This window comes from Gobius niger (assembly GCF_951799975.1).
Source record: "Gobius niger genome assembly, chromosome: 13".
Classification (NCBI taxonomy): Eukaryota; Metazoa; Chordata; class Actinopteri; order Gobiiformes; family Gobiidae; genus Gobius; species Gobius niger.
Window position 1 is genome coordinate 12,424,892 of NC_136864.1, and position 206,535 is coordinate 12,631,426.

The 206,535-nt window shown below is 40.3% G+C and overlaps 4 protein-coding genes across 8 annotated transcripts; all 4 read left to right on the forward strand.

Moving 5' to 3' along the window:
- Window positions 1-2,629: 2,629 nt before the first annotated feature.
- Window positions 2,630-5,274, forward strand: LOC306972870 (oxygen-regulated protein 1; the record flags this gene model as incomplete). Its single annotated transcript, XM_079569577.1, has 4 exons — window positions 2,630-3,259; window positions 4,023-4,182; window positions 4,378-5,141; window positions 5,239-5,274. 4 exons carry the CDS (start codon window positions 2,630-2,632, stop codon window positions 5,272-5,274), a joined length of 1,590 nt encoding a protein of 529 aa, XP_079425703.1.
- Window positions 5,275-6,725: 1,451 nt separating this feature from the next.
- On the forward strand, window positions 6,726-8,795 carry LOC306972871 (oxygen-regulated protein 1-like; the record flags this gene model as incomplete). Its single annotated transcript, XM_079569578.1, has 1 exon — window positions 6,726-8,795. One exon carries the CDS (start codon window positions 6,726-6,728, stop codon window positions 8,793-8,795), a length of 2,070 nt encoding a protein of 689 aa, XP_079425704.1.
- Window positions 8,796-14,258: 5,463 nt separating this feature from the next.
- LOC306972142 (vimentin-like) lies at window positions 14,259-20,232 on the forward strand. The gene is made up of 9 exons (XM_079568636.1): window positions 14,259-14,916; window positions 15,125-15,185; window positions 16,878-16,973; window positions 17,211-17,375; window positions 18,011-18,136; window positions 18,621-18,841; window positions 19,553-19,596; window positions 19,682-19,767; window positions 19,841-20,232. Exons 1-9 carry the CDS (start codon window positions 14,381-14,383, stop codon window positions 19,880-19,882), a joined length of 1,377 nt encoding a protein of 458 aa, XP_079424762.1. The 5' UTR covers window positions 14,259-14,380; the 3' UTR covers window positions 19,883-20,232.
- Window positions 20,233-23,233: 3,001 nt separating this feature from the next.
- Window positions 23,234-185,672, forward strand: pde1cb (phosphodiesterase 1C, calmodulin-dependent b). Of its 5 annotated transcripts, none has more exons than XM_079569732.1 (19): window positions 23,234-23,535; window positions 60,263-60,313; window positions 62,375-62,540; window positions 92,132-92,158; window positions 140,295-140,408; window positions 146,222-146,404; window positions 148,263-148,329; window positions 149,739-149,855; window positions 152,405-152,545; window positions 157,715-157,815; window positions 158,319-158,447; window positions 160,247-160,348; window positions 171,462-171,582; window positions 177,666-177,747; window positions 179,117-179,237; window positions 180,390-180,565; window positions 182,248-182,463; window positions 184,243-184,305; window positions 185,494-185,672. In XM_079569732.1, exons 1-19 carry the CDS (start codon window positions 23,289-23,291, stop codon window positions 185,508-185,510), a joined length of 2,241 nt encoding a protein of 746 aa, XP_079425858.1. In that variant the 5' UTR covers window positions 23,234-23,288; the 3' UTR covers window positions 185,511-185,672. The 5 variants fall into 5 exon arrangements, with proteins under 5 accessions (XP_079425858.1, XP_079425859.1, XP_079425860.1 ...); XM_079569734.1 differs by lacking the exon at window positions 23,234-23,535 and adding an exon at window positions 47,931-48,357; XM_079569733.1 differs by lacking the exon at window positions 92,132-92,158 and having other exon boundaries at window positions 23,235-23,535.
- The last annotated feature ends 20,863 nt before the right edge of the window (window positions 185,673-206,535 follow it).

Consider the following 206,535-nt stretch of genomic DNA (forward strand, 5'->3'; position numbering starts at 1 on the left):
AGGTGAGAGCATATATTACTGGAACCAAATGGTAAGTGACCCCCACAAAAAACATAAACAAGCTATCGATTTAAAAGCATGAGGTTGCAAGATGACTCCAAACAAAAAATAGATAATCCATCTCCATTTGAACCCTCAGCCTCCCCCTTCTTGGATTCATTTCAACTATTTGAGAAAGTTGATGAAGAACAGGGATCATAGCATGTTGCACATTCAAGCTTAAATTGGTTAAACAAATAAAAATGCATCACACACAATAGCAAATCTCTTTCTAAGACATTGGGTTTAGAACTGAAAGGCAGGCTTGAAGGCACTATACTATAAGGGAAGCTACTAAATGAAAATGTTAGTCGTGTCCAAATTCATTCGTAACTTTTCTTGTATATTTGTAGCATCCAAATTCTTTATAGGGACAAGTTTATAGGCACATTTCACAAACTGCTGCGTCACTTTTCAGGGTCACTTTCACAAAAATGCTAGAAAAATAGCCTAAAGTTCATAAAATGTATACAAATGTTTTATAATTTGATGCACGCTGTTTTCCCCACAAACGTTTAAGTTTACAATATACTAAAGGAGGACAAAATACATTTTATTCCATTTCTAGAAGCAAAATCAGGTATAGCTCCTACCCACACTAGTTTTTAACTATTTCAAGGCTAGATAATTATGTGCATCTTACAGAAGCTGTTCTGATGCTGTACACTAGTGGACAGTAGGGGGTACAGCCAGGTTTCACACAGTCAGCGGTAATTGTTAGTAATTGGCAGACTCTGCTGCAATGACCCTCTATCAGCCTTTGACATGATGACATCACCAGTCAAGCAATTTAATAAAGTATAACCAAGGTGCAAATCAACTTACTGTGCCGTAAGTTGATTTGCACCTTGGTTATACTTTTTTAAATTGCTTGACATTTATTGAAAAAAAAAAAGTGAGGGTTAAAAAACAACAACTGATTAACAGATCAACAGACCGTTTTATGAGACATTGACAAACTTCATTGATCCATGAAGGAAATCACTGCACAGAAGCTCGGTAGGAGGTTCCGTGTTCGATTCCCACCTGGATGGGGCCTTTCTGTGTGGAGTTTGCACGTTCTTCCCGTGTAGGTTTCCTCTGGGTACTCTGGTATCCCCTACCACTAAAACATTTACAATAGGTTCCCCTCTGGGACCAGGACTCCCCTGAAAAAGAGATTCTTAATCTCAGTGGGACTCTCCTGGTATAAATAAATAAAGGTCAAATAAAAATGCATTACAATAATACATGATACATAAAAAAATAAACAGTAAGCAATGTAGCATACTGATATTTATTTGCATATAGTATTATCTTCATTCATTCTGCTTTCTCTTGGACATTTTAGGGGCAAAAGTGCACCTTGAGGACTGCCTTCTCTCGCATGCGGTTTGGAAGGGCAAACAGTCTTCACCTTAATCCCTATTAGGCCTGAACGCGTCAAATGAGATTATAGCTCTGCTGTTTGCAAATTACAAATACTTCGCGCCACCTGCAGTACTTTCGATACTTAATTCATATTTTTGAATTAGACATAAATGGATGACAATAAATACATTATTGACATAATTCTTAATGGTTGTGTTTACTGTTGCATCAGTTATTTTCTGCTGACAATTATTACACACTTGTGACTTATTTGTCAATGTGAGGAGAATTTGTGGGTTTATCTGTTAAAATCAGCTTCACAAACGTTAAAATAATCAAAACAGATGAAGAAATAAGTTAAAAGTCTTTGTTCTTACATAAGGAAACTCAGTTGCTTAAAATTATGCAAATTCTCAGTAAACCAGGTGGTGATTCAATAATGTGAAAATTAAGATGCAACAACTGGTCTTGCTTTTATAAAGACGTCAACGTTGTTGCTTACCTTGCTTTGCCACCTTTTCACATGCAGATGAGAAAAGATTAGGGAGATTGTCTGTGATGGTGCGTGTCCAAAAATAGCTCCTGGCTGCTCCTTTGAGAAGCTTTACCCCCTTGCTTGGAGGATACCGGACACTACTTTCTCTTGCTTTCGATACTGGATGAAATGTGACTTTTAAGGTAAGCCTGTTTTAAAATTGCAGATCTAAATGTATGGTTTATTTTCATTCAACTATTTTTCCGTTCTGGGATTTGTGTAATTGGTTAATCAGTTTTAGGTCAGCCGAGCTTTAACTTGCTAGCATTTGTTTAGCTGTTGTCACCACTGCGTTAAAGATAAAACTATAATTTTGTTGCTGTGCACACTAGATCTTCATACTGTACTGTACTACACTACAATATCATATCCTATTTTACTTGGTTGGTTTAAAAAATAAGTGTACTTTAATATTTTACCTGTTTCTTTTAAGGCTAATAACAAGGTGCTTATATCTAACTTGGGTGTAATGCTAATATATATCGTGTCTATTAGTGTATGCTTAGTTATGGCAACTAACTACCTTTTGAAAATACATGTTGTTATTTTGGCACTTGCTTGTTTGTCAAATTATTTTATCTGAATGTCTTTTTTTAAAAGTGGCATAAACTGAAGCCAATTACAGCGACAGCCCTTGACTCTGTTTCTCCCCCCTATTATTATAATATTAATGTCAGCTTTTTGTTCTTTTCAGCCTCTTTCATAATGAGCAGTCCCTCCCAGGGGCCACCTGCCCAAGGTGGGTCCTTTGGCAGTGGGTACACACTGCCTTCACGCCAGTTTCCTGTCTCAGACACCTTGATATCAAAAAGAGTGTGTTTCTATAAAAGTGGGGATTACACATTCGGCGGACATCGTATGGTCATCAATGTTCGCACTTTTAAGACTTTTGAAGCTCTTCTGGATGCTTTATCTAAAAAAGTGCCTTTGGCTTTTGGAGTGAGGACAATAACTACCCCACGGGGTATACACTATGTAAAAGGCTTGGACGATTTATTTGATGGAGGCTCCTATGTGTGTTCAGATCAAAAACGTGTCAAACCAATAAACTTGAGAGAAATGAGCCGGCGACAAGTCCCTTGGAATACCACAAGGCCAGTCAGTACAAGACGCAGACGCCAGGGACTAATTATAGCGACACTGAGACAGGTTACACAGAGAGTGGCCATAAGGACACCAAAGAGGCTTGAGGTCATCAAAAACAGGGATCCCAGTGTGAAGCGCACTATCATTTTACAGAAAAGGATTGCACCGACGTTTGATGCCTTGTTGGATTATCTTTCCCAAATTTTGCAGTTCCCTGTGCTGAAACTATACTCCACAGATGGAAGAAGGGTGAGTTTCTGGAAAATGCATACAGTACAATCGCAAAAGTAGATCAGTCAGTTTCTAAAAATAGCAGTAGGTATTATTGAAAATACGATGGTGGTAAATTTAATCTAGTGTGATGTCATTAACGGATAAAGTAAAAGTCTCAGATGATATTTTGCAAATAAAGTCTTATTCTTTGGTGAGTGGATGAGAATGACGGTGGGTTTAATATCGTAGTGCAGCAGTTATTAAACTTTCCACACCAATGTACCACAAAATAATAATTATTGGTTAGGGTAGGGTAGGTTAGGGAGTACCAGCAGGCCAAACAAAGGAGATGGAAACAAGGCTTGAACCAAAGGAGAACCAAATAATAATTGAATAAAGTCTGGACACCAGTGTACAACCAGAAAAAGCCAGCGGTACAAGAACCACAGAAGTTACTGATTTATATTTTCTTTTTAAACCAGAGACTATTTGTAATGAGTATAGCTGTATTATCATGGTTAAGGTTACATACAATGTTGGGCTCCTAGACTACTATATTGACATGTAATTTACATAATGGACTGACATGTTCCTGCTGAAGGATGTGGCTAATGCTGTATATCAGATTGTTTTTAAATATATCATAGCCTTGATTTTGGAATTTTAAAAATCGTTACCTCTTATATAAGAAACACTGTAGGCCTATTTATTTCAAACATTATGATAACTCAAACTTGTTTCTTGTATTGAGGCCTTGAGCAGCGGAGCAGAGAATAATATTGTAATTTTAATTTTTCAGGTTGATGGACTTGCTGCTCTCATCTTGTGCTCTGGAGTCATTGTAGCAGCAGGCAATGAACCGTTCAAACTGGGAAGCTACCGATTTCAGAGGCGAGGCCAGATGGCACAGGCCACGCTCATAGAGACAAGTGAAGAATCTACTGTGCAACCTCAAGCCTGTAAGTGTTAATCATTATAAATGATGTGTGAAGCATACCACGTCCCCATATTTAGCTACTGGTTATGTCAGTTATGTAAATTTATTCCAACATACTCAGGATTTACAGATTGCATTTCACTCATGTGTGGTGCTTATAGTTGTCTATGCAATGTTTTCATGTTGTTCATCTTCCTTTCTGCCTTTCAACACGCAGATAACAAACCCCTTCTGAATGGAAAGGAAGCAAGGAATTTCTCTCCATCTTCCGAGCGTTACATTGTGGACCAAATAAACAAATCTCGATATGGGAATCTTCACAGTGGACCAGTGGATCCAGACACAGCCATAGAAACATGTAGAAATGCCCAAGTTGAAAATGAATGCCACATGTGCGTTGTACCTCAAGACGAAGACATTGAGAAGTCTTTTCGTGTGAATCAAGATGGTAGCATGACGGTCGAGATGAAAGTTCGTTTGAAAATAAAGGAGGAGGAGATGCTGCACTGGACTACAACAGTCAGCAGATCAAACCATAGCAAACGGACTGCCTTCCCTACCGGTTCTGAATCCGCTAACAGTTCGCCTGACAGCAACAATTCAATGGCCAAAACATGTAATGTCAGCGAGGAAGAATCAAAAGAGGCAAATCTTCCTGCTGTAAAGAGTAGCGTTGGATTTATAGAAGAGAACTGTTATGATGCTCCTGAAGTTACTGAAAGAAAATCAACTTTTAGGCGTGCCCCTACACCAGGCCCTAGACATGTGAAAAAGAAAGGCATTAAAATAGACTCAGAGGTTCAGGAAATTGATCAATTTACGTATATGAAAAGGACTTCTGATACAACAGAGGAGTACCACATGGTCCGCCATAGCACGAGTCGCAGTAAGCGTCCGGTCCCAAAACCCAGAAAAAATACTTCAAACAATGTAGCTGAAGTTCTCCAGGTTGAGCACAATGGGTTTGGAGTTAGGGAGAATGTAATGCATATTTACGAAAGCCAAGGCTACTGTGAGGCTTATTTTGGGAATGAGGAATGTAGTGTTGACGGTATGCCTTTGGATGGGTCCTCCCCAGCGGCAAGACCAGCCAATGACGAGAGACAATCTTTAAGCAATGATTGTGATATTGATTGTAGCTGGCAGCCACCTGTTGTTGACTCAGTGCAAAACGAGGAGATTTTGTCTTTAGCCTCCGAGCCACTGTCCTCTTCTTGTGGGATTACAAATAATCTTACCTCTGTGGCAGACAATTTGACCCAAACAATGCCCTTACAAGAGGATAATGTGAAGGCAAATGATGGACTTAAGACAAAGGTTAAACATGCAGGGAAGCAGAGATCTTTGACAGGGCCCCTGGATAAAAAGCAAGATAAAGCTACAGGTGGTGCCAAAAATAGCAAAAAGACATCTTCTGACAAGCTAAGCAACAAAGCCATGGACATTGTTAAAAACGGTCTGAAAAGTAAAGTAACAGACAAATTACAAACAGAGAAATTAGTTGGCAATAAGGCATTAAGCAAAGAAAAAGTCACTGGAATCAATAAAATAAGTCCAACTAAAAGCACAAACAAAATAGCTCCATACAATGGCCATAATGTTAATGTTCCAGACACAAAGACTGCAACAAATAAAATGAAAAAGAGCATATCAGATATTTTGAAACCTAACAAAACCCTCCCAAGCCAAAAGACACTTAATGCAAAATCTAAAATGGTAAATAAAAGTGCCCGCTCTCCTAAGAAGTCTGTAGAAGTACGTGAGAGTCGTGTGGCAATACCCTCTGCCAATCCTTCACCATCAGAAATTCATCAATATGTGGAGAACTGGCTGGAGAAAGTTAGTCCCGAGGCAGTGCCATATGCGGACGAGGATATGAAGTCTAACAATAAAGTTGAATTTCAATTAGGTGCCGATTCTGAAGGTGAAGATAAGAACCATAGTCAGCTTTATATGGATGAAGATCACACATCTAGCGAAGGTCTTTGTAGGAACTCAAACCCTACTCTGTCAGTACCGCTTTATCAAGATGGGCCAATGCAAGGTGCAGTTTCAATGCCAACCATTACAGACACATGTCAAGATGCAGCTATTAAACCGCATAAATCTGCTGAGGCCATCAATTGTGTTATTTCTAGCCCTAAACACAAACTTCAACCAGTTCTGCGCCAAATTTGCTCATCAGTTCAATGCATTCATAGTGCCACCATGCCCAATATTACAAAATCCACAAGCCTTCCTGACTTTCCATCACAAGTGGCATCTATATTTGGTGCCTCGTGCAAAGCTTTCCTGTCATTTTTATCAATGACGACTCTGAGAGAGAGTCTAATGGGCTTTGAGCCCAGTCACGGCTCTCGTCCAAGAATCTCCTCAGAGGCTATGTTAATGATGGAGTCCTTGAAAAAAATTTCTACTATTGATGATGAGAAAAAACAGAGAGCGAGTTTGTCTGATTTGCAAAGCCAGGCATCTGCGCAGCTGAAAGAGCAATGGCAGGATTATCAGATGAAGAGGGGGAGGTCTGAAAGTGAACTACTATCTTCAAAAATACCAGAATCGGGAATGGATGTTGTCTGCCAAAGTGGAAATGTATGTGATGACCAGCATTTGGGCATTGGTGAACTTATGGATGAGCTAAACATGCCAGCTGATCTTAGGGCAGAGATTTCTTCAGTAATCCAAGAAGCTATTCGTTCTTACCCCGAAGGGCAGAGTGCATTGACAGAAATGGAACAAAGCTCGTCCGCAATAGAGGGAGGGCAATTTGGAAAGTTCATAGATATGAGTGAAAGGTCAAGCCAGGATCCAGAATCGAAAGAGAAATGCCAAATGGTTGGTGTGGAGGAAAGAAGTGCAGAAGACCTAGATGAAGTTGCAAGCGAAGAGGATCTGGAGACAGAAAACTCAGATGGTTCACTTGAAGAGGCCCCAACTTTAAAAGGTCAAAGATCAGAAAATGCATATGGGGAAGATGAGGATATTGATGCAAAACAGGTGCTTGAGGAGATTTCAGAGGGTAAAACGTCAGTTAGAGGTGAGGTAGCAGTGGACAGTACAGGAGAAAATCAAGACAGTGATTTGATTAGTGAGAAAAATGACATGGAAATTGACAAAGATCACCTTGGAGACACTGACAGCGACATTGTTCAAAGTGCGAAAACAGTTTGTGGAGAGGCAAGTGAAGAAGTCAGCCAAGAAACTGAGCAAGACAATGATTCACATGAGGAAGAGCAAAAACATGTTGAAGATACAGGCGAGAGTTTAAGTGGTAGAGAGAGTGAGACGGCTGTTGCAGTTGGTGGGGCAGGTGAGAAGAGTGATGAAGAAGTAGAGGAAGGAAGTCCCCCAGAAGATCCCACTTCTAAAAATGTCTTAGATGAAGCGTTATATTTGAAACATGACAACAGCAGCTGTGATGAAGTTAGAAGTGAAAAGCTAAGCAAATTTTCATCTGAGGATAGATGTGTTGATGAGAAATGTAATGGGATTCATAGTGTCAGTGAACTTGAGACAGAGGAAGGAGAGAGCGGCTGCAATTTGATCAATCCAGTTGAAATATCACAAGAATTGCTTGATTTTGTGAACTCGGCGTTGCTGTCATCCTCTCTCATTTTTACATATGATTCCCTAGGTAGTATCAAGGTGGCACCCAACATAAAACTGACTGAAAAAACTGGAAGAGACAGCGCATATGGATTTAACTGTCTTCCAAGTCCAGATACCTCTGAGTTAACCGATTATAGGCCTGAGTCTTTAGACAGTGGTGGCTACAAAACTCAAGAGACCTTAGATATTGTTACAGAAAGTGAGGATTCGGACACACCTTTTCCGGTGTGTAGGCGTTTGGCGCAAAATATACAAGAGATTTCAAATGAGGATGAAAGTTTGGAAAGAGAAGACTCCAAACTTTCACATGTGACTTGTAAAAGCAGTAGCATCCTCTCTTCCAACGACTCAGGAGCCAAAGTCTCGAGGGAGGACTTGTCTTCTTACAGCGCCGCTAGCTCATTAAAAGCAGACAATGAACATGCCCCAGAGACAGAGCAGTGCATTTCGTCTGTTCCCGGAAAACACTCACCTGATGGAGTCCTAATTGACCAGGGAAGATGGCTACTCAAGGAGAATCACCTCATTAGAAGGTCCCCACCAGTGTCTTTAGGCATGTACGGGCATTTAGACAATACTTCAATAGACACGAGTCTAGCAGAGGATTCCCCATCCCATTGCCATGCACAAGCCAACCCTCTTGCGGCCTTGTCTTCCTCTGAGCTTGAAGAAATGGCCAGGCCTATAACTCCAAAGTGCACCTATTACAATATGCCACATGGAAGTGATTCCGACCCCTTTATGGATTCTGCTAGTGTTACAAGTGAGAAAAAATGTACAGTTAGAGATGTTGAGGAGGAAGCACAAGCTGATACCACAAAAACTTGGGCAAACAAGAATGGGAGTCTTTCCTCATTTGCTTCTGTGGAGTTTAAAATGCCAGACAGGAAAGTTCACCCAGAAGGGGAGTCATCAGCTGTAGTGCAGGCAAGAAGGACATCTAGTGGAGAACAGATTGTAGTGCAAGCGCAGGACTCAAGAGAAACACTGCGGGGCAGATGTCAACAGTATTGTCCAATATTGTGATGTGTCAGATGGGTGATTGTGCCAGTCATTTGTTTGTGTATAACAATTAATTTCAGTAACTTAAGCCAAGTAAGTAGATGCGTAATTTACAAAGTGAAATGTGTTCTGTATGTGTAAATGTACATACATTTTGATACAAATATTTTTCTATGAGCTATTTTTTCTATATTTTAATAAAAATGATGGAGTTGATGTAATTTCTGTAATGTTTGTTTCATTCACTTCTTCAAATTACAGTGATTTATCACAAGCTGAAATTAATCTCTCAAAAGGCTACAAATCCTTATTATGTGCTTATTTGTAAATCACATGAACCATTTTACCAGAATAGTTTTCTACAAAATAATAGAAACCATTTATGATTACTGCCGAGGGGCAGCTTTGCACTGCTATTAGGCTGTTTTGACATTTGACTCTATCAAGGTTATTAGGGTTTGTGACGCATTTGATCCTGCCTTAGGCCTTATATATGAAAATGGTCCGTCAATGTGAGAAAAAGGCTCTATCGTTGCATTGTTGTTATTTTTTTGCCATGTTTTTTCCCTTCTCCTCTTGTTGAGGCAGGTGAGGGTGAAGACAAGAGTCATCTGCCAGTGTCATTCGGGCCCTTCTGTGCGCGTGATACAAGCTGACATCTGCGAGTGACATTTGATTTAACAAATAGTGACATACACGATTCAAATGTGTTCTCAACCAGTGGGCAATATCCTTGAAATACATAAGCCGGACCGGCAGCCCTCGCAAACTTTATGGTTTTGTGATCTACAAATTAGGTTTAGGGCAAAAACATAGATGGACTAACATTTTCTTGTCCTAAGGGTAAAGTTATAACTTATTTAGCTATTAGTGGTCTCTTTACCCTGCCCCTGACCTGTCCCTTCAGTGAAAGAGACAAAGAATGTGAAAGACAAAAAGAGAATGGCCCAAGGGGCTTTTGGTCTGGATAGTTTCCAATGGTTTGCCCGTCGTCATGGTGATCTGGAGGGAAAAAAAAGCAGCACGGATTAATTCCTCTTTTGGTCCAAAGGTACCCGGGGAAAGTTTCACTCTCCAAATCCAGAGGCAATTGTTGTCTGGTCGACCAGTTTAGAAGCAAAAGGTTTAGAGATGCTGTAGCCAAAACATTCTAACAATTTAGTTAACATTCCAGCTTATATTATTGAACACACAAATACTGCCTTTGGCTTGGTTTAATTAAACAGATGTCAGAATGCAACACTATTCACTGGCCTGTACTTGATGCTTTTGTATTTGTGAAATGTTTTGTCCTTCTGTAAAAAAGACATTTGTGAAAAAAAAAAAAGTTGTAAAAGTTATAAAAAGTAATAATAATAGAAATAATCCGGTGCAGGGCTTTTAAGAAAAAGTTGAGAAGAATAAAAGGTTTCCCTCTATAGGATTGCTTTTTATTGGATCGCTGTAAAACATTATACACATAGCGAGCACCCCCTGATGTTTGTGGCATTGATTTGCAGTTTTCCTCTTTGGTCATTTAGATTTACTTCAGTCCAGTCTCTACGTGCTCACAGGGGCCCAAAGGCTCATTGTGCTGCAGCAGCTCCCTTTCTCTAAATCTCTCATCTGTCTCCATACCCGAAGAAACCCAGGATTATAACGATTTAGTTTAGATAAAATATCTTTTATACATTACAGTGATTTTTAAACCTTGTTTTGAAGCATGTTCATCTGCTAACAGGGCTTTCTCGCATTTCATTTGTTTGCTCTGTTTTTAGTTGGAAGACATTGCCATGGCTACTAGCACAATTTGGTGATTCACCATCATGGGAGATGAAACAAAGCTAGTCATTTTGCTCTGTAGCGCCTTCAGGTTGTAGCATTGACAGCCTGCAACAAGATAGAGTTTATCTTTTGCCCCATCCCGTTGCTGCGGTCCGACTGCAACTTGTAGTACTTTGATTTTTCTGCTTCTGTCTGGTTTTGGGATGTGTAATGAGGTCCCCTGTAGAGCTGTTGCTTTGGCCAAACTCTGAACTTTTGATGAAAAAGACATTTAGAATTTGGAATATATGTACATTCTGTGATGTATAGCAATTGGTTATTTTTGCACCTTTCCTTTTGCATGGTTGACACAACAAATCTTTTTCCTGTACACCATAGGCTTAGCCGCTTTTTAATGTGATCTTAGTTCTTTATTTACTCAGGCAATGTGTAATATCTTATGTTTCTCATAACAACAAGAGACTTCCAAAGCATTTGACCTTAAACCAACCTCCTTAGGTTTTAGTGCTACATGTTTGTAAGTTTCCCCATTATTTTTTATTTTTTTGTTTGGACTGATTAATTTGGTCAATAGGTTCTGGTTCCACATGAGGAACTGTGCTCTTGCTTTGACATTTTGTCTAACCTTGTATCTGCATTCATGAGTCCTACTTCAGTATTATTTAACGCCATGCAGGAGACTGAGATGCACTAACGGGACCTTCACCTTATTCTGCTGGAATCAGGGGCATCAGCAAACCCCCTCCATATTTCACAGTAGATATTTTGCAAAGTGATGAAAAGTGCACCATACCTACTGTGTATTTCACAGCTGGAGCTGGTTCGCTGATGCCACTGGCTCCAGCAGAATAAAGTCAAGTTCCAGTTAGTGGCCATCACAGTCTTAGTCTATGAGCCAGACCCGATATCGGTACCGCAAAGGTGGCAAAGGCTATTGTGGATTTTTTTAATAAGTCCATATCTGCGCTCTATTTTTTAGTTTGATAGCCTTTTCAGAGTTAAAGCTTTATCATAGTTTTCAGCTCTTGAAGTGAACCCCCCTGTGTCAAAAAAGACACTTTTAAGACGAGTCCATATTTTGGTTTTGGCAATGTCCTGCCCATTGGATCATTATTTACACCATGTATTTGGTATCATTTTAAAGAAGACATTCTTGCCTTCCATTTACCATGGTAATCATAGCTCCTCAAACTAAAAAGTGAAATGATTTTTTCACAATTTTTTACCAAACAGGTTTACAGCGTTTAACGCTGAGGCTTCCAGGAACATCGCAGAAACAAAAGTCTGATGCTAAGTGATTCTCTGGACTCTGAGGATTCAGGAAATGTATAACATGTCAGTGCTTGCTCAACGCAGGGTGTCATTGTGTTTTTTCAGACCTCAATATCATTGAACCACTGTGGGGAGAGCTCAAACGTGCAGTTCATGCAAGCCCAGGAACTTATAGAAACTGGAGGCTTTTTGCCATGTAGAATGGGTTGCTTTACCGTTAGATTATATACAGAACCTTCTCCACAACTACCACAAAAGACTCCAAGCTGTCATTGATACATAAGGGGGCAATACACAGTATTTGGAACTGGGGTGTGTAAACTTTTCAACAGGGTCATATTGTTTTTATTTATTTTGACGACACAACGTCACTGACGTGATATGTATTTTCACTCCTATTCTTTGAGAAATGGCCAAAAAACACCAGGGTGTGTAAACTTATCGGCACAACTGTATTTTCACCAAAAAACGTGCTCAGTCCTGTTTCCCACCGTCGCCGGAAAATGGGCAGCTGTTTGGCCCAAGAGACAAACACGCGACCGGCAACAATAATTGTGGCCTACTGTCTGCATTCTGTTGCCGCAGTTAGTTTGACAGATCAGCAATACACAATCCCTGCACTGTGTCGAACAATCCCATTTGGCTGCGCCTCTGTCTATGGTGAACATTGGCAGAGCTGGCCTCAATAATGGGAGCAGGAATTTCCACTGCCACCCCTCCTCTGCCTCCAGGAGTGAATGTTGATCATGTGAATGGCAACTTTGGCAATTGGGTTCCACTGTTTACCCCTGCCGCACTGGCCCCTCTGCCTGTGTGGGCCGCTCAGCTAAACTGCCCGTGCAATGTTGTGTTGACGTCACTTTAGCCACTATTTTGTTATGCGCCTTTTACTCTGGATAATTGAGAGCCCAGGCCGGAATAGTTCAAGTAATTTATTGGTCATCCTGAAGTAATTAAACTCCCAAATAACCTTCTCTAAATCTCTGGTTACATAACGGGACAGGACAATGGAGAGCTGTGGCCTTTTCAAAATTAAACAGCCAATTCAATTCATCTTTGATTGCTTATTCTTCATGGGTCATTGGGAGCTTGCCTTGTCCCAGCTTCAGAAAGTATATTAGGAAAAGAAGTAGTGCAGACCGAGGGCTAATATTATGGACGTATTTGCCTTACCTAATTCGTAATAAGCAGTTTTCCTATTGCTATTTCCATTTCAGACGGTCCCTGTAGTCCTAGTCTGTTGTATTGGCGTAATGTCTCAGCTGTATTCTGCCTTCAGGGTCAGTCAATATCACCGTTCCACTCAGCACTTTTGCAGCACCGGCCACTCAGCATGCAGAGGACTGACCGAGCAGCTCATAACGGGGTATTTTCACATGTAAGATCGGTCTGGTGCACACGTGAATAATGGTATGTTACCGCACTGCAGCAGATCAACCCCATTAAAGCTTAATAACACTAATTTATATCCTGCATAGCGCTGCAGTATTGAGTGACTTTGATTTGTTCCCCTCCGGCCCTCCCCCAACCGTCCATACTGTTTGTTCAAGTGTATCCATGTCTAATCCTCAAAGGCTTCATAAATGTATCAGATTATATGTGGTTATATGTCTTCGCTTTCTGATAGCAAACAATGCATAAACAAACTACTTTATCATCAAGTCACAAGACAAAAGCTTTCATAGAGTAACCAATCAATTTTATTAAGAAAAAAGGAACACATTTATATAAAACCTGCCAAATCTGGAAACAATGGATGATATTATTGACATGGACACAGACTGGCCTGTTCATATTAAGGTCACCACACCAAAGAGGCCATTTCAGCACTAAAGACATCCCTAAATAACTCCTCTTAAGTGCTCCCCTGACATTCACGTGCTGTGCTTTTGAGAAACCAACACAATTACTCAAATGTGATTTTAAGTCGGTAGTGCGCACATTGTGTTCACACATGGTCACATACCTTTCCTGAAAAAGAAGGTATGATACAAAGTGGACATAAAATCCGTTCCCAAGCCTGGTTGTGTAATGGAGAACGTTTTATTTCAAACTCACATTCAAAATACTGCAGGAAAGAGAATAAAACTATATAATGCTGGGCTTCATTCATTTAAAATCAGCATTTTTATACATGGCCTACTTTGGATTGTTGTAATAATACTGCACAGTAGCCTATACCGCCACTACTCCTACCAACTCCTATTAGCCTGTTATTACTAGTTATACTACTACTACTACCACTATGATTACTACATCTGCACAAACCTCAACTGTTTGGTACAATTTTTTCCACTTCCTGCGTGCACATATATCTTTCTGCGTCAAAAGCACCCTCAAGGTTTTCCCCATGTACCCAACACCCCGCGAGTTATTGGATTCCTGAAGTGCCACTCACATCCCGCTGGCGTTATTTGCATGAGGGGCCAGCCTATAAATGGGTAAGGCACCAGGAAACACCCTCCCAGGCGCACTCCGCGGATGCTGTTAGGACCAGAGAGCGAGGCAGGACGCATGCACATAGTTTTGCTCGACACTGACACGTTGAAAAGTTACCAAGCTACAACAACAAGATGTCCTACAAAGGTGCATCAACTGCCCCGCGCTCTTCGTACAGGAAAATGTTTGGAGGAGACCGATCTGCTTCCCGAACGACCTACACAAGCCGCCAATACTCCAGCCCTATCCGCTCCTCACGCGTCTCTTTCGGTCTCTCCTCCGCTCCGACCATGTATGCCACCAAGACGCAGAGGCTCCGGAGCAGCGCGCCTTTGCCCCGGCTCACCTCCGAGACCTTGGACTTCTCCCTGTCCGACGCGGTGAACTCCGAGTTCATAACCACCCGCACCAATGAGAAGGCGCAGATGCAGTCCCTGAACGACCGCTTCGCCAACTACATCGACAAAGTGCGCTTCTTGGAGCAGCAGAATAAGATCTTGCTGGCCGAGTTGGAGCAGCTGCGGGGCAAGGGGACATCCCGCGTCGGAGATCTGTACGAGGACGAGATGAGGGAGCTGAGGCGCCAGGTGGACCAGCTCACGAACGAGAAGGCCCGCGTGGAGGTGCACAGGGATAACCTTGCGGACGATATCGACCGGCTGAGAGAGAAGTAGGGGGGTAGGGGGGGCGTGGCACGTGTTCCTTTTTCAACATTGTGTTATGTTTAGGAAACCCTAGTGTTGCGTAATGCGTAATAGGATGAGTGGCCATTGTTATAAGGAGATTATTAATCTTAATGAGATGAATGTGCACGTGGTGGTTGATCAGTGTTTTGATGCGATTTGATCAGCTCCTCTTTTTTTTTGCTGTCGTTGCAGGTTACAGGATGAAATTGCGCAGAGAGAGGAGGCTGAAGCGAACATGCAGAGCTTCAGACAGGTATAAATGCTTCATCAAAGACGGGCCCAAAACCACGTGTCTCTAATAAAGTTAGCCTGTGTAGTTAATAACAAGTAAAAGCAGACAAACACTGTGTAAAAAGCAATATTACCCTCAGCTTTTTAGAGCGCAAAACTGAGTTGCAGTTGACATATTTCATAGGTGTGTAAAACAGGATTGTAAGGAATGAGAAAATATTAGTATAAAGCAATTCAGCCCATTCACATTGATCTAATTATTTGTTGTTTACCCTCTTGAGTCCGTTTCTCAAGTTTGTGGTTAGTTTGTTCAGAAGTAAAGATGAGCCAATTTGCAGAATGTATCATCTTCGACTTGAACTTGTTGCGTGCTGCTCCTCTAGGAAGCTAATCTAATAGTTGCTCATGAGCTGGAGAGACAGGAATGCTCTTGTTTGATGATACAACAGCGGCGAAACTTAGTCCGTGGTCCGAAACAGCGCCAGAGCAGAACTGAGCCGCCCTGGCTCCTGTACAAAAGGCCAAGTAGAGGTTTATGAGTTGAATCAGATCGGTTCAAGTCTGACTGGTCACACAGAATGAGCCGGATTCTGGCGCAACACTGTGGACCAAATGTGGTTATCAGAGCGAGAAGACAGCCACCGTGTGATCTCACTGTCTGCCCTGTCTCTAAAGGGATATTGGCACGGAAATCTCCTCTGTTATGGTCCTGTCAGAGATTGTTCCATCACCAGCAGACTTAATGGACAGTAACATTTCGTCATACTTGGCGCTTCATGAGCATAAGAAACACAGTCAGTGTATATAAGGGTCAAAAACACCCATAATTTGGACTATGTAATGCTTAAACTGGGTGTAAACCATGTTTCAACCAGATTAAATGCAGTAGTGACAGCATGAGTGCAAATAACACTATTACGGTCAAAGCACCGGTACCTCTGTCCCATCAAATCACACGCATTTGTCAAAATTACTTGTTGTTACATTTTCCCTTTACGGACACACTCCATATTTCCAAAGGCTTGCATCTGGCTCATGTGAATGGCAGGAAGGAAGCCCCTGCTGCCTACCCTGTGGCAGAGCACAACAATGCAGAGCCCCCGGCCGCATGGACTCATTTAAACAGACAGTCACAACCCTTGCTCTGGGCTTTGGGAAACCCTGCTCAATGGCTCACTTTGTCTGTGGCATTAGGGTCTGTAAAGCTCATGCACAGGCTGCCAGGGCCCTCGGTACAGTCACAAGGACAGTAACAAAACTTAAAAAGTTGATAACACTGGGCTTATTCACATGCCTTCAAGCGTAGAATTTTAGTTTTTGGCTTTTTCAATGTGCGAATCAACTCAGAGCAACACCATTTATGTACTCCTCACTGATCACGAGCCTCATAAGTTTAAATGTTTTTGGTGGACTTGACCTGTCTTGTCCTGCTATCCTCAAATCAATCAACTATGATGTACATGAGCAGCACATAATTTGATTTATACAGTAAACAATGGTAATAAGTGGTCTCAAATTATATAGTGCCGTTTCACTGAGATTTTACACTCAGAGCACTTAAGCAGAGGTTGGCTGTCACATCCTGCCAGATATCCAGAGAGATCTCCACAAGCGATCGGGACTCTTCACATATTACCTACAGTTATTCATTCCCTACTCGTGTTTTTGCCCTGTGTATTTACTTGCACCTCATTAAGTCACTGTCTGCGATCAGGATGTGGATAACGCGGCTCTGGCTCGACTGGACCTGGAGCGGAAAGTGGAGTCGCTTCAAGATGAAATCGGCTTCCTCAAAAAGTTGCATGACGAGGTGAGCTTCCTGTGGCCAACAATATACCATATAATGAAACATGGTTTGGAACTAATACACCTAAGGAACAAATGGCTGCCAAAACGTTCAATGCTCATACATGGATTACTGATCATACCAACATCAACATTGCCACTTTCCTTTCAAATTTTCCACTGTTAAAGTTCAATTACACTGATAATCAGTGTCAGTTGTTGATGACAGATGCACAAGCAGTAACAAGACATTTCTGTGTAGGAAATGCTGGAGATGCAGGTCCAGATGCAGCAGCAGCAGCATGTGCAGGTGGATATGGACATGGCTAAACCGGACCTGACCACGGCTCTGAGGGACGTCCGGCTGCAGTACGAGTCTCTGGCCTCCAAAAACATCCAGGAGTCTGAGGAGTGGTACAAATCCAAGGTAAAGATACAATCTTTGCCCTGTTCTCAGAACTAGTGCTGAAAATGAATAGCCATAAGAAGGATTATCATTAACCTTTATTTAGCAAGTGCCGCTGAGATTTCAGAATCTCGATTTCACATGGCTCAGAAATCAAACCTGGGACTTTATTGCTGTGCGTTACACGCTTTGTCATAAGCACATACCATACATATCTATGTAGTATTATGCCTTAAGAGACTTGACAAGGTGTAGTTATCAAAAAAGGTTTTAATTAAGATGCCACTCGAGCAGTGGAGATTAGGACTGTTCAGACTGAAATACAGGTGATAGGTAGGACTTACAACCTCAAAGACTTAGAACTACAAAGATGTTTACTTACAGGTGAGAGTAGCTGTTAGTAGAGGGGAGGGACGGGGCCAAGCTCAACTCCTTTGAACTTTAGTGCGCTGACAAAGCCTTTTGGATGAGAGGCGAAACGTTTGACACTTCAACTACAGAGTACAGAAGATGACTCAAGAACCTTCATTGAAGGCCACTCAAGTCTTGACATTATGGGAAATGAAATGTCATCATTAAGATATTAAGATATGACTTATATTGCGGCACCTGCTTCAAAATCAAGGGGTTAATCAAAGGTGTTTTATTTTTGGAAGTATGCTGATCTGACTGAAGCCGCAGCTCGAAACAACGAGGCTCTGAGAGTGGCCAAACAGGAGGCCAATGAGTACAGACGCCAAGTGCAAGCCCTCACCTGCGAAGTGGACGCTCTCAAAGGAACTGTGAGTACTCCACTGTAATAAAGCTGCATTATTTCTGAATTGTAACTCATTTTTATATTTCATCAAATTAATGTGAGCCTTTAGTATAAACACAAACTGCTTAAATATCTCTGCTGAAATATTTACATCCCACATCAAGTTGTTAACACACAGTAAATGACAAGGATGTCGCACTACGGACTCTTTTGAAATATGATTATTCAAACGTGTCTAAACTAATCTCCATAGGAAATAAATTAGGGCAGGAAGTACTTGCGCTCATAATTTTACGCTCAAAAGAACTGAAAATAAGATCAGGGGTTACACCAGACAAAATTAGTTTTTTGCTATTTGCCAAAGTTCCTCTCTAAACTATAATCATGTCTCTCATCATGTCTTATTATTAAGCTTTGGGAATTGCTGTTGTTTTTAAGCTCAGGGCATAATTCATGACATGTTTTGTTTTGATATGAATCACCATTGCTCTCCCTTCGCTCTGAAACAGAACGAGTCCATGGAGCGTCAGATAATAGAGATAGAGGAGACCTTTTCCCTGGAGAACGGCGGCTACCAGGACACAATCGGGCGGCTGGAAGAGGACATCCACAACATGAAGGACGAGATGGCGCGACATCTCCGGGAGTACCAGGACCTGCTCAACGTCAAGATGGCCCTGGACATCGAGATCGCCACCTACAGGAAGCTGCTGGAAGGGGAGGAGAGCAGGTGAGCAGGAGGGACGAGAGTGCAGTGGATGCAATGGACTTGATAGCAAATATAGAGAAATATCAAGTAATGGAGCAAGAGGCTGCGAGAAGGCACTTTACCAAGGGGTGCTTAGAGCTTTATTCTGTCATTTATCAAGACAGGGGCTAAATTGCAAGTGTACGCTACAAAAGAGCATAAAGCTATTGTATAAAGCTGCATTGTTAAACGGATTCCAATCCAAAACATGTCCTTTAGATTCTCAGATGGCCCAGACCTCCTCTGCAAATGAGATTCTTACTGCCACTGAGATTTCCATTGTTAAATAAAAGTTGCTTTGGTGTTTATTGTGTGTGTGCTTAGCCTATTAGCCTATTAGTCCTTTCTGAGTGGTCACAGCGGCTCCTCTTAAATTAGAGGCTTCAATCTAAAAAAAAACTCCAGTTGAGGAAGACTATTGGGAATAAAACTGAGTTACGCCAATATAATTAAAAAAGCTCCCACAGATTAAAAGCAGGGCCAGCCCAGACAAAGCTAAACAGGTTTGTTCCACAAGCTGAAAGGCTGCAGGGCAACTGCTGAAAGCACTTTACCCTTAATGCATAGGAACACTTAACCTTTGTATGATCTGTATGCCAAAATCACAAAAGTGTACTTATTGTGATTTGAAAATGATCAAATTAATGGTGAACAACATTACTTCTATATTGCTTTTTTTTTTTATTGTTGCAGAATTTCCACACCACTGCCAAATTTCTCATCTTTAAATTTGAGAGGTAAGATGATAATGCATTTACAACACATTTCACAGAATAAACAACCTTTTATCCCCGCTAATTCTTTTTTGTTTTATAAATTCAGAAACCATGACTGACTCCAAACCTCATGTGGAAACTACAACCACCAAGAAGGTCCTTATTAAGACGATTGAGACCAGGGATGGACAGGTATGAATTTTAATCACATTATTTACACATGTTTTAAATTTGTACAAACATATCTTTATCTTCTTGTTTGTAGGTGATAAACGAATCCACCCAAAACCACGAGGACCTTGAGTAACATGTTTTTATCTTCCCATAACGACTACAAGGCAATAAGAAAAATCACGTTTCACCCACATGCAATTTCACAAGCCAGCACACACTGCAGCAGCTTTGCAAAGTGCCTTTCTGTGTGATGATCCACTGAGCCTGTTAGGCTCCACCACCTGTTTTCTCCTCTCCTGCTGAAAGTATTGAAAATTGTCGTGTGTTTAGACATATTGACAGCAGCACAACATACAGTAGAAAAGGTCTGCAACAAATCTTTCTTTGTAATATTTTTGAGTTTTTGAAACAGCATGGAAACAAAGGACTTGCTGAGTGATGTCAGACTGCATGTTTGAGAATAAATAAAACAGATTAATGTAACCTGACCGTGGACACTTATTGGTAAATGTAGTGTTGAGGGGACGCCTGTGGTTGTCAAAATCAATAGTTCTCAAGCTGGTTACAATAGATTCCTGAGAAGATATAAAAATAACAATGTGTTGCAAATAAGTGCATGTCAGTATACAAAATCGTTCGCACCACTTAATTGTTTAGCATCTTTAGTTAACTTGTCTATTAAAGATACTTTATGTGTGTTCTGCTGTGGAGATTTGGCATATGTAATGCCATAAAGGTTAAGCCACAACCAGTGTTAATTTCGTCTTCATTTTAGTCAAAGTGATATTTTTGATAACTAAAATTGTGCTAAAACTAAATTTAAAACAATTCTTAAAGGAATAGGCCACCGTTTTTACACACTGAGATATGTTCTTACCTTAGCTTTGAGGAGTTCTTTAGGACCTGCGTTAGCATTTAGCCTCTCCCTCTCTCCACTATAGCTCCAAAACAGGTCAAGATAGAAGCTACCAAGCTCTTCCACGTTTTCCCTATTTAAATATGGTTACGTGAAGTGTTACACTACAAAGTATAATTACACAAAATTAAACAATGTGGATTTTCTAAGCGGATAAAAGGGGGGACTATAATGTAAGGCATAATAATACCAGGAGTAGTTTGACATCCGCACAGTAAAGTGAAGATTACTGTGCAGTAAAGTGAAGATTACTGCGCAGATTTCGAACTACTCCTGGTATTATTACGCCTTACAATATAGTTCCCCCTTTATCCGCTTAGAAAATCCACATTGTTTAATTTTGTGTAATTATACTTTGTAGTGTAACACTTCACGTAACCATATTTAAATAGGGAAAACGTGGAAGAGCTTGGTAGCTTCTATCTTGACCTGTTTTGGAGCTATAGTGGAGAGGGGGGAGGCTAAATGCTAACGCTGTCTGCGCTGTGTTTACGTGATTGAAGGCACGGGTGAAGACCAGACAGGTCCTAAAGAACTCGTCAAAGCTAAGGTAAGAACATATCTCAGTATGTAAAAACGGTGGCCTATTCCTTTAAGACTAAACTATGACTAAAATGTCCAGGTATTGTAGTTGACTAAAACAAGACTAAATAAAAATGAAAAGGAGAGACTAAAATCATCCAAACTTCTATTGACAGTCTGAAAGAGCCTCATATCATGTTAATTCACTGTCAAAGGAACAGCTCTGAGCTTTGTTCATGCGGGAGCAGCTCCATGAAGCAGAGGAACAAGATTAAATGAGATTATAATGAATGTTATAAATTCAAAGTAGACTAAATTTACTTGCAATTTTTTGTCGACTAAAACTAGACTACAATTAAAGATATTTTCATCAAAAGACTAGACTAAATTAAAATATGTCGTCAAAATTAACACTGGCCACCACTAGCTGCAAAGAGAGAGCAAGCTTTGTTTTCAATACAGTGGATCACACCATAATAACTTTGTCCATTAATGTCTGTGTTGGCTCTCAGTCGTACAGGAGTTGTCCATCTTCAATGAAGGTTCTTGAGTTGTCTTCTGTACTCTGTAGTGTTGAACGTTTCGCCTCTCATCCAAAAGGCTTCATCAGTGCACTATAGTTCAGTTGAGCCCGCAGCCCAGATAGAGACCATGGGGAGAAGTTTCGGTAGGTTAAGTCCCTCAAAGTCAACAAAGACTCTTAAAACTACAAAGATGTTTACTACTTAGATGTTTAATAGAGGGGAGGGACTTAGTCTAGTGAAACTTCTCCCCATGGTCTTTATCTGGGCTGCGGGCTCAACTGAACTAAAGTGCACTGATGAAGCCTTTTGGATGAGAGTCGAAACGTTCGACACTTACACTACAGAGTACAGAAGACGACTCAAGAACCTTCATTGAAGTTTGTCCATTAATCTCTTAACCCCCACCTGAACCAAGCACATTTTCTCCAGTTTGGCTTTACCTACTATATCTAAAAGCTTCACGAAATAAGGGCCAAAAAGTGAGAAAAACATAAGGAAAAGCCACAAAAAAACGCAATAAATAGTGATAAAAAAGCGATGGAAAAAGTGGCAAAAATGCAAAGTAAAAAAAACACGACGCAAGGAAAAATGTCTGTTTACATCAGTTTTGTTGGTCTTAGCTTTCAAATGAGATGTTACACTGGCCTATAGCTCCCTCAAGACAAGTCAAGAAACTTTTAGATTTGGGTAAAACGGAACTGGAGAAAATGCACTCGGTTAAGGCGGGGGTTTAAGAGGTTAAATATCGTAGATCTATCTCACAAAGAATATTTGCTCATTACAAAATACCGATATGGGAGGTTATAGATAGTTAAGTAGTAGACCTATATACACTGTTGTGGGTTTTTGACCCATAAACTACTACTATAGTCTTTAACTCTTAAAGATAACTTCCTGTGTACTCTTGGTTATGTATAAACTTCAACTGTCCAAACTTCAACTGTAGGACTCCATGTGTTACAAGCCAAAAGAAAATCAACCAGCATTTGGATACTACTGTTACAAGCCCTAAATACAGGCAGTTTGTCAATGTCTATGCTTGACTGCCCTCTATCGGCAATTGATCAGCATTGATGAACACGTTCCCCCCCAAAAAAAAAAATACAAAAAGTTGTAGTACTTTTCAAAATCACACATTTCATCCATCACCCACTGATAATAAGGAACCAACTATATTTTGTGGGTCATCATTTTGACTACTTTGTTCAGTGTGCTCGTTTTGCCTCGATCCAGTCCATATGATGTCATGGCAGTCATTTACATACACGGGTAATTAAAGTGGCTTGTTTTGAACCGTGCGCCCCGAGAGACGGCACCGGGCAACTTTCTCCATCTGACGTACACGCGCCAGGAAGCGACGAGGGAAATGCTGATGTTACTCCGGCTCCAAATATTAATATCAGGCTGTGTCATTATTTTTGTTCACGCACAGAGAACTGGGGTCAAGATGAGTTTAAAAGACTCCAGTTTACAGCGGGTTTGTTTCTTTTCACTTTGCTTTTTGGACTGAAGCGCGACTCCCGCATGTGTTTTTGAGTGTACAATGGCAGGTTAGTTTGGACTTTTTGATTCCGGTTATGGGCTCGGTGACTTCGGCTTTCACGAGGACGAGGAACGCGTTAGTGAAAGTGGGCTCGCAGCCGGAGAACCATGACCCAGAGAGGAGCCAGTCCGCCCCGGAGTCGGACCGAGCCAAGAAGCGAGGCGCGCGGTTCCACGTCTCCATCCAGACCGGCCGACAGAGCTCGCGCACGTCGCTGTCCGAAGTGCTGAGCCGACAGGACTCCGCTTCCAAGAAAAGGACCTCTGATGGGCAACATAAGGGTGAGTGCACGGGCTAAGTGGACAGTGAGACCCCGTGTTATTTAGTTCATGTCAATTCAGTAACTTTTATCACAGGAAATGCAGCTGATAGTCTACTTTTTTTGCTGACTTTGCAATATGCTAACCAAGACCACGAGGTTAGTAACTGTTGGGGAAAGTGGGAAAGCAGCATTTTCGTCCACTTGTTGAAGTTAATAAATTTGTAAGGGGGAAAAAGCAAAGCTCACTTTTTTTTTTATTGTTGCGGGACAAAACAAAACATGTGCAATCATTTCAATCAAGCACTCAGCAGCACTATTTATGCATGGGTCTGTTTTTACTAAGTGCCCCTATTACAGGACACTCTTGATTTGCATGATGCAAGTGTTTTAATCATGAACTACAATGTATTCTTCACGATTCATGCATATGCAAATAGCATATATAACATTATTTCCTTTATTTTCACACTGACATTAGAGATGGGAAGCGGTATGGATGAGTAAAGTAACTGTAGGCTTTTATACTAAAGGGTATTATGGGTACTATCACAATACAGTGAACTGTTAGTACTGTATGTGGATCTGGAGCTTTAACTAATTATTATTTTGATAATAAAAACATTTTATTATTATTATACAATTAGCCAATTGATTAATAATTAGACTAGAGATGGGAACATCTTAGTACAGAAAAAAACAAGACTTTCTGTCCAGTTTTGTTGTTTGTTGGCTTTTATAATATTTAAAATGTGCTTCTGCTCTGTGGACAGTAGCCTCGCTCATGCGGACGATTAAAACCAGGTTTTCCGGGCACCAAAAACACGACATAAAACATTACAAAAAAAAGGCTGATGGACGTTAATAGCCCCCTGTTATGGCACACTGCACATTCATTTCATGTTGCAGAGATGAGAGCAACTGGGCACTTCAGAGGCACACGGTGAATATGCCACAGGAGAAAAAAAAAAGGTATTCACCAAATGAGCCCCGAGCTCTTTGAAGACCGGGCTGTGTGCAGCATATCTGTACTACCAAAGCATCTGTTTGATGTTTTATGTGTCCTCAAAACTGTACTGATCATAATAACAGCTCTACACCAAATACAATAGGGCTGTGTCTGTGAGCGCAAAGTCAATACTCAAGATCCTCCGCGAACACACACATCAAGGCACACAATGTTTCTACTCACTCTACAATATGGATCTCGTTTGGCATTTTTTTCCCCCATTCTTGGAAAGAGACTAACATGACATATTGCTCTTACCTTCAACCACATTTTCATATAGTTTTATTTTATCTTGAGAATCTGTGTATAACCTGCAACATTAGTCCATGCATACTTTACAGTTTAAAATCAAATTGCGTAAAAAAGCCTTTCTTCACAACAGTACTTGCCTCAAAGGGCTTCCCAAAGATGACTGTTAACAGACAAACAGGGACAGGGATGTAATATCAAAATGAACTGTCTTCAGGGAAGCAGCAGATGGAAAGATGCCCCTGGCGAAGTTTTGGCAGTTGGTTGGTGTGAAATTGGAAATTACAGAGAATGGAAGAATCAGAATGTATTTTATTGACGGGAATATTGCACCCATTTTAAACTCTGATGTGTCCTTAGTTGTGGCACATGTATAGCTGGTGATGGGTTCTTTTTTCCTTGATTTATATTGTGGAAGAGTTTGATCAACTACTAGACCTTTGAGTGTTTACGATTGTGTCTTCCTTTGAATGGAAAACACAATCACAATTCTAAATAGCATGATAATCACACTCTCCCGTATTTGCCCACAAACACCGTGATAATGATGGAACGGTTTCCCCTCTCATTACCATGTTTGTCTGCGCTCACTGCTGCCTCCTCTGTCCCAGTAGAGAAGTGTCGCCTCTCTGGGGGTTCCCGAAATACAGTCTCTGTATACTTGCGTTTCCATGACCTGGGTGCTCCCCCGGAGTCTCCTGCCCGGCACAGAGCACTCCGTGTGCTCCTTTGTTCCCACCTGAGAACCAAAAGCACGAAGCGACCAACCTGCCCTCGTCCCTGTGGTGTCAGACGATCCCAGCGGGGCTGCTTAGACCAAAGATTTGACATCATCTGTACAGTCTTCAACTTGGGCACATTAGGAAAAATACTGCATTATGTCATTGTCTGCGCTGGTGGCTTATTGAGATTATAGAAGAAGTAAACGGAAAAAAGAATAATGGTTTATATAAACTGGGGTTATGATTTATTAGTGAATTTCTTTTGCCAGCATAGACCTATTAGATTTATATAAAAACAGGAATTTGTGAACAAAACAGATCCTGTGCACTGTGTCTATAGCACATTTTTATGATTGCTAACATGGAAGTTCCCTGTCACATAAAGCGGCACAAACGGCCGAAACATTCATTTTAAACAATTGACAAAAACAATCGGGATGTGCTAGAGGGATTGTGAGAGCTAGAATTGAGTTGGGGCAACATTTACCTCGGGTTGGAAAGAGTCCGCAAGCTAAATTCACAGCATTTACCTTATTATTAATTGCAGTAATGGGTAACTCCACATTTAGGTGAATTAAAGGGAGATACTGCAGGCAAAACACAATTTTCTCAGTTTTCAGGTTTTGGGCCATATTGGTCTCAGAGCATATAAACTTTCACCTGTAAATAAAAAAATATACCTAATCTTCACACTAACATGTTTAAATATTGAGCACTGATTGCATGTTTCTCCATAGATTAATATGAGAAATCATCATTTCAAGGGCCATTTCCTCAAAGGCATTTTTCTCTCATTGGGGCAACAAAATCTCGACGTCAGTAGCTCCTACAGACTTCAAATTTTTCAGCCTTGGATTGAACAATATTTAGAAGTTTTTTTCAGAGGGATTTTTTGATATCTAATTCCTAGCCTGATTTATTGAGTTTTGAATGTTAGAAAACAAGGCGAAATTAAATTTTTACATATTTTCACTAGAAACAGTTTATTAACTAAACAAGATATCCAAAATCCCCTCTGAAAAAGTCTTTATAACTAATATATCAACAAATTAAAACCATAAATTTGAATCTGATTCAATCCATTATTCAGTTTTCGTCGCCGGAAAAATACAACATTTTGGGCATTTTCAGGCATAATGAATATGAACACATCAAATGACAGAAAACTTGCAGTACATTTTTTCTTCATTTTTATGCCAGTGGTCTACAGCAGAAGTTTCAAATTGATACTTTTAATAAAAAAAAAAAAATCCCTATTCACTTGCAGTGTCTCAACGTAAAGGCCCCAATACCTGACTTTTTTCATTGCAAACAATGAAAGAGGAAGCCACCACAATGTTAGTTGTGTCCAAACTCATCTGTATCTTTCCTAATGTATTTGTAGAATCCAAATTCTTAACATGGACAAGTGTATAGGCACATTTCACAACTTGCAGGGTCACTTTTCAGGATCACTTTAACAAAAATTAATTGAATATTGGTGCTTATTCAGTTCAAATGCCACAATCTACGTATCACAGTCTATGTCTCTCCATGTTCAGTGTCTAAGGGAACGTTTGCTTTACCCAATCCCATTTTGCTCTCCAAGCCTGATTTTTAACTCCAGTACATGCAGATGTGTCCAAATGGAAAAGAATCTGGCAGATGTAAATATAACCGAGTGGATGATTTCAGTAATTACAGTCCCAGTGAAGAGCTACAATTACCTGCTGTTGATTGCATTACTGTTGGAGGAAATGGGTCAGGTTTGAGAGCAACAAGAACAAGAAGCTGCCAGTGCATATCAGTTAGGATAAATGGGGGATTAATGGAGAACAGTGGAGTGGGTTGCGATCAGAGGTGTGTCACGCGGTGTAATAACAGGGATTATCAATGTTCTTTGTGGAAAAGCTGCAAATATTCTAGCCAGTAGCATGATGTGGGCCTGCCACCTGTCACTTGTCAATCATTGCCTGCTTCTGTTGCCTCATGAGTCTCCCCTCAAACTAGTGTTGCACTATTAATCACGGTCAAATCAAAAATGCTGATTTAATGTCACATTCACCAACATTTAAAGGGATTTCTCAGCATTTTTGACATAGGGCCTCATTTCCTAGTTATCCAGACTGTGTTGATTTCTGGAGATTTTTTCTTTTTAATTCATGCAGTCCTTGTATTTGAAGAGTTTAGTGGTGCTAGGCTAGTGCTAGGCTAGTGCATGTCTATGGTAACTAATAGCCTGCATTAAAAACAGACTGACCCAAGCACAGTGCACCTGAGGCAAATCACTTATAACACCAGACTACCAATATAAATGTGTGTGTTGACTGAATAATTTTTTGAAATATAACCATTTTGCATTTATATTTGAGCAGCATCAGCTTCCTGGTTGTAAGCTACGCAGCGGCGGAGTGATCTGCTAGGTTGCCGGATCTACAGTAGTGTGTTTACCTGTGGCCGGTGTTACTACACGTGGAATTCACAAAGGAGCTTTCTACAAATCTGATATGGCAACGTTTGGAGGACTACCTGATGATTTTGAAGAGGTTTTTAACGCAGGCTACTAGTTACCATAGACATGCGCTAGCCTAGCACTAGCCTAGCATCATTAAACTCTTCAAAAATAAGGACTGCATGAATTAAAAAAAAAAGAAAATCTTCAGAAATCGATAACACTCTGGATAACTAGGAAATGAGACCCTATGTCAAAAATCCGGAAATATCCCTTTAAATCATTTTTTGTCTGGCTGTGTCTCAAATGTAGTGGCCATATTGCCGGGCTCACACTGGCTCCCCCCAGTGTGGAACCTGGCTCAGGGCCAGACACATGAATGAGTCCAGCTGCGATTGCTCTGACCTGCAGCTCTCTCCTGAGGAATAACCTTTACAACTTTAGACCTAGTCCAAAGCACCAATCCTTTTCTTTGGGGCTTTCAAACTCCTTTCATGTCTAGCTGAAATGGAGCGGGATCGTCAACAACTTGAAAATAGTTGTTAACGATGTGAGATGTTTCACTTTTTACAGATGCAGGTAAGATGCGACAGTTCATGACGTGTATTGTTTTGTGTAGTTTTGCAGTAATGGCAAGTAATGTGGGGGCAATCTGGCAAAGAAAAATATTTCACAATTTCCCTCGAGCCAAAATAAAAAAATACATTTTATCATGATTCTTGTACAATTTGTAACTTCATATTCATATATAAAAGGTAACTGTACTTGCAGTATGTAGCTGGTTGATCTCTTTAGCCGTTGAAGTATGATGTTGCTGAAATAGCACTCCTGTCCCAATATCTCCTCTATGACCACATACTTTTTTTCGGACCCTGAAGTTAAAAAAACACAACTGGCTGATATGATATTGCTGGCCAGAGCGAGGGTGTAATTTTTGAGAAACTTATTGCAGCGATTTGTCTGTGTGGCTTTACTGCAGTCCCAGCCTCTTCCTAATGGGGCCTGTTCACAGCTCTCCCACCACCTCAAATAACATGAACAGCTCTATCAGGTGATTTCCTCAAAGACAACCACACCTCTGATTGTGAACGCGGAAGTCTCAGCTGAAATATTTTCAAATATGTAGAGTTTTTAACTAGTTGTCCATCAGTAACATGTCATCTACCACAATGTTTTAATTTAGATACATTGGGACGGAGAGTGGTCAACCTCTGTATTTGAGTAAAACAGAGCTAGCCTCATGCTCCATACAATATTATTAGCATATTACTTGCAAGAACATCATTCCTAAATAATTGCTGCCTTTTGATAAATGCAACAGTTCAATTGCCCTTTAATCATGCAAACATTTATGAAGTGTTTGGATTTTGCATGTTCTGTTCTGTTTTGTCCGCTCATCTCCCTTTTGCTTTTGTTACGCAGCCCCAACATTGGTCTTGAAGTCCCTCTGATGGGTTCGTAGCAGGGGAAGAGGCGCGGCCCCTGGAAACTGTGAACCGTGTTGTAACTGTGGAGACTACAGTCGAGCGCAGAGCAGGGCAGTCTCTGATGAGCTTGTTTTTCTCTTTGATTGCGTCGTGTTGTCTTGAACAGCCATGTGCTTCTGGGACTGATTACACAAGCTAACGGCTATAAAACAAAATGACATCGAGAAACCGTGCTTTGTGATCGACTGGGGTTCTCTCATGGACTCGAATTAAAAGTTATCTATCCTCATTAGATTTAAAGGGTGTTTTCATCTTGATTATTGCAGAATAGATGACATTTTGGGTCGAACAATATGGCAAATGCCACGGCTTATTGAGCTACACAATCGCATTATTTTTACGTCATCCAATTTCCACTGTAGTATTAGACATCTAACTAATGGTTATTTCAGTAGTCTTCAGCAGGGACATATTTTTAATTAGTCGAAGGCCTTTTGTTGCACTCTTGAAAGTGTTTTGCAAATTTTATAATCATATTAAAGGGGCTAGATGCAAGTTGCCATTTTATACTCACCACTGCCACCTCAGGTCTTACACCTGCATCTTCTACATTAAAGGGATATTTCAGCATTTTTGACATAGGGCCTCATTTCCTAGAGTGTTGCTGATTTCTGGAGATATTTTTTTTGTAATTCATGCAGTTCTTATATTTGAAGAGTTTCGTGGTGCTAGGCCAGCGTATTTCTACGGTATCAGCTAGCCTGCATTAAAAACAGTCTTACGCACTGCACAGAGCACCTGAGGCAAATCACTTATAATGCCAGACAAATGATATAAATGTCAATAGAATATGTCGATAGAATAATTTTTGGAATATAACTGACCTTGCATCACATGAATGATCACATTTTGAGGGAGCAGATCCCTCCGCCGCCGCGTAGCTTATACAACCACGAAGCTGATGCTGCTCAAATATGAGTTATTTTAAATGCAAAATGGTTAACATTATTCCATCGACAGACATTTATATGGTTAGTCTGGTGTTATAAGTGATTTGCGTCAGGTGCACTGTGGAGCAGATCAGACAGTTTTTAATACAGGCTTGCTGATATTGTAGAAATGCACTAGCCTTGCATTAGCCTAGCGCCACGAAACTCTTCAAACACAAGAACTGCATGAATTAGCAACACTAACTAGGAAATTAGGCCCTGTGTCAAAAATCCTGAGATATCCCTTTAAGACGGCAATTCGGACCCGCAATAACAACCCTTTGAGTGACATTGCAGGTTTTTAGAGGCAGTTGTGGTGAATAGGTCTGGGCTCCTTTTTTTTTTACACCTTAGGACATTGCTGGAAAATACGTAATTTTAATACGTACTTTTAACATTTTTAAACTTGGTATAGTCCCTCTAAAGTAACAAAAAAGCTGGGTTAGTGTTCATAGATAGATCCACAGCTAAAAGAAAAACGCACCCTAATGTTATTTTCTCTATTAGATATTGTTTAGTAGGTTATACAATAGGCTACGTCCAATAAGTCTGTCTGGCTAACCTGCCTTCATCCTGTCTAAAGAAGCTATTATGGTAAAATTAGGGACGTCACATTGCGCACAGTGAAAGCATGAGTGATGGATTGTCATCACATGTCAAGCTTTTGTTGCTATGGAGCTTACTCGAAAGGCTGAAGGACCAAGTAATCATTATGGCCATCAGTGTTGACTGCAATGTCTGAAATCAGTGCGATGGACAAGAAGTTATGAAGAGGGTTTTAGATCCTGTCTGTGTGGAGTTTGCCCGTTTTCTCTTTGTCGTAAAGTGCATTTCCGATAGCGGCGGTGAGGTCGAGCCGGTTTAGGGATGCTGCCCTCAGACTGTTCTCTTGACAGGTCGTCCCAGAGGCAGTGATTGAATGATTGGGAATAAGAATAAAACGCCTCAACCTTAACCCTCATGACTTGTGAGCACAAAAGATTGAGTGCTCTCATACATGGAAGGTTAGCTATTTTCTGCCAAACTTGGCTTTTACCAACCTCTTCATATTGACTTAAAAAAAAAAGAAATCGCTAGACAAATGCCTTTCACTTACCACAGAAGCCAAAATGGAAAAGATAAAACTTAAATGTAATTGAACCGAAATTGTGGTCTCAACTTTGGGCAATCTCAATGATTTCAATCACAGCACATAGTTTGTTAAAGCAGTGGCTCCCAAAGTGGGCGTCGGGATCCCTCGGGGGGTCGTGAGGCCTTGGGTGGGGGTCCCCAGATGATTTAAAGATGAAATAAAAAGAAAAATGCTACTGTTCATAGTATATTTTTGTGTGTAAAACTGTATAATTTGTGAATTTCATTCAAATATCCAAAATAATCTGTTTAAATACATATTAACTTGATTTTAAAATGTTTTTTTTTCTGCTGTAAAGTAGCATAAGAGACCATAACTTTATACTATCGGGGTCCCGAGTTGTTTGCGTGTCAATTTTTGGGGTCCCGGCCAAAAAGGTTTGGGAACCCCTGTGTTAAAGGAACAGGCCACCGTTTTCCATGCTGAGATATGTTCTTACCTGAGCTTAGACGAGTTGATTTGTACCTGTCTGTTCTTTGTGCATGGCCTCAGTCATGCAAAAAGGCCAAAGATGTTGTTAGCTTTTTGTCTCTCCCAGCATATTCCTATGGACCCAAATGGGGATGACGTTAGAAGCGACTAAGCTCTTCCACGTTATCCCTATTTAAATACAGTTAAGTGAAAAGTTACAAGATGCAAGTATAGTTACAATATAGTTCCCCTTTTTTGTGTGACTGAGCGCACGCACAAAGACCAGACAGTTACGCATCAACTCGTCTAAGCTCAGGTGAGAACATATCTCAGTATGGAAAAACGGTGGCCTGTTCCTTTAAGAAAATGGAAAATGAAGATTGTTAAATTAAATGATACTGGAGTGGAAGTCAACCATGTTTCGGTTCATGTATTGTAACAGTAAAAGTATCTATTTGTTTTTAATATGGAATAAATATCGCCCAATCCCAGAATAAAAAAACAATCATTATCTTTTCTACACCTCACTGACATTAGGCCGTCCATTTGCCAAATTAACCCTTGTGTCCACAGTGCAACACTCCGTATGTATTTAAGTCTAGGGGTCGGCGGTTGCCTGGTGACAGTAATGTTGCCGTAGCGATGACCCTCGAAGGAAATGGATAGCGGCGGGTTCGGGAGAGGGCTTTAGGCGACGCACGTTAGGCCTCTCATCCTCACATAGGCTGACTGTAATGCTCCACTCCAGCGCAGGCTTTTGAATCCTCCCCCGCCATTACGCCCCATGGAGACGGGATGAGATGATGTCAAAAGCTGCCTCCGCGCAATTACCCCCAACCTCTGTGCACCAGATCAGCCCGCTTTTGTTGACTGATGAAATAATAATAGATAAGCACATGTCCAAAAAGTCAGGAATCCATTTTGAAGACATGCTGAGTAACATATCCCCCTAAATAGCATTAGAAGTGACAGTTAAAATATGACCTCGAATGTTCCAGTGTGGCTTTACGTTTGGCAAATTGTACTGGGTTTGTTTCCCTGATCTTTCCAAGTGGAGTTTTAAAAAATATATTTTTGTACTAGCTGAGACCCGGCCTTTGGCCGGGCCTCGCTAGTCTCCACATTTGATATTCTGAGATTATGAGTGATTACAAAGAAATGTCCAACCCATCACACAGTTTAGCTGTAGACCAGTGGTTCCCAACCCATTCCAAAAACTATGGCCACTACAAATGTGTAAAATAATGAATGCTAAAAATAATTTCAAACAAACAGCAATTGGAGTGTTTGATGCACCCGCACTCCTTTCTTATAAACTACAACGACAATATGTTCGCTAAACTCAGGGAATCGAATTGAAGAGACAGTGGAATAATTATGGATAAATATTAGGGGTTCAGCTCTAATGGTTTAGTTCACGGTGCAGGACCCGTGGTTTGGAGCATCACGGTAGTGTACAATCAAAAAAATAATAAGTAGGTTTTGAAATGAAATAGCCTAATGATCGTTGTTAGACAGTATTCATAACCTTACAATAAAATTGGCAATGCTTTCCAAGCTGCTTTAGAATCAAATGTACCTCTGGGCTCACAATACGTGAAAGCAAAATAGAAAACAAATGGTCCAGCAGCAACGTAAAAAAAAAGAAAAAAACTACGCAGTGCAGGCCATGCGCTCGTTAAGTGGTAGTTTCATTTTCGCTTTTACTTACACGGACGATAAATCACTCGGAGCAGCGCGTTTGATTAGAGGCTCGTGTTTGAGCAGGTTTTGGGCAATGTTTTGCGTGTACTTTTTTTCGGAGACAAAGCTTTGGAGACGGAATACGGTCAGCACCAACCACGCACAAACTCAGTACTGTCGCCAGCCTTCCAGGTGTTCCCAAACGGTCTCCCATCCCAGTCCTAACCAGGCCCTTCCCTGCTTAGCTTCCGAGGAACGGTCTCCCATCCCAGTCCTAACCAGGCCCGTCCCTGCTTAGCTTCAAAGTCGGTATGGGAAATAAACATGACGGCGCCCAGGCGGCGGCCATTGAGATTGCGTTTTCTATTATAGATATTAAGCTCTGTGTGGATTTCATTTGGGCGCTTCACATTCGCCCATTAGCCCATAACATGCACAGTAGGCTAATCCTTCTCAAGAAATCCGGACCAAGACCCTATGGCTTAAAGCAGAACTATGTAACTCATGCCCCTAGAGGCCATAAGCACCACAGCAGGTGTCGTAGCATGTTACAGTCTTTTACTCATTAATTTTCCGTGAGAGTAAATTCTACGCTGACAGAAAAGTCAAAGGGAGAGAGGGATATTGTACATCCAATTACACAATGGAGATAATTGTTTTCACTCAAACTTGGCTGTTTAAGTGGAGCTAGCCCACAGTTAGCTTTGCCCATTAGCCTGTTAGCTTCTTCTTCGTGATTCCATTAATGTGTATTGGGGCCTCCGGGTCGGAGCAGGGAAAGTTACAAGTGTGGTTTTCTGACGCGAGACACCAGGGGGAGATGACAGACCCCCATTCACCCCATTAACACTTGTATTACCCCCAGAGGGACAACAAAAAGGATTACTTGTGGTAAACAAGTTACTTAGTACTGCTTTAAGATTTGGAAAAAGACCTACAGATGCTACAAACACATGCACAAATTTGTGTCTTAATCCCGCTGTAACAAGTGCATTTGCTCCAGTTCAGCTTTACCCAAAGCTTAGCTTACAACCTATAGGCCAGTGTAACGTCTCAATTGAAAGCTAAGACCTTCAAACTAATTTAAATATTTTTCCTTGCCTTTTTATCACGTTGTAGTCACATTTTTGTCGTTATTATGTTGCTAGTTTTTTCAAGAAGTTTTTAGATTGAGGAATTGGGGAAAATGTGCTCATTCGGGTGGAGGTTAAGAGGTTAATGTTCATCACCGTGGATGCTGCATCGTCGCGAAACAGAAAACCCACTATTATTAGGGGTTCACACAGCTGCGTCCTTACAGGTTTTCTAGCCTCATATAGTGACTGAAAAGTGGTGGAAAGTGAAGCATAATGGCCACTAGACTCAAAATAGACTTTGTTTTGGAGAAGAGGGCATTTCTCACTCGTCACCCCAGGTGAAATCAGATAAAATTGTTGTATCTTATCTCAGGAAGAGCAGCTGGAAGTGCATTTATTAACATTTTTCAGTTCATCCCTGTAATCACACCCACTCATAACATAAGTCACATAATCGAGACAAAAATAACAATTATTGGACTGAGGTGTATCACAGTATATAACAGATCTATTGTGGACTCATAAACGAACAAATGTGGTGCTTTCATACCATCTTTTGCAGTTTTAATAAATAATGAATTACTCTATGATTATATTTACAACATTTATTTCATTTTGTTATGTAAACGAATCGGTTAAGGACTAATCATATTTTCACTTCAGTAAAATTGCTTCATTTTGCTAGTCAGTCTCATTATAACCAGCCTCAGAAGAACAGCTTGAACTGCACTCCTGTCATTTTGAACTCATCACTGTCTTGTTATTTGGTGCTCGACTATTTGTTTGGGCCACTTTACGATTCTCTGCAATTTGCAAACTTAATTTTCCCGTTTACCAAATTAACATTGTCAAAAACCTTAGAGCAGTTGCACAGGTCCATCATTAGACCTAACTCACTGTCATATCTGCAAAATTTCCCTTTGAATGACTTTGAACCGTCTCATAAAGCATCATTATATTGCCGGCAGTAATTAGGGAGTTGTGGCTTGGATGGTACATTGCACAGCTGAACACTAGCAGACATGCCTCCTTATTAGCCAATTAACTTAGTTTTATAAATACATTTTCACTCTTCTGTAGCCTAATGTCAGGTTCAGTGTGTGCCTGCGTTGTTGACTTTTCTAATCGATCTCATGGGAACCTGCAGGTCCTTCCTCTCCAGTGTAAAATTACCTGCAGCTGACATTTTCTCCAGATGGAAGTAGCGCTGTCCCAAATGAGTAAAAGTGTTTATAAGAATAAGCCGTGTTTCCAAAGAGCACAATGAATTTTGTGCTACTAAATAATCAAAATGCGAATATTTCAGATGAACTTTCTGGCAGGAGATTAAACATAAACTACATTTTCAAGTGTTGACCAGAATTCTCCAAAGTGGTATGAAGTCCAAATGCTGAAGCACAGCACTATGCTGCTAAGTGTGTTATGAAATATCCTCTCCTGCCTTAAACACATTCAGTTAAAGGAACAGGCCACCGTTCTCTCCCTCCCAGCATATTCCTATAGCTCCAAACTAGGGTGAAGTTAGAAGCGATCAAGCTCTTCCACATGTTCCCTATTTAAATACATTTACGTGAAAAGTTACATGATCCAAGTTATAGTTACACAAAATTAAACATGTCGATTTTCTAAGCGGATAAAAGGTGCACTTTGCCTTTACTGCATGGACGTCGAAGTGCTCCTAAGGTGTTATTACACCTTCCAATATAGTACCCCCTTTTTATCTGCTTAGAAAATCAGCATGTTTAATTTTGTGTAGCTATACTTGGATCATGTAACTTTTCACGTGACTGTATTTAAATAGGGAAAACGTAGAGGAGGGTCGCTTCTAACTTCACCCCAGTTTGGAGATGTAGGAATATGCTCTGAGAGGCTAAATGCTAGTGACTGAGCTGTAACCCAGTGTTAAAAACCTGATTAAAAATATAAATATTGATACTGCTCTGATTAAGATTGTTAAAATTCCCTTATTCATAATAAGAATAAATATTGACTAAAAAGTATAGAAATATAAATAGATAAATCTTTAAAAAGACGTAATATGTATTTTAGTTTGACACCCCGAGCAGCCAATAGCGCTTTTGTCTAAAATCATCATTAACCAATAAGGTCAAGTCTCCTCACTCGACCTCTACGTGCCCTGTACGTGCTAGTCAGACATGCCAGAGACGCAGACCGAGAGATACCTTGTACCTGCTCCGGGGGAAGCTATCGTTTTAGTAGCAGCCTTTTTGGTGGAAAATACACGGTGCTACATTCTGAGAGTCCCAAAGGCTGCGAACCCACGCGAGCTGGGTAACCTCGTGTCCCACGTGAGAAGTAGCATGGTCAGGTTTTTTATCGGAGTTGGATTCCCGAAGATTCTCCAGATCTGGATGGCGAGCCATAGCCTGAACCACACTAACTGGTATTGGTAACCCGACTGGTTACACTTTCGAAAGAACATTGAAAGACTAAACAAACTTTGAAGGACTTAGACGAACACCGAAAGACTTAAACAAACATTGAAAGGACTTTGCCGTTTCTTATGGTATTTTTAGTTTATTTTATGTTTGAAAGCGCTGTTCACTGTACATAATTCTAAAAAAGTAATTTGCAGAACAATTACAGATTGTTTTCTGCTGCTACTTGTGTGTGTGTCCTTTGATGTTGTACACCCTAGGCTCCTCCGAATCTTGAGATCTATCTGACCTGGCCCAGTTATCCCTTCAGTCCATCCTCCACTACATAAGGGTACAGACAGCACCATAAGTGCTACAGAGCGCACGCACAAAGACCAGACAGTAATGCATCAACTCGTCTAATCTCAGGTAAGAACATATCTTAGTATGTAAACACGGTGGCCTATTCCTTTAAAGACTTTCCAAAACCTCATACAACTTTGAGGGAAGGTACGTTATTGCCTCCGTGGGAAAAATTCTTCTCTGCATTTCGATGCCGCTGGGGCAACCCGTAAGGAGCAGTTTGCAACGGCAGTGCAGTGTCCGGGGACCCATTTCCTGATGTGGAACCAGACCTGTTATACCTGTCATCACCTGTTATACATACTGTTAGCGGTAGGGGAAACCTGTCCAGATTACTGCCGTAATAGTTGATGCTAAAAGTTATATTCTCTTAGACGAGTTGATACATACCTGTCTGGTCTTTGTGCGTGGAGGAGCGTCCAACTTCACCCCCGTTTGGAGCTATAGGAATACATTGGGAGAGGCCTAATGCTAACAACATCTTTGGTCGTTTTGCATGACTGAGGGCACGCACAAAGACCAGGTACACATCATCTCGTCTAAGCTCAGGTAAGAACATATCTCAGTATGGAAAAACTGTGAACTATTACTTTAAGGGACTGAACAAAAACTTGAACTGGGTGTGTTCCTATTAATTAATACATCATATATATTTATATTTATTATGAGTAATAATAGTAATGAGTAATAATAGTAATGTATAAAAGGTAAAATGCCTCTATTTCATTTTTGCTAAAGGTTTACAACAGCTATGGTTCAACCTGGCTTTACTGTAAGTGTATCTAACACCACTATACACACAACATATAGTTTTAGACTTTTCTGATCCCATACTTGCGCTTTTCTCAGTTTTCACCTACTTTGTTGAACAACAGTATATTATATTATATAGTATAGTATATTTCACAAGATTTACCCTTTAAACAGTTGCAGGCTGTGAGTGTTGAAGCTGCAGAAGTTACAGCACTGTGCGATTTGCATAAAAGCTGCTCTCAAACACTCTCACCGCCTTGTAAAAAGAGGGTGCGCACAAATTGCTACGTTTCAGTGGTTGACTGGGGAATATCAGGGGAGACAGCAGTGGCAGTGCCTAAAGAGCTTATACTGTACTTTATAAACATAAGGTGCAGCGTCTGTAATAGGTCCACTGGAACGACAGGCGCTTACATTAGCCAGAGAGTAATTACTCAAAGAACATGATTGAGGGAGAAACTTGTTAACTCCACAATGACTGTCTGTAGTATCGAAATGACAGCACTGTACGTCGCGGGTAATGGAGTGACTCACAAGCACTTTCGTATTGATCTGATTGATGTTTCGTGTCTCACCATGAAACAAATTGTCTGTGATGTATTATGTGTTATCATAATCTGTGATCACGATAATACATGTGTTTGTTTAGCTGGTTCTCATCTCAAGTTGGTACATCACACTTAATTTCAATCAGTTTTTACCTTCTGCGTTTATGTAGTTTGCACTTGTATTACCAAAATGCCGTATAGGTCTCGGCATAAGCTAGTTCTTTGGGAGACATTAAGCACAAGATTACTGTGCTAATCAGACAGTGTAAACCAGGCTTTTTTATGATCCTAAATGATAAATTATTACGCAGTGCTTTTCTATCTGCTGTGAGCACTTAAATGGCTTTGCATCAAATAACCATTAACCCAAACATTCATACACCACCAAGCAGTCTGGGGCTCCCTACTCTCTACTCAACTTTTCTTCCACTTTCTATAATGAAATGAGTTCATTGGTATGGAAAATTATATAATTAATAATTATGCTTTTTGCTTGTTAAGTTATCCTAGATATATAAAACCATACTTGACTGTTGAAGATGTGTTTAAAGGGACTATACGGAGTTTAAAAATGTTAAAATTAAGTATTTTCCTCCCCCTACATATTCCAGCAATGTCCTAATGTGTAGAATAAGCCCAGACCCATTCACGACAACTGCCTCTAAAATCCTGCACTAATGCTAGTGACTGAGCTGTAACCCAGTGTTAAAAACCTGATTAAAAATATAAATATTGATACTGCTCTGATTAAGATTGTTAAAATTCCCTTATTCATAATAAGAATAAATATTGACTAAAAAGTATAGAAATATAAATAGATAAATCTTTAAAAAGACGTAATATGTATTTTAGTTTGACACCCCGAGCAGCCAATAGCGCTTTTGTCTAAAATCATCATTAACCAATAAGGTCAAGTCTCCTCACTCGACCTCTACGTGCCCTGTACGTGCTAGTCAGACATGCCAGAGACGCAGACCGAGAGATACCTTGTACCTGCTCCGGGGGAAGCTATCGTTTTAGTAGCAGCCTTTTTGGTGGAAAATACACGGTGCTACATTCTGAGAGTCCCAAAGGCTGCGAACCCACGCGAGCTGGGTAACCTCGTGTCCCACGTGAGAAGTAGCATGGTCAGGTTTTTTATCGGAGTTGGATTCCCGAAGATTCTCCAGATCTGGATGGCGAGCCATAGCCTGAACCACACTAACTGGTATTGGTAACCCGACTGGTTACACTTTCGAAAGAACATTGAAAGACTAAACAAACTTTGAAGGACTTAGACGAACACCGAAAGACTTAAACAAACATTGAAAGGACTTTGCCGTTTCTTATGGTATTTTTAGTTTATTTTATGTTTGAAAGCGCTGTTCACTGTACATAATTCTAAAAAAGTAATTTGCAGAACAATTACAGATTGTTTTCTGCTGCTACTTGTGTGTGTGTCCTTTGATGTTGTACACCCTAGGCTCCTCCGAATCTTGAGATCTATCTGACCTGGCCCAGTTATCCCTTCAGTCCATCCTCCACTACATAAGGGTACAGACAGCACCATAAGTGCTACAGAGCGCACGCACAAAGACCAGACAGTAATGCATCAACTCGTCTAATCTCAGGTAAGAACATATCTTAGTATGTAAACACGGTGGCCTATTCCTTTAAAGACTTTCCAAAACCTCATACAACTTTGAGGGAAGGTACGTTATTGCCTCCGTGGGAAAAATTCTTCTCTGCATTTCGATGCCGCTGGGGCAACCCGTAAGGAGCAGTTTGCAACGGCAGTGCAGTGTCCGGGGACCCATTTCCTGATGTGGAACCAGACCTGTTATACCTGTCATCACCTGTTATACATACTGTTAGCGGTAGGGGAAACCTGTCCAGATTACTGCCGTAATAGTTGATGCTAAAAGTTATATTCTCTTAGACGAGTTGATACATACCTGTCTGGTCTTTGTGCGTGGAGGAGCGTCCAACTTCACCCCCGTTTGGAGCTATAGGAATACATTGGGAGAGGCCTAATGCTAACAACATCTTTGGTCGTTTTGCATGACTGAGGGCACGCACAAAGACCAGGTACACATCATCTCGTCTAAGCTCAGGTAAGAACATATCTCAGTATGGAAAAACTGTGAACTATTACTTTAAGGGACTGAACAAAAACTTGAACTGGGTGTGTTCCTATTAATTAATACATCATATATATTTATATTTATTATGAGTAATAATAGTAATGAGTAATAATAGTAATGTATAAAAGGTAAAATGCCTCTATTTCATTTTTGCTAAAGGTTTACAACAGCTATGGTTCAACCTGGCTTTACTGTAAGTGTATCTAACACCACTATACACACAACATATAGTTTTAGACTTTTCTGATCCCATACTTGCGCTTTTCTCAGTTTTCACCTACTTTGTTGAACAACAGTATATTATATTATATAGTATAGTATATTTCACAAGATTTACCCTTTAAACAGTTGCAGGCTGTGAGTGTTGAAGCTGCAGAAGTTACAGCACTGTGCGATTTGCATAAAAGCTGCTCTCAAACACTCTCACCGCCTTGTAAAAAGAGGGTGCGCACAAATTGCTACGTTTCAGTGGTTGACTGGGGAATATCAGGGGAGACAGCAGTGGCAGTGCCTAAAGAGCTTATACTGTACTTTATAAACATAAGGTGCAGCGTCTGTAATAGGTCCACTGGAACGACAGGCGCTTACATTAGCCAGAGAGTAATTACTCAAAGAACATGATTGAGGGAGAAACTTGTTAACTCCACAATGACTGTCTGTAGTATCGAAATGACAGCACTGTACGTCGCGGGTAATGGAGTGACTCACAAGCACTTTCGTATTGATCTGATTGATGTTTCGTGTCTCACCATGAAACAAATTGTCTGTGATGTATTATGTGTTATCATAATCTGTGATCACGATAATACATGTGTTTGTTTAGCTGGTTCTCATCTCAAGTTGGTACATCACACTTAATTTCAATCAGTTTTTACCTTCTGCGTTTATGTAGTTTGCACTTGTATTACCAAAATGCCGTATAGGTCTCGGCATAAGCTAGTTCTTTGGGAGACATTAAGCACAAGATTACTGTGCTAATCAGACAGTGTAAACCAGGCTTTTTTATGATCCTAAATGATAAATTATTACGCAGTGCTTTTCTATCTGCTGTGAGCACTTAAATGGCTTTGCATCAAATAACCATTAACCCAAACATTCATACACCACCAAGCAGTCTGGGGCTCCCTACTCTCTACTCAACTTTTCTTCCACTTTCTATAATGAAATGAGTTCATTGGTATGGAAAATTATATAATTAATAATTATGCTTTTTGCTTGTTAAGTTATCCTAGATATATAAAACCATACTTGACTGTTGAAGATGTGTTTAAAGGGACTATACGGAGTTTAAAAATGTTAAAATTAAGTATTTTCCTCCCCCTACATATTCCAGCAATGTCCTAATGTGTAGAATAAGCCCAGACCCATTCACGACAACTGCCTCTAAAATCCTGCACTAAAAGCGGTGTTACTTCGGGTCCGAATTGCCGTCATGCACAAGCTTAATATAGAAGGTGCAGTTACACATATGACCTGAGGTGTTTTTTGATGTTTTTACAAGATTATAGACCAGACATTTGGAAAAATCTGCTAAAATTATCGGTCAAAAATATTCGTCGTTGGCATCGGCCAATAACAATCCCAAAAAAATCGGCATCGGCCTTAGAAAAACCCATATCGGTCACAATTTAGGCATAAGAATATGCTTTATACGGCTTGTGGATGAGAAAAGTAGAGTTGAATGGTCGTTGTCAGTGATTCATTAAGGGCCGATTGGCTGGACCTGTAATAGCGCCTTGTTAAAGGAGACATAGTGATGGCAGGCCATAGTTATTGCAACATAACTGAAGGGACTGAAGAACTCTGGTATCCTAGGTTACAGTCAGTCTCAACCAATGTCACATTTTGTAAAAGAGAAGATAGATATTATGGCTAGATGTCTCCACAGGGTCATTGTGTGGCTTGTGTGCATGCAGTTAAAGATTGGATTCGATTAGTAAAATCCTATATAATTACCTATAGGATTCTGATAAGAGTGTCACTACTATAGACAATCTTAGAATTCTATAGACTAGGATTCCTATAGAAAAGTCCGCCAAGAATCCTATAGAAAATCCTATAGGAATCCTATAGGATTTTCTATAGAACTCTTATAGGATTCCTATACGGCTTGTCTAAAATGATATGAATCCTACAAGAATCTTTTAGAATGGTGTAAATGAATAATACACGTAATTGTAAAGTGACTTTGAGCATCTGGTAATCACTATATACGACTAATGCATTATTAATATCATTATTATTATGAGAATAAATTCCTATCAGATTCCTGTAGGATTATCTGTAGGATTCTGATAGAATAAAATACTATTGGCTATGGGGAATGAGCAGGGTGAATACAGGAAATATGTACATTTAGAGATATCAATTGAACATTTATATGGAATATATTCCACTTTTGGCTGTGGTTATGAGCTAATGAGGCTCCTTGTGTTATTCTCTGACAGTCGCCTTTTTATTTCTGTTTATGTCACAAAGAAGTTTGTACATTTATCCGGCTAGTTGATAAAACAGTGCGCTGCACGCATGATAAAATTAGCTCGAGGGAGCTAAATTTAGTGAGTTCAATAACTTAAAAACACAGTAGAAAAGCTCTCCTTCCAATATCCAGCTGATTCGCTGGCCAGCCAGAAACATTAGGGCTAACAAGCACCCAAAACGACCAGCATCTACGGCCAATGGTGCTGTTCTCATCCACATTTCACTGTGTCAGACTGATTCATATTTGGTTTATAAGTATTTAACTATATTTGGCTTTCCCCAGCTTTCTTATTCTATCCATCCTGGTCAAAACAATGCAATTGAATAACTGTGTTGAGCGGCACGGCAGCACGGCGGTTAGCTCTCTTTCTTCACAGCAAGAAGGTCCCGTGTTCGATTTGCATGTTCTCCTCGTGTCTGCGTAGGTTTCCTCCGGGCACCCCCAGGGGAAACTGAAGCTACAAAGGGAGCTTACCGCCACCGAGTATGGAGTGAATGTTAAATTGTCTCATGTAAAGCGCTATGTCTGGAAAAAAAGGCGCTATATAAACTTCTTCTTGTTCTTTTTGTTCTTCTTGTTCTTCTTCTTGTTCTTCTTGTTCTTCTTGTTCTTCTTGTTCTTGTTCTTGTTCTTGTTCTTGTTCTTGTTCTTCTTGTTCTTCTTGTTCTTGTTCTTGTTCTTCTTCTTCTTCTTCTTCTTCTTCTTCTTCTTCTTCTTCTTCTTCTTCTTCTTCTTCTTCTTCTTCTTCTTCTTCTTCTTCTTCTTCTTCTTCTTCTTCTTCTTCTTCTTCTTCTTCTTCTTCTTCTTCTTCTTGTGGCATAAGTGAGATGGAAGAAGAGGAAAACGCTGACATATTTTGTCAGAAACTACATTATGTGAGTGTGTAAAAATAACTGTTCATTGTCATTATTGTCATTAGTGAAGCTGGAAACATAATCTTGTGCACAGCTGGAAAAAATCCCATTCAGTTTATGTATTTGAACACTGTGGGAGATTAAGCAAGATAAACATGAAACAAGAGTTCGTAAAACCCACTAGAGCTGGGAATCCAAACAGTCATTAAGTCACCATGGATTAAATCTGAACTACTCGGGTCTATGTTCAGCTCTGAAAATAATATGAAAATGCTCAAGGCTCATTGTGCTGTCTATCCAAACAGACTTATCATTAAGTAAATGACAACTAAAAGCCTTTTGGTCCTGTGATCTTTGTGTGCTATTCTCTGCAGATGTATTGAATTTTGAAGGTGCAAAAATAGAAGAAAAACTAACCCGCGCTCACGCTTGCAGAAAGTAATCAGATTGGAGTATGAAAAAAAAAAAAGAAATCGCTAAATGTCAGGTGGTGTTAATAAGGAGAGCTTTTTCCTTTGTTGATTGGCTGTGTGTAAGTGTGCAGTTGTCAGCATGTGTCTATTGCCTTACTGGGGATGTCGTATTGATGAGAATGAATATAGTGCCCTTTCTTTACAAGACCTTTCTGCCTGCTCTAATGGATGCAGCCTCCTAAAGACTTGGAGCCAGGGGTGCATTTGGTGACTAGAAGTATATTGTATTTCTTTTGTGGAGATCAGAGTCATGGAGGAAAGTGATCCAGATCCAGATCCAGACTGTACATCGTGTAAATAAGAGGTCTACTGTGATTTGTGCACACTGTCGATGTGTCGTTGGCCAACACATTTCACCAACTATGCTTTGTGTAAAGTATGTGAGGGATTGGTGGTAGTTAGAGGGGCCTATTGCCCAGAGTGCATGTTAGTGCAAGATACCATTTACATTACGGGCCGGTAAGTCGGTACTTACAGTGGTAATTACTAGTAATGACAGTGGTACTTATTGTGGTACTTACAGTGATAATTACAGTGGTAGTTCTTGGTACTTATTGTGGTACTTATTTTGATACTTAAAGTGGTACTTGAAGTGGTAATTCTAGGTTCTTATTGTGGTACTAAAAGTGATTACTAATAATTAGGGTTAGGGGTTAGGATTAGGGTTAGGGAGACACAGAGTTACCACTGTATCTCTCATACAGATACAGTGGTAACTCTTAGTAATGAAGGTTGTACTTCTATTTACTTTGATACTTTAAGTGATAGTTTCTAGTAGTTACAGTGATACGTCTATGGTACTTATTGGTAATTCAAGGCTACTACAGCAGCAATTCATAGGTAGTAAATGTGGTACTTCTACATACAGAAGTAATTTCTAGGATTGTGTGACTATAAAAGAACATAAATCAGCATTAGGGAAAACAAGAAGCACAACCTTCATTACAGTTACCACTGTATCTCGAAGTACATACCTTGTAATTCTCACTATAGTATCCTTTAAGTACCACAATAAGTACCTAGAATTACCACTGCAAGTACCACCAGAAGTACCACTGCAAGTACCACCATAAGTACCACTGCAAGTACCACAATAAAAACCTAGAATTACCACTGTATCACTGTAAGTACCACCGTAAGTACCACAATAAGTGTCTAGAATTACCTCTGTAAGTACCAAGGACTTACCGGCCCGTAATGTAAAGTGTTACCCCAATTGGTCCAGGAGTGTTTCATCTACTACTTTTTTGTAATATAAAAATAATAATTACAAAAAAGTAGCCATCACCCGATCCAGATGATTGGTAGTACATTGTATACAGGTCACCCCATACACCCACTACATTCTAAAATGTCTAAGTTAAATAATACAAAAATCCCCTAAATTTGGCCAAAAGAAAAGAAAGGTTTAAGATTCAATTCTTTTTCAACCATCTGCAGATAAAATGACCACATGCAACGTACAGCTTAAAATTCCCTCAAAAGCAAAACTAGGAAAAAAGAGAGCCCACTCTGTGTACAGAAATACCATGGCTTCAATAATGCAGAACATGCTTTTTCCTTTTCAACAGACCTTGCTCGATGCGTGCTGCTAAGACCTTAGTTTCCCGTGTAAGTAACTTGTGCAAAATGAAAAGCATTGGCATTGATTTAATGACTGGTTTGTGCTCAATACAGGCAATCATCCGAGGCTCTCTATCTGCAGCCTTCCAGTATCCTTTCAGCGACAAACAACAGTGAATAGAATCCAGTGAAAGTGTGAGGGCAGCGCTTTTCAAACATTTCACGCCATGTAGCACCTTACGAAATGTTTGGCTTTAATATCAGCTTTATCAACACCTGAAGCTGGCGTTATTCTTTTAGGACAGAGAGAAACAAACAATCTAAACCAGGACGGAACAGAGACTTACCCAGATCTATTCAGAACTGACAGAAGATTCATCTAAATTAAAAATTCCAAAACATAACATAATAAACCAGGGACTAAAACATTAATTAAAGGATGCATACAGTATTATGCTTTTTTCCAGTGACCATGAATGTAGAACATGAATATGGTGAATAAAGCAGCCCTGTTTCTGGCCGACTTGAGGAGAACTGTGTCGTGATGGTGTTGTTTGTGAGACATGTAACATCAGTGTCACAGTCAGGCTTAGCGTATCTATTTATTTTCTATTTTGGGGATTTTGATTGGCCGATGCCGATATTTTTGGCCGATTGTTAAAAATAATCCTGTGTATGATGCTTCTACACTGTGAAGTCGTGGGAGAGCTCATTTTAAGGCTCTGACTGAGGGGAGGTCTCTATCACTTTCGGTTTCCGGAGATATCAGGCCTTTTATTGGAACATAGCCGATGTTGTAAATGTAGCCATTTTGCCGTAGTTCACTTACCGTTGCAGATTGGGGGCAGCGTCTACCGTAGTCTTGGAACTCGGGCTGTCCATCGTGGTAGATGAACCACCATCGTGACGCCACGCCCCCTCCAGTCAGAAACACGCACCGAGAGAGATCTCATGAGCACAGAACACACAAAGGCAGGGCAGAGCACGATTCTTCAGACATGCGTGAATCGCTCAGAAAACCACTCCAGGAACCCCAGCTACACAGGAAAACCACCATAATCAGTTTAAAAGCTCACAAAAGTCAATTTTTGCATAATATGTCCCGTTTAAGACCAGTCTAATCCAGGTTGAAACCAAGGACTTCTAAACCAAGACTTAAGACTTTAAAGGCCCTATACCTGATGTTTTGATTGCAAACAATGAAAGGGGAAACCACTAAATTAAAGCGTTAGTTGTGGTCCAAACTCATTTATAACTTTCCTAATATATTTGTAGCATCCACATTCTTTACAGGGACAAGTTTATCGGCAAATTTCACAACTTGCAGGGTCACTCTACAGGGTCACGTTCACAAAAATGCTGGAAAAACATCCTGAAAGTTCATGAAACTGTGTTATAATTTGGTGCACGCCGTTTTCCCCACAAACATTTGAGTTGACAATATACTAAATGAGGCAAAAAATATTTGATTTAGTTTGTCGAGTTGTATTTTCAATTTATCCCCAAAGAGCAGAAGAAAACCACGACAGAATTGAGCTTGACTATTTCAGTACGGCTCTGGAGTGCCACCTCTGGTCCGTGCACCACATTTTGAGAACCCTTGTGTACTTGCAGCTTTTATGTCTTTAGGGGGAGTAGCGTTTGTTGTGAGACCTCTGGAGATGTCTATACTGCCACAACCACCCACCACCACCACTCACCTACTGTACCTCAGGGAGAGCGAGACGAGAGAGAGAGAGAGAGAGAGAGAGAGAGAGAGAGAGAGAGGGAGGGAGAGAGAGCGAGCGGGGAGGAAAGGAGCCGCGCGTACTAGCCAGAAGAAAAACAAAGCAAGTGTCATAAGCCGCTTGAAACGAGCGTGTTGAGGTGTGAGAGAAAGACTCAGCAGAAAGGGGAAGGTATGTTGAGCGAAACAGCGAGGGGAGGAGAGTGACAGAGTGGATGACAGAGTAGATTTCTCCAGAGTGCACAGTGCCGCTTGCTTTCCGAGTTGCAAGAGAGTTGTCTAAAGCCACAACAAAAGGGGGGGAGTGCAGAGAAGGGTTCAAGAAGGGGCACCAGGAAGGGGGATTTTTTGGAGCGGAGGGTCCGGTCCTTAAGCCATGGAGCAAAGGAAGCATCGCTTTAGGAAAGGACGGAGTGCCACTTTCAGCATAGACGGCTTCAACATCACTATAGGTAAGTGTCCATCAGGAGCGTGTCTTTGCTTTTCTCTTTGCCCAAGTCACATCGCTCTGCTTCTGTGCAAGGAACAAACAGTGAAACATCAGCGCGCTCTGGTTGAAGTTGATGCTTAGCGATGTGATGCAAGTCCTCCATGGAAACAGGAGAGAGCATGCCCCCCCCCCCCCCCCCCCCCCCCTCTCTACATTCAGCACCGTGCATGTTGTTGTGGGTCTGACGTCACCAGGATTTCGCCCCTATTGTCTTGACAACCAGAAGTGTTGATGAACTTATGTGGCACTTTTGAATGCGTGTGTGTGCGTGCGGCGCTGGCGTTTTGTGCAGCGCTGGTGAGAAAAAAGTCAAAAGGGAGCGAGAAAGAAAGAAGGAAGGAAGGAGAGAGGGATCGGAGTGTGAGAACTGGGTTTGAGATTAGAAAATGTTTTGCATCAGGCAGTGGAGGAGTCAAGGGGAAGTTTGGGGAAGTTTTCTTTAGAAGCTCGTACTGAATAAGCAATAAACAGCTCCAGTTAACTGACATGATAACAAATATATTTGGATATGGAAAGTTCTTCTTCGTTTTTATTGACGCTTTGCCTTTGTTTTATTTCTAGCCTGTACAGAGTAAAAACAGCATAATTTATATGAAACGTGTTGAATATTACATGAAAAACACCCTTTAACAACACACGAAATACAAGTTATGCTAACACAGTCTAATGAGGTTAGTCGAGTATGTGTAATTTGAAATATATCAACTTTGTACCCTTCTCATACCCACAGCTTATCAGTAACTGCCCTATACATTTTTTTTTTCATAGCGAATAATGAAAGAGGGAGCCGGTACATTAAATTGTTAGTTGTGGTCCAAACTTAAATTTCTTAACATATTTGTAGCATCCCAATTCTTCACTGGGACAGGCTTTTAAGCACTTCACCACTTTCAGGGTCACTATATCCGGGAGAGACTCAAAGCTAAGCCACACTTCCATTATTCTAGCTAATGGATGTTCACTGGAGAAGAAAACAGATTAACTACTAAACTCTTCACAGAAGATGGTGAAATGACTGTTGGGGATTGGAGGGAGCTGCGCAGGAGGAAGAGGAAGGAGGAGGTGGAGCTGACCAGTGCAGGACACCACGCTCTGAAACAGGGAAACACCAAGTAGGCGTTGCACTGTTTCAGAGGATCACAGAAGGCCCCCAGCAGGGTTTCCTCTGCCTTCATAAACCTGCTGGTCAGATTGACCCACAGTGGCGGCTCAGTCGCAGCGGCTCAGGACTAACACCTGAACGCAATTTCGTTGTACGCTTGTACAATGACAAATAAAGCACTTACTTTACTTACTTTACTTACTTTACTTACTTTACTTTTGAGGGTCACTTTCACTGAAGAGCTGAAAACCTAGACTGCAATTTTGTGAAATTTATACAAATGCTTTAGATGCGTAGTATAATTTCCAAATGCTTGAGTTTGCAAAATACTAAAAAGAGAAGATTCCTCTACTAAAAAAAAAAAATCAGAGTTAGAGCCTTTAAATACTGCTTTTACTGTTTGTCTGTTCAAAGTGTCCCATGCACTCTCATTGTGAAGTGTCTTGCCCAAGGACTCAACGACAGTCCAGGAGCATTATCATTTGAGGGAAGACAGATATCACAGGCATTTCAGAACATGAGGCCTAAACTACAGCGTTGGCAGATTTCTCAAAAGGGACCATGGAGACAGGATATTTAGTTGTTCAGGGACATTGAAATAATCAGCACATCAACATATAACTGTCGAGGATCCAAAAATGTGATCTCAGAGTGAAGTGTAAATGGCTTGCAGTTGTGCTCGTTGGCGACTTCACAGCAGGTGTCCAGCCCCGGGTGACACTAGACATCTCCTCATTTATATACTGTATGTTAAATATTACAGCCTTGTGTTTGAAACAGACCTCCTCTCAAGTTTAGTTTTTCATGTTTTATGCATTTTCCTCCAAATGTGGATTTTCATTTTTCAAGACAGTGGTTCTCGAGTCCTGGAACTAAAACTTTTCCCCGTTCATTAAACTGTGACCTATTTTCTGTCCAAAACTTGCAAGCCCCGAACACTTGATTATCAGTCGCCTGTTTTTCGCTCAAGAAGTTCTCTCAAACTTATGTTCTGCCTAAAACTCTCACACAACATATCTGATATTTCAAGTTCAACAGCATTTACCACTTCCTCCACAACTCACAAGTCTCATGCATGTGTGACCTACTTTTGCAACTGCCCTACAAGTTGAGGTTTTAGACCGTCAGATAGACAAATAGTAAAAGGACTGCAAAGTACAATTGACAATAACTACAATCACTGCATTTATATCTAGCAAGGCCAGTTCAAGAAGAAGTGAAGCCTTTTTTCTTTAATATGTTCTTTAATCTGTTATTTTTGTCTCTGCCGGCTGGCTTATTAAGCAAATTAACCTTAATAACCCCATGCATCTTTGAGTTGGCAGTCTTAGAACATATGTGGCTCTTTCTTACTATATCTGTTTGTCTGTATAACCTCTTACCAAACTAAAATGTGTTATTTTTAAATTAGTGGGCAGACTGTGTGGCGGGATGTGGGCGATATCTGCTCAAAGCACTTGTTGAAACCAATTCTTTTCATGAGAGCACAACTTTTTTTTTTGTCTTGCTTCACTTTCGACCCCTCAAGCTCTAAATGCATTGTATTCTTTTGGGGGATTGACAGCAGACAGCAAGTGAGAAAAAGTGGAAATTCATGTCGCAAAAAAATACGTTAGCGGCCGGCTGTGAGGAGCATATGTGGCGAAGGCTGGAGACTGAATGATCTTTTTTATGCCACTGGCCTTGTGCACCAAAGCACACAACAGGCTGCTATTGAGAACACCGACCCTCTTCCATGTCAGACATAACAGCTTTGCATGCTTTATGTGTCCTTCCCTGCTTTATTATTTTCTTTGATAAACAACATTTAATCAGATGTTTTTGGACGCTAAAACAAATTCTTCTGTTAAGGCTGACTTTGACCTATCACATTTGGCAAAGTTGAATTATTAAAGCCGGATTTGTGCTTCTGATTAAAAGCGAGCTCACAAACTGTAACTGCAAAAAGACGGAAATTGAAACATGAAATATTAAAAATGCTTATCAAAATGGCTTATTTATATTTTCGTGCTGCCGCAATTTCGCCTTGATATGTTTTACTGTTTTCTTATTTATTCTTATTTTTATATTACTATTAGAAGAAACACCCCTCTGAGATTAAGAATGTCTGTGCCTGACGTAGCCCTATTGTACATGTTCTTTTGTGGGCAGACTCGGGGAGAGCAAACTCCACACAAACTGTATAGTTTGATTTATGATTTATGATAGGATGAAAAAAAGTATATGTTCACTTAAAGGGGCTGGATGCAAGTTCGCCATTTCATACTCACTACTGCCACCTCATGCCATATGTGTAACTGCACCTTCTATATTAAGCTCGTGCATGACGGCAATTCGGGCCGAAGTGACACATTTCTGAGTGACCGTACAGGATTTTAGAGGCAGTTGTGGTGAACAGGTCTGAGCTCATTCTACACATTAGGACATGGCTGGAACATGTAGGGGGAGGAAAATACATAATTTTAACATTTTTAAACTCCCTATAGTCCCTTTAAAGCAGAACTAAGTAACTCATGCCCCTAGAGGCCAGAAGCGCCATTGCAGGTGCCGTAGCATGTTACCGTTTTATTCTCATTAATTGTCCGTGAGAGTAAATACTACGCTGACAGAAAAGACAAAGGGAGAGAGGGATATTGTACATCCAGTTACACAATGGAAATATTTTTCACTCAAACTTGGCTGTAAATACTGTTTAAGTGATGCAAGCCTGCAGTTTGCTTTGCCTGTTAGCCTGTTAGCTTCTTCCTCATGATTCTATTAGTGTGTATTGGTGGCTCCAACCCGGAGGCAGGAAAGTTGCAATTGTGGTTTTCTGGCCAGAGACACCAGGGGGAGATGAAAGATATACCATTAACACCATTAACCAGAAGGACTACGAAAAGGATTGATTAAGGTAAACAAGTTACTGAGTACTGCTTTAACAACATAATAATAATAATCCTAGTACTGCTTTAAAGGGGGGTGTTATGCTAAATTGACTTTTTAGTGCTTTTTTGTTCTCTCATTTAAAAAAAAAAATAAACATACCTTGAGCTGTGTTTTGACACACTCACATCTTTGAGTGATCTTTGAATCTTCCCCAGTGGCTTACCAAATAAAGCATAATAACCGCTTTTAAATGTATCAACTTCCCTAATACTACCATCTACTTAAATCATTCCCAAGATATGAATATAATGTAGAGTGAATGTATTCAGTAAAGTAGCAATCTCACTCACAAGAACAACATGCTGTTTAACCATTGAGGTCCATGACATAAGTGTCCAGTATATACAGTATTGTCTTTATCCACATTTGCTGAATACTAAAGCTGAACCTGAACTCCACAGTTACTTTTTTCTAATCTGGTTTTTACTTTGCGAGAGAATATTTTTTTTCAGTGGCCAAACTCCAGCCAACTAAATTTCCAATCTTTTGCTGAGCTGTTGCACCTATTTGAACCCCCATCTTTTATCAGCACCACTTCCACTGATTCGTCAATAAAATCATACGACCATGAGTACCAGTTCCAAACAGGAAACACTTCAGCGCATTATCAACCGTATTTCAGAAACCTTAAAAGCTTTCCTTAATCCATTTTACAACCTCGCACATGCACAGACAGACAGCAGACTTTGGATTATCTGCTTTTGCGGCCGCGCCATTTCGATAACATCATCTTTATCAACACGTGGCTCTAAACGTCGTCGTCATGGAAACCCCCAAGTGTCACAATCAATCGCTTTCATTTCCTCCCAATCGCCTCCTCTGAAGCGTGACTCCGAAGCACGAGTCGCTCATTGACCTACAGCGTCCAGAGCGCCTCGTATTCAGTGGTTTATTAGACTCAGAGCTGTAACACTGGAGTGGAGACAAACAGCTTTGGCTTTGCTTCCGGCACGGAGGAGATGCCTGGTCACGCTTAGGCCTCGCTGTGTATTTGTCGTCCATGTGTCTAAGCACATTGTAAGAATAGGGATTTTAACTTTCGTGGGTTTTATTTTTCCAACTTTTTTTTAATGTGCCAGATGTCTCTCCTTCTGTTCTCCGGATTGTCTCGCTTTGTTCAGCCACTGAATTTCGCGTTTTTTGTCAAAGCGATACAAGTTTCTCATTGTATTCTTCAGGGACAAGGATGACCGAAAACAAACCAAAAAATCATTGTTGGTCTTTGAGCCAGGCCTTTTCCAGAACATTGTTTTCAATTTCCACACAATCTTCTGTTGCTATCAATGAAAATGAATAACATCTAAAACTTGTGGAGGCTTCAGATGTTGCTGTACAGTTTTGCCAAAAGTAGCTATAATGGATGTTTTAAAAGCGATGAAGTGATTCATGCCGTCAGAAAAGAGTGGGGTTGATTCTTGCTCTGACCTATTCATTCTTTCATTGGCTGTGTGAATGTGCTGTGTGAGTGAGTGGTTGGTGCAGATGGGACTAATAGTAATTCATATTATTATTATTATTAAAGCAGTACTAAGTAACTCATGCCCCTAGAGGCTGTAAGCGCCACTGCAGGTGTCGTAGCATGTTACGGTTTTATACACATTAATTGTCAGTGAGAGTAAATTCTACGCTGACAGAAAAGACAAAGGGAGAGAGGGATATTGTACATCCAATTACACAATGGAGATCATTTTTTCATTCAAACTTGGCTGTAAATATTGTTTAAGTGGTGCTAGCCCGCAGTTAGCTTTGCCCGTTAGCCCGTTAGCTTCTTCTTCATGATTCTATTAGTGTGTATTGGTGGCTCCGACCCGGAGGCAGGAAAATTGCAATTGTGGTTTGCTGGCCAGAGACACCAGGGGGAGATGAAAGACCCCCCAATCATCCTATCAACACTTGTATTACGCCCAGAGGTTGTGTGTTTTTACTCATTAATTGTCTGTGAGAGTAAACACTGGCTGCAAGTCCTGTTTAAGTGGCGCTAGCCCGCAGCTAGCCTATTAGCTTCTTCTTCGTGATTCCATTAGTGTGTATTGGTGACTCCGACCCTGTGGCAGGGAAGTTGCAATTGTGGTTTCCTGGCCAGAGACACCAGAGAGATGAAAGACACACCATTAACACTTGTATTACCCCCAGGAGGACCACGAAAAGGATTATTAAGGTTACTGAGTACAGCTTTAACAACATAATAATAATAATAATAATAATAATAATAATAATAATAATAATAATAATAATAATAATAATAATAATAATAATGATAATACTAATACTAATAATACTAATAATACTAATAATACTAATAATAATAATAATAATAATAATAATAATATTCATGTCTTACACTTGTATTGCGCTTTACAGGCCTGTGTCACAGGTTTCTCAAAGTGCTACACTGGTCATTATTCATTCACGCTACACTCAATGGTGGTAAGTATTGTAGCCACAGCTACAACACTTACAATACTACAATACTACGCTGCTAATCTGTGCCTTTGACTACCACCAACCAGGGCCTTGTGCAAGGAGGCTAAAATCTGTATCTGTGAAAGCTGGGATTCGAACCGCCAGCGTCTCGGTCTTTACATTAATTAAGTGTGACGTCACGACTTCCGCTTCCGGGTCCGTGCTGGCCGGCAAATATGTGAGAAATAACTCTAAAAACCACAATCAATATTTCTGAAACTCAACAGAGAGTTACTGAACATACTAATTTCTCAGACTCATTAGCCAAAAATGCTGTACCTACTGCAACACAAGTAATAAATCACTACTTCCAGGTTTAGCGTAGATGCTGCGCTGCCTCGGACTTTAGCATTTTTCTCCGCTAAACCTGGATGTAGTAATTTTGATAAATATTACTTTTATAGCTGTAGGTACAGCATTTTTGGCTATTGGGCCTGAGAAATAAGTATGTTCAGTAACTCTCTGTTGAGTTTCAGAAATATTGATTGTTATTTTTTTTTTCTTTTTATGCGAACCCGGAAGTAGAGCTGTGACACCACCACTTAACGTATTATCTGAACCATCGTCTCGCCAGGTCTGGATTCCATCAGGCGACCCCAAAGCAGATGTGACCACAACAGTCGCTTACTACCACCAAGTGTGGAGGAGCACTACAAATGTAATATTACATGTAGCTTACAGTTCGTTGGACCAAAGTGCTACAGTATATGTAGGTAAGATATAGTCCGATAATTAAACGACTGCATACTGTTGTGGAAAGTGTTGACAAAGTGTTGATGCTCTCAGAGTCATACCTCAGGCATCATTACCTGTTATTTACACACGCTCAATTTGTGCTACTCCCAAAGGCTCAGACTTTATGCTAGTTCTGTGCATTTTTGTGCGAGCATCAGTTTGTGCAAATGATGTGTGAAAAGCGCAGTGTAGTGAGATGATCTTTATATTAATCAAAAGTTTAAAGAGAAAGCACTCAGTGAAAACTGTTATAGCCGTTATTCAATAGTGAGTTGTGGTGGTGGCACTGGTGGAGGAACCGAAAGTGCGTTGACATAATCACAATGCAATCATTTTGGGGGGGAACTTTAGGGTCATGTGTATGTGGAAAAGCAGAAAAAACAAAAGCCTGGAATCAGCTCAAAATCACGCCGCTCCCCCTCAAATCGGATGCAGAATAGAGCTGCACTCTCATGATGACATTTAACACCCGTTTCCACGACGACGCGGTGTTTACCAGCCTCGACGGGCCAAAATTCACTCTTCAGCCTGACATTTCTGCAACTACCCGTTTATTTCACTGAGGTATTTCCTGCAAATTTGCTCCTCCAACTCATGAATATCCCTCAAAAACATCCACCCCAAGCTTTGGCAAGTTGTCAACGCCCTGGGGAAGAGGCTGCCATATACGGCTGAAAATTGCACTTGACATCAATTTTCCAAATCGTCAACTGGACTGGTTTGTTGAATATAGGACGTTTCGCTTACGTGCAGAGCTAATATTCAAATGCTGAAGCGAATATGAAAAGAATGGACAACCTCGATGACAGAAGTAGCTCCGGCTCAGTGAAGGTCAGCTCTTTATCTGCTGCTCAGCTCCATTCAAACAGAGCCCCAAGTCCCAGATGAAAAAAAAATAAAAATCCAATTTCAACTCACACATTCAGCTGTCAGTGTGGACCCCCATGCCAAAACCAGGATTATATTAAGACAGTGAAAATCACGGAACCTTATTATGTGAGGACACGGTAAATACGTGGCGCTGCAAAGGCTGCCATGGGAATTTACTGAAAACTTGCTTGAGATTGTATCAGAGGGATTGTCAATCTTCTGAAGTGACACCAAGAGCACGAAAAACTGGTCGAATAGATTATGATCACGAAGTTCGAGTGTCCTTGTTTGAGAAGTGCAATGGTCTTTTTGTGTTTGTTTATTTGGACACGGTTCGAGCATACAAGTTCCTAAGATAAGCTATTCAGCACTGGTGTTCTCTGCTGAAGGAGCAGAATGATAATCTGAGCTTTTTCTCCTTTAGGGTTTCTTTCTTGGTTTATTGTTTCGTAACCACAGCAATTCCCAGTCCGATTCTTTAGTCTTTGGGAGGGTGTGTGATACTTATGCAAGATTGTGTTGTGTGTCTTAAAGGAACAGGCCACCGTTTTTTTCCAGACTGAGATATGTTCTTTCCTGAGCTTAGATGAGTTCATACGTACCTGTCTGGTCTTTGTGCCCGTGGAAGAGTGTGGTAGCTTCCAACTTCACCCCCGTTTGGAACTATAGGAATATGCTGGGCGAGGATAAATGCTAACAACATCTTTGGTCGTTTTTTGAGCTCACGCACAAAGGCCTAAGTTAGTAATAAGTCAGTAAGTTCGCTTTTGGATTCTCTTCCAGATTGATATCCTCATATAATTCACGTGAAATTTGTCTGTTTTCGTGATAAAATGCTACTTGTACTTGCGGACAGACGGTCGCCTGGATGGCATTGAACACTACTCAGTTTCACGCTGAAGTGTGTCCTGATTTTAAATGCAAGTTGGCTTTATTTATCTTTAGGCTTCAACACTCTTTTTTCTGCTGAGATTTTGGTGTAAAACATGATGTGATTCAGAATGTATGCATTCATTAAATTTACTTAATTGACTATTCAAGATCACAGTCTAATATGAAGCTCATTCTTCAGGTTTAGCTTATGTATGGACGGAATAAAAAATAAATAAAATTACATTAAAGGAATAGGCCACCGTTTTTACATACTGAGATATGTTCTTGCCTTAGTGTAGAGGAGTTGATGCGTGTCTGTCGGGTCTTTATGTGTGCGCTCAGTCACGCAAGCAGAGCACAGACGACGTTAGCAAAAACCTCTCCTCCTCAACTCTATGGGGCCAAACGGGAGTGAAGTTAGAAGTGACCAATTATTCCACGTTTTCCCTATTTATATATGGTTACGTGAGTAGTAGTCGAAGTGCTCCTATGGTGTTATTACGCCTTACAATATAGTTCCCCTTTGTCTCCCGATATGTTTCATTTTGTTTAATTAGACTTGGATCGTATAACTACTCACATAACCATATTTAAATAGGGGAAACGTGGAAGTGCTTGTTCGCCTTTAACATCACCCCGTTTGGCCCCAGAGGAGAGGCTAAACGCAAACAACGTCTGTGGTCTTTTTGCGTGACTGAGCACATGCGTAAAGACCTGACATGTACGCATTAACTCGTCTAAGCTCAGGTAAGAACATATGTCAGTATGGAAAAACAGTGGCCTGTTCCTTTAAGCCAGTGGTTCTCAACCTTTTGGAGCTGCGACCCCATTATAAAAGTTAAAGGGGTTCATGACCCCCCGCCCGGGTCACACAGTGAGAAATCGAAACATTAGCCTACATAATTCTTAAAAAACAAAGACAAAATCAAAAGGCTAAAATTAAATTCATCAAATTACGAACATATAATGGCACTCACTGCTAAAATAGCACACACATGCGACAATAAAATATTATAAAACGCTAATAAAATGTATGTATATTTTATCTACATGATCGGGCAACCCCCCAAATTTGTCTCGGGATCCCCTTGGGGGTCCTGACCCCCAGGTTGAGAACCACTGCTTTAAGCTATGCTTCTGTGAATGCAATATTTCTTCGATGCCACCGGTAAATAAAGTCATTTAAAGTAATAAAAACTATTTTTTTCCTTATAATAATATAAACTTTGACATTTTTTTTTACTACATTTAGTTAATGGTGTATATTTTAAACACAGCAAGAGCGTTACTTCTCTCTGCGAGAAGACTTTAATATCAACTATCTAATTGGATTCACTTCACTTCACTTCAACATAAATAGTATAGAAATAACAGGCTGGACCCATGAAGACTCTATATTTGCTTGTTTGAAGAGAGCATTATATGAAATAATTGCAGCTTCACCTTGGAGATCCGAGGTGCTCATCTGCACATCGAGCTGTTCGAGGAAATATCGACCCAACAGCTAATTAAATATAGAGAAAACAGATGAAAACCTTTCAAATCTACAGCTCATTAGTACAGAAGGAAAGCAGGAGCGTACCATTGTTGGCTTGTCATGTGGTGCACACTCGACAAAGTGTTTTGAATAGTCGGCAGTAATTAGCTGTGTAATAGTACGCTCTTCATTAGAGACAATGTCCGGGCCTGTCGTCACCTCTACATTACAACTGCCCTTTCAAAGGTTCAGCAGCTATTTTCTATAACAGTGTTAACATTGGAGTCCAATTACAGAGAAACCAGCAGCTAAGTGGAAAAAAACCCTGAATCAAACTCAGATTTTCTCATTTCAACTCATGAAAGGAGGAGGTACTTCAGTATAAACTTATAGCAGCAGCAGCAGCCCTAAAATGTTTCTAGTTCCCACAATAGTGCTCTCACATTCAGAATCTTCACGGTAACAATGACAGTGATAGTGTTTCGTACATACAGTATAATGTACAGCTTTGTCAGAATGTGAAGCAGAGTACCATAGAAATAAATATCCCTGATTGTTATGTTTGGAACAATGGGCAAGGAAAGTGCTTTTCTTTGGTCCTCATGGCAGGGAGCTGACATTGCTGTAATTACCGCCCCCTGGTGGCCGGGGCGACTCGAAAAGACACTTGGTAAACAGCATTCCTCTGTAGCTTTGGACTTCGTTTGTACTGCTTAAAAGCCTGGCTGCAAAGAGTTTTTTTCTTTTTCTAAAAATTGCTATGACCCACGTGACAATGCAGCAGCAATAAAAAGCTGAAGCTCTGGAGCACTGTGGAGGCTCGTAGTTTCCCGCCTTTTTGCCCTTTTGAAGGAACAGGCTTCGTAGGAGGAGATTGAGCAGCCGTGTTAATTTCACACATACTATGAACAGAACACTGGTTATCTCTTCTATATGTTACATCAATTGTTTGCATACTCTGATGACAAAAATAAATTCCACAGCTTTAGAACTGCATAACGTATGGATCTTTGACTTAAGTTATACATATATTTAGAGCTGTAGATGTAAAGCCCGCATTGCATTTCAGTATCTTGTACAACGTTTTGGTCCATTTGAACTGTCTATTCATCTATTTATATTTTCAGGACTTTCGGCTGCTCAAACTGAAGCTGTCAGATTCCTTTAGAACCAAAATATGCCATCCACTGTTTTGTATTCCCTTTCTGAATTGTAGCTATTTTTGCATTTCCTTTCTTGTGGCGTTGTATCTGATGTGTTTTTTTTCTAGATAATGGGTGATTAATGTGTGAAATTAGCTTAATTGATCATGAATAAACCTCAAACTGAGCCAACTCCAGTGGTGTTATATCTTTGTTAATAGTGTTAGTATATTTGTGCTGCTATATCATCACAGTGACACAGTTTCTCTTCCTCCAGTGGCCAATGAAGATGCAGACAGCTCCAGCAGACCTCAGGCCAGTTTTTCACGTGAGTATGAACTACACCCCACAACATTATTTACTACAATACACACTTTCTTGATAGATATATTGTACTATTTTATTTTTATATGCATGTTTTTGCCGTACATTAATAAACTAACCTTTCAAACTGCTGAAATGCAGAAAAGAGTTAAAACCAGTCCAATTTTAAATACCTTGAATTCACCTGCACGGTAAATAAAATACTCCATGGACTTGCACCACCGCCATTAAGGGAATTCATAAAACTGAAATCTCCCTCTGGCAGAGCGAGTCTGCGGTTACAGGAGACTGTGAAGTGCCATACAGACGTACCACCTTCGGGGAGAGTGTTTCCTCGGGGGGGCTGTAACATCTGGAACAGCATCCCGCTCACTATAAGAGAATACCACACGTTTAACACCTTCAAGACTCAATTAAAAAACGTGTTAAAATCAAATGAACAGTGTGCTCATTAGATCCTATAGGCCACCTGGTGCACGACTGAGCCAAGTGTCAGGGTCCTGTGAACTGGTGTTGCTTTATACTGTATATGATAACTAATGTCCTCTGTTTGAACTGTATGACCTGCCCTTGCACCAATATCTGTTCCCTTGTGGAAGTCACAGAACAAACATCACATGTTATCGATGCATATTTTATATGAACAAATGCGAGGGCTGTGGCCTTTCTAATCGGAGAATTGGCAGTGGGTGAAAAAGTGTAAAGGGTGTGGCAGCACAAAATTCAGGGTTTTAAGTACTGAGGCCCGGTCATTTTCCCTTGTTAAATAGTGGTACAATACAACAAAAATATATAGATAATAGATAAGTAATTAACCTCTTAACCCCCACCTGAGCTGAGCACATCTTCTCCAGTTTGGCTTTACCCAAAAATGCAACAGAAAAGCCACAAAAGAGCAACAGAAAATGACCAACCAGTGACAATATTTTTTTTTAGATTTGGGTAAAGCTGGACTACACTTGGCTAAGGTGGGGGTTAAGAGGTTAATATGCTTTAGGGGGCCCCTCCTGCTCTGCACCCTGGAAAAGCAGTACATCCCCATCCCCTTAGTAAAATTTATATTTATATACCTCTTAAGCCCCGCCTGAAGCGAGCGCATTTGTCTGACTTTAACCACATCTAAAAGCTTCTTGAAAAAAAGTGTCAAAATATAGCGGGACAAACAAGACCAAAACGAAGATGAAAAAGTGACAAAAAACTGACAAAAATAGTGACAAAAAGCATCGAAAATGGAGCAAAAAGCCAGAAAAAAGTGATGAAAAAGTGATGAAAAAGTGAGAAAAAAGTGAGAAAAAAGTGATGAAAAAGTGATGAAAAAAATGATGAAAAAGTGAGAAAAAAGTGAGGAAAAAAATGATGAAAAAGTGAGAAAAAAGTGATGAAAAAATGATGAAAAAGTGAGAAAAAAGTGATGAAAAAGTGATGAAAAAGTGAGAAAAAAGGGATGAAAAAGGGATGAAAATGTGATGAAAAAGTGAGAAAAAAGTGATGAAAAAGTGATGAAAAAGTGAGAAAAAAGTGATGAAAAAGTGATGAAAAAGTGAAAAATCTGACAAAAAGTTATAAAAAAATGACGAAAAAGCTACAAAAATGTGTGATTAAAACAAAACAAAAATGTGACAAAGACACGACAAAAAGACAATGAAACAAAATTTAAAAAGTGACGACAACGTGGCAACAATGCGAGGAAAAAGATCGTTCTAAATCAGTTTTGCAGGTCAAAACTTTAATGAGGCGCTACACTGGGTAAAGCTGAACTGGAGAAAATGTGCTCGGGTAAGGCAGGTGGTAAGACTTAAAAAAAAAAAAAAATCCTGCTAGACCAAGTTTATGTCCTGCTCTAACCCTTTACATCCACATGAGGGCAGCATTACAGCGGCTCTCAACTCCTCTCCACACTGTCACCGCTCACTACCATCCTAAAAGCACAATAAACACAGACCAGACAATCACAGCCTTTATTTATTTTTTGTTTTTAACCACCTGTGAATTACACCAAAGCGTTTCATATCCAATAACACCACACAATCATTCACTAAACGCTGCTCTTTCATGTGCGCCCCAGGCTCCAAGTCCCAGAGTGCCCTGTGGAATGCCATCACGGCGGGAATGGGCATCAAAGGCAAAGAACAGAAGCCGCTCCTGAACGACCCGCGCAGCCCCGAGGAGATCCTGGCAGACGAGCTCCCGGCCACCGACGAGCCAGACGCCACAGAGAAAACTGCGATCAGGTTTGGTGAAGCCACAGCGAGGCACAAGCTCAATAGGTGGCCACTGTTATGAAGCAGCAGGCGGACAACGATGACTGCAAAGTACAAACGTGTTTGTGTTCAACGACTTTGCAACTTTGGCTTGAGGCTGGGCACACTGTTATGTTCATGATGTACGATCCTTTCCCTAACTAGCTGGTAGTGGAATTAATCTTCCTGTGTATGTTGAACTGGGTTGTTATTGTTGGCCTTGACGAGTGGAATACAATATGTTTCACTCATCTTTGCTGTGTAGTGGTATATTCGATTGCTGTAGATCAAAGTATCCCAGGGGGAGGTACACACAAACTATAGTCATGCACAAAAGACTCAGTGGCACATTCTGTATGAAGTATTCAGAATCACAAGGCACTTTCATCTCCCTGCCACCAACAAACATTTGGATTTTAGCTTTTTAAAGTCAGTTTGACATTGCTGGTTCAACTTTATGATTTATTCTATTACAACTTCATCAATGTTGATTCTTGAGATTGCTGTCTATCACGATGCATGTGCCTCAGGTCAATGTTGACACACTTTATGACATATGCATTCTCTCACTCGACTCTCTTGTTATGGGCAATTATACCAGTTCAGATACCTGACCCACCTAAAGTAAGACCCTAAAGGATTGTAATCTTTCTCTTGGAGGAGACCTGGACACGCTGGAGGGACTATGTCTCTGAGACGTCCTGAGAATGTCTCGGGATCCCCCCAAAATAGTGAGAGGAAGTGGATGGATGGTGTCGGGCCTCCCGGGGGCCTCCTTAGGGTGATGTTCTAGGCAGGAATCTCTGGGAGGAGGCCCATATTAAGACACACTTAACTGAAATAATTGTGTCCCTCGGTTTCCCTGTGAACAAGTATTAGTGTAACAATACAAAAAAACTTTACCCTACATACAGACAGCATCTCGTCATAGAAGGGGGCGTGGCCTCGCCGAGGGGGAAAATAGAATCTTTTGGGAAACACACATTTTCACTCTTTTTAGCCGTTTTCTGGTGGAATATGAACTTATTTATCACATACAAATAAAGTCAAGTCTAAATTGGGTCTATGGATATTTTCTCAGAACAGATTGTTCTGTAGAAGTGAAAAAACGGCAGTCATAGCAAGCGCTAGCTAGAGTTATCATTAGCACGATGCTAACATGTAGCATCATGTTAGCACTCTCTGTTTTTTTATGTATTTATGGGCTGTTGAACCACTTTGCTCCACGTCTTTGTATCTTTATTTAGTAGAAAACTATATTCATTATTCAGCATTTGTTAAAGTAGTTTTTGAATAATTAGAGAAAGCTTAGATTTTTCTCCAAATTGTTTTCCCCCTTAACTGTTTTCAAACATTACCATATATGGGAGATTCCAGAGATGCCTTCTGTATCTATTAGGATGAAATTGATTGCATTGACATAATTACATTGACATATGTAATGAACTGTCTCCTTGAATATTGTCTGAAGCTTAAAAGCATTGTATAGATTAGGTAGTTCTTCCATTTAGTGACTTGCTGACATTATAAAACTATTCATAAAACATGTGTGTGGGGAGAGTTAAGGCTTGACATTTGAGCGTTATTACCTTTTCTAAAGAAAGCATGTTTTTCTCATATATGTCATCAACCACACATCATGGGCAACCTGCTTTCTAGAGTTCAGACCGCGACTTTTGTACTACAGAGCTTGTAATACTCTCGAGACCTTTGATATATTTGTGTAAAACTTTGAAGTTGACACAATATTACAGACAACACAAAAACAATGTTGAACTTATTACAAAGCACATATCAAACAGGCCTTTTTGATAGATCCACTACATTACATAACACACTGAATAGACTGTTATTGCTCAGATCCTTCATTTTGCTCTAAACAAGCCTGTCATTGTCTGAATACAAAATCCCCTATCATGAGGTGGAGTGGTGTCTCTTTAGCAGTTGTTGCAGATGAGTTTTTGTCTGACATTTAGCTGACTGGATACACTCTCTCCACTGTGCTAATTGCTGTGTGTGGCTGCTGACCTCGTGGGACGCGGCATGATTGATTCCACCTTGATAACAAGGACTTCAAACCACCATTAACATAATTTGTTGTCACTTTTAGAATATTGGACGTCTTTTAACGCCTGATTCCAATTAACCTTGATGCCTCGAGAGACCGACACAAATGCCGCGGGTGCAGACGAGCGCGTTTGTCACGAGATACTTAAGATGGTCCGTATAAGTAAGCCACAAACCAGACGTGGAAGTGAGATGAGGTTTTGTCGACTATCTGTGTCTGTCTGTTGGCATGCACGTTACTATTGCAAAATGGCTGTTTCTGACTGGTCTGATGCTCCTGTTTTAATCAAGGAGAGATCTTCACAGTCTCTCACACAACATTATTTGTATTTATTAATTTAACATGAATCATTAGATTCACACTTATCCCTTAACCAGACATTTCCTCTGTTTGAGTCTTTACCTCCACGATCATGTTTTTAAGAATTGGTGGCTGACGGAAAGTTGGAGGTCACGTGTCGCTTCTGTGAATATTCTGCAAAATCCACATCTGATACAGTTTATTCTACAGTGCTTTTTCATCTGACAGAGTTGCCCAATTAGAATAATTGCTGAAAGGTTTGTTTTGAGACACGTTCATGCTGATTTATCTGGTTAAACTGGTCACACTGCTGGATTTTAAGTGTTGCTCAGTTTAGACTAGGGTTAGTTTAGTCCTGGTTCAGCTTAACCCTGTCCTATAATTTAGTCCTGGTTCAGTGTTTGTATTGATGCTTCACTGTTTGAGCCTTACGCTGCATTTAAACAGACAATAGACCCTACGCTTTACCTGAAAATCCTTCAAAGTCTATATGACACATTCGACAGAAACATTAACTAAAAAATAGTCAATTACAGTATATTTAACATTTTTAAGGTTGTGCCAAACGTTCTTTAGTTTGGCCAGTTTTGTGATGTTTATAGTTTCACTTCCTTATTGGACAGTGACAGGAAGTGACATAGATACAGACGGCATCTCTGGAATCGCCCATATATGGTCATTTTTGAAAACAGTTAAGGGGGAAAACAATTTTGAAAAAATTAAAATTTTCTCAAATTATTCAAAACCTAAAACTAGCCTACTGTAACAAATGCTGAATTATGAACATGGTTTCTACTAAATAGGCTAATGATACAAAGACATGGGGAGGAGCAAAGTGGTTCAACAGCCCATAAATAGGCTACATGAATAACGGAGGATGCTAACATGATGCTACATGTTAGCATCGGGCTAATGCTAACGGTTAGCTAGCGCTTGCTACAACTGCCGTTTTTTCACTTCTACTGAACAATCTGCTGTGAGAAAATATCTAAATAGGCCCGATTTATTTACACTTGAGTTTTTTATGTGTGATAAATATGTTTATATTGAACCAGAAAATGGCAAAGAAGAGTGAAAAATTGTGTTTCTCTAAAGATTCTATTTTCCCCCTTGGTGAAGCCACGCCCCCTTCTATGACGAGATGCCGTCTGTATCTATAGAAGAAGGTAAACAATTTTAAACTGTTGCCGTGCCGACCGCGTTTAGTCAATGGGAAATTTACCTTTATATATGTCCATTTTTTGTAAATGCGTGGAAAGAAAAAAAACATACATGCACACATCTGGACTGAAATGTTTCCATCAAATACCCTTCCTTTACACAGAGATACAGCGTGTTTGGAATATTCTGTGGCTCTCATTGATTGCAGGCTGTCTGTCTGTAGGTAATGCCCTCTCATGTTACAGCAGGCTGTTCTTTCCACTGCCTCCCCTCATCTTCGGGTCATAATTTCACAGCGACAGGCGGCGACAGGGAGAAAGTGATTTTCCACCTGACTGGATACTGCCTGTTCTTTTATTTACAGCCACTGTCCACTTTTAGAGAAAACACAGCTGCCCGCGCTGGAGTGAGGACAAATACGTTCACTTTAACCTGGAAGAGATGGATAGTTCGGATATAGAGATAAACGCTGGGGTGGCTAGTGATTTGTTTAACAGGAGGGACAAAGGCTTTTGGGAAAAACAATATTTTGAGTTTTTTTTTGGGGAGATTGTATAGAGATTACTTTTGTTGTTTGAATGTTATAATACAGATCACAGTGCATATTTTTTAACACATCCAGGAGCTTAACATTTGAGAGAGGCTGAAAAATGAACTGCTGAGAGAATCACATTGAAGAGGGTGTTTGTAGAGAAACTACAGGGTTATCAGACAGGGGATTACTGTATTTTTCGGACTGTAAATCGCTCCGGAGTATAAGTCGCACCAGCCTTGGCGACTACCTGGGCATGGAGGTGTAACATGCACCGTTGACAAGCCTCTCCCAGCAGCACGTTGTTCAAGCTCTCATTTGCGAACTCGTGGCCATTTAGCTTTTAGTTCACGATTAGCTTTTTTTTTGTTTTCTTCATTGCAGTAAAAGTAATCTCCGCTTTTCACCAGTCCCTCACAAGTTTCTCGCTCAATACAAACTTTCTTTCTGCTGCTCGACTACCATTTTTTAAATCTTCAGTGGTACAGGCGTGGCAGATACTGGTACACAAGCCTATAGCGCCCTCTAGTGGCTGTCAGTGTGAAAATAACAAACATGTAAAACTATACATTTTGATATATAAGTTTCAACTGTGTATAAGTCACACCCCCAGCCAAACTATGAATTGTATAGTCCGGAAAATACGGTATTTGTATGCAGAGCGCATTATAGTACCTACAATTTCAACCAAAATAATTGACTATTGCGTTTACTGCAGTGTTATTAAGATTATTTTGATTCTATACCTGATACCTTATTGATGAAGAACCAGCAGGTTAATTATTGTTGTTAACATTACTGTAAAAAAAAAAAAAAAGTATTTCAAGATGAGTGTTTTGTCTCCAAATTAATATAGCCTTTCCTTTTTATGCCCTGTTGCCATAGTGATCGTGTTTTTGTTGTGGTTGTTGTTTTTTGCCAGATGCCTTACCAGCCTCACGGTGATGTGGGGGCGATGCGTCGAAAACATAAAGCGCACATTTGTGTTGTTTTCGTTCCGTGTTGAAGATCTATCGAAGGATCTTTCTACGTTGCCATGTTGGAACTGAGCTTTTCGCCATTGGCAAACCTGAGACCTGCCCACTCATACTGGCAGACCGTTGGGTTCTCTACTTTCTTATTTGCTCATAGTGTGTTGTGCCCGTGAACATATTGCGGGCGATTTTATGCTCAGAGAGGCCAAACGCTGCTAAATGTTTGGCTGGGGCTGAACTGTTTGCATTTGCTTCTTGGCCTTGGATGTAGAGTGGAGCTAATGTATGAAAGCACCAGTTATATTGACTAGAGATGGCATAATAACTGCATATTTTCACAATGCTATATCTAGTTTCAAAATACGGCACATAGGCTAACCCTCGCAGCAATAAGGTCCCGGGGTCGATCCTTGCGATAATGCATGATTCATCCACTAAAGTCCATTTCTCTGGGACTAAAAGACCAGGGACCTGGGGCTTCCTTTGGGCCAGTCCTGCTGTGTTCGATACAGACCAAATCCACGGGGACTGACCGCTATCTACTATGGCGTGTCAAATAGCAGTGCAATTATTGTACGGGAGATTAAATGAGCGGGCAGCTAGCAGTAATCCATAACATGATGTAAGCACCGTGTCACCTCCTCTCTTCAGCCGCAGTAATTAGATTTTATAGGAGGAGGGGGCATGTGATTGGTCTCGTGGATGGGACTGAGCTAAGTGACAGTGGTTATTGACTCTCATAAACTGAGGCTGATTGAAGGTTAGAATAAACCAAGGTTCAGTGTTAAATGGGTGCAGTTGTGTGGGAATAATCGGAAAGACTGAAGGATGAAAAGACTTCCCTGGAACATACTGTGCAAATGATACGATTTTGTAATATCAATTTGAGAAATTATTTGTCCTTTACTTATCCAGGAAAGTCTACTGATAGGACTGGAGCCATGTCTTAACAAATTCAATATGACTATTTTGACTTAAAAGTAGAGGCCGACCAATATGTCGGGCCGATATTTGGTTATAGAGAAATGATAGAGACTTTTTTGCATTGGAAAAGCCCCTAGGCCTCAGGGGAGGTAAGAAACATCGCAATGAAAATTGGTTAGCTTCATATTTGTTAAACACAAGTTTCAATAACCCTCGGTCAATATGGACATGCTGCATTGTTACTGCATGCTGCTAGTAACAATGCTAACAACAACTTCGGTGGCACAGTAGTACAGCGGTTAGCACTCGTGCTTCACAGCTAGAAGGTCCGGGTTCGATTCCCACCAGGGACAGAGCCTTTCTGTGTGGAGTTTGCATGTCCTCCCCGTGTCTGCATAGGTTTCCTGTGGGTACTCCGGTTTCCCTTACCACTAAAAACATGCACAATAGGTGAATCCTCCAGCTGCCAGGCTGCCTGGAGCGGTCGCCCCAGCGGCATTGAGGATGGGTCAAATGCAGAGAATGAATTTCTCCTACGGGGATTAATAAAGTATACCTTAACCTTAACCTTAACTAATCAAAACTGGGACAGAAACTATGATTGGATCACCTAAAGTAATAAAATACAATTGGCCAGTGCTGGAGCGGCCAAGTATTTGTTTTTACAGACATCTGGAAAAATTGGCCAAAAATATCAGTCAAAAATATTGGCCGATCATATCGGCATCGGCCAATTATCATCCCAAAATATCGGCATCAGCCTTTAACCTATATCGGTCGAGTGTTGGCTCTCTGTTGTTTCATTAAATCATTAAATCATTAAAATTTTGCCACAATTACCCCGCGACTGTGGAGATTTTAAACACTTGTGCACGGTCATGTGTAATCTTCCACTGTTGTCTCTCGTGGGACAGAGTCATAGACCCAGTCTGTGAAGAAGCAACATGTTTAGTGGTAAAATGTTGGCTTTCAAGCCAAGATAATCCAGTTGGTTCGATGTATTGGACTAATAGACTCCACACAGAAACACTGCCTAGTTTTTAACTCTTTGAGATTCCTGAAACAAGACGTGTTGTTTCAGGAATACGTCTTACTAAATGACACATTTTTTACACTGTCAAGAAATAAAAGCTGTAAAATGCTTCAGTTTATCTTGTCAGGTGTAACGCACAAAATCACAACCCAAAACATGATCTCCACTCTTTCCCCACTATATCACATCGTTGACTTTAACTTTAACTACATTTTTGAGTTCTCTTTAATGCTACAAGATTTTGCTGTGAGTCACAGAGGAGGACAACATAAAGCCACTCAAGGATTAACGAACGCTGAATCATTTGTGCTGCAGGTGCCACGCCGCTGCCATTTTTCCTCATTAAGACTGTGTTACATTTTAAATAGACAAGCTGCACTGTTGTATGGTTGGTAGACTTACTAACACGATAGGGATTCATATTCTAATTCAGTCCTAGGCTACACTTTATCGGCTCAAATTTGAAACCGATCGGCTCCTCTAAATGTTGAGTAACGTGCCGTGATGTTTGATGCAGTATATGCAGGTCTGGCTGTGTCTATTATTAGGCGAGGGAGGCTTATTTTCAGAGTGTGCACAGAAAATTCAAAGTGCTTTACAGAACTGAAATGTATTAAAAATAGGCAACATAAAAAGCATATAAAAGCCATAAATAATCATTACATAATATAAAATGAGTGAAAGTGAAGGTAAAATGCTTTCATTTGTCATATGCTAAGCTAAACATTGTCAGAGCAGAGGCCTGAGTCCTCTTCACATATTTTAGCTGCATAAAACTGAAACAAAGCATCATCATGTTTAGTCCTGACTCTGGGCACCAGCACCACTCTCAGAGCCCGAGACGCTTCATAATATGGCCCTATCATTATTTGTATTATGACAATCATTGCATCACAAGCAACACTGTAAACAACAACAAACCAGACGTGGACAAATGGAGATCCAGTTTAAAATGTGGGGAAATTATTGCGTGCATTCAAGGTTTTATTTTATTTCTTAGTGAGGATGCCTGCAAGAATTTAAAGCAGAACTAAGTAACTCATGCCCCTAAAGGCCATAGGCGTCACTGCAGGTGTGGTAACATGCTGCGATTTTATACTCATAAATTGTCTGTGAGAGTAAACACTACGCTGACAGAAAAGGGAGAGAGGGATATTGTACATCCAATTACACAATGGAGATCATTTTTTTTCACTCAAACTTAACTGTAAATCCTTCTAAAGTGGCACTAGCCCGCAGTTAGCCTGTTAGCGTCTTCTTCGCGATTCCATTAGTGTGTATTGCACCTCCCACCCCGGTGGCAGGAAAGTTGCAATTGTGGTTTTCTGGCCAGACACCAGGGGGACGAAAGACCCCCCCCCCCCCCCAATCATCCCTTTAACACTTGTATTACCCACAGAGGGACTACGAACAGGATTTATTAAGGTAAACAAGTTACTTCTTTAAAGTATATTATTTATTACAATGTCTGGTGCCAAATAATGATAAACAATTTACTAAATTAATGGCAAGGCAACTTTATTTATACCGCGCATTTTGTACGCAACTCAATGTGCCTATGGAGGGGCATAAATGTGTCACCCTGGTCGGTGTGAGGTTAGTTCATCACCATTGTGTCTCCTATACATCTGTAAGAAAAACTGTCAACACATGATGAATTGCGCTTGAAGTGACTGGGGACTTGTCACGGCTCTGGCTTTAAAAGGGTGCCGCCGTCAGACTTATGTAACCACATGCACCATGGAGGTTTTCTGATTCAGGCCCGTGAGGAAAATGGTTCTGGGCCAGTGGCTTTCTCCTGATCATTATTTCTAATTACTTTTACACTATAATTGCTGTAATCCATGTTTCATTACGCTGCGATGTTGTGTAACCTCTGTAGTTACCGAGTTAAAATATCCCAATGTAATCTCATTCACCCGCATAAAAAAATCAGCATAATAGGGGTAGAATATAAACAGTAATGCGACCCATGAACAGAGCTCCATGTGATAGAGATCCACACCCGGTGGCTCATTCTGTCTGTCAGCTCTTTTATAAAAGGCACTGGTATGTTTGATATGAAATATGGTTGGCCTCTTCGATCAAGGCCAGATTCTTTCCCCTCTGAGCTGGAAGAGTTGAATGACTTTTCATGGAAAGCCTTTATTTCCACAGCTGTCTCATAGATGGATAGATAGAGCTGCGAGTTCAACCTTGGCCAGTGAGTGTACTGTTGGACCATAGGGGAGTAAAGTCGAAAAGCAAATTCAAATATGGGATCAAATGTCGCAGATAAAGACATAATAATGGCATCTGGGGTCAAATCCTACACAAAAAAGTTGCTACACAAACAGAAGAGACATTAATTGTGGCAATAACAAATCCCTTTATGGATAACATTGTAAAAAAAAAAAACAACAACTATGAAAAGGACTGATGAAATAATTTTTAAAACTATTAATGAAAAATGTCCCAAAAAACCTTTCCCTCATCAGTTTTGAATTTTGTCAAGATGTAGTAAGGTTGAAAGACCAGACCAATTAGCTGTAAAAACATCTGTGGAAACAATTTCTATTAGCATAATGAGTCATTTTACAATTTGTTATACATCAAGTGATGAGAGGAAAGATTGCTAGGTACAAAAACAAAACAGTTTACTGCCAACATGTAGTATTAGGGTTGTGTAAAGGGGAGACTGGTCTGACTGGTCTCGCTCTGGTCTCACTCTGGTCTCGCTCTGGTCCCGCTCTGGTCCCACTCTTGCCCGGCTCTGGTCTCACTCTGGCCCCACTCTGGTCCCGCTCTGGTCCAGCTCTGGTCCCACTCTTGCCCGGCTCTGGTCTTGCTCTGGCCCCACTTTGGTCTCGCTCTGGTCCCGCTCTGGCCCGGCTCTGGTCTTGCTCTGGCCCCACTTTGGTCCCGCTCTGGTCTCACTCTGGCCCCACTCTGGTCCCGATCTGGTCTCGCCCCGGCCTCGCCCTGGTCTCACTCTGGCCCCACTCCGGTCCCGCTCTGGTCTCACTTTGGAATCACTCTGGCCCCACTCTGGTCCTGATCTGGTCTCGCCCCGGTCTCGCTCTGGTCTCGCTCTGGTCCCGCTCTGGCCCCGCTCTGGCCCCGCTCTGGCCCCGCTCTGGTCCCGCTCTGGTCCCGCTCTGGTCCCACTCTTGCCCGGCTCTGGTCTTGCTCTGGCCCCACTTTGGTCCCGCTCTGGTCCTGCTCTGGCCCCTGCTCTGGCCCCGCTCTGACAGTGGTGGTCAGTGCGGTGATTTATCCTTTTGTTAATTGGAGCTCATGAAGTCTCGTGTCGACTCAGAGTCTGACCCTCTCCTCAGCACCAGCCCCTGGTTCACAGATCCCCATCTCCGGTCACCACGGTGACTAATGAGCTTCATCCGGTCGCCGCGGTGACAAGCGACAGACATATTCATCAAACTGAGTGAAGCCTGACCCCACACTTATGAAGTTAAAGAGCTGTGTCACTCCCACTCCCAGCACTGTCTGTACTCACTACAACTGTGGACTGCTCAAATGTCATCAATAAAGAACAACCAGCTACTAGTTAGAGTTTTTAGATACAATTAAGGTAGGATGAATTTGTACACAATGAATGTCTTTCTGTTCCAATTAACCTTGACCATTATATGTTTTGAGAAACTAAATGGTTTATACTGAATCTAATTTGGCGCCTCTCAGAGTCTTATTTACTTGCTACTCAGTAAAACCTTAAGATTATATATAATGTCTGGGACACACTAGTGGATTTGAGTCTGAAACAATACCCACATGATTATTTCACACAATTCAAGTGTGAGACCAGTGCCAGCCCCCAAAAAGACATGTGAGGTCAGACTCAGATAGACAGCATTGGCCACCTGCCTTTTCAAAATAGAAAAGCTCCTCTCGTATGACCCAGGCTTAACATACATTAAACTGTTAAGGCTGTATTAGCTCCTAGCACTAGTTGCTAATGTGTTTTTTTTTTTTTTACATTGACAAAATTATGGTTTTGGCTTGACTTGCGCTTTATATACTGTGCTTACCATTTGTTTCTCATAACTGTTCTGTGTATGTTTAGTATAAGACACACTTGAGGAAGCTTTGTTTTAAATTCGCTGAAGTATTATAGAAAACCTTTGGCTGGCATTGACAAATACGGACGTGAAAGTGTATTACTCTGGCTGTGTCCCCATTTTTACCGCCCGACCCCTGCCTTTAACAGGATTTCAAAACAGTACACGAACAACAACCCCCTCCCCTCGACAATGTCATTAGTGTTTGAAGGCCTTTACATCTACCTTTGGTCATTTATTGCACTAATAGCATCAGCGCAGGTTCAGCTGAGGGTGCGTTTTGTATTGTAGAGTGCATTTTGTCCATGCAGCAGAAACCATGCTTAGGTTCAACCAGCTGGACCAGGTTTCCCTTTGGTTATAATGACTTGCACGATCTCAGTGTTAGACATAGTAGCATTTTCATTGGGCTTGAACCCGAAGAAAGACTTAGCAAGACCTGGCTGGGGAGTAGTGTAGTAAAACGTCTTTCTGTAGATATTATAGTAAACATTAAAGTCAGTGCTTCTATTGAGCTAACGTGTCGTTCCAGAGACTGTTAAAGCCTATCACCTCATGTAAACCCAATAATACCCCTAAGCTGCTCTAAGCCTTGTTTGGGTTGCATGGTCCAGATTTAGACTACTACGTTGCTATGTTTACAGATTTATACTCCACAAATTACCCTAATGGATCCTCAATCAGCTTCTTCTTCTTCTATGTGAGCCGTTCAAACTTTTCACAGCAAGTATCACCTCATGAAGTATTTGCCTTTCCAAGTAAGTCTAGCACAGAGCCAGTTTAGAGAGGTTTCAAATGCCTTTAATTATTAATGATCTCTGACAAAAGGTGGTTATTACAGGAAAGAAAGCTTCTATTTTCATGTATAAATATCCGCTATGACTTACTCTAGAAATTTAAATGGGATTTTGAATTTTTCATGTACCTGAAAATGACTGGGGTTGTTAATGTCGGAGATTTCATTCTTGGAGCCCATAGCTGATGCAAATGAAAATGGCGGAGCGGGGCGATAAGTCTCTGTCAGTGCCTTACAAATAATTTATTTTCATAAGCCTGATTCATTAGCGTTTTTTTTTTTTTTGTGCCATTATTATTAATGTATTTTGATTATCAGCACATGCAGGCGCACAATCAGTTTTAGCTCTGGTGTTGGTTCATCACTCTTGAAACTGAATAAAATGCTGGCTTTATGTGCCAGCACTTTTGCGTGTGATAATCATTCATGTAGATGTGTTATTGTTGTGTAGCCGGGCCTCAAGGCACAGCTTTTAATCACATTAAGATCTGCATTTTCCTCCTTGAACTGTATCTATGGAACTGTATCCATGCTATTTCTTGCATTTGATAAACAAAAACCTGTTACCGGTGGTTCAAGCATTTACCCACGCATTCACAAGTTGGTGGTCTAAATGATGCATAGTGTTGTTGTAGTTTTGGGCAAGACACTTCACCTGCCTTGCCTATGTTAGAATTCAGTGTTGGTGTGTGAGTGTGTGTGTGTGTGTGTGAGTGAATGGTGGTGGTCAGAGGGTCCAGTGTTGCAGATTGAGAGCCACAGTCTCCTATTGATACAGACGGCATTTCTGGGAACACCCACAAATGATCATGTTCGAAGCTGAGTGTGGTAAAAAAAAAAAGAAAAATGGAAAAGAATTACTTGCTCCACCACTACGTGTTGAATTATCGATGTATTTTCTACGAAGTGAAGATACGGAGACATGGAGAGGTACTACGTGGTTCAACAACCCATAAATAATGGAGAAAGCTAATCATGATGCTAACTGGGGTGGGAACCTCTGGGTACCTCATGATTCGATACGATATGCGATACACGATAAGCTCACGATACGCCGATACTGTGATAATCGATTGCACAAAAAAACCTATGATACATCACGATTAAGAAAAAAAACATGCCATTTTAACCTTTATTTTAACTACATATTATTCAACATTTACATTTATTTACATGTGTGTTTTTTGTTCTCCTCTTTCTGTGTGAATAAATGATCCCTGACTCACACACTGAAGATGGATCTATAGATCTCTGAGGCATCACTTCATTTACATTTAAATAAAATATAAACCACAGTCCTATTTCAAAAGGAAAAAAATCAACCCCAAATTAATATGAATTAATCTATCATTAAAAGTAATATATTTGTGTGAGTGATTGGTCCAAGTGCTTAAAATTGTATTGCTGCCCTCTATTGGCAGCATTAAATTCTTGATCATTATTGGCCTCTATTGACTGTGAAAACATTAATATGCATAACGTGGTTCATTAATATGCATGACGTCATCAAAACTATCGACATCGGAATAAAAAGTATCGTATCGTCCCACAAAACATTGCGATATATCTTAAAATCGATATATTGCCACACTCCTACTGCTTCATGTTAACCATTAGTCTCAAGTGCTGTTTTTTCACTTCTAATGAAATAAAACATTCATATGGGCCTGATTTAACTTAGCTTTATTTGTGTGTGCTAAACAGACTCATAGTCCACCAGAAAACATCGAGCTTTCAACAAGCTTTCTTCCCCCTCGGCTAGGCCACAGTATGACGCGATGCCGTGACATTGGCTCAGTATTTTCCAAACTCACAATGTATCTCACTTGTGGTGTTATTTAATTTGACCAAATCTTTACCTGATTTTTTTGTCTGTGCATTTCACAAATCCTTTTAATTGATTGTGAGCTAATTCTTTGTTTACATTATCATGACCGTATTGCCCCCTGAAAGTTGTGAAACGTACTGCTTACCTTCCCCAAAACACACTCCACAGTGTTATGTAATATCCTTCACCTGTCCAGGTTCCACTGTGTTATGTGCTTGTTCTTTGCCGCAAGGAGTTTCATTCATCAGTTTGCAATGTAATTAAAGTATTCTGACTCTTTGGGTGCAACAACCTGGGGCTATTTCTTTCAGCAGTGCTTTATTTTTGGTTCTTGGCACTTCCTATTACCTGTATACTTCAGTGCTTAGAGATAATCTAGATTGTGTTGTAATGAAAGTTGCATCAGTATTATTTAACTTCTATTGTGACTGAGTAGTATTTCAACTCCACATATTGAAAATTGAAAGTAAAAGGTGTCTGATTTACTTAGAGCCCACTGATTACTTTGAGCTGAAGACTTTTAGATTCATGTTCATTGAGATTTACTCATTTAAAAAGGCCCAATATACACTGTAGAGGTTTGAGCAATCTGCCTATTGTTACCTATGCTGTTTTTAGACACGTTTAGTCAGGATGATTATGTGGGAGATTGCGAAACTGTCCCGCCAAGTGACAAGACTTACCAAGACAATCTGGCTCTATTGTTAAGTGGCGACAAGTCCAATAGCCGCTTCGACGTGCAGTGCAATTTTCTCCGACGAATGTGTAGGGCACTAATCAATGTATAATGGGAACGGTGCATTGTGGACGGACAAAATTGGAAGATGCATCTTTACAGCATCTCCATCTTACCTCCCAAAGGATTGTACAAAAGAAAAATGTTGGCTGTAGCTTTTCAACCACTGACTAACAACATGGTGCTTTTCTGAAGACAGAGTGCCTGGGATTTGTTGCCTTTGGGAATATGTTCAAAACAAACGTTTCACCAAAAGCTGCTTTTTCCACACAGTAATTCTTTTTCTACAATACCTGAATGACATTCAACATATAAATCCAATCAATTATTGTAATTTATTTTTTTAAGGCAAGGCATTTTTATTTATACCACACATTTCGTACACAAGGCAACTCAATGCCTTTACAAAAGACGATGCAAAATTACAATCAGATTAGGTTAAGGCAAAGCACATATAAAGACATCAAGACATGCGAAAGACACAGTACACCAGGTCAGGTGCTGGAACTTTTTCTTGGGGACAGGAAGGACAACCGGCCATTGACCGAGGAGAGGCAGGCGGAGAACGACCGGGGGCATCGTTAGGAAGCGGGTATGTGTCAGTCTTTATCTGGTGTAGCTCTGTTGCTTGGCCTTGAAGGGAAAGTGTTCATATATGCCATATTTTCAGGACTATAAGTCACACTTTTTTTTCCTTCTTTTTTTCATAGTTTGGCAGGGGGGTGTGTCTTATACTCCGGAGCAACTAATATGAAATTTTTTTCCTTTGTTTTAATCCAAATATATACTTTCACATGCCACTAGAGGGCACTACAGGCTAATCGAGCAGCAGAAAGAAAGTTTGGAGTGAGCGGGAGGCAAGGGTTTCTCTTAGAGAAGACAACAATGCAAAGCTAATCACGGGCTAAAAGCTAAATTGCCACAGCTAGAGCAACGAGTTCGCAAATGAGAACTTGAAAAATGTGCTGCCGGGAGAGGTTGGTCAATGGTGCAGTTACGCCTCCGTGCCCAGGTCGTTGTCAAGGCGACTGTTTAGAAGTGACACAGACAGAGGATGAAGATTTCAATGGATTTACAGATTTGGAGTGAGATTTATGTTCTTTATGCTATAGTTATCTGAACTGTATTACATATTAGACACCTATTTAATTTGTTGTTTATGCTTCATGTAGCTAACCATCAATGTGTTACGTTAGCATACCGTACGCCTAATCAGCCTGTTGCTTTTTTCTTCATTAGGCATTTTTTGGCTAGAGCGTCTTATACTCTGGAGCGACTTATAGTCTGGAAAATACAGTACATTGATTTGCTAATTTCTCTTGTCTAGTGTTGATTTAACTAAATGTTAGACAAAAGACATTAGTCCAGAGATTGCCCTGGTTTACAAGGTTCACTCTCATTCCAAGAAACAGTGCAGTTCCTGGTGACCTTTCTTGTCATAACGTTGTTCAGCAGCACATTCATTGAAGCCCAGACACTGCCTCTCCCCTCGAGTGCAAACGTGTGAAGATTTAGAGTTGCTTTTGTGGTTTGGCCTTAACTTGACCTGTCATTCTTTGCCTTCAGAGCTCCGTATCTCTCGGGGACCAGCAGAGGACGCAAAACCCCGAAATGGATTGAAGGGAAAGCGAACACGGGTAATACGGTTCAAGCTTTGAAGAAAACATCAAAACTTTGTTGCACTCTGGTCTCCTCCGTCCTCACTAAGGGCCCATCTGAGAAGATGAAAGCGGATGGTCCTTTTGAGGTGGCGCCCCGGCATTGTCCCCGCCGCATCCTGCATCAAGTAACTGAAAGGAGCGCGAGAGTGCAGTAGGGGGCAAACAGGGGAAGAGCGGCTGAGTCACTCGTATGGGATTCGAACTTGTCCCGAAGTGATAATTGTGGTTCGTGCTTGTGACAAAGGTTTAAATGGCGCAGGTCAGATGTGCAAAGTTGTTGGAAATTCCTGTCTGGGGTCTGTGTTCAGTGATGGTGACAAAGACAGATAAAGGTGCTTTTTTTTTTTTTTTTTTACAATAATAGTCGGCAAAACTCAACAAGATTTCAAAAGATTGTGCTGCCTTTTTTCAAACTTGTCTTGATAGATCTCCCCAGCTACTCTGTTTTAACCATACAAAACAAGGCAATTAAGTCAAAGATACATATAAATGGCTAAATCTTTTGTATGGTCTAACCCAGGGGTGTCAAACTCATTTTGGGTTGCGGGCCGAAATTCAGCTCCCATGGCGGGTCGCGGGCCACATATAATAGAGAAAATGTCTCCAATAAATGAATAATAATAAGCTGTGATTTGATCAAAGCCCCAACTAGACTGTAGCTTCATCAATGACGGCTTACACTTGTATTGCACTTTACAAGCCGGTGTCACAAGTTCCTGAAAGTGCAGTAGTCATTATTCATTCACTTGGTGGTGGTAAACTTTTATTGAAGCCACAGCCGCCCTGGGGCAGACTGTCCATTTACCACATGGCTATATAATGTGTTGTTCATATCCTGAGCTCTTATTATGTCAGTGCCCTCTGCTGGACACGTGTGGAACTCTATCCTTTTTTTTTTTATTTAATGCCCCCTAGTGGCTAGAATGAGCATTCTGGTTATTCTTTAAAAATGCATAACTCCGCACAGGAATGGGCTAGAGACTTACTTTTTTTTTTTTGACATACTCTGGAATTTATGCTCTACCGGGCAGGCTCCAGATCCATTGCTCCTGACAGGTCGCCCCTACGGTATTGGAGGATGGATCAGATTTCCCTACATGGACAATGAAGTGTACCTTAACCTTAACTATAACCTTAATGTAGTTGACCTTAGTGAGCACCTCAGGGAAATACCCTGTGCTGTATCCGGTCTGGGACATTTAAGTCTCATATGAGGAGCAAGAGGAGCAGGTTTTTGATGACAAGAGGAATTGGAAAACATTGAGAGAATGAGACATTATGGTGAAGATGGGGGAAATGTCAATTTGAAGCAGTAAATTACAGACATATATAACGTTTTATATTTGTTAATGCTTTTATAGGGGAATAAGACAAACATGTATATTTTCAGGAACAAAAATGAATTGATAAATTCAAAGGTTTATTATATCAACGTATTTGACATATTACATATAAAATTGGGGATTTTGGATATCCTATTTTGAATAGTTATTGCTGTAAGGGAGTTGTTCGGAGCTACTTTAAGTGGAGATGTTGTCTTTGAAAGAAGAGAGAAAATGAGAAATTAATTTGGCGAAAATGGCAATTAAATTCACAAAGATGATTCTGTGAAATTATGAAACAACTTCTTGTGTAAACTTCTTTGTCTTTGTTCAGTTACATCTGAACAGAAAACTGCTTAAACATTGAGGAATGAAAAACCCTTGACTCTCTCTCAATGCACAATGCACAATGTTTTTGTAAATGTACTGGACAATTATTCATGATATTCATAGTTTTACATACAATTTACTCTAATCTTAGCGGGACGTTTGTGGCATTTACGGTGTAGCTGGAGGTCATATGGAATTATGTCTGATATTGTCATTTCCTGCTACATTACACTCTGCATGACCAGCAGAAAAGCAGCGCGGCAGGAAACGGTGGAGCCCTGTGTTGTAACATTAGACACTGCACTGTATTTATTTGGATATGAAGCACTGCTGACACCGCAGGGAAAAATCACACGTATACTGTGACTTTGTCATAGCATGTACAACCAGATTGTACGTTACGGCTTGGACTGCAATCATCCCGGAATATATTGTCCTCTTCAAATAACATAATATCTCGTCTCCATGGGGTCTTACCTTCCAATACTGTGTAGCCCTTTTATGTGTCCACAAACAGTGTTAGCTTTTCACATACAAAATACACAAAGCACTGATTATTGATTGACTGCGGAATTCTTCCGCAGTCAATTATTGGTTTTCATGTTCTTTATTATTATTCCTCTTCCATCTTTTTCCCGATTTTCTCCAGCTTTCAGCACCTTCATGCTTTGTGCAATTTATGCAAGTTATGCATCAAAATGTTCCGCATGTTGAGGAGAAGGGTGCTATTACTTTTGGGACTTCTGCAACTTACGTTTTTTCCGCAATCGGCCAAAATGTCGGAGATTTTTGCCATTGACTTATAATGGGGCTGCCGCAAATCCATGCTTTTCTGCACTTTTTTCTGCATTTTATGCAATTTCTGCACTTTGTGCATGTTCAGCTTCTGCAACTTGTGGGTTTTGAGAAAAAATTGGCCTTTTGCAGTTTTCCAGTTTTTTTATACGAGAGTTTGAAATTTTTGCATTAGTGTGTATGGGGGAATCCAGCCAATGGGGAGACTCCAGGCCTTTCAGCCATTTGTGCAGCTTCTGCCAATCAAGCACTGAGGCCATTTCAACAGTTTGACCAGTTTATGGAATATAAAAGTTTATGCAATATTAACAATTTATGCAAATTAACCACTTTATGCATTTTGAACCGTTTATGCAACTTAAGAGTTCATGCCATTTAGGATTTATGAATTTTAAAGAGCTTATGCACTTTACATAATTTATGCAAATTAACCCATTCATGCATTTTACCACTTTATGCAGTTTATACAGTTTATGCAACATGACATTTTATGCATTTTACCAGTTTATGCAAATTGGATTATGCAAATTAAGCAATTTATGCAATTTGAACAGTTTATGCAATTTCTGCATTCGCTTCCCGCAATTCCGCAGTCAATCGCAATGGCGCAGCCATTGCATTTCTAGTTAGTATTGTTTTTCTTATTTTTTGGTGAATAATTTGACCACCTACGAGACATGCAATTAATTATCACATTTCATACAGTGAGATTTGGATCTTTGTTACTAGGCAATTTCTCATTAGTGGATTGGTCACATTGGTCACAACTGGGGCTGTTGCCAATGTATTATGGACATCAGCGATATTACTTAAAAGGCTAGGATTTGTTCCTTTGGGCACATTTCTTGACTTTTTAGAAGAAACCATGGATTTATACTACTGACAGGAGCAAACATAAACCTGTTTTAGCCACAAATTCACCGACGCTGTCAGAACTAGCGTTTACTTTCAGTCTCTGACCCAGAGCTCTGCCACTGACACTGACACAGCAAACTCAGAAGGCACTGCAGTAAAACAATTTATCAGACAACTTCAAGCAGTAGACGATGGCCAAACAACACAGTTAGGCTACTAAACGTGATGATAAAGTTACATTAACATCTGCGCACATCGCCACACCTGTCTAGAAACTCCACAAACATGCAGCAGCTCCCGCACTTCACTTCTGTCATTGCCAGCTTTAAATCCATCCAAACGAGTCGTCAAATAATGAAATATATCCGTAAAACTGCAGCTCCAGTTTTAGGAGGACAACAACAAACAACAGACCGTGTGGAGCTTAAACCAATGAATGTGACTTTTCGCCCGCAAAGCACCTCCTCTGATTGGTCCATTATGCAGTCCATCACTCTGTCTGCCGATCAACGTCACTGTTGCTCTTTCTCATTTCCTGAAACAAAAGCTGCTCAACTCCTTGGAAAAACAGACGAGAGCAGGATCTGAGGCAGTGCAGTTTTTCTGCCAGCCTTAGTAAATAATTACCTCCCTCCGCTACTCAGACAGAAACCGGAACGACGTTCTCACGGAGGAAATAGTAATTAGATTACTTGTTACTGGGAAATTTAACGGAGTCACTAATGTGGTCATTTAAACGCCGTCATTCTCAACACTGTGGATAAGACAGTGACACAGACACAGGGGTCAGAGCTGGTCAGGATTTCGCCTGTAACTCCCTCTGCAGGCAGCAGTGGGAATGAAAACAAACGTTCAGTGTCTGCTATAACAGAGTGGTTTGCAACTCCATGATGCCGTGATGTCACTTCATCACGAGCACAGAACTGCTCAGAAAATGTGGAGGGCAGTTTGGTGTTGACCTTTGACACAATATAACCCAGTAAGTACAGATGGGAGCACTTTAGCCAGAACCAGATTACTCAGTTCTGCATGAAGTTTTGTCGAATAAACTCTACCAGGTACCAAATCTAAACTCATAACTTACTCAGGACTTGACTTGTTGCTTTCAGGCCACACTACAGTACATAACCATTTTTCAAACGTCGCTCGCCAGCTATTGATTTTTCTGGTCAAAATGCATTTTTTTCATAGCATGTAGCGCAGCCCAACAATATATACTTTAGTCACATCCTTGAAGCACCTCTCCTCTCTCTGTGGCTGCCCATGCTCTTTGCAGAAGCACTATTGGTCATTATGAGACTCCTCCCTTGGCTCCGCCTCTCTCCTCCCCCTTCACTCTGCCTATATGTGTGTGTGTGTGTATCTTAGTGAGAGAGAGCTCAGAGGCGAAACGTTAATCCCAGATTGCGCTGCTGCCGTCCTGCCGTCTGCATCCCGTTGTTGCTGGGAGGGCATGGCACTGCTCCAGCCCCCCTGCAAGAGAGGAGGAGGAGGAGGAGGAGGAGGAGGAGGAGAGCACTGAGCGAATGACACTCTACTCTCAGCCACAACCAAGAAGAGGAGAGAAAGAGACACTATTTCACCAGCAGCAGCAGCAGCGTGACTGACTTGCCGCTTCTACTCTTTTAAGTTTAGGCGTGTTGAAAAATTGTGAATGAAGACCAAAGAAGTTGTGTCTTGGGTATCTCCGTATCCCAACCTTTCTGATTGCCCGTTTCTTAAGACGGATTAAAGTTTATTTTGTTTTATCTATAGATTTTTTATTTTTTCATCTTGGCACATCTGGCCATCAGTTGTGCATCGGACATGGAGTCACCAACCAAAGAGATAGAAGAGTTCGAAAGCACGTCCTTGAAGTACCTCCAACCAGAACAAATTGAGAAAATTTGGCTCCGACTCAGAGGATTGTGAGTATATGGACTTTTTATTACTACTGTCAACAAGTGTTTGCGTCCAGTGTAGTGCGCTGTTGCTGGTATAAGAAATAAGCAATATATTCATAATTTATTATGTGTAGTCCCAGGAATATTCCTGAAAACAAATATGTATGTGTATTGCCTTCATGTTGGCAAGCTATACTGCCAACGTCTATCCACCTATAGATGATCTTTATCTGTGAATGAACTTTACAATATGAACTTTGTCCAAGCTCATAAAATAAGCAAGAAATTCCTTTATATGTATATGTAAGCAATATCTGAAGGAGCTTCAATAAAAAAAATGTTGTTTTAAGCATTAAATCATAATGTTAAGCTACATTTTCCAACATCTTATGCTTTATTTTTTAAGAAATTACATTATGTTTGACTAACTACACGTGACCATTGTAAATGTGTGTTTATTGGAGAGACACGTGCATATCTGTCAGAGAGGAAGCAACATGTGTCTTCAGCCTGTCATTTTTATTCATCTTTTATTTGCCTTTTGTTTGTATATTCATTCATATCCTTGTTCTTTTTGGATCATCAGCCTTGTTGATTGCTTTTGATTTACATTGTGCGAGTTGCTTTTGTGTGTGAGCGCGTGGGTGCGTGGGAATGATTGACAAAGGTATAAGGCATAAATATTCAAAACCCCAAACAAGACGAAAAAAGTCGACAAAAAAGTCAAAAGCTGCACATTTTTGCAGCTGTTTGATGCGTATATACTAAATAATGTAATAAAGTAAAATATCCTGTTCAGAGTCAAAGAAAACGTCACCAATTCCTGGGGAGCTCTCCAGAAGATACTCTAAAAACTCAAATGGCTTCACGCTTCTGCCAGCCAATCAACACCTCTGTGACCTCTCGCCCTGGGAACGCTGCCCACCACTCGCCAAATCTAAAACGGGAATTATCCACTGTTCATTTTCAGCTCCACGTCATTTTCTCTCAGCGGGGAGATAGAAAAGAGAGGTGTTGTTCAGAAAAATATCAAAGGAAAAAGCTCATTACTTACTCAGGACTTGTTGCTTACAACACACTGCAGTATATAACCATTTTTCAAACGCTACTCCCCAGCTTTTGATTAATCTGGTCAAAATGCATTTTTTTCACGACAAATTTAAAAATGTTATTTGGTGACTTTGTTGCATGGTAATAGGATGGGAACTAAAAATGTAACACCATGATGATTATGGCAGAAACACTTTGTAAAGACTAGGGCAGGGACAAAATATCGTATTGTATCGCTATACGTTTTGCTGCCATACCAAATATCACAATGCTTTCAATACTTGTGTTTGGAGGCGTTTTCATCATGCACTCCATTGTTTTCCTGTAACAGTTAAACAGCACTTTGTGTTCGTGCACTTTTCCGTCTTAACTCTTCAATAAATGCCATTTGGTTTATAAACTTTGGACACATGACTGTTTTCTTTTCACACTTTAAGGTAAACATAATACTTGTCATAATTACAGTACAGTACAATAGGATCAGCCTCTCAGTATTGTGATACGTATTGGTAGAACTACTATACAGCATATGAGGAATCTTAATTAAAATGCATAAAATCCAAGTGTTGATAGCCAAAATGAACATCACCAGCAATGTATTGAACAAAGAATATGACTGGGTGTCATATGGGTCTCTTTGGGAATAGGGATATACTGTATATAAGCAGCACAAGGCAGTACTTAAAAGACCTTTAATTAAATGGCCAGGCAAACCTTTGCAGGATTTGGATTGTCTTAATGTCCTGCTGCTATCGCAATCGCACGTTGAATGAAAAGTGTTTTATGTCAGAGTGACTGGTCTTTCCACGGGGCTGCATTGAACTCTTTTGGTCGTGTCTCCTTCATTTATTCATTTTGTTTTTTATTTTTGGCTTGTTTGTGTTGTGTCGCTCTGTCTCACCATCAAAATGTCACAGTCAGTTTCCTCGGTTGACTTCATTGTGTCCGTTCCAATTTTTGGGCCGCACAAAGTGGCTATCATCAGCATCTGTCTGTTGGGATGAGTGCGTCTGGTGTGTGAGTGAGTCAGAAGGAAAGGCCAGGCTTGTATTCAGTGGGGCCTCTATGGGAGCAGAGAGTCAGGGCAGTTCAAGTGATCGCTGTTAGGGACCAGAGACATTACTGTATATTAGCTTTGAAGCTTCTGTGCTAGAAACGAATGATCCGTTTTGACCTGAATTGGTATTTCAATGTTTACCGCTTGCTTACCAAATTAAATGGAAATCCAGTTCTTGTCAATGTGGTCAGTGGTCAGTTGCTTTCAAGGTCAACACAAACAAACAACTCATGTCACTCTTTTATTCAGTCACTATGAATAATTGAGAACGTTAATGAGAGGCCTGAGTAAAACAATGACCGTATTTTCCGGACTATAAATCACACTTTTTTTCATAGTTTGGCTGGAGGTGCGACTTATACTCAGGTGCAACTTATATATAAAAACATACAATTTCACATGTTTGTTATTTTCACACTTACAGCCGCTAGAGGGCGCTCTAGGTTTGTGTACCAGTATCTACTACGCCTGTACCACTGAAAATTTAAAGGTAATTTTAAAAGGTAATCGAGCTGGCGAAAAGCAGAGGTTACTCTAACTGCAATGAAGAAAACCAAAAAAGCTAATCGCGGGCTAAAGATGGGAACGAGAGGATCGAGTTTGCAAGTGGGTGCTTGAACAACGTGCTGCCGGGAGAGGCTTGTCAACGGTGCAGTTACGCCTCCATGCTCAGGTAGCTGCCAAGGCTGGTGCGACTTATACTCCGGAGCGATATATTTATATATATTTTTTCTTCTTCATTACGCATTTTTTGGCTGGTGCGACTTATGCTCCGGAAAATACGGTAATAAACCAAATAAACAAAACCTATAAAATAAAGACATTATTAGACATGTCATTAAACCATATTATTCAAAGAGCAGTTGCAGTTCTTGAAGTGAACAGGAGAGGGTTTTCACAATTTCCAACTGCAGGAATAATGCCTGTGACAAGTATTAGCGTAAAAGGTGTAGAGGTTTTACACCAGTGAGGAAAAGTTGAAAGAAAGAAGCCATTTTACTGAGAGAGAGAGTTCCATCATCCAAGGACAGAACTGGCACTAGCTCATAGCACCTACAGTATGAGGCTTGGGAAAAGTTAAGGAAAGTCTACATATAAAGTCACATGATCTGCCCATGTCCAATAAGGAAGTGAAATGATAACCATCGCCAAAACTGTCAAACCTGGGGAAAAAAGGAGAATTTTTAGCAATCTTTTTGAGGCTTCACGATATACTGTGCTCTTTACCCATCCCGGTGTCTTAGTACTTCAGGGACTACACTAGCCTTTAATCCCACAAAGAGCCTGTGTCTGAAGTGAGCATGTTCCCCCTGAAAAGCTTCCCGTTACAGATGTGATGCTGTGGTCTGTTTAATGGGCGCGGACTGACGGGAGGCTGCAGTTTATGGACAGAGGAAAGGTTGTGCATGTGCGTCGTGATCGGGATTGCATGTGTGTTCGAGCACGCTGGTGACATTTACTGTACGGAGCTTATCCACTGAGATTTGTTTGGCAGCTACATCACTCGGCTGTAGAGTGAGGTAGCATCACAACAACGTGTCTCAGCACAGGACTAGATATTAGAGTGGTGTCCTTATCACACAGTTAGTACACAGAATATACAAAGAATAACATATACTGCGGATAATGACATAGCTTCTTCATTATTAAATCTTAGTTGGTAAAGGTCCTGTTTTATTAAGGATTTTGAACTGCTTTTGAACACCTTAGTCTTGATATTTTTGCAATATAACATCAATTAATATCTAGGTGTCAAGAAAATACATCTACAGTGGCAAAACAAGTAAATACACCATTTGGAATTTGTCACATTTCTGCCTAAATTGGTCACTAAATTTGACAAAATGTAAGTGTTTGGGTGGTATTAGTTTAAGCAGACACTGTTTAATAATTCATGTGATTTTGATGAAGATCAAACTACATTTAGTGACCAATTTAGGCAGAAATGTAAAAAAAAAACGGTGTACATACTTTTTCTTGCCACTGTGTATTTTCAAGTTGTTATAAAATGTAATTATTCAAAAAGCCACATCGATTTTGGGACAGATGACAATAATGGCAGCTAGCAAGCATGCTAATCTGTGCGAGAAAGTGAATTTGATCACATACAGGATCAGAGCAAGTTTGGTAACGGTGTCTGGCCTGAACGCCTTTCCAGTAAATCGTGATTCTACATGATGACACGTCAGACTTTAAAAAGCTTATTATGAAGAGGATCCAAATTCTGGCTTTGTATTGCTGTATTGAGATATCTAACATTTATAGTACCTTAACCGGATGTACACCAATCATCCGTGGAGCTCTAACGGTCAGCGATCCATTCAAAGCCCTCGACAGCCTCTGAACAAGACCATGGCATTGTGTGAAGATGTATGACTTCCCCTAACAAGTGGCACCATGTTTTCCCTTTGCTGAATGGGCATCATGGATTTCCATTAATAAATCAGACGATTCCATGGATCAGCCTCAGCGTGACCCACTGATGGATGGAAATCAATGAATTATTTAATCACTTGATCAACACCCGAGTGAGAGCTCCCACCGGTAACAGAGATGTGTTGAGAGGCAGCCAATGACCTCTGTGTGACACTCTTACTGTGAATGAGAGGCTAAAATATTGAGTCGCTTTGGCACATTTTCACAGACTGTAAAATGAAGACTTATTGTGGCCTACTTCTTCCGAAAACCATAAGATAAAAGCAGCTGGCTCCGGAAGTTCTCGACTCCTATGGACTTTCCATTGAAACTATTTCACCCTTCTGTCAGTCAGTATTGAACACAGGCTTGTCATTCTTACATCCAGTTCTCCTTTTACTATTTTTATTTGTATTTTTGCCCTATATAATGCCCCTGAGCTGGCTCCAAAAACGCAGCCAAATTGCTAACATAAACGCGTTTCAGCAAGCCTCGCTCCTTCAGTCCATCCTTAATTTTACAGTCTATGGGGTGCATGAAGGTGGCAAGATAGAGCAAGTCGGCGATTGAACTACCTCAAGTCAAGAAGATCTTTAGCTAGAAAGTCTTGTGGCACAATTATATTACAAAAGTTGGATTCTTTTGCAGTAAAAAGTAACATGAGGCCCATACAAATACAAACTGGAGTAAAAGCAGTTCTGCGATCATGAGTTGGCCCTTGTTTCCTTATGGTTAAGAATCAGTTCGGCGTTCCGAGGAAAAGCCAAAGAATCCTGGCTCGCTCTTAAGGCATGGAAGACAGCGGTTTCATCTGTCGTGCACCTGTGACAGAGCTGTCCAACGACATCACTTTGCACATCCACGAAATGACTTTGCGCTCATCAAAAACTGCCACGGGGAAGCTTACTAGATAGTGTCTTTATAAATGTAAGTCCAGTTGTTTAATTTTAATTACAAAATTGAATTAACCTCTTACAGAGAATTCACATCATCTTTAATAACAACAACACTGTAATTGATAAAGTGTGAGTAGACTTTAGGTAAACGAAAGAAAACAAATACATTTTCATTAAATCCCACTAGCAAACGTTGCATAAGGTTCAATCCAATGTTAATGCAATTACAAGATTGCCATTTAAATGCTGCCTTGACTTGCCTCGCAGCCAGTTTTGCCAAGTCTTACTATACTTTACAATCTCTCTACTTTACCCTTGATTAAATTTGCACTGCACTGTGGCTGCCAATGCAATGAAAGCTTAAAAAAACAACAACAGAAAAACTCAGTTTGCAGGAGCCTTATAACTTTGTAAGCCGAACACCTGCCTGTAATGCATTTGCTCCTATTGAATTGTAATCTTGTGATGGATCCCGAATGAGCTCTGCGGTCCTCGGGGTCAGCAATAATACGCCGGCTTTTAACAGTTACTTTGCACAAACTTCCTTAGCTTGCGTTTTTTTTTTTCTACTTGGCGAGAGATATTGCTACAGACTAAGGGAACAAATCAGGCTAAGTGCCGCTAGCTGAGCCTGACTGGAATTTTAAATCAGTCCATATTAGTACAGTGGATGCTGGGCCACCCTGGCCACCACTTCAATATTATGAGCACTATCAGTGTGTAGCTTTTAGACGCGCACTGCACTCTTCTATGGCAGAGGCGTGGGAAGGTTTTAAGGCCAAATGTGCGGCTAAGTGATAGTGGGAGTGTTGTTGAATGTGACTGTGTGTAGGTGAACACTATGCAAATGTGTTTGGGACAAGCCATAGCTGTACGTGTGTTCATTTATTTATTCTGCAGAGTCAATTTAAGCTGCATTTCCATTACGCCCATTTAACATCCTCCATTTGAATAAGTAATTACAAAAGTTTGCTGTTTTCACTGCAGTGTGACTGTGACTGTGCTTAACTTGAAAACACTTTGTGATGTATAATTTCACAAACAAACAGAAAAAGACAGAAAGAAGAAAATGCTGAAGCTGTTTTTTAACAGCATAAATCTCACTGTTAATTCCACCAGTGCCATACCACTCCACACCACTAGATGGAGTCTAAATCTAGCTAGCAGACCTTTAATCCAGCAATTCCAAGTAGGTTTCTTTGTGTAAATATTGATAAAAAAGGGAATCATAGACGGTTTCTCTTCATTACCATCTGGTGGGGAAAGGAAAACATTGATTGAGTGTTGAACTTCAGATTCTATTTTGAAGGTGCCTTTCCTGGAACCATCCAAGGGGACATCTCTGAATGACTGGAGGGACTTCTGTATTGTTATATTCCAGCTGACACTAAAGCCCTCCATTATGTTCTATCTTAGAGACAATCTGACCATATTCCTCGGGGGGAATATTTATTAATCCATTGACAATAGTGCGTGGGCCTGTTTACACGTTGCCTAGTCCCCTGTAATCCCGCACAGAGACATTTCTACCCTCCGCTGATCTCAGATAAAGAGAATAGTGCAGGAAATGTGCTGGGGATTATTTTTTCAAGCCTAACGCAGGAACAAGGGACAAATAACTCACACTAGCGTCTATCGGTTCAGTGAATAAAGACCTACTGGACACTATGAGGTTAATGCATTTGTGGTTTAGCTGATGGCTTTGAAAAAAAAATGAAAAGATTTACCCTTAGATGCACAAATCACAGCAGCTGTGTACATTGTACAATAGTGACCGGAAATGTTCTTATTTAAAACAGTAAAAGTCATAATGGCATGTTGAATAAGTTGTCCTCAAATGGTATTATTTTACATGAAACCATGACTCAAGGATATAATACAGTACAAGTAGGGCTGCTCGATTATTGAAAAAAATAATAATCACCATTATTTTTATCATAATTGAAATCACGACTATTTGTTGCCTTTTAAAAAAAGTCTTCATTTTATTTATATATTTATTAATAAAAAAAACTATGCTTAATATTTTCTGTTTTCTGAACAGTACAAATGATTTCAAGTTTGCCTCGATTAAGGAGAGGTCTCTGTTTCACACCTGCCCCCTGCTGGCCAGCCCTCACACCTGCGCAAGCAAACTGAGCAGCGCGGCCTGATGACATCATCACACAGCGCTGTTTGTTTTTATGTCAGGCAAAAGCATGAGCCATGGCACGTGAAATGCGAAGGGAAAATAATCCCAGCGCCATAAAATAATGCTAATTTTGTAATCGTTAAAGTGTAATAATCGATATTTCTGATATGAAAAAAAAAGACACAAAACCTAGTGTTAGATTACCTCCAAATGCAACACTGACTTAACTTAACTTGTTATTCTTAAATCGTAATTGTTAGAGAATTAACGATGGTGTTCGAGAGGATAGATGAAAAACAGGCAGCAGTCTGGATGTCTTATACTGGAGAAGTGTCTTATACAGGAGAGGTTTATTTACCATCAAGTCTGTCTATGCTTCCACAGAAAAGGGATAAATACCCTCTCAGAGCGTCATACTCATACACAAGAATCTAAGCACCACAGTCAAGGCTATTTTATGTTATCCTCTAACAGTAATCTGAGTACTTTAGCGCGTTTCTAACACTGACTATGATCAGGTTCCACATTGGAAGCCACCGTTTAGCCAATACCAACACTGCGCAGACTTCTTGTCCAGTCCCAGTCACTTAGGACAAGCTCGATGTCATGTTCAAGTCTACAATTTGCAACTTATGAACGTGCAACAAGTCTCTATAACCTAAAGTCCAAGTGATAAGTCACAAGTCCAGAAAATGAGTTTTCTGATTGACCTATTATTCTCGTAGGTGTTTGCCTATGTGTGTTAACGCGTGGCTGTATTGCATGTGCTCTCTCTGGCAGGCGGAAGTACAAGAAGACGTCCCAGAGGTAAGACTTTGTGATGGGACTGTGGACATCGTGTTTCGTGATTCATATCCATCTATTCTTTAACGCATCTTCATAAAAAAAAACTAATACTCACCGATCAGGCAAAACATTATGACCTCCGAGTCGGACTCTCTCTTTATCATGGAGCCTGCCGTCGTGGTTGTTTACACATGAGGCGCTATGCTAGACAGGGGGTCCAAGTACTTACCATTGTTCCCTTCAATACATGAGCCTGGTGGTCACGATGTTCCGCCTGATCTGTGTAAATCCTTCGTCGTATTATTTATTTTTTACATAACAGTTAAAAAAAATGTCAGCTTTGTGATTATCATTTTCTAAAAGAAACATTGCACTTGCTGTGATTATGTTCTAGCTCCCCTCGTAATTACCACTCAATGGGACATCATGCAACTCTCCTTTCAAAACCCTTTGCTTTTTTCTTCTGTTGATTCTCATGTCAAAGCTTTATATTGTTGCAAATGTTTTTTCCGAAACGTGATCAGTTCTTGAATTGTTTGACAACTTTTTGAAAAGGTTTGCGACGGCGGAAAAAGCGCTTGCACAATCAAATCATTTCACCAATTGACTAAGTAACGGCGGATCGGATTGATTCGAGCTCGACGGATCTCGGTCATTATGAATCTGTAGATACTCATGGGAAATGAAGCTTTTACAATCGGCTCAAATGCGATTACTTATTGAGCAAAAGCCGCCTTTAATCAATGTGTTTTGCTGAGTCATCTGGTGCATGTCTATTACTTTGTGAGCGCGTATTCGATGGTATCTTTGGATGTCAGATCATTCAGGTGTACATGCTGCGGCTAATAAGCAGAAATCGCCCGGGCATGTACGGCATCCAGCCTTACAGTATGTTCGGCTTAATTTGTAAACGTGATCCTGTCAAGCTGTCGAAAGATTACTGGCACGCATCCTCATCAAACATCTGGGAAGTTCAGTCCGTCTCCAGATCTTGAGCAAGCCTTATTATTAGCCCATCATGCATGTTTGGGTTGCCAGTTTCTTTTTTTTTTCCATTGTAATTGTTTGAAGCATGTGCCTTACCTTGAACAGCGATCATTGTATAATTATTGCCAGTGCTTTTTTTCCCCCCAACATTTCGATTCCTTGAAACCTTGAGACAACCCAGATGAAATGGGTTTAACACTTTAACGGAAAAAAACAAAAATAGCACTATGTTTCTAGTTCGCCATTGTGGCATTTCCCTACAACCTGTGGGATTTGCGCGCTGTCGGAATAATTGATCCTCGCTCTGCTTACTGGCCCAGCGTGTGGTCTTATATGGGTTATAGCTATACCCTGTCTACATGCGTGATCGTGGTTGCCTATGGGTGGGTGCATCCCTTTGATTGACGTCTCCATATGTGCCTGTGTAGTTATGGCCCGGGCTAATTGGCAGAGAGGAGCACCAGGACATTGTCATTACCGACTCACCAGGACAACCCCTCGCACTCGCAGATGCTGCAACCAAGGTGGAGAAAGATACAGCCACTCGCTCACGGGAGTCTGTCGGAAGAAGGATGTTTTCATTGTGTGGTTTTGATCACGTGACTGTTGCGCTCTGTAATTAACCGCTTATGTGATTTTAAAGCTTTACAAAAAGGCATACGGTCACTTAAGTAACACAGTAAATACACCAGCTCTCACAGGCTGACAGCTAAATAGTAGCCGGGTTAATCCATTCAGCTTCTAAGCTAAGTGGGTTCGAGTCACCTCCATTTGAATTTTGCCTTTTTGACCAAATGTGATGCTTTATTTGAAATAGAAAACCTGCAGTTTGTTTTCTGGGTTCTTTGCCCACTATGGTTTATATTTGAGTGAGTTAACTCTTTAAGCTTTGGTATTTGGGAGATATTTTTGGCCAACTTAAGCTGGGAACAAACTAAAGAAGTTTTGGACAGATTTTTTAGCCCAATTTGCCACGAGAATTTGCCAGGGAAGTCTAACAGTACATGGTATGTTGTGAAGTGCATAAATACCGGTGCAGATCCCCTTAATAAATACCCACTGTGTAAACATGGCACATCAAAAGTATATGGCTTAAAGGAGCTATCCTTGATTTTTTAATTTTCTGTTAAATAAAATTTGTTTTGTCCTTTAGTATATGGTAAAAGCAGACATTTATCCAAAACACACTGGTTTTAAAGCCTTTTAAACAGTCATAAATGTCAGGCTAGTAGGCATTGTTTACAGTGAAGTGACAGTTTTCCTCCCTGAAAGTTGTGAAACCTGGTTTAAACTCAGTCCCTGTGACGAATTTTGATGTTGTAAATGCATTAGGAAAGTTTGAGATGAGTTTGGACCAGAAAATAGCAATTTGAAATTTGAGTGTTTCTTTATACAGGAGGTATAGCTCCTTTAAGGCAGTGGTTCCCAACTTTTTTTGTCTTATGGACCCCTTGGACCTTTCAGTGGTAGTTCGTGCACCCCCTAGCTCAAGGGTGTAGCAGGTTATTTCGAAAGCAATCACTCAAAAACGCTATTTCTCAGTAAAAACGCAATGTTCCGTTAAAAATTAAGCGAATTCTAAAATGGTTCCAAGTACCCCCTGCTAGGTCCTTGAGTACCCCCAAGGGTCCCCGTACCCCTGGTTGGGAAACACTAGTTTAAGTGTTTCCCAAGGTAAGTCAATACGAGCGATCACTGTTATTGTTTACTTCCGCAATTTTCGCCGGATGTTTTGGTGAATGGTAGGCAACAGCTGATGCATCAGGGCCTCTAACACGGTTTTATGATTGATCTGTTACAGAGCAAGAGAAGCAATGCCCTGTTTGTGAACATTGTCTTTTGCCAATCATAGGATTCTTATCATTTGTTTAAAACGTAAAATGCCGACCACGACCCCCGGATGTGACGACATCGCGATCGCTCGTATTGAGAACCGATTCTCATTTACAATGACGACCAGGCCAAGGTGCATTAGAAAGCAGTACAGTCAAGGCATAAATACACATCCAACAAACAAATGAGGTTACGCCAAAAAACATTCTCTCTTGGCAGCAGCAAAGAGGCATTACAAAAACAGCTTAGAAGGCGTCCCAAGCAGAGAATATGGTCAGAATTGGATTTAGATGTAATTAATGCAGTCCAATTCACAGTTATTGCAGAGTGGGGTTTATAGTTTATGGTTCATGGTTTACTCTCCATGGGAGGGGCGGAGGGAGGGGAAAGGGGCATCATTAAGCAGCCTCACTGCGTAAGGATTCAGGCCAGACTGGATTTACTGGCGCCAATGGACCTGCACCTTCTCCCTGAGGGCAGCAGGTGGAACAGGTGATGGGCTGGGTGATGCCGGTCCCGCAGGATGTTGTGCACTCTCCTCAGACAGTGGGGGTTGTAGTACTGATCTCTGGGAAAGTGGTTCCAATGATTTTACCCGCTGGAGCTCTTCTCCCAAACAATTCTCCCAAACTCCTAATGTGTGTGGTGTCAGTGCGCTTGTGTTTATTTATCGGGTAGCTGCCTCCAAAACCACAAGTCTTCAGGAACAAACATGTTTGAAGCAAATCGTTGCAAGAAACAGGTAGTGTGTGGTCCTGCATCAGGTCTCACACTTGTCAGAATCGTTTAGTCTGTGGCTTCATTAGTGATTCATTATGAGAAAATGTCTGTGGTCTGCACACTTTGTATCGTGTTTTTTAGAAATAACAAATTATTGTGAAATCCCCCGGTGTATCCCAGGCCAATGGGCAAAGTGTTTAGATATACTGTAAGGATTCATTTACTCATTATTTATATTTGTACTGAACTTTTGTAACTAGGGATGCACCGATATCGGAGGCGATAGAATATCGGGTATTGGCTTTAAATATCTGATACTGAACCGATACCAGTTTTGGCTCTCAATGCCTTAAAAACACAATTTTAACCAAACAAATCTAAGTGAAAATGGGCCTGCTGTACCTCATTATGACGGGCAGAACAGTGTTTTTATATTTTAATTCAGTTTTAGTCTTAGTCTTTTGACAAAAATGTAATTCAATTTTAGTCGATATTTAGTCAAAAAAAATATCTTTAATTTTAGTCTAGTTTTAGTCGACTAAAATTAAGACAAATTTAATCGTCTTTACATTTATAATATTTATTTTAATCATATTTAATCAAAGTCCTGCTTCATGGAGCTGCTCCCACATGAACAAAGCTCAGAGCTGTGAATTTACATGATCTGAGGCTCTTTCAGACGCTCAATAGAAGTTTGGATGATTTTAGTCTCTCCTTTTCATTTTTATTTAGTCTTATTTTACTCGAGTAAAATATATGGACAGTTTAGTCATAGTTGTAGTTAGTTTATTTTAGTTTTCGTCCAATTTTAGTCGTCAAAAATATCACTTTGACTAAAATTAAGACTAAATATTTTAGTCGACGAAATTATCATGGGGCAGAACCTGGAGAATTCAATCGCTGAGTTACTTTTAACCTCCGCAAATGTATTTTGAGCACTGGGCAAAATGCCGCGGCTAGCAACAGCATGCTAAAGCTAGCGGGAGCATGCTATGATAGAAATACCTGCAAGTATAATAAGTAAGGGATTATGCACGACGAGGTGTCCATTATCAGAAATAACTCCAGTTATTCTGATAATGGACACCTCGCCGTGCATTATCCCACTTGCATGGTCCCGCCAACTGAAACTGTTCATTGGGGCCTGTTTGCTTATTTTTTTAAGGGACTTATTTCACTTTTTAATCAGTTTTACCTGAAAGTAGTTCCAGCTCAGTTGTTCATCGTTACTATGGAAACAGCTGCAAGTGGAGTGATATAGAACATGATTTATTTTTTTCATTATCACTTTTTAATGGACACCTTCTAGCCAATCAGAATCGAGTATTCACCCAGACCATGGTATAAAATAAAACAACCTCTGCTGTTTATGAAATGCTGAAGAATAACTGACCAAACATGTTTGTAATGCACAAGTTGTAATGATCAGATCACTTTATGTTAATATTAATGTAAAACAGCCTGTGCCAAGGATAGTGTGATAATTGTTTTTCCGTTGGTTTATTAATACATTTATTTGATTTGTAACATCATGACAATAAAAGATAAGACTTTATTGATCTCAAAATGGCATCTCTGTTTGTAACTTTTTTATATTGCCTCAAATTAACCCTGTCTCGCAATAGTCAAACGTGAATAAAGTAGAATTATTATTATTATTTTTTCTAAATTGATAATAAATGTTTTTCAATTTCAATTAAATACATTTTTGTAGAGCCCAGTATCAAAACAGAAGTCGCTTCACAGCAGTAATAGCATAGGACAATAATCCTGATGTCCGTCCAGGCGAACTAACGAGCGATGTTACTACTAGGTCTGTAAGCAGGGCACAGTGTCATTCCCTGTGGAAGAGCATTTAAAAGCCCATTCACTCCTGCCTAACCTCCAGATTTCATTGTACCTCAGGTGTTGACCCCTGCAAAATAAAGTGTATTTTTCCACTCTGTCGCACTGCTCACAGTTTGTTGTTTGCTCAGTTTGTTGCCGGATACAGATTGTGTGTTTTCGGTGGCAGAATGAGTCACTGCTCAGACTTCTACATTTCTGCTTGACCTCACTTTTGCTTTTGTAAACACTGCCTGCTGTTTCCAGTTGTTTGTGAGCTCACGGCGAACTTACCGTGCTGAAGGTCGGAAGATTTCTGTGTGACTCTAAAGCTGAAGTTTCAGTTTCAGCTGGAAAATGTGTGGGGGATACTAAAGCTTGGATATTTGTGTCAAGAATCTTTGGTCAAGCACAGCAAAGGCGTTTACTCCGAAGGAAACATCTACACTGATGACTTTCCCTTCAGTCATATTGACTTTTTGGCTGAAATAAATCATTGAACAAGAGTAAGATCAATTCCCCAGCGACTTTAGCTCAGTGTATTGTCAGTTGTTTCGTTCTTTTGTCTAATATATTTATGCTTTGCTATATTTGTTTAGTGTTTTCAACCTTTATATATTGTTCCACTGGACTGCTTTATGATGAGATCACTTTGCCAATGAGTTAAAGCTTGACAGGATTAGGGGTGTCACGGTATGAAAATTAAACCTCACAGTTATTGTGTCTAAAATGATCACGGTTTTCAGTATTATCGCTGTATTTCTTTAGAACTTTGTTGAATATGTTCAGAAAGCATTGACAGACCTACACAAACTGGTGTTGTTGAGCATTTGAGGGTATTACATGTGCTAATTCTAGCACCAGAAACATGTTTTAATATTTCCGGACAACTAAATAAACCCTCTAAATCAGGAAAATATTGTCCTGCTTGTGCTTTGCAGATTTGGGGAAGTGTCATCAGACAGTAATCATTGTTAAATTTATAATAATGCGGCGACAGTGCCCCCTGGGAGCCCCGTAATGCTTTGTGCCATGTCAATATGGAAGTATCCGCGACACGGTGGCGCTGCGGCTGCACTATGGGGCGACTCGTTGGATTCTCCCTCAACCCAGAGTCCCCACATCACGCATTTCACTAAAACGCTAACTTTGCCTTAGTTGCATTGGTTGTAGAGTTGTGGGTGAGGTTAAAGGCCAAACCACCTTTGCTCTGCCTGATCCCGTCAGACCTTAGAAGCTAAGCAGGCCTGGTTGGTACTTGGATGGGAGACCGTTTGGTAACACCAGGAAGCCTGTGTGAATGTAGTGCGCGAGTAAAAAAACAGACTGGTTGCCTCGCTTCCGTCAGTCTACCCCAGGGCAGTATGAGTATGGAGTGGATTAATAATGACAACAGTGTAGCACTTTGAGAAACCTGGTAATACAGGCTCATAAAGCGCAATTCAGGTGTAAGGCATTAATATTATTATTATTATTAATAACAACCACAGATGAGTCAGGAAGTTTTGCTGCCTATAGCAGACACTTTTTTGCTGCACGTTCTGCAAACGGATATCTGTATTCTATCAACTGTCCCTTGGCAATCTTAAAATACACAGAATATGCCCAGACTTCAGACTTAGTCCTGTGATAGATGTCCTGAGCACTGTCGTCTCCTCCTTCGGACACGATTCAAACTTCAGGAAAGTTTTGTTTTGGTTGTAAGCTATGAAGACGGTGTCTGGTAAGGCTCACCGTGCCTACACCGCGATACCATTTTTATGTCACTTGTTTGTTGCTTTTTCATAACTGGTTTTGCTGTGGTTTTGTCGCCTGTTTTGTTTTGTTCTTGTTTCTTTTTCATCACTTTATTGATGCTTTTTTTGCTACATTTTCATCCTCATTTACGTGGATTATGCTTTTTTTTCAAGAAGTTTTTAGACTTGGGTAAAGCTGAACTGGAGAAAATGTGCTCAGGTGAGGGTTAAGAGGTTAAAACCGTACTTGTTATAGTCAACATTTTTATCGGGGTTTACTGCTACACCGTGACATTCCTAGACAGGATGTTCAAAACTTTGCATTTTATGTCTCTCATTTCCCGCACCGTTCTCACCGTTTTCAACACAAATGTGCTGAAAAGTTTGAAGAGGCAGACTGAATAGGACTGATTTGTTGGTAAGAGTCTGCATCCACGTCCAAGTTATTTTCCCTGCAAATTTTGCGAGGCTGCCTTTACCCTTTCCACAAAGTCAAGTATGATCACCGTGGATCGTTAATCTTTCTGTTTTTCTATAGGACAGCCTTTTCGTTCGACAAAGAGAGAAAAACATTTGCATAAAAATACCAGCAGACAGTGCCGTGAATGGAGCACTTGAACACATTGACTCGGGGAGAGGAGGACAGAAAATTGAACTATTTGGTTAATGTCAGTAATCAGGCCGCAGATCTTCCAGGCATTGGCAAGAACAGCCCATTAGCAGGGCCATTATCCCAACCACGCTTTCTCTCCCCCTTTTGTGTTTCTGGGCCATTTGACAGTCATCACAGCTACCGCCCAATTGAGTTCTTCATTCAGAGCAATAATAAAATACTTTTATTGTTTTCACATTTGGATTAGTCGATAATTAAGACAGTTTCGTCTCATACAACATTGGTTTTTCCCTAATGGTCGGAGAGGGAAGTGCAAAATAATGATGCTCTTTGATATTGGATTTAAAGCACCAACATGTGGCCTGTAACTTTGATTCCATCGCCTTATCTGTAAGTGAAGCCCATCATTGCAGTGAAGTGGAATTAACCTGTCAACAATGGAATAATAGTGCAATGCTTTTCCAATCCCCTTTGTAGACCAGGCAAATAAAGAGGGGCGTGATCCTGTTACACATATTCTCAGTAGATGCTATTTATTCTTCTTTATCAATTCAAACTACCAAACACCTATGGTTCATTTCAAACTCAATTTGCTTCATAGGTGGATATTCTTTGCGGGGCCACTGAAATACGATATTTCGATAATAAAATGAAAATCGTTTTAAAGGAACTGTAACAAATGTGACAAAAGCAGGGCTGCCAGCCTGTGTCCCGACAATCGACTGTTCAGCCAAACTGGGTTAATTGATTATCCCAAGGGCAGAACAACTGTAAACATTAGTGAACAAATCACGTTGTTAGATGAACCTCTGGCTGTTTAGAATCACATCGCTCTAAAACCAAGCCCTTAGAAAAGCATAGTGAATTATTTATGAGAAATTGAAGACTTTGAATGAAGAGAAATCTAATTCACTGCCACCACCCACAGCACTATTTTACATTTACTCACAGTATTATAATTTTACACGTATAATTACAAGTGGCATTTTGATTTTCTAGCTTGGGCAGCCAGCCACTTTCTGTTTAATTTAGCTATTTATCCGACAGATGTCTTGGCGGAGTCACTACCGCCGGCCATCTTGCCACAGGGAAGCTTTCTGACGAGCTCTGTGGTATCTGAAGTATGGTAGGAACACATATCCTCTTATCTCGCTAAAATCTTGACGGATTTATGTATATGTATGCAGTGTCATGACTACATCTCTGACGTTTATAACAAACCAAACCGTTTGAAAAGTTGAAGTTATGGTTATTTAAAAAGTACATGCACCATAAAACACAATGTTATGAGTGAGTGAGGTCCCTGTGGCAAGATGGCCGCCGTGTGCGGACGTCTAGCCTTTATTATATGATATCTATGGTTACGTGTAGCTAACGTCATAAAAACAAAACAGAGATAATGGGGGAAAGAGAAGGAAAAGCAGTTTTGCTTGGTGGCATTATTACTATTTTTGGTTTATATTTTGCCAAAAGTAACTCAAAAGTAACTAAAAGTAGAGTAACTGAACTACATTATATGTAATAGATACATATAATATATTACAAACATATTACATTTTTAATTACTAATACAGAATATATTACAGTTTTAAGGTAACTTGCATGGTTTTCTCCCCCGGTTTCTTATTATATCATTTTTATTTATTTTATCACTCCTATAAGCCAGTATTTTTATTTTGTTACAATGTGTGTGTCAGAGTTTGATGATATAGTGCTCTAACATTAAAGCAGAACTAAGTAACTTTTGACCTATATACAACTTATAAGCGTCACTGCATGTTGCGTTTTATTACTCAATAATTGTCCGTGAGAGTAAATACTACGCTGACAGAAAAGACAAAGGGAGAGAGGGATATTGTACATCCAATTACACAATGGAGATTCTTTCATTTTTTACACAAACTTGGCTGTAAACATGGCTAAAGTGGCGCTAGCCCGCAGTTAGCTTTGCCCATTAGCCTGTTAGCTTCTTCTTTGTGATTCCATTAGTGCGTAGTGTTCCTCCGACCCGTGGCAGGGAGATGAAAGGCCCCCCAATCATCCCATTAACACTTGTATTACTCCCAGAGGGACTACGAAAAGGATTCATTAAGGTAAACATGCTACTTTGTTCTGCTTTAACATGTCTTGGTGTTCGATTTATTCAATGTAATCTAGCACACTCAAACCACAATAGATAGATTGTATTATGTACGGCTGAGACAGTCCAGTGATTGCGCCTCTTTGAGCCTCCCTCCTCTCGTTTTACTACCTGATGATTAGTGAGCTAATTGCCTGGTGCTCCCTAAACACAGAGCTTGGGGCGAATTACATTCTTCACAACCATCTGAACAGTTCACCCATCACTAAGTGTCAGGTGATGGTTTCATGGCTGAAGTGGCTGCTCGAGTTAGCTTGCGTCACAGCGGGTTTCCTAAGAGATAGACCATGGATGATTTCAAAGAGGATGGGTACAATCTCCGCTGGCCGGTTGCTGATTCAATTAGTGGCTGTTCCACGTTACTGCAGCAAAAGATCCCAGTATTTTGTCTGCTGTCATTTATATCGCCAGCTATATTGTTATCGCAATATTTGTTATAAACTGTGAATGAATGATGGCATACATTTGAGGCTACACTGCCTTGTACATATTCAAGTTGACCAGTCTTTTGATGCTGCTGCACGGGGCATCATGTCAGGAAACCAAACCTGGGACTCTCTGTTGTGATGCAGCCAATTATGCTAGATTACAAACAGGATTTCCATTTATTTTTAGTATATTAGTATATTTGGAAACACTTCACAATAACTTAACACCTTATTTAGCCTTAATAGATTATGAATTAGCACTTAATTCATCTTGAACAATTCATTACTTAAAGGGACACTGCGTAACTATTGGACTATACTGTTGCCATTAGTGCGACACAGAAAAATACTATTACTGCAGGGAATAATCAAAGAAAGGATTTGGATGAGAACCTAACCTATTTTAAGCTCAGATTCTACTGACTTTAGTCACATCTCCATGGAGATGAGCTGGAGACGTACCCACTCCGGGTAAGGTTACAGTTATGTCTTAGGAGAGCTGAGCCGCTCACAGCAAAAACACATGTTTGTTTTTACATTTATGAAGTATTTTTCCAACGATGAAATGATCTATCATAAAATAAATGCTAGTATTTCAATTTTATTTAGAAGTAAAATTCTACACGGTGTGCCTTTAAGTGTGACTATCACTTAACCTCTTAACGGGACTATACAGAGTTTAAAAATGTTCAAATTATGTATTTTCATCCCCCTACATGTTCCAACAATGTCCTAAGGTGTAGAATGAGCTCAGACCGGTTCACGACAACTGCCTCTAAAGTCCTGCACTGTCACTCAAATAGGTGTTGATTCGGGTCCGCAATGCCGTCATGAACGAGCTTAATATAGAAGCTGCAGTTAAATGTATGACCTGAGGTGGCAGTAGTGAGTATAAAATGGCTAACTTGCATCTAGCCCCTTTAACCTCCACCTGAACCAAGCATATTTTCTCCAATTTTCTCTAGATCTAAAAGGTTCTTGAAAAAAGCAATAAAATAGCGACAAAAACGAGACGAAAACAAGGTGGAAGAAGCAACAAAAGACAAAAACATGACAAAAAACGAAACCAAAAATAGCAGTAAAGTGACAAAAAAGCGACGAAAAAGTGATACAAAAATCTGACAAAAAGGGACACAAAACGCAATAGAAAGTGATGGAAATGCAACAAAAAAGTAATCAAAAGAAATACCTGCTCTTTACGCGTGCCCTCAGTCACGTAAACAGAGCACAGACGGCGTTAGCGTAATAGCCTCTCCCAGTATAGGTAAAACTCCAAACTGAGGTGAAGTTAGTTGCTTCCAAGCTCTTTTCCTATTACACGATCCAAGTGCAGTCACACAAAATTAAACGATTTTCTAGCCAGATAAAAAGGGTACCTATATTGTAAGGCGTAGTGATATTACTACGCCATGCAATATAGTTGGATCACACTTAACTAATGAGTTGTTCATCATGAATTAAAGGGGCTAGACGCAAGTTAGCCATTTTAAACTCACTACTGCCACCTCAGGTCATATGTGTAACTGCACCTTCCATATTAAGCTTGTGCATGACGGCAATTCGGACCCGAAGTAACGCCGTTTTTAGTGACAGTGCGGGATTTTAGAGGCAGTTGTGGTGAACAGGTCTGGGCTCATTCTACACATTAGGACATTGTTGGAACGTGTAGGGGGAGGAAAATACTTAATTTTAACATTTTAAACTCTGTATAGTCCCTTTAAGTATTAACTCCTCATTTATTAAGTCTAAATAAGGTGTAGTTACATATTGCTTTATTATTTTTAGTCAAATACAGTAATAGTATCACCGTTATAATGCCGATGTGCGTCCATTTAAAGGGCCTCCTCAAGTGGCTGTGCACATGAGGCCTCTTTTCCTCAATAGAGAGCTTCTTGAGTGATTATCTTTACCACTTTAGCTCAAGTACAAGATGCCATTAGCGTTAGCTGTACGGCTAACTTCAGAATGGATTACTCATATCGTAATCAGGAATGTTAAAACCAAGCCTTAATCAAAACAGATCAAAAGAGCAGTCGCTTTTTGAGGCTTTGATGACCGTGGATAGTAATTAAGCGCTCTGTTCAAAATGATGATGGATTTTAAGACACCCCTGCTGGAACTAAATCAGGCCTAAACAGATTGATTACAGAGGAGGACTTTTATTGCTGCTTAATATGGGGCACGTTAACTCTCTTTCAAATTGACATATGTGTAATCTGTCTTTTTGTATTGGACTGATAAGCGTAACAAATGCAGGCTTCCTATAGGTCAAAGACTCCACATTTCCGCATCCTTGAGATAACATTTGAGATTTACAGCTGAGATTGCCATCCTAATCTGGTTGTTTGTGCTCTGCCTTCTTCCCGGCTCTTCTGTCCGTCCAGTGCCTGTCCACAGACTCCAAAGCAAAGGCAGACCATCCCAATATTGAACTAAAGCTTTCCTTCTTTCATTTGGCGAAAGTAATATTTGAACCAGTTTGAGGGGGAAAAGTACACAAGGGTCTATAGACTGTTTGTGTTTATCTCCATTTGAAGTCCAGGCATTGTAGCAAACTGTGAGCTGGACTTTTCAATACAGCAAATTCTATCACTCCACCTCATACATACCAAGCAGTCACTTTAGCCCTATAGCCCCAAATCGCGTATTCAAATCCTTTTGCTTCTGTCAAGACCAATACCCTAGAGGTATATCTTCAAAATGGGCTTTCTCACCAACAGAGTTCAGCACAATGAATAAAACCAAGCTTTTGCCAGGGCGTAATAAAAGCCGGTGAATAAATGTTAATGATAAAAAAATGTAAGACTGTGAGAAATCGCTGCCAAAGCAATAATGAAAACGTCAGAAAATATATTCTCCTGCTTTGAGAGTCTTACAGCCTAATTTATCTTACTTTAAAATCCTAGTCTGCATATAAAAGATTTATGATAAACTCCAGGGGCCGTTTCAGTAATGTATTGGTCGTGCCTGATTTGAATATAATATAAAGGTAAAGGTGATTAGATTTTGTGTAGCTGTATTGCAGCCTTTGGAGTAGAAGTTAAAATAAATGAATGTTTTCCTCTGCAGGACCATTTTACAGTTTCTATTTACTCTTTCAAAACATAATAATCCTGTAGATCTGTTAAAAAAAACATGACAATTATTAAGAAAATAATAATTGACCTGCAATAAAGGGTTTTAGTCTTCAAAAGAATATTTTTAATGGGATTTTATTTGACATTATGACAGTATGTAATTCCTATGCAGTATTTTACCATTGTAAGACATTTACAAACACTGTGATTAGGGCATTGTTGTGTAAATGTGAGAACTTATTTTGTTGGCAAAATAAATACATTACCTTAAATATGGTAATTTGAGATTCAGGTCATGTTTTAGGGACAACAGGTAAAAATGTCTTGATCTTCGGTCTGTAGCAGCTAAAGAACATACTGATAATGCTGTAACTACTTTGAAATAGATGTGCGTAGCAGTACAGTGGGAAAAAAAGTATTTGGCTAAAATCCAAGTCTATGGGAAACTGACCAAATACTTTTTTTCGCCACTGTAAATGCAACATGACGGTGTCACAGACCAGTGTTCATTTAATTTATATGAGATTTAGTTATTCATTTTTGATGTTAAGAGTGTTTTTCCTTCACATACAATCTCTTGTGTGAGCGCTATTTTTGACAGTGTGTGACAAACAGAAACGCTCTCAATTTTGCTTGTCTTTTTTTGCACAATGATTCAAGCTCAAATGGCTGGACTGGAATGACATGACGAATGACTACAGTACAACTGGTCCAAGTACATGCCCCTGAGGGACGCCAGGCAGTGAAAATATAGACGTGATAATTGAAGGTCGGACCTGTGCCTTTGTCAGTAATGTTACCTACCAAGAGTAGTGATATGATTGATGGCAGCAGATGCACCTGTCAAATGAATAAGACAAATGAATAAAAATAGCTCACCTATTGTCAGCACTGAATACAATACATGCTATTGGTCACAGCTACCATTTGTAATGCATTAGACATTCGCTTGTTGTTGTGCCAGGTAAACAAGATGATGGAGAGTGTTTTGTGCCTCTAGCTTGTGTTGGATGCTTTCCAAGTTTATAATAGCTGAAGCAATGAAGAGCAGCTTTGTATATTGTGTAAACAGTCAAACTTTAAAGCATATGAAAGTGTGAACACTGTGTTATGTGTCTTGGCAGAGCAGCCATTTTTCTTGATGCACAATATGTCTAAAACAAATAAATAGCATCTGCCTTTTGTTTTCCAAAGTATGGGATCCAGAAGCTGTTGACCAAACAGTAGCTTCAACCTACAGCTTTCTGTATAGGGCTATATATCGCTTTGGATTTGAATATGTGGGTGAAATAGCAACACCCCTCCTGGAACTGCCACCTTAACGTGGTGGAGGGGTTTGAGCACCCGAATGATCCTGGGAGCTCTGTTGTCGGGGGCTTCGTGCCCCTGGTAGGGTCTCCCGTGGCAAACAGGTCCTAGGTGACGGGTCAGACAAAGAGCAGTTCAGAAGCCCTTATGAGAGAACAACAGGCCCGGTTAGAACCATGAGGCCGTCTTTCTGTGGACCTACCACCTGCAAGAGGAGCCATAAGGGGCTGGTGCAATGTGATTTGGGCAACTCCAACAGCTGCAACCATGACCCGGCAACGGACAAGTGGAAGAAAATGGATGGATGGATGGATGGATGGATGGATGGATGGATGGATGGATGGATGGATGGATGGATGGATGGAAATAATAACACTGTGGAAAGTAGCTTGGTCAGGTAGCTCGATAACAAGGCCATGTGCCTGCCTCAGTATAACGAGTCCGAGTCCCAACTTTGACAATCGCCCAACTGTCACTCACTGTGTCAATGTCACATCAAATAATGTCTTTGTGTTTTCAAATTTGCCATTGGAATGACAAACTGATGTTCCTGTATCCCTAACAAACGGCCATTGCTGGGGGGAATCCACTTCTCATGAACGAAGAACCATGTGAAATTGTATTTAACATCACTCAATGACTCTAAAACCTTCAAGATCAGAATCAACATGTGTATCAGTGTAGGTGAAAGGAGAGCTGGGATCTGCTGTAGTGACGTAGCAAAGAGCCTGTTTTCTGTCACAGTTTGTCCAAGTTTTGCTGTAAACATCCTTCCCCATAAAATAAACACTGAGTCACAGTAGTGCACAGCCGTGAAAAAGCATATGTCTATGTTTATGTGCCGCTGAATAAATCTGTCACTTAATTTGCACATCCACACAGTTATGGCCTGCACTCACAGCATGACACTCCAGTACAGTTTTACTGCCTAGATATTTCTTAGCGGGAGATGTGGACTTTATTTGGCCACATGTTAAAGGTCAATTAAAGATGGGACATTTTGACCCCACTCCCGGATCTTGTAATAAAACCTTGGAAAGAAGTAAGAAGCTGGAGAATACTGTGTGTTAGGTTGGGATTTTGATTAGCAAACACCATGGCTAATCATTTTGTTGCAAGGTCTTCTTCTTTCTCTTTCTTTTTTCATCCTGCCAAGAAGGTGTCTGTACATTTTGGAGACGTGATTCCGCTGTATATCCGTCTAACCTCTAGTCTCCTGCCTGGACCAAGCACATTTTCTCCGGTTACCTTTATCCAAATCTAAAAGCTTCAACAACAAGGCAAAAGCATCAAAATAGTGATGAAAACGAGGATGAAAACGTGACAAAAAGTGACGAACACAGCAACAAAAAATAACAAAAACATGACAAAAACACAACAAAAAAGTGACATAAAAAACGTGAAAAAACGCAACAAAAGAGCAACAAAAGACGTGCTGGAAAAGCAACAAAAAAGTGACAAAATGTGGTGATAACAGGACAAGAAAGCAACAAAAATCGACAAAACCATGACAAAAAGGAGACGAAAGCATGAAAAAATGTAACAAAAACGTTATTATCACGTTTGTAGGTCTTAGCTTTCAAATGGGCGTTACACTGTTGCTTTCCAGTCGTGAAGCTTTTAGATTTCAGCAAAGCCAAACTGGAGAAAATGTGCTCGGTTCATTCGGTTCAGGGGGTAAGAGTTGCAAGGGACTAGATGGTTATCTTATACTCACTACTGCCACCTCAGGTCTTACGCATAACTGCAGCTTCTATATTAGGCTCGGGCATTGACGGCACTTCGGACTCGAATGAATAACTGGCAGTTATGTGGAGCATGTGTCGTTTGCGTTTACTTGATAAAGCCACTTAACCAGGATCTTATTCAGTCTGTAAATGCTGAGTGCATATTGACTTGAGTGCCATTGGCAGGACTTGCATCACACCATTAGCAGAGCTCCCATCAGCTGCTTGTTCCCTCCTCTCCCACTGCACCAATCGGCTCCAAATAAGTGGGCCTTAAGGGCGGCTGCAAATATGTCTGTGGGACCCCATCGTCTCCTCTCCATTGCACTGTGCACTCCCCGTGAAGATAATGAAGCTTAATTGGCTCATAAATGGTATGCTAATTTCTGTAGTTGTGCCTGTTTATGTGACACGACAGCTCGAAAAGGCAGGAATTTCTTAAGGCAACATTTCTCTCATTTAGTATAAGCAAAAAATAGACTCCATGGACGCAACACGACGCATTTTAAATACAGTAGTTTGATTAAATTCAGTGTTAAATGTAGAGTCGACAGCTTCAACCCTTTATTATATTATCTGAATGTTTTCTAAAGCTGCCTTTGTTGGTGAAAGTTCCTGACCTCATCCTTGTAAATGCTGAGTTTTGTTAAGCTGCACAGAATACAAACAAATGTGTCACTGGAATTAATTATATTTTTGAACAGAATGTGTTGTAAGTATGCAGCAGCAGCCCTCATTAGCAAAGCAAATTATGCACTAAAATGTATTCAGAACATCACAACGCCCATTGCAAACTTTGGCAAAGTTAATTTACCAAGATGGTCCAAGCATTCGTTTAGTTTGCTCGCAGTGTGCTCTCAATATCACCACAGCGGAACAATTTATTCCTGACTTAACCTTCATTAAAAAGGTACTCTCCCTGCCCCTAAAAACAGTCTAACTAAATGTTCTGATCTGGGGTTGCTGCAGTTGGTCAGGTCTAGGTTCAGCAACACTATGCACCCAAAGAATGAGATCGCCTGACTATATAAGCATGACCATTTTAGTCAATGGATTTCTTCTTCCCTGATGGCACGGGCATATTCCAAGATGACATTTAGGAATACCACATGCTTGTACTGATTCATGAGGTCCCGATACCAGAAACCGATACTACTTGACGTGCGACTCCTACGGGGCGCACCTCTCCGTTGAGGAGAGAAAATGACAACAAACTGGATAATTCTTTAGTGTAAATACAATATTCCACATAGAGCTGACTTTATTACAGACTAAACTCCCTAAATCAGAGTCTGTGCTGGATTTAACCAGAGCTAAATGTTGTTAGTGCTGCAGCGTGGAGTCTGCAGTGTTTGCAAGAAACAGGCTAATATTGCTAAACTAGCCGCTAACTCGCGGCTAACAGTTTTGGTGATTCTTAAGCCGTTTTATGCCCAGGGGCTTATTCATCTGAGAAATTAACCTAGCAACTAAAAAGTACTCCGAAAATCCAATCCAAAATAAGAGATACAGAATGTCCATATTAAGCGAAAATGAGCTGCAGCAAAACCATCATAATGCTGTAGCTACTGGCTAAATTGCTATAAACACACGAGAAAATCCACACTGAGCTGTCGTAAAGGTGAAAAGAGACCATTTAGCTGCAGTAATAAGTAACCATCTCAACACTATTGTTAAATAAAAATATATAAATGAATAAAGCACAGGCATTGAGGAGCTTTTGGACATGGGCTGTTCTGTCTACAGAGCAATAAACATTTAAAATAATTAAAAAAAAAAAAAAAAAAAAAAAAATGGTATTTGATACATTCTGATTTAACTTCTCTTGTAGAAGTGTAGACTACTTCAGTCAAGGAAATGTAAATGAGTAAATTAACTAATTACTAACCAATCTGCTGTGAAAAACTTAGTCTATAAACTATCTATTCACTTCAAAAAGTATGTGAAAGAAAATGCCTTGTACTCGTAACGGTATTCGGTATTGGCAAGTACTTAAAGTACCCGTGCTTGTATCGGTTTCAGAAATTGTGGTATCGGTGCTTCCCTGATGGCAATGCCAAGATTTATCGGACTCACGTTGTGAAAGAGTGGTTCAGGGAGCATGAGACATAATTTTCAAACATGGATCGGCCGCCACAGACTCCAGATCTTAACCCCATTGAGAATCTTTGGGATGTGCTGGAGAAGGCTCTGCACATTGGTCACACTCTCCCATTATCAATACAAGATCTTGAGGAAAAATGAATACAATACTGGATCTGTTGACATTGCAGAAACTTAATGAAACAATGGCCCAGCGAAGGTGCACTATGTGAATTTTTTTGCTCTGCCCACTATAATACCTCTGCTAAATAATACATACAGTATAACCTCTGCCCCCTCCCTGTTCTCTTGCATCACTCTCTCCTTCCTTCCTTTCTCCCTCTCTCTCTGTCACCCCTCCTCCCCTCTCTCTCTCCGTATATGCTCTCGTGCATCAGTGCTGGGCGGGGTGGCCGGTTGCCAAATAAAGGCCTGTTTGCGCTGTCCTTGTTTGTCCAGAGGTTGAAGGACAGCCCGGGGATGACCTCACTGCCTGCCCAACACTTTTCAGCTGTTATTGATTGCTGCTGTGTGCGCTTATGTGTCAAAATCAGCAAGGGCAAAACAGTCAGGGTAAAGCCAGGCCGCCTGTTTTAAATGGTGCATCGTTGGTTAATTACAAAGGTTTCATTGAATCGCCTCCAAGCATTCAATAGGAAAATAAGCGAAGGGTTTGTATGACGATTGAATTGGTTGTTGTTGTTGTTGTTGTTGTTGTTGTTGTTGTTGTTGTTGTTGTTGTTGTTGTTGTTGTTGTTGTTGTTGTTGTTGTTGTTATGTCAAGGTTTTTCGTTTTGTCTTATTTTGTTTTGTCTCTTGCAGTGTGAATTTGATCAAAATCTTTGCTGGGAACAGGTCAAAAAGTCTAAAGCAAAGCTAACTGGGAATAATACTTGTCTAAATCATACTCGATTGTGCCCTAAGCTAATAAGAAGTCTACATACATCCATATGTTTCTGCATGGGGCAACCACTGTGATGAATCAACCGTTAATTTCCCAAAGCCTCAGGTAACAGGACACAGCGGTTATTTCGGGATTAAAGCTGTAATACCCGGATAGCATCATGCCCTATCTGGTATTATGTTAGGGCTTACCATCACAGAGATAATCTAATAGAAAGCACTGTTTTCTATTTGATTCAATTGTGTAACTCGTGGCTTTTCTGGCTGCAGGGACACGGCCACCTTTAAGAAGACTGAAAGGTTGTGTTAGCACAGCTTCATATCGGTTATTATACCTCTCAGTGCTTCGAGGAAATAGTGTATCTTTCATTCATGACAGGATGTGCTATCGTTATGTGCCAAAGTCAATTAATTTTAACATTATGGGAAGGGATACCTCCTGGGTCTATCCTTGGCCCACTAGACGTTTATAGACTCGAAGGTCGTTGGGCGTCTGTCTTGCAAACGGCAAAGACACAAACGATACATGATTAAATGGTCTGCTATATCACATTTAGGTCTGTGTTACCATATTTTCCGGACTATAAGTTATACTTTCTTTCATAGTTTGGCTGGGGGTGCGACTTATACTCAGGTGTGACTTATATATCAAAATATATCATTTCACTTTTGTTATTTTCACACTGACAGCAGCTAGAGGGCGCTCTAGGCTTGTGTATGAGTATCTGCTGCTCCTACGGTTGTAGTTACTGCAATGAAGAAAACAAAAAAAGCTAATCGGGGGCTAAAAGCTTGATGGCCACAGCTGGAGGAGTGAGTTCACAAATGGGTGCTTGAACAACGTGCTGCCGGGAGAGGCTTGTCAACGGTGCAGTTACGCCTCCATGCCCAGGTAGTTGCCATGGCTGGTGCGACTTATACTCCAGATACTCCAATGTGTTTTTCTTCTTCATTATGCATTTTTTGGCTCACACACCAGAGTGACTTATAGTCCGGAAAATACGGTAAGTTGAAAGCAAAAGACAACTCATTTCAAAAGTTCATTTTGAGTTTTTGGCAGCATGTATTGATGAAACTAGAATAGCAAACCCCACATTTTGAATAATCTTTTACCAAATATTTATTTTCACTGACTCTTAGTGAATATAGATTTTTGTTTTGTTTTAAATAACGGCATGTTCTTTGCATAGTTAGATTAACAAACATACATATGGCTAGTCAAGCTGTCGAATTGACAGTGGCTGTTGCCAGCTTTAGCAGAGCTCTCACACATGTCTCTTTGGGATTCACACTGGAGTTTTCAGCGACTAAACAGATCCAAAAACAAAGACTTTTATAGATATGACTTGTTGATGACACTGTGTAACTGTTGCATTGTAAGCATAAAGCCTTGAAACACACAACATATTACATTGTCTAAGGGAACAAAGCCCTACCTATTGCATTGCACTTATTGTTACGACATCATTGAAGAATATGAAGTTCTCATTTACGCTCTCACTATGCAATATCCCTCTTGCTCTGTGCCCAGATTGGTGGCTTTTGTGGGGACTTTGCTTAGCTGTGCACATGTGTGTTTGTCAGGTTGGAAATAAATCCATGTTCAAATCTCCAGCCAACTGTAGCATTTGGCACTGACAACACCTGCTGCTGGCATCCACCGCAGCGTGAGCTAATCAGGGCTGGACACACTCCTAAAATATTGCTACTGTGAAGCCACGCTATACTTAGATCATTAAGGACTTCATGGTTTAACAAGTACATCTAATGGCTCGGTTCCACCTACCCTACTCTACTCTACCCTGCTCTACTTTGCCTGCATTTGAAATGTTTCCACCAGCCCACTTTACAGTTAACTGGTACTTTTTTTAGTACCTGCTTGGCCCTGGTACTAACCAGGCCAAGCAGGTACTGTTTCCAATGAATACAGTCAAAAGCAAAGCCATATCCATGGGTACACCCTGGTAACCATGGATACAGTATCAGATTCTACAGAATAGTGGAAACACAACCAGGCCAAGTAGAGTAGGACCAAACCAAGTAGAGTAGAGAAGGGTAGGGCTGGTGGAAACGAGCCATAATTGTACTATTGGAAGAGGCGTCTGTGACTTTATGTTTAGAGTTAAAAATAATTCAGACGGTTGAATCAGGACGTCTTATCTACCATTAACCTTATTTTACGAGTTGAGCAGAGTAGATACTGTGTAAGAAAGATGAAAACAGTTATGAATTTATCCAGTATTTTCTACGTTATACAAAAATCATTTTATGTAACCATACTGCCTTAAACCTAGAGATGATATATTTAACCTCAAACCTCTGCTTTTGATAATCATGCATGTTGAGGAAGTAAAAGTAATGCAAAGGTCCAGATCCCGCCCATTCATCACATCTCCCCTGTTCCCCGGCAGCTCCACTGACTCCACATGAAACACTGCATTCAATATAAGATCCTGCTCTTTACCTTCAAAGCTCTCAATAACCTGGCCCCTCCATATCTCACTGACCTCCGCTCCGTCATGTGCCGCCTCCCTCCCACATCCTCCTCTGCCCCTCAGCTGACTGTCCACTTGGCCACCGTGGGGGACCAGATTTTAGCCGTTTAGCCCCAAATCTGTGGAACTCCCTCCCCTCACTGCCCCTGTTTAAACTCAGCTCAAAACCCACTTATTTACACAGGCCTACTCAGTTTAATGTGCTTTTATGAATGTGTTTTTGTGGTTGCATTGTTGTTGAGTCTGATGACCTTGAGTGAACGGTGCCATATTATTTTTATCATCAATATTAGCTGAATCTGCTCATGATGACACACAAGTTCACACTACATGAGGACACATCATTCAATCTAAAATAGTGTTCAGTCTCTGAGCTTTGAATACTCAAGGTGTGCACTTTACTATGGGCACTTTTCCCAAAGTTTATTTCCATATTTGCCAGATATTTTTAAACATTTCCCTTTTTTTTTAGTGGATTAGAAGATCAGGGGTTGTCCTACTTATCTGTGAAGCTGCTGCTAAAGTCATCAATGTGGCGTCATAAAAATAGCTCGTCTGAAAAGTGCAGGTTGTTGTGCGCAGGTGATGTTCGTGTTTGTCACTGTCAGACAGAGCCAGTTTTAATCCCACTGTGACTCATCTGACATGGGAATCCAGCGACCTTTAAAAACCTGGTTTATCTCAGACCAGGTCGGACTGAACTACTGACATTTATCGACCGCATGCACCGCCTAACTAACCACTGACTATACCTACTCACAAAGAACTATAATTTAGCAGATTGACAACACAAAGCATTACTACCTTCATATTTAATTTCTACAAACATGTCTATTCCCTCCAACCGCATATTGGAACACACTGTTGACACAAGTGATGGAAAAATCAAGTTCCACATTTGACAGGACATTACGGTAATCATGTGAGGTGTTCAATAGCTTTACGATATTTGCTTTTGCACAATTAGGTTTAGTATCTTTCTGGATATTATTGACATTTGCTCGTGTGCCTCCGAAAGGGCGCATATTGTGATGTTTGAGGGTAAACAGTGGACACATATGGTGCTCTGCTGAAAAGGGCACGAGCGCTCCATACATCACAGGTCAATATGCAGTACTATAGGTTATGTTTTTTCCCCTGTGGGTATGACGTTCCCTATAAAGAGCGTTACTGTGAGCTAAAAGGCACCTGGGCTACTCCGCATCACAAATCTCCTATTTAGCTGTGAAACATTGTAGTGCTATGATTCACAGTATAGTCAATCCAAACCCTTGCTTTACAAAATTAGCAATAGGCCGACATGAAATCAATGTCACTCACAACAGTCTGGAGAATGAAGATGGTATTTGTTAAGTCAAATCTGCAACCTCAAATGAGCCACTACTTCTGAATTTGTGTCAGGAAAGACTAAATGATGCCCAAATGAGGACTGACTCCAAATTAGAAGCAGACTAAAGTATGTTCAAGCAAGTTAAACCGGGATCTTTCACTCGACTCCCAATGAGATGGGACATGTGGCTCTAAAGTAGTGTTTACCAACCAATGGCCGCTGGTTGCTTTAAGACCACGATGCTCGGGGCCGACATTGTCCACCATTGCTGCAGTACTAACAAGCTAGTTTTCCATTAGTTAGCATTGCACTTTCCACACGTTTTAAGCAGCTGTAAAGCCTGGTTTCTAATTTTTTGAAACTTTCTACAGCTAGATATTGCTCCTGTGGTAACACTGGGTTAGTTACAATTAAAGAAACCAAGCTGGTTTTCGTAAGAAACATTTTAGAAATCTCATATTCTAATGAGGGCCTGATTGGCAGGCCGTTAGCATTAGAGCTAACAGCGCGGGCGTGGCTATGATCGAACTACGTGCCCCACGAGGGCCGAGGCTTCAGTGAAGATCCCGCCCTTATGCCCTTATTCGGAACATGCTCCGTCACAGAAGGGTAGGAGGAGTCTGTAAATCCGCCATGATTTCCCTTTGGAACGTAGTTATAATGGCAAATGGGGAGGAGTGAGGAGACGGAGTCTGTTAATATTATATCTATGTTACCAACCAAGGGTACGGGGGCCCCTTGAGCAGCAGAGGGTACTAAGAATTATTTCAGATTAAAGAAGGTGAAACTTAGTAAGAATTCCAATATCCATTTCAAAGGAAAGTTAGCCTTAATTATGTTTTTCAGTAAAACGTTTTAATCCATCAGCATGGAGTGAATGAACCTCCCTCACTTTCATGTGTGAAGCGCTTTGGGTGTGACTTGTGTCATATGAAAAGCACAATACAAATAAGATTCCCTTCCTTCCCCCCTTAAAGGGACTAGACGGAGTTTTCAAAATGTTACAACTAAGTATTGTCCTTCCCTATATGTTCCAGCCATGTCCTAATATGTAGAATGAGCTCAGATCTGTTCACCACAACTGCCTCTATAATCCTGCAGTGTCACTCAAAAAGTTGTTAATTTGGGTCCGAAGTGCTGTCATGCAAAATCTTAGTATAGAAATTGCAGTTACGCATACGACCTGAGGTGGCAGTAGTGAGCATAAAATGACTAATTTGCATCTAGTCCCTTTAAGAGTATTTTAGCTCAATTTTGAACACAACACACCAAAGGACGACCAAAGGGGTACATGGGACAAAAAAGGTTGGGAACCACTGCGCTAAAACCATAGAATGCTTAGTTTGAGGCAACAGTATGTTTAATGTCACTCACGGACACAAAATCACACTAAAAGGTTTTTATCATTTTGAGGCTGGGATGGTAACCAAGTCAAAATATATCGTACAATGGATCAATTCTGGCATCACTATACTCTGTGCGCTTTTAGTTTGATCATCCCCCAAGCCCCTGTTGTATTTGACAGCATCGCTTCACTCACCTGTCTCTGCTAATCAAGTTCAACTCCGCTCGTTCACATATTCATCAGTGTTGCATTTTGCTGAGGTGCTTTCATTCAGCTAATGTACCGTCTGGACTTTTTTTTTTTTTTTGAAAACTTTTTCTTTTGAGTTAAGAAAAGCAATTATTAGAGACGCTGCAAATCTCTCAAAGCGTCTGTTAAATACTGATAAGGTTTGCACTGAGAAGGGACTGACTTTTCAATAACCGCAACTTTTACTTACTTAGAAATGCAAAAATAGCATAAATGTATAAGGTTTTGTAGACGTTATGTGTCTGTAGGTTATGTCAGCAGCGGCTGGGACCACATATCCCCTATTGGATTATACTGTGGTGTAACTAACCCCAGGAATCCCATTAAAGCACTTGGACACTCCTGTGTGTTAGATGTAATTACTAGTAGTGACTCAGTTGTTCCACAGCTCTTTTTCCTCCACTTTTTATACTGTTTTTAGCTAATGTTAGTCTATGGAACATGTTTGCAAGTACCCACAAAACATATTTCTATGGTAACAGTGAATTCATAACATTGCATCCCGAACTCTATATTCTACTCCTGTGGGGCGGAAACCGGAGCTCCCATTCAGACAAAGTTAGATTATACAACTTCCGATAGTGCCGTGATTGAACTCATGACCTGCTTAGTGTAAGGTGACAGTATCGCACTGCCCAGCCACAATTAATCTCATACAGTATATAATGCCATTTCAAGCAGTTATGTGTCAAAACACATCAATCAGATGAGCTCTGCCACTTGCAGACTCTTAAGGTAACTTCCTGTTTTTCAATATTTAAACCTAGTGCCTTTACATTTCAAGCTCTTGTAGATATTATTGTAGATCACATTAAGCATAAACACAATTTGCAATAACCTTGGTGAATATTATAATTGTGGGTGGTATTGTAATGCCAACAATGACACTGATGGCGAATTGTGCAAAACGGGAGAAATTCAAGGCTATGGACCAACCTTCACAGCCCACACAGCGGCTGTGTGTCCTTCCCGCTGTGGCATATGAAGAGTTCTTTCACATTTTTAAACAAATTGAGATTTTGTCCAGAAGGAATCTGTGTTTGGCATGTATTCATCGTCTTTAGCGTATGGTTTCCAAGACCTCCCTCTCCCAGACACTTCTCCTCAGGCGTGACTCCAAAGTGTTCCCCAGGCCAGGACACGAGACATAGAAATGACCGTACAGTCAGTTTCATGCACGTATCCTCAACATAAAAAGAAATCCAATTCCATTGCAAGCAAAAACAAGTAGTGCCAGTATTCCTATTGCAACACTGTGCTCTAATATCACAGACACAAATGGTACAGCGCCAAAAGGTTCTTCTGAAATGAAAAACACACAGTACCAGTTCAAAGTGAGGCTGTTGCGACTATTGCAACGAGCAGCAATCCACTGTCTCTCCCTAAAACAGTTTCGGAAATGACTTTCTGCTATTTGAATCCTACACCTCGCACCGGAGCTCCTTGTCTGCTCGCTCCGATTGTAAAACGCCTTTTGTTGCTTCATATTGCCTCATGCTGTTCTCATCCACACTGTCTGTTTGTCAGTCAGTCTCTAACTCTGTGTTGGAATATAGTCTTAACATATATGATCATCCTGGACATAGTGTTGAGTTCCCCAATAGTCCTGACTTTAAATGATGTGACAAATGATATGCTTAAAGGGATATTTCAAGATTTTTTACATAGGGTCTCATTTCCTAGTTATCCAGAGTGTTGCTGATTTCTGGAGATATTTTTTTTTGTAATTCATGTAGTTCTTGTATTTGAAGAGTTTCGTAGCGCTAGGCTAGTGCAAGGCTAACACATTTATATGGTATCAGCTAGCCTGCATTAAAAACAGTCTGACCCGCTCCACAGTGCACCTGAGGCAAATCACTTACAACGCCAGACTAACCATATGAATGTCTGTGTCGATAGAATAATTTTTGGAATATAACTGACCCTGCACCACTTGAATGATCGCATTTTGAGGGACTATTTTCTAGCAGATCACTCCGCCGCCGCGTAGCTTATACAACCACGAAGCTGATGCTGCTAAAACATAAGGTGTTTTAAATGCAAAATGGTTAAAATTACTCTATCGACACAGACATTTATATGGTTAGTCTGGAGTTATAAGTGATTTGCCTCAGGTGCACTGTGGAGTGTGTCGGACTGTTTTTAATGCAGGCTCGCTGATATTGTAGAAATGTGCTAGCCTTGCATTAGCCTAGCGCCACGAAACTCTCCAAACAGAAGAACTGCATGAATTACAAAAAAAATATCTCCAGAAATTAGCAACACTCTGGATGACTAGGAAATGAGGCCCTATGTCAAAAATCCTGAAATATCCCTTTAATTCTCAAATCCATCTACAACTATACTATGTTGAGAGAAAGAACTACTGTATAAGAAAGGCAAAAAAACAACATTTTTACTCCAAAGTTTTCAAACCCAAAAAAATATTCTTAGAGCTTCAAAGTCTCAGCAGGATCCACTTTAATTGTGCCTGCTGTGTTGTCTATGACCATGAAACAAGCTCTTTTTGGTGTCCATGATTTGCATGTCCCGAAACTGTCCCTCACCCTCCACTTATGATTATCACGAGCCAGTCATGGGGACGCTTTACTAATTGGACGTGATGGTTTGGCGGTGAATCTGTTGATATTAAAAAAGAAATCTGACTCATGCAATAATAAGAAAAGATCAATAATACTTCTGCTTGTTTCATCACGCTTCTCGTTCCGAGGTCAGAAACGCAATTTATTCTCCACCAACTTCAGTATAACAGTGTATTCTTTTGTGTTTTGACAAGTCTCTGAGGTGTTACTCGTAGCGATTACTCAGCATGGATGTTTTATCGCTCTTTTCTCGAATGTCTCTCAGTGCTCGCCGTAGCGGACTTTGTGCAGAGTTGTCTGTTGTTAAGCTGTCGGAGCGGAACAAAGGACTTCTCAGAACTCGCAAATTGCTCTCGGATTAAGAGAAACCTTGTGTGGATTTGACACAGCCCTTTGTAGCCGCCGCTTTAAACAACTGTCCATATGGGCATTTGCATATTTTTCAATTTGCCTCCCTGCAAAGTTTTAGAATATTTCCACAAATTACAAAACCTACAGTCGACCTTTATTCAGAAAAAGCAATGCAGGCAAAGTAATGCTGAATGTCATTTGTTTTAAGTGCAGCTTTTCTAAATCAAGTAGCCACATTTTCTGTTTCCCCAGATAATGTCATTCATTGCTTTTAATGATCAACAAAAGGGAGGAGTCAACTAATCATAAAACGAGGTTAAAGCAATAACATTCGGGCTTAGCTGGAGGCAGGAAGTTAGATTCCTATCTATTTCCATTGGAGCTGTTGTCATGGTAACAATAAATAAATGTTTAACTATATCAAATAAACCTTGGCTGTATCCGAATGTCTACACTATTCCCTATATAGTGCACTATATAGTGCTCACGCCATTTTGTAGGGGTGTCCGAATGTCCAGAGAGAAAAAAGTAGTGCACTCGAAATTTCCCACAATGCATCTCGAAAAGTAGTGAGCATCGATGGTCACTAAACGGGTCAATATAGACCACAATGCATTGCGAGAGTCGGAGAAGAGCCTGACAGCGACAGGTCTTTGAACTAAACAACACGACTGAAGTAAATCAGCTGTTTCAGTCGTGTGTTGCGTATTTCTCATGAATAAACGACCAAAATATAACCGGTTACGGTGAAAAGATGCTAACGCTAGCTGCTAACCTTTAGCTTGCGCTGTTAAATGACCGACAGCGTCCTCTCGAATAATCACGTAAAATCCATGTGAAGTAAAAGCGTATCTGACTCGTATTTATCCATAAATATTCCACTGTCTCATGAGTCTGGTTGGTCTTTATCGCAGAAATACATTATTCCCGGAGTTTCGCGAACTTTTAGCAGATGTAGTGCACTCAATCTGCTGGCGCTTCGGACACCTGCCTGTGACCTACTTTCGGCGTCTCTGAGCTCACGCTGGGGTGACTTTTTTTTTTGTTGTTGCTTTTTTTGTGATGATAGTAACGCCTGTAAAAGTGCCAAAACAGTCGTTCTGTTTCATAAAATAAACGTTTGTAACAATAAATATATGTTCCAGCCATGTCCTAATGTGTAGAATGAGCCCAGACCTGTTCACCACAACTGCCTCTAAAATCCTGCACTGTCAATTAAAAAAGTTGTTACTTCGGGTCCGAAGTGCCGTCATGCACGAGCTTAATATAGAAGGTGCAGTTACACATATGGCCTGAAGTGGCAGTAGTGAGTATAAAATGGCCAACTTGCGTCCAGCCCCTTTAAGCCACAATAGGATCACATGTTTTAGTTGTAGTTTTACACTTATAATCGCTAGTTTTAGTTTAATCTTATTTCTCTTGATCACTTCCTGCCTCCAGATGATGTCACTGATGATGTCAGCAGTTAAAGGGTCTATAGGTTCTTACACCTTCTCCTTATGTTTTAGGTTGATTTGACTAATGTAATTTTGCTGTTCATGTGGGTCCATCTAGCACTTTGCATCCGCTCTTTAAAGGCACAATATAATTCATAAAAAGTCGTAGATTTTGCATAGTTAACTACAGACTTCACTCTCAGCAAGTACAGTACATACAACTGTATCGTTCATCCCCTTCTTTCTATTGTCACTGCCTTTAGCCTCTACATGACGTCATTCAGGTCTAAAATCCTAGCAAGGGATTAACTTGTAAAACGCTCTGCTGCCTTGCTTTTAAACAGTCCTGGGGGGAGTCACCGGATGACATTATTTACTTCTATTCATAGCAGCTGTGAATGACTAACCCTTCAAATTCAGTGGCCAGGCCCGATGTGACAGAAAAGTTGGTGGCTGTCAGGGGGGGGACTCAAACGAACATCTTTTGCGTGTGATCTATGCCGTACTATAGCGCAGCGTTTTGAAAAAAAAAAAAAAAACATACAGTCAAGCCAGGGATGATAAAGGCCCATATGGCAGATGAATATCCCGACCTTTTAAAATGATGACTTGGCGGCGTGTAAATTAAATGGTCCGTAGCCTTTCAGAGCGACGCGTGTCTTTCCTGGTTCTCTCTAAGGCTCTTTTCACTCAATGGGTATCGCCGAAGAACACATGTAAATTTTGAGGGATTAATTGCTCAGAAGAGAGTACAGTGTGCACAGATGTTCACACTTTTCCTCACTCCAAGTCCAAATTAGCCCAAACAGTATCACACCACCTGCACCACCGTTCTGATATTTGTTTTCTGAATTTTCACTGGACCGATTTGCCAGTGCAAAACTGCATTTCAATGAGTAATTTGTTTAGACATTCAGTATTTTGAATTGGAAGCCCATTTACCTTTCCCTTGGAACTTTCAGTGTTTATTTAAGATAGAAACTTGCTTAGAGAGAACACATAATCTTTGGTATTCACATTATTTGCTGTGTAAGACATAGACAATGCTGGAATATAAGTCGATTTGCTCGGTCAATGCCAATGGAATTGTATGTAAAAATCGATGACAATCAAGCAATATCTAATTCAACCCGGATAGACTCAAACAGAGACAAGAGCAGTGATTAGAAAGATTTATTGACCCCGGCAGTAGTAGGTTAGAGTTAGGGATGTTTTCCCCCAGAGCCTGGACACTGGTGGTGGTATGGGAGGCCGGTGAAGGATGTAGCAGGGCGAAGCTGTGGATAGAAGAGGCGTTGATGGGGTGGAGGTGGGTCGCAACACATCTGGGAAGCAAACGAGCCACGGACACTGGAGGTTTACTGGCAGGACCGAGGACAATGATTGGCTGCGATGGAGGTGTGACTCTCTCAGACGTGATCAATGGCTGGAGGTAGTTGACGCTGAAAAACCTGCTCTAAAATCATTGGAGTTCAGTTAAGGGACCTGTCTGCTTTCTGTGACCAGCAGATCGCTAGGAAAGGCAAAACAATTCTAGCTTGACCATAGCATGTCCTACATGGTGAATTTTCATTGTTGCCTTGAGGACGTCCTTATGTCTTGCCATGCGGTAAAAAGAACCGCTGTAGGAAATCTTTTGTCCCAGAGGCTATTCAGCCAGACTGTATCTATATGTGAGTTCCACTTGGTTCGTCTGTATGCAGTTTCTGTGGCTGTTTTATATTGTATGTTTCCTGCTCTAAAGGAATTACCCCATGTGGGATAAATGAAGTTGACTGAACTGAACTGAACTGAAATTTGTCTTCCAGGTTGATTTTACGCCTGTAGGACTCATTTATTACAATATTCTGATTTTAATTTCTGACAACAGGATATGTTATGCGCGAAAACCAACTAAGGCTCATATTGGCTACATTTCAGTCATTGTGGATTTGTTTAGTCCTTATGTAATATTCCATATAGATCAATCTCATTCATCCAGGAAATAAATCCACTAAATCCATTCAACTGGAGATTGTTTCACGTATGATGCCCGTGGTTTGAGATGCATCCAAAGGGGCACAGATGTGGGAGATGTTGACACACTTAAACACTTCGTAAAGCTCCTCTGACTCATTGGCAAAGTTTCAAATGATGACAGCCGCTCTGCATATTACAAGAAACCCCCATGAAGTCCACTGTTTATTGACCCAACAAACATTTTTTTTTTTTTCTTCTTATAAGAAGGCGGTATTTACAGACATAACACTCAGGATTACCCACAGTGTCCTTCAGAGAAAATCTCAACAGTCTGGCTCAGGTACGAATCTATCAAATGCATCGAAATGTTATATACTTTCAATAAACGACAGTAACAAAACAGCATAAGGGTGCGCACGCGATATTAACTCTAGAGAGGATTTAAAGCCCATTTCTGTTTATAGACCAATGTTTACGATGAAGCACACAGAGGTCATCTATGAGGCATGGCAGCAGATGGGCACTATACTCTTTCAAGCAGGGTCAGCTCTGCGTAATGTTGATTTGGAGTCGACAAAATACACAGGTTAAGTAAAGGTCTACTAGAAGATAATAAATTGTTAATTACTGACAAACTTATGGCTTTTCCCTTTGAATACCACTGCAAATTGTGTGTCTCCTAGTTCTGAGTAATTTTGAATTGCACAGGTTTTTCTGTGTCAAATAATGTGATGCAACTGTTGTCGGTGTCTGCCAGTGTCTAGCAAGTGGCCTGTTATATTTTAATCAGCTTAACTAAACATACTGTGACCTCAAGAACACCCAATACCGTCTTATCTCGAAAGCTAAGCAACATTGTACCTTAGTCCCAGGATTGGAGACTGCGTGGGAATACCATGTGCTTAAATTCGGGGTAATAGTGGCTGGTTAGAGCATTAATCTATGAATCCAAAAGGCTAGTTCTGACTGGTGCATATGTCTTTATATGTTATGTTAATGCATGTAGTGTGTGAGTGGTTGTCTGTGATCAAATGGTGCAGACTGGTAGCCATATTTTTGCCAATATACCAACTAATAAATGTTTAAAAAATGCATCCTTCTTGTTTTCCGGTACTATATTTTGATATGGCGCTGATAATACGCTGACATGCTGAAATGGTAATGTTTGATTTGTTAAAGCAAATTTAGAGGCTACCTCGAATTTTTAGTTTGGTGAAATTAAACAAATTGTGGGAAACGAATGCGCCAATTTTACTAATTACTGCTAAGTTAAAAAGTTTGAAGACAATCAAAGCAAATGTTTTAGTTTTACAAAAACTTTAAACACTGATTTTAAAACACCCTTAAGTTAAGTTAATGAAATTAAAAAAAGGAATTTCGTAAATTATAATTACTGATAAGTTAAAATGTCTAAATCTTGATATATTTAATTATTTCACGTATAAAAACTTGGAAGTTTTGATGACTATGAAATCAAATAGTTTGATTTGTAAAAAACTATAAGGTCTGGTGTGCATTAAGATAAATGATTTGATCTTCATGAATTTGAAAAATGTAATTACAATTGAATTAAATTGTGTGATTTGTAAAAAACCCTAAACATGAATAGTTTTATGTTCAACTAAGCTGGAGTGAATGAATATAGGAGCGCAGAGTTGTTGAATGACTCAAGTATTAGGCATTATTAGGGCTGTCACGATAATTACTATATCGACTTATCATTCTTTAAATTACTAATAAACAATGCATTTTTGTGCTAAATATTTATCTTCTGTACATGTATTTGTTAAAAATAATAATAATAATAAAGTAATACATTACTTTTTACCCAAAGTAAGTTGTGTTATATTGTATTATTATTTTAAGATTTAAGTACTGTTCAAACAAAGCTTCATGGTCATTTTTAAGCCTTAGATTTAGTTTCTGCTGCATTAAAAGGTCTTCAATACCATCATTTATCGCAATATTTTCCTGCCTCAATATATCAAATTTCAAATGTTGTTATCATGACAGGCCTATAGGCATCAATAAACCTTTACTGACTAGAGTCCAGAAGCCGTGGAAGTTGTTTTCCTTCTCTGTAATGTCCCACGAGCTGAGATACACAATGCATGATTGCTCTTCTCCATGAATGAAGTACGGTGACATTTCATAACTGCATTTTTATTTGTCAGACTCCATCCTCGACATATGCCAATAGTGACAAAGTTATGGTGACATTATGTGACCTAAATTTCTTGTTTTGGCTTTTTATGTGTGAAGTGAAGCATTTTATTCAGCTTGAACTGACTTCACCCTGACAATCTCACAAAGAGACAAAGATCAAATGTCTGTTTTTTTCCCCCCTATTCCCATATCTCTCTTTAGACTTTAAGACTTAGTACTATTTTGACAGCCTGTGATTGGCAGACTCTGGTGTGAGTGGGTTGATCTTTTTTAAGGTTTCTTGTGTCCCCCGCCATCTTGTCTTGTCACATCTGTCACTCTGCTCCTCCCACGGACACGCTTTGTTTAGAGCCCGGATCTGAACTTTCTCAAGGACTAACCATCACTGCGCCGCATTGCCTACGAGCTCTGTAACACTACTGGTAATGCTAATGAGAGCCTTGAGTTGTATTCAGAGGATATTTCACGGCAGATTGGTCAACAAGTGCACTCCAGTGGTTAGTGTAGGAGTAGCTTTTTGTATTGTAAGATAATTTGGACTTTCATTTTATGCAAATGATCAGGAAAGTGAGATTGAACCAGAGCTTTTCTGTCATCAATTGAAAACATGTAGAGTAAGCTGCTGCATGGTTTTATGCTGTACTGCTGTCTATGTTCCTGGCTCAAGATCCGGTAATTTCTCCTGACAGACTTCCCAGTGACATTGTTTGGGTCAAATGCAGAGGACACGTTTCCCCACAGGGAAAACAAAAACAACAGAATGCAGTTTTTTTTGAGTCAGATGAGGGCAAGAGTGTGACGATCTAGAGTAAGTCAATCCCACACTCCATTTGGTAATGTGTCAAAGTGTCCTTGGACACTGGACCCGGCCGGTCCTGGTGGGACGCCTCAAAACCACAAGTATGCCCGAGGTAAATGAGACCAAGTCCTGCTGAAAAAGTACAGGCCGAGTGGGAAGATCTCATTTAAAGTTTGGAAGAAAACTTTAACTGTTTCTGACTTTCAAAATGCTGTGTAATGTATAAAGGAATTTGGTTATGGGTGTTTACTGTTTTAGAGGAAAGACACAAACATCCAACAGCTCAGTGAAAAACAATAGATCCACACAACTGTAATGCTCACCAATTATTTATTGCTCTCACCGGCAGTAGCGATCAATGAACAGTCGCCTTCAGTCAAGAAAAAGTATCTGCTTTCCGAGAATGAATTCTAAATGTGTTCCCAACATCGTATAATATCTTGCATTGTTCACAACTGGTTTCAGGGTAGGTCGCCTCTCTCAGAAGGTGTTGTAGGGCCTGTGCTATTGGGAGGAGGCCTTGTGGAAGACCCAGGACTATGGAGGGACTATGTCTCTGAGCTGGCCTGGGGTCGCCTTGGGATCCCTCCAGAACAGCTGGAGGAGGTGTGCGTAGATAGAAGAGTCTGGACATCTCTGATATGCAGATGCACCGATCCAGCTTTTTTGCTACCGATACCGATACTAGGGTTTGAGTATCTGCCGATATCTGATATTTACCGATATCAGGAGACTTTCTTAAAAGTGGCTTTCTTTTAATACGACTCTTCTCCATTGTAAGATCAATAAAGTCATATTTTATTGTCATGTTACAGATCCATCCATCCATTTTCTTCCACTTTTCCGTTGCGGGGTCGCAGAAGGACGGCCTCATGGTTCTAACCGGGCCTGTTGTTCTCTCATAAGGGGTTTCTGAACCGCTCTTTGTCTGACCCGTCACCTAGGACCTGTTTGCCATGGGAGACCCTACCAGGGGCACAAAGCCCCCGACAACAGAGCTCCCAGGATCATTCGGGTGCTCAAACCCCTCCACCACGTTAAGGTGGCGGTTATTTGTCTGAATGTTACAGATCAATTATCAATTATATCTATTGATAAACTCTTGGATAAACATTTAACAAGGATGACTTTTCTACACTCAATATCCCAGGTTACATTAACATAAGCAAATCACATTAAGTGATCAGATCATTACAAATATGTTAGATCAGTTATTTCTTAAACTAAAATAAAACCCTTGGCTTCAGCAGTGGCCAATTTTATTTTATTAGGCCACTTTATATTTCCATCATAGTTTCTGACCCAGCCTTGATTATTCTTCATTAGCATTAGCACGCACCCGCTAGCTTTAGCATGCTATCCTCGTCATTTTGCACGGCGTTCAAAAATACATTTGCAGAGGTTAAAGCATGAGCGATTGAATTCTCCAGTTCTTAGCTTTAAAATGATGTGCAGCATGTCCATATTCACTTATGTTTAGTTGGTAAAAGTTGTGTTTTTAAGGCGTTGAGAGCCAAAACTGGTATCGGTTCAGTATCATCTCCGATATCCGATACCAGTATATGGGATTGGTGCATCCCTAATCTCTGCTCATACTGCTGCCCCGGATAAAGCGGAGGAAAATGGATGGATTCAGAATAGAACTGTAATTTATGTTTTTGATTAAGGTGAAGTCAACATTAAATACTCAAAAGGCTCTGGTTCACTCGATTTACTCTGAGAATTGGAAAGTATTCCCAATTGTTTTGCTGCTCCATTGTATCTTGTGACAATGCGACTACTCACGCCTCATTTCCGCACTTCAACCCCCCTAGTTATTTGCTTTTCCCTGCCTTGTTCCAACAGATATCCCCAATCAGCCTATTTGTCTGAATCTGACATGAATCAATAATGAGATAAGGGAGCACAGCCCTATTAGTCACAATCAATATCGAACAGCTCGTGGGCCGCCATCTTTGTTGATCTTATCCGTGATGTAGATAAAACAGGGTCTCATAATTTCCCAGAAGCCAATTTTTTTTATCATGTAGCCGCTTGTTCACGATGCCGGTCGACAATAGGATCCCTAAAGCTTAACATGTTTTCACAGCCGTGCACTTATCAAACACAAAACCCACTGTTCCCTAATCTCGAACCCCTTGTGATTGCCTTGACCCCACGCCATCGACTGCACAGCGTCGCGGCGAAAGTGTCATTCGGAAAACACAAGCTGCGACAACCAATCTTCGAATCTCTCATCATTTCCTCTCCCAACGCATTATCGGTTCGACGGGGGGGGGGGAGGAATCTAGCCCCTACTGTTCCAGCACTGATTTGGATGGCGTGGAATCGGGCTGTTTTTGTTTCCATTTAGATTGTTATGTGGTACATTTCCTAGAGCAAGTGGTTGTAAAACAGCACGAGAATGGTGAGCAGGAGTGCATTTTGAAAGCTGTGTCTTTTCCCGTCCAATTTTCTCAAGATCCTTTGCAGAGCGGGGTGGTAATCAGGTGCATTCAGTAGTTTCGTTCTTCCTTGAGTAATCATTCAAACCACGTTCCAACAATTTGACAGCACTTTCTTTTCCATCTAATCCAATTCTATCTCATTTATTTGGATAACTACTTTCTTTTTTTTTCTCGAGCTGACAACTTGTACTTTTGTAACGGTATTTTTCTCTTCACCATCACCTAAGACATGGCTAAAAAGGTATATAAAGTAAAAAAGTCTCTCAATCCCTCCAATCCTTTTGAAATGCTTTGCAATTTTCTCTCTATTTTAGGTCAGCGCAGGTCAGAGAACTGGAGCGGGAAGAAGAAGAGACTGAGTTAAACTCTCTCATACTGACACCCCTTCTTAATCTCCTCTCCCTTCTCCCTGCTAACGTCTATAGGAGAATCATGATACTATACTATACGTCCTTTCTTTAAAGGAACAGGCCACCATTTTTCCATGCTGAGATATGTTCTTGCATGAGCTCAGACGAGTTGATGCGTACCTGTCTGGTCTTTGTGTGTGCGCTCAGTCACGCAAAACGACCAAATATGTTGTTAGCATTTGGCCTCTCCCAGCATATTCCTATAACTCCAAACGGGGTGAAGTTAGAAGCGACAAAGCTCTTCCACGGGCACAAAGACCAGACAGGTACGCATCAATTTGTCTAAGCTCAGGTAAGAACATATCTCAGTATGTTCCTTTAAACGTAGAGAGCAGGAGGGCTCGCATGAAAGCAGAGGATTTAGGTTAAGCCAAAGAGAATGTAATTTATGGGCTGCTAGCAACATGTTACAGAGTAAGTAAAATATTTAGGGTAAACTCGCTGACGGGGCATTAGCCAAATAATGAATGAATATATATATAAAGTTACTGTACATGGGGCATTTAGAGTCATGGCAGTTTAAAAGTAAGTGAGGCTCTAAACATGATCTCAATAATATACATCGTAAGGGTTGTAAAAGTTAAACAATCTATATTCCATAAACATACTCCAATATACTTTCATTCTCTGATACAGACTGTTTAAGCTAATGGTCATTATCAAGGGAAAACATTTATTAAATTGAAACGTGTAGCTGTTTTGGAAATGTTTGGATAAAAAATATTAGCCTTAGTTGAGGCCTCTACAAACATGCATGTGATTTTTGTAGTTCAGCGGCTCATAATTGACTTTGTGCATAACTTCAAATCATTACAGCGCCGCCCAAGAAGTGACTTCCTGTTTCGATCCAGCACACCAAAATAAAAGCACCATCTTATTCATTAATTCAGCAGTTCATTGTTCAACTTAAAAACACTTAAAATGTGTGTATTTAATTACATTCTTGTAATGTTGCAAGTACCTGCTGAACTAATCAGTGAGACAAGCTGTGTGCTTTTATTTTGGCGTGCTAGATAGAAACAGGAAGTCACTTCTTGGGCGGCGTTGTTATGATTTGAAGTTATGCACAGAGTCAATTCAGTCTCTCAAATGTTGTTGCTCTTGAACTTTTTTTTGGCAAGTCAACGCGATTCATATTTTCTTTTTTAGTATTAATGATATGGATGTCTTTGTTAAATCTCTTTTTGGATTCGTTTGACCTATTTCAGTGTGTGTAACGTGACAGGAAGTTATTAGGTCTCAAACTAAAGTGACTACAGTGTCCACTTGCACAAAGCCTTGACAAAACAATGCCTGACTAACCATTGCTATTGTAATCCCGAGAGAGTAAGAGAAGCATGCATTCACCATGACATATGCGAAGTTACAAACAGACGGACACTGGAAACAGGTTTACATGCGGCACGTTTGTCCGAAGGAAATCAAAAAGTGCTCCTTTTACTTTCCAAAGCGGTTCACGCATGGCACAGATTTAGTTTTCGGGTCATGAGAAGCCATTCATCATCAGTGAACACCTTGCATCAAAGCCTGTCAGCCAGACTCCAACTGTCAGAGGAATATTGACCTGTCATATAGGAGCCTCCACTAAAGCTCTGGGGGATATAAGATCAACTATAGTCCGATATGTCAGTGTGCTGTTTGAGTTCATATTGGAGACGTCAAGGGGACATGAACTGAACAAAATGCAATGTCTGACCCCGAAGAGATGACTACTCTATTTTCTTTAAAGGAACAGGCCACCGTTCTTCAATACTGTGATCCATACTGTGATATGTTCTTACCTGAGCTTAGACGAGTTGATGCGTACCTGTCTGGTCTTTGTGCGTGCCCGTGGAAGAGCTTGGTCGTTTCTAACTTCACCCCATTTGGAGCTATAGGAATATACAGGGAGAGGCCAAATGCTAACAACATCTTTGGTTGTTTTGCTCGTCTAAGCTCAGCTAAGAACATATCTCAGTATGGAAAAAACGGTGGCCTGTTCCTTTAATGCAGGGCTGAATTGGTTTTAAGAATGTTCTGGAAAGATTCCTGTTAACTTTAAATAGCCATTTTGATTGTGTGTAGGTTTATGTTTTAAATCCAACATTCAGTTCAGTGCGCATTTTGAACACAGCGAGGAGAGAAGACTGAACGATGATCGCAGGGTTTTCAGAGGAAGCTTTCGGGATCTGTTTTATAAATGAAAGACCTCCTGCAGCATGTTTTGTTGGCAGGAAACATCGTTTGCATCGTGGTGTGCCAATCGTAGCCATTCAAATTGTGATTTTGGTTGAGTGGCAAATAACATTGCAGACCTCGGGTTCTGCTTGGGTCAGATTGCAAAAGAAATTAGTGGAGGGGTTGCCATTTTTGAGAAGGTGGGGCCAAAATTTGTTATTTGATGTTGTCTATTTAATTATTTACGTATAAGTACATACGTGTTTAAGTACATACTAATGTGAATTATCAATTAGATGTTTGTGACATCTTGTAGACACACTGGTTGTCATTCTATATTTAATGCTTCTTATTTGAACCACATAAATAGCAGCACTTTGAGGACATCGTCGAACTAGCTACTTTTTATGTACATATGAACCTTTGCGAAGTGGTGTCCAACACATAAAGAGTCCATGTGAAGGCTATGTATGCATTTTGCTAAAGCTCGATAAATGTGCCTTTTTACATTTCATTTCAAACCTGTCATTTCTAATCGTCAAACAACAACTTTCAATTTATTCTGTTTTGAGAAACTGACAGGCATTACATTATTGCAATCTATTTCTGTGAAGCGACAACTGAAATTGCTTATTGATTATTGAGGCACGTTTTCTACAGCTTTCAGTTTTTTTCATTATGCTTTTATTGCTCCATCTAATGCAAAAAATGTGTATTCTACTTTTCAAAAAAAGCATCTTTTAAGACACACAAATGACTTTAAATCACGTTCTTCATCCTCTCTTCGGTCTTACTGGATGGTGGAAAGGACCGTAACATTTGCAGCCACAATTGACTCTGTGCATAACTTCAAGAAGTGACTTCTTGTTTCGATCCAGCACACCAAAATAAAAGCATCATCTTATTCATTAGTTCAGCAGTTGGTTCGTTCAACTTTCTTTCTGCCCAACTATTAACAGCTAAAATACTTAAAATGTGTGTATTTATTTATATTCGTAAATGTTGAAAGTACCTGTGGAATTAATGAATGAGACGAGCTGTGTGCTTTTATTTTGGCGTGCTGGATCGAAACAGGAAATCACTTCTTGGGCGGCGTTGTTAGGATTTGAAGTGATGCACGATAAGATTGCCAATTGAGATAGATATAAGACAAATCATTCAAAAAGTAGAAGAAATAATTTGGAAAGGTTGGTGAACTATCACCTTCCTGCACCAATGTATCCTTTAACTCGTCTATACCTCAGTCAGAATACTGGACAATACTCAATACTGGCTTCAGAGACACTTTGACACCCTCAGTCTTCTTAGTAAAAATGATGCCAGAGACACAACAACAGTGCACAACAAAGCTTTGATCAAATTCAAATTTTGGGGGTTTGGAATCAACCCTCTCCCTCTGTGTCCCCAGGTAACACTGAGAAACAACGACTGAAAAAAATCACAATGAATGTTATTTTCTATTGTCTGCCCACAATGTGTTATTTGTGTCTTTATAACATCCTCTTTTTGTGGGACTTTGGGTGGATTTTTGTGTTGGCTGTGAGCCCAGAACTCACTTTAGGCCTGACCCATGTTATTAACCCGACTCAGCCTGTTAATGACAGAGTGTGGACTGGACCGGTTTTAGATCAGGAGGAGGAGGCATTCAAGTGCCGTTCAGCGCAGAGGTGGAGCAGCGCTCAAATAGGGAAAATACTGTGATTTCAAAGTGATGTATTATTTCAGGTCATGGTCGAACAAAACTCAAACTTAACTGAGTGAATTTATGACTCAAGTAAAAGTTAAATAACACCTACTGCTATGGGATAAATACGATTATACCACTGTTGTCTTGACTATTTCCATCAGAACGGCTTTTGCAATAACCAATAAGTCCAAAAGCAGGAGTGTCTGGGACCGTGCTCGCATCCAATGGGTTTGTGATAAAGTCAATCCATTCAGAAAGTACATATTGGCCAAGCATTGTGGTTGAAAATATTTAATCAGCGGCACTCTTTGATTTCCAAGAAGAAATCGATTTTGCTTTTCAACCGTCACAACAACAACTTCTGTTTTCAATTTTCTTTGTCAAGAAACTACCAAAACACAATAGAGCAATTAATCGTTGTTTGAGCACACAAATGTAACCGGCTATTTATTGTGTTGCATCAAAAAGGCAAGCAAAAGCAATCTGTGGCCGTGCGGAGACTGATCGTGTATTCCCAACATGTTTCCACTCCTTTAGCCAGAGCCCACACAAAACAATTTAGCGTCTCGCAGCTGGAGGACGGTTTGAAAATGTGACAATGTTGTTCTGTTTTGGCGTGCTCACGGAGGCACACAGATGTTCCTAATAACCATTATTGCCAACCAAATAACAAGTGTAGTGCTGCGGACTTTCATTCATTTCCCAATGAAGCTGGAAATAGCTGGAGGTCGCACAGCAGGGAGCACTAGTTGTCATTGTTGTACGTCTACAACACGGCTCCTCTTTCCTTTCAGCTTTTCTCTTCCAAACGTCTGCAAATGATCTGCCGCTAAGCCTCAGAGTGAATGTTGACTTTGCGGTTTCATCAAATTGCATGTTTAGAACAAAATTGCACCCATCAAATGTTTAAGGTGTCCTTCACAGACCATTCTTATTCACCCTCAATCTATCAATAATTCTGACGTGATGCAAATTTGCACTGTTGCCATTAGGGCTGCACGATTCATCACCAAATCATTGTTCTCATAATAACGGTTTATCCATAATGCAAGAAGCCATCATGTGTCACAAAATCACCAAGTCTTATTTTGACAATTTGATGAAACCCACTAAAAACAAATCACTTACATTTGTTGAATGGAACATATTGGGCCCAATCTTGTGTTTCTAAATGCAAACTGACAGAGGTGTGTAATCTTCAGGTCCAGACCACAGACTGTGAAACATAATAGACAACTCCTACTCACTCCTCCCTGTTTGCCACAATGACCACGTTTGAGGGGGAAATCATGGCGGATTAACAGACTCCTCCTCCCCAGCTCTGACGAAGCATGTTCCTAAAAAGGCGCATAAGGGCGGGATCTTCACTGTAGACTCGGCCCTTGCGTGACGTGTAGTTCGGTCATAGTCCGGCCCTCATTAAGTACGAGATTTCTAAAATGTTCCTTACGAAAACCAGCCTGGTCCCTTTTATTGTAACTAACCCAGCGTTATCGCAGGAGGAATATCTAGCTGTAGAAAATTCCCCAAAATTAGGCACCAGGCTTTAACGTTGTTTTTAATGTGTCTAAAGTGCAATGATTTCTAATGACTAGCGGCTATATGGAGGTACTACAGCAATGGCAAGCAGAGCAGCCAGCGGGTGCTGCTCCAGACTTGACGCAGTAAGAGGGTTGGCTGTACATGGGCTGGACAGACACCCATGGCGAATGACGATGTTATGTGCAACAGTGAACCCTCCTACAGACCGAATAGGCCTGAATATTTTAACACAGAACGGGGGGGTGACGGGATGCAAGGCCGATGTATTGTCTCTCTCTGTGCATAACTCACAGTGGGATGAATAAAGTTAAAGGTTTGTCCTGTGTTGGGCTGGAACTTTAACGATACTTGGTTTTCGATACCGATGCCTGAACGATTCATTGATCCCTTTTCCCTCCATTGTATTTCATTTACAGTTGTATCAGTTATTTATTCAAAGAAACTTTCCCTAACTACAAAAGGCGAGGACAACACCCATTTTTCATGTTTTTCCCATTTTTTTTTCAAAATTCTCACCCTTTCAGCACAGTAATCAAAACCAAAGAAAGGATACATGAGTAGGTGAATAGACTTTTTTTTCTCGATACCATGCTGGACTGCTGGTATTGTTTTAGGGTACCCAGCCCGAGTCCTGTGAGGGCTGTAAATCAAAAATGTTGATGGAAGTGCACAAGGCCGCGTGACGCTAAGGAGAAAAAGATGATGAGGCTGCGAAGGAAAAGCAGAAACCAGGCCTCAGTCCACCTCTTTTTTTAAAAATTTACTAGCATCGTCCTTTAGCCACTGGCTGCAGTCACAAGGCGCAACCAAGTCTTTGAACGGTGCAAATAAACAAATACATTCTATTCCCCCATTCTGTGATGAAATGTTGCCTCAAATGTATTAGTGGCCTGGATTTTTACTTTCTTACTGCCAGTGCATGTTGTTGTGTTGATTGTGGAGTTTGGCTTGACTTGCTGCTGAAATATGCCTCAAATTATCATGGACTTTTTCTTGGCTTGTATCTGTTGCTATATTGCAAATTTCCATTAAAGGATTTGTTTTTTTATAAAGCATGAAGACAGAAAACTGCCTCGCGAACTTCAGCTCGTACAGTCCATGAAGTTCAAAACAAGCCCAAGTCAATTTCAGCACCATATGTTGTTGCTGCCGCTTCATGCGACGCCTCTCTTAACCTTTTCGTCCTAATTTTGTTAACAGATGTTTGTCTTTTAAGATGTCTTCTAAAGTTAATACTAATTAGATTCTGTTGTGACATTTTTGCAGGAAGTGTCTCAGAGGCGCGACAGGGCTATATTGATTGCCTGCAGCGCTAACTGTTGAGGAAAAACATCCGCACCTATTCATGGCTGTGAACACATTCTGGCTCTCAGTATCGTCTTAAAACACATATTGACAGGAGTGTGGAGATAGGGATAAAATGTTATAAATTAAAACAAATCCATCTTGTTTTTGTAACTGGCAACAACAAACAATTTACATAGTAGTCTCAATACTGCGCATACTACTGCAATGCCCACATGCTTGTGAAATACAGTGGCAAGTGAGTACACCGAATTTCTCACATTTCTGCCTAAATTGGTCACTAAATGTGGTCTGATCTTCATCAAAATCACAGGAATGATTAAACAGTGTCTGCTTAAACTAATACCACCCAAACATTTACATTTGATCATATTTTTAGTGGCCATAACATTCACAGGAGAGCGTGGAATAAGTGAGTGCACCGCCTGAATCTCGCTGAACTGCAGCAGTTTTGTAAAGAGGAACGGTCCGAGATTCATCCTGATCGTTGGGAGCGTCTAATCTGCAACTACAGAAGAGCAGTTATTGCTGCAAAAGAAGGACCAGCCAACTATTCAATACAACGGATCACTTACGTATTCCTTTGCAGCAATAACTGCTTTTCTGTAGTTGCAGATTAGACGTTCACAACGACCAGGATGAATCATGGACCATTCCTCTTTAGAAAACAGCGAGATTCAGGGGGTGTACTTACTTATTCCGCTCTCTCCTTTGAATGTTTACATGTTATGGCCAATAACATGGGTGGTATTAGTTTAAGTCAGGGATCTCCAACCAGTAGCTCGGGAGCTACCAGTAGCTCGCCAGGCCTTTCTAGGTAGCTCGCCAAAGACTTTCTACATCTCTATACGCATGAAAACTGAAAGTTTAGATGCATATTCTGTTTGTTCTGAACATGCTGAAGACAATCTGTGAACAGTTGGGTCAATATTGTAAAGTAAGAGCACTAAAGTCAAGTATTTTTCTTGGAAATTCTATCTTGGCAACTATTTCTCCAGTGTGTTTTTGAAGCACTAGTAGCTCTCCGACGTTCTGGTTGTGTAAAAGCAGCTCGCCAGGTAAAAAAGGTTGGAGACCCCTGGTTTAAGCAGACACTGTTTATTCATTCCTGTGATTTTGATGAAGATCTGACCACATTTAGTGACCAATTTAGGCAGAAATGTGAGAAATTCCAAACGGTGTACTTACTTTTTCTTTCCACTGTATAAGACGCACATGCTAAAGACCCATTTAAACTCTTCCCCCTCCTTAGGCCTCTTGCTTATGTGTTATCAGTCTTACTGATAAGAAACTCTGAAGATGGAAGAAAAACATCATCTACAGAAGCTACAGCCCAGACTTTTATATTATTCAGTGATTCTGACTGTACCTCAACACAAAAACTACAGTATTTTATATTTTAAATTCTCCACTGATTTATTGTTATGGAATGTGTAACTAATCCCAGAAAGAACTGGTCGTGGTTCTGGCGACACAGTCCCGAGCTCGTAGTTGTAACGCGGCACCTGCACTTTCACAATGTAATCAATGGGCCCATCTGAGCCGGCCTCCCCCTGAGTGTGTTTAATAATTCAGACGGAGCGTAGCCACTGTGGGCATTTACCATGAAAGACGGAGCATGACTGGGAGCAGCAGCAGGTGGCTGAGCTGCCAGAGGTCGCCGCCGTCAGCCCAAATTGACATAAAGTTTCTTTTTGTTGCCACGAGTTACAGATCATTATTGAATATTTTTTTTTAGGTTTGCCATATGGTGTCACTATTTGATTTCAAGTACAGCTGAAGAAACTGGAAAATCAATTTGTTGATCTCACCCAATTTTGAAGATGATTTAATAAACGTCACTGTTCACTCACATTGACACAAGGTTTGTTTTCATAGACTGTCCTCATAATAAACTCACACCAACAATTTTATGGATATCTGATAGTTATTTGAATAAGCACACATGCGTATAATACAATTAAATTCACATGGTAGACTTTTAACCTTGTCGTATTCATTCATCCATGTGATTCTTTAACCTGTCAGTAGCTCGATTGATATTACAGAGCCAATGACCTTACCACTGATATCAATCTGAAATCGCTCCGGCTTAAATTGTTCAGGGACAGTACAAACTTATGGTGCTGTATTTGCTGCTGATTGAAGCAAGCACACCACAAAATCCATTACAAGTTTTGAAAAAAATTGTATGTGAAGGTATATACAGCATATGTTAGTATCGATTTGGGCCAAAAAACCTTTTGTTCGGTTTGTAAACCGATCAACGGAAGCAGCACAAGATGGATTCTGCTTGTGTTTGTGAACTCACCAGCAAATGCCTCAAGAATTCAGCTTGCAGTCGAGTTCATTGTTGGAAATGACTATGACTAACGTTTCATCGAAAACATTTGCATTTCAAATTGCCCCTTAACTATAAATGAGAAGTCTAAAAAGGATTTAAATGTTTTATTCGATCCATACTTCAATCAATCCAATTTCAAGTTAATAGCCTCCAAGCAGCAGAAATAAAGAGAAAGGCTAGAAAATGTAGCGATAACATATGCTGATTGCAATCAATCTGTCAAATATGGAAGTTGTTTTGAGCATGCCGCTTTTTGGCAAGTGTCTAAATAATCCATTTTAAGCTGCTACGCCGTTCAGCAAATTGCCAGAAACACCTCTGAACAAATCCAGAGCACTGCACTGATTGACTTCTACTTACTCTTGATGCAAATGCAATATCCCATGTTATTCTTTCGGAAAAGCACGCAGTCTCCGATCTTACAAACTTTACTCAGTTTTTGTGCTGATGTTATTGGTTAAGGTTTTACTTTTAAGCAATTTACAGGTTTCCCCATCAGTAGATCTCTCTCTCGCACACAAAGAAGTAATATTAACAGTAGCGGTCCATTCATCTGTTCGTTTGTTCCTTAATCTATGAGCACTGCCTCGGGCTGACACTGGGAGACACTTCAGATAGGTGTTGCAGATAGAGAGCAGCTCTCTCTGCTTAATTACACCGGCTTGACAGGGCTCTGCGGCTCAGCGAGGGAAGCCCTTTGGATAGACCTGCTGCCTGTTGAAATATTGGATTTTTAAAGTTTAATAACGGGATGAATTCAACCAATACGTTGATTTGCAAGTGAAAAGGCGCCATGAAAGGACTCATATCTTTACAGGCTGCATATTTGTTCGCTTTATAATATCACATTGCAACCATTGGATTACATATGAGTCATGTTAGTCAATGCACAGTAATTAATCAACATTTTGTCTGTAAAACAACATTAGAACCAGTTAGTCAATAAGTATGTCAGTGTAAAACAGTGTTAAATACATTTTCCAATAATGATCCCAACATATTTTTAATTACGGAACATCATAGAATCAATGGGAAGAGGCACAAAATCGATAAAGGCCAATTCCCCTGTCATATTTTGTTTTTGATGAATGTTGATTTCAAGGTGTGCCCTGCCTCAAGCCAAAGCACCATCAACCTCCATTGCTTACATCAGTGGCACTGGTTCCCAGTCTTGTTTTTGTCCTGCGGACCGTCTTGGATCTTTCAGTGGTTGTCCATGTACGCCCCACCTCAAGGGAGCTGCAGTTGAGAAAGCAATCACTTAAAGGAACAGGCCACCGTTTTTCCATACTGAGACATGTTATTATCTGAGCTTAAATGACTTGATGCATACCTGTCTGGTCCTTGTGCGTGCGCTCACGCAAATAGGCCAAAGATGTTGTTGGCATTTAGCCTCTCCAAGCACTTCGATGTCCGTCCGCGCAGTAATAACTTCAGAAAGGAGTGAAGATATTACAGCACAGAAGTCGAAGTTTTACCCCATAGAGGAGAGGAGGCTAGGCTAAATGCTAGCAACATCTTTGGTATTTTTTGCGTGACCGAGCGCACGCGCAAAGACCAGACAGGTACCCATCAACTCGTCTAAGCTCAGGTGAGAACATATCTCAGTATGGAAAACAGTGGCCTGTTCCTTTAAAGGTGCTATTTGTAAGTAACTAGACAATGTTGCATTCAATATAAACTTCAAATTCGCCGAAAACTACACATTTCATTGCAAATTTAGCTTTTCCTATCAAAATAGTGCTCAGTTTCCACCTTTTTTCCCCCATATGAAATAATTCCAAGTACCCCTGGTTGGGAAACACTGGCTTATCTCTCTTCTGACATCCATTAATTTGATATGCTTTGACCTTTGTGGAGCTTATACATGATTTACAGTGGATTAGTACGCTTTATACATGTGTATTCATATTTACACATGTGTTGTTTATACATACGAGTAGTTATACAATATAAATAAAAGACTAGATTCTTCGGATGGATCGAGGAATATTTCGAGCACGTTCCGAAATGTTTTTGTTTTGACATGTGCAATGACAACACTCTAAGCTAATGTCGTCCAGCGCTGCAGGAGCCTGGATTAATCCAATATGAGGAGACGATTAATTTGTCATGTCATCGGGACCGCGCCGTAATTGCGTTTGTTAACAATGTGCGTGTGTCTGTGTGGTTCAGATTGAGATGTCTGGTGAAGCAGCTGGAGAGAGGAGAGGCCTCGCTCACCGACCTCAAGAAGAACCTGGAGTATGCCGCCACAGTGCTGGAGTCGGTCTACGTCGAAGAGACGAGGTAAGAAATGAAATATGGAAGAGCGAGGGGTTAGAGCACTTTTCACACCCAGCCCCACAGGGAATGTTTGGCTCTTCAAAAAGACTGTCTTGAATTTGACCTTTTGGAATTTGTGTCTTCATAAAATGCCAGTAAGTTTGGCTTTCCAAGTGATTCTGAAAGTGGGTATGGCATTTAGCAGTGTTGGTACTACAAAAATATGACTCAACTAGAAATAAAAGTAGACATCCTAATACATGATAGCCTGAAGCCATTTTATTAACACATCAGTTGTTTTTGTAAAGGTAAAGGCTGGGCGTTAAAAAAACATGAAGTCCTTAATCAAGGCCTTTAATGTCATTACAGAGCATTACATTTGATTCTGGCCTGGCATTAAATCTAAATTTATTGGGAAATTATAACATTGCACAACAACTTTATATTCTTTGCAGTCTTGGCTGAAACTGACAACATTTTTGCTCAAAAGTTGCCTGTTTTGTCCAATTCTCTTTCCTCAGTTTGATTAAATGTTTGCAAATCTTCAGAAAAAAAATATGCACTACACCACTAAAGCATTACATTTGACTTGCTTTTGCCTGTATAAACCCTTCACCTGTTTCTACAGACAAACAAAGGAAAGCAAAGTGCATAATCTGGTTTATTCAAACAACACAAACATAAAGATTACATTTGAAATCAGTAAAATGACATATTCAGTCTTGGTTTGGTTGATATGTGAAAGTTTAATATAATCTGAAAACTTTGTGTAAAAAGTGCTGCTTTTGTGAAAAATGTCATAACGATTCTAACATTATTGCATTACATTGAAAGTGATATATATGTGTTTCTAATTTCCTGTGAACAGTAAGCCCATACCGTCCCGCCGTGCGTTGCGTGAAAGGTAATGCTGTCTTGGGGCTAGATTAATTGATAACATTAGATGCAGAATTTACCTATAATGTTAAGTGAAGCTCCTATTACATTTATCATAGTTTATTTCCCTGATGTAGCGGTAAAAAAGACAGACTATAGCTCAGCATCTGTGTGGTGTGAATATCTTTAGTCGCGGTGCATTCATGTGTTTCATTTTCGGATTTGTCAATGCTACATTTTAACAGATGCCAAACATCGACTTGTGCCCATGGTAAGGAAAAACATGGCAAAACAAGCCGGTCAATTGGTGCCTCATTATCTCATTGCTGTGACTTTCACAGATCAAATTGTGACGCATTTGGGGTAATCGACTTCCAGTTACGAGAGACACATGAATGCAGCACGAGTTAGCCGTGTGTTTTGATCGAATTTTGTGGCAAACAGTATGTAGCGAGTAAATAAAAACAAATAATGAAAAAGAAAAAAACAGAAATGAGGATCTAAGGCACATGTGTCAAGGTGCCGCATGTGATTTAATGTGGCCCTTTCAGGAGCATGAAGTCCAGAGCATGTCAAAAAAAAGTAAGTCTCTAGCCCATTCCTGTGCAGAGTTATGGACTTTTAAAGAAAAAAACAGTTTGCTCATGTCCAGCAGAGGGCACTGACATAATAAGAGATCAGGATATAAACAGCCACGTGGTAAATGGTCAGTCTGCCCCAGGGCGGCTGTGGCTACAATAGTAACTTACTGCCATCTAGTGTGGAGTGAATGAATAACGCAGCACTTTGAGAAACATGTGACACAGTCTGATAAAGCTCAATAAGTTTAAGCCCTTGTTATTTATGAGGCCACAGTCCTTAACAATATTTGCGGCCCGTGACCCGCTTGGGGGCAGAATTTCGTTCCTCGACCCAAACGAGTTCGACCCCCCTTAGCTAAGGTTTATTTAATGAGGCGCAACGTCATCAATCCTAAACAGCCCAGTCCAGATCACAGTCTGATGAAAAACCTTTGCTACAATGGAAAAACTCTGGACAACTGAGAGCTTGTATGAACAAATACTGTCAAAAGATACAAGAAATACTACACATCAAAAAGAAAAATTTCATCCCAACTCAAAATATTGTGTAAAGATTGACCTATCTCCAACATTTCAGATTTATGCATTAGTTTATATCATTTTTAAAGTAATTTATAAATACATATGAACCCGACTTGTGTCCATTAAATTCAAATAAAAGTGCAAAAGTATAAATCCTTTGTTTGCAGTTTGCAGTTTCTACTTCTGTCTGTGGCTGTAGAAAACACACACTGTATTTTTAATGGCTCTGCTGCGTCAATACAAATCCAAAATCTAAGCAACAACCCACGAGGCTTATGGAATTATGTAAGACGTCCATCATCTCAATGCAGTGAGATTAGGGCCGACGGCAGCGCTGGTCTGACCGAACCACAGGCCTCGCAAAGACCCTGGTACATGTCATATAGTGATTACAATGATTGTTCATTCGCTCATGAATGCAGTGGCAGCACCTTTCTATTACCCTTCTATTTATTCTTCTGTAGAAAATATTATACGGTATTTCCTCTTTCTTAAAACTTGGCTGAATGAATGAGTGTTTTTTTTTGTCCCATGTGGCATTAATTTATACTCCAAGTACCCCATGACTAGAGGGTCCTGCCAAAATTTCAACAAAATGAGCAACTAGATATTTATTATTCAGTATGAAGTGTTATGTTCACAATTAAAGCTAAAATACTCTCAAAGTCAAACCTTTTACTGAAAACCATCATTAAAACTAACTTTTCTTTGAAAGTTATATTGAAATACTACTGTATTTTCTGGACTATAAGTCACACTTGTTTTCACAGTTTGGCTGGGGGTGCAACTTATACTCAGGTGCGACTTATATATCAAAGCATACTGTCATTATATGTTATTTATATGTTATTCATATGTTATTTTCTCACTGACAGCCACTAGAGGGCGCTCTAGGCGTGTGTACCAACATCTGCTACTCCTGTACCTCCACTAATGGAAAAAAAACGGTAATCGAGCAGCAGGAAAAAAGTGTGGAGTGAGGGAGAAGTTTGTGAGGGACTGGCGGAAAGCGGAGGTTGCTCTTACAGCAATGAAGAAAACAAAAAAAGCGAATCGCCGACTAAAAGCTAGAGGAACAAGTTTGAAAATGGTGTAATAAAATATAATGACGTTAACACTGTTTAAACTCTTAACCAAGCACATTTTCTCCAGTTGGCTTTACCCAAATCTAAAAGCGTCTTCAAGATAACGACAAAAACGAGAAGAAAGTGACCCAAAAAAAGCCACAAAAGAGCAAAGAAAAGCAACAAAACACAACAAAAAGTGATACAAATATAACAAAAAAGCCACTGTGACAAAAAAGCAATAAAATGTGACAAGAACGCCACAAAAAGTGACAAAAAAGCAACAAGAAACAGGTAAAAATTAGATGAAAATGAATGTGAAAAAAGTGACGACAACACTGCAAAAATGTGAGGAAAAAGATCAGTTTAGATCAGTTTTGTAGTTCGTAGCTTTCAAATGAGGCAAGAAAATGTGCTTGGTTCAGGTGGGGGGTAAGAGGTGCTCCTCAGGCCTGCCATAGCTAAATTCAACATCGTCAACATTTTAATGAAAAGAGAGGTGAAAAGTCTGAGTCTCCTACTGCACAGTCCGGATGAAGGGCTAACGCAAACATATATCACTGTAGGATAATCAGAGTAGATGTTTTTCGTATCAGGCTGCAACATGATAAAACAAGTGAAACAGGTTTTTGATCGCACTGTATTTAAAACTTCAAATAAGCGTGTAGACACCTCAGACACTGGCCTTTCTTCTGATCCTCCCACACAGAGAAGCCCTGAACAATTGGATTTGAATAAGACCGGCCCATTACGTAACAGGTGATATGATTTGATGGACAGCACAGGGATTTCACGTAACCCCCTTAAGAGCACAGCTGTGGAGAATGGTGCATATTTTAGCGCTAGATGAAGCTGTCTCCATCTCATCAATATTGAGATTATTTGCTTTCTCTTGGAACATTGACTCGAGACACTCCTGGCACAAAACAGCCTTTGAAAATGTGACTACTACAACATTGAAAGTTTCAAGCTTATGCTATATGAACTGTTTTACTACAGATCATGTTTAGAGATCATAAATCGATCACAGTTTTCAGGGTATAGTTTAGTATTCCGTCTGATAACATGCAATTCTACAAATATTTTACTACTGTACAAAGTTTTCGCTGACAATTCCCAATTTAACAGGTGAAGTAAAGAGTTTGATTGACTATGGTTTGGCCCTCCATCTTTTGTAATAGGAAGTTAACCTGTCCATCACAAGTAAGGATTAAACAACTTGGAGCATTATGCAGTTAAAATACACAACGTGGAGGCAAGAACACCACGTTCCTCCACGAAATGCATTAAAACTGTTAAATGCACTGCTCCTAGTTGTTTAATCCTTACTTAAACAACTCGGAGCCGTGCATTATACAGTTTTAATGCATGACGTGGAGGCAAGAACACCACGTTCCTCCACGAAGTGCATTAAAACTGTATAATGCACGGCTCCGAGTTGTTTAATCCGCTTATACCATAGTCCAGTGTTTTTCAACCTTTTTTTTAGCCAATTTTTCATTGAAAAAATCACGAGGCACACCACCAGCAGAAATTGTAAAAAAATGTAACTCTGTAGCCTATATTCAGTCGTTCTCATCAAAGTGTCTTGAATAGGAACACCGTATAGTCTCGCTAGCCACAATGCCATTGATCATCACAAATTAGCTACCTGCGGCCACTTACTGATATGGAAGAGTATTACATGGTTACTCTGCCGATCACTAGAGGGCACAGACATTCGAAAACTGTACATTATTTGCGGATAATAATTAATTTATATTTTTAAAAAAAACTAGGTGAAATTGCATAATTTCCCAAGGCACACCAGACAATATCTCATGGAACACTAGTGTGCACAGTGGTTGAAAAATACTGCCATAGTCAAACAAACTGAAACTATTCATTGAAACTATTCACTGTTTGCTTTTTTTATTAAGTCCGGGGCAGGAGTTTTATATGTTTTAAGCTGTTTTACCTGAAACTAGTTCCAACTCAAAGGTTTGTCGTTACTATGGAAACAGCTGCAGTGGAGTGATGGATACAGACGGCATCGCGTCATAGAAGGGGGCGTGACCTCGCACAACACAATTTTTCACTCTTTTTAGCCATTTATAAATCAAATACAAATAAAGTCAAGTCTGAATCGAGTCCATATGGATGTTTATTTACAGCTGGTTGTTCAGTAGAAGCGAAAAAACTAGCTAGCACCAGCAATACTTTATGTATAAAGTTTGGGAAATTCCACAGTTACCATGGAGATCCGCCATCTTCGCAGCTGTTAGCATACATTTCCATTGACTAACATTAGCTAAAAACAGTATAAAAACTGGAGAAAAAAGCCGTGGAAGAACTCCATTAGTTGCTGAGTTACTGCTGGTAATTACATCTAAATCACTGTGGTGTCCAAGGGTTTTGATGTGAACAATAACTCAACAGTATTTTAACTTTATGTTTACTGATATGACATCACTACACTGTTGAACCACTTTTCTCCCCTCCATGTCTTTGTATCTTAATTTAGTAGAACACTTTATTCATAATTCAGCATTTGTTAAAGTAGCTTTTGAATAATTGGAGAAAGTTTAGGTTTTCTCCAAATTGTTTTCCCCTTACCTGTTTTCAAACATGACCATATATGGGTGGTTCCAGAGAAGCCGTCTGTATCTATGGAACATGTTTTAACTGTTGCTGGACCAACTGCGCGTTATACAGTTTTAACGCACAGCAGAATTGAGTATTCACCCAGACCATGGTATAAATATTACAACTGTTTTATCCCAGCGTTAATAACTTGCCCTCTCTATATTCGTAGGCGTTTGGTGGACACGGAGGATGAGCTCAGCGATATCCAGTCGGAGTCGGTGCCGTCGGAGGTGCGGGACTGGCTGGCCTCCACCTTCACGCGGCAGATGGGCCTGATGTTGAGAAGAAACGAGGAGAAACCGCGATTCAGAAGCATCGTGCACGCTGTTCAGGCCGGCATCTTCGTGGAGAGGTACCGTTTCGCAGCATTAGCCGGTCGGAGTAGTAATCATTATGTGGGCGGCGGCTTGTCGTCCTACGGTGATTACGCCATACCAGTCGGTCCCGCTCTGCCCGTCGGTGCAGCATCATCAGAGTGGAGCAGGTCCCTCCAGCTGTGATCCCACTCACAACATGAAACATGCTTCATCACAGTATAAGCCTCAGACATGTAAGCTATAATCTCCCTTAATCGGTTTGACACAGGGTTGTATTCCGACGTGCACAAAGAAAAAAGATTAGAACACGGTAGAAATACAGCAGCGAGGTCAGGTACTATCAGCATTGATTAAAAGATATGTAAAAGACTAAAATGATGTAGTCTGATGAAAACACATGGGGCTAGATTTTCTCAGAAGCCCACAGACTCTCCGGGCAGATGTACAGTGTGACGACTAATATCTCTGCAGTGCATATGGATGAATGGATATATTTCATCCTAGGAATACCTTTTGGCTGAAAACAACGCACAAAACAGTTGATTAAAACTATGACTAATTTCCAGATATTTTTGTTTCTTATAGCAAATAATACAATGAATGGAAGAGAAGTCAGCTTTAAGAGGCTTAATAAATAATTGTGTTCCTTCTTTTTCAAACTAATTCTGCTTTTGTATGGCCCTTTGTACTTTTGCTATTGGTCCCTGGAGCCATGTGATATTAATAGGAGTTGATCTACCTATTCAACTTAAGGGCTCCAAAACTATTCATCCATTTTTAAAAAACTACAAGTTAAATATTATGGAAAAGTATACAACATTTGAATGAAGATCGTTTGATAAGAACTTAATCGTGTACACATAATTGTAATTTTTGAAGTTTAAAGAGACTAGATGCAAGATGGTCATTTTATGCTCACTACTGCCACCCCAGGTCTTATGTATAACTGCAATATCTATATTAAGCTTGTGCATGACAGCACTTCAGACCCGAAGTAACAACTTTTTGAGTGACAGTGCAGGATTTTAGAGGCAGTTGTGGTGAACAGGTCTGGGCTCATTCTACACATTAGGACATGGGTGGAACATGTAGGGGGATGAAAATACTTTTAGTTTTAACATTTTTAAACTCCGTATAGTCCCTTTAAGTTTTGTGTATGTGTATTACCATCATTGTTAGAGTAACTGTATTGTAGTGTCGCAGTTGTAAGTGGGGTTAGGCATTATAAGTCTCGACTACAACCCTTTCGGTCAGGCATCATTTAGCACTAAACATACTTAAAGTACACGTTTTCTTATTGTATAATGTACAAGATCTCCCAAAAACATGTGTTCTAGATGTTTATAATGAGAAAATAAACTACTAACTAAACTTTTACTACTAACTAATAATACTTTTTCCTCACTGCAAGGTCTTGGGTCTGAACCTGGACATTTGCATGTGGAGTTTTCGCACTGTCCCTGAGTCTGCTCCGTTTATCTGAGCACTCAAGACTTGTACAATATGTTCCCCTCTTGTGCCAGAACTAGAGAGATTGTGAATCTTAGCGAGACTTTCCTGGTTTAAAAGATCAAATAAAGGTCCAATTTAGGGATGAAACAGCTTTATTTTAAACCAAAAGCAAAACGTTTTCGTCAATTGAAAAAGACCTTGCTAATGCTATCAGTGTCTATCGTCTCTAACAAACAAATGTAAAAATAAAATGGCATTGCCTTCACGATTATGGCATTTTGTATTGAGTTGTAAGAAAACATAAATACATTACACCCTTATTGCTCTATTGTGAAGCAGAATCCAGATGCTGCGATGTACTGAATGTTGTTTTGGTGGTAGAGATGCAATGGTTCAGGTCATAACCTGTTGGTGTTTGATGTTTTTATCTTTTCTGAACAGAATGTACCGACGCACCTCCAACATGGTGGGCCTCAGCTACCCCCCGTCTGTTATATCTGTGCTAAAGGTACTCACACACACACACACACACATGATGTAATGATATAGATTTACCATTTTGTTAGGTATAACTTATCAGATGTCCACAATCTATATGGAAAATCTCAAGGCATTTAGACCCATTGAAGACAAACCTGGTGGACTTCAAGGAATTGGAATCGCCCATATATGGTCATGTTTGAAGCAGTCAGGGGGGAAACAAACAAGAGAAAAATGTAAACCTTTTATATTTGCTCCAAACTACTTAAACAAATGCTGATTCATGATTATAGTTTTCTAATAAAGATACAAAGACATGGAGAGGAGCAAAGTGGTTCAACAGCCCATTATTACATAAATAATGGAACATGATGCTTCTTGTTAGCATCATGCTAATGCTAACGGCTGGCGGTTTTTCGCTTCTACTGGACAATGTGCTGTGAAAAACATCCATACAATATTGGCAAGATTTAGACTTGACTTTATTTGTACTTGATAGATACGTTTATATTCTGCCAGAAAAAAGTGAAAATTGTGTTTCCCAGTAGGGATGGGCGGATCGATACCACAGTATCGATGTATCGATACCAAACGCCTACTTTTTAAGTGTCGATATTGGGCAAAAAATATCAATGCTAATTTGCATATGTAAAAAGAAGGCGTGGCAGCAATTTTAAACATAAAAGGACGAAATACATCTTTGTTCTGAACCAAAACAGTCCACAGCAGGAGGGGATTGAACTAAGCCAGCCATAGCATTCTGGTTTAGATTTTGTTTGTCATTAAAGTATTAACCAGTTAAAGTAATATCATTTTTATTTACCTATTAATTCTATAAAATAGCCAGTTTTAGAAATGTTTATTGATTGAAATACATTCACCCATATAAAATGACCAGTATTGGTATCGGTATGGAGATAAATGACCCCAAAAGTATCGGTATCGTATCGATTCCAAAAAATGTGGTATCGCCCATCCTTATTTCCCAAAACATGTGTTTCCTTCTCCCTCGGTGAGGCCACGCCCCCTTGTAAAACGCGATGCCGCCTGCATCTTATAGATTGGTCTTAAGTGAAAATATCTATAATATATCTATATATATTTTCTTGTATTATGACCAAAATATATATAAGTTCTTGTAACAGTAAATGCAGGACTATGATCATGGCTGTATCATGGTAATAGGAGAAAAATAATGACCAAAAGTGTAATTATGGGAAGCACATGGCAATTACTAATGGAAACCGGACAAATACTTTTTTGCATTCTACTTAATTTCATGGCGTAATGGAAAAAGATGCTATCCCTTGTTACTTTGCTATCTTCGTCTTATTACCATGCCGTTACTGTGCTGCAAGGTAAAAAGCAGCCTGTAAATTAAGAGAAAAGTAATTATTTATATAATGAATGTCGTATTCCAATCTGCTTTCCCCACAGAATGTCGACAGGTGGTCATTTGACGTGTTCGCCCTAAACGAGGCCAGCGGGGAGCACGCGCTTAAATTCATATTCTATGAACTGCTCACAAGATACGATCTCATCAGCAGATTCAAGGTAAGGAAGTGGTCGCACAGGAACGGGCCGGGTGTCATTTAAAAGATGATTACAGTGTGCTGGAGGTCATCTTTCAACCGGTGGCATGTCAAATATAAGAGCTTGGGAGAACTGCAGTCTCCTAAATGTCATCTGCAAGTGCTTTTACGATGCAAGTTTGAGGTGGTGCGGAAATTCAAAAGAACTCTCTTATAAGTTTAAGAATTCAGCTTAAGAAGACATTAAACATAACTTAGCAAGTACAGGATTCCGCGCATAACCATTTCCACAATGATGTTGAACCAGAATATTTGTATTTCACTGGATAAACTGTATTTAAGATTATTTATTGTACTTTTTACAATATATATATTTTTTATATACAACCAAGGCCAAGACATCTATGGTGGATTTAGGCCATTTAAAGGAACAGGCCACCGTTTTTCCATACTGAGATTATTTTCTTACCTGAGTTTAGACGAGTTCATACGTACCTGTCTGGTCTTTGTGCCCGTGGAAGAGCTTGGTCGCATCTAGCTTCACCCCCGTTTGGAGCTATAGGAATATACTGGGAGAGGCCAAATGCTAACAACATCTTTGGTCGTTTTGCGTGACTGAGGGGACACACAAAGACCAGACAGGTACGCATCAACTCGTCTAAGCTCAGGTAAGAACATATCTCAGCATGGAAAAAACGGTGGCCTGTTCCTTTAAAGGAATAGGCCACCGTTTTTACATACTGAGATATGCTCTTACCTCACTTTAGTCGAGTTAATATATCCCCGTCTGGTCTTTGTCCGTGCGCTCTGCCAGGCAAACGGAGCACATACGCAGCCTCTCCCACATGTCATATAGCTCCAAAAAAGCTCACGATAGAAGCTACCAAGCTCTTCCACGTGTTCCCTATTTAAATAAAGTTACGTGAAGTGTTTTCATGCGAAGTATATTTACCCAGAAATGTAGCATGTCGATTTTATAAGCAAATAAAAAGGGGGACTATATTGTGAGGCGTAATGATACGAGGAGTAAAACGTCCGCGCAGTAACTCCTAAAGGTTATTGACGGAAGTGAGCGGGGGAAGTCTTTAGGAGTTACTGCGCGGACGTTTTACTCCTCGTATCATTACGCCTCACAATATAGTCCCCCTTTTTATTTGCTTATAAAATCGACATGCTACATTTCTGTGTAAATATACTTCGCATGAAAACACTTCACGTAACTTTATTTAAATAGGGAACACGTGGAAGAGCTCGGTAGCTTCTATCGTGAGCTTTTTTGGAGCTATGTGACATGTGGGAGAGGCTGTGTATGTGCTCCGTTTGCCTGGCAGAGCGCACGGACAAAGACCAGACGGGGATATATTAACCCGGCTAAAGTGAGGTAAGAGCATTTCTCAGTATGTAAAAACGGTGGCCTATTCCTTTAAGGCGAGACATGGCAAGTATTGATTTTTCACGCAGTGGTCGAAGTGGAGATTTTTAGCTAATTTCCTCCTTTTTACGTCTTAGTTTTCATGTCAGAGTATAAAAATGACAAAACTTACCCGTACAATGCTTATTATATGATGTTTTGTCCGCGAGCGAGGCGGAGGTAACCCGGAAGTAGCAGTTCTGCCGCTTCGCAACGCCGTCTTTCCCACAGGTATTCATTCACAAATATTGACAGATTTTACATCCACGTGTCCTGCGAAGGGTGTCCGCGATGACACTATAACCCAAATATGGTATTTTTCCTCTGGGACCCACCAGATACGGAAGAGGGTGAGCCCTTATAGTCCCTCCTACAGACTCCAAACTTTCCAGTCTCGGGCTTAATCAGATTTTTAAGACTTTTTCAGAGGGATTTTTAATATCTAATTCCAAGCCTGATTTATTCAGCTTTGAACCCAAGAAACAACTCAATTTGAGTTTTTACAAATTTTTCAGTTTATTCAAAACTAAACAAGATCCAAAATCCCCTCTGAATTAATCGTTGTTACTAATATGCCAATAAAATAAAACCATACATTTTAATCATTTTGATTTCGTTGCTGAAAATATAGGCAATTTTGGCCATATGAAAACAAAAAATGGCTCTACATTGTTTTTTTCCCCCTATTCACCTTCAGTGTCTCGCCTTAACAAGCTGGAAGTAGATTTTAAACATAGGAGCCAATGACAAGCCTAACCCAAGCTTAAAGGGTCTAGATGTAAGTTCGTCATTTTATTACTCACTACCGCCACCTCAGGTCTTATGTGTAACTGCAACTTCTATACTACGCTCGTGCATGACGGCACTTCGGACCCGAATTTACAACTTTTTGAGGGACAGTGAACAGGTCGGAGCTCATTCTACACATTAGGACATTGCTGGAACATGTAGGGGGAGGAAAATACACAACTTTAACATTTTTAAACTCCTTATAGTCCCTTTAAGTGGTTCAGCATGCAGCCAAATAATAATTTTTGAGCTGACGAAGGCTTATTGTTGAGAGGCAAATCATCCAGTCCAGATGATGATTTTCAAAGCCAATTTGCCAAATCCCTGCAGGTCTCTGTTTGTATTGACCCCTCTGCCCCTCCTTCCTACAGATTCCTATCTCTGCAGTAGTGTCATTCGTCGAGGCCCTTGAAGTCGGCTACAGCAAACACAAAAACCCCTACCACAACCTGATGCACGCGGCCGACGTGACGCAGACCGTGCACTACCTGCTGCTCAAGACCGGCATGGTGGTAAGTGCGACCGGGGAAACATTTAATCACTCAGAGGGTGTGAAAAGAGAAGAGGAGAGAAAAGCATTTCGTCAACACGCTTTTCAGAAATGTCTTTGTTAGGAGCCCTAATTGCAGCTTTGTTCGACATGCAGCTCCTCCAAATATAGCCACTTTTTTATCATAGAGAAATCATTCTCCTCACACGGAGGAAGATACAGAGACGTGATGACAATTACCCTCGAATCTTAATTACACAGTTGACAACTATTCCTGGAAACCTCTCCGTGCTTTAGTCACCGTCTTTGCTGCTTTGTTTTTGTCAATATTTCACACAGCCTTTAAACTGCATTTTCACATATACTGTAGTGTATATATCACTTTTCATAACATGTATCAACAGGGGTGACATTGAGGGCAAGAATCTTTATGTATATTATAGGCTTATCAGGTGAAAGCTTATTATTGTGCCTTTTGAAGATACAGTAAGTTATTAAGGAGCATATGCCAGTACAAGCACCTTCAAAAACGTCCTGCTTCTTACATTGTTATAATTCAACAAATGCACGGAAGTGTTAGAGAGAGCTTTTTAACCACTCATTATGAGACTGTGACATTTGTGGAAACTGTAGTTGTAGATGGATTTGTTTTTGGTGGAAAAATGCTGTCCTCCTCCCTTCCTTGTTCTGTTTTATAATGTGATGATAAAGCCCCCCCCCCCTTGTAATTTACAATACACTGTTGACTCCAGAAAGAGCAGCATCATGACATCAATCACCTCCCCTGCTCCACGCTCCATTAAAACAACAGTCAACATGTCATTCATAACAGGAGCGCGGACAGTAGAGGGCGGCCATCTTGGGTCCGCCCGCACTACAGGGCATTCCCAAGGTCAGAAAAGTATCCTAAGTGGCAGAACAGTATATAGTTGATTATTAAAACAAAGGGAAATAGCTGAAATAAATTGCATGTAGCAAGGGGTAAGGGGAACACAAACACTTTGCAGGGGATACTTGGAATCATATCAGATTAAAAAAAAAAGAAGCTGAAACTTAAAGGTGCATTATGTAACTAATTTGATATATGTGCTTAACTTGCCCTTTTGTGACCAAAGGGTGCATAGGTGGTTAGCATGGTGCCTTTACTTTCGATCAAGGTGGCCTCTGCAATGCAAGATCAATATGTTTTGTAGGTTTTCTGGTGAGAGGGTCCGAAAGCAGTGAACGTTTCAGGGCCACTTTAACATAAATGCAAGATAAATAACATGTGTTCATGAAATTGATACAAACGATATATTTACATGCACAGTGCTTTCCCCACAAATGTCTGAGTTTACAATATAAAGTGGAGATCTGCCATGTTTGCAGCTGTTAGCATACATTTTCCATAGACTAACATTAGCTAAAAACACTAGAAAAAGTAGGGGAAAAACAGCCGTGGAACTACTCCTGTACAGCTGCTGAGTCAATGCTGTAAATACATCAAACTCACTGTGGTGTCCAAGTGTCTTAATGTGAACAATAACTCTTAACTTTTAAAATCTCCATTGCTGCTAATCCCATGATATTGAGTCATATTGACATCAAATTCCCAAAACTCTATAAGTATTATGCATTTGACAGCCTTTAGCCTTACTGAACACTTTTTTTTAACTAAAAGTCTGAGCTTGAGTTGAACATTTTCAAAATGATTGGCTGTAATCTCGACATACGGGCTACTTGAAGTATAAAAGAAACATGTAAGGAGTATGTGATACAAAACAGTATGGGAACTACTGCTGTGTATTACCAGTAATATGTCCATGTCAGGTGCAGTAGATTTGGGCAACAGTGGATCAGTACAAGTGTTTGTCCTGTTAATCAGAGGTTGTTGGATCAGTCCCTGTCTGGTAAAAATATAAAAAATGAATGAAGTGGAAAGCCCCAGAGGTCCCTGTTCTTTCACTCTCTCTCTCTCTCTCTTTACTAATGACTTCCACCCCCGACTGTTGATTAGTCACTAATATCGACCAGGCCTAGTCCATATGTGTGGCGCACACGTCTGCACAGCGCTGGGGGAAATACAGGTGTTTTAGCTCAAATGGGTTTTCAAAGCCAAAGACATCTATGACACAGACGCAGGAGGTCAAGTGGGATGTCCAATCTGCAGAAGAGGGCCAGGCAATGTTCCTTTTTTATATCATCGCTTCCCAAAACAGCATGAGCGGCGCTACAAAATGGCTATATCTTGCAAACTGCTGAGGGCTCCATCAGGCGTGAAGTATGGACAGTGTTCTGCATTGCTCGGATTGCAGAAGGTTTGATTTGAAAAATATAATTAGTGTCACTGGAAAGGGGCTGAAGAGGCTGGTTGGAGACGCCTGTAATAAGATTCTGTTTCGATGTAGTCTTGGACAAAATCCAACTTCACCATAGAAGCGAGCTGCAGCTGGTGGCGGCTCTGCAGACAAAACAAACTCTAAAAAGAAAGCATGTGCATTACCTCACGGATGTCATTGTTAAGTTTTTAGAGTGGAAGCAGGATTTTGGCAGATTCATGCTGCTGTTGTTGGACTGACTTGGCAGACTTTGTTTATATAGCCACGTAGCTCTGGAGCCATTATCTTCATAAATGGTTTCAGCGCGATTAGTGATGATATAATGATGATGATGATGATGATTTGCTGGATTTCATTCTAAAGGCCTATAATATTATATGGAGGTAAAATTATTTTGTTTTTGATCAAATATTTGGTCTTGTACAGAGAGATACTGGACCCAGTGATTGATATTAATGATATTTGGAATTCATATATTTTCTTTTTAGATATGACTTGAACCTGCAACCCAGCAACAGATACAGACGGCATCTCTGGATTCGCCCATTTATGATCATGTTTGAAAACAGTTAAGGGGAAAACAACTTGGAGAAAAATCTAAACTTTCTCTAATTATTCAAAAACTACTTTAATAAATGCTGAATTATGAATATAGTTTTCTACTAAATAAAGATACAAAGACATGGAGAGGAGCAAAGTGGTTCAACAGTCCATAAATACATGAATAACGGAGAATGCTTCACTAGAAAATGGCTTTCCCAGAAGATTCTAATTTCCCCCCTCAGTTTTTGTTTCATGTGGATTCTCCCAGTAATGAGATATTAACCAAAAACGAAGACAAAGAAATCTGCAGTTCGCCAGTTACCACAGTTACCATAGTTACTGCCATGGAATTTTCAGACGCTCCACCTCAATTTTAGACTATTCATTGTTTTCGTGTAGTAAGTGATTTATACCTTGACTTCTCCAGTCCTATGTTAACTGATAGGAGAGAAGGGGCACACGTGAATATGGTGAATTGGCTCTTTAGAATGTTGTGATGTCACGTAAACCTATCAGCGGTGCAAAGCTCTTCAACATGTAACAAAAAAATGTCCATTTCAATCTAAATGTTGATTCAAGGTATTGCCGTTACACCCGAACAAGTCCAAACTGTCAAACTCTTTTCCTTCCTCTGACATTTCCCCTTTGATTTTTAAAAGTAGAACGTGCAGTAAAATTAGAAAGGTCCTTATTATATTTGGAAGCAGACTGCGATTGAGGCGGACAGCTGAGTGGATTGAGGAGGTTTGAAAGTGGCAGTTTCAAATGTGCTCCTGGATCGCTGCCGTCTTATGCTTCCTGTGACCTTTTCTCCATCTCCTCCTCTACATTTGTTTCCGCTCATGCCTGACATTAATGTATTCTAATGCCAAATATCTCCGTGTGTGTCCTTTCTGCGACGATCCGCTCCGTAGCTTTGAAATATGACAAACCACCCGCTGCAAATCCCTTTTCCATTGACTAGCTTCTCATCGGTTTTCCTCAGATTGTGACACGTTTTTGTTTTCGTGTTCATTGCTCTTTCCACTTCCTGTCCTGTTGCTATAGTTTCCATCTCATTGGCTGTTCATCCTTTGCATTTCCAATTTCCTTGCAACATGTTTTAGTCATTTCTCAATCTGCACTACATTACTTTTCCTTTTTAAACTTATATACACTTCAGCATAGCTTCACTACAGCCACACAGGGTTGTCTTTGTTGAAACAGCTGCGCAACAAAGGGGAGTAAGAGGAGGGGGTGGGAGGGGCTTACAGAAAGATTGTTGGAAAACAATGGGCGAGGAAAGCACTTCTCTTTGGTTCTCGTGGCGGGAGCTGGCATTGCTACAATAGCACCCCCTGGTGGCCACAGGCGACTCCAAAAGACAGTTTGTGAACAGCATTCCTATGACGACTTTGACCTGCACTACTTAAAAGTCTAGCTCCAAAGAGTTTCTCTGTTTCTAAAAATTGCTATGAACCATGTGACGAAGCTGGGCTCGGTGTCTTTTAACTGCGCTGGTTTTTGTTCTGTGACAAAAAGAAGGTTAAACCTGAAGCTTTGATTGACAGGCTCTGGAGCACTGTGGAGGCTCGTAGCCGGTCCGCCCGCCCCTCGGGCTTTTTGCCCCTTTAAGGAACAGGCTTCGTAGGAGATTGGGCAGCTATGTTAATTTCACGGGCCACACGGGATCATGACTATGAATGGGACCTCCAGATCTTTATTATTTAGATCTTTTTCAGCTTTTTTAGATAAATATAGCTTGGTGTAACCAATAAAGTGTAAGATCGTGATAAAGATGTGAGATTATTACCAAATACCTGCAAAAAGCATAATGCCATAAAGCAGAGTGCCTTTGCAAACACAGTGCATTAAGCTGGATGCCTATCCCGTGGTTCTCAACCTGGGAGTCGGGACCCCCAAGGTCACAAGACAAATTTGGGGGGTCACCAGATCATTTAGATAAAATATACATATTTTCATTAGCATATAATCTAATGTTTTATTGTAGCATGTGTTTGCTATTTTAACAGAGTGCCATTATTTGTTTGTAGTTTGATGAATTTTATTTCAGCCGTTTGGTTTTTTTTCTTTGTTTTTTAATAATTATGTAGGCTAATGTTCCCATTTCTCTGGGTGTGACCCGGGTGGGGGGGTCACGAACCCCTTTACCTGTTATAATGGGGGTCGCGGCTCCAAAAGGTTGAGAACCACTGCCGTAGACGACTGGATTAGGCGATATGGGTGAAGTTTGCCCTTGTTTCCCCACTTTGCAGAAATAATCAAAAGGCTATTTATTCCTTACCTGTTTTAACAAGGCGCTCTAATCTTCTCTCCTCTCTCCCCACCAGCACTGGTTAACCGAGCTGGAGATTTTCGCCATGATTTTCGCTGCGGCCGTGCACGATTACGAGCACACGGGGACCACAAACAACTTCCACATTCAGACAAGGTAATGGATGGTCAAATCAAAAATGCATGGCACTGCCTGCTCCAGATCAATGTGTTCATTTGGAGCGCGGCATTTCTCCATCGACAGCGCACGGCCTACAGTGAGCTAATGGCACAGTGAGAGACCAGGCGCTCAAATGAAATGCAGGCACTGTCCTTGTAGCTGCGCGCGTTTTACAAAGACATTGATTCTTACAAAGCACTCGCAGTGTTCCCTGACTACTGTGTTAAGGTCTGAAAACCACAGTGTCATAGACGAGTAAAGTTATGACCAAGGCCATATTAAAAGTACAGCGCAAAACAAGTGCATGTGCAGAATTCAGAGTAACATCATAGCAATAGATATCACACTATGTCGATATGTTTTGGAAATAGTTAGCGCAACACAATATAACATAATTTTTGCTTGCAGCTTTTAATCCAGTGCAAATAACTATAATTCTAAAAGTCCTTGAAAAAGTGATTATTTTTGTAACTAAATGTATTTTTCCATTGTTCTGGCAGGTCAGATACAGCCATCTTGTACAACGACCGCTCGGTTTTGGAAAGCCATCACGTGAGCGCCGCCTATCGCCTCCTACAGGAAGATGACGAGATGAACATCCTGTATAACCTCTCCAAGGACGACTGGAGGTCAGGCCACACACCACAGGATCGACACGGGTCAACCGTGACAAATGGGATAGTCGTATCTCAGGTGGACACATTGCTGCTGCAGCTGGACAGATATAGGAAGGACACACACGTTTTCTCCATAAAACAAGATATTAGGATTTAATGCAGTGAAATGGCAGGGTTTTGTCTGTAGTTCTATAAATGGAGTTTATTTGGACCTTTTACACTGTGGTCACCAAGTAATAATTAACTGATACAATAATAATATAATGGCTTACTCTTGTGTTGCACTTTACAAGCCTGTATTACCAGGTTTCTCAAAGCGCTGCACTGTAGTCATTATTCATGCACGCCATACTCGGTGGTGGCAAGCTACTATTGTAGCCACAGCTGCCCTGGGGTAGACTGACGGAAGCGAGGCAACCGGTCTGCGGCATCGGCCCCACTAAACTCAGTCACTCACTACATTCACCCAGGCTTCCTGGTGTTCCCAAACAGTCTCCCATCCATGTACTAGCCAGACCCTTCTCTGCTCAGCTTCTGAGATCTGACTGGATACAGACAGCGTTAACTGTCCCTATGAATGTGCTTCCACCCTTTAGTTTGTGTAAATATTATAACTAATTTCAATCATGTATTTGTAGCTTCATAAAATAAGTCAGATGAAGGAGAGAGTGTACGCTGTCCCTATCCAGGTACTAACCAGACATTATTATAGATTAGAGATTATCGTTTCTACATTACTAAAATTTCCCATGAACATCTTCATGTCTCATGGGGTAGATACAGACGGCATCTCGTCATAGAAGGGGGTGTGGCCTCGCCCGGGGGGAAAACAATCTTTTGGGACGTTTTTCACTCTTTCTAACCATTTTCTGGTGGAATATAAATGTATCACATACAAATAAAGTCTAAATCAGGCCCATATGGATATTTTCTCACAGCAGATTGTTCAATAGAAGTGAAAAAACGGCATTCAAAGAAGGCGCTAGCTAACATGTAACATTTTGTTAGCATTCTCCGTTATTCATGTATTTATGGGCTGTTGAACCACGTTGCTCCTCTCCATGTCTTTGTATCTTTATTTAGTAGAAAACTATATTCATAATTCAGCATTTGTTGAAGTAGTTTTTGAATAATTAGAGAAAGTTTAGATTTTTCTCCAAATTGTTTTCCCCCTTAACTGTTTTCAAACATGGCCATCTATGGGCGATTCCAGAGATGCCGTCTGTATCTATTATGTCTGTGCCATTTTAAGAATGAAGACATGGAAGGATTTTTCCTGTGCGTTAATGGACAGAGTTACCCTTTATATGAGTAATATACAGTCTAAGGGTTGTTGCACATTTAGTTATAGATACAGCTATTGTGAAATATGGATCCAAACTGAATAAAGCTTTCAAGAGCAAAGGACATACAGGTACTTCTCTTATATTTTTCTCCATGTTTTATTCTGTTCAAGGTCCAGCATGTCTGCTCTTAATGGAACAGCAGTGTGTCAGGGTACATTAAAGAAGACAGCTGCATGTATTTTTACAGTCCGAGCTGGGACATGTCAAAGCTCACGTCGTAAATATCACTCAATATGGTGTTCATTCAGCGGAGCCACTTCTTTGAACATGTGGCACTATATCACTCTGACAGTTGATATTGTCCAGCACATGTTGCAGAGGTGCGGGGTAGATTAAGGATTTTCTCCCCCGTGAGGTGAACATATAAAATCCACACAGAAAAACAAGGAGCAGCGATTGAACTGGGGACATTCTTGCAGCAAATGTCTTTAACAATGGAAGCCTCTCTCCTCTTTGTTTCCTCAGGGAGCTTCGAGCCTTAGTGGTGGAGATGGTCCTGGCCACAGACATGTCCTGTCACTTCCAACAGGTCAAAGCCATGAAGAACTTCCTTCAGCAGCCCGAGGGGTGCGTCGCATTCCTCCTCATTATCCCGTCTCCTCCTCACTCCTCTCCCTCTCTCTCCACTGCAATTTACATGTCCATTAACCAGCTACCATCACGGCCAGTTTACTTGGCACATGCTGTTTACTACCTAATTAACCATGTCCCGGAGCGTGTCGGGAAAAAAAAAAGCGCAATATCCGGCCCCATTTGGATTTTGACAAGAATAAACGAGATCTAATGGAGTGGCGGTTTTCAAACATGTACGACCAGTCCAGGAAACATTACACAAGGACAAAAGCAGCTACTCAAGGGTTAAGATTGTGTCAGGAAACAAATGATTGCTGCGAGTGAATTGTCTTTGTTTAATCAGTGCCATTGTTAGTGAAGTAGTAAAGCACGTTCACCCAGTAATTACTCGTCCTTGGTTGTAGTCGCCCGGCTTTGCATTCCCCGTTGTATTATCCTACCGATTCCACCGTCCTTCAGTTCACTTTTGGAGACGAGTTCAAAAAGACACAAACTTCTGGTCACTCCGTCGCCCCCCTCTCCTTGCAATATTTATGCCCATTAACGTGCGCCACGAACTGTTTACAGCCCAATTAACCCTGCCCCGAAGCGAGTCGAGAAACGCACGATCTCGCTCGATTTATAAAGTGTGGATTGTACGGAGGGGGAAAAAAAAGGTGTTATTTACTTGGAATAAAACATGGCTATAGTGCGATGGGGAGCTAATAGCGCCAGCATTAAACATTTATTTTGCGGAGTGGGGTGTTACTATGAAGCGAAGGGGCACAAACAGAGAATGGTTTATGTTTTGCTGAGTTATGGTTCGCCTACACTATATTTGGCAGGGAGGGATTTATTTGCTTTCTGCGGCAAAATCCTGGCAGGGGTCGAGACGCCACTGTACCTGGAAAATGATTTCTTGTCCAACTGCAAGGAGTGGAAAGTCACTTCACAAAAATGGAAGATTGATGCGCGTTAGTTATAAAGTACCTATCTCTAAGGTAAAGTGGAAGTCAATCGATAAGTAATCAGTGGTCTAAACTTTAAGTCTCAGGTAGCTATAAGTAAGGATTAAACAACGAGGAGCCGTGCGTTATGCAGTTTTAATGTACGACTTGGAGGCAAGAACATTTAAAAGCGAAGTGCATTAAAAATGTAAAATGCACGGCTCCGAGTTGTTTAATCCACTTATACAATGGTCACACAAACTGTTCATTGTGGCCTATATGCTTTCTTTTTTTTTTAAGTCCGGGGTAGGAGTTATTTTATGTTTTAAGCTGTTTTACCTGAAACTAGTTCCAACTCAACTGTTTTTGTCGTTACTATGGAAACAGCTGCAGTGGAGTGATAGGCTGTATCCGAATCGTCATAGGAGGGGGTGTGGCTTCACCAAGGGGGAAAATAGAATATTTTGGGAAACACAATTTTCCACTCTTTTTAGCCATTTTCTGGTGAAAAATGAACTTATTTATCACACATAAATAAAGTAAAGTGTAAATCGGGCCCAAATGGATATTTTCTCACAGCAGATGAAGCATCATGTTAGCATTCTCCGTTATTTATGTATTTATGGGCTGTTGAACCACTTTGCTCCGCTCCATGTCTTTGTATCTTTATTTAGTAGAAACTATATTTATAATTCAGCGTTTGTTATAGTATTTTTTTAATAATTAGAGAAAGTTAAGATTTTTCTCCAAATTGTTTTCCCCCTTAACTGTTTTCAAACATGACCATATATGGGCGATTCCAGTATCTATGGTATAATTAAACTTAATAATAACATGAACACTTTGTCGATTGATTGTATTGTTGACCAGTGGATAATAGGCCTTTCCTTTCATCCTCCTCTGTACTTCATCCACGTATTTCCAGCATGCAAAAAAAAAAAATGGAGTTAGCGGCACCATTAACAGAAGCAGTGGAGGCGGAAAATTGTAAAATACATGTTCTATAATTGGACGCGCTGCACTGCTGTTCCCTTCACAGCGGTGAGCTCTCGCCATGTCCTGGTCAAGCATGCATTAATTAAAGCTATTTGCAGGGGGGAAATGATCGTCTGATTTTTGAAGAGGATCTTTTTTAAAGGTCTTTTTTAAAGAGTAATATTGTTGAGTTCTTTATTATTTACTTGTATACATGTGTTGTTTTTATGTATGTTTTATATCCTGGCACTGTACTGTAGACAATTCAGACACTCGGTCCAGAAAAGTCCAGTTCTAGGAACTGCAAAGGTACTGCGCAGAACCCTCAAGCTCCCAGGCCTCTGGTAGAGGACCCGGGCTTGGAGGAAAAAGAGACCGAGGGTGAGGAAGAGTTTTTTTTTTTTTATATATATATATATATATATTTATTCAAGGGTTACCCAGCATATCATTAGTACACACAGCAATAGGTGTACAAAAGAAGTTTCAACCCATTTTTACAGGTGCTCTCAGAAAATTTGAATATTTTGAACTGTAATCATCAAAATTATAACAAACAAAGGCTTGACATATCTCACTTTGCATGTATTGAGTCTGTATCATATATTAGCTTCCCATTTTAAAGCCACACCGCGTAGAATTTAACCAATAAACAAAATTTAAATACAAGCATTTATTTCATTACAGATTTTTTTCATCATTGAAAAACACCTCATAAATGTAGAAACAAACATTTATGAGGCTCACTCGTCCTAAGATATGACTGTATACTTTACTGGGAGTGGGTGCGTCTCCAGCTCGTCTCCATGGAGATGTGACGAAAGGCTAAAGTAGAATATGGGATTTAAACAGGGTAGTTTCTCATCCAAATCCATTATTTTATTACACACTGCAACAACAGCATTTTCTGTGTCATTAGGAGCATGTTTCGTTTTGCCACAACAGTATAGTCCAAAATGTTACGCAGTGTACCCTTAAGTTGAATCACAGAAGTAAATGGACTTTTTCATGATGTTCTAATTATATGACGAGCACCTGCATATGTATAAAAAAAATAAAAAATAACAGACACAAAACAAACAAAAAACAACAAGAAAAGGAAAGGGTAAACAAAACAAAAACATTATACATTGTACATACGAGTGCAGGTACAGTTATGGTTACGATACAACAATATTGGCAAATTATTGTAAGGATTCTTTAGACACAATAGCACAATAGTACAATCAATATTAATAAAAAAGAAATCAATACAGACTGAAATGCTCACTTGAACCGCAGAGTTGAATACTGAAAGAATATTCAGACGGCTCCACACTAGACCAAAGACCCAAACTGTACTGTACAGGAGCAAAGACGAACTACCCCTGTGTTAATCAATACTAGTCATCGTTGCTTTCGACCAGCTGGTTGGAGAAGTCTGATTTCTCACAGAAGTTATTAAATGAGTCCCCTGCCTGATGGAAAATATGCACTTTATCCTTTACGGTGCCGAAATCTTCTCGAGTGGGAGTTTTTCTAACATCTACTTGAACAAAAATGTCACCCCTTTTTTCCCCCCAGATATTCTTAAAGGGGCTAGATGCAAGTTGGCCATTTTATACTCACTACTGCCACCTCAGGTCATATGTGTAACTGCAGCTTCTATATTAGTGAAGAAGTCTGGGCTCATTCTACACATTAGGACATTGCTGGAACATGTAGAGGGAGGAAAATACTTAATTTAAACATTTTTAAACTCTGTACAGTCACGTTAATAACTCTATCATATAAATACCCTACAGTACATTACTTTATTGGAAGTAGAAGTAAAAGTACTCATCCAAATAATTACTCAAGAAAAAGTTAAAAAGTTTTATCACTAAGGGGAAGAGTAACCAAATGTTTTACTTTAAAACGTTTTCTGCTACTTCACAATATTATCGCTCAAGTACAAGTTTAGTGTGATGGAAGTCACTCAAGCAAATGTAACTTGATCAACCTTGTCTTACTCAAACACCGGGGTAGTATATACTACTATAAGCTCAGTATTGACATATAAAAGCCCACATATCTTTCGATCCAAGCATTCTAATTAGAAACTTGACTTAATGGGGGCCCGGGCTCCTGTTGTGATGTAGTTAATGTATGTTTATCTCCGCTTTTGCCTGCTGTGTCTTTGGAGGAGATCTGACAAAACTCAACAGAGCGTGACTGACTTTTTGACCAGTAGCAGCGGGCGCGGGCCAGGCGGCTGATTACATGGGGAGCCCGTCCACTGTGATAAGAGAGATCTCAACTAACATCACAAAACTTTCATTCAGGCCTTTTGACTTTCAAGTTTTGAAAGTCCTTGACAGGAAACAAAATTGGGGTGTGAAGACTATTGTTCCCTTCCAAAGCAGGTCATCAGTTTTAGGGGTGGAGGTCTGGGCGCCACATCTTTACCAGACAGTGGCTGCGTCCAAAACCATCAAATTGTAGCCTCTAAGTACTAACACTAGCAACTAATCCGTAACCTTTCATGGGGTCAACTGTTAGATCTCTATGCAGTTAGTGAACTAGAGCTTCAGAGCTATTTTGCGGAATCTGACCGTCCTTACCCAGGGGAAGGGGAAGTGACATCACCAACAGCTGTTTTTCTTCTTCTGTAAAACTACTGGTGGAGTGCAGGCCAAACAAAAGTGCATGTCGCCACCTAGTGTATAGTGTCCAACAAGTAGTGTCCAAACAAAGACATTTAAGGAGAAAAAGAAAATCCAAATGAGCCATCGGATTTCCCTTTAGTGTTATTTTATTTCAACAGCTGTTTCATAAAGCTACAGTAGCAAATTAGCCATGTGGCTTAAAGGGGTTAGATGCAAGTTTGCCATTTTATACTCACTACTGCCACCTCAGGTCATATGTGTAACTACAACTTCTATATAAAGCTCGTGCATGACGGCACTTCGGACCCGAAGTAACACCGTTTTTAGTGACAGTGCAGGATTTTAGAGGCAGTTGTGGTGCACAGGTCTTGGCTCATTCTACACATTGGGACATTGTTGGAACATGTAGGGGGAGGAAAATACTTAATTTTAACATTTTTAAACGTGCAGTGGCTTATGGGAGGGCACGGAGGTACAGCGGTTAGAGCTCGTGCTTCACACAGTCAGAAGGTCCAGGTTCAATCCCCACCAGGGACGGGGCCTTTCTGTGTGGCGTTTGCATGTTCTCCCCGTGTCTGCGTAGATTTCCTCCGGGTACTCCGGTTTGCCCCACCACTAAAACATGTACAATAGGTGATTTCTGTGTTTCTGACCACCACATCATGGGGATGGGTCCCCAAGCGCCGGCCCAAGCTGGCAGCTCACTGCTCCTACAGGTCACCCCAGTGGCATTGAGGATGAGTCAAATGCAGAGAATGAATTTCCTTACAGGGATTAATAAGTACAATGTAGTTGTTGTACTTAACCATAGCTCCTAATCGCCGGTAAGGGACCATCAAGTGGCTATGATAGTTTGCATTGAGGCTCCTTTTCCTAACTCCTTCCTAACTGACAGACCAATTCGGAAACTTCTTATAATGGCGGACGCTGACGCACATCCGGTTTGGCGTAAGACCTCTTTCCAATCTGCTCGTTTCGGAAGGGGCCAGTGTCAGCTCCGTGTCTACTCTCCAGATGCCTCCAACTCCTTCACTTTCGGAAAGTTAATATAACCCATAAAACCTTGTCAACAAGTTTACGGCTGTCCCGTTTGATTTGGGGTGAGCTTAAAATTAACTGCAATGTCGTCAATTTGGGCGTCATAAGTGGAGACAAACACACTGCGTCGTAAAATTAAATTCCGTTTCAACACTTACTTAGCCCTCTTAGCATTTAAATGGGAGCTAAGTGAAATGGCCGAATAATAATACATGCGGCTGTCAAAGTTTATAGCCTCGCAAAGATAGTGGTACTTAGCATAATAAGTGCTAAAACAATGCCGCAGTTATATCAGACCAGCTCAGCACTTTGCAATAAAACAGAGGGGCAAATTTTCCAACCACTGAAAGTGCAGTAATTTGGTGTTAAATCAGCAACTATACGGAGGCTTAAGGGGTAATTTCCATGCACAAGTCATTTGGGCTGCACAGTGACGGATCGAGCCAGAGTTTGCAAATGAACCGCAATGAGCCATCAATCCTGAGCCATGTGACGAGTCGAGTCAGGGCTGACGGGAGGAAACTTGGTGACCTCGTGGGGGGTTTCTCTGCGGGCTTTGATTATGTGCAGAGGGAGCAAATGAGGAAGACTAGATGAAGTTTGGGGGCGGGTCTAGAAGGGCTAACACCACACTGAGTAACTTTCTGTTGTTGTTTCCATTTCTAACAGTGCAGAGGTGTTTCGCAATTGAAAGGGTGCATTTAGTTTGAGTCCCTATGAGTCACATGACGTAACCCACAACTTGTAGGCGGGATGGCAGGCTGCAATCAGGTAAAAAGGCAGGTGAAGAACACAAAGCAAGGCAGCCGTGGTGCAACACTGCAAGGGGATAGTGTAGTGGAGCTTGTTACAGTATTTGGATGTGTTTGACATGAGAGCTGCGTGTGTCAGTAGGTGTGAGGTACTCGTGTAATTAGAAAGTCCCCTTGGTTTTTTGACCACATCCTTTGTTAGGCCGTTGTCATCCGGATCTTTGGATCGTGAACCTTTTGGCAGTTCATATCCAGACCCTAGAAGCCCAACATCGAAAGCTTCTTGTCTCCCTGTTTATTCCATCCCTTCTTGTTCTTTTTCTTGTGTGTTTTTATGTTATTGGAAGTTAGCAGGTCAAAGTTAAGGGCCTTGAGGTATGATACAGTTGACTCCTGAAGCTGGTCCGCATTATCTAGAGGTGTTTCTGCTGGTATAATTTTGTCTAGAGTAAATTAAATTTTAGGGACCATCGGCTGTTTCACTGTGAGTTTCTACATCTTCAACTTCTGAAGATTTAGGATTGGTGGAGTAGTTTTGGTCATATAGTACAACGTCAGGCTCTAGAATCAGAAGTTGTATTTATTGCCATCGTTTTAGAACAATTTGAGGAGAAATTTGGGACTTAAATAAGTAAAGGACAGCTAGAGTTTGATATTTAGTAATTGTGTAAATTTTAACAAAATGTACTATCCTTAAAAACATAATATCTACTATGGATTAATTCTTTCTTTTTTTTTTTAACCTTTTTTTTGCTCTTGTAGTTACTGCTTGTCCTGCTGCACCTTGGTTGACAGTGCTGTTTTAAAGTGCAATTTAAATAATGTTGGATGGGGAATGGATTGGGGAAAAAAGGATCTAATGGACCATTTTACGCTAACTTTGTTCCACCATCACTAAATTAAAGTCATAATTTAATTCCTTTAAAACTTGATTTCCAGTTTGCTACATCACCATGCACACTCAATGCTTCCAACCGTGACCTGCCATTGTCGTGGTTCTTAATCGCTGTCGCCTCATCTGACTGTGAATATGAGGGATGTACACTTATTAAAGCCATGAATGTTTCCCTCTGCTGTTTTTATTGATGAAAACCCTGAAAAAACATGCATCTTTACTTTGAGTGGTTCATCTCCCATCAGACTTTAAAAAAAATTCAAATGAAAAGAAAAAAATCCCCAGATTGCTTTACACAGTGATGAGAAATCACTCACAAATGGGGAGTGAGAGACTGCGGTCGGCTGGTGCTGTGGTGCTGAATGGACTTAAATGTGGTGTAATTCAAGCCCGGTGCAGTGGAGTCGTGCTCAGACGGCACTTTAACACAGCCTGCCATAAACAGGCCATGAGGAAACATGAGCAGCTCTTTTTCACTGCCCTGTAACCTTGTGATGCATCCTCACCTTATTATGTGGGAGGATGGAAAAGACAGCTGCCTAAAGTAACGTACAGCCACACTCGCAATAAATGGTGATGTGCTTGTTCTCTGACGCCTTTAATGTACAACTACTTCTTCTGCAAAATAGAGCAGCCGTTGCAAGCTCAGAGCGGTTCCTTCTTGGAAACACTTTCCATACTGAGAACAGCAGACCAGGAACACCCTGCAGGAGGTGCAGGTTTGGAGATGCTCTGATTCGTTCTTCCAGCATTGGCAATTTGGCTCCAAAATCGAGTGACTAGATTTGCCAAATTAACAACGGGAATTTACTTGGTGTTCTCGAATTTATTTCCCCATTTGGAAACGTAAATGTTGACTGTTGAGCTTTTTAATTGGTCTGTACTTGTGCACCCGGGACAGAGCATGTGTGAAACTGTTACACATCAATGGTTTAAAGCAGTACTAAGTAACTCTTCCCCCTATAGGCCATAAGCGCAACTGCAGGTGTAGTAGCAAGTTACGATTTTTTAACTTATTAATTGTCTTGGAGATTAAATACTATGCCGACAGGAAAGGCGAAGGGAGAGAGGGTTACTGTGCATCCAATTATACAATGGAAAGTTTTTTTCACTCAAACTTGGTTGTAAATACTGTTTAAAGTGACGCTAGCCCGCAGTTAGCTTTGCCCGTTAGCATGTTAGCTTCTTCTTCGTGATTCCATTAGTGTGTATTGCTTTCTCCCGACTGGTGGCAGTCAAGTTGCAAACATGGTTTTCTGTCCAGAGACACCAGGGGGAGATGAAAGACCCTCCAATCATCCCATAAATACTTGTATTACCCCCACAGGGACTACGAAAAGCATTTATTAAGGTAAACACGTTACTTAGTACTGCTTTAAGACATGGGGAACTCGTTTGGGTCGAGGGCCGAAATTCAGCCCCCACGGCAGGTCGAGGGCCGCATATATTGTAAGGGACTGTGGCCTCATAAATAACAACAGCATAAACTTATTTCACTTCATCAGCCTGTGTCACATGTTTCTCAAAGTGCTTCATAAAGGCCATATTTCTTCACTCCACACTCGATAGCACTAAGCCCTGGGGCAGACTGAGCATTTACCACGTGGCTATAATATGCTGTTTATATCCTGATCTCTTATTAACACATGTGGAATTCTTTCATTTTTTTTCTATTTAAGCTGCCCCCTAGTGGCTGGAGTGAGCAAACTGGTTATTTCGTTAAAAATCCATAACTCCGCACAGGAATGGGCTAGAGACTTACTTTTTTTTTGCATGTTCAGGACTTCATGCTCCTCAAAGGGCCACATTAAAATCAGCCGCATGTGGCCTTGACCTAGGACAAAAGGCTCACAACTGAGGCTGTTCCGGGCTAATCTAATAACTCTTTCTAGTTCTTCCCCTATGTAATATTGTGAACCATTCACTTGCAAGGGATTTCATTCTGCTTTTGATCGAATGAATGGGTGAAGAACCAAAAACAAACTGTAAAAACAACCAAACACTGCTTTAACATCATGTGAAATGTTTGCGCAATTGTGAATAAATATCTAATGTGTGCTTAACATCTACGGACACATAAAAGTAATGTTCATATGCTATCGAAATCAAAAGTTCTGCATACCCCTCCTTTAGTAACTTACAATATCACAAGTCCCAAATGCTGCAGTGCAATCAGTCAGGCTTCCCGTTGAATGGGCGCAGTCGGGCTTGTACTGTATCTCAATCACCGCTCCGCTCAAAGGATGATTCAGCGCCTCAGCTCGTCGAGCACAAGTCCTCAGCTCACCTCGAGTTGTAAATTTTCAGGTCGGGCACTATAAGGTCCATTTTTCACCAAGTGCCGAGAGGTTTAGGTCGGCCTCTCAGCGTCTGACATTTTCTGAACTGTAGATCATTAAGTGGCGTAGAATAAATTTGTCTGATAAGGATCGAAATCGGTATTCCCACTCGCAACAAACATTCGTCTTGTCAGCTCAAAGACATTTATTGAGAGAGATCAGTTCAGAAGCACACAAACTAATAATAATCCAGACTCCAGGCTCAAATTTTAGTTTTGCATTTTGCTTCAAATTGCCACAAATACAGCTGCTTTTTGAAGAGGTGTGTTAAATTGCTGCATAAATGCTTTGCTTTACAAGTATAGATCACCTTAATGAGGAGAGACATCTAATCACTTACAAGTACACCGTGGACATCAATAGTTCATTTGCTGCTCGGCCAATCACGCACTTAAAACGAGGCTAAGGAAGTGGATGAGGTGTTTTGTCCAACTTGGAAAACATAGTGTCTAAAAACATCTCCGCACGGCCCAACAAAGACAAAGCATGAAAGAAATAGAGTAAAACAACAATAACAACACATCTAGAAGGTATTTGTAAAGCGTTGGTAAGCACTTAAAACCTAAAAACATTTCCCTGAATAAGTGTATGTGCCTAAATAGATGTTGGTTTTGGTGCATCCCTGAGTCTGGTTAAAGCAGTGCTTAGTAACTTGTTAATTTCCGTAGTCCCTCTGGGGGTACAAGTGTTAATGGGAGGGGTCTTTCATCTCCCCCTGGTGTCTCCGGCCAGGAAACCACATTTTCAGCTTTCCTGCACTGGGTCGGAGCCACCAGTACACACTAATAGAATCATGAAGAAGAAGCTAACAGGCTAACGGGCAAAGCTAACAGCGAGCTAGCGCCACTTAAACAGTATTTACAGCCAAGTTTGAGTAAACAAAATGAGCTCCATTGTGTAACTGGATGTACAATATCCCTCTCTCACTTTGTCTTTTCTGTCAGCGTTATATTTACTCTCACAGACAATTAATGAATAAAAAACACGCTACGGCACCTGCAGTGGCACATATGGCCTCTAGCTAACTCTAACTAAGAGTTACTTAGTTCTGCTTAAAGGTTAGGTACAAGTCTAAGGTGGTTAAGGTCAGGGGAATTTGTTGATGGGCTAAACATGTTGATGGTCTCAGCAGTAACATTAATAACTATTTTTATATAACTGATCGACAAATGATCAGGAAAGACTTGTAAATGTATACATGACTATTTAAATATTTGATGCTTTACAAATGCTTTCTGTAGTTATTACCTAGTGTGTTGTTATCAAAGGTTTGTAAATCACTAATAACTCTAGAAGAGCTAAATGACTATAATGACTATAACTATGTGAGTGGGATTAGATCATTTTTATAATTTTACACTATTATAGAATATTGCATTGATTTACACGTGTGTTTTCTATGAATGTATTCTATTAACCATTTCCTAATTAAACCAAATAAATAACTTTGGACCTACAGCATATACAATAATATGTTTGAATGTCCAAGAATAGAAACTGTGTCTTCATTAATGTCTTCTTAAATCATTGATGTCTTTATTTCTTTATTTTCCAGGCTTGACAAACCCAAAGCGCTGTCTCTGCTCCTCCACACCGCAGACATCAGCCACCCGGCCAAGAGCTGGGACCTGCACCACCGCTGGACCACCTCCCTGCTCGAGGAGTTCTTCAGACAGGTACGAGCGGGCGGCAAAGCAGTGGTGGACAATTATGCCAGTGGTTCTTAAACCTTTTTGCAAACTTAAGAAAATATGTGGCTTTCAAAGTAATGCCTTATCAGGTCCTCAAGCATTTACCCTCTTCCCCAGATGGCTTTGAGGAGCATAATTGCCCCAAGATTGTGAACAATTAAAAACTGTGTTAAAAAAACACTGAAATAGTGTTGATTCCTTTGAAACTGAGAACTCCCTGACGTACAATACTTAGCATTAAAGTGGTCACTGTGAGAAGGCTCGACCGTCCATTGTTGGACTACACAATCTTAGTTTCTATGTCAGAGTATAAAAATGACAAAACTTACCCCGTACGCTTATTTTATGATGTTTTGTCCGCGAGCGAGGCGGAGGTAAGTAGCAGCTCTGCCACTTCGCAAAGCCGGCTTTCCCACGGGTATCCATTCACAAATATTAACAGATTTTACATCAACGTGTCCTGCGAAGGATGCCCGTGATGACGCTATAACCCAAATATGGTATTTTTCCTTCTGGGAGTCACCGAATACAAAAGAGCCAAGGAAGGATTCAGCACAAAACATCAGGGCTGAACTAAACACTTGGAAGTACAGGTTTGCTTGACCAGTTGTCTTGGGTTGACAGAGTTTGATTTAATTTACTCAAGTTAAATGCACTTTTCTTACAAAGATAGTACTTTGAAAGTACAAACACCTGTCTGTTTTACTCATTGCTCAAAACTGAAAAAGAAAAAAAAAATATCTAAATTCTTTGACATATAGCAACTTTTTTTTTAAAACAGAAACGCAAAGAGGTACTTTCTTATGGAAGACTATTGGCACCTTAATTCAATTGTCTATTCATTTGTCAAATGGCTATGCATTATGTTATTTTAGTATACATTTTGTAATTGTATTTAGCAATATTCTATTCCAAAAGTTCTAATGGCAATTCAATATGTAAAGTGTCAGTGCAATGTCTTCATATATTTCAAAATACAAGATTTTGAAATGAATAGCATAATTGCCATGGGATTTTGGCCTCTTTATTCATTGTTCTATTCATTCTTAAAATGGCATTTAGTTTGGAGTTGCATTTGGCAAAGTGGAATGTTATATCCTATTTTGACATGTAATTTTCTATTCCAAAAGTTCTAATGGCAATTCACTATGTAAAGTGCCGATGCAATGTCTTTATATATGGCAAAATACAAGATTTTGAAATGAATAGCATATTGCCATGGGATTTTGGCCTCTTTATTCATTTTACAATGCAATTGAGAATTATGCATTTGACATTCTACAATGTGTAATGCAATTTACATTTGATAGTGTATTATGTATTTTTAGTTGACTTTTGACAATTATGCATTTTGTTATGCAATTTACATTTGATAATGTATTATGTATTTTTAGTTGACTTTTGAGAATTATGCATTTGACATAAAAGAATACGTGGTGAAACAGCACCATCTTGTGGTTACAGCATTGCGGAATACAAAACGTCTCACGCGCAGAAAGTCTCTTTATTCAATTTCCAATGCAATCCGCTCCTGGCCAATCAGAGAAGAGCTCGCCTCAGCAGCGCACGCAGCTCAGGCAGCGCAGCAGCCGTGAACCACAGCCAGGCAGGCTCAGGCTATGGTGACTTCTTGTTGGTGGAAATAATTGCAGTCATGGCAGATTTGATGCAACTGATCAGACTTCATGAAGATTCAGAGCTAATCCAACGTTTTGGTAAGCATTTGTCTTGTGGGTGAAAAAAATAAAGCTAGTCAGACTGCTAACTGGGTGCTAATGCTAAGCTATCCTGTAGCCTCGATTCGAGTGTTTATGACCATGGTTCCCAGTGTATGCGCGTTGTGCCATCACAAGCACGGCGTCGGCCTGCGCTCACACCAATGGTCCTTATCAGTCCTGGGTCTGTCCTGTTTACACCCAGTTTTTACCAGATTCAGTGTGATAGATATAACTATGTCCTTTGGTTTTGTTTTGCACAACACCCAGGTGCACAAGTTCTCAAAAATAGTCAAGGAGCAACGAGTCTAGAGGTTTTAGAGTTAGCCTATGTTATTAAAAGTAATAAAGCCGTACAGGCATGAGACACTGATTCAATTAATATAGGGAGAACATTGCATGAATAAATATCCATAGACACTTTGTTTGCTGCAGCATTCTGTCACGTTTTGATGGGTGTTATTATGTCAGGCAGTGCCAAAAAATCACTAAAAATTCATGAAAATGGTGAAATGAGCTGTTTTGGATTTGACTGTTTATTTTTGCACAGATTGGTCCTTTACCCTATGTGGCAGACAAGTCTCAAAGGTATGATGGGTCCACATGATGAAGGTATTGATGTTCTGGACTGGACTGGCCTGCCCCAGACTTAAATCCAATAGAGCACATCTGGGACATCATGTCTCGGTCCATCCATCAACGCCACGTCACACCACAGACTGTCCAGGAGCTGACTGATGCTCTAATCCAGGTCTGGGAGGAGATCCCTCAGGAGGACATCCGTGGTCTCATCAGGAGCATGCCCAGGCGTTGTAGGGAGTGCATTCAGGCACGTGGAGGCCACACACACGACTGAGGATGATACAGACTCGTTTGGAGGAATTTCTACAGAATCTGGATCAACCAGTGACCTGAGTTGTCACTTTGATTTTGACTATAATTTTGGATCCAGACCTCCAGGGGCTGAGAATTTGATTTCCATTTATCATTCTTATGTTATTTTGTTCTCAACACATTGCCCTACACTATGAATAAAGATTTTCATCCGATAAATCGAATTGATTGACATCTAGGATGTGTTTTTTGAGTGTGCCCTAAGTTTTTGTGAGCAGTGTATATATATATTTTTATAGTAAAAAAAAAAAAAAGAATCTATTTTAACTAATTAACTGATTGCAAACATGCAAACAATTTGCGAGTCATATTTTTAATTTTTAGGTAACATCTACTACACTAAATAATGGCCAAGAAAGGCAAATATTTGTTTAAAAAAAAATAGACATTCAAACAAATGTAGCCTACTCTTACATGGAATTTGTAACTAGATTCTGTAGTTTTCTACAATGATTGTAATAAAAAGACACCTTTTTTCACTATACAAGTAACAATTAGACAATACAAGTTTAATTACAATGTTTTTTTTTTCTTGCAATGGGCATCTGAAAATTAGTTACACAATATATAAAGTAGGCGCAAGATGTAAAAATCGCTTCCACAATGTCTTTCAGCTTTAGCGTGATCCCTCTGTCTATCATGTGAACAACAACATGAACCGTCACAATGCTTTTGCCTAAAAGCGTTTAGACCCATGTTGCATTGTCTTTTTTAACACTGGAAACCGCCACACTGGAAGGAGGGCATCTGGTCCTGGAGTTTGGGCTGTGAAAGGATGGATGGCTGTGGACCCATCATACCTTTGAGACTTGTCTGCCACATAGGGTGAAGGACCAATCTGCAAAAATAAACAGTCAAATCCAAAACAGCTCATTTCACCATTTTCATGAATTTTTAGTGATTTTTTGGCACTGCCTGACATAATAACACCCATCAAAACGTGACAGAATGCTGCAGCAAACAAAGTGTCTATGGATATTTATTCATGCAATGTTCTCCCTATATTAATTGAATCAGTGTCTCATGCCTGTACGGCTTTATTACTTTTAATAACATAGGCTAACTCTAAAACCTCTAGACTCGTTGCTCCTTGACTATTTTTGAGAACTTGTGCACCTGGGTGTTGTGCAAAACAAAACCAAAGGACATAGTTATATCTATCACACTGAATCTGGTAAAAACTGGGTGTAAACAGGACAGACCCAGGACTGATAAGGACCATTGGTGTGAGCGCAGGCCGACGCCGTGCTTGTGATGGCACAACGCGCATACACTGGGAACCATGGTCATAAACACTCGAATCGAGGCTACAGGATAGCTTAGCATTAGCACCCAGTTAGCAGTCTGACTAGCTTTATTTTTTTCACCCACAAGACAAATGCTTACCAAAACGTTGGATTAGCTCTGAATCTTCATGAAGTCTGATCAGTTGCATCAAATCTGCCATGACTGCAATTATTTCCACCAACAAGAAGTCACCATAGCCTGAGCCTGCCTGGCTGTGGTTCACGGCTGCTGCGCTGCCTGAGCTGCGTGCGCTGCTGAGGCGAGCTCTTCTCTGATTGGCCAGGAGCGGATTGCATTGGAAATTGAATAAAGAGACTTTCTGCGCGTGAGACGTTTTGTATTCCGCAATGCTGTAACCACAAGATGGTGCTGTTTCACCACGTATTCTTTTATGTCAAATGCATAATTCTCAAAAGTCAACTAAAAATACATAATACATTATCAAATGTAAATTGCATAACAAAATGCATAATTGTCAAAAGTCAACTAAAAATACATAATACACTATCAAATGTAAATTGCATTACACATTGTAGAATGTCAAATGCATAATTCTCAATTGCATTGTAAAATGAATAAAGAGGCCAAAATCCCATGGCAATATGCTATTCATTTCAAAATCTTGTATTTTGCCATATATAAAGACATTGCATCGGCACTTTACATAGTGAATTGCCATTAGAACTTTTGGAATAGAAAATTACATGTCAAAATAGGATATAACATTCCACTTTGCCAAATGCAACTCCAAACTAAATGCCATTTTAAGAATGAATAGAACAATGAATAAAGAGGCCAAAATCCCATGGCAATTATGCTATTCATTTCAAAATCTTGTATTTTGAAATATATGAAGACATTGCACTGACACTTTACATATTGAATTGCCATTAGAACTTTTGGAATAGAATATTGCCAAATACAATTACAAAATGTATACTAAAATAACATAATGCATAGCCATTTGACAAATGAATAGACAATTGAATTAAGGTGCCTATAGTCTTCCATACTTTCTCTGGTAACAAGTTACTTTTATTATAGAGTAATTCAGTTACTAACTCTGTTACTTTTTGGAACAAGTAGAGAGTAACTATAACTCATTACTTTGTTAATGTAACGTTCCCAACATTAGGTATCACACTGGCATACAGGCTGTAAGCTCTCCTGTCAATACACTTTGAGATTTAGATATGCATCATTGGAGAAAATAACTCTAACCCTAAAATGGCAGATAACAGGTTAAATAAAATGACACTATTACCTGGCTTCAAAGGGATTTAAAGAAGACACAATCTTGGGTGAAATCCAGACGTAACCACTTCTAAACTCTAGGACTACAAAGTGCACTTGATCCTTTGTATTTCAGAATCATACTTTTGTTTCCCCCTTGGCCTTTTGCCTTTTGTGAAAGTTTCAGTTTCCTGACACGGCACCAGGAGCTGGACTTTATAAGTGAAGGTGAAGGTTACGTTTGGAAAGTAGAGCTTTCACAAACACTTGAAAAAATAGTCACTTCCGGTCAAGTCGAAAGGAATCGGAGTAAACAGAAGATTTACATTAGGATCAGCTTTTCCAGAGCAAATATAAAGTTTTGTGAATTGTTTGGCCATGCAAAGCAGACACGCCGGTTTTTGCTGAAGCTGCTCCATTGGTTTCTGTCAGTCTCTTAAATAAACATTATCTCTTTGACAAACCATTCTATTTGTCTATGAATTATAAATAACGCATTTCTGAACATCGTCAAGCGGGGCATTAGCTTAAAAGAAAAACTGCCGCCGCCGCATTGCTTCTGTCTGCCATTACTTATCCATATTGTTCTCTCATTATCAGCGCTATTGTTATTGTAGCGGCGCCAGGTCTCTTGGGACTGGAAGAAATGACAATAAATAGTTTGTTTCCAGAACATTGCCTCTCTCCAAACTCCATGGCTCATCTGTTTCGTGACGAATCAGCAGAGAATATAACACACTTTTCTGGCTCAAAAATAAAAAGCACTAGAGGCGGGGGGGCCAGACCAATGCGTGAGCATACGGTGGATGGTGGCGGAGTGACAGTTTGCATAAAGCATACATTGAGGGGGTGTGTACAAGCCTAAAGGCACGAGCGCAGCGAATGATATACTGGAGTCTGTGAGTGTTTTTGACAGGTTCTTTTAAAATGCATTTTCAGGGGGACAAAGAAGCCGAGCTGGGGTTGCCGTTCTCGCCGCTGTGTGATAGAAAGTCAACAATGGTGGCTCAGTCCCAGATTGGTGAGTTGACAAGAGTAGAAATGTGCTGTTTTTGTGTTGTATCAGCAATCACGTCGCCTATTCGAGCATTAACAAGATACAGTACAAGCCAGACAGTGTACTTTATCGCCAGGTCCAACTCGCAAGAAGTTTAAGGAGAGAATAAAAAATAGTCACTCACAGGGTTGTCAGGCTTTGACAAGTTTGTTTTGTTCCTCTGAAAGACAGTATTTGCACGCAGTAGTACATTTAACTCCTCCACGGTGCGGTAAGTGCTGCTGACACACTCGCCTGATGCTGTGTGGATGTACTGCTAAAAGCCTACATCCTACCCTTCCTCCTCTGCTGCGCGTTGTCGGGGCGTGTTTGGGCAAAGATTTGCTCATCAGATCGCCGCGTGGTCATGAGCAGCTTTACTTTAACAGAGATTCAATGCAGTTCACTGTATAGGCGCGGGTGGCAGCACATAGGCCGCAAAAAAGTTTGTTTAGTTTATTGTTAAATGGCAAACAAATTGACTGGGAACTAGGGCAGGGTGATTTGGCCTAAAATCTCGATATCACGATTTTAAAAAGAAATATCACAATAACGATATATTTGACGATATAATTGACAATGGACAAACTACTTCAAAATCCCAGCCTTACGCCTATTGGGAAGATTAGTTCAGTGATATTTTATTCTTTTTTTTGCTCAAAGTCTTTTTTTTCTACTCAAGCAGTTTACATCCTTCATTTTATTTTACTTTTTAAGCACCTGTCACCGTGTTCTACAGTGTTCATGCAGCTCTGATGGAGCTGAGCGTAACATAAATTATATCGTGTCCACAACTATATAAAAATTACAACGATATCAAAAATGTATATTGCGATAACGATATGCGATACAATATGGCCCACCCCTACTGGGAACTCTATAAACTATATATATATATACTTATTTTTTCAGAAACAAGGTAGTTTTATGTTTAGTTTCTGATTCAGGTCTGAGTTCAGGTCTGAGTCCATGATCACCCCTTGGTTTTAGAGAGAGAGACTCAAGGTGACTGATAACACATTCTCTTTGTGTCTGTGGGTCAAAACAATTATCTCAGGAGGAAGTTGTTTTGCATCCACAAACTGATCTGTTCCATGCAGTGACAGATTGTATCTACAGGCCCGTGTCACCTGCCGTCAGTGACACATACAGTAGATCTGAGTGTCATCTGCATAGTTGTGATATGACACATTATTGCTGTGTATTAGCTGAACCAATGGAAGCGTGTACAGTTTGAATAAGAGGGGTCCCAAGATTGACCCCTGGGGGACTCCACATGGTCATGGCAGCATTGAAGTAGCTTTTGTGAATGCTGTGAGTGCATGATATACACACTTCCTTCCTTCCTCTCCAGGTTTCATCGACTTCATTGTGGTGCCCACCTTCACTGTTCTGACCGACATGATGGAGCGCATAGTGACTCCGCTCATCGAAGAGGCTACGCACTCGGGGCTGGCAGGCTTCAGGCGCTCAAGGTACGGCTCTCAAGGCTATCCACAAAAGAAAGAGGAAAAAAAAGAAGTTTCAAAACACTCTTAAAGCAGTGTAACTTTAGAAGGACACAGCAGCAGATGGAACCGAGACGGCGTGTGCTGAGGATTTTTTCAGTTTTCTTTAATCAACACGTTGCTGCACTGTTTCCTTCCTGTCAAGCTGATATCTCCTTGACTGAAGTGCGTACTCAACATGATTAAAGTCTAATAGGAAGGCAATGAACAACACATGAGTCCTCTATGAGCAATCCATTTGTGCTCGAATAAGTCCGAACCTTTCTGCAAACAGCGGCACGTCCCTTGAAACTGACATTTAAGATCTGTGAATGCTGCTGTAATATTTTATTTTTTCTTAACTTGCCAGGTGTTTAAATATCAAACTGCTTCCGTATGTGGCTATGTAAACAGTGTGTCGCCTTTGCGTATTCCCCTCACGTCATGTCACAGAGCGCTATCAATAGGTTTCTTGTTCACTGCATCGAGAGCTGTGCGATCATCTCTCACTACGGCGCCTTTCTGCCCACCCACCTGTCTCCTCTCATTCTCCTCCAACACGCTCTAATCTCTGTCCCTTTATTCATGGTATTTCCACGGCAGATTCAAACACGGCTGTGGTTGTCATGAAGATTGACAAGCATTTAAGACACTCTACGTATTAATAAATTAAGCAATTACCCCAAAGCCAAATGAATGGTAACCTTGAGCATTGAGATGACATTAAAGGTTACATATCAACTCTTTTGAGCTTTTAACCATATTGTTACCCCCTTGTCACAAACATACTTAGTAGTACTTTGCTTTGTTCACACACTATAGCAATTTCTTTTTTGACTGCTGAAGGGCTTTGATTTGTACAGGATTTTGTTGTAATTTGGAGGGACATTTTTTATGCCCATAATCCATCACCAGACCGTTCTGCGCACAAAGGATGTTTATTACAGTGGTATAGATTTTCTGGCATGCCGTCTGCTGAAAGTAAAAGCTTTGTTTGCGTTATTATGTCATGAAATTCCCTCGTACTTGAGCATGACCAACACTGCCGACTACACCACATCTCTGACCATTATCTCTCAGAATAACACCAGTGACCTCGGCCCGTTAATAAATTATTTCTTGTTGTTTCTCTTGCCTCAGCCTGAACAGTATTAGCTCGGAGGAAACCAAGAGGCACAGCATGAAGAGCACCGGCTCTGACAGCGGCTCGTCTGGACAGAGCTCGCTGTTGACCGTCGACATGAAAAACTTCAAGTGCTTGTGGAATGAGGAGGTCTCTCAAAACAGAGAGCGGTGGAAGTCACAGGCCACGAAAGGTACAGTTTGAGCAATAAATATTTTTCAGATTTGGAAAACTTTATTGATCCTGAAGGGCAATTAATTTGTAGCAAACCTCAGAACATTTTACAAAAAAACGTCACAAACAGTCAGTGTGTGTCAGTCCCAAGAGTTCAAACCAGAGTAGTGGCTCCTGATAAAGAATAGTTCTATAACAATAACAAAATAGAGCTCATTTCAAATTGTCCATGTTGCTGTGTCTGTCTTTGTCAGACTGCAATGTGGTGATGGTTGATCACTAATGTATGGCCAAGTTTATTAGATACTGGTTTCATTCATAAATCACATAAAAAAGACATAAATGAACAGACGTTTAAAGTCCTAAGTATACTAAGTAACTTGTTTACCATAATAAATCATTTTCCTATTTCCCCTGGGGGCAATACAAGTGTTAATGGGATGATTGGGGGGTCTTTCATCTCCCCCTGGTGTCTCTGGCCCGAAAACCACCCTTGCAACTTCGCTGGCTACGGGTCAAAGGCACAATACACACTAATGGAATCACTAAGAAGAAGCAAACAGGCTAACGGGCAAAGCTAACTGCGGGCTAGCACCACTTAAACATTATTTACAGCCAAGTTTGAGTGAAAAAAAAATAACTCCATTGCATAATTGGATGTACAATATCCCTCTCTCCCTTTGTCTTTTTTGTTAGCGTAGTACTTACTCTCACGAACAATTAATGAGTAAAAAAACGCAACTTGCTACGACACCTGCAGTGGCGCTTAGGGGCATGAATTACTTTGTTCTGCTTTAAATACAAATATTTTCAGCAAATATCACTTATCTAAGCATCACCTGCAAAAATAAAATAAACATTTGTTCTCCGATAAAGTCCTCAACTTACTTCTAGTCAATATTTTTTTAAATTTTGTTTAGTTTTTTTTGGTAATTAAAACACACTATCTACACTAGACTCCCTTCTTACTATATTTTGACAAAGAATTGGAGGTGGAGGGCAGAGACTACCAAAGGTACAGTATATCGCCCATAAATAGAAATCCAATAACTTGGATTTATGGGTGGAATGAAGTCTTAAAACCTGATTTTACAGAGGAGAACGGGGAAAATCCACCTATAAAACTGACTGACATTTATGAGTGTGGGATGCAAGATACACCTTTTTAGTCCTGAAACCAAAGCAGCTTTAGTCCCACTGAAAGAAGTGTCCAAATAAGGACTACAACTACAGCGGTTCGGTCTCTTTTAGATCTTACTCTGTTGACTTGCCGAGAGTTCATCTAAAGTTTGTTGGTTTGGCATTTTGTATTATCATTGTGTCCTTGGAGAAGACACCTCATCCATCGTGCCTTTACCTGATAAGTGCAGCACGGCAGAAAACTCAAATTCATTTTCAAGTTCACCAGGAAAAAAAACATATTGTCAAATTTACGCAATGACACTGAAAAGATCTGTGTGTCTAGATTGCTGTATGTGTATAGGCTTTTTTTTACACTTAAATCACACAATTTCCAAATTAATACATTTTATACAAAAGATAGCTACATTTTTCTTTCATTATGTCTGAGCAATAAAAGTATTTCTAATGTATTAATTTCCCCCCTTTTACCTGCAGTGTCTTGCCTGAAGTAACTCATTTGTGTATAGTAAGCTCTGCTCCGGACTAACGCCGACCTTGCCCTGTACTTTGTGACCTCAGAAGCCGAGGAGAGAGCCAAACGTGAGGCGGAGGAGGCTATGGATCCCCCAGCTGAACAAACTGAACCAGAGCCGGACCCGAAGCAGAGCGCGACAGAGGAGGCAGAGACATCGACAGAGACGGCGGAGGTCAGCAGAGCGTCAGGGGACAACAGCACGGGAGAGTCTGAGCAGGAGCCCGGGCCAAGCAACCACAAGAGTCCACAGCTGCACAATGGTACTTAGAGCAGATCTTTACCCACATCCCAAGGAGCTCCTTAAAGGCGTCCTAATAAGCTTGATTTTTCTGTCTTAATTGTACAGGAATGTTAGCGCAGTATTGTAGATTTTCATTCAAACTTAGCCTCTATCTATTCTTTGTTTGTTCTGGGCTGGGGCAAAAACAAAGACTACAACTAAGAACTAACAATGAATGAAGAAGCTGCTAAATTAAAATGTTTGTTGCGGTCCAAACTCATACTACTCAAGCAATGGCCGCTGGCTTCTCTGCTTTAAGACCACGACACTAGAGGCCGCCATTGCTGTAGTACCTGCATATAGGCACTAGTCTCCCATTAGAAATCATTACACTTTAGATACATTAAAAACAACTTTAAAGCCTGGTCCCTCATTTTTTGGAACTTTTTATAGCTAGATATTCCTCCTGTCATAACGCTAAGTTAGCTACAATTAAAGGGACCAGGCTGGTTTTCGTATAGAAACGTTTTAGAAATCTGGTTCTTAATGAGGGCCGGACTGTTAGCATTGGAGCTGCGCGAGCTACACGTCACACAAGGGCTGAGTCTACAGTGAAGATCCCACACTTATGAGAAAGGGAGGGGAAGTCTGTAAATCCACCATGATTTCCCCCTCGAACGTGGTCATAGTGGCAAACGGGGAAGAGTGAGGAGGAGTTGTCTATTATTTATTACACTCTATGGCAGGGGTGTCAAACTCAAATACACAGTGGGCCAAAATGTAAAACTTGAACAAAGTCGCGGGCCACCATAGAACAAATGAACCTTTTAATATGGACCCAAACAAGATTTGCTTTAACATTGAATATGGAACAAGCAACACTTATTACTATACAATATATAACTTAATAGTCCAGATATGCAAAATCTGAAAAAAAAAAGTATAATACCAGTGGGCCAGCTCGAGTAGTCATTTGGTATAGCCTCGCGGGCCAAATATAATTACATTGGGCCAGAGTTTGACACCTATGCTCTTTGGGGTCAAGTCCATGAAATTGATACAAATGCTTTATCATTTTAAAATACTATACTAAAGGAGGACAAAACTAAATTTGTTCCACTACAACAACAACAAAAAACAGGTGCTGTGCCTTTAATAATTGCCATCCATCCATCCATTTTCTTCCGCTTTATCCGGGGCCGGGTCGCGGGGGCAGCAGTCTCAGCAGAGATGCCCAAACTTCCCGATCCACACACCTTTAATAATTGCCATATTTGAAAATCTCCACTTGTTGATGTTACTAAGTCTTTACTAGGTACTCAGCGTAAAAAAACAAATATTAAACGCTTAATGTAAGATAGTGTAGGACGTCAATGTAGATTTGTACTACAAACATGTACTACAGCATGCAGCAGGTGACTGTACTCATTAAATCTCTACTGTCAAGGTGACTGTTAAGCTAATTCTTCTAGTGGGTCAAGTTCATTTACTGTGACAGACTCTCACCTTCTTAAGGCTTGTCTCGTCATTTTATGAATCACTACAAGCTCTACAAAAGCTTAAAAAGAATAAACTAGAAAGGGCATCTGGGTTAAATGAGATACAGTATGTCTATCTCTGCTAAAAAGGAAATCAAATTTGCATATAGATTTTTGTTGATAAAAGGTAAGTCCTGCAGAGCGAGAGGAGCAGCCGGTACAGTGTGTTACAGACACAATTCTTTTGAAGTACCACTGAGGTCTGTGCAGTGGGGTATAAATATCATCTCTGGTCTTTGATTTGAAATGTATCAAACAGAGCGGCTCTTTTTTTTTTGCAGGGGAGCTGTCTGAAAGAGCTGAATCCCCAGAAAGTGAAGACAACAAGAACAAAGCGGTCCATGGTGAGTTTGCAGATTATTAGATTAGTTTGTTTTTGACATACATTTCAATCATTGTTTTCTCCTTTATTCACTATAATCATGTGTTGCCAAATCAATCTTTTACAGTATTGCAATGGTTCTCAAACTGGTGGTACGGGTACCACTGGTGGTATGTGGACTTCTGGTCTAAACCTGTGTTAGTCCTAGTTCAGACCTGATGTCACCCTTGTTTAGTCCTAGTTTAGACATTCTTAGCTCCAGTTCTCCCCTGATGTAGTATTCAAGTTTACGTTTGAATTTATTTTTAACCTGTAATGAAAATGTCTTTTTCCTGTTTATAGTTTTAGTCAAGATTTACTCAAATTATTCCTTTAGTTTTAGTCGACAAAATGTAGTTATTGTTGCAAATTGAATCAACAATAACTCTTACAACAATAACAGTAGTACATTTCTAAGGTTTGGGGCTCTTTGATTGAAAATGTATTAAATTGTTGCAATTGTTGTATTTCTTTAACATTTATTTAGTTTTCAAAAAACAGAAATCAGCTCCCTTGGTGGTTTTGCTTTATTTTACGTTACCTTGATACATTGTGCCTAACTTAATTTAGTACAGTTCTGTACCAATGTGTAATAACCTGCACCTCATTTGAAAGCTAAGACCAACAAAACTGATCTAGACGGATCTTGCCGTGTTGTCACTTTTTCCACTTTTTTGTTCATCTCATTCTTGCCACTATTTTGTTGAGTTTTTGTCACATATTTTCTGCTCTTGCTACTTTTTTGTTGTGCTTTTGTTGATTTTTTTTGTTGCTTTTTTGTCACATTTTTGTCACTTTTTTATTTTTATTTTTTTGTTGCTCTCTCATTTTTTGTCACAATTTTGGGGCATTTTTAAAGAAACTTTTAGATTTGGGCAATCCCAAACTGGTGATAACGTGCTCGGTTCAGGTGGGGGTTAAGAGGTTAAACCTTCCGTAATCACTAACTATCTTTTATTTAGTTTTTGTTTTGTCAGCCACTTAAGATATGACGATAACGCTCACAATTTATTCATTGACAAAAGTAACTCTGGCTTGAAGTATATTTGTAAAGCCTGATAAATTCATGGGTGGTAATTGGCTTGAAATGATTGGGAATGGCCGCCTCAATGCATTTCCTCATTCAAAACGTAGTTGGCCGAGCTAATCAGAAACTCTTTCTCTTTCGCAGAGGTTACCATGGAATAATGAAAGTCCAATGTGCCCCGAATGCTGTGTCTCTGAATGCTGCTGCTGTCCTCACCAGCTTCGCCCACTCCGACAACATCAAGAAAAAAATGCTCTGACTTCTTCTTCCCCAGGCTCTGTCTCCCCCTTGTGGTCACGTCTACACAACACATCAACTTCCCCCTGCCACTGCAACTATTTTACTTCACGTATGCAGAGCTCTATTATAAACCCAGCACTCCAACTCCTTAAACCTTTCCCCCGAACTGTACTCACACTGTAGCCATTGTACTTTTTTTTTTTTTTCCTTTTCTCAATAGCTTTCAATACATTGTTTGAAAAATGAAACACAAAATGCAAAACTAGATGCACTTTCGTGTTTTAGCGAGTCTTGGAAAATATTTTACCTATGCTTTCAGTGTGCAGAGACTCACGTTTCACCTCCAGTTTCACGCCCGAGTGCTCTCCCCGCGTGTTTTAACGGCTTTCGTGTTCACCGTGGCCATTTTTAGATGTGCGTCCCACACTGTACATATTTGACGTTTGTACGTAACAAGCAGAGAAGGACAGTAGAGTCTATATTTATGGATAATTTAGCATATATTGTAAGATAATATTGTCGGCGTAGGGGATTTTACATATCACTTGTTAAATTGTAAGATACACGATGTTTGATTTCCTATTTAAATCACTGTCTTGCCTTTTTTTTCACGCCTTTGTAGCATTATGAAGCCAATACGGTCACTCCTCCAATGTCCTAGCCTGTGATGTTTTATGTGTTTTGCAATGCACACATTTCCCATGACGCTTTTGCTGTCAGGGTCATTTGTCGTTAACCATGTCCGAGTCTTTGTCGTCCTCCTGGAAGTCTTGTAATGCTAATGTATAGAAGATGATTATACTACTGCTTACTGCGCATAATGTAACATAGTGTAACTTCGCAGCTGGTTGTGACAAAAAAAAAGAAAAAAAGTCCAATCTGGGCAGTATTTTTTATTTTTTTCCCCCTTTCTTTGAGCTTTTAACTTAATTATTGTGCATGTCGATGTAAATAGACGGGTTAACGGTTGAACCAATGTACATAAGCACGCTATGAAAACTTCTCTCAGCCTACCACGCGCTAAAAAAAAAAAAACAACTTTTTGTACGATATATTACGGAGAGTATAGTGCTGCGATAAAGGAGTTTCCACACCACGTAAACCAACCACGCGACTTTCTTTCTTTCTACCGAATAGAAACCGCCGGCGCTGAGAGCTGGCAGAATGTGTGCCTACCACTTCACACGCTTCTCTTCGACTGACCTTGTGATTCTGTGTCATTTTGAGCTTGTGCTGTTGTTTTGTCCTGATCAGAGGTGGGAGTTCTCGTTAGGTACTAAATAGAAATGGGCATACAATAGACCAGGGGGGCCCAAACTTTTTGTCTCCAAGGGTGAAAATGAAAATGTGCCTGTGGGTCACGGGCATAACACATTTAACTGCAAATAATTGGCTTGTTGCACAGTATGGCTATGCTAGTTCCTCTGACCTGAAGTTGTGAGCGCCAGTACTTCCTGTCTGTATTCTTTTCCTATAGAAATGAGCTCAGACCTGGAATAATAATCATATTTTCTAAAGATTACGTGGTGGACGGTGAGTTTCCTGGTCGATGATCATTTACTGTGTGTTCAAACCTTGATGTAACGAGTTCAGAGGAGACACCTGTGATCATAAAGGATTGATAGTTTGTCTTGAAGCTAAAGGCTAACATGCTTTAAAAAATGGAATAACAATATATAGTGATAAAAAAAATTAAATTAGGACAAGATGGTTTATATGCAGATTAGTTTATATTTGAGGCACTATTTCAAATTGTATAATAAAATAAAAATATAAATGAAATGAATGTTAGCCTTTAGCTTCAAGACAAACTCACTGATCCTTATAAACATAGACGTCTCCTCTATGGAAATATTTACACTGTTCAGCAACTCGTTACCTGCAGTAAGTGATCATCTACCAGGAACTCACTGTCCACCACAGAATCTGAAGGAAATACGATGATTCGAACGAGTCTAAGCTAATCTTAATGGAAATTAATACGGACAGGAAGTACTAGCGCCCACAGCTTAAGCTCAGAGGAACTAGCGTAGCCACATTGTGCAACAAGCTAATTATAGTGAGAGACATGAAGCTGTTTTTTACTTTGACTTTGCAAGAGGAGGGAAACAGCGCCCCCAATTTGACCCTGATGGCCAAAAAGTGTACTGCATCTATAATGTAAGGGCATATTCAGATCATAGCCCAGAGCAGTGGTTCCCAAAGTCGGGGTCGCAAGATGATTTTGAGACAATATTCTTTTACATATCTGACATTGGATCAAAAATACATTTATAGAAAACGTCGTATTTTACTGAAATTAAGCCAAATATCAAAATACGGTATCAAAACTAACACCGTTAACCAGATTTTAAATGTTTTGCTCCTGGAGTATCCCAGCAAAAAAAAAAGCTGTTGACTCCGGCATTGACCTGGGCCTGCTCAGGTGATGGGCACACAGGGGTGACCATCCAGGCAGAAAAATGGGCATACTATAGACCAGGGGTGCCCAAACATTTTGTTGAAAATGAAAATAATTGGAAATAATTATAGTGAGAGACATGAAGCTGTTTTTTTTATTTTCCTTGACTTTGCGAGAGGAGGGAAACAGCGTCCCCAATTTGACGCTGGTCGCTTCACTCAGATTCAGTTTATTTGCCATTTGCAGTGGAAAACATAAAAGACAAGCCACATAATTGATGAAAAAGGTTACAATAGTTTAAAAGTTAAATTTGCGTTTATGGACAAATCTTCCTACGGGGACAATAAAGTACACCTTAACCTTAATCTTGAATTTAAAAAAGTCACTTGGGCTCTTTGTAATGGGCCTAAGGATATACTAGTTCTACTTTTACTACTACGACTGTAACAGCTACTGCAGATCATTCTTTTCAGTGCAGTCCTGCTTTGAATTACTGCTACTCTGTGACTACTGAAGGGTACTACAGATACTTATAAAGTAGTCCTGTACTTGTCACAAAAGGATCCCAAAGTATATCTTGACACAACACTATTAATGTTTTTTTTTTTCTGCTCATGCTCATCCTTTATAACTTGTGAAAGTGTAAAAGTGAACTACAAAAGTATATGTTTGTCCTTTCCACCTCTGATCAAGAGACCAGGCCTTGTTTTGTTTTTTGCTCATTTTAACACTTTTCTCAAATGCTTTTTAAGTTATAAATATTCACCATCCTGTGCTGTAAACTGTTGTTTCCGAATCACTGAAAACTTCCACCGTTTTTTGTTCCTTGACGCAGTCCCTCCATTTCTATGTTGCATATATCACCAGCTCGGAAGTCATACAAATCAAGTGGCTTATACCTGTACATTCAAAGCTATTATTGAAGAGTAGATTTATAGATTTATGACGAAACCTGAACCTAGCCTTCCTGATAGTGTATTCAAGGGACCAACACGTGTACAATCTTCGTCTAGTTCGCTCTTTCACTCGCTACTGTTGGTGGTCTTCTGTAGTGTTTGGATCCACGAAACGATCCCCCATCACGTCACTGTGTTTTGTAAAAGAAAGTGTGGACATACGGTGTTTTTGCCACTGTTAGATCTGATTCATTGTCGTTTGCTTTTGATGCATCTCCAAAATGTTTTGAACTTGTGCGAAGTGTGTGCGTGAACGGCCAGAGGATACTTTACTATGTGCATTTCTGATCTATTCACTGTGACCTGCGATTCATGATGAATGAGAGAACGAGAGAGAGAGAGAGAGAGAGAGAGAGAGAGAGAGACTTCTAAACAGTGCATTTGATTCTTTTTTTCCTTTCAAAGACGAACAAACTTCAATTACGAGATCACCAACTGTTCTCTATTTTTATATTTCACACCAGGCCGGTTTTAATCACTAATTGTCATGCACCAGCTCTGCTTTAGACAGCTCTGACTTATTCTTTATCTACTTGTCTTGATTGAATGGTTTGTGAGTGTGAGTGAGTGTGCGTGCGTGTGAGAGTGAATGAGTGAGATCGTGCTGGTGTAATGTCACTGCCCCCCCAGCTGGACGGGAGGCCCCATGTGCCACCATGCTCTGTGACTGCACAGCCGTATCAATAAATCTGGACTCAAAGGGCTCAGATCATGTCTGTCTGTCTTCATTTATCCAGCACAAACTTCACAAGGACTAAGGTGCGGGTTAAACCTCTTAAAATTATAGTCTGTTAGTCTAAATGTTTTACAATTTTTCATAAAATGGGCAAATCGACCACCTGGTCTTGCATTTTGATGTAAAGTATATCATATTTTTTGCAAAGTCCCTCCTTCCTGGATCTCAGCAACTAGAGTCTAGTATCCTCCCGCATTGACCAATGAGATTAGTTTTTAGATACAGACGGCATCTCTGGATTCGCCCATATGGTCATGTTTGAAAACAGTTAAGGGGGAAAACAATTTGGAGACATGGAGAGGAGCAAAGTGGTTCAACAGCCCATAAATACATAAATAACGGAGAATGCTAACTTGATGCTTCATGTTAGAATCGGGCTAGTGCTAACAGCTAGCTACAACTGCCGTTTTCTTCACTTCTACTGAACAATCTGCTGTGAGAAGAAATCCATATGGGCTCGATTTACACTTGAATTTATATATGTTATAAATAAGTTCATATTCCACCAGAAAGTGTCAAAAAAGAGTGTAAAATTGTGTTTCTCTAAAGATTCTATTTTCCCCCTCGGCAAAGCCACGCCCCCTTCTATGACGAGATCTATCAACAGTGATTGGGAGGAGCTTGGTCGTTCACTAAGAGGGGCTTTCTAACTAAAGAGGGGAGGACTTTGAATTTCACTCTATCTCTCTTCACTTTGCAAACTTACAGACTATCACTTTAACCCTATACCTGAGCAGAGCAAATTTTCTAAAAGCAAAAATTGGACTAAAATTAGGATGAAAAGCCACAAAGGAGCAACTGAAAAGTGATAAAAATGTGTCAAAAAAAGTAACAAAAATGTAATGGAAAAAGTGACAACAAATGTGTGACAGAAAGGCCACAAAAGAGCTAATAAAAAGTCTACAAAAGAGTAACAGACAAGTGACAACAATGTGGCAAAAATACAATGGAAAAAAATAACAATGTGGCAATAATGTGAGGTAAAAGATTCTTCTAGATCAGTTATAGGTCTTAGCTTTCAAATAAGGCATTACACTGGCCTTTAGGCTGTGACCAGACAGGAAATAGAAATGATCAAAGTGTAACTATCAACATTATATTTAGATTTTTCTTCTTCTCCTTTGTGGCTGTAAGCTGAGACTTACCTCTAAACCTCATGACATTATTTATTTATAGTTTGCATCAGCCAGTGTTAAAGCAAAACTAAACGCCATGGAGCTGCACGAGCATCATCCTGCATTATGCCAAGTCAGAAAAACAATGGAAGCCTATGTTGCAAAGAACTTACAGGCCCTGTATCATCCTCCTTGACAACTTAATGCACCGCTAAAGCATAAAATAAATGTTCTCTGTAGGCCTAAAATGGATGATTAAATTAAAGTGAATAATGTCTGAAATCACAGGTGAGACTGCTACCCGAAGAAGTACTAGTGGTACTGTTTGAGAAGCAATGATTCACAGCACACAAACTGGAGTCATTTTGTGATGATTTATTCTACATATAAACTCCTGAGTATCGCTTTAGATTAAAGTGTGCTCATTATGTATTAATAAGCATTAGTAATAATATAGGGTATGGGTTAGGTTTAGGGTTGGCTTGAATAAGTGTATTATTAATGGCCTATATTAGTATGTTAACAGATACAAGTATAATAAGCAGTGTGTTAAAACTTTACAAGCATATTATTAATTACTAATACTTAACGAGCACACCTTAAATGTGCACTATGTAACTGTTTATGTGAAAAAAAAAATTGATATTTGTGTGTATTTGACCTTGTAATGGCTCGATGGCGTTATGGGTGCAGCATGGCACATTTGCTTTCCCTCACAGTGGCTTTTATGACGCTCCAGAATTAATTGTTTTTGGGGTTTCTGGCCCGTTGGTGGTACGCACCCCTAAAAACTATTGATTCTGGAGTATCATAGAGGCCACTGTGACAGAAAACTAAAGTGCCATGCTGCACCCATAACGCCACCGAGTCATAAAAGGTCAAATGTGTGCAAATATGAAGATTTTTTTTTTTTCCCCTAAAACCTTGCATAGTGCACCTTTAATATAAAGTAAAAAGTAGAGGCCCACATAAATACTCATGTAAGCGTAAAACAGTACTTGGAAACTACTGTGAGATTCATGTTTCAGTAGTGACATAAATTATGAGAAACAAAATATGAAATCATGTGAAAGTTATAATATTTCAAAGAAAATACCATTAAAAATATTAAAAATTAATTTATTACGACAAATGAAGTGAACAAAATACATCTATTTTGTGCGTCAAATGAATTGTTTTCCCTTAAAGATTTACATGCAGTGGTACAAGTTGCTTTTTTTTTTTACTCAAGTAAGAGTACAGATACTTTTTAAAGGCACACTGTGTAATATTTTTGGACTATACTGTTGCCATCAATACAAAACATGCCCCCAACAGACAATGCTATTTCTGCAGTGGGTAACCAAACAGTGGATTTGGATGATTAGTTAAAACCTGCTTAAATCTCAAATTCTGCTGACTTTATTCAGATCTCCATGGAGACGAGACCGACACTCCCGATAAAGTTACAGTCATGTCTTAGGAGAGCTGAGCCGCTCACAGCAAAAGCGAATGTTTTTTTGCACATTTATGCGGTATTTCTCAATGATGAAAATATCTAGCATAAAATAAATGAATGTATTTCAATTTTACACGGCGTGGCTTTAATATTACTCAAGTAGAAGTAAAAAGTAGCCTATGAAAAAAAGTTACTCCCAAAATGTAACAACCCGCCCCTGAAACGTGTCCTGGGTCCCAAACAGTCGAGAAATTTAGAAACATTATCTGTCTGCCAGACCCCATGTCCCCACTAGATGTCGCTGTTCTCCCGCACAGCTCCTCCTCCTCCCTCCTCTTCCACCTGCTGCCTCGCGCGCTCGGCCCGTGACTCCTCCGAGGCCATGTTCCGCGTGGCAATAAAAATGACTGAGAAGCGGCTGATGTATGTAAACCACTGCGCCCGACTCTTCACTTCACATATACGCACCTCAGCCGGCGCATATTTATCCGGGGGAAGAAGCACATGCATATTCATAGGTTTTTCGGCGGCTTGATGGAGGCCGTGTGCATGAGTTTGGAGTGCCGGAGCAGAAGGCGAATCTTAATTCAATTATACGGCAGCTGTTCCTTGGTGCCCGTGGCCACTGTGTTTGCTCTAGAACAGAAATCTTACATTAACTCTCCCCCTCGCCATAAACGACCAGTGCCAGAGACGCGCGCGCTGACTTGCCGGTAACCAAAAGCCATCAACACAGTTTTAAGCAGAGTTTAATGTGTATATTTTTGAATAATCTAGGTAGGCCTGAAAGATTTGTAGTTTCATGCATAGGCCGTGTGCTTGATTTACTTTTTTCTTTTTTGCTTATTGCGCCGTTAAGGAGTCAATTTGCTTGGAAGTGAAATGCGCAAATGGTTCCTTTAATGACGGTATTAAGTCAAGTCAAGGTTGGGTGGAGAGATTTGTCCTGGTGAAGTTATGCATCATTTTGGTGCCGCTGTACAGACTTGATCAGTGTTTTACTTTGGGAAACAGCGAAGGAACAAAACAAGCGTGTAGTAAAGTAAGTGAAGACAGACCACGCGCGGAGATTGTTGAGGATTCATCTGTTTTGATTATGAATATTAGGCCATGACTTATGAGTCGCGTCATTACAGCGTCATTAGGCGACAATTAAAATGAAATCAATTGATCAATAAAACGTGTCAATACATTAATTTAATAATGATCATACTCATTATAATAGCAATAATGACAATGATACAATAACGCATTGGGTGTAAACAAACAAACAAACAAACAAACAAACAAACAAAAAACACGAATTACCCGATTGCAAAAAATATAGTATTCATAACTTACAGTGGAACTTAAACTTTCTTAACCTTCCAAAGCAAAAATGTTTGTGAGTTGTAAATGATGTTTAATCTTTGACCTCTTAAGCCTTTATAAGGCACTCATTGAAATACTTAATAAATAATTTCAACTTAAGAGATTTATTTGGGGACATAAAATAACATAATACACAAGTGTATTTCTGTTTTTCTGTCAAAATTGTTCATTATCATGCAGAAAATCAATGTGAGCGAAGTTGCACTATTTTGTTCATTGCCCTTTAAGGGGTAAAAAAAAATGACATTGCTTTATATATAAATATACAAACAGTACTTTAAGGTCTTGCAGGAGTACTCAGGAGGCGTCGTGTTTTCAGATATTGATGTTTGAATGATCACACGTGTCATAGGTAAGAGCTTTTGTCATGTGATTGTGCTTTACAGCAGTGGGCGGGGTCAGTCACCTCCAATATTGTTTACCTAAATTGTTTTACTAAAAATAACCTTTGGCAACTATAAAAACATAATCCTAAGGTTTATTGGTTCTTTTGTCAAGAAAATTCTGAGCATGTCCAAATATGCTGTAATTTCCCTGATTTCACTACATCCTCCAAAACCAAAGCATATATCATCACTTAGCACACTTATTCACCAATACAATGTGAGTGAGCTTCATCAACTTATGTAAAGAAATGTACTATGAGTTTAGCCAGACTTGGGTCTTTTTCAGACTTCAGAGAAAACAGGAAGTTGAGAGTGCGACCGGTCTCTGCAGAGGTGGGATCTGTGATGTAGGGTGATCTCTTCTGATTGGTTGAGTGAGGACTACATGCTTCTTTACCTTACTGATAGTCATAAAGGGTTAACCCCACCTGAATTGAGCACATTTTCTCCAGTTTGTCTTTACCCACATTTAAAAGCTTATTGATAAAAAACAAAAATGCCTCCAGTGTCTGCGTACATTGGTGTATGTTGAGAGTGTGAATGGGTGAAGCGCTTTGAGTGCCTAAAGTAGGTGGGAAAACGCTGTATAAATAGAGCCTTCATTCAAAACAAAATCCACTCTCAAAACAAATACAAGCAAATTTCAAAAGTCAGAGTTGACAGTCATTTGGCTTTTGTTGCCGGGCTGTGACATCATCTGCATAGCCTCTGTAGGTCACAGACAACTTTCATTCTTAGGGTAATTTAAGGATGATATTGTTGGGCTGTGGGAAAAAAAAAAAGACCCCCACATTAACAGGGAGGACATTTGGAGAGATTGTGTAACAACCCATTTGCTTGTGTGGCAGAAGTACTAACCACTCTGCCACCATGCCCTGCTTGATCTTTGCTTGGCTTCCAAAAACAACATGTGAGCAGTCTTACTTGTACTTGCCGTCAGACCAGGCTGGAGATGGATGTGTCACGTCGAGATGCTCCTCCCTGCCTCCTGTCTGCGTCTGGGCACGGTCTTCGAAGAGGGGGGAGAGGGCGGAAAGAGGGGAGGCAGAGGAGGAGAGAGGGGGGAGAGAGAGAGGGAGAGATGGCTGCGTGAGTCGGATCAAACTCAATGTGAAAGCTGCTCATCACATGGACACTTGTGGGATCGTGGGACGCTCTCGAGTTACCTGCATCAAAAGAAAAAGCACCACAGGGACAAACATGATTATATGGATGTTATAGAGTAGATCCCGCCGTACATATGTCACTTGTGAATATATAATCATTACTTTACACAGGTGCACATCAATAACTCACAATATTCAGATTCACTGCACAGTGAGTGAAAAATCTTAGACGGTTGGGTCTTAAAGCCACAGTGCGGAACATTCCAGGTTACAACAAGAGCTGCTGAACTGTTGCTATGCCTCAATAACTAAACCAACATATCAGTGATACCAGACATGCTCCTAATGCTCCTCTGAACACGACAAGGCAGTTTTGAAATGGATTATCAAAATATTACGTTTGGATGCACCAATGCACAAGGCGCGTCACGCCAAGGCGATCCACACTGGTGTATAAAGGAGAGAGGTTTTCAGCACAAACATGAGACCTGGAATAGAAGCATCACATGCCTTTACAGCAGGTAGAACTGTGACGAGGATGAATGCACAACAACAACAAAAAAGTGACAAAAACGACAACAAAAGAGCGACAAACACACAATTACAAAGTGATGAAAAAGCCCCCCCCAAAAAAGAGCCACAAAAAAAAGACAAAGAAGCAACAACAATAACACAATAAAAAAGCGACAAAGACACGACTATAAAGAGACAGAACCATGAGAAAGCAGGGTCAAAAAAGGGATGAAAATAGCATCAAAAATGACAAAAAAAAACAAGACAAAAAACGACAAAAATGCTTAAAAAATGTGACAAAAGTGCAACAAAAAAAGTCATGATCAGTTTTGTTGGTCTTAGCTTTCAAATGAGGTGTTACTCTGGCCTATTGGCTGCAAGCTGTTCAGCACAAATACAAGACATGGATTGGAAATGTCCCATGCCTTTACAACAAATAAAGAAAATAATATATATATATATATATATATTATTATTTACATAACATTTTTTGAAAAGTGTTGTGGGTTAAACGGAAGACTAAAGAATACAAGGATAAGCTGCTAAAGTTATGCTTTAATTGAAATAGGGGAGACCAAGAGTCAGACTTGCATTAAATTAAAGCTTGAACCCATGACTTGAAGGAGACCTCGCTCTCTTTGTTCTATCATATTGACATAAATAGTTATTAACCGTCAAACACAACAAAATCAACTGTGACAATGTGCTCCATGTGCTGGGCAAGTTGTCACAAGGCGTGGGGTTTGTTGTCACTAGTGTTTTTTTATGCTAACTTGAAATTTGATAAACCTTTGTCACTTTTTTGCTTTTTGAGATAAAAGGACAAAATATGTTTTAAAACAGTTGCAAAGTCAGATGTGGTCATTACACCCAATTGAGCTGTTGATTTTTTTGCAAAATGCTCTATGAGGTGTAAAATGTACAAATTCACTAAAATGACCTAAACATATGTTAAAATAAAGTGATCAGAGACACAAAAGAAAAAAAATGTCCCACCATTTTATACCCCATGTGACAAATAACCCCAAGTGCCCACTTTACCAACAATGTCTGCTAGCTAACAAACGGCTTTAGCATGCTAGCTCTAAAACGGCTCAAATCGAAGCTAACATCTCAGTCTTTCAGACCAGTGTCTTTTGTTTGAGGCACTAACTAAAGGAAAGTTCTCATTACAGAAATAACCCAGACATTAAAGTTTGGGAAAAGGCATAAGAACTATTCAAACGTGTCCTGTCTTCATGTCTTCAGTCCAAATGAGAAAGTTATTATTGGAAGAGAAGAGGAATACCAATACACATATTATATATAAATATATCAGTACCAGCGTACACTACAGCGCCCTCTAGTGTGGCTATAAAAAGCAATGTGATAAATTACCCCGCGTGACAAATAGCCCCGGTCTCCCCTACCTTATCTAAATCGATATCAGTGCAATTTCATCTTCTAGTGTTTTATGCTTTGCGTCCCTCTCATAATGAAATGGCCGGCGGTGGCAGAGAGGCTAGAGGACGACGAGCCTTTGGGGAATCTGATGCCAAAGCACTTAACTCCACGGCGCCACCTCTCTCCCGCAGCATGTAACGCGCACACGGCGCATCAAGCTGTTTAATAAAATTACAGCTCGTCTTTTGGTTGGGACTGACTGATCGACTTCCCAGAATGAGAGTGCCCGTTAGTGTCTGGGAATGGGACCAAGTCTTAAAGAGCCAAGCAGCGCCTCATCTTCAGCGGAGGCCCTACCCCCAAACAGGAAAAAGGCTATTTGCGCTGGCACAGGCCCGGCTCGGAGCTGGAAGAGGTTCAGGTGGGACGGCTTTGGGTGCCAACTGTAAGCGCCCTCAGGTGGGCACTAGGGGGCAGGGCACAAATCCCCCGCTGCCATCACGGGGCAGGGCAGGCAACACAGATGAAGTAAGGGCGCTGGGGCTGGAGAGGGAAGCAGACAAAGACCTCACAGTGCGTTGCTTCAAGGGAACACGGCAAAAAATAATTAAAGATATGTCAGTTTGCATGTGAGCAATAGAGGCAGTGAACATCATTTAAGCAAATATAGAGTGTTTTTGGCACAGCACAAGAATATAGAGTGTTTATCCAGCTTTCTGAACATAAAACGAATGCTTAGGACTCTACCAACTGAACCAATGCCGCCCTGAAGTTTCCTAAATGGGAAGTCATATTAAAAGCCTGTCTGAATATGAGCTTATACAGACATCACAAGAACCTTTAAAGAGATATTTGACAGTTCAGTATTTTGTGTAGTTTCCTCCGCATAGCATTCTGTCCAACAAGGGTTTCTAATAGTGATATTATAACAACTGTTTCGCTTTTCATCCAACTGTCTCTGCACTGAAGTGTTTTGCTCAAGCACACAACGTCATATCAGAAGCGTGGATTTAACCTCCAGCCTGTATTGGAGGGCAGCCAATCGCTGTCCTCAAAGGCAATGATCAAGAACCATATTGTTTTATAGAAAAGCCAGAACTTATTCATCTGCATTTTCACACAACCCCAAAACATCAACGGTAACGTCCACGATTTTAAAGATCAAAGCATGTGCCTAAGAGGAATATAACATATTACTTACTGCAGTTAAGTGTAGCTCATGAGAGATAGAGAGAATGTGGAAAGAGAAGGAAAAGGAATTATTTGACTGCACTTTTGCTCCGTTGCTATACTTTTAGTTTATATTTTGCCAAAAGTAACTCAAAAGTAGCTAAAAGTAGTGTAACTCATTTTTTAAACAGTAATATCCAAACATATTTCATGTTTATAGCTTTAACTACTCTAGATTATATTACAATGTTAAAGTAACCTGCCCATCACTGCCAATTCATCTAAAATATTGAAAAATGATCCAGTCTTTTCAATGACTCTCCTCTCAATTAAAGGGAGTGTTTAGAACAGGGGGGTCAAACATACGGTCCATTTAATCCAGCCCCTGCCATGTAGAGCATAAATTCCAGAGTATGTGAAAAAAAAAAAAAAAAAGTAAGTCTCTAGCCCACTCCTGTGTGGAGTTATGATTTTTTAAAGAAAAAAACAGAATGCTCATTTTAGCCACTAGGGGGCACTACATTTCAAAAAAGGAAAGAGTTTCACATGTGTCCAGCAGAGGGCACTGACATAATAAGAACTCAGGATATGAACAACACATTATATAACCACATAGTAAACTGACAGTCAGCCCCAGGGCGGCTGTGGCTTCAATAACAGCTTACCATCACTGAGTGTGGAGTGAATGAATAATGATTGACCAATGATTGATCCCATCAATAAACATAAACATAATAAACATAAACAAATCACAGCTTATTATTGTTCATTTATTGGAGACATTTTCTCTATTATATGCGACCCGCCATTTCTATTTAGAGTTTCCATGGAGCTCAATTTTCCTCAGTCAATCCAAAACATGTACAATGCGCTAACATCTCCTTGCTTGGAAATCCTGACCAACATCCTTACACAAGATCTGGACATATTGTCCTGGGGCACTCGTTTAAGATGGACTATTTTCCAAACCTCGACAATAAAGTCTTCAAAAACAAACCGTAACAGCTTGCTAACACTGCCAAGCGCTACCTCTGTGTTTGCAGTGGCTAAAAAAAGTCAGTCTCTTTTTTCACAAATGTCTGCAAATACAAAACAAAGGGTTGAACTGAATTTCACTCGACTACGAGAAAGCAATGAAGCACAGCCTTTTAAAAGAGCCTGGAACTCCTTCTAACGAGGACCCACCAGACAATACTTACTCCTTACAATAGGCCTGTTTTGCGTTGACTTTGTACCAAACAGCTTCTCATCAACAGCAAATCAACTCCGGCTTGATCCAACACAGAGATGACACTTTCACTCATTCTCACGGATTCTGCTCAAACACAGATGGCTGCGTGTCAAGTCGAGATATTTCCAGAAACAATACAAAGGAGATCATTAGAGAGACTCGAGTAGAACAAGGCAGGAGCCAGGGGTGAGCACACGTGTGATACTGGGGCTTTTTATAGGATTTCATAAGTTAATTACTTGTAGCCTATTGACATTTTGACATGTTTTAACTCACCAATTTGCAGCACAACCTACGACAATAGCTTTCTGCTTTCCCTCAAAAACAGGAAAACGTTAATATCAAGCCAGTTGCAAAGTACCACTTTTCTCTCTCCTAGAATTAGCTTTGAGCAGCGTCAGGTTGTGTGTTAGCACCATAGTGTTTCTTAAACTGTGGTTCATGGACCACAGGTGGTTTCTCTGCAGGTAAGCCTAGATATACAAGTGATGTCACAGCATAGCAACAGCGTGGCAACAGAAACCAAATGAATGTCAAATCTGCATAATATTAGTTTTGACACAGTCTAGAACGCTAAGGGCTTTGTTTAGAAGAAAAATGAGGCAAGTGCATTCCTTCTTAAATTGAAAGGAAGAATATCGGAGAATAATTCAAGCTGGGTTATTGTCGATGAGAATTTGTTTGGATTAGTTGGAAAGTGATAGTCTGTAAGTTTCAAGGCCTGTTTTTCCACCAAGGACAGCACTGCTCCAAACGTGACGGTCATCTTGCACGTGCGCAGCTGTTGCTCTATGTGCCTGCGCTACTGACGAGAGGGCGTCGCGTATAAAAAACAGAAGAGGCCGACTGAGGTGTGGTTTATTGCAAGCAGCACTTAGAGCGGTGACCTGATGGCCGCCTTGTGCTCTTCCCATTTCCCATATTTATCACACTGTGAGTTAAAGGATGTCCGTGTCTGGTGTCCTGAAAGGAAGAGATGTACAGCCGATCCCGCTGTGGCACAGGTCGGCACTCGCTCGGCCGCAATAGCGTTAACGTGACCCAAACAAAAGCACATGTTCAGCCCCACTCCCCCACAACCCCCTGACCTCGCCCCCTGTCGGCCACAGAGTCTGGCTTAAGGAAAAAGGCTGCTCTAACAAAACATTCAATAACATTGGCCATGGGTGTTTCTCCAACCCACATACTTCCCACTTAAATACACCATGTCTGGAGCTGCGAGAAATCACAGAGCGCTCCTACTAAGCACAAAAAGTAACGCCATAGTCTGCGTTTAGAAAGACAAGATTGGGGCTTTTATGTTTTACAAATTTAGCAGATTGTGTATAATTGAGCACCTGACCCTACAATTTGACACAACATAAGTCCCCGCTTAGCAGAATCCTCGAGCTGTCACTTTGACCAATAAGACGAGCCTCGCTGTGAACCGGCCAATCCCGAGCGAAGGGGGAGGGGCTTTATCGTTACAGGACGACACAGTAGCGCAGCGGTTTGCGCTCGTGCTTCACAGCTAGAAGGTCCGGGTTCGATTCCCACCAGGGTCGGGGCCTTTCTGTGTGGAGTTTGCATGTTCTCCCCTGTCTGTGTAGGTTTCCTCCGGGTACTCCGGTTTCCCCTACCACTAAAAACATGTACAATAGGCCAGGATGAATGAAAGTGTGTTTGAGAGTGCGCATGGGGGATGACGGATGGAAATTAGAGCAAGGCTACAATCCGGTGTGGCTTGTTTACATGCATGAGACCGATGTATGTTCATTAACATGCACTGTCCCATCAAATAAACCAATAAATATTTTTGAAATCTTGTTCCTGCTCTCCTCTGTTTTCTGATCAGGAGACTAGGGGGGACTTGCTTGTTTACTTGCATTTTACTCCCACTCTCTCATCACTTTGCAATCTTACAGACTATCACTTTAAAAAACTACCCTGGTCATTTTGTCCTTATAGACGCGGCTGTTAATTCTGGGTGAAATATTTGCTCACATCAAGAGTATGAGAACATCTGTGTAAATTTGGACGATTTTGATCAAAGCATGTAATTATTTTTCAGTTGATGTGAGTTATCAGGCAACAGCAGGAATCTGGTTTCTTCTTCTGTTAATTTCGAAGCCGACAGTTTCAACTTTACTAAGATGCGTCTTGATAATTGAGGTACCATAAATATGACGGATTCGTTAAGCAACAGGCAGCGACACAAATGCCACAAAATGTCACCGTGTCACTCATGAGAGCGTCTGTCATGAAGTGGTTCCCAAACAGTGGATCAAGAACTGAAAGTGGGTTGGATTAATAGGATATTCAGGTACTTAAACTGCTTAATTTCGTCTTCACCTCATCCAAAAAACACCTCTGAATCCATGCTTTGAGGTGGCTACTTTTTGTTGAAACTTTGACGTAATAAATGGATGTGTGGGGCTTTCAATCAGACTAATTGTGGCGCACATCTGCAGCACTACACACTGGTTGACTCCAGCTCTATAGCTCCTCACTTATCTGAAGCATGATAAATCGATGTTAATGCGTTCATTTCAAACACAGCAAGACGAGGGGAAGTTGAGGACAGTTGATGAGTGAAGGAAGCCATAACACCCAGAGTGTCGATGAGGTGAGAAAACGCCACTGCCGCGCTGTCAATCAGCCCCTCATCAGGAAACATGCACCAACTTGGCAAGACGAGGATACTGGGGGTTTGTTGAAGCAATTTGTCAATCAATATCTGAGGCTGTTTTTGTCTCTTTTACATATAACCAATGTTGCCAACCCATTTTGTTTCTGTGTCTGTGTTTTTTTTTAGCTCATGTGTATAATTGGGATGAACATACTTAATTTTTTATTCTAATTTATTACTGTATTTGGTAGGGACTGTGTGTGTTTGTGGGTTCACGGTCCACACTGGTCAGGAAGTGGTCCCAAGAAGGGATGGATACAGACAGCATCTCTGGAATCGCCCATATATGGTCATGTTTGAAAACAGTTAAGGGGAAAACAATTTGGAGAAAAATCTAAACTTTCTCAAATTATTCAAAAACTACTTTAACAAACGCTGAATTGTGAATATAGTTTTCTACTAAATGAAGATACAAAGACATGGAGAGGAGCAAAGTGGTTCAACAGCCCATAAATACATAGATAACGGAGAATGCTAACATGATGCTTCATGTTAGCATCGGGCTAGTGCATACGGCTAGCTAGCTCTAGCTACAACTGTCTTTTTTCACTTCTACTGAACAATCTGCTGTCAGAAAATATTCATATGGGCCCAACTCACACTTGACTCTATTTATGTGTGATAAATACGTTCATATTCTACCAGAAAGAAAATGGCTAAAAAGAGTGTAAAATTGTGTTTCTCTAACGATTCTATTTTCCCCCTCGGCGAAGCCACGCCCCCTTCTATGACGAGATGCCGTCTGTATCTAGGGGTCAAAGAGCAACAGATGATGTGCCAGTGGAGTGAAGACTGGCCGAGTTGCCGTGGAAACAAACTATAGTCAAAAAAGCTGCCGTCAAAAACAGGTCACATATTTTCGATTTGAGTACAGCACGCATTCGCTGTGGCATTATTTCAATAAGCTTTTGTAATGTCACAAGATTGATTACAATGTTGCATTCATTTTGCACCAAGATCCTGTGATGGGAGAGTGTGACCGCTGCGCAAAGCCTTCTCCAGCACATCGCAAACATTATCAATGGGGTTAAATGCCTGAATGCTGTGGTGGCCATTCCATATGTGAAAATGATATCCTATGGGATCAGACGAATGTGTTTTCCACGATATGCTGCTTACTGGTAAAGTCGTGATTGTAAATGAGTATGTTGTAGAACGCAATGTTTCTGCTTTTTTTCCTTGTTCTACTTGAATCTTCTTTTAGCACAGTTTCTAAAAACAAACAAAGAAGATCTAACTCTTAGTAAAAATAATAAGTGACACATTTTTATTTATCTCCTCACTTTGTGGCGGTGGAAGAGGAGCATTGTAGCACGCGACAGATTGGCGACGGCACTTTGAACGCGCCGCGAACAGATTGTGCTTTGAAACAACGGCTGCCTCAAGCTACAGCTCCCATCTCCTCCTGAAACGGGAATCACATCTTTACATTATACATTTTCAAAAACATATCCATTATTCATAGCCTCATATTTTAATACTATTAGCACGTCTCTACCGCCCACCCAAATACCTGTGTCTTATCAAAGGGCCACACACAGGTGGCTTTGCATAAGATGAGGTGGGACATACATTGTATATTGTGCAGTTTAAATTAACTTTTGACGAACTGACTAAGTTGATAAAGTGACAAACAGGAAGATCAAATCCCTCTGCGAGTGAGAAACACTGTTTCAGTGATTCTCTGGTGCTCTGGTTTGTTAAGAAAAGTGTGAAGTGTAAAATATACTGAACTGAAGATGAAATACATTTTTAGACAATACTGTTTCAACTACAACTACTACTACTACTACTACTAGTACTATTACTACTACTACTTCTACTTCTACTACAACTGCAGTAGTAGTACAGGGACGGCACGTAGTAATTTCCTCCAGGTACTCCGGTTTCCCCTACCACTAAAAACATGTACAATAGGGTGAATGAGAGTGTGTTTGAAAGTGCGCATGGGAGTCGACAGGTGGAAATTAGCCCAAGGCTACAATCCGATGTGTCAGTTACTGCAATCCTGCTACAACACCTGCAACGTGAAAATAAAAGCCCGATATTATGACTTTGAATTAAAAGCTGGTTAATACATTTGTGTTAAAAAGCCCTACAGTTAATACTTGGTTTACAAACTGACAATCAGGGAGAATGTAAATGTACAATTATTCAATGTGGTTCAAACTTTCCCAATACATTTCAAATATCCCAATTCTTCACATGGAGAGAGTTTTAAGCAAGTTTCACAACTTTCAGGGCACACTACTGTCATACTGTCATAATATTGTAAACAACAGCTTCCTTCAACATGGTAATAATGGCAACTTTGTTTATAACGCACTTTAAAACAACCAAGTTGACGAAAATGCTACAAACATACAGTGCATGAAGGTCCCTCAGGACTGCGACTGCACTTACTTACTCTCGGGCCTTTATATTGACACACTTCCCCAAGGGTCTACATAATGGTATTTGATTATCAGGGCTTAAGTTTTTCCATTGTAACAGTGAAGATAAAAATAAAAAAATCTGACTAAAGTAAGTGCATGCAAGAAATATGTTTTCTGTGATTCTGTGGTTCACAATGAAAGGGGGGAAAAGAACAGGAGAGACATTTACCAAATTGTCAGAGTCACGATACAAAGTCAAAGTGCCATCTCTACTTCCTGACCAAAAAATCACACAATATTTGGTTGAAATGCCTTTAACTTTGAGTACAGCACATATTCTCTGTGGCATTGTTGCAGTAAACTTATGCAATGTCAAAAGATCTATAATGGTGCATAATATTTCACCAGGATCTACATAGTATTGATGATGGGAGAGTGTGACCACTGCGCAAAGCCTTCTCCAGCACATCCCAAAGATATCAATAGGAACAACTTGGAACACGCCCGTGCCATTAGGAAAAAGAAATTAATGGAATAACCTGGTCATTCATGACATTCAGATGGTCAGCTGATCACAATGTTTGGCCACATAGCGTTGCTGAACGTAGCCCTGACCGACTGCAGCGAACACAGCTCAGAACAGTTAGCGGCAACTCTTTTATGTATTTCTATATACCTACCTGTCTGTTTTCCATGTAAACAAAAGTACCTTGCTCCTGCCGGGGTGACACACCTGTACGGGACAGCGGACTCGGAGAGGGGAGGGAGGGGTGCTTTGGGGGGGGGGTGTCCTCAGCAGCTGAGGCAGCAGCAGATGGACGTCCTAATTGGGAAGAACAGCAGCTGGAGGACACCAGTCCAGGCCCTGGCCCCTGGAAATCGCTCCCACAATCCTCCCCTACTGTAGTGGAGAGTGAGTGTCCTTCAGAGCGCTGGTGATGGGGGCGTCTCCTGTGAGTGGCAACGTCCTCCCGGGGGGGTGAGCTGAGGCGTCTGAATGAACTCAAGAGGAGATACTTTCTGTGGACTACAAACACTCACAACAACTGCGTCTGAAGAAAGGAGCCGTTAAGCTGCCTTCAAGATAAATCACACATCAAATATTTCCCTTTTCTTCTCATTCCCATTTTTTTTTTTTTTGCATCCACGACTTAGTGAGTAAATAAAATTGCTCACCAATCCCCATTTACACGCCGCATTTCATTTATTTGTTTGCCCGCGCTGGGACTCCAAGTCGGTGAGGTGTGAATTTCTAAATTTGAAACAGTGCTAATTTTGTGGCACATTTTAACACAGTTTTATGTCGGTTTAGTCTTTTTCACACTGTTTAAATATGTTCACATTTCTGGGAGGAATAAACAGCCTTCACCAGACACTACACAGCCTGTCGGATTTACTGCTGATAAAATTGTGCGGGTTTTTTTCTCCCAAACCACGATCAACTGGCCATTATGCAGCGCGGAGTTAGGCATCACCCGTCCTCCGGATAAACAAGTAGCTTTTGTTGTGACCAGCACACCTGTCTAAGCGCTTCCTTATTTAGCCTGGCTGTTTGACAAGAATATTTGTACAAGCAACCTCTGTGTAAGTCGCTCGGAGTAAATAGTGGAAGTTGTTATCGAGCTGAGAAACTGACAATTAACATCACACGCTTCATTACAGAATCACTGCGAGGATTTTGGGAACGCACCGAGTTGGTTAGACGTGATACAGAGAAAGACATCAGACCACAAGTGCTATATTATTTTGTGTCAGTCTCTAGCAGAGAGCTGAAATAGAAAGAGCGTGCTGGGTAAATCCTGGAAATCAATTAGGAAGGAAGTTCATAGTGTCAAGTCATGAATGATAAAAAAAAACCTTACCCTATACTTCAAGGGTTGGGATGATCTTAACACGGACGGCACCAAACAGGGCACAAATCAAACACCAGCGTAATCATCCCTGGAGAAGAGGTGGGTAAATTGTCTTGCCCAAGGGCACAATAGCTGTGTAAGCAGCAGGGGGTGGGGATTGAAAATATAATTGTCTACTAATTTGGCTATACCTTCTCTACCAGTGTTGCCACAATTGCCAAAACTGGTAATTAGATTATAATTA

Bases quoted from the DNA above. Each gene is read 5' to 3' on its own strand.
- LOC306972142 (XM_079568636.1), top strand. From the start codon at position 14,381: ATGTCCTACAAAGGTGCATCAACTGCCCCGCGCTCTTCGTACAGGAAA. The intron at 15,186-16,877 runs GTATAAATGCTT...GTCTGCGATCAG, and splicing joins ACATGCAGAGCTTCAGACAG to GATGTGGATAACGCGGCTCT. The intron at 18,137-18,620 runs GTGAGTACTCCA...GCTCTGAAACAG, and splicing joins TGGACGCTCTCAAAGGAACT to AACGAGTCCATGGAGCGTCA.
- pde1cb (XM_079569732.1), top strand. From the start codon at position 23,289: ATGGGCTCGGTGACTTCGGCTTTCACGAGGACGAGGAACGCGTTAGTG. The intron at 160,349-171,461 runs GTGCGTCGCATT...TTTATTTTCCAG, and splicing joins TTCCTTCAGCAGCCCGAGGG to GCTTGACAAACCCAAAGCGC. The intron at 179,238-180,389 runs GTACGGCTCTCA...CTCTTGCCTCAG, and splicing joins GCAGGCTTCAGGCGCTCAAG to CCTGAACAGTATTAGCTCGG.